Source organism: Salvelinus alpinus, chromosome 21 (assembly GCF_045679555.1).
Source record: "Salvelinus alpinus chromosome 21, SLU_Salpinus.1, whole genome shotgun sequence".
Classification (NCBI taxonomy): Eukaryota; Metazoa; Chordata; class Actinopteri; order Salmoniformes; family Salmonidae; genus Salvelinus; species Salvelinus alpinus.
In genome coordinates, this window is record NC_092106.1 from 8,639,569 (window position 1) to 8,871,544 (window position 231,976).

The following is a 231,976-nucleotide window of genomic DNA, read 5'->3' on the forward strand; positions in this document are numbered from 1 at the left end:
GTACTGTGAGATGCCTAAGACAGCGCTACAGGGAGACAAGATGGACAGCTGATCGTCTTCGCAATGGCAGACCAGGTGCAACTACACCTGCACAGGATCGGTACATCCAAACATCACACCTGCGGGTCAGGTACAGGATGCCCGAGTTACACCAGGAATGCACAATCCCTCCATCAGAGCTCAGACTGTCCGCAATAGGCTGAGAGAGGCTGGACTGAGGGCTTGTAGGCCTGTTGTAAGGCAGGTCGTCACCAGACATCACCGGCAACAACGTCGCCTATGGGCACAAACCCACCGTTGCTGGACCAGACAGGACTGGCAAAAATTGCTCTTCACAGACGAGTTGCGGTTTTGTCTCACCAGGGGTGATGGTCGGATTTGCGTTTATTGTCGAAGGAATGAATGTTACACCGAGGCCTGTACTCTGGAGCGGGATCGATTTGGAGGTGGAGGGTCTGTCATGGTCTGGGGCGATGTGTCACAGCATCATCGGACTGAGCTTGCTGTCATTGCAGGCATTCTCAATGCTGTGCATTAACAGGGAAAACATCCTCCTCCCTCATGTGGTGGCCTTCCTGCAGGCTCATCCTGACATGACCCTCCAGCATGACAATGCCACCAGCCATACTGCTCGTTCTGTGCGTTAATTTCTACAAGACAGGAATGTCAGTGTTCTGCAAAGAGCCCGGATCTCAATCCCATTGAGCACGTCTGGGACCTGTTGGATCGGAGGGTGAGGGCTAGGGCCATTCCCCCCAGAAACGTCTTGCAGGTGCCTTGGTGAAAGAGTGGGGTAACATCTCACAGCAAGAACTGGCAAATCTGGTGCAGTCCATGAGGAGGAGATGCCCTGCAGTACTTAATGCAGCTGGTGGCCACACCAGATACTGAATGTTACTTTGATTTTGACCACCCCTTTGTTCAGGGACACATTATTCAATTTATGTTAGTCACATGTCTGTGGAACTTGTTCAGTTTATGTCTCAGTTGTTGAATCTTATGTTCATACAAATATTTACACATGTAAAGTTTGCTGAAAATAAAACGCAGTTGACAGTGAGAGGACGTTTCTTTTTTTGCTGAGTTTATATATAAAACACAGAAAGTATCAGGCTAGTCAGAAGGCCTAGTCAATGTACCAAGTCAGCTTTGTTTCAACATGGCTGGGTGTAAATATTGGGGAGTTGACACATTCAACCTGGTCAGCAGTATGGTTTTGGCTCTGTTACTCACCCTTACCCTCTCTCATGTCAGATTTCACTTAGAAAGTGAACACTGGCTACCCCAGTCATACAGACACATGAGATTTCCCAGGCGAATGTTCTCCCATTCATGTGCTATACTGTGTGTACACCCTGACATTCAGAGAAAGGGAGAGGAGATTAGTGAACCGTATCTGCGGACTGCATAATTAACCATCATCTTTACTGTAATACTTTCTCTATCGCGCTGATCCTTGGCACTTCTTTAAAGGATTGGTTTTGAAACGTTAAGTGTGTCTGGCTGCTTCATTTCCAGAAGAGGAATCGAGAGAAAAGTTAAATACATTTACATTTACATTTAAGTCATTTAGCAGACGCTCTTATCCAGAGCGACTTACAAATTGGTGCATTCACCTTATGATATCAAAATGGATGAGGTTACAGCTGTGCTTTCCACTGTAGTTTATTCTCCACAATTGTGTAAGACCATATTTCAGTTTTGCTCTGTTCCTGTTCCTAAGTGAGGTGATATTCTGCCATCAGCCAGCCTTATAAACAATGAGAACTTTAACCTAAATAGTGTTTCAATTCAAATCCATACAAGTTCATTACACTATATTGACCCAATGGAGGGCTAGCTCATGGGGTATCAACTGGGAGATTAAAATAGTGTATAATTAACCCCTCTAAGTGATGGGATTTAACATTAGTTAACCAATAGTACTGTGGGTCTACATGATAGGCAGTCTATGTATAGAATCTATTCTCACTCTACTGTACATTCCTGCATGGAGCAGTAAGGCACTCAACACAGCAGGCTACAGTATGCATAGAGTATTTAGCCTGCAGATGAGGTAGGTGTTGTGGTAGGGCGTGCTTTCCCCTACATAGGCGACAACCTCTCTCACGTTGCTAAAGGCTGTCAGACATCCACTATTAAAATGTTGGCCCTAGGCTACTATAGGGTACTTTACCCCCCACACTTAAAACATGTTGTTTAGAGTTTGTACTGTTTGTTACTGCTTATGTCTAGGCCTAGCCTAGTCAACCCAAAGGGGGTGCTGGAGCGCTAGATCTGCACTTTCGTCTAGGATTGATGTGCATTCCTGGTAATACACACTTGTTCCCTGTCGACCGGCTCGTACAGTACATAAATCATCCTCCATTCAGGCTGAAAAGGCATGATTGTCCTCCTTAACTTAAATAAGTGTTCTGTCTTAATAAAACACAATTTTCACCACCAGTTTGGGATTTTCTGACAATTTAGGATGTTGCTCACCCTTGGCTGAACGCGGTGTGCAACATCCTAAGTTATATGGTAATGGCGGTGGGAAATGTTGTTTTATTAACCCTCCTGTTGTGTTCGTTTTAGGTTAATTAATGCTGTGTTCCCGGTCCAAAATGATCTCCCCATTTATAGCTGATTATAAATCCATAATAATACATATATTATCACCTAATGTTGTGTTAGATCTTTTTATCAACTTAAGTTCTGGTGAACATTACAAGTTTTGAATTTCCATTTGCTATTTATGGCCTGTAGGTCTCATTGACCTGAGCTGATACAACTTGTCTTGAGTAAAAAAAGGATAATGCATACATTATTTTTACTATAACAAATTCTCAGATGAAACATATTGTGTTATTTATCACAGACTACTTTGTGTCAAAGTTAACAAGGACTCTCTCCTCCTCACCAGTGTAATGATCAAAGATTTGATCAAGAGCCTCACATACAGTATATTGTTTGGTCATTGTGCTGCTACAGAATGAATTGTGAGCAAGGCCTCAAAAAAGCTTTATATACCAGAGCTGCGAGAAAAGTTTTATATGTTATTGAAACAATGTTGTGATTGTTTGTGAGAATGCCAAGAGGTGTGGTTCCCTTGGGGGAAAGATTATATTGTGGAAAGGTTCCTGTGGGGGTTGCCATGGAAGCCAAGAAGGGGAGTGAGGTGTGTGTGTGTACTCAAACACACATGCATGTGCGGGTCTGGGAGAGGAAGTGTGTCCATCTGATGAATGGGCATGTGCCTGAACTCAATTTTATACACTAATTGTAGTCTCACCCATTCATTTCTAATGACCGGTCATTTTTGACCGGGAACACCACAGGTGTACAAAAGTGAAATACAACACCCACAATTTTATGAAAATCTTCAAATGTATTTTGTGTGTTCAGATGCCCTGTGTGGACAAAGTCATGGAACCTTATGACAATCAGATTAAATGAACTACATTTTTCAGAGAGAGAACTTGAAAATCGGTCCAATTCGACCGGACCACAGCAGGAGGGTTAAGATAAAATACATTTCTCCAGTTTTATATTTGCCGGCTCACCGTTAAAAATGGCTAAGGAGGGAAATGATGCCTTGCAGCCTGAATGGAGGCTGCTTCATGTATGAGCCGCTCCACGGGGGACACGAGTGTATTACTGGGAATGCACATCAATTGTAGACGATAGTGCAGATCTAGCACCCACTATCGACAGTCTAGGCTACCGTAGGCCTAGTTGATTAGCCCATGTCGCATTGATTTTGCAAACACTGTTTGCCTCAATTTGGCAACACAGCTACTAATATGTCAGTCTCAGCCATATCCACTGTAGATCATTACATTAACGTTGTTGTCGATATCGGCCCTACCTTTGAGCAATTTGAGAAGAATTCTTACCAAAGAAAAGGGTAGGCCATATTTTTAGGCTACCTGTTGTTGCCTGAAGAATCAGAATTAGTTAGGCAACATAGATAATGAAGATGTCTTTTCTACATAATATGCTTATATGATATACTTGTTATTAGAATGTATCCCTTCGGACTCTGGTGTTGGCAGTTGCACTTCCTCCCTCAGAGAGGGGAGAAGTCAGGCTTGTCTTTCACATGTCTCTGGTGCAATGCGGAATATTAGAAAGAGAAGAGAACATTATCTTCATATGTGAATGTGTCTTTACCTATTCTAAACCTTGTGAAGGGATGGCGTGATTTAACGGGGAACCACTTACTTGTCTCCACAATGGCTGTGCGCCAGTCACTCCCTCCTCTGGGGAGATAAGGTCTGAGAAAAGATGTGTGGGGTAGTGTCTGGAACCATTGTATGTCATCTCTGATGTAGCACCTGTCCTGGGTTAGTGTATGACCTAGAGGCTCACTCCCCTCAGTGAGCTTGTCCAGGTGTGTGGTCAGGAAGGGGTTTTACATGAGATGGGAGTATCTGGAGTTGACAATTGATTTATGCCATAGAATGAATTGGTGTTTCTGTGCTATGAAGTACCAGGAACGAGATCGGAGCCTCGTCTTAGGGGCCAGACTAAACAATAAAAACAGTCTTCGTATAGCAAATGCTATCTGGCTGCGGGATACTCATTTCTCATATATCAAGTTTCACCTTGTGACCCATTCCATACACCTGTTGTTTGTCAGAAGACTAAAAGGGCGTATCTTTTCTATAAAATATATTTATATTATTTGTATGTCGGAGCTACTCGCCACAGCACTTGGAAGTGTAGAGCCGACCAGCCTCATCATTATAGAAGCAATTGCTTTATGCTTTCCTTATTAATACGTTTTGAATAAAGTAATATCCTGATTGGTGATTGACCTTGTCTCTCCTCATTGTTGATTAGAATTCCTACCACACTGTTTCACTTCCTTGTTCTCCAGGGGGGCCTTGCCGCGAGGGAGAGCGGGTGTTACTATTTACCACAGCCACATAGTCCAAATTCATGAAAACAAAAATAAGCTTTTTGGTCTTAATTTGAGGTTAGGGTTAGGCATAAGTCTAGCCGTGTTGTTAAGGTTAGGGTTAAGGTTAGATTTAAAATCAGATTTTAAAGGTCAACTGCCCCTTAGAACTAACATAGGCAGCCAATCCTTACTGGGCACACACTAGTTGAATCAACGTTGTTTCAATGAAATGACTTTGAACCAACATGGAATAGACGTCGAATTGACATCTGTGCCCAGTGCGTAGTGTATCGCTGCCTAGGTTACCTTAGAACCAACTTCAACTTCTACTGCATCGATATGAGTCAGAAACATGAATTTGTGTCAAAATTTACTACAAGGTGTAAATAGGATAATTTTAGTCATGAAGTCAGTCTCTTCCAAAACTGCATTTGTAAGTGAGTTTGTCACGACTTAGCCTACTGGAGAGTTGGGTATGGATTACGTTCATGTCCACTTGCCCAGTGCCCACAAATATGAGAGAAGCAGCTGTGCTGATTGCTCTCTATGAACTAAGCTCGCTCTATCCAATCATAGCAGCCAGAACCTCCAGACAGTGAGACAGACATAGATGGGATAAAAGGTCAGCCATTTTGCTCAGGGAGTTGGTTATTAACCATTGTTTGCCAGGACTGTGATGAGATATTGTTTAAAACAATCAGTGTTGGGGAAGCAATTCTGAAAATATACTGTATTTTAGCAAGCTACCAATTACTTCACCTTGGAAGAAGTTAAGAAATATACAGTTTACTTAAAGATGCACTATGCAGAAATCGCTCCCCTATTTTCTGGTTGGTAAAATTCTAATAGTTGGCCTAATTTCAGTTTATGTGACAAAACAAGAAAGTATAGTGTAGAGCACGTGTCAAACTCATTCCACGGAGGGCTGAGTGTCTGCAGGTTTTGGCTTCACTCTTGTACTTGATTGATGAATTGATGTCACTAATTAGTAAGGATCTCCCCTCACCTGGTTGTCTAGGTCTTAATTGAAAGGAAAAAAACAAAAACCCGAAGACTCTCGGCCGTCCGTGGAATGAGTTTGACACCCTGGTGTAGAGTATCATTGTACCATCTAAACTGCTGTGAAATATAATTTCCATAACCAAAAATATTGTATTTTCAGCTGGTGTACTAAACCCAAAGTAAAAGATGCGAAAAAACGTGAACCATCGAAATAGTGCACATAGAACAAATCTACAGCTTCTTAGATTTGCTTTCAATGAGAAATGTGAGTTATAGATCTGCCATTTTATGTGAATTTTGACAGGTCGACCAAAAAGTTACATATTGCAGCTTTAACTGAAGATACTTAGAAAAAGTAGTTCATTACAAACTACGTTGTGAAAAGTTATCATGTCTAAATCTAAAAGGTCAAACTACATATTGGAAGAACAGATTACTCTGTAGTCAGATGTTAACAGAATGTGTGATTTAGCCTATTACACACAAATAGTGAGAATTAGGAACACAATGTAACGCGCTTCCTCCTTCTCCTCATCAGAAGAGGAGTAGCATGGATTTGACCAACGTGCAGCGGGTTTTGAATACATCATGAAACTTTATTTACAAGACAAAACTAAACACACGAAGAACACTTGAATATTTTACAAAACAACAAAACGAAGAAGACAGACCTGAACGAGAGTACTTACATAAAACACGAAGAACGCACGGACAGGGAAAACAGACTACACAAAAACCGAACAAACGCTACAGTCCCGTGTGGTACACCGACAAGGACACAGGAGACAATCACCCACAAACAAACAGTGAGAACAACCTACCTTAATATGACTCTCAATTAGAGGGAAATGCAAAACACCTGCCTCTAATTAAGAGCCATACCAGGCAACCCAAAACCAACATAGAAACAGCAAACATAGACTGCCCACCCAAAACTCACGCCCTGACCATCACACACATACAAAACAGAAAACAGGTCAGGAACGTGACAGAACCCCCCCCTCAAGGTGCGAACCCCGGGCGCACCAGCACAAAGTCCAGGGGAGGGTCTGGGTGGGCATCTGACCACGGTGGTGGCTCAGGCTCCGGACGCTGTCCCCACACCACCATAGTCACTCCCCGCTTCTGTATCCCCCTCCCAATGACCACCCTCCAACTAAAACCACCTAAATGAAGGGGCAGCACCGGGATAAGGGCCAGCACCGGGATAAGGGGCAGCACCGGGATAAGGGGCAGCACCGGGATAAGGGGCAGCACCGGGCTGAGGGACTCTGGCAGGTCCTGGCTGAGGGACTCTGGCAGGTCCTGGCTGAGGGACTCTGGCAGGTCCTGGCTGAGGGACTCTGGCAGGTCCTGGCTGAGGGACTCTGGCAGGTCCTGGCTGAGGGACTCTGGCAGGTCCTGGCTGAACGGCTCTGGCAGGTCCTGGCTGGACGGCTCTGGCAGGTCCTGGCTGGACGGCTCTGGCAGGTCCTGGCTGGACGGCTCTGGCTGATCCGGTCCTGGCTGGACGGCTCTGGCTGATCCGGTCTGGCGGAAGGCTCTGGCTGATCCGGTCTGGCGGAAGGCTCTGGCTGATCCGGTCTGGCGGAAGGCTCTGGCTGATCCGGTCTGGCGGAAGGCTCTGGCTGATCCGGTCTGGCGGAAGGCTCTGGCTGATCCGGTCTGGCGGAAGGCTCTGGCTGATCCGGTCTGGCGGAAGGCTCTGGCTGATCCGGTCTGGCGGAAGGCTCTGGCTGATCCGGTCTGGCGGAAGGCTCTGGCTGATCCGGTCTGGCGGAAGGCTCTGGCTGATCCGGTCTGGCGGAAGGCTTTGCAGGCTCATGGCAGACGGGCGGCTTTGCAGGCTCATGGCAGACGGGCGGCTTTGCAGGCTCATGGCAGACGGGCAGTTCAGGCGCCGTTGGGCAGACGGGCAGTTCAGGCGCCGCTGGGCAGACGGGCAGTTCAGGCGCCGCTGGGCAGACGGGCAGTTCAGGCGCCGCTGGGCAGACGGGCAGTTCAGGCGCCGCTGGGCAGACGGGCAGTTCAGGCGCCGCTGGGCAGACGGGCAGTTCAGGTGCCGCTGGGCAGACGGGCAGTTCAGGCGCCGCTGGGCAGACGGGCTCAGACGGCGCTGGGCAGACAGATGGCTCAGACGGCGCTGGGCAGACAGGCAGTGCAGAAGGCGTTGGGCAGACGGCCGACTCTGCCCTGCTGAGGCGCACAGTAGGCCTGGTGCGTGGTATAGGCACTGGCTGCGCTGGAGAGGAGGAAAGCTCTGACAGCGCTGGACAGGTGGGAGCAGCTGGAGAGAGAACCCGGAGAGACAGCCTGGTGCGGGGGGGCTGCCACCGGTGGACTGGTACTTGGAGGTGGCACCGGGTATACCGGACCGTGAAGGAGGACACGTGCTCTTGAGCACCGAGCCTGCCCAACCTTACCAGGTTGAATGGTGCCCGTAGCCCTGCCAGTGCGGCGAGGTGAAATAGCCCGCACTAGGCTATGCTGGCGAACCGGGGACACCATTCGTAAGGCTGGTGCCATGTATGCCGGCCCGAGGAGACGTACTGGAGACCAGATACGTTGGGCCGGCTTCATGACATCTGGCTCGATGCCCAACCTAGCCCTCCCAGTGCGGCAAGGTGGAATAGCCCGCACTGGGCTAAGCACGCGTACTGGGGACACCGTGCGCTTTACCGCATAACACGGTGTCTGACCAGTACGACGCTCTCTCACTCCACGGTAAGCACGGGGAGTTGGCTCAGGTATCCTACCCGGCTTTGCCACACTCCTCGTGTGCCCCCCCCCCCAAGAAATTTTGGGGTCTGACTCTCGGGCTCCCAACCGCGTCGCCACGCTGCCTCCTCATACCAGCGCTCCTGGGCTGTGGCTGCCGCCTCCTCCTCCCGAGAGCGGCGATTCTCTCCCACCTTAGCCCAGGGTCCTTCTCCGTTGAATACTTGCTCCCAAGACCATAAATCCTGCTTCGTGCGCTGTCGTTGCTGTCCATTAACCCGCTGCTTGATCTGGGTTTGGTGGGTGATTCTGTAACGCGCTTCCTCCTTCTCCTCATCAGAAGAGGAGTAGCATGGATTTGACCAACGTGCAGCGGGTTTTGAATACATCATGAAACTTTATTTACAAGACAAAACTAAACACACGAAGAACACTTGAATATTTTACAAAACAACAAAACGAAGAAGACAGACCTGAACGAGAGTACTTACATAAAACACGAAGAACGCACGGACAGGGAAAACAGACTACACAAAAACCGAACAAACGCTACAGTCCCGTGTGGTACACCGACAAGGACACAGGAGACAATCACCCACAAACAAACAGTGAGAACAACCTACCTTAATATGACTCTCAATTAGAGGAAAACGCAAAACACCTGCCTCTAATTAAGAGCCATACCAGGCAACCCAAAACCAACATAGAAACAGCAAACATAGACTGCCCACCCAAAACTCACGCCCTGACCATCACACACATACAAAACAACAGAAAACAGGTCAGGAACGTGACACACAAAAAGTGTTTCAAGTGAGAATTAGGCAGGTCTGATGCTGAAAAAGAAAGAAAATTCTTGCCTACTTTACCCATATCTTATTTAATTTTTGCTGAAAAGTAGTGTGTAGTTCCAGTACTTTGCTACACCACTACATGGCAAAAAAAAATGAAAAAGTTCTTACCTACTGAAAACACTACCAAGATTTGAATTTAGTTCAACCACCAAGCAACTACAACATATAATTAAATTACTATTTGAACTACATGTACTGTAGTTAGTTCAATACTCCCAAAACTGAAAACAATGAATTTGAAGAATTTACATGCACTGTTACGTTTGTTAGCTAGCTAGCCAGACAGTTTTAGAGATAATTTTGAAATAATTTAATAGAATCTCTATGGAGACAGACCTGCCCATTACGCAGCGCTTCAGACATGTTTACATGTTATATTGAAATAACTCTTGGCCCTAAGCACTTTATGGAGTGACCACTTGCTGATGTGTTTAATATTGTCTATCACTCGAGTCTGCCTCTTTTTGGGGCAAAATTAGAATTGAGATGATCAGAGTGCACTTGTGTCCCAACTGCAACTTGTCAATATTCCAAACCCATTCACGAGCATCTTGTGTCGCCTCACAGCCTGTTTTGTAACATGATTCCCTATGAAACACTGCCAGACAGATGCACACTCTGGTAACAGATAGTGAGAAAGTTGTAAAAAACAAAATGCTGCCACTCGCCAGTGACTTGATAAGCTGATTGTGGCCTGGCTGCTCAATGTGCCTTCTAGCTACTACTTGATACCTTCATTGACAAACATTGAGTTGGAATTGAGCCCGCTAGCAAGTGATTTGGGCAGCGTGTAGCTTGTTGCTTCATTTTACAATAGTTTCACAGCTTGCAGATGATGGAGTTGTAGACATATTATTGTTCTCCGAAATCAGTACTGAGCAGACAACCAGACTTTTCCGCCCTGATTAGTTTTTCATACAAATGTTTTTACTTGAGAAATACTGCACCAAACGCCTTAGCTAGATATACAATTATGTAACTGACCTCTTCTGCAAAAACGTCTAAATTAATGAGATATTTCTGGATTTATCTTGGATTAATTCTGACTATTTTAGTTCAGCAAGTTACTATTTTGAGGATGTGGTTATGATGTTGCTATGTAGAAAATATTTGATTAAATATTGAATTTACCACTATAGCCCATAGAAATGCATTGAATAACACATTTATAAATGATGAAACAGACATAAGGAATATGGTTTTGAAGTGTCTATCCTATATTTAGGAGATACTGTATATTTCTGTTGGCACAAAACTACTTCTATACTTCCATTCATTTTGGAAACCTGTACCGGTGTTCATATTAGTCTGTTCTGACACTACAGATATTGTCAAGGTGTGTATGAAGGCGAAGTCAGGTGCAGGAGAGCAGAGTAATATTAAATAAAGCACACTTTATTATAGTTCCAAACCGGGAGCACAACAAAACAAATGCGCTCAAAAAACAGAACAATAAAGTAAAAGCGCTTAACGAACATCACTTGACATGAAGACAATTACACACAAAACATGATGGGAAACAGAGGGTTAAATACAAGTCGATTGATTGGGGAAATGAAAACCAGGTGTGTATGAAAACAAGACTAGACAAATGGATATATGAAAAATGGAGCGGCGCTGGCTAGAAACGCCGCCTCGATCGCCGAACGCCGCCTGAACAAGGAGAGGAGCCGACTTCGGCGGAAGTCGTGACAGATATTTTCGTGAGAAGACCGATTTTTGGAATGTCTCCTGGTCTGACAAATAACGCTGTCGCTCTGCCACTTTCCACAACAGATGCAGAAGGCCGACAAAGGTGGATTCGGTGAATTGATATGCAGCCCATGCAACAAAAAAATAAGATATTTGTAGCTTAAACAGACGGATATAATGGGGATCTTTTTGAATATGTTAATTGAGGATTAAGAAGATAAATTGGGAATGAGCATATCCATTGTCGATGCAGCAAGGTCGTGGGCGGGTTTACTTTTGAAATTAGATTTTAATTCACACAATAATGTTTATTGTCACGTTTTTATTTCATGATACTTACTTGCTTCCATTTGTCAGGCACAAATGAATGTATGCAGTTGATTTGTGCCAACATGTAAGGGACAAGTGGCAATAACATTCTTATCTAACGCCAGCTGTTTATATGTGGGGAGAGCATATTCCACTAACAAGGGCTTCCTGACACAGAGGCTATTTAAAAGTCCAATGCAGCTGTTTTTATCTCACTATCTGTTACGCTCGTTGATAGAATGAGACCGAGGTGCAGCGTGGTAGGCGTACATTTCTCTTTATTAAAAATGACACCGAAAAACAACAAAATACAAAAACGAACGTAAAGCTATATGTAGTGCAGAAAGCAACTACACACAAACAAGATCCCACACCTGAAGGTGGGAAAAAGGGATGCCTAAGTATGATCCCCAATCAGAGACAACGATAGACAGCTGCCTCTGATTGGGAACCATACCCGGCCAACAAAGAAATAGACAAACTAGAATGCCCACCCAAATCACACCCTGACCTAACCAAATAGAGAAATAAAAAGGCTCTCTAAGGTCAGGGCGTGACACTATCAAAGAATTTCTGGGTAACAATTAAATACCTTACTGTGATTGTTTTGATTTAAAATGGTCAAAAGAGAAATTCCTCAAGCAAGAATGTTTCTAGGACTGTCTGGGAGTGGTCTGAGTTGAAATGGGAAAACTTCAAACTAGCTGTTTGTTATTGGCAGAGAGGTTTGGAACTTTCGTTTGTATTGATCTATTAACTAATTTATCGCCTGGTGATGTCACCAGGCAGGCCAAAACTCCATTCCACCAAAACAGGGTGAAATTTCAGGCAGTCTTTTTAAATAGGTCTTACAATAAAAGGGCATGATCATACTTTCAGAGTATTAGTCCAACCACACAGTGTGGAAATCTTTATAAACCAAAGGCAAATCTGGTATTTGACTGCACTGGGCCTTTAAGTCAATTGGTTTCTCTCTTCTGATGAGAAGTAGGGAAACAGACATGTGTATGGTAGGCTATGTTATGTCAAGTTTGGGGTGACTTAAGTCAATTTATTCTTACCACTTGCTAAGTGCAAAGTGACACTGTGCCGAAGTGTCTTTTCTTGTAAAAAAATATATATAATAAATATACACTTGTCACGCCCTGACCATAGTTTGCTTTGTATGTTTTATGTTTTGTTTGGTCAGGGTGTGATCTGAGTGGGCATTCTATGTTGTATGTCTGGTTTGTCTATTTCTATGTGTTTGGCCTGATATGGTTCTCAATCAGAGACAGGTGTTTTGCGTTGTCTCTGATTGGGAACCATATTTAGGTAGCCTGTTTTGTATTGTGGGTTGTGGGTTATTGTCTATATGTAAGTTGCCTGTGTCTGCACTTGTCATTTATAGCTTCACGTTCGTTTTGTTGTTTTGTATTTGTCTATATTGTTTCTCTTCGTTTATTAAATAGAAGTATGTATTCGTATCAAGCTGCGCCTTGGTCCTCCTCTCTTCCACATTATGACGATCGTGACAGAATAACCCACCATCAATGGACCAAACAGCGTGAAATGGGGGAATAGCGCTTTGTGGAGAAATGGACTTGGGAGGAGATTCTGGACGGTAAGGGACCCTGGGCACAGGCTGGTGAATATCGCCGCCCAAAAGCTGAGCTGGAGGCAGCGAAAGCGGAGAGGCGGCGGTATGAGGGAGCTGCACGTAAGCGCGGCTGGAAGCCATAGAGGCAGCCCCAAAAATGTATTGGGGGGGGCACACGGGGCGTGTGGCTAAGCCAGGTAGGAGACCTGAGCCAACTCCCTGTGCTTACCGTGGAGAGAGAGCGACCGGGCAGGCACCGTGTTATGCAGAGATGTGCACGGTGTCCCCGTTGCGCAGGCATAGCCTGGTGCGGTACATAACAGCACCTCGTATCGGCCGGGCTAGATTGGGCATCGAGCCAGGTGCCATGAAACCGGCTCTACGCATCTGGTCACCAGTGCGTCTCCTTGGGCCGGGGTACATGGCACCAGCTCTACGCATGGTGTCCCCGGTTCGCCAGCACAGCCCAGTGCGGGCTATTCCACCTCGCCGCACTGGCCTGGCTCGGGGAACATTCAGCCAGGTAGGGTTGGGCAGGCTCGGTGCTCGAGACCTGTAGTGCGCCTCCATGGTCCGGTTTATCCGGTGCCTTCTCCACGCACCAGTCCGCCTGTGACAGTCCCTCGCACCAGCCCAGTACCACCAGTGCCTACACCACGCACCAGGCTTCCTGTGCGTCTCCAGAGCCCTGTACGCCCTGTTTCTCCTCCCCGCACTCGCCCGGAGGTGCGTGTCCCCAGCCCGGTACCACCAGTTCCGGCACCACGCACCAGGCCTACAGTGCGCCTCGGCACGCCTAAGCTGCCCGTCTGTCCAGCGCCGCCTGAGCTGCCCGTCTGTCCAGCGCCGCCTGAGCTGCCCGTCTGTCCAGCGCCGCCTGAGCTGCCCGTCTGTCCAGCGCCGTTAGAGCCATCCGTCAGTCAGGAGCCCGCCAGAGCCGCCAGCCAGTCAGGAGCCGCCAGAGCCGCCCGCCAGTCAGGAGCCGCCTTTCAGTCCGGAGCTGCCCGTCAGTTCTGAGCTACCCCTCAGTCCTGAGCTACCCCTCAGTCCTGAGCTACCCCTCAGTCCTGAGCTGCCCCTCAGTCCGGAGTTGCCCCTCAGTCCGGAGATGCCCCTCAGTCCGGAGATGCCCCTCAGTCCGGAGATGCCCGTCAGTCCGGAGCTGCCCCTCAGTCCGGAGCTGCCCCTCCGTCCAGTGGCGCCCTCTAGGATGGTCTTCAGTCCACGACCCGCTGCAAGGGTCCCCGCTCCAGAGGCGCCACCAAAGCGGGTTATGACTATGGTGGAGTGGGGTCCACGTCCCGCGCCGGAGCCGCCACCGCGGACAGATGCCCACCCAGACCCTCCCCTATAGGTTTAGGTTTGCGGCCGGAGTCCGCACCTTGAGGGGGGGGGGGTACTGTCACGCCCTGACCATAGATTGCTTTGTATGTTTTATGTTTTGTTTGGTCAGGGTGTGATCTGAGTGGGCATTCTATGTTGTATGTCTGGTTTGTCTATTTCTATGTGTTTGTCCTGATATGGTTCTCAATCAGAGACAGGTGTTTTGCATTGTCTCTGATTTAGAACCATATTTAGGTAGCCTGTTTTGTATTGTGGGTTGTGGGTTATTGTCTATATGTAAGTTGCCTGTGTCTGCACTTGTCATTTATAGCTTCACGTTCGTTTTGTTGTTTTGTATTTGTCTATATTGTTTCTCTTCGTTTATTAAATAGAAGTATGTATTCGTATCACATTGCGCCTTGGTCCTCCTCTCTTCCACCATACAACGAACGTGACAACACTGAACAAAAATATAAATGCAACATGCAACAATTTCACAATTTCTAATATTTTGCTAAGTTACAGTTCATATAAGGAAATCAGTCATTTGAAAAAAATGAATTAGGCCCTAATCTATGGATTTCACATGACTGGGCAAGGAGGCAGCTATGTGTGGGCCAGGCAGGGCATAGGCCCACCAACTTGGGAGCCAGGCCCACCCACTGGGGAGCCAGGCCAAACCAATCAGACGTCGTTTTTTTCCCACAAAGAGGCTTCATTACAGACAGAAATACTCCCCAGATCTTTTATTTCAGCTCATGAAACAGCTCTTCACATGTTGCGTTTGTAATTTAGTTCATTGTATATATATATAACGCAACATGTGAAGTGCTGGTCCCATGTTTCATGAGATGAAATAAAAGATCTGAGGAGTATTTCTATCTGCACATATTTGGTCTTGAGCACTGCATTAGTCCATGATTAAGCAACTTTCTGCAACTTTATTCACTAAATCCTGCACCTTGGAAATAATCTCTCCTCCTATGCCAACCTCTCCTGTGTGAGACATGGTACCCTTTGCCAGGCCTATAAATAGAATAATGCAATAATTAAATATTACAGACTTAGTGTAAGGGTATTAATAACAATTAGAGATCTATGATGACAGTGATATAGCCTGGGCCTAATAATCAGAATCAAGTCTTAGGGAGGGCCTACAATGACCAAGGAAACCTAATGATTTATAATCATAAGGGACTGAGATCATTATTAGGCTACACATTAAAAAGCTGAATTTAATGCATTTAAATTCACAAGTGCATAGCTCATTTAAATTCACAAGTGCATAGCCACCAGTGAGTGCATCGCTCCCTCCCTCCCGTGCACAGCTCCGTTTCCCTCCCTCTCTGCATCTGTTTTAGTGAAACCTATTACATGACATTCCCAACGAGGCACAATGCAACAGATCTTTTAACTTAATACAAGGTTTTCACATGAAGACATGGAGGTGGATAAGATGAGTTTCTCTCTGCAAGCTACTTACTTGGTCAGAAAGTAGGCCTACAGAGAGCGACGCGGAAAATACTCGCTGGAGGGATTGAGGAAGAAGGACATCGGACTGGGCGTGCCGCTGCAAGTCCCGAGCTGAGATTGCATCTCACCCCACCCGCTCGTTCACCTAGGGATGATCAACAGAAGCCATCCGGGCGAATTGTCGAGTAAATCATTCACCGTCGTTTGTCATTCACCCAATAACTTCATTGAGACGTATATCAAGAGACAGCTCTGTAATTCCTTGATAAAGGATATTCCTTCACTTGATAGGCTATTGTTTTATTTTCAATAGATGGATAAAAAAAATGTTGGGGTTGTAGGAGGTTGTAGGAACCCAGTTATGGATTTTGGAGAAACGCTGGACACGCCTGCACCTTGTATTTTGGACAAAGTTAAAGGTTACGGCATAATTTTTCTCCAAAATGCACGAGTGATTGTTTTTGGATAAACGTACCGTCTGTTTCAATTCACTGGAGTGTGTTTCTAACAATTGTATGATTTCTTGGATATTTTGGGGAACGGAAAACATCACGTTTCAAAAGAACGTCGTGCCAGGGACCATTGGATAAATGTGATCAGCATGTTAGTCAAGGACATTGTGCATTGCAACAGAGGTGGGAAGAGGCATTGCTACCCAGCACAGATGAAACCGAAGAGATGGACTAAAACCACCTTATAGTAGTAGCCTTCCAGTATTTCAATTATAGATTTGTTATTCCTGTGTGTTTTCCAGTAAGTGTTTGCTATACCTGTGACCGTTGGCGGTACCTGAAGCTTGTCTCCTGTCTGGGTGTGCGTCTTTTCGCGCTCAGACATTTCCCTGCGCTGCCCGACTGGCGCTGCTATAGAGCAACCCCGCCGCCTCAGTTTCACCCTGGGCAAGAGCGGATCCCTCTGTGTGAGGACAGAAGCGCAAAGTTGGACGCTGATCGCCAGGCACCGTGCGTTCGACAGCGGGATCTTTCGACTTTGAGGGACCGGAGAGAGGGCTCAAACCAAAAAGGTAGGCTAATTGATCATGCATTAATCATATTTAAAATGTGTTCGAAAATTAAACGTCGGTTTCTGCGACTTGGGATGCAATTTCGCATGAGAACAGCCCTCCCTGAACGTTGCTGCATTTTTATTAGTTGAAGATTTACCGACATGCCCTACTGATGATAGCCTGCAACGTCATCATTGTGCCAACATATGCATTCTAATATTTGACATTCATTTGATTAAATATAGCCTATTTGTGCACGAATGAGTATGTTTTCCATTCTAACCAATAATGCATTAGTATGTTAATGTGTGTTTTGTATAGCATATTTACGTTATCAATGCAACATATTTCACGCAGTGTCTCAATGATGTACAAAAGTGAGAGAAACACTAAAACATGTTTAGGCCTAATTGATGTCATTTACGAAATTTGTGCTTGGTGGTTGCCAGAGCTGCCTGCAATACTGACCGCACTGGAATGCGATAACTCTGTTGGAATGACAACGCATTTTAGGGATATATAATTTGCTTCTGTGTCATCAACAGTCTTGCAGTGAATAGCTATATAGTCCTGTACAATACTGATTAGGGGCGAAAGAAACAGCAAGGAATGTGGTTGGGAAGGCTTCACTGAAATCAGAACTAGCTGCCCGAAGTGGCTGGGTGATACTTTTCAGCACCATGGACAGCTCTCTAAACGTTAACATTGAATTCACTAAACGGGTGGGCTATATGTACTGACTCTCAGTACAATGGAGAGCTCCCGAAACGGTATCCTTGAAACTTCACGGTTTTGAGAGCTGGGGGGCGCTGATATAATGTACGCTGCATCATGATCAAATGAATAGTCATTAGTATATTCGTTATCTGCTGCATAAACTAACGAGAGATAGATAACAGTGACTGAGGCGATGTGTGTGCAACGATAACGGTCATATGGAACATTACAAGGTGCTCTACTTTATATCACTTCACACCCACACACTTATTCTCACAGAGACGGCCTCACACACAGACACAAAGCCACTCAGCACCTAGCCTACATACTCTCATGTACGACATGTAGTGAGTATGCTTCTATCTGGGCTACAATGTCATTAAAACACAGCTAAATCACCAATCTTCATGCATCAGCGATTAGGGCGTCGTTCGATTCGAAGGTCAAATCTGACACAGATCTGATAGCCTTTCTGAAATATGACGTGTGTCTAACGTGCACTAATTAGCATTTTGGTCTGCATTGTGACAGCCTTGCCTCTAGGCCAGCGAGCACCTGTGGTGGCCTATTCTAGTGTCAAATATGGATGGGTTTGTCTGTGGCATAGAGGATGACTATTGGTGAACTGAATATGAAAGGCTCTCAATAATATTCAGACCCTGTAGACTAATAGACACAAGATAGGCCTATAATAAAACAATTCAACTCGGGGTTTTTTCCATTCATATGGTCTATGATTTCATTTTGGCCTAATTTGTGCAATCTGCAGGTTTCATTGTAAACCTCATAAAAAGCCCAGATGCCTTTTTTGACTAGTCAATAGCTGAAGACCGCTTTTTGCTGCCTGGTGTTAGAGTTGTGTGTGTGTGTGTGTGTGTGTGTGTGTGTGTGTGTGTGTGTGTGTGTGTGTGTGTGTGTGTGTGTGTGTGTGTGTGTGTGTGTGTGTGTGTGTGTGTGTGTGTGTGTGTGTGTGTGTGTGTGTGTGTGGTTTTTGTGTGTGTTTGTTTCAGTCTAGGTTATTGTTTATGTACTGCTGTAGCTCAGGAAAAAACATGTTGACACATTTCTAGCAGTGTGTTTGTGTGTGTGTGCACATGTTTGTGTATGCATACGTTTGTGGGCTTGTATGTGTGTGTGTTTGTTTCAGTCTAGGTTATTGTTTATGTATTGCTGTAGCTCAGGAAAAAACATGTTGACACATTTCTAGCAGTGTGTGTGTGTGTGCACATGTGTTTGTGTTTGATGGCTTGTATGTGTGTGTGTTTGTGTGTGCTGTGGGTGTGTGTGTGTGTTCCAACCAGTAACCCATGGGTGGGATTAGGTGGACATAGCTGGTGCCAACCAAAATGCATTTGTACCTGGCTACTTCAGGCTGTCTGGTGTTCTGTGCCTTGCCCAGAGCGGGCTCTCTGTCAGTAGGGTGAGAATTAGAACAGAGTAGCCCATTATGGTGGAATAGACATTCTGAGAGGTACGGATCCGCTCTCTCTCCTCGTTCCCTCCCCAGTCAAGACCACACCTCCCCAGTCCAACACAACAACAGTTCATGCCCTTGACTATCCCACAGTGTGATAAGTGAGAGCTGTGCAGTCCTGTTGTGTCTGTTACCATTTGAGGCAGCTGTGAAGTTGGAGTCAGTGAGAAGGTAGGGACCTAACAGGGCCCTAGTCTTGCTCTTTTGTGAGGCAGATCAGGTTTTAATGGATTAGCTTCACTGTTACAGCCTGCTTTGATCCATAGAGTCTGGCATTCAGAAAGCTGTCAAACACAATACACACGCAGCGATAGCTCAAGGGAGATTCTCCCAGCCTTCCCTTCATTCCGTCAAAGCTGAAGACTAGGCACATGTTAAATAACTGGTCGGAACTACCCCACATGGAAATAAACCTGAAATAGTCACACTCACTTGTTTCAGTCTCCTCCCTGCTTTCTTGGTTTGTAAATGTCGCCCTCTGATTCAACTCCTGTAAAGAATGTCCCCATGCTGGAGCACTATCCAGATTTGAAATGGGGAATTGCAAGGGGAGAAAATGGATAGATTGCATTCTGTTGCTACCATCATTGCTCTATAAGGCATCACTGGGGAAAATGTCTAAGTCTTTGAGAGAGACCGTGGATAAATGGTGCCCAATTATCTCGATCACCGTTGTATGAACAGTGGGATGGTTGCTGTCAGCATTAAGATAAAAATAGACTCTGTGTGAACCGCAAATCTACAGCATTGCGGCTACAGCCCATACTGTACTGTTGTAATTGGCTAGGGTTTCTTTTCTCATTGTTTTGGGCCAGTGTAATCCTCTTTTGGGACTGGTATAGAGGAAATGTACGGGCCCCACTCAGTAGCTTAGTCGAGTTGATGAACTCTTATGTGGTTTTTGTTCAGTGCAACGTGGACTCTGTTTCTTCAGATGTGGGCAGAACTCATGCAGAAAGGGTGGCATTTCCCATCCGCAAAATGGCATGAAATGAATGCGTAAACCAAACTCAACGGGGTGGCACCGGATAGGTGCAGTGAAATGTGTTGTTTTACAGCTATAGTAGTACGGCGACCCGGGAGCAAATTAGGGTTAAGTGCCTTGCTCAAGGGCACATCAACAGATTTTCACTTTGTCAGCTCAGGTATTCAAACCAGGGACCTTTCCATTACTGGCCCTACACACTAACCGCTAGGCTAACTGCTGCCCTATAAAAACCATACATGCATAAATGTGAGGTCATTAACTAGTAATGGATGTGTAGGTTAAATTTGCTGGAAATTCCAATGCAGATGGGAAAAGAGTTTCTGTATCATTGTTTGTTCAGTATATTTATTTTTGCCTCATGATTGGTTAGAGTGGTGCCCTGCAATTGCTTAATGGAAATAAATTATATAACAAATGTGTAATGAAATTATACAGTATGTATAATGTTTTGTTTTCAAACAAAGGCTCACTCTCAGATATTCAGGATGTCCTTGAATATGGTATAACTTTTGGATTATTTGAACTGTCTGTCCATCAGGTCTACAATCATATGTCCCTCTGTGTGAATTAAGGTGTGTGGCCATCACCACCACAGCTTGGGTCCTAATCCCCTTTTGATGACGGTTTCATCCACATGCAGTGAGGCCTTGCTAGCCCTTCTCAGTGAGCTGGCAGGCCCTCAATAACTCTTTAGGGCTGCTGGCTGTTCTTTTGTGATCTAGCTGCCCACTGACCCTCAGTAGTCTCCTCCACCATTGATCCCACCCTCACTATCACTGAGCATGGCTGCCGAGCTCAGCCATCAGTTTCACCTCGACCATCCTCCTTCTCTCTTTCCCTCTTTCTTTCCCCTTAATGTACAATATTGGAGAGGTTGGTGCATTTGGTAGGAGCATTTGGTCATAACTTAAACAAACAGCTAGTTATAAAGGCTTTAGAGAGCATTACTCATGACATATTCTTCACAAATAATGTATGTTTGTCTCGCTGTATAAAATGTGACACAGCAGCTCCTGCTCCAAAACCTTTATGAATACAGTAGTTGTTTGTTTAAAGTGGGACTGAGTTTTTTTTTAACACTAAGCTTCAATGTGCACACATACCCATACTCTCCCGTAGAGTGGGTTACGACCCACATTAGTCAGTGTCTGGAGCCGACAAGCTTCGTTTTATGCATTCTGAAATAGGCCATGGTTGACATCATTACAGAAAATAATGGTGTTGCATCCATTACAAAGGTGTGCGTGTAATGATATGAGCTGGCAACAGTGAACGTACTCGGTAAATATGTTGTTGTTCTAAAGATGAATGCAATGACGGGTCGGTCACCCCTGGTTTAAAGGAGATTCTCGATGGCGAGAAATCAAAACAATAACGCCATCATTGCTGACATTGTACATCAGAGAGTAATCAGCGAGGAGACAAGACACTGGGTGTGGAAGAGAGGTCATGATTACCTTTCCCTCCAGCTCGTAAATCACAACAGCGGGCACAGCCCTCCAGATCATATTTCCACCAGAGGCAATAGAGGTGTCTAAGATCTGCAGAGGGGAGATTCATGTGGAGGATAATACTCTCTTGAGCTGTCTGCCTTTATTGCTGGCTAACAGCCTCGTTATCCATTAGAAATGACTCAGAAATAGGACATGGAAATACATGGATTGTCAAGTCCCTACTGGTTGGTTGATGAAAGGTTGATATGCAGTTCAATCTAAACTGCTTTCGTCTTCTTCTGTGACCGCGCGCTTAGTTGAACGAGGATCAATGCGAGATCAAAAATGTGTAATGTGTGAGATAATCTTTTACCAATGTGTCTACTTGACCATGCATGTACTATAAGCAATAAGCATTCCTCTCCCGTGATTCCTCTGTCAACCATTTTATAAGGTGCTCTTAGTCCAACGCTGCTTGGTTCTCCATGCTCCATCCTCCCACTTAGAGCCAGGTCAACGGTAGACAAAACAAATGGTTGCCGGGGACAAGGTAGGGCCGTCCCTGCGGTGTCACTCAGTGTCGGCCTAGTGGGAGGATGATGGGACCATGATAGGGCCCTATAGACGATTGGTGCTTCCATTCTCAACCGCCGCCATCCATCAGCAGGGCTCCAGCGGCCGGGAGGTAGTCTCACTATTACGCCAAGACGTGGACAAATGGCTACTCTGGCTAATGAACAAGAGGACAACCCATTTTCTCCTCTCGCTTCCCCTGTGAGAGCCTGCAGCATAAAGGTCAGTGATCCTCCTCCCGACCCTCATCCCACCCCAGCCTACCATCATGGCCATGATCTCCAAGGATACCAGTTAGACTCACTAACACAGACTAGTCTAGAGACTATAGCCGCAGGTGCAATATACAGATCCTTAACGCTGCAGTATAGTGCTGGCCTAAGGCACAAGCTAGGCAAATTGACTCCTTTTTCAATCAATGGCTTTCATCAATATGTAGCTATGAAACTGGAGAGGTACTGCATCCATTCTGGACAGTAGAGGAGCGCTGTGGTACCCTGCATTGTTTAATCCCCATTATACCTCATCACAGTGTTTTATTTGGAATATGTTTGCTTTGACTGTTTGGAAACATGGCCAGGATTTATTGTGCAATCAAATTTCTTCTCAGACTACTAGAACATGAATGTGTGTTCCATGTGAGAGGAGTGCACACCTACAGTAGCCATGCCTGCCTCTACATACTTTACAGTGCATTCGGAATGTATTCATACCCCTTGACTTTTTCCACATTTTGTTACATTACCTTATTTTAAAATGGATTCAATATTTTTGTTTCTCACCAATCTACACACAATACCACAAAATGACAAAGCGAACCTGATTGGAGTCCACCTGTGGTAAATTCAATTTATTGGACATGATTTGGAAAGGCAAACACCTGTGTATATCAGGTCCCACAGTGGACAGTGCATGTCAAAGCAAAAACCAAGCCATGAGGTCGAAGGAATTGTCCGTAGAGCTCCGAGACAGGATTGTGTCGAGGCACAAATCTGAGGAAGGGTACCAAACAATGTCTGCAGAATTGAAGGTCCCCAAGAACACAGTGGCCTCCATCACTCTTAAATGGAAGAATTTGGAACCACCAAGACTCTTCCTAGAGCGGACGTACGGCCAAACTGAGCGATCGGGGAAGAAGGGCCTTGGTCAGAGAGGTGACCAAGAACCCGATTGTCACTCTGACAGAGGTCTAGAGTTCCTTTGTGGAGATGGAAGAACCTTGCAGAAGGACACCATCTCTGCAGCACTCCACCAATCAGGCCGCCTCAGTAAAAGGCACACGACAGTCCGCTTGGAGTTTTCCAAAAGGCACCTAAAGGACTCTCAGATGTTCTGGTCTGATGAATCCAAGATTGAAGTCTTTGGCCTAAATGCGAAGCGTCACGTCTGTAGGAAACCTGACACCATCCCTACGGTGAAGCATGGTGGTGGCAGCATCATGCTGTGGAGATGTTTTTCAGTGGCAGGGACGGGGAGACCAGTCAGGATCGAGGGAAAGATGAACGGAGCAAAGTACAGAGAGATCCTTGATGAAAACCTGCTCCAGTGCGTTCAGGACTCAGACTGGGGAGAATATTAACCTTCCAACAGGACAACGACCCTAAGCACACAGCCAAGACAATGCAGGAGTGGCTTCGGGACAAATCTCTGAATGTCCTTGAGTGGCCCAGCCAGAGGCCGGACTTGAACCCCATCGAACATCTCTGGAGAGACCTGAAAATAGTTGTGCAGTAATGCTCTCCGTCCAACCTGAGGCAGCTTGAGAGGATGTGCAGAGAAGAATTGGTGAAACTCCCCAAATACAGGTGTACCAAGCTTGTAGTGCCATACCCAAGAAGACTCAAGGCTGTAATCACTGCCAAAGGTGCTTCAACAAAGTACTGAGTAAAGGGTCTGAATACTTATGTAAATGTTATATTTCAGTATTTAAAAAAAAAAAAAAAAAAAAGTGCTAACTTCTTAAAACCTGTTTTTGCTTTGTCATTATGGGGTATTGTTTGTAGATTGAATAGGGGAAAAAACGATTTCATCCATTTTAGAATAAGGCCGTAGCTTTCCGAATGTACTGTATAATGGCTAAGGTCTGGAGATGAGCAGCCGAAGGCGATCACGTCCAGGTGGAGAGAGGCTTGATACTACATGAGGTTTTAATGAGCCTGTTTAATAGCACAGTGGCCCAGTCATGTAGGAGCAGACACCTGGAAAGAGAAGCAATTAGCCATGGAGCACAGCCTCATTTCAGCCAGAACAAAATATATTAGGCCATCTAAAAAGGACTGGATTATTGAATATCTCGTGTGTATGCATATGTATGTGCAGACGGAGGTGTGTTGTTTGCCAGCTACAGCAGCATAGTAACCAGAGATGGTTACGTTTTTCATACTGCGTTAACATTACACACTAACCCCATTGTATTGTAATGACTGTGGCGTTGATAAGCACAATTACCACTCACCCAAGGGAGCTAGCTTTCTTGCTAACGTGCCCGTCTCTGGACTGCAAGGTTCTATTCACGCATTAGATTCGTGCTTCTCCCTTATTTCATCAACCTTTTACTGCAGTGGGCTAAATCAGGGTCATACAGAGTGTTTCTTGGTAGTCTTAAACAAATCTGCTTTGAAACAAAAGTATACACCTCACACACATGGTTACGGGCTTAAAAAAAGAAGACACTTGTACCATGTCAGATGTAGTTTAAATGTATTATATTTTGAGTTTGCATCCCAATATTAGACTTTATATACATCACAGAAGACTGAAATATAACACAAACATTTGACATAGAGACTAGCGATTTTTAGTGAGTTCCAAATATCTCTCATGGTCGCCGCAGCGTGTTTTTTTATCGTGTGCTGTCAGAATGCACTGACCGTTCTAAAATCGGATTGTTGCGCAACAGGAAAGTTAACCTACGCTGCCCTCAAACCAAAGCACGCTGCCTGCTAATTATCTGTAGGCTATGTTTCAACTTGTCAATTTCAAATGATTTTCTAACAAGTTTTATTTTCTAACAACATTTTAAATTGAGGGGTGTTCCGCCCCCTCATAAATTCCCATAGAAGTAGCCCATTTCACTGTTGCGGACAATTTACATTTGAGGCATTACTGAGCAGGACAAACTTCTCTCTTCGAGGAGAGCCCAAGCACAAACTTTTTCCTCCCTGGCACATTTTCCAGCAGGCGCCCGCATTGCCTTCACAACTAATAATAACTTTGGACATGTGTGCATTCCTATCAAAGTAAGTATCTTATTACGCTATCATGACTTGCCAAGTGAAATAAAAGTTTTTAAAAATTCATAAAAATAAAATCATTATAGTTTCTGTATGTCGTGTTGCCATTTCTACTGTAACACACCAAATGTATGTATGGAGCATAATGCATTTACTGTTTTATTCACATCTTTTCAAGTACTGATGACAAATCATGCATTCCAATTCTTGCATAGATTTTAATGGACACATATGATGTGTGTAAAACAAATAGTTAAAGTGAAGCTAATTGCCAGATATGTGTGACGCCATGTTTGTTGACATCATACAGTACAATGCATTCTGGTTGTCAAGTAAACGTCTGTCAGATCAAAAATAAGTTGCTCACATTGAGGACATAACGTTGTAAAGACTGTGTTTGTGCAATACGTTTCTGTGAAAAAACTGTGTGGCCAGCTCAAATGCAGACTGTTGCGTCAATCGTAACTGGAGGTTCTAAATAAGTGTTCTAAGCACACTGGTTTGAGCGTACGCTGCTGGGACTACTGTAGAATGATCACACCCGTGTGTTCGTACGTGTCAAAGGGTTAATGATGAAATTATGACATTCCACCATGAGGCCACTAGAGGGCGATTTTGACATTTCACTGCAAGAACAGTATCATCGTAAATTGATATCTCCCTGTTTAATAACATTCTGATCACATTTGCATTTAATGTTAGTTCCAATCACATCATTCTAGCTTTGCTTCAGAGTGCGTCATATTCTTCCTGTGTGTGTCGGAATGCAGTTTTCAATCTCATCTCGGTGACAAGGAAATGTAATGGCATATCCATTGCTCATTCCTGCTTCAATATCCAAAGGCACAATACATTCAAATAGCCTAAGATTGAGGACAGGAGAGAGAGTGACTGAGAATTCTGAGCTTCTCGCTCACATCTCAGAAACCATTCATTTTCTAACGTCACTTCGTCAACACTTTGACATAACCCGCAGCCTGTCAAGTGCTAATCACTCATTTGTGTCTCCAAGGACTGATATTGCTCCATTCTTGAGATTCTCAGATCATTTCAAATCCAAAACAAAAGGATAAAGGGTATTGGATAAAAATAGTTTATTGCCAACGCTCTGGGTTTTGCGGCATTAAAGCGTAAATGAAACTTTATCCCACACCTAAAAAAATTGAATCTTATTAATCTAGTTAGCAGATTTGCACTACAGCCATTTCACATATAATGTGCTCACTATGAAATTACCATTGATTTAATATCTTCCACATACAATTTACTCTGCTGGCTAATTACTGTGGAGAATTTTAATACCTCTGAACAGCAGTCCAGTGAAATAATGCCCAGGGTAATTAAAATCAACTTTTTACTACATCCGCTTTTTTAATTCAATAAAAAAGAGATGAGCTGAATAGAGAGAAGCAAGCATGCACGCAAGCACACACATACACACCCTCTCTCTCACTATCTCTCTACCTCTCTCTTTCTCACCCTCTCTCTCACAGATACGGCATATGACTTCTCCTAGCCCTATTTTTCTATTAGGGCCATAGAGTCGTCCATGTGTCAGAAAGAACACAACATAACCAGTAGGTGTGAGCCTTGAGTCTTTGGAGTGTGAGAGCTGCATCCCTCTTGTAATACTGCACTTGATGTATTCCCAATGAAAGGGAATACATCATATGAGGCTCTGCAATGCATTGTGCGTTGAGTGCTGTGAGGAGAGAATAACGGTGGCTCAGCAAACTTGCATCAACCGCTAATTGCTTCAATTGATCACCTGATCAATACCTGACGGCAAATATATTTTACTTAAAAACATCACACTCCCATTTCCCATCTCCTCTCTTCCCATCCTCTCAGCTCAGCCTTGCACTCCCATGTCACACACACACAGACAGACAGACAGACAGACAGACAGACTTTCCTTCTCTTTCCTGAACCTTTGCACTCATTGATCAGGTGGTGGGTGGGTTAAAGCAGGCTTTTACTACCTGCAGCCTGAGTCCATCCGGAGTGGCTGTGGTGGCTGAGCTCCCTGCTGAGACTGGAGTGATTAGATTGCTACTGGGCCCTGACACTGTCTGGCGCCAACCACTGTTTCCCATCATGCACTGGAACCTGAGGAAAATGGCTCCCCCTGCCCAGCAACAGCACACAGCACACAGATAGAGCTATGTAGGCCACCCTGCAAAAACATTTTCAGAATAGAAGTCAGGCTGCCCTTTAGATTCAATGGAGTTGCAACTCTGGTGGAGAACTGTCTCTGCAGGTAGATATTCAGTAGTTATGTTACCTGTTGTGGAGTAACTAACTTACTCTTGAGATCCTTGCACATGGGGAGTCGACAACACATCAATGTGGGGTGTACCAAGGCTGTGGAGACATGCAGAGGGTTATAATAGCTCAATCAGAGTTTTCAATCAGTTGCTAGAATGAGTTACTCATGATATTTGCCATGTCTACTCTTACAGTTTTTTTCAATTGCAAACAAGCATCGGTCAATACCGAAGTCACTTTTTCAAAACTCTTCACGCTGTCTGCATTACCAACATGCATCTTGTCCAAACAGTTCATCTCACCTCCAAAACTCACTCAGACCAACAGAACACCTCATACATGTCTCAGAATAAGCTCGTTCGACCATAACACTGGCAACAGTTCTCACTCAGAAAGCGTACGTTGTCACTCATAACACACTGACCTAAAAACACTAACAACAGGGAGCATTACACAAATGATGAACTTTTCTCTTCAAATGATTTTTCACATAAATCAGTATTTCATTATAGAATAAGAATAACACCTTTTCACTTTATCGACTGTACTAAAATATATGTAACAAGAATGAAAAAAAAAATGCAGCAATTTGCTTCAATAGCTTTAATTGTTTCTATATCTTTGCATGTAGTAAAGTTGAAACAAAAAACAAATTCCTGAAATTCCAGGGCTGCAATAATAATTACAACAACAAAAACATCAACAACATGTGTAGTATAACCACTAATACTGTAGAGTACTGTGAGGGTTCTAGTTCTCATCAACATGTGTAGTATAATCACTAATACTGTACAGTACTGTGAGGGTTCTAGTTCTCATCAACATGTATAGTATAACCACGCATACTGTACAGTACTGTGAGGGTTCTAGTTCTCATCAACATGTATAGTATAATCACTCATACTGTACAGTACTGTGAGGGTTCTAGTTCTCATCAACATGTATAGTATAACCACGCATACTGTACAGTACTGTGAGGGTTCTAGTTCTCATCAACATGTATAGTATAATCACTCATACTGTACAGTACTGTGAGGGTTCTAGTTCTCATCAACATGTATAGTATAATCACTAATACTGTAGAGTACTGTGAGGGTTCTAGTTCTCATCAACATGTATAGTATAATCACTAATACTGTAGAGTACTGTGAGGGTTCTAGTTCTCATCAACATGTATAGTATAATCACTCATACTGTACAGTACTGTGAGGGTTCTAGTTCTCATCAACATGTATAGTATAATCACTCATACTGTACAGTACTGTGAGGGTTCTAGTTCTCATCAACATGTGTAGTATAATCACTCATACTGTACAGTACTGTGAGGGTTCTAGTTCTCATCAACATGTATAGTATAATCACTCATACTGTACAGTACTGTGAGGGTTCTAGGGCTCATCAACATGTGTAGTATAATCACTCATACTGTACAGTACTGTGAGGGTTCTAGTTCTCATCAACATGTGTAGTATAATCACTCATACTGTAGAGTACAGTACTGTGAGGGTTCTAGTTCTCATCAACATGTATAGTATAACCACGCATACTGTACAGTACTGTGAGGGTTCTAGTTCTCATCAACATGTATAGTATAATCACTCATACTGTACAGTACTGTGAGGGTTCTAGTTATTTTCATAAGGACAGTATAGTATAACCACGCATAAAAAATAAAAAATGCATTATGAAAATCCGCGAAATAGCGAATCCGCGATAAGTGAACCGCGAAGTGGCGAGGGATCACTGTAATCACTAATACTGTAGAGTACTGTGAGGGTTCTAGTTCTCATCAACATGTATAGTATAACCACGCATACTGTAGAGTACTGTGGGGGTTCTAGTTCTCATCAACATGTATAGTATAATCACTAATACTGTAGAGTACTGTGAGGGTTCTAGTTCTCATCAACATGTATAGTATAACCACTAATACTGTACAGTACTGTGAGGGTTCTAGTTCTCATCAACATGTATAGTATAATCACTAATACTGTACAGTACTGTGAGGGTTCTAGTTCTCATCAACATGTATAGTATAATCACTCATACTGTAGAGTACTGTGAGGGTTCTAGTTCTCATCAACATGTATAGTATAATCACTCATACTGTACAGTACTGTGAGGGTTCTAGTTCTCATCAACATGTATAGTATAATCACTCATACTGTACAGTACTGTGAGGGTTCTAGTTCTCATCAACATGTGTAGAATAATCACTCATACTGTACAGTACTGTGAGGGTTCTAGTTCTCATCAACATGTATAGTATAATCACTCATACTGTACAGTACTGTGAGGGTTCTAGGGCTCATCAACATGTGTAGTATAATCACTCATACTGTACAGTACTGTGAGGGTTCTAGTTCTCATCAACATGTGTAGTATAATCACTCATACTGTAGAGTACTGTGAGTGTTCTAGTTCTCATCAACATGTATAGTATAATCACTAATACTGTAGAGTACTGTGAGGGTTCTAGTTCTCATCAACATGTGTAGTATAATCACTCATACTGTACAGTACTGTGAGGGTTCTAGTTCTCATCAACATGTATAGTATAATCACTCATACTGTAGAGTACTGTGAGGGTTAAAGATCTCATCAACATGTATAGTATAATCACTCATACTGTACAGTACTGTGAGGGTTCTAGTTCTCATCAACATGTATAGTATAACCACGCATACTGTACAGTACTGTGAGGGTTCTAGTTCTCATCAACATGTGTAGTATAATCCCTCATACTGTACAGTACTGTGAGGGTTCTAGTTCTCATCAACATGTGTAGTATAATCACTCATACTGTAGAGTACTGTGAGTGTTCTAGTTCTCATCAACATGTATAGTATAATCACTCATACTGTAGAGTACTGTGAGGGTTCTAGTTCTCATCAACATGTGTAGTATAATCACTAATACTGTACAGTACTGTGAGGGTTCTAGTTCTCATCAACATGTATAGTATAATCACTCATACTGTACAGTACTGTGGGGGTTCTAGTTCTCATCAACATGTATAGTATAATCACTCATACTGTACAAGACTGTGAGGGTTCTAGTTCTCATCAACATGTATAGTATAATCACTAATACTGTAGAGTACTGTGAGGGTTCTAGTTCTCACCAACATGTATAGTATAATCACTAATACTGTAGAGTACTGTGAGGGTTCTGGTTCTCATCAACATGTATAGTATAATCACTCATACTGTAGAGTACTGTGAGGGTTCTAGTTCTCATCAACATGTGTAGTATAATCACTAATACTGTAGAATACCTGTGAGGGTTCTAGTTCTCATCAACATGTATAGTATAATCACTCATACTGTAGAGTACTGTGAGGGTTCTAGTTCTCATCAACATGTGTAGTATAATCACTAATACTGTAGAATACCTGTGAGGGTTCTAGTTCTCATCAACATGTATAGTATAATCACTCATACTGTACAGTACTGTGAGGCTTCTAGTTCTCATCAACATGTATAGTATAATCACTCATAATGTACAGTACTGTGAGGGTTCTAGTTCTCATCAACATGCATAGTATAATCACTCATACTGTACAGTACTGTGAGGGTTCTAGTTCTCATCAACATGTATAGTATAATCACTCATACTGTAGAGTACTGTGAGGGTTCTAGTTCTCATCAACATGTATAGTATAATCACTCATACTGTAGAGTACTGTGAGGGTTCTAGTTCTCATCAACATGTATAGTATAATCACTCATACTGTAGAGTACTGTGAGGGTTCTAGTTCTCATCAACATGTATAGTATAATCACTCATACTGTACAGTACTGTGAGGGTTCTAGTTCTCATCAACATGTATAGTATAATCACTCATACTGTAGAGTACTGTGAGGGTTCTAGTTCTCATCAACATGTATAGTATAATCACTCATACTGTACAGTACTGTGAGGGTTCTAGTTCTCATCAACATGTATAGTATACTCACTCATACTGTAGAGTACTGTGGGGGTTTTAGTTCTCATCAAGATGTATAGTATAATCACTAATACTGTACAGTACTGTGAGGGTTCTAGTTCTCATCAACATGTATAGTATAATCACTCATACTGTACAGAACTGTGAGTGTTCTAGTTCTCATCAACATGTATAGTATAATCCCTAATACTGTACAGTACTGTGAGGGTTCTAGTTCTCATCAACATGTATAGTATTATCACTCATACTGTACAAAACTGTGAGTGTTCTAGTTCTCATCAACATGTGTAGTATAATCACTAATACTGTACAGTACTGTGAGGGTTCTAGTTCTCATCAACATGTATAGTATAATCACTCATACTGTAGAGTAATGTGAGGGTTCTAGTTCTCATCAACATGTGTAGTATAATCACTCATACTTTACAGTACTGTGAGGGTTGTAGTTCTCACCAACATGTATAGTATAATCACTCATACTGTAGAGTACTGTGAGGGTTCTAGTTCTCATCAACATGTGTAGTATAATCACTAATACTGTAGAATACCTGTGAGGGTTCTAGTTCTCATCAACATTTATAGTATAATCACTCATACTGTAGAGAACTGTGAGGGTTCTAGTTCTCATCAACATGTATAGTATAATCACTCATACTGTACAGTACTGTGGGGGTTCTAGTTCTCATCAACATGTATAGTATAATCACTCATACTGTACAGTACTGTGAGGGTTCTAGTTCTCATCAACATGTATAGTATAATCACTCATTCTGTACAGTACTGTGAGGGTTCTAGTTTTCATCAACATGTATAGTATAATCACTCATACTGTACAGTACTGTGAGGGTTCTAGTTCTCATCAACATGTATAGTATAATCACTCATACTGTACAGTACTGTGAGGGTTCTAGTTCTCATCAACATGTATAGTATAATCACTAATACTGTAGAGTACTGTGAGGGTTAAAGTTCTCATCAACATGTATAGTATAATCACTCATACTGTACAGTACTGTGAGGGATAAAGTTCTCATCAACATGTATAGTATAATCACTAATACTGTAGAGTACTGTGAGGGTTCTAGTTCTCATCAACATGTATAGTATAATCACTCATACTGTAGAGTACTGTGAGGGTTCTAGTTCTCATCAACATGTATAGTATAATCACTCATACTGTACAGTACTGTGAGGGTTCTAGTTCTCATCAACATGTATAGTATACTCACTCATACTGTAGAGTACTGTGGGGGTTCTAGTTCTCATCAAGATGTATAGTATAATCACTCATACTGTACAGTACTGTGCGGGTTCTAGTTCTCATCAACATGTACAGTATAATCACTAATACTGTAGAGTACTGTGAGGGTTCTAGTTCTCATCAACATGTGTAGTATAATCCCTCATACTGTACAGAACTGTGAGTGTTCTAGTTCTCATCAACATGTATAGTATAATCACTAATACTGTACAGTACTGTGAGGGTTCTAGTTCTCATCAACATGTATAGTATAATCACTCATACTGTAGAGTACTGTGAGGGTTCTAGTTCTCATCAACATGTGTAGTATAATCACTAATACTGTAGAATACCTGTGAGGGTTCTAGTTCTCATCAACATGTATAGTATAATCACTCATACTGTAGAGTACTGTGAGGGTTCTAGTTCTCATCAACATGTGTAGTATAATCCCTCATACTGTACAGAACTGTGAGTGTTCTGGTTCTCATCAACATGTGTAGTATAATCACTCATACTGTAGAGTACTGTGAGGGTTCTGGTTCTCATCAACATGTATAGTATAATCACTCATACTGTACAGTACTGTGAGGGTCCTAGTTCTCATCAACATGTGTAATATAGTCACTAATACTGTTGAGTACTGTGAGGGTTCTAGTTCTCACCAACATGTATAGTATAATCACTCATACTGTAGAGTACTGTGAAGGTTCTAGTTCTCATCAACATGTGTAGTATAATCACTAATACTGTAGAATACCTGTGAGGGTTGTAGTTCTCATCAACATGTATAGTATAATCACTCATACTGTAGAGTACTGTGAGGGTTCTAGTTCTCACCAACATGTATAGTATAATCACTCATACTGTAGAGTACTGTGAAGGTTCTAGTTCTCATCAACATGTGTAGTATAGTCACTAATACTGTAGAGTACTGTGAGGGCTCTAGTTCTCCCTCCTCCATTTGGCCACAAGTTCTCCTCAACATCACATCTTATGTCTTTCTGGTGATTCATCTTGGAAAGTATCTTCTGGAATGTCTAATCCAACCCTGGCAGTTTCAGGAGAAGTATCTCCGCACCCCGCATTCATGGCATCCAGTAAGGACATCTGGTCATGTGGATGGTGGTCATAAACCTTCCACCTCCACGCAGAGAAAAACTCCTCTATGGGGTTTAGGAAGGGGGAGTATGGTAGCAAGAATAGTACTGACATCCTGGGATCTGCAGCAAACCAGTCTGTGACTGCAGCAGAGTGGTGGAATGACACATTATCCCACACAACAACGAGGTAGGGGAGTTTCTTGCCTCTCTCTCCTTCGCTGGCACAAGTTGATTATGCAGGTCATCCAGAAAATAAATTAGTCTCTCTGTATTGTAGTGGCCAATGAGTGGTTTGTGTAACAGCAAACCATCATTGGACAGTGCTGCACATATTGTGATGTTAGCTCCTCTCTGGCCTGGGGCATTCACGGTTGCTCTCTGTCCAATCACATTTCTTCCCCATGCGGTGTGTTTTTGCCAGGTTGAATCCAGCTTCACCCACAAAGATGAATGTATGGGCAGTTTGCCTGGCTTCCATCTCCATTACTCTCTAAAATACAGTAAATCCACAGTTTTACAGTGCTTTACATTATGCATAGCTGTGTATGTACCCTGTTTGGTTATTGAACAGACATATTGATAGCAGAGTTCTTTCACACATTCACTGTTTCTCTCAAAGGGTACTAGGACTCTGGCAATTGTCATTGTGCTGACCATATTTACATTCCCAAAAGTGATATTGTCTGTCAGCACTCTGTCCCGAATTTCCCGCAGTTTTATTGCATTGTTGCCAATTACCATGTCAACAATGGCAATTTCCTGCGCATCTGATAATATTCTGCTTCAGAAGCTTCTGCTTCTGCTTCTGGGAGGCAACCTTTGGATCCGACTGAAAAACAGAAAATCAATATAATTCAAAATGTCAGTACATGTAAAAATGTGAACCTACTGTATTGTACTGTAATATGTAGTTCAATTATCATTGAAGGATGCACATCTCACCTGTTGTTTTGCCGGAAAATTTGTGCTATTGATGCAACTGTTGAACGCTGCAGATTTGGTTGCACCCTTCAACTGGCCTCTCTCAAAGAGAGACCATGGTTACAACATGGTCAATAATTGTGGCCCTTATCTCATCAGAGACCACCGCTCTTGGTCTTCCTCTCCTTTGTCCTCCACGCAGTCTCCCTGTCCCTGCCACTCTTCTTTCCCCACCAACCTGTCTTCCTGGCCCTGGCCATAGAGAGGCTTTTATTCTCTATTTTGGTTAGGCCAGGGTGTGACTAGGGTGGGTATTCTAGTTTCTTTATTTCTATGTTTTGGCCAGGTATGGCTCTCAATCAGGGACAGCTGTCTGTCGTTGTCTCTGATTGGGAATCATACTTAGGCAGCCTTTTTTCCTTTGGTGTTTTTGGGTAGTTATCTTTGTTCGTGGCACTATAGTCCTGTTAAGCTTCACGGTTGTTTCTTCGTTTTTTGTTTTGTTGGCGATATTTACAATAATAAAGAAAATGTACGCTGACCACGCTGCACCTTGGTCTCCTTCCGACGACGGCCGTGACACTTCCTTGATCCATGTTTCCAAACTAAATCATTCCGAAGCCGTCCTCTTTTGTCTGTTTGGTAACGAGACTAAAAACAAGACACTTTGGTAGGCTTTCAGCTGAAATTGCAATCAGCTGTGTTTGGAATGATTAAATATTCTGCTGAAATATTCTATATGTTTTAATCTGGTTACAGCAGAAATGCACGACATTTGCCATCATTCTGTTTTGAATGTGTTTTTAACAGTTTTGGAAACAGTGTGTTAGCATTTGAAAACATTTGCTGCAAATATATAGTTCTGCAGGTGGTGGAATATGAATGAGAACAGAGTTCATGGATTATGGAGAATGTGGTCATTGAATGCATTTTGTGTGAAAGCAATGAGAAATGATTCACAGTTTGGTCCACATACAGTTTTGACCAATCCATGCAAGCAATTGAAAACCAATGTAATTAAGTTAGTCACTGCTACAGTAGGTCTCCCATGTTGGGAATATGACTCATCCAGTATTTACATGTGTGTGTATTGCACTACATACATGACAAGTGTTCAATTTATGTTTCAGGAATCTCTCCCCTGGAGCAATACAGATGATAAGTTACTGTCAAGTTACACTCTTTAACCTGGATACATATTGTATGGTAAAACAAAATTCAACAATCTCAGGAGAAGCATATCAGGAATTACAGACGAGAGCAACATTGGCAGATACAGTATGATTTGGGGCTCTGCATGGGTAGAGCCAAGGTCAGGAAAGTACATTTTTTGTTGTCCTTCCAAGACCACAAATTGAATTCTGTATGTCTCAACAAAAAAAGATGAATAGAAAGCCTGTCATAGAAAAAACGAAATGAAAGGAAAGGAAACAAAAAACAACTGCATACGTAGGAGTATGTGACACCCATTAAAAGGGAAATAACAGATAGATAATGTTTTCAGAGTAGTAAACAACTTAACATTCAATCTACCCTTGCAAATCGCTAGACTGTCTGCCAAAGCTATCCTCCTTTGGTCAAGGGTTTTGTTCCATATACCCCCAAATCCCCTCCCCACTCCTCCGTAAAAATCTTATGCACCCTCACATGAAAAACAATCCCAGTTGCCCTCATTGTCAGGGCTACATCTCAGCTCTACATGACCCTTCACAAGGAACTGAAGAGGGAGTTTATTTGGAATAAAAACTGATTGCACCACCACCACATCCCTCGTTCTGCCTTCTCGATTTCTCCCATCCCTCTTTCTCTCCATCTCCCTTTTTTCGAAGGCAATTAAATCTTCCCATAACAGCATCCTCCCCCCGTCTCGAAAGCTTCCACTTTTGTTTCCCTTTCAAGAGGTAAATAACACATTCAATCAGATTATAATTTTTTTCTTCATCCTCTCTTGTTTGCTTTCATTGTTCCTCATGTCAGAGCTGTCAACAATGCCACCCCCTCTCTCTCCCGTCCCCATTGCTCATCAACCCTGTCACCATCAGCCCCAAAAATTGCTGCGAGTGTGAGACGACTCATGCGCAATGAACACGAGTCAATGAACACACATACTTTATATTAATGTTGGGTAAGGAGAAGACGGAAGAAGAGAGAGAGAGAGAGAGAGAAAGGGGGACAAGTGGTTATCGATTCGCCCCACTGAAGAAGTAAAGCAGTTTTAGCTAATATGTGGAAGAATGCACACATTATGCTGGAAGGATCGCGGGACAATTCCTTTTCGAGCTCACCTTGCTTTCGGTGCAGGGTCCTACAAGGTACAGTGCCTTGCAAAAGTATTCATCCCTCTTGGCGTTGTTCCTATTTTGTTGCATTACAACCTGTAATTTAAATTCATTTTTATTTGGATTTAATGTAATGGACATACCCAAAATAGTCCAAATTGGTGAAGTTCAATGATTTTTTTGGGTTGCATATGCATATGAAGCCCGTAAATAAGATCTGGTGCAACCAATTACCTTCAGAAGTCACATAATAAGTTAAATAAAGTCCACCTGTGTGCAATCTAAGTGTTACATGATCTGTCACATGATCTCAGTATATATACACCTGTTCTGAAAGGCCCCCGAGTCTGCAACACCACTAAGGAAGTGGCACCACCAAGGAAACGGCACCATGAAGAACAAGGAGCTCTCCAAACAGGTCAGGGACAAAGTTGTGGAGAAGTACAGATCAGGGTTGGGTTGTAAAAAAACATCAGAAACTTTGAACATCCCATGGAGCACCATTAAATCCATTATTCAAAAATGGAAAGAATATGGCACCACAACAAACCTGCCAAGAGAGGGCCGCCCACCGAAACTCAGGGACCAGGCAAGGAGGGCATTAAATCAGAGAGGCAAAAGAGACCAAAGAGACCAAAGATAACCCTGAAGGAGCTGCAAAGCTCCACAAAGCTGCGCTTTACAGAAGAGTGCCCAGAAAAAAGCCATTGCTTAAAGAAAAAATAAGCAAACACATTTGGTGTTTGCCAAAAGGCATGTGGTAGACTTCCCAAACATATGGAAGAAGGTACTCTGGTCAGATGAGGTTAAAATTTTGCTTTTTGGCCATCAAGGAAAACGCTATGTCTGGCGCAAACCCAACACCTCTCACACCTCTGTGGGGATGTTTTTCATCGGCAGGGACTGGGAAACTGGTCAGAATTGAAAGAATGATGGCTGGTGCTAAATACAGGGAAATTCTTGAGGGAAGTCTGTTTCAATCTTCCAGAGATTTGGGACTGTGACGGAAGTTCACCTTCCAGCAGGACAATGACCCTAAGCATACTGCTTAAGCAACACTTGAGTGGTTTAAGGGGAAATATTTAAATGTCTTGGAATGGCCTAGTCAAAGCCCAGAACTCAATCCAATTGAGAATATGTGGTATGACTGCAAGATTGCTGTACAACAGCGGAACCCATCCGAATTGAAGGAGCTGGAGCAGATTTGCCCTTAAGAGTGGCTAGATGTGCCAAGCTTATAGAGACATACCCCAAGAGACTTGCAGCTGTTATTTCTGCAAAAGGTGGCTCTACAAAGTATTGACTTTGGATGGGGGTGAATAGTTATGCACGCTCAAGTTTTCAGTTTTTTTTGCCTTGTTTCTTGTTTGTTTCACAAGAAAAAATATTTTGCATCTTCTAAGTGGTAGGAATGTTGTGTAAATCAAATGATACAACCCCACCCCCAAAAAAATCTATTTTAATTCGAAGTTGTAAGGCACTAAAATAGGAAAAATGCCAGAGGGGTGAATACTTTCGCAAGCCACTGTAGGTCCTAAATGGTTCACTTTCTCGAAGTGACATGACTTTGGCTTTGGAGACGTAGTAGCTGATTGGTTGGTCCAATTTCAGGGACGATCTGGAAGGCAGAGTAGTTCTGTGGCTTCGTCTTGGGAATGGCTGAGAAATTGCTTATCTGCAAGGTAATCCCTCATGCTGCTCCTATTATACGGTATGCATTGGACTTTGAGACTGTATGTAATGAAACGGGCCCTTTATACCAATCAGATATGGCAGTGGCTTTGCTGATAAGACTGAGGTCATTACTTGAGATGGATTTTCTGCTCTTCGAAGTGGATTTTATCCTAGCTCTGGGACACTTCCCTGCTCATTTATAGTAACAAATGCCCACAGCACACTGACGTGGCATCCCTCTAAACAAAAATTAGTTGTTAGGACGTCACGAAATGTCCGTCTAAAGTGGTCAGGATGTTGTGTCATGGTCCCTTGAAAGTTTTGTCAAGTTCCTGGTTTGTCCCGGAGACGTCCCAGAGGACGTTTTTTAGGATATTCTTGGGATGTTGTGTCAGGGTCCCCTGGAGGTTTTTGTCTAGTTTCCAGGTTGTCCCGGGGGCGTCATCTGATGGTCGCAGAAGAAACATTTCCTCCTGATTTCACCTCTAGCAGGCCTATTCTTACACATTGCACTTCAAGGTAAATCTCAGCTTACAAATACACAAAATAAAACCTGTTATGTTTTGTCATAGTGATGCAGGAGTAACATTAAAACCTAATATTATGTCCCACCAACATTAGACAACTGTACTGAAATGCCAAACTCAAAATTGCTGAAATAAGTCAACCAAATCAACGAGAGAATAGTCAGATTAACTGATAAATGAAAAAATAGTACAGATGGCACTCTTTTGCAGAGAAGTACTTAGTTGTAAAATGTCAACTATGTTTTTCACCTACTGTAACATTACCCATTAACTATAATATAAATGTGTTCATATTTACTTCCTAATGACCACTACAGAAGACAATTTTGCACTTACAACAAAATATAAGTGACATTTTTTATTTAAAAAAAAGAAATTTAGGTCTCAAGAGAATATCATTGGATTTTTACATTTCTGTGACTGTTCTTGTCTATCAGTGTTTTATTACTTGTTGTGTTTCATGCTTTTGTGTGGACCCCAGGACGAATAGCTGCTGCTTTGGCAAAACCTAATGAGAATCCGAATAAACCAATATTATTGGTAACGACTCTGTGGGAGATTCTACAGTCTTTGGAGCGCAGTATACCCCAAATCCGGAAGTTGTGAGTTCAAATCCGAGGTTGGGTCAGGACGTTGAGTCATGTGTAGTCAACACTAAGTGATCATGTCAAAGGTAATCATATTGTCATTGATTCAAGATTTTTACACTATTTTAGCTGAACAGCGTATAACTTACCTTAAAACCCCCCATACCATTTAATTACTTTACTTATAATGATTTGGGACAACAGGGACCATTACATGGCAAAAACCTCCAGGGGACCATGACCCAACGTTCCAAGAACATCCTAAAAACATCCTTGGGACAAACCGGGAACTAGACAAAACCTCCAAGGGACCATGACACAACGTCCCAATATGGTCAAAAAAAACGTCCTTTGGACAAACCGGGGACTGGAAAAAGGTCGCTCAGAGAACGTTCACTTGGGACCATCACGCAACATCCTAAGGAATAGTAAAGGGAAAATCCTAAGAACGTCCTAAAAAGGTCCTGACATGGTCCTTTATGACATCCTGGGAACTTTAATGTTCCTAGAACCTTTTCAGAAAGTCACTGGGTCACATTGTGCCGAAACCCTTAAGGGACCTAATGTCAACGTCACCAACTGTTCTCAGGATGTCCTCTGCTTGCTGGGATGTGCAACCTCCAGCCATTCAGAAGACTCTAGCCAAAGAGACCATTTTGTATTTTGCCACTTTGAAGAAATTGATGGAAAATCACCACAATATCAATCTGGTACACCTCTGTGGTGCGTAGCCTGATTTTGTGCCCCTGCACCAGCTGTCGTCTAAAGCAAATGTAGCATTTCATTCAGTTTGCCCCTCTCGTAAATGCATTTCCTCTGTCACTTCCTTGCTGGTGGAGATTGAATGAGCTGAACAGGCCTTTAGTGTGGGTGGGTGGCAGGAGAAGTGTGCCTGTATATTATACAAGGTGGTGTTCTGTAGTAGACAAACAACCACATTCATACAAATGGAGACACATCCATAAACTCACACACACATACAGTATATACATGCAACCATCAATCAATTCCACTATCAATCGTCTCGCTGTTTGTCTGTCTGTCTTTCAGTCTGTCTCTCTCCAAACATTCTAATACTCATCCATAAGACATTTGTTTTGCCTTGACTGTAGCTCATAATAAAAAAATATATATTTAGATTACTTTTGAATTCAGTGCATTCCGAAAGTATTCAGACCACTTCCCTTTTTCCACATTTTGTTACGTTACAGCTTAATTCTAAAATGTATTAAATCATTATTTTCCCTCATCAATCTACACACAATACCCCATATAGACAAAGCGAAAACAGGTTTTAAGAAATGTTTTCAAATGTATAAAAATCTAAAACAGAAATACATTATTTCCATAAGTATTCAAACCCTTTGCTATGAGACTCGAAATTGAGCTCAGGTGCATCCTGTTTCCATTGATCATTCTTGATGTTTCTGCAAATGGATTGGAGTCCACCGTGTGGTAAATTCAATTGATTGGACATGATTTGGAAAGACAAACACCTGTCTATATAAGGTCCAACAGTTGACAATGCATGTCAGAGCAAAAACCAAGCCATGGGGTAAAAGGAATTGTCCGTAGAGCTCCGAGACAGGACAATTCCAGAAGAACAACCATCTCTGCAGCACTCCACCAATCAGGCCTTCATGGTAGAGTGGCCAGACGGATGCCACTCCTCAGTAAAAGGCACATGACAGCCCGCTTGGAGTTTGCCAAAAGGCACCTAAAGGACTTTCAGACCATGAGAAACAAGATTCTCTGGTCTGATGAAACCAAGATTGAACACTTTGGCCTGAATGCCAAGCGTCACGTCTGGAGAACACCTAGCACCATCCCTACGGTGAAGCATGGTGGAGGCAGCATCATGCTGTGGGTCTGAATAATTATGTAAATGTAATATATATATTTTTTAATATACATTTGCAAACATTTCTAAAAACCTGTTTTTGCTTTGTCATTATGGTGTATTGTGTGTAGACTGATGAAGACAAAATGTGGAAAACGTCAAGGGGTCTGAATACTTTCCAAATGCACTGTAAATGACTATTGTGTGTGTGTGTGTGTGTGTGTGTGTGTGTGTGTGTGTGTGTGTGTGTGTGTGTGTGTGTGTGTGTGTGTGTGTGTGTGTGTGTGTGTGTGTGTGTGTGCTATAGTGTCGTAAAATCAGAACACAAGTAATTAGGTAAAAAACAGCATATAGAAATAAGGCAAAAATCATGAATAGGCAAAGCATTGGTTCTAGCTTGACAGTGATTAATGAAACAATAGCAGTGTCTAGAAATTGGTTGCTGCAAGCTCTAGAGATTGTGTTGATAAAGTTTCTAAATACTGTTCTCACCTGAGTACAGTAAACACTGTGTCACCGTAATATGTCTTTACAAAGCTAATGCATTTTCCCAAAGATAAGCAATATAAAATACTTGCTTGTGTGTCATGATGAATTATAATTGCATCGTCATGAATTGTTTATCTTCAGATATTTCAAAAGCAGAACAACATTTGGTTATTGTCATAATTTCTGTGTATACCTTCAGGTTGTTGTAAAACTGTAAATATAAGCAGAAACATTTGTTAGCCTTTAGCTTGTGTGGCCCAACAACCCAGAGTAGAACACCAGTGGCTGTGAATGTGTGTTAAGATGCTCCTGATGTCTCCTGGTTTCTGTGGGCAGGTCCCCTAGATCTAATACATTTAACCTCTGGGAGCATCTGCAATTTAGTTGTTTATTACTTGTTAAAACAAGGAAGAAACAGTGAAGATAGTTTTTATACGTTCCACTATAAAAAGCATAAAAACGTTGCCAATGCATATCATTTTCTATTTAAAATGGAATTAATTAGGCTTGATCACAGAAGTCAGGACATGATCTTAACCGTGGGTGTGAGAGGACATGTATCTTACATTCTGTTGATATCAGTATTTAGCAAGAACCAGCAAGGAACAGTAACACTTTTTATTGCCTAAAATGGAACTAATGCACCATCTAGCATGGCCCATATCATGCACAATGACAATGTAAATGAGGTCACTTCTTGTAAGTAGCAGGATACTAATCCACAAATCGGGTGACTGCACTAGGGGAATATAATCAAGTTATGGTGATTGTCAAAGAGCCAAGCAAAATCCCAAAATCACAGGCTGGTTCGCTTTCATTTCTAAAAGCTCAAGTTCTGCAGTTTCTGAGGAAGTTAGGAGGAATACATCCCTTTGATAAAGTGCAATGTCTGATAGATTTCAAGCACTCTGAGTTGTGTATGGGGAAAAGCGAGCAGAAGTGCTCCGTGCAGGAGTTGACACTGCCATGCATCAAAAACAGACACTTCAAACTGGAGCCAGTCAATGTAATTTATTCAATTGTTTATTGCATAAATTACAGTCATTTCGGGTGCAACTCTCCTTCAAACAATTTTATGTCACAATGTCCCATTTCAAAACATGTTCACCACTAGAGACACTTTTCGTATGGTGAATTGGGTTAGACATGAATAAGGAGGACAGAGAGGAGGACGGGGAAAATGTCTAGTCTGGCCTTGCTAGTGGCCTCCTAGTATTGAACGGATGTGTGGTAGTTGATTAGAGCTTGATTGCTAAATGTTAAGATAAGATGCAATGACTGTTTTCAAAGATGGATGATGGTAACAGCTCTGTAGTGAAGGCTGACCTTTCTGTCCTGTGACTTATTTCAATGGAGTGTTTATCTGTCAATCCATGCTCAGTCTTCAATGGGATATTTTAAATAGAATTTGGCATTTGCTCATCTCCTCTTGCTTTGGAATTTAAATGGAACCCATCAGCAATATATATTCCACAGTTTTTCCGAAGGTTGATCTTGTTCAAGGTCAAAAGATATTAGAATAACCAATTGAATTTCGAGTTAGTCTTGTGGCAGTGCCACCCCCGCCAAATTATATTATACTTTCCCACCTGGTACTCTGGCAGACAGGGAAGTGAAACCAAAGTAGCCATGAAAAATGCTGGCAACAACCTTTATCCAGCAGACAACTCACATTAATAGAAAACCACTATTCTTGGCCAACTGATTCCGACAGCTTGGCACAGACTTAGCTACAGCAACAAGTGGGCTGGTGAGGGTAAACCAAACAGACCAGAGAAGACAAATGCATAGTCTGATCCAAAAGGGCTGAGGCAACAGGAGTTGTTTCCCTCTCTCTCTTTCTGTTTCTCTCTCTCCTAATAATAGTGCAAGCAGTCAGCCATTTTTATGAGCGATAAATATAATGGCGAGTAGAGAGATAGGAGTATATTTAATGGCGCCACTGAGATGACCTTCATATTCCCTCTCCGCTGGGTATTAAAGTGCCCTTCAATGGTGCTACGGGGCTATGAAACGAGCTAGGGCTTTTTCCAGCCTTGCTCTTGAGTTATAATCCATCAATAAGGAAATACCCACTGAAGGGAGTGGGTCAATCTGGGCAGTGTTATTGTGGCTATGCTGCATAACAAATACTCCTGTTATGGCACTTTTGGGAAGATGCATTGCAGGCTACCTCATTCACGTCTATGAGCCATTATATGATCATCCACCACTAGCTCTATCCTGATCATCCCCAAAAGCCTTATAGATTTTATTAAACAATGAAAGTAGCCTACCCTTTTGCACCTGCTTCCTTCTGTATTGCACAGTGGACTTGGAGATGGTAGACTATACTGTATTTGGGGAGAGGGAAATTACCACTATACAAAGCTAAACAGAATTGACTTTCAGAAAAGTATTCAGCAAAGAATTAGCTGTGCTATGCTGCAATGTGGTATCTGCTCAGTTAAGTACTGCCTAACATGACTGCTATGTTGTAAGACAAAACTGGGACCTTTATTTTCTTTGAAAATTGAACCATTGCTGACATTGATGTGCCTGTCGGTCTGTGACTTAGATTTACGTCGCATTGTTCAGTAGTGAAGATGTACAGCATTTGTTGTGTATGTGCTGTTTCTCATATCACAAAGGCTATTGTACTTTAGTGTGTTAGACAGTGATTGCATCCTTGGGCTTTGTGTCTGAATTTGACACTCTGTTGTGACATGTTGTCACACAGTGTTAATACGTGACCAAACAAGACAGCCCTCTCAATAAATATTTGACACCAATTACTTCAGGCCAAAACTGTATTATCATCAATCTAAATAATGTGGGCCCTGACCTGGAGTGATCCTTTTAAAAACCTACTATTGTAACTCACTGCCATATGCCCTGGATGACTCTGATTCTCTCACCCTTTTAAACCTCACACCCGGGCAATGTTTACTTCACATTAATGATTATTTCACGCAACCTATAACTGACAATGGCCCTGGGCTGTCTGTATTCAACCAAACACTATACATTTTCTGTCATAAAAAAAAATCATTAAACTGGAACATCACCCAGCCATTCAGACCACATTCTGATTCTACATTGGAATTGTCTGGCCTTTATAAAATTGAAAACGGTCAGATGTGATCCACAACTCCTGCATACAGTATGACGTGCACATGACATACACTGAGTATGCAAAACATTAAGAACACCTGCTCTTTCCATGGCGTAGACTGACCAGGTTAATCCAGGTGAAAGCTTGTTTGTGTTTGTATATATTCTGGATCCCCATTAGCTGCTGCCTTGGGGTCCAGCAAAATGAAGGCTGTTATACATTTTTAAAAACATTACGATACAGCCTCAACAGATTTCACAACATGCCAACTCCATATTTGGAAGGTGTTCTTAATGTTTTGTACACTCAGTGTACAGTACCTTTGGAATATCCTGGCATCTCCAAGCATGTGCATGTGAGTGACGGGGTGGGGGTTTAGGCTATTGGAATAGTAATTCATTATTGCTGGATAATTGCCAGGCCATGCTGAAGAATTACCTTTGATCGGCCCCATTTCTTTCCATCACTGTCACCCTTTCCATTTGTGTGATAATACATCTTTCATAATTTATGAGGGGCCATTTACATGGCCATGTTTCAGATTCACCACTGATAGGCCCTGATAAGGCCTGCCAGTTCCACCCTGTGCTCCTGTTCTCCATGTAATTTCCCCTTCCTTAATTTATACCTGACCCTCTTCACGCCTGAGCAGGGGGGCTGTTAGGTCTAGCAGACGAAGGTTGCATGCACACCAGCTCCAGTATCACCTCTGCGATGGTTTAAAAATAAATGGAATGGATAGCCAGGCCGGTAGCGTCGGGCAGTCTTTCATTTTCCACTCTCCGCCAGGGAGACCGGCCTTCTTTCTGAGGAATTAGGAACCATTAGAATGAGTCGCAGATTTAAAGGTGTCACGCACAAGCCCAGAGAAGTTGCAAATTATAGTTATTTAGATGAGGAGGGAAACTTGGGAGCCACATCACCCGTGGTGTGACAAGCCAACCGAATTGAGGCGCAAATTATTGTTTGACACACATATTTGTGTGGAGGAATCATATAATTTGTCCAAGGGCTGGGCTGTGAGCTCAGTGTGCCTGTAATGGAAGGTAATGAAAGGAGGCAAGGCCTGGAGAGTAGACAAAAAAAGAAAAAACCTTCCCCAATATTTAACCAGCAGAGAGTGGAAACAACGATTACTTGCCTCATCTACTGCCTTGTGTTCAGGGGTTCCCACTTGCAGTTGTCTTTGACTGTGTTGTCATTAACACAGATGGTCATAGCATGGGGAATTGCAAACAGCTCTCAATGAGAACTGATGTTTTACAAATGATATAGCTGATTAACCCTTTGACTCGTATGATCACATATTTGTGATCATTGTTGAGTGGTCCCTGAGGCATACTATCTCAAATATGTGATTGGAACAGTAACGTATGACGCAACAAACATGTCTAAACAGCATTGTTGTCTGAACAGCATCAAAATATTTTTGTTGTACTGATGGAAATAAATGTCTTAAACTTTATTCCTCAATTTGACCTTTTATCGTAAAAGATAAATGCGAACTTCATCATCCAAGCATCACACAAAACACATCCACAGCCAAATTCATTCCATAAACCAGTCTAAATAACAGATTGCGCTGTCAAAAAACTAAACATAAGTTAGCGACCTAACAGCTAGACTAGTTTACAATGTACCACATCTCTGGTGAGCACAAGAGACTAATGTAATGTTGTTTAGAAAATAAATGTGTGTCAGCTAAGCTAACAGCAGGTAAATTCTTTTTGATGGCAGCCATGTTTGTTTATGTTTGACCTAATCCCAGAATGCCATTCACTATAAAACGCAAATAAATGAAGTCAAAGATGGCTGCGCTCATTGCCTGAAATATAGGAGCATTTCAGCATATTACAAATCGTTGATGTATTTGTTACAGTGTACACAAGAACCGGAGCACATGACTTTACAAGTCGTTTACCGTTTTTGACAAATCACAAAGCAAATAAAATGTTTTCACCTCACAGATCATCACACCAAATACAAGCCTACTGCCTAGCCTAACCTTAGCGAGAATGCTAAACAGGGATGAAACCATTTTAGGGGGTTTTGTGGGGGGGTTCATTTCATGGGGGGTAGAAATGGGGGAAGGTATCGTGGGGGATATGATCAGGAGATATTACTATGATTGGGGATTATTTTTTTTATCAATAAATGGGGGGAAAACACAAGAAAAGTTTATACGCTAAATAAAACTTAAACCCCTTGAAAGCTGAGCTGGCAACCCTGAGGTACCAGAGTTACAATCTGATGCCGCGTTCAAGACAACTGGGAAATCTCAGACTGGGAAAAATAGTTTTGAACGGTCATCCAACTCGGAATTCGAACTCGAGAACTCGGGCCTCTTTCTAGAGCTCCGACTTTCCGACTTGAAGATCATTGACGTCATGATTTTACCTAGTATTTGTCTGTTCACAGTTGTCTTGAAAGCACCATAAGTCAGTCGGCTAAACTATCACTTGTTATAACATCTTTGGTTTAACAGACGCTTACGTGACAACCAGGATATATTGTATGATGTCAATAAACATGGCACCACACTTAGCCGGCAAGTAGCTTAGCATTAGCTCATCATAATCAGTACAACATTCAAATAATTATTTTACACACATCATATGTGTCCGTTACAATCTATGCAAGAATCTGAATGCATGATTTGTCACCAGTACTTGAATAAATTTGAATAAAACAGTAAATACATTATGATCCATACATACATATGGTGTGCTACAGCAGAAATGACAACACGATATACAGAAAATAAGCCACTTACTTTGATAGGAATGCACACATGTCCAATTTGTAAGGAAAACAACCATGACAGCAATACTTGATCTGTGGAAACTAGGGAAGTGCTTGGGCTCTCGTTGAAGAGAGGTGTGTCCGCTCGGTAAATGGTGAAATGGGCTACTTCTTATGCAAATTAACGAGGAGGCGGGACAAACCTCAATTTAAACTGTTGTTAGAAAATACAACTTGTGAGAAAATAATTTGAAATTGACAAGTTAAAACATAGATAACATAGATAATTAGCAGACAGCATGCCTTGGTTTGAGGGAAGCGCGGGTAACTGTCCTGTTGCGTAACAATCACATTTTTGAACAGTGAGTGCATTCTGACATCACGCACATAAAAAACATTCACACAGGGGCGACAGTTAGAGATATCTGGAACTCACGCGTGAAAAGGTTATATTCAATTATAATAGTGACAGTGACAGTTATGTGCTGATAGCTAGAAAACAGTTAATTAATCATGGGCTATCTGTCTCCGGCGGATAGCAGTTGGTTTACAGGTAATTAAATAAGATTGAGATACAAACATTGACATTCATTGTAGTGTTGAATGGGATGGCAAATTTACAAAACAAAACCTAACTCACATATACAAAAAAAATAATAATATCTTATAAGAAGACAGCATATTACAAGCAGTGTAGTTAAACCAAAAATAAATATTTAGTGGAGTACAGCACAGACTAGCAGCAGATCATCAACACAGTTATGAAGAGGAATAGACCATTTATCCAGTATCGGCTGCTATATTTTGTAAAACATTGGACTTCTATTGGAGGTATTGTATAGAATCTATTCCATATGCATTACATTCCCTAAATCCCGTAACCACATTTCAAAGGTAGGTACAGTCTCCAATTTTCAAAATTGCAACATGAGTTTTTTGGCTAATAGAGTACAAAGAGAGACAGCTTTCCCTTCCTGGTTATTCCCATCAACTGTACCAAACAGAGCGATCAGTGGGTCTGGGGCTATAACTCTATCAAAAGCTTTAGATTAGTAATCAAAAACGAGAGCCCAGTAAGCATGTACTTTAGGACAAGTCCAGAATAAGTGGGTGAAAGTTCCCTCATCCTGTTTGCACCTCTCAAACAGTGGTGATGTGTCTCGGAATATTGTATGCAGTTTAACCTTTGAGTAATGTAACCTGTGTATCACCTTAAACTGAACAAGGTTGTGTCTGGCATTCACTGAACTGTGGTTTATATTCCTGAGAGCTTCTACCTAGTCCTGAGAAATCTGAGATTTCTGAACCAAGTTCCTGCTCCCAAGTGTCTGTAGATACCTCTATGTGGGCCTGTAGCACATCATAAAGTCTAGAGACCGACCTTTTGAATGGGGTTTGACAAGGATAAGGCTATATGATGTAGGATTCTTTAGCTTAATGTCATACTGTGGGATATGTGTTCTTAAGAAAGTCTTGATTTGGTGGTATCTGAAAAAATGTGTTGCTGGCATGTTAAACTTACCCTGTAACTGTTGAAATTAAGCTATATGACGATCAATGTATAAGTTATTGATTGTTGTGAGCCCCTTCTCCCTCCACTGTGAAAACACCATATCATCCAATGCAGGGTAGAAAGCATGATTCAGGCAAATTGGGCTGTCAATGTAGACATTGGGTATGCAAAGAAAATACATAATCTGTTCCCAGATCCTAAGAGTGTGACAAATGACTGTGTTAGAGTCGTAAGTGGCTTTTTTCACACATGCTGGGCTATTAACAAGTACAGGGAGTGAGGAGGCCTGCTTAATCATAAGCCATGAAGGCATATCATTCTGACGGATCCCAGGTAAACTTTCCCTCCAGAAAGCCACAATGTTCAGATTGGCAGCCCAATAATACAGTTTAAAGTGAGGCCAAAAAAAAAACTCTATATTGTACTTGCATAAATGCTTCTTTGAAATTCTGTCTGTCTTGTTATCCCATAAAAATGGAATTACCATTGAATCCAGTTTCTTAAAATAGCTTTGTGGTATGAAATTGGATAGACATTGGAAGAAGTAAAGAAACCTGGGTTGGACAACCATTTTAATAGCGTTTATACAACGAACCAAGGAAATAGACAGTTCCAAAAATCTATATTTTGTTCAAGCTGATCAATTTTCTTGTCACTACAATGCCAAGGCTTGTGAACTTGTCCATCATTGTTCTGAATGGGGTAGATTGCAGACATTGCATATTCACAGGCTGTGATATCGCCATCAATTCACTTTTTTGCCACTTTATCTTATAACCAGAGAAGCAGCCAAATGTATTTATCAAGTTAAATAGAGGGGGAATAGAAGTTTTAGGCTTGGATAAAAACAAAAGAACATTGTCAGCATAAAGGGAGATTTTCTGCTGCGTGTCTTAATGGGAGCTGTATAGGCATATACACGAATGAGAGAGAGCAGGCGAAATAGGGCACCCCTGTCGACAGCCTTTGAACAGGCGGAATGACTGTGACATCTCCAGATTGGTTACCATGGAAGCCATTGGGTGTGCATAAATAATTGTTATCCAATTAATTAATTCCTTTCCAAACCCGAAATGCTCCAGAACCGACGTCATATACTTCCACTCAATCTGATCAAACGCCTTCTCTGCACCAAGAGCAATTACCACTGCATCAACTTTATGATCATGATACATTACATTGAAAGGCATCTCAAATTGTAGTATATATGTCAGCCTGGGATAAAACCTGTCTGGTCAGGGTGTATGATGTCAGAAATATATTCTTTCAATCGGTTTGCCAATATCTTTATCAACACCTTTTCTATGGGGAGCAACAACATAGGGCAATAAGACAACATCTCCATGGAATCTCTATATTTTTTTCAAGATGAGTGTGTCACGCGGAATGACGCTGGAGAGACAAAGCAGGTACGGGGAGTAACTGAAACAACACAAGACAGGAAGAGCGCCAAGAACTAAAACTAAAGACAAAAACAATCAATGCAGGAGCAGGGAACAAAGCAAGGAAACAGACAAATATAGGGGAGGAAATGAACATGTGATAAGTGAGTCCAGGTGAGTCCAATAACGCTGATGCGAGTGACGAGGGAAGGCAGGTGTGGGTGATGGATGGCAGGAGTGCGTGATGCAGGGTAATCTGGCGCCCTCAAGTGGGAGCAGACGTGACAGTACCTCCCCCTCTAGGGGCGCCACCCGGCGTCCCACCTGGGTGAACCGGCCGAGACATGGTCGCTGGGCAAGCCGGTTGGGGCGTGTGAGCCCAACAAACCGGCAGGAGCGTGAGAGCCTGGTGAGCCGGCTGGGGCATGGAAGCCCGACAATCAGGCTGAGGCAAGACGCCTGTCGATCCCACTGTAGAAGGGGAGCCCAATGATCCAGAGGAGCGTGACATGGGATGGGAAGCCCCTGAGCCAAGGAAACCTCTCGAGCCAGCCAGGGCGTGGAAGCCCGACGGGTTGGCTTAGGCACCCCCGGTTCCATCGGCGGTGGAATCCACCCCGACGTCACCAACAAAACAAAAGACAAACAAAAACTCCTGGACTGGCTGGGCGAACGAGAACTGACGATCCGGCTGAGGCCCGACGTGGGATTGGTGCCTTCCCGAGGCAACCGGGGGAAGGAAACCTCTCGAGCCAACTAGGGCGTGAAAGCCCGACGAGCTGGCTAGGCATCCCCGGTTCCATCGGTGGCGACCCAGAGCCGCTGCCACCATTCCTACCGGAACGCCAGTACTCCCCGATGCTTCGTATGATGGCAGCTGCATTCTGTCACGCGGAATGACGCTGGAGAGACGAAGCAGGTACAGGGAGTAACATTTAATAAATAATTGAAACAACACAAGACAGGAACAGCGTCAAGAACTAAAACTAAAGACAAAAACAACCAATGCAGCAGCAGGGAACAGAGCAAGGAAACAGACAAATATAGGGGAGGAAATGAACATGTGATAAGTGAGTCCAGGTGAGTCCAATAATGCTGATGCGAGTGACGAGGGAAGGCAGGTGTGGGTGATGGATGGCAGGAGTGCGTGATGCAGGGTAATCTGGCGCCCTAAAGTGCCAGGGGAAGGAAAGAGCGGAAGCAGACGTGACAGAGTGCTATAATAGCCTCATAGTGTTTGCGGGAGTTTGGCATTTTCTTTGAAATGTTTAAACATTGGCAACAGAAGTGGAGCTAGACTGGTGCAGTACTTCTTATAGAATTCTATTAAATATCCATTGGGCCCAGGGGCCATGCTGTTTGGAAATTGTGCTATCACTGCGTTAATCTCCTCTAAAGTTATCCCGGCATCGACTGCAGAAGCTGCTCCCTTGTCTAGTTTAGGAAGTTTACATTCATTGAGAAAGCATTCCATAGTTGGTGGATCAGTAGCATCGCATTTCGATTGATATAGCTCTGAGTAAAACTGCGCAAAGCATTTATTAATATCCTGTGGATCTGTTGCTATTTTACCATTCTTGTATTTTATTTTATGAATAGCTCTAGATACCTGTATTTGCCTTAGCTGTCTTACTAATAATTGATGTGGTTTGTCACCCAGTTCAAAATAACTTTGTTGCATTCTAGCAAGAGCCCACTCATTTTGAAAGGATGGTATTGTATTCATATTTCAACTTTTTGATCTTCTCAATGACTGCATTCGAGTAAACCGTTTTAAAAACGTTCACCTGTTCGCCTAATTCTCTTTCAATTTCTTTCAGCCTAGTGTTGGCGTGTTTCTTCTTCTCCGATGTGTATGAAATAATGTGACCTCTAATCACAGCCCTGAGAGATTCCCAAAGGGTAGAGTCGTCAACATCCCCCGTGTCGTTAGCTCCAAGGAAAAAAGATTTATGCTATTTCAAATACTGAAAAAAAGTATAATCTTTCAATAAGTAGGCGTCTAAGCGCCACGGTCGCCAACCTGCAGACATATTGTTCAGTTTCAGCACCATGGACAGGGGAGATTGGACTGTAATTAGAATCAGGTTATAGGTAACCGAAGTAGCTGCTGAAATTAGTTTGGAGTCTCAAAAAATTTGTCAATTCTGAAATATGATTTATGAACTGACAAAAATAATAATCCCTATATGTTGGGTGCGTCAGTCTCCAAATATCGACAATGTTAAGGTTTGTCATCAATGCATCTAGACAGACACTGGCATTTGATTGTTGAAGTGACCTTGATAGCTGTTCATCTGAAAGAGGATCTAACGTACAGTTAAAGTCACCTCCAACAATAACACTTGTATCCAATATATTTGGTATGGCCTTAAATACCCTTTGAAAAAATAATGGATCATCAAAGTTAAATTGACCAAGGTTATTGGTATCGAATTCAGTGTACCTGCCACAATAATATACTGACCATTAGGGTCTGAAATTGAGGATGAGTAAATGTTTTTCCTTATCAGGATTGCTACCCCTCTCGCTTTGCATAAAAATATGACTGGTGTATCTGACCGATCCAGCCGACTCGTAGTTTGGCCTGAGCCGAGCGCTTAATAAGATTTTCTTGAAGAAGCACTATGTCAACAGGCCAGTGATTTAAGATCAGAAAAAACCTTGGCTCTTTTCACGACATGACCTAACCCATTGCAGTTCCAACTGATTATCTTTATTCCACCAGGTCTAATCTGTGCCCGGTCACCATGTGGCATTTCTTATTTTAGAACAAATTGTTGCTGTCCTACAAAACCCAAAAGAAAAACATCCCGCCGTGGGGGAACTTGTCATGCCACCTGTATTAAAAGTGAACATAAAACACAGACCCCATTACTACCCAAACGAAGCAGTCCTTGACACACAAACCTTAGGGTGCCTAGACATAAAGCTTAAACTAACTCTGCAGCTATAGACGCTCCGCATATAAACAAATATTAAATACAACTTAACACTCACGTTAGGGGGTGAGTGGGACAGAAACATGATAGGCTAAACAATGCTATACAAGCAATAACATCTCACCCATGATTTTAAGTCCCAATTCCTGATCTTCTGATTGAAAACACATTCCTGGCCTGTATTTGGCCACTCAGCCAGCTGACACAGCAGTTCTGCATCCTCAGTCCTCATCCTCAGCTTGCTTGACAAGAACAGTTAGGCCTCTTTTGGGTTGTCAAACGTACGTATGTGTTGATCCCTCAACTGTCACCTTAAACCGGCTGGGAAGAGGAATCCATATTGGATGTTGGCCGCCCTGCATTTCTTGCGCAATTCATCATACTCTTTCCGTTGGTTCCTCACCTCCAAAGTAAGATCTGGGTAGAAAGACACCCTGGCTCCGTTATAGTGAAGGGGGAACTTTTGACTAGCCAGCCTGAGGATAAGATCCCTGGTCTGAGGATAGTGCAGAAGTGCGGTGAACGGCCTTGGTGGCACGCCCTTTACCTACCGTCTTCGTTGCCTGTGATCTGTGTGCGTGGTTGATCAGGATGGGCGTGGGCGTGCACTTCGCAGCAATGCCAGTATCAGCTCCGATACAAATTCAGTGGGTTTCCCTTTCTCAGTGTCCTCCCGGATCCCAACTATTTGGATGTTCAGGCGTCTTGAATGTCATTCGAGCATTTCAGTGTTTTGTTGTTTTGTTTTCTCAATGTCCTGTAGCCTGGCCTCGTGATCAACTGTCGTCTGCTCGACCTCATGTACCCTGCCCTTGGTTGCCTTCACAGTTTCAGACAAAGTCCCAATACTCTTTGAGATATCCGCCAACCTTGTGTCCACCTTCTTGCTTAGTGAGTTTGTAGAGGCCAGTAGGTCACTTGGCGTAGGTTCTGTGGGGAGCTAGCATCTTCAGCTAACTCCTCGTGGGTCGGCGATGTTGGTATTGGTTCGTTTTCTGTCTCATCCAAATGATATTGTTTTGCGCCCCCTTTTTTTGATGCCTTTTCCTTTCGTCATGTTGCCAGACAATGTTTGAAGTTATAGGTTGTGAGAGATTAAGATGAGTATGAATTTGTTCCAAAATTGAGCAGAGCTCTAACAAAACACGTCTATTCCATAGCACACTCTCTAGCCCCCCCCCCCTCCTCCTATTTTTCTTGTTGTTTCAATTGTTATCTCCTGTCTGGTTGTAAGCATGATGCTATCTCTAGTTTTAAAAAATAGCATAATAACTGGGTTCAATGTTTGGAGACGACCGTGCACATTGTCAACTAATTGCCACAAAACATATGACCATTCACGGGATGTAATTTATGGCATTTGTTGCAGGATTGTGGCAGACATCAAGACATGCAGTTGAAAGAGAGGACATCTAATCTCTCCCACATTTTAATGGGTAAATAAGTCTTTGTCTTTCCACAATGGGCATTGGCGTGTGAAGGGTAGTCTGGTGCTGAATAGCCCCAATACATCACCCAGATGGATGTTACACATGGGTGGTGAATAACAAAATGAAACCCTTTAGAGTGGAAGAGTTATATGAAAAAGCGACTAATACATGAATGTATTCGGTATACTTTTTTTATTAACTATTGTAGTAGTTGTGGTGGAGGTAGTGGTAGTGGTAGTCATAGTATCTGTATTTATTATTTACCCTTATATGGCTTAAACCAATACGGTCTCAATGGAATATCAAAACAATAACAATGAATCATTGTTTTTTCACCTTCGACAGACATATACATTTGTATGTCACTTGTGGGAAAACAATAAAAACAAATGATTTAAACATGTATGTCACAAAGCATGGTTAGGTTTAGAGACATACAAACGTCCACTTTGTGAAAGAGATGGTATGTTGCATTTCCCTTAGTCATGTCTGTCCAGAGGCTGAGTGATGCATCTACAGCCCATTAATTACAACTTGGATCAGCAGTGACAGACACTCTGTCTGAGGAGCCGGTGGCAAGCCAGGACACTTTACCAGTTGAAACTTCACTGATAAGGTCAAACTTGCTGGAGTCAGTTTGGATTATCCACGCCTAGCTTCCTTCCTCCCTACGACGTGCATCTTAAAATAACAGGGCCGGGACTCTTTAGTGCCTTTACGTGTCACTCCAGTATGCGCCATTTAAAACCCAATTAAAAACAGCACAAAATAGAAACTAAGAGTTATTTCAGTGTCAGCGATGATGTAACAGGAAGTGCTCATTGAGAAGAATAGCAATCTCAACAGACTTGAGGGTCACATGGGAGAACTTCAACACCGCACGGGCCAGGAGAACACACAGTGCCCTGTCACACGTACAAGATGCTAGCATAATGCAGGGAAAATGCTGCATCAGATTTCTCTGTTAGAGAAGTGGAACAGATTCAGAGATCAGCACTCTCACATTATAATTAATGTCATCGCATACACTGATCAAGGCCTATGTATTATATAAGATAAACAATGTACATTAGCATATACACCTTGTAGAAATGCTGATGTAAACACCAAAATTGAGTTGATCCCACAAATGCAACTTTAATCACTGGCTACCTCCATATAAGAACGGATAATAGATGTGGTCTGGAAGCTTATGATAATGCAACGCCAAAAGTTGTCCTCTGATAATTATTCGATAGATGCCCGTGTGCTGTTTGACTGGCATTTGGAGCCATCCCAATTACCCTATGTAATTCTCTGTGCTACTTGAGTCAGATTAGGATAGGATAATCCCACTGTTAATTTCTCAATGGAGACACAGCTCACACGTCATGAACGTGGAAGTGACATGACAGCTTTAGGCTCTCGCAGTGAAGACAACATTCTTTTGGATCTGTTACAAAGCAAGCATACATAGGATATGATCCTCTCACAAAAGAGAGTGGCTTTTTTTCCCCTGCTGCAATTTGTATGAGCTGCTGCACAGGAACCATTTTAGTTTTAATGGGCTTTACTTAGCATCCTTCAGAGGACTATTCTACTTTAATCTGTTTATAGCCCTTCCTCCAAGCAGCAACGCACAAGGAAGCCTGCCGGATGGGTGCAGTTAAATAGTTTATCCTGCCAGAGCCCCTGTGTGTTAGCTTGAGCTTGTGTGGCCCATCTGAGATTCTGCAGCAGGCGTACCACTAAAGGAACGCATCACCAAGCAGCCTGCTATGAAAGATTACTTAATGCGTAGTGCAAACTCAATTAAGACTCGGTTAAACTCAGAGCAAGGACTCTACAGGGAAGCTTTTTTATGTCATGTTGGTGCATGTGACTTTTGACCTTTGACCTGCTGGGGACAGAGATAGGAAACGTGCGTGTTTGGTTGCAGTGACCTTGGGTCCTACAGTGGTTCTTCCTTTAAAAGTTTTGAGCTTATGCCGCGACCGTTTGCGGTAGATTGTGGCAGATTGTGGTAAACTGCGTCATTCTGTCATTGCACCACACTATCACAAGAGGGAGTTAGAACGCTGATCTATCGGTAATCTAAACTGTGGCACAAATTGACTATCTTTTCGGAAATTAATGGCGGTGTGAATGTTTTCAGTCCGAGAGTCTCTCTTCTCTGGCACTAGAGTCCTGCATCAGGCAAAATAAAAAAGTAGCTAGCTGTGGTCCTGGAGTTGAGAGAGAACTTGGGTAAATACAATGGCGCAATTACACTTGACATGTGGACTGACTTTTTTTTTTTAAATAGGCATGGTGGGTGTTTGTTTTCTTTCCTTCTAAAAAAAGAAAGAAATCATTCTAAATAACAAACGGTCTTTATGTACCACAGTGTGAAAGTGTGATAGCCCCTCTATATGAAGTGAGTTTCTGAGACACGGAGACCTATTTTGCTGATGTGAAGAAGAAACGGAATGAAAGAGAGTCCCGCGAGGATTTGTCAGCATAAAGCTGAGTGACTCACTCATTTGTGGCTTTGGATCACGTTGGGTTCTGAGAATATGAAATATACTTATTCATGTCACTGATGTAGTGCTGAGGTTTAGAGGGTCTACACCAGAAGTTAATGGTTATAGGAGGAAGGTATATAGTGTGTGCAATTAAGCTTGGAATGTGTTGAGTGCAGGGAAGTGATTACATGTGGCAGGCATTGATAAGGAGAGAGAGCCATGGATTAGTGATGGAGGGGGGTTGAGGTCAGGTTAGGTCACTTTAAGGGAGGAATAAATGTTTATGGCCCATATCACTAGTGTCCTGCCTAGCAGTAAAGAACAATGTTTGTTACAGATGTGTAGGAGGAGACTCAGCCTAGGAGGAAGGGTTAAATATCAGTGCTTGTGTGAAAATGTTTTTGTCTAATGCAGCTGTATTGATCCTCTGGGAAGAATAAACTTGGTTAATCTTTCATAGTGTCCTTTGAGTTTTTTAGTCTGAGAATTAGAACCTAACAATCAAAATAAATAAGTACCAACATACTTTCTGATAGTCTTAAATAAAGAAATGTTTTGACCAAGTTCATCTGCTCATGTTGTGTGTGTTCAATTATTCGTGACATTGTGGTTACAATGAAGAATGAAACTAAATAAATCAAATCAATCCTACTCGTAATGAATAATCAGATGCGTGTTGCGTCACAACTACGTCACACCTGCCCAGACCCACCTGCTCACACCCCCATCTCCAGCGCCCACATCACTCTCCGCCACATGGCCTCAAACTGCACCATTTTGTTTCTCTCCGTTGCCCACACGCACTTTAAACATTTGGACAATAAAGCATTAAAAAAGGCTGACAATGGCCAATGTTAATGTATGTGGAGTGTTATGTTCTGTTTAAGCAGCAATAAACTGGAGCAGTTACTTTAAGTCCCAGAGCATGCACGCTCCAAAGGTCAGAGGAGGAAGAGCACACCTTCAAGCCCTTAAATCATTCAGAACCATTGTGGATGCTTGCGTGTTTCTCCATTCCATCCCTCCATCTAAAAATACATCCTTTGTCTCCGGGAAGAAGAAAAGTCTGAAAAGTAAAGGACGATAATGATCAAAGTCCCCTCAAACTGTAATACTGACGTGGACAACGAAAACACATTGTTCACAAAATAGATACAGTGCGTTTTGTCTGGTACAGCCAATCTCAATCAGTCACTAGCATTCTTATTGTCCAGGCATAACAATGGATCAATGTCGCCCTGCTTACAGCTGAGATGAGTTGAATACGTTCTGCGTTGTATTGGTTGGTACAATGAAATTTGCCAATGGCGGTTTTGCAGGTATTATGAACGCTAAAATGAGATTGGCAGGTAAAGCTGACGTATAATGGCTCATATTGGATGCGAAGATGCGTTCTGTGAAAATAACCAGAGCAACACAATCACAGGCATGCATGCACAGTCACACACTCCACACCCCATGCCCAATCCGCAAGAGCTGAAGATCAATAGCATGATGAATTACCGTAATATCACAATTGACTTGCATTCAACTGAAGCTCTTCATTTTAATAACCTCCTGAAATTGTCCACCTTAAATATTGAAGGGCAGAAGACAGCAGGGAGAGAGACGCGGGGGGATGGAAAGTTGAGAGGAGAAAAGAGAAGACATATGCCCCCATCTGCAATTCCAGTTTTTACGCTGTTGTTTTCCTTGTCTACGTCATTCTAGTGAAATGGAAAATTCAACCCAGGATGAGTGAATGCAGCCAAGCCTTTTACGGTGCGGTGCACATCATAAACAAGTCAGCATATGGGAGCATCCTGTGCGTGGGTGCGCCGTAAACGTATAGGACCCCACGACTTATGGGTTTGAAACATGCTGTTGATTAAGCCTGTGATTATGGGATAGATGATAACCTGCATTAGTACAGGCTAAAGCACACAGGGCAATTGTGCAAATCGGTAATTGCTCAAACATTATATCCAGGCTGGCAAGGTACTAAATGGAAAATACAGTGAGTGCTTCCAAGGATAAGAAGCCCTAGAGTTGTGTGCTCTGTTGGTTACTATGCAGAGTAGGGGTATTTTATTATAGCATACACAGTAGAATTTGCTCAGTGAACAACACTGCTTACAATTTTTTCCACCACTACCGTGTTTTGTGGTCTTAGATAAGGCCATTTCTCCTTAGACGTGCAGTGTTAAGCACATTAGTGCCATTTATACATAATGTTTAGATACATCCGAACCATGAATAGTTGAAAACCTCAAGAATCTCATTTGCACAGGGCTTTGTGTTTTACTTAAATATTTTGTATATTATACTGCAATGGAATCAAATGTATCTCTAAATGTAGCTTGAAAGTACAAGAGTAGTTCAGAGAAACGGGGCGTTACAGTACCTTGGGATTTCGTATGCCTTGATCGGCAAAGGCAATAGAGGCAATGCCTTCAGCCAAACTGTTAAATGCACTAGACAATCTGCTTTACACGAGCTTATGGCTAACTTCCTATTCTGAATGATGTTTTGAGTAGTAAATTAGAGTTGTACACCACTGACTTCTTGGGAAAGCCATTGATACGCCGTCACTCACGCATACGGTGGGTAATAGTAGGATATTGCTTTTGGATGCATGCGTTTATCTCCTCAATATCCTGGTTTGCATGCTCATCTATTCATCAATGAATCTGTTGCTAATTATGTTTTTTAGACAGGTGGTTTCTGCTTGATCTTAAGTGTTGTGTGTGTTCGGGCTGTGTGTCTAGAGGATGCCCAGTCAATTTAACAACTGCACGTCTCCTAACGATTGCTCAGTTAATTTGCTCCGTGTAAGCTTTGCCGCTCAATAAGGAGACATGCTAGAAAGAGAGAGAGCGAGAGCACACAACAATTCCCTCAGTGGGAAAGCCATCTTCTTCGAGACAGAGCACTGCTGGCACGCTGTCTTGGCTCTGCTGTACCTGCCCAACAAGCTACTGTACAAAGACATGATGTGAAAATTGATGGAGAAAAAAAAAATTCTCTGTTTTGTTTTGTCTTTTATGTGGGCATGTTTAAGCTCCTGTGCTTGGTTCCCATGTTACATGTTACTTGACAGTTCTTGTGAAAAATCACAATGTCTGCCCGCTCTCCAAGTCTGTTATCTCAGGCCCAACAAGGCTGTCTGTCTCAGACCAATCTCATCCCTAATATCCTTCACCTCAGGTGAAGGCGCTAGCTGCTTTTGTTGTTGTCAGTGCACCATTGATTGGTGCCAGAGTGGGCTGCCATTTTCTTTCTGGCCCTGCAATGCTGAACAGCTAAACATGTTGTCTCGGGGATCTATATTCCTAGTAGCAGCCCAGTGTGTTCCATTGAAGTAGGAACACCTCCCACCCATACCCCTAATGGGATTTGTCTCCATAAGCACAAAAATAACAAAACGTGTTTATTCTTCTTAAGGCTAGCGCTCCTGCAAGTTATTGTTGTGCCTAACAAGCCAGCAATACCTCACTGCAATAGCTCAATTAATATGCCAGTTTTTCTGTGCATGATAAAGCCTCGGCAACGAGAGAGGATAAAGAAACGTCAACCCAGGCTCCTGATGTTCTACCGAGAGTACAAATAGATGGACTATCGCTGACAGTTTGGTGTGACTTATTGACCCCGAGCCAAATTGCTTTCCAGGATCCCTGCACATGGGAGGCTTAAGATAGCGAGGACTTGTATCGTACTCATCCCATAGGGGAAGAGAGACGCGTTGTTAACAGGGTTTCCGAGGGATTGGAGGAATCCTAGCGCCGCTATCCAACTCATTATTCACACCCCTGCATGTCCCGGGCGTCTCTCTCTCACTTTTCTCGCTCACTTCAGCCCGCAGTGTATATTCACCACTCTCTCTATGCTTATTTTTTTTTTTACCTCGCACAAAGACAGATGGAGGTGTGTATGTAGATAGAGCCCCCAGTCTGACGCTATCTCTCTTCTGCTAAATCTAGACCTCTACCTCAGAAGACAAATGGATCAATGGAAGCAGAGCAGCAGAACAATGGAGACCTAGTGACTGGTGATCACATAGTTGAGAAGCAATGAATGGTTGATGTCTACTATGGATGTGTTGACTGAGGTATAGACCGGCAGTCTGTTGTGGAGCTAAACCTTCTCTCCTACCTGACCTAATCACTACTGCGCCTTACATGGCCCTATCTCTTCAGTCAATGTCATTACAATGTGTCTGTTTGAATTGCCCCTAGGAGAAGCTTCAGTAGCAGGTTGACCCTGTCCTAAAGTTCCACAGAGAGGTTTAGACCATTTTTACCCACAGCCACGAGGCTTTTCAACAAGTGTAGTTGATGAACTATTTTACGAGGTCTTCCTATTGCACAGTCACAGTGCTTGTTTTCCCCCAGAGTAGGGTAGAAAACAGGACTTGAGTCAGACTCTGCTATTTTAGGGATACTATTGTGGAGGGGCCTTTACGTGTCTTAATATCCATTGTTTTTTCTCATGTGTTGGTCATTGTTGCATGTCCTGTCCTTGTAAGTCATTGATGATGCATGCTGTGATTTGGGAAACAATTTCCCAAGTTGAGATTAATAAAGTAATTCTTTACTCTCTACTCATATTAACCGTGGCCTCATTGTTGTCACATTTCCCATCGAAATGTTCCAATGGAGTGAGTGTGTGCTAACTAGAAGGTCCCCTGCAGCTTTCACATATACATGTACATGGAGATTGAATGCACAGAACTACAATGTTGCCACAATCTCACAATAGGAAATAACATGAGCTGAAGGTGTTAGGTGTTGCTTAGGCCATGTACAGTATGTCTTATTTTAATGGGCTTTGCTTTTGTTCAAGTTTGATAGTGTCTCGTGGTTCCTGGGTTAATACATGAGCCCATACTGAGCTGTCAGTGTGGATGTGCCAGACAGGGATGATTACCAAAAGAAAAGAGCTCAGCCTGGCTGTGATGGAGCATGCATGTGCCAGATAAAGCAGGGCTCTTTGCATACAACATCAAAGAGATTAGCATATTGAAACAGGATTTGCAACGTGAACTTTAGCTGGGGTTCTTTGTGAGCATTAGATTAGTTGCGGAGAGAGAGGAGGATAGACCATGGCAGGCCAGAGGAAGGAGTGAAAGATGTACCTCAGATGGCCATTGTGGCAAAGGTCCACGTGATGTCCACGCAATTCCCAGTAAAATGTGATATGTTCAAATCAGATCAAAGTTTGTCACGTACAAAGATTAGCAGATGTTAAAGTAGGTGCAGCACAATGCTTTTGTTCCAAGCTCCAGTAGTGCAGAACATTTGTATGCTCTTCCATTTCTGGGGTGTTGCCCAAATTATATTTGTCATATGCGCCGAATACCTTACCGTGAAATGCTTACTTACAAGCCCTTAACCAACAATGCAGTTCAAGAAATAGATTTAAGAAAATATTTACTTAATAACCTAAAGTTAAAAAAATACAATCAAAAAGTAACACAAGAATATTACAGAACAATAATGAGGCTATATACAGGGGATACCGGTACCGAGTCAATGTGCGTGGGTACAGTCCAGTCGAGGTAGTCTGTACATGTATTTTACATTTAAGTCATTTAGCAGACGCTCTTATCCAGAGCGACTTACAAATTGGTGCATTCACCTTATGACATCCAGTGGAACGGCCACTTTACAATAGTGCATCTAAATCTTTTAAGGGGGGGGGGGTGAGAAGGATTACTTTATCCTATCCTAGGTATTCCTTAAAGAGGTGGGGTTTCAGGTGTCTCCGGAAGGTGGTGATTGACTCCGCTGTCCTGGCGTCGTGAGGGAGTTTGTTCCACCATTGGGGGGCCAGAGCAGCGAACAGTTTTGACTGGGCTGAGCGGGAACTGTACTTCCTCAGTGGTAGGGAGGCGAGCAGGCCAGAGGTGGATGAACGCAGTGCCCTTGTTTGGGTGTAGGGCCTGATCAGAGCCTGGAGGTACTGAGGTGCCGTTCCCCTCACAGCTCCGTAGGCAAGCACCATGGTCTTGTAGCGGATGCGAGCTTCAACTGGAAGCCAGTGGAGAGAGCGGAGGAGCGGGGTGACGTGAGAGAACTTGGGAAGGTTGAACACCAGACGGGCTGCGGCGTTCTGGATGAGTTGTAGGGGTTTAATGGCACAGGCAGGGAGCCCAGCCAACAGCGAGTTGCAGTAATCCAGACGGGAGATGACAAGTGCCTGGATTAGGACCTGCGCCGCTTCCTGTGTGAGGCAGGGTCGTACTCTGCGGATGTTGTAGAGCATGAACCTACAGGAACGGGCCACCGCCTTGATGTTAGTTGAGAACGACAGGGTGTTGTCCAGGATCACGCCAAGGTTCTTAGCGCTCTGGGAGGAGGACACAATGGAGTTGTCAACCGTGATGGCGAGATCATGGAACGGGCAGTCCTTCCCCGGGAGGAAGAGCAGCTCCGTCTTGCCGAGGTTCAGCTTGAGGTGGTGATCCGTCATCCACACTGATATGTCTGCCAGACATGCAGAGATGCGATTCGCCACCTGGTCATCAGAAGGGGGAAAGGAGAAGATTAGTTGTGTGTCGTCTGCATAGCAATGATAGGAGAGACCATGTGAGGTTATGACAGAGCCAAGTGACTTGGTGTATAGCGAGAATAGGAGAGGGCCTAGAACAGAGCCCTGGGGGACACCAGTGGTGAGAGCACGTGGTGAGGAGACAGATTCTCGCCACGCCACCTGGTAGGAGCGACCTGTCAGGTAGGACGCAATCCAAGCGTGGGCCGCGCCGGAGATGCCCAACTCGGAGAGGGTGGAGAGGAGGATCTGATGGTTCACAGTATCGAAGGCAGCCGATAGGTCTAGAAGGATGAGAGCAGAGGAGAGAGAGTTAGCTTTAGCAGTGCGGAGCGCCTCCGTGATACAGAGAAGAGCAGTCTCAGTTGAATGACTAGTCTTGAAACCTGACTGATTTGGATCAAGAAGGTCATTCTGAGAGAGATAGCGGGAGAGCTGGCCAAGGACGGCACGTTCAAGAGTTTTGGAGAGAAAAGAAAGAAGGGATACTGGTCTGTAGTTGTTGACATCGGAGGGATCGAGTGTCGGTTTTTTCAGAAGGGGTGCAACTCTCGCTCTCTTGAAGACGGAAGGGACGTAGCCAGCGGTCAGGGATGAGTTGATGAGCGAGGTGAGGTAAGGTAAGGGAGAAGGTCTCCGGAAATGGTCTGGAGAAGAGAGGAGGGGATAGGGTCAAGCGGGCAGGTTGTTGGGCGGCCGGCCGTCACAAGACGCGAGATTTCATCTGGAGAGAGAGGGGAGAAAGAGGTCAGAGCACAGGGTAGGGCAGTGTGAGCAGAACCAGCGGTGTCGTTTGACTTAGCAAACGAGGATCGGATGTCGTCGACCTTCTTTTCAAAATGGTTGACGAAGTCATCTGCAGAGAGGGAGGAGGGGGGAGGAGGGGGAGGAGGATTCAGGAGGGAGGAGAAGGTGGCAAAGAGCTTCCTAGGGTTAGAGGCAGATGCTTGGAATTTAGAGTGGTAGAAAGTGGCTTTAGCAGCAGAGACAGAAGAGGAAAATGTAGAGAGGAGGGAGTGAAAGGATGCCAGGTCCGCAGGGAGGCGAGTTTTCCTCCATTTCCGCTCGGCTGCCCGGAGCCCTGTTCTGTGAGCTCGCAATGAGTCGTCGAGCCACGGAGCGGGAGGGGAGGACCGAGCCGGCCTGGAGGATAGGGGACATAGAGAGTCAAAGGATGCAGAAAGGGAGGAGAGGAGGGTTGAGGAGGCAGAATCAGGAGATAGGTTGGAGAAGGTTTGAGCAGAGGGAAGAGATGATAGGATGGAAGAGGAGAGGGTAGCGGGGGAGAGAGAGCGAAGGTTGGGACGGCGCGATACCATCCGTGTAGGGGCAAAGTGACCATGCATAGATCATAAACAGTAGCAGCGGTGTAGAAACAAATTCACAATCACAATTCTCTTTCTACTGCTGTTCTTGTCGAGGAAAAAGTGGGATGATTGAGCTTTTTCAGAGTGGCTGACAGGTAACAAGGCTTAACCAATCAAGAGCTGACAGCTTGAAAGGCTGGGGTCATCCGTCATCTATGGCTGATCTGGATGGTGCGATAGAGACTGTCACTATGGGACAAGAGCCAGGTGATGCACACGGGTTCAACCCGTATCTCAGCTTTAGGAATCTGTTGTTTTTGCCATCATCATCAAAGTGTTGTGACAAACTCACCAATGGCTATTATCAGTCAGGTAAGGCTTTTGACATGTGCTATGTGTTGAAAGGAGGGGAGTTTTTGGTGCTCTGCATCACATGGTAATTGATAACTATGGCTTGGGAAATGGGTATTGATATCCTTTCACTGGGAGTGAGTTACTTTAATGAGTGTATTGGGGGCCTGCCCTGTAAATGCATTGCCTCCTATATGATCAAAACTGAATCAGGCATCTTATTATCAATAAAAGTTTTGGGTTTTCCCTTTAAACTTCCCTGAACACCTGGGCCTGCTGGGAGCATATGTGGCCACGGTATTGTAGGATGACTTAGGAGAATGATATCGGCAACAGACAGCCCATCTCAGTATCAGAACTTAAAATACAGCCCGACTGACCTGCTACTGTGCTTTTCTAAACTGTTGAGCGCAGTCTCACATTGAATTCGTTATTCAAATCACTGTGTTTTTTTGCCCCATTTTTCATTGACATTTTCACTGGTTTATACAGCCTAGAGTAGAATTTTGTACTCGTTTGAAAACAATAATGCAATTATTAGTTGCATTGTGGTGTTGAAAGGCCAGTCTAGATAATTGTGTTGTCCCTAAACAAGATCAAAAGGGGGAGCTTTTTGAGCTGCGTGTTCTTTCATGCGTAATGGCGCACCTGGCCTCTCCACTTATATTGAACATAGGCACAGCTTTGAATGATTTCATGTGTGGTACGATGCGAGTTAGCCTATTGCAGATCTGGACAAACGATCCACCTACCACTATTGTCACTATGAATTGTAGATAGATGGAAGGATAGACAGTTAGACTGGTAGACTATATTAAACGTTAGCACATGCAAGCAGATGAGGAAATTTGGCTAGGATGGAAGAAATTATATAGTAAAACCTGCAAAAGTGTGAAAGGTAAACCAAGGAAAAAATACACTACAGTCCCCTGTGCCCAATAAAAAGCTACACAACCCTCTCTAAATCGTGCTCTCACCACTGGTGTCCCCCAGGGCTCTGTTCTAGGCCCTCTCCTATTCTCGCTATACACCAAGTCACTTGGCTCTGTCATATCCTCACATGGTCTCTCCTATCATTGCTATGCAGACGACACACAATTAATCTTCTCCTTTCCCCCCTCTGATAACCAGGTGGTGAATCGCATCTCTGCATGTCTGGCAGACATACAGTGGGGAGAACAAGTATTTGATACACTGCCGATTTTGCAGGTTTTCCTACTTACAAAGCATGTAGAGGTCTGTAATTTTTATCATAGGTACACTTCAACTATGAGAGACGGAATCTAAAACAAAAATCCAGAAAATCACATTGTATGATTTTTAAGTAATTAATTTGCATTTTATTGCATGACATAAGTATTTGATACATCAGAAAAGCAGAACTTAATATTTGGTACAGAAACCTTTGTTTGCAATTACAGAGATCATACGTTTCCTGTAGTTCTTGACTAGGTTTGCACACACTGCAGCAGGGATTTTGGCCCACTCCTCCCTACAGATCTTCTCCAGATCCTTCAGGTTTCGGGGCTGTCGCTGGGCAATACGGACTTTCAGCTCCCTCCAAAGATTTTCTATTGGGTTCAGGTCTGGAGACTGGCTAGGCCACTCCAGGACCTTGAGATGCTTCTTACGGAGCCACTCCTTAGTTGCCATGGCTGTGTGCTTCGTGTCGTTGTCATGCTGGAAGACCCAGCCACGACCCATCTTCAATGCTCTTACTGAGGGAAGGAGGTTGTTGGCCAAGATCTTGCGATACATGGCCCCATCCATCCTCCCCTCAATACGGTGCAGTCGTCCTGTCCCCTTTGCAGAAAAGCATCCCCAAAGAATGATGTTTCCACCTCCATGCTTCACGGTTGGGATGGTGTTCTTGGGGTTGTACTCATACTTCTTCTTCCTCCAAACACGGCGAGTGGAGTTAGACCAAAAAGCTCTATTTTTGTCTCATCAGACCACATGACCTTCTCCCATTCCTCCTCTGGATCATCCAGATGGTCATTGGCAAACTTCAGACAGGCCTGGACATGCACTGGCTTAAGCAGGGGGACCTTGCGTGCGCTGCAGGATTTTAATCCATGACGGCGTAGTGTGTTACTAATGGTTTTCTTTGAGACTGTGGTCCCAGCTCTCTTCAGGTCATTGACCAGGTCCTGCCGTGTAGTTCTGGGCTGATCCCTCACCTTCCTCATGATCATTGATGCCCCACGAGGTGAAATCTTGCATGGAGCCCCAGACCGAGGGTGATTGACCGTCATCTTGAACTTCTTCCATTTTCTAATAATTGCGCCAACAGTTGTTTCCTTCTCACCAAGCTGCTTGCCTATTGTCCTGTAGCCCATCCCAGCCTTGTGCAGGTCTACAATTTTATCCCTGATGTCCTTACACAGCTCTCTGGTCTTGGCCATTGTGGAGAGGTTGGAATCTGTTTGATTGTGTGTGGACAGGTGTCTTTTATACAGGTAACGAGTTCAAACAGGTGCAGTTAATACAGGTAATGAGTGGAGAACAGGAGGGCTTCTTAAAGAAAAACTAACAGGTCTGTGAGAGCCGGAATTCTTACTGGTTGGTAGGTGATCAAATACTTATGTCATGCAATAAAATGCAAATTAATTACTTAAAATCATACAATGTGATTTTCTGGATTTTTGTTTTAGATTCCGTCTCTCACAGTTGAAGTGTACCTATGATAAAAATTACAGACCTCTACATGCTTTGTAAGTAGGAAAACCTGCAAAATCGGCAGTGTATCAAATACTTGTTCTCCCCACTGTATCAGTGTGGATGACGGATCACCACCTCAAGCTGAACCTCGGCAAGACGGAGCTGCTCTTCCTCCCGGGGAAGGACTGCCCGTTCCATGATCTCGCCATCACGGTTGACAACTCCATTGTGTCCTCCTCCCAGAGTGCTAAGAACCTTGGCGTGATCCTGGACAACACCCTGTCGTTCTCAACTAACATCAAGGCGGTGACCCGTTCCTGTAGGTTCATGCTCTACAACATTCGCAGAGTACGACCCTGCCTCACGCAGGAAGCGGCGCAGGTCCTAATCCAGGCACTTGTCATCTCCCGTCTGGATTACTGCAACTCGCTGTTGGCTGGGCTCCCTGCCTGTGCCATTAAACCCCTACAACTCATCCAGAACGCCGCAGCCCGTCTGGTGTTCAACTTTCCCAAGTTCTCTCATGTCACCCCGCTCCTCCGCTCTCTCCACTGGCTTCCAGTTGAAGCTCGCATCCGCTACAAGACCATGGTGCTTGCCTACGGAGCTGTGAGGGGAACGGCACCTCCGTACCTTCAGGCTCTGATCAGGCCCTACACCCAAACAAGGGCACTGCGTTCATCCACCTCTGGCCTGCTCGCCTCCCTACCTCTGAGGAAGTACAGTTCCCGCTCAGCCCAGTCAAAACTGTTCGCTGCTCTGGCACCCCAATGGTGGAACAAACTCCCTCACGACGCCAGGTCAGCGGAGTCAATCACCACCTTCCGGAGACACCTGAAACCCCACCTCTTTAAGGAATACCTAGGATAGGATAAAGTAATCCTTCTAACCCCCCCCCCCCTTAAAAGAGTTAGATGTACTATTGTAAAGTGGTTGTTCCACTGGATATCATAAGGTGAATGCACCAATTTGTAAGTCGCTCTGGATAAGAGCGTCTGCTAAATGACTTAAATGTAAATGTAAATCAAAAAATTTGTTAGACAACCCTCCCCTATTTTGGACCCCTCCCCCAGTAAATGTCAAACTGTCCCTTAACCATATTCCCTATAGAGTGCACAGTGAAGAAACAAATAAGGCTTAAAATGCAAACAGTGAAGTAATTGATATCGTCTGAATGCTACCATTAGTGGTCGGACCAGCTCATTTAAATCCCGAGATACTTACTTCCTCAGGAGGAGATTCTCATCACGGCGCCTGGCAATGACATCCTGTGAAATTATGTAGAATGACTATAGTTCTTTTAGGATTGTAATTCCCCCAAACCCTCCCAATACATGCTAAGTTTCTGTGTGTGTGTGTGTGTGTGTGTGTGTGTGTGTGTGTGTGTGTGTGTGTGTGTGTGTGTGTGTGTGTGTGTGTGTGTGTGTGTGTGTGTGTGTGTGTGTGTGTGTGTGTGTGTGTGTGTGTGTCATGTTTTGTCTTTGATCATCATGTCTTGTCCCTGTGCTTCCCTCTGCTGGTCTTATTAGGTTCTTTCCCTCTTTCTATCCCTCTCTCTCCCCCTCCCTCTCTCCCTCTCTCGCTCTCTCTCTCTATCGTTCCGTTCCTGCTCCCAGCTGTTTCTCATTCTCCTAACTACCTGATTTACTCTTTCACACCTGTCCCCTATTTTGCCCTCTGATTAGAGTCCCTATTTCTCCCTCTGTTTTCCGCTTCTGTCCTTGTCGGATTCTTGTTTGATGTTTGCTGTTCTGTGTCCTTGTTCCGCCCTGTCGTGTTTTTGCCTTCTTCAGATGCTGCGTGTGAGCAGGTGTCTATGTCAGCTACGGCCTGTGCCTTCCTGAAGCGACCTGCAGTCTGTGGTCGCGTCTCCAGTCGTTCCTCTCTACTGACGAGAGGATTTCAGTTTCCTGTTTTGGATTTTCCTATGATAATATCCAGGAGTATCATTGTTTGTTTAAGACTGGATTAAAGACTCTGTTTCTCTTAAGTCGCTTTTGGGTCCTCATTCACCAGCATAACAGAAGAATCCGACCAAGAATGGACCCAGCGACTACGGATTCTCGCAACACTGCCGTCGAGTTCCAGGGAGCAATGCTCGGCAGACACGAGCAGGAATTGTTTGCTGCTCGTCATGCCGTTGAGACCCTGGCCGCTCAGGTCTCCGATCTCTCAGGACAGTTTCAGAGTCTTCGTCTCGTGCCACCAGCTACTTCCTGGTCTTCCGAGTCTCCGGAACCTAGGGTTAATAACCCACCATGTTACTCTGGGCAGCCCACTGAGTGTCGCTCCTTTCTCACCCAGTGTGATATTGTGTTCTCTCTCCAGCCCAACACATACTCAAGAGAGAGAGCTCGGATCGCTTACGTCATATCACTCCTTACTGGTCGGGCTCGGGAGTGGGGCACAGCTATCTGGGAGGCAAGGGCTGAGTGTTCTAACGTTTATCAGAACTTTAAAGAGGAGATGATACGGGTTTTTGATCGTTCAGTTTTTGGGAAGGAGGCTTCCAGGGCCCTGGCTTCCCTATGTCAAGGTGATCGATCCATAACGGATTACTCTATAGAGTTTCGCACTCTTGCTGCATCCAGTGACTGGAACGAGCCGGCGTTGCTCGCTCGTTTTCTGGAGGGACTCCACGCTGAGGTTAAGGATGAGATTCTCTCTCGGGAGGTTCCTTCCAGCGTGGACTCTTTGATTGCACTCGCCATCCGCATAGAACGACGGGTAGATCTTCGTCACCGAGCTCGTGGAAGAGAGCTCGCGTTAACGGTGTTTCCCCTCTCCGCATCTCAACCATCTCCTCCCACCGGCTCAGAGACTGAGCCCATGCAGCTGGGAGGTATTCGCATCTCGACTAAGGAGAGGGAACGGAGAATCACCAACCGCCTTTGCCTCTATTGCGGTTCTGCTGGACATTTTGTCATGTCATGTCCAGTAAAAGCCAGAGCTCACCAGTAAGCGGAGGGCTACTGGTGAGCGCTACTACTCAGGTCTCTCCATCTAGATCCTGTACTACCTTGTCGGTCCATCTACGCTGGACCGGTTCGGCTGCTTCCTGCAGTGCCTTGATAGACTCTGGGGCTGAGGGTTGTTTTATGGACGAAGCATGGGCTCGGAAACATGACATTCCTCTCAGACAGTTAGGGAAGCCCACGCCCATGTTCGCCTTAGATGGTAGTCTTCTCCCCAGTATCAGATGTGAGACACTACCTTTAACCCTCACAGTATCTGGTAACCACAGTGAGACCATTTCCTTTTTGATTTTTCGTTCACCTTTTACACCTGTTGTTTTGGGTCATCCCTGGCTAGTATGTCATAATCCTTCTATTAATTGGTCTAGTAATTCTATCCTATCCTGGAACGTTTCTTGTCATGTGAAGTGTTTAATGTCTGCTATCCCTCCTGTTTCTTCTGTCCCCTCTACTCAGGAGGAACCTGGTGATTTGACAGGAGTGCCGGAGGAATATCATGATCTGCGCACGGTCTTCAGTCGGTCCAGAGCCAACTCTCTTCCTCCTCACCGGTCGTATGATTGTTGTATTGATCTCCTTCCGGGGACCACTCCCCCTCGGGGTAGACTATACTCTCTGTCGGCTCCCGAACGTAAGGCTCTCGAGGATTATCTGTCTGTTTCTCTCGACGCCGGTACCGTGGTGCCTTCTTCCTCTCCCGCCGGAGCGGGGGTTTTTTTTGTTAAGAAGAAGGACGGTACTCTGCGCCCCTGCGTGGATTATCGAGGGCTGAATGACATAACGGTTAAGAATCGTTATCCGCTTCCCCTTATGTCGTCAGCCTTCGAGATTCTGCAGGGAGCCAGGTTCTTTACTAAGTTGGACCTTCGTAACGCTTACCATCTCGTGCGCATCAGAGAGGGGGACGAGTGGAAAACGGCGTTTAACACTCCGTTAGGGCATTTTGAATACCGGGTTCTGCCGTTCGGTCTCGCTAATGCTCCAGCTGTCTTTCAGGCATTAGTTAATGATGTACTGAGAGACATGCTGAACATCTTTGTTTTCGTTTACCTTGACGATATCCTGATTTTTTCACCGTCACTCGAGATTCATGTTCAGCACGTTCGACGTGTACTCCAGCGCCTTTTAGAGAATTGTCTCTACGTGAAGGCTGAGAAGTGCGCCTTTCATGTCTCCTCTGTCACATTTCTCGGTTCTGTTATTTCCGCTGAAGGCATTCAGATGGATCCCGCTAAGGTCCAGGCTGTCAGCGATTGGCCCGTTCCTAAGTCACGTGTCGAGTTGCAGCGCTTTCTCGGTTTCGCTAATTTCTATCGCCGTTTCATTCGTAATTTCGGTCAAGTGGCTGCCCCTCTCACAGTTCTGACTTCTGTCAAGACTTGCTTTAAGTGGTCCGGTTCCGCCCAGGGAGCTTTTGATCTCCTCAAGAAGCGTTTTACTTCCGCTCCTATCCTTGTTACTCCTGACGTCACTAAACAATTCATTGTCGAGGTTGACGCTTCAGAGGTGGGCGTGGGAGCCATTCTGTCCCAGCGCTTCCTTTCTGACGATAAGGTCCATCCTTGCGCTTACTTTTCTCATCGCCTGTCGCCATCGGAACGCAACTATGATGTGGGTAACCGCGAACTGCTCGCCATCCGCTTAGCCATAGGCAAATGGCGACAGTGGTTGGAGGGGGCGACCGTCCCTTTTGTCGTTTGGACTGACCATAAGAACCTTGAGTACATCCGTTCTGCCAAACGACTTAATGCACGTCAAGCTCGTTGGGCGTTGTTTTTCGCTCGTTTCGAGTTCGTGATTTCCTATCGCCCGGGAAATAAGAACACCAAGCCTGATGCCTTATCCCGTCTCTTTAGTTCTTCTGTGGCTTCTACCGACCCCGAGGGGATTCTCCCTGAAGGGCGTGTTGTCGGGTTGACTGTCTGGGGAATTGAGAGACAGGTAAAGCAAGCACTCACTCACACTGCGTCGCCGCGCGCTTGTCCTAGTAACCTTCTGTTCGTTCCTGTCTCTACTCGTCTGGCTGTTCTTCAGTGGGCTCACTCTGCCAAGTTAGCTGGCCACCCCGGCGTTCGGGGTACGCTTGCTTCTATTCGCCAGCGGTTTTGGTGGCCTACTCAGGAGCGTGACACGCGCCGTTTCGTGGCTGCTTGTTCGGACTGCGCGCAGACTAAGTCAGGTAACTCTCCTCCTGCCGGTCGTCTCAGACCGCTTCCCATTCCTTCTCGACCATGGTCTCACATCGCCTTAGACTTTATTACCGGTCTGCCTTCGTCTGCGGGGAAGACTGTGATTCTTACGGTTATCGATAGGTTCTCTAAGGCGGCACATTTCATTCCCCTCGCTAAGCTTCCTTCCGCTAAGGAGACGGCACAAATCATCATTGAGAATGTGTTCAGAATTCATGGTCTCCCGTTAGACGCCGTTTCAGACAGAGGCCCGCAATTCACGTCACAGTTTTGGAGGGAGTTCTGTCGTTTGATTGGTGCTTCCGTCAGTCTCTCTTCCGGGTTTCATCCCCAGTCTAACGGTCAAGCAGAAAGGGCCAATCAGTCGATTGGTCGCATATTACGCAGCCTTTCTTTTCGAAACCCTGCGTCTTGGGCAGAACAGCTCCCCTGGGCAGAATACGCTCACAACTCGCTTCCTTCGTCTGCTACCGGGCTATCTCCGTTTCAGAGTAGTCTTGGGTACCAGCCTCCTCTGTTCTCGTCCCAGCTCGCCGAGTCCAGCGTTCCCTCCGCTCAGGCTTTTGTCCAACGTTGTGAGCGCACCTGGAGGAGGGTCAGGTCTGCACTTTGCCGTTACAGGGCGCAGACTGTGAGAGCCGCCAATAAACGTAGGATTAAGAGTCCTAGGTATTGTCGCGGTCAGAGAGTGTGGCTTTCCACTCGTAACCTTCCCCTTACGACAGCTTCTCGCAAGTTGACTCCGCGGTTCATTGGTCCGTTCCGTGTCTCTCAGGTCGTCAATCCTGTCGCTGTGCGACTGCTTCTTCCGCGACATCTTCGTCGCGTCCACCCTGTCTTCCATGTCTCCTGTGTCAAGCCTTTTCTTCGCGCTCCCGTTCGTCTTCCCTCCCCCCCCCCCCGTCCTTGTCGAGGGCGTACCTATTTACAAGGTACGGAAGATCATGGACATGCGTTCTCGGGGACGTGGTCACCAGTACTTAGTGGATTGGGAGGGTTACGGTCCTGAGGAGAGGAGTTGGGTTCCATCTCGGGACGTGCTGGACCGTTCGTTGATTGATGATTTCCTTCGTTGCCGCCAGGGTTCCTCCTCGAGTGCGCCAGGAGGCGCTCGGTGAGTGGGGGGGTACTGTCATGTTTTGTCTTTGATCATCATGTCTTGTCCCTGTGCTTCCCTCTGCTGGTCTTATTAGGTTCTTTCCCTCTTTCTATCCCTCTCTCTCCCCCTCCCTCTCTCCCTCTCTCGCTCTCTCTCTCTATCGTTCCGTTCCTGCTCCCAGCTGTTTCTCATTCTCCTAACTACCTCATTTACTCTTTCACACCTGTCCCCTATTTTGCCCTCTGATTAGAGTCCCTATTTCTCCCTCTGTTTTCCGCTTCTGTCCTTGTCGGATTCTTGTTTGATGTTTGCTGTTCTGTGTCCTTGTTCCGCCCTGTCGTGTTTTTGCCTTCTTCAGATGCTGCGTGTGAGCAGGTGTCTATGTCAGCTACGGCCTGTGCCTTCCTGAAGCGACCTGCAGTCTGTGGTCGCGTCTCCAGTCGTTCCTCTCTACTGACGAGAGGATTTCAGTTTCCTGTTTTGGATTTTCCTATGATATTATCCAGGAGTATCATTGTTTGTTTAAGACTGGATTAAAAACTCTGTTTCTATTAAGTCGCTTTTGGGTCCTCATTCACCAGCATAACAGTGTGTGTGTGTGTGTGTGTGCGGGTGCGTGCGTGCGTGCGTGCGTAGGTACGAATGTGTGTGTTTTGTAGCTAGCCCATTACTGTCTAACACCCTTGTTGTAGGTGTTTTGTTTTGTTTTGTTACAGAAGCCTCTAATAATTGGGAGTGGGACTTTGTACAATGTTGTCACACCTTGAAACCCTGTCTGTTTATTACATTAGTTCCACACGTTCTACAGCTAAAGCTGATGTGAATGACTTGTAATACCTCAGATTCATTTTGATATCTGTCAGAGACTGTAAGAGTCTAATATTCCCATCAGATTTTCTTTAGAACTGCAAATGTCATTTTAACATCCCACATGCCATGTCCTGTCACCTTATCTCAAATTTCAAAACCAATTATCAGTGATATTATAATCACATTTATTTCGTTTTTGCACTGACTGAAGCAATATCCAAGTGGGATAAAGTGGTAGATTACAGCTTGCATTAGACTATTGTCCAGTACCCAGCATTATTCTAATACGGTATAATGAGTGCCTAATTGAGTAGCTTGAAAAGATGTGAAATACAGGGCTGTGAAAACATGTATATGTAGACTGAACTCTTTTCTGCGACACAAACTAAATAAATCATGTTGCACATATTTTCGGGAGCAATAGTTATACATAAATAAATTACACAGTCTGATATTATACATTTAATTTGAAGTATAACCTACTTTTTCTGTATCTCCGAAGATGAGCTGCCATTTTCTTTCACAATAAGCTATTATATGGACTTTGAAGGGAGAGAAAGTTTGGGGGAAGAGAGAAAGAAGGAACCATTTGGAATCGTAATGAAATATGTGATGCAACATGTTGTCATTTCTATTTCGTACATCTCTGCCTTCGTACATCTCTGCCTTCATAGTTTTGATGTTTTCACTATTATTCTACAATGTAGAAAATAGTAAAAATAAAGAAAAACCCTTGAATGAGTAGGTGTCTCCAAACATTTGACTGGTACTGTACAAACATACATATTTTACTGTACCTTAACATCGGTGACACAGCTTTTCGCTTGTAGACCTTTGAGCTTTGTTTGACCGAGTTGGCCCTAGGCCCTGTGGTGTCATGTCTTAGCTAATAGAGGTTTCTGAGGGGAGAACACTTCACAAAGCAAGCTTTATGAAGTGGTATTTGACAGACTTTCCTTAAAGTAGTATACTGAACAAAAATATAAAGGCAACACAACAATTTCAAAGATTTTACTGAGTTACAGTTCATGTAAGGAAATCAGTAAATTGAAATTAATTAATTAAAACCTCTCTGGGATATGTTGGCTCGCCAACAGCCAGTGAAATTGCAGGGCGCCAAATTCAAAACAACAGAAATACCATAATTAAAATTCCTCAAACATAGAAGTATTATACACCATTTTAAAGATAAACTTCTTGTAAATCCAGCCACAGTGTCTAATTTCAAATAGGCTTTACGGCGAAAGCACACCAAACGATTATGTTAGGTCAACACCTAGTCACAGAAAACCATACAGCCATTTTCCAGCCAAGGAGAGGGCTCACAAAAGTCAGAAATAGCGATTAAATTAATCACTAACCTTTGATGATCTTCATCGGATGGCACTCACAGGACTTCGTTACACAATAAATGTGTGTTTTGTTCGAAAAAGTTAATCTTCTTGTCCAAAAGCCTAATTTGAAATTGGTGTGTTATATTCAGAAATGCATTGTCTCAAACAAACATCCGGTGAAAGTGCAGAGAGCCACATCAAATTACAGAAATTCTCATAATAAACATTGATAAAAGATACAAGTGTTATGCATGGAATTATAGATAATCTTCTCCTTAATGCAACCGCTGTGTCAGATTTCAAAAAGGCTTTACGGCGAAAGCACACCTTGCGATTATGTTTGGTCAGCGCCAAGTCACAGAAAAACATACAGCCATTTTCCAAAGAAGGAGAGGTGTCACAAAACTCAGAAATAGCATTATAAATATTCACTTACCTTTGATGATCTTCATCGGAATGCACTCCCAGGAATCGCAGTTCAGCAACAAATGTTTGTTTTGTTCGATAAAGTCCATCATTTATGTCCAAATACCTCCTTTTTGTTTGCGCGTTTAGCCCAGTAATCCAAATGCTCAATGCGCGATCACTTAGTTCAGACGAAAAGTCAAAAAAGTTATATTACAGTTCATAGAAACATGTCAAACGATGTATAGAATCAATCTTTAGGATGTTTTTTATCATAAATAAGCTCTAATCTATGGATTTCACATGACTATGAATACAGATATGCATCTGTTGGTCACAGATACCTTAATAAAAAAACGGGCCTCGTAATAGGCCTCAGGATCTTGTCATGGTATTTCTGTGCATTCAAATGGCCATCGATAAAATGCAATTGTGTTCGTTGTCCGTAGATTATGCATGCCTATACAATAACCCCACTGCCACCATGGGGCACTCTGTTCACAACGTTGACATCAGCAAACCGCTCGCCCACACAACACAATACACGTGGTCTGCAGTTGAGAGGCCGGTTGGACGTAATGCCAAATTCTCTAAAACAACATTTGAGGAGGCTTATGGTAGAGAAATTAAAATTCAATTATTTGGTAACAACTCTGGTGGACATTCCTGCAGTCAGCCTGCCAATTTCACGCTCCCTCAAAACTTGAGACTGTGGCATTGTGTTGTGTGACAAAACAGCCCATTTTAGAGTGGCCTTTTAGTGATCCCAGCACAAGGTGCATCTGTGTAAGGATCATGCTGTTTAATCAGCTTCTTGATATGCCACAACTGTCAGGTGGGTGGATTATCTTGGCAAAGGAGAAATGCTCACTAACACGGATTTAAACAAGTTTGTGCACAAAATGTGCGAGAAATAAGCTTTTTATGCGTATGGAAATGTATTTCAGCTCATGGGACCAACACTTTACATGTTGCGTTTATATTTTTCTTTTGTGTATATTCCCTGGCCATATGCTCCCGGGATTTTAGTAGAAGTGACAAGATTTCCTGCTGACTCATGCGTGTATTATAGTAACATCCTTTATATTCATTGTGTTATGACAGACAGTTTACCCAGAAACCACTGAGCTGAGATACACATGATTGCAATCTTGTTTATGCCATACCTGACTGCCCATGGGGGAACCCTCAGGAAAAATAAAGGTAAAAAGGAATAGAACACAATAACTACAGACTGAGTGAAAATAAAAATAAAAGTACAGAGAAGTCAAGGGGGGGTGAGATCCAGAGAGAGAAGGCCCAGACTGCCCCTACTTGCCTTCCCTCACCTATGATTCTGATCCTGAATCTCTGAGTCGACAGGCTGTCCACCTCCTACTCCACAGACGCTGCCTATCACAGAAAGGCCATTCCTTGCTCCGGACAGATTAATCCTTATCAATCAACTCGGGACAGGCAGCACAACACCACAGGCTTGTCCCAGCAGTATCAACAGCAGCACATTTTAACGTAGAAGATTCAGGAGTTATCAACGCTCTGGAGGGATTGGACTCAAATCTCGCTGGCCAACCCCTCCTCTTCTTGCTTCCAGTGAGCCACACATGGGAAAGGTGCTGGCTTCAGATGCGAGTAGGTCTGAGGAGAGATTTGAAAGCGAATGCAAATGAGCTGTTGACTCGCTCTTTGCCTCATGTAGCTCTATTTCTGTAATGAACCGTTTCCCAGCAGTTGGTGCGGGGTAAGAGTCCGAATCATAAAAGAACGAGCACGTTTCAGATTTTTAAAAGTTGGACGATGAATGAAGGCACTAAAACAGCACACTGAGGCATTTCCTCGGATCCAGACCTTCCATAACACTCTTTTGTGTTCTTTAGGGACTTGTACTGCCCCAGGCATAAGCGACATAAACGACCTCTTAAGGCCTGCGACCGCTAGGGGACCCCTCAACCTCCCCCAAAATATATTTTGATGAACTCAGTCGGGGTCTCAACTTACTGTTGAGAGTTAGAGCTGAATTCAATGTGTATAACTGAAGAATCGCAGAAAATCCGCTTGAAAATGTCAAGGTCATTTCCAATTGAGCCGACGTTTATGTATGCGGCGTTTACCGTGAATGTATTCTCTGTGAACGCGGGAACATTGCCTTGAAATTTCAACCGCGCTATAATGCGTATCTACCGCTATACTTCTGCGATACAGATTGAATCCAGCCCTTAGAATAGTAGAATACACAAGGTGCAATTTTGAAATTTGGTTTGTTATCAGCAGTTCTTGTTATGTCAGTCACTGACAGTCACTCAATTAGCCCATGTCAGTAAACATTTTTTGGATTGGTAAATTAGTCTAGCCAGATATCTAAACTTATAGTAATCATGGTCGACTGGACAGACAGGGCACGTGCCCAGGAGCCCTCTAGGGAGCCCCAATTGATTTTGATAGTCACTCTCACTCAGATATCATATTAAGATGGCATAAGTCATAAGTCATGGGCAAAATGTATTGAATTGCAAGAAATTAGCTTTAAAACAAACAAAAAAATATTAAAATACACCCTATGGCAAAATGTGTAGAATTAAAGGAAATTAGCTGTAAAACAGATTTTGGGCTAAATAAGTATAACTGCCTGAAATTAGTTGTAAAATTGCTAAATCTTCGCTCCTCCCCATTGCAAAATGTGTAGAATTGCAGGAAATTAACTCGATGTCAAGAAGGGGGCCACTAAAATGTTTTGCGCATGAGGTTAGGGGCCCCCAACAAAATTTGGTTTAGGGCCCTCAAAAGACTGTTTAGGGATAAAGTCTATAACGGCTTCCATCAAAAACGATTGCATCTCCATGAAAATAGCTTGAATTTCCAAGGTGTAGAGACCATCTTAAACATGCAAGTCTCCTGATAGAACTCCTTATTCTCATCACTTTATAGTGTTATTTTTGGATGCACCCACCCGAAGGTCTTCTTATCCCACATCCTCCTCTCATCAGCCTCTCACTATTGTCTCTATGGAAGTCCTGAGCGCTTAAGATGCAAAGCAGTAGGCTTCCTCCTCGATGAGAAACGCACAGACAGCTCCGTGATCAGTGTTCTGCTTTTACTCCTAAGTAATTACTGCAATGAGGTATTCTGGAGCTTGAAAAAGTCTTCCCATTGTTCCACGTATAAAAGCATAGGAATACCAACACAATGAAAAGCCCAGCAAAAAGCGCTCCTGGGCCTTCTTCTTGTTCCTATCTGTGTGCATAGAACAAGTGTTCTTTAATAACAAATGACAGTGGAAATGTGGGTAAGTCCTGTGTAATTCAGACGATTAATGAATGTAACTGGACCATCATTTCAGATGTGAAATGGTCAAAACAAATCTGAAATAACGAATGATGAAAATACAATGAGAAATCAACAACTTTAACAAGAATTATACCAACAACGTTATGACAGCACATCATTTCATACCACTCAAAATAAGTGGTGGATAAGTGGTGGATTATTGGACGGTCCACAGGTCTCTTCATGTTATGGGACATTTGGGGAGGATTTCCTCCCTATTCTGATGCAATTTCCCCTCCTCTCTCCAGCACAGCACTATAGGGATGTACACTGCATCAGAGAGGTTTGCAGCGAGGGCTTTGGTCTTTTTCTGCTGAGCCTCCAGTCTCCATTTAACGAGATCAGTATACCATGTGGATGGGTGTTCATGCTCATGGCTCAAGGCCATGTGTCTGCAGATCACTTGAGATTAGTGCTGGCAGGGGTCTGCTCAGCTGGGTGACAGGATATACACAGACGCCTGTAGAACATCGACTTCAGAAATTACATCATGGAGAGAATATCAGTGATCATCACTCATTTTAAGGGTGTTTCACAGGGTGCCAAGGGTTTCCAATTGATTTTAATGGTTAATGATTGATTTCCTGCTCCATCTTGGGTTTCTAAAAGGCGTATATTCACCATCACTGTGTCAAATATCATTGTATATGATTGTACATATGTTGGGGGGGGCATCATTTAATGTGCAGTCATTCTCGGTGACATCCACGTGAATAATGCATAGTGGAACAACTCCTCTGATTGACTTCCGACAAATGTTAGTGAGTAATGTGTATTTTTTGGCCCCTTCCTATACAACATGTCAACCGTTCAAAGCAACAAGCTCTCAGCTTAATTATTTCCAGACGATTTATCTCAGTGAGAATGAGGCACTGTTTTGCTTTGAATGTGAAGCGATCGTCAGAATAAGTCAAAGACAAAGGGAGCATATTAGCTTTTAAGAATATAGAAATTCGGTCTCTGGGTGGTGTTGTTCATCAGACATTGCACTACAAACACAAGTGAGATTTGGGTATTTATTGAGATGAGCAGAGACTGATTGAGGGGCCAATTGTATCAGGACCCAGATACAGTTCAAATAATAGATATTTATTAGTAAAACAGGAGGCAGGCAAATGACAGGTCAAGGGCAGGCAGAGGTCAGTAGTCCAGGGAAGGTACAGAGAGGTAGGAAGGCTCAGGGTGAGGGCAGGCAGAGGTCAGTAATCCAGGGCAGTATAACAAGTACAGAAGGGCTGGGAGGCTCAGGGCAGGCAGAACGATCAAAACCGGGATAACTAGAAAACAGGGGCTCAAGAAAAACAGGAGTACGAAAAACACACTGGTAGGCTTGACGAGACAAGACGAACTGGCAACAGACAAACAGAGAACACAGAATACACAGGGGATAATGGGGAAGACGGGCGACACTTGGAGGGGGGTGGAGACAAGCACAAAGACAGGTGAAACAGATTGGGGTGTGACAAATTGTGTCATAGGATTGTTTTCACAGCTCTTCTTTTCGAAGATGCGCTCTCTTTCATCATAGGAGTAGCATACCCATGCCCCCTCTCTGTTTGTAAATTAGCCTACCATTCAAAGAAATCTTATCTCGGCTTCATTGATGTGGAGTGATGGCGCTGATATCCTTTTATAATGAATACTCACGATACTAACTGAGAGCAAGAGTAATAATTAATTTGCCATGTTTTCAGTATTGTATAGGTTAAATTAATTCTTGTATTGGGACTTAACTATTGATCTCGTGCTGAATATTGAAAGGGGGAAATGGATAGGAAATTAACACTGGATTTCAAAGTGGCATTTTTCTAAGGCCAGTTAATGCAATTATATATCAGGCTGCTGATGCTCAAGGCCACAACATTAAATACAAATCATCAAGAACTGATTAAACCTCGTTAAACCTCACTTTGCCTTGAGATAAGCCATGTCGTGCTCACGTGTTAAAACCTATTGCTACCAGCAACGCCGATTGCAGAAAACGATATCATCGCTAATTAGCCTGTGCTAACCACACTTTTCCCCCGTTAGTCTCTCATTTAGATCAGCAGTGTGCGCATCCATGGAAGTGATTGTGTTTTGTGTGAACACACATGTCAACATATGAATGTAAAGATAGGGAGACATGGGAGGGAATGGTCTGAAAGTTCAAGACCATATCTATTTCCAACCCCTTTTTTGTTATAGAGAGATTAAATAAATTAACATTTTGCCTTTTATCTGATACTGTGGGATTTCTGACTGTGAATTCCATCAAAGGGATCCTCAGTGATTAGCCAAGAGTGGAATGCGAGTGTTTACAATGCTGCATCACTGTATATTTAGACTCTCTAAATAGGTCAAGCAGTGTTGCAATCTCAAAAGCCTAATATGGCTGTTTTTGCCAGGAAAATCAATCGATAGCCTGCTGCAGATACACCAGACGATGATTGAAGAAATTACAGTGCCTTCAGAAAGTATTCAGACCCCTTGACTTATTCCACATTTTGTTGTGTTACAGCCTGAATTCAAAATGGATTAAATAGCTTTTTTTTCTCTCACCCATCTACAGATAATACCCCATAATGACAAAGTGAAACATGCTTTAGGAATGTTTGCAAATTTATTGAAAACACCCCTGAGTCAACACTTTGTAGAAGCACCTTCGGCAGATTACAGCTGTGACTCTTTCTGGGTTAGGTCTCTAAGAGCAAAATTTGCCCATTATTATTTTCACAATTCTTCCAACTCTGTCAAATTGTTTGTTGATTGTTGCTAAACAACCATTTTAAGGTCTTGACGTAGATTTTCAAGTAGATTTAAGTCAAATCTGTAACCCAGCTGCTCAGGAACATTCACTGTCTTCTTGGTAAGTAACTCCAGTTTAGATTTGGCTTTGTGCTTTAGGTTATTGTCCTGTTTAAAGGTGAATTCATCTCCCAGTGTCTGGTGCACAGGAGGTTGGTGGCCCCTAAATTGGGGAGGGTGGGCTTGTGGTAATGGCTGGAGCGGTGTCAAATGGGTGGAATGGTATCAAATACATGAATGTACATCTTACAAAAGGCGTTGTTGGCTGCTTGTAATTTGGTTCTACAACTTATTATGTGACATTTTTGCTCCGAACTTATTTAGGCTTGCCATAACAAAGGGGTTAAATCCTTATTGACTCAAGGCATTGCAGCTTTTAAATGTGTATTATTTTGTAAGAATTTCAAAAAAACATAATTCAACTTTGACAAAATGTGGGGGGAAAAATCAAGGGGTGTGAATACTTTCTGTAGGCACTGTAACTCCATTCACTGTCCAATAGAGCAGGTTTCTTGTCTCCCCCCCCCCCCCCCCCCAATTACATTTGCACACCTTCGCCCAGGAACACGCCACAAATTTCGTTCTGAATTATCGAGGTGCCGGTTGGAGCGGCGTGATGAAAATGCAGATGGGAGCCAATCGGAGGGTTTGACCAGGATGACTCATCTAGTATTAATCTGATTCAGACCTGAGTAACAATAAAACACAAATCATACCAAGTTAAATATAGATTTTTAAGCGTGTATGAATGTACATCTTACAAAGGTGTTTTGGGCTGCTTGTAATTTGGTTCTACTGTATAGTCTTTATCAAAGACTCCTCCACTAAAGTGCTTGTGGAAAATTGAGCGGTTCCCATAAAGTATGATATACAGACTCACAGACACAGTGAATGGCTGTCTTCTTTCAAAAGGATAAATGACGAAGCTCTGGGCAGGCTGAAGTGGGCCAGGGTGGGGTAGGGATGGGGGATGAGAGGGGGGAGGGCAGGCTCTGCAATTTTGCTAGATGAGGCAAATTAAGGGGCTTAATTAAGCAATGAAACAGTCAAGTCTTTAATTATTCAACGCCTGCCAACCTTAACTCCATACAATACGGCCTTGAGCAATATGGGCTTACATAGCACAGTGACACACTACAGGCGGCTGCTGCGTTAACCCTTTCTCTGTCCTTTCACTCGCAGTATTCCCATTGGGTGTCAGAATGCCGCCTTATACCATTGTTGCTGGACCAAAATAACAACGATCTAGTGTTCACGCTCGGAGATGAGGTTTGACTTTTACCTCAGACTGGATAGGGTAAAGCAATCCTTTCATTCTTGTTAAAAACAACGATTAATTTGTTGATTCCCTATACACTCAGCCTCATGCTCATTATCTTAGTTCAAAGTCATATAGATTAATCCTTCTCATTACTTAAACCCACATCTGGCTGACATGTCGGATCCAGCATCTGTTCCTCCTCTCCCTCTGATGAACACAATTCTCACTTAATTGGGGAATCAAAGAAATCTGCTGTGTACTGCAGTAGCCTACCTATCAAACGAGTTATACTATGACCATGCAGACATTCAGTTGTTTCATCTGTCTGTTTCAAACCACACCTTGCAGTGTTCAGGAAGAGTGAGGCCTTCTGGTCAAATGGCCCAGCAGGGGAGAAAGACAAATGACCAACGTCTGGAGAGCAGCCCGTAATTGAACTGCGTTAGACTCATTTCAACATTTCCTCTGAGGCTACATTTACAGCCCAATTTTGATATTTTTTTTCACTCATTGGTCTTTTGATCAATCAGATCAGCTCTGAAAAAGATCTGATGTGAAAAGATCTGATGTGATTGAGCAGAAGACCAATTATGGGAAAACAGATCAGAATTTGGCTGCCTGTGTAAACACCACAGATGTGTGAGGGGAACACCAAGTGTTTCTATCTGCCTGGCCAATGGTAAGGGAGAGAAATGTGAGAAAGGAAGGCTGCGTTTACACTCGCAGTCCAATTCTAATATGTTTCTACTAATTGGTATTTTGTCCTATCAGATCAGCTCTTTTGCCCATAATTGGACAAAATATCAGAATTGGGCTGCCTGTATAAACACAGCCGAAGAGGCTCAGGGACTGGGATACACCACTTTCCCATTTTATACCTCATTATTTCCACCCTAGTGAGTGTGCAATATTCTGTGCATGTAAATGAGCATGCAGATGTGTCCACATGTTTGTTAGATTTTATAATGAACATGCTAAGTAGAGAATGCAGTTGCACATTGCAGTGTATGCTTTTGGTGTTTCCCATTTGCTTAGAGTAACTGCATTCCTGGCTAGGTGTCAAGGGGGTGTGTATGTCTGTGTGTGTTGTGTGTCTGCTATACATTGTGTGTGTGTGTGTGTGTGTGTGTGTGTGTGTGTGTGTGTGTGTGTGTGTGTGTGTGTGTGTGTGTGTGTGTGTGTGTGTGTGTGTGTGTGTGTGTGTGTGTGTGTGTGTGTGTGTGTGTGTGTGTGTGTGTGTGTGTGTGGTCTCCCTCCTGTGCTCCTCTGGCATTGACCCTAAGTCATCCTTCATCCTCTAATCCCCTCTCTGTGCAGCAATGCGGAGAGTGGACACAGAGAATAATTGATAGAGTGCAGTAACCAACAAGCTGGTAGTTGCACTGAAGGCTGTGAATGACAATACGACAGAAGAGTAAGAGTGTCTCAATGCCAAAAGTGTTTGTGATCCAGAGGAAAGACACTCAAGAGAGGCGGCATTAACCTTTTAAAACAGCCTTGATTCATCATTTTCACACAAGGGTGAATATGAGCACATTCAATGAAAAATACAGGTTTACAGATTATATGTATATACAGTGGGGAGAACAAGTATTTGATACACTGCCGATTTTGCAGGTTTTCCTACTTACAAAGCATGTAGAGGTCTGTAATTTTTATCATAGGTACACTTCAACTGTGAGAGACGGAATCTAAAACAAAAATCCAGAAAATCACATTGTATGATTTTTAAGTAATTCATTTGCATTTTATTGCATGACATAAGTATTTGATCACCTACCAACCAGTAAGAATTCCGGCTCTCACAGACCTGTTAGTTTTTCTTTAAGAAGCCCTCCTGTTCTCCACTCATTACCTGTATTAACTGCACCTGTTTGAACTCGTTACCTGTATAAAAGACACCTGTCCACACACTCAATCAAACAGATTCCAACCTCTCCACAATGGCCAAGACCAGAGAGCTGTGTAAGGACATCAGGGATAAAATTGTAGACCTGCACAAGGCTGGGATGGGCTACAGGACAATAGGCAAGCAGCTTGGTGAGAAGGCAACAACTGTTGGCGCAATTATTAGAAAATAGAAGAAAATGGAAGAAGTTCAAGATGACGGTCAATCACCCTCGGTCTGGGGCTCCATGCAAGATTTCACCTCGTGGGGCATCAATGATCATGAGGAAGGTGAGGGATCAGCCCAGAACTACACGGCAGGACCTGGTCAATGACCTGAAGAGAGCTGGGACCACAGTCTCAAAGAAAACCATTAGTAACACACTACGCCGTCATGGATTAAAATCCTGCAGCGCACGCAAGGTCCCCCTGCTCAAGCCAGCGCATGTCCAGGCCTGTCTGAAGTTTGCCAATGACCATCTGGATGATCCAGAGGAGGAATGGGAGAAGGTCATGTGGTCTGATGAGACAGAAATAGAGCTTTTTGGTCTAAACTCCACTCACCGTGTTTGGAGGAAGAAGAAGTATGAGTACAACCCCAAGAACACCATCCCAACCGTGAAGCATGGAGGTGGAAACATCATTCTTTGGGGATGCTTTTCTGCAAAGGGGACAGGACGACTGCACCGTATTGAGGGGAGGATGGATGGGGCCATGTATAGCGAGATCTTGGCCAACAACCTCCTTCCCTCAGTAAGAGCATTGAAGATGGGTCGTGGCTGGGTCTTCCAGCATGACAACGACACGAAGCACACAGCCATGGCAACTAAGGAGTGGCTCCGTAAGAAGCATCTCAAGGTCCTGGAGTGGCCTAGCCAGTCTCCAGACCTGAACCCAATAGAAAATCTTTGGAGGGAGCTGAACGTCCGTATTGCCCAGCGACAGCCCCGAAACCTGAAGGATCTGGAGAAGATCTGTAGGGAGGAGTGGGCCAAAATCCCTGCTGCAGTGTGTGCAAACCTAGTCAAGAACTACAGGAAACGTATGATCTCTGTAATTGCAAACAAAGGATTCTGTACCAAATATTAAGTTCTGCTTTTCTGATGTATCAAATACTTATGTCATGCAATAAAATGCTAATTAATTACTTAAAAATCATACAATGTGATTTTCTGGATTTTTGTTTTAGATTCCGTCTCTCACAGTTGAAGTGTACCTATGATAAAAATTACAGACCTCTACATGCTTTGTAAGTAGGAAAACCTGCAAAATCGGCAGTGTATCAAATACTTGTTCTCCCCACTGTATATACCTGTTGTAAATCTTCTCAGGGCCTGAACAGATTTGCACAGTGAATACCAGCCACTGTATGGGGTGGTTTAAATCAAGGTAGAATATTTCATATCACAATCTCATATTAAATATTATTCTGCTGCCCTCAGCATGCTTTTATAGTGTGATAATACTACCTTTGAGTGAGTTTCTCTCCGACATGCCCTGTGAGACATGGAAGCTGCACTAACTCCTAGCTAGCTACAGCGTGTTTTTATTGTGGAAATCTATTCCATGCAGACTTGGATGCCCTTATCTCGCAGGGATTTCAACATGAAAACGAATGAGTATTGGACATATTAACTAACGGTCTTTCAGTGTTTCTCCAACGTAATGAGCTCAGCATATTCCTAAGAAGACAGGAGGTGAACATTAATGAGAAATATTCCACTACTACACTAACCAGGGAAAGGCCGTGCAAAGGAAAAAGCTCCTCTCAACATGTCCAGAAATGTTCGCTTCTCGACTTCGTGATTTAATTTCACAACATTTATTACTGTCTCTCCACTCTGAGCTGGGGACCTGTAAGCAGTGTCTTGTGAAATGAAATCATGTTGCAGAGCCGAGCAGGAAAATGCCGCCCTCTGTAATTTAGCATTTACACACCAAATGAATTGAGAATTCATACCCCATCTAGTATGGAGTGCCAATAGTCGACGCTTAACTGACTTTTGAAAGACCCATGTGACTCAGTGAATTTTAATAGTAAACATTGTATCATTGTTGGAAGTTAAATAGTCATGGAGCAATACATTCCTTTTCAGGCAATACAGTAATTCAAACCAAGGTGACCTAACTCCCTTTCAATAAGGTTTATGACCAGTGTGCAGTAGTGTATTGGAATAAGATGGATGTATTCACCTTACTTGGGCTACAAACACAATATGATGAGTCGTATCTCTGCCAAATGCTCCTAGTCTCTCTACATTGTCTTCAGTTCACATGGGAAGGTAGAGCTGTATTTAATTGTGTTTTAGTGTGTGGCTAATTTGTGGCAGTGATTGGAGCTCCCTACATGTGTGTGTGTGTGTGTGTGTGTGTGTGTGTGTGTGTGTGTGTGTGTGTGTGTGTGTGTGTGTGTGTGTGTGTGTGTGTGTGTGTGTGTGTGTGTGTGTGTGTGTGTGTGTGTGTGTGTGTGTGTGTGTGTGTCAAATCAAAGTTTATTTGTTGTGTACACAGATTTGCAGATGTTATCGCAGGTGCAGCGAAATGGTTGTGTTTCTAGTTCCAACAGTGTAGTAATATAATACAGTACCTAGCAGTAAAAAAAAAAGAAATACAAAACATAATCCAGAAAAATACAAATATATAGTTATATAGGATGAGCCATGACTAGAATACAGTATATACTGTACATATAAAGTTGTTGAATCAGCATGTATACATACATAGGGCAGCAGTCTGTAAGGAGCAGGGTAGAGTATTGGGTGGTAGCCGGCTAGAACAGTGACTAAGGTTCAGGGCAGGGTACTGGGCAGAGGCTGGCTAGTGGTAACCTTTTAACAGTCTGACGGCCTGGAGACAGAAACCGTTTCTCAGTCTCTCGGTCCCAGCTTTGATGCACCTGTACTGCCTCCGCCTTCTAGATGAACAGGCTGTGGCTCGGGAGGCTGAGGTCCTTGATGTACTTCTTGGCCTTCCTGTGATACCGGGTGCTGTAGATGCCCTGGAGGACGGGCAGTGTGCCTCCGGTGATGCATTGGGCTGACCACACCACCCTCTGGAGAGCCCTGCGATTGCGGAAGGTGCAATTGCCGTACCAGACGGTGATACAGCCCGACAGGATGCTCTCCATAGTGCATCTGTAGAAGTTTGAATCTGTAGAAGTGTGAGTGCAGGTGTGTGTGCAAGTGTGTGTGCAGGTGTGTGTGTGTGAGAGAGAGAGATAAAAAGAGAATGCACTGTGTTAGTATTATGTGTATTATGTGTTTTAGTATGAGTGGGTACTGGTATGTGTGTGCGCCCGCCCTGCGTTTAGTCTGTGTGTAATGAAGCAACACTCCTCTGTTTGCCCTTACTTCTCTCAGTGTATCTGCTCCTCCTGAGCTCATGGGGTGGGCTCTATGATATTCCTGATGAATATTTAATTTGCCATTAATATCATCAGATATGGGGCTCGTGATTGGAGGAAATCAATGTTGATAAGTACTGCTGAGTGTCAATTAACCCCAATGCATCATTAATGCATTCATTCCCTTGAGAGGCCTGAATGATCCAGTTATTTTGACATTAGACCAGTCCAGGCTTGAGCGAGCTCTTTTAACTGCCAGACTGACACACTCCTAATCTTTCAAGACATTCCTAAGACTCCTGCTTTTGGACTTAAAGAGCAGAGGTGTTAATTAAGGCAGGCAATACATGCATTTAGTATAGTGCATTGATGTCTGTCACGCTCGTCGTTGGAATGAGAAGAGGAGGACCAATGCGCAGCGTGGTAAGTGTCCATATTGAGAATTTATTATCATGAACACAAAACAAAATAACGAGAACGAAACAAAACAGTCCTGAACGGTGAATACAAAAAACACTGAACAGAAAAGAATCACCCACAAAACACAATGAAAAACAGGCTACCTTAATATGGCTCCCAATCAGAGACAACGACTGACACCTGCCTCTGATTGAGAACCATACTAGACCAAACACATAGAAACAGACAACCTAGACATACAACATAGAATGCCCACCCACATCACACCCTGACCAAACAAAACATAGAAACATACAAAGCAATCTATGGTCAGGGCGTGACAATGTCCCGTATTCCGTTTGGCACGTGCACATTGCATTGCCTTCAGTGTGTTACCATCGCTTACTGCAATATTGATGGCGTTAAAATAAAATGTTGCGGAAATTCACAAGAGGACTATGGCCCAATGTCTTATAATAACATTGTAATTTAACAAATTGCATATGGAGGCTATGGCAAGTGTTATTAACAGCATTCATATAAAAGAGATTACGTAGACCGACCATGCCCAATTTATTATGAATGACTTTGTTTAGTTATTGGAGTGGCTCAGTGTCCTTGTAAAATGACATGTGCTTATCTATATTTATGACTAAATGCATATTGGACTCACCTTGACTTGGCGTCATACAATTCGGTTTGGAGAAAGACATATTCCTTGTGATGAAGCTAAGCCCTTGATTACACTTAAGTTTATAATTTTAAGCCCTATTTCGCCAATGACTGGTATCCTAGGGTATTTATATATAAGTCCGCATTCTTTCTTGAGACGTTTGGGTGTTTGAAACTCTGGGGACAGCACCCTTAACGATGGCCTACACAATTCCCTTCGGCTAACACAGACACGGCAATTTACCACATGAGCGAGATTTCTCTCCTGTCTCCTTGTCCTCTAAGGAAGAGAAATGTAACACTAAGGAAAGCTAATACAGCATACTGGTTTGCGCTGTGTGGAGGTAGCTAGTTACTTCGTTACGACGACAACAATGTGATGGAATTTCAAATAGCCTAGTACAAAGACTTCCCACTAAGCACATACGTCTATTCAACATCCATCCCACATTGGTTCAACGTAATTTCATTGAAATGATTTGGAAACGGTATAGATTCGACCAATGTGTGCCCAGTGGGTTTTCTCTCTCTTTCTCTTTTCTCTTCCTCTGTAATTTGTCTTCTTTCTTTGTCGCAAACTAATTTCCTCCAAAATATAGTCTTTAGTACTCTTACATGGCCTGTATATTCACTGGATTCATTTTTAAAGTGGTCCATTTTTTAATAGGTTTCATTCCTTCCTGTAATGAGGTGATGGACTGAAATCATTTTCAAAGCAATCCTGGAAAAGTAGAAGCATAAACTACTTGCAAGAGGGGGCCCACTTCTCTTTCCCGTCATATACCCAAACTGAAGATAAAATGAACATAGAGGGTGGTGCGATTCACAGCACATTGTTCTTTCTGTAGTCTGAAGGACAGGTGTCAGTGTCAGTGCATAATCTTTATTTCTGTAGTCGAAAGGCACTTCATGGCGCTCTTTCTAAGGATGCTATACTTACGACACAGAATGTTCTTCCCATAGTCTAAAGGACATACGCCACTGCAGAAGGTTATTTCTAGAAGTAGGCCTCCGTGTCTGATTGTCACTTCAGAATGTTCTTTCTTCTGTAGTCTAAAGAACTAGTGTCGGTGTCGTTTTCTTGCCGCAGTCTTAATGATGTGAGTGAGATGCTCTAGTCTGGCATTTGATGTGTTGCAAGTTGAGGTTGGTCAGGCCTACATCCAGATAGGGATCCGAGAGCAACGGGAGTGTAGTGGAGGCTGACATCAAACAGAGGTAGCGCCAAACACCATCACTCTTGACTGAGTCCCTATTATGTGATGCTATTACGCTCTCTGGGAGGAAGATGAGGATGGGGTTGGGTGGGTTTCACAGGCTTTACAGTCCATCCGTCCGCACGACCTACCACTTGATCCCAGATCTGATCCCAGAGCAGCCGTTTATAACAACCCTGCTGTGATGAAAGCTTCAATGTGCTACTGCATGGGGGACGAGAGCAATCGCTGGAGGGATGGAGGCCCCATTTCAAGGAGGCAGTTTTTCCAAGCTAATAATTGGGAGAAAGTGGGAAATTGGTCTTGAAGGATGCCTAGTTAGTATATTAAGGGTGTTTGAGTGGTGTGAGCGTGCCACAGAGTGTTGAAGGTGATTGTCCGTGTTGAGGTGCGGTGGTGTTGAAGAGCTCTTATGAACAAGCATTTGGACCAAATTACTGTTCTTAAGATTCTGGTTTTTCCAATCCCACAAAAAAGTACTTGGCCAAGATGAAGATAATCATTCTTCTTGGTGTCTTATTTGTCTTTCAGGGTGAAGCAGCCATCTGGAGCCAGATATTAATTTCTCTGCCATTTAAGCTGAAGGTTAGGTTCAGATCACATTTGAGATCCGCTGACTCCCTCTTTGCACTGACTACGCAATGCAATATTATGTGGTACTATGCCCAATGTCACCCGACAACTAAAACCAATATCTGACTATGCTAATGCATGCATCCTCACCAGAATGCATGCATAATGTTAGCCTGCCTGTTATTGAGAGTCACTTCACCTGCTCATGTCTGTTATTATAATACCGGTAAGTATTCTTAAAGTTTTGCCCGGCCACGTAAAATTTCACCCATATGCAAAATCCAATCTCTCGCAGGAGGGGTCAATGAATTCAGAGAGCATGTTGAGGCTTGAATGACAAGCAATCTCTAGTGATGAGCATTATAAGCGCACCAGCACGTTGCCTCCATTTCCCTGTGCTCAGATATCTCATTACCATGCTGAGCCTTATCAACCGCTCGTTGTAAACACCTCTGTATGCAATGCATATCTACACTGGCTGGAGTTTTAGGCATGTTGTTGTTTAAATGTGTATGCCGTTCGAACATTTTCTGTTCAGGGCTTCCTATATTTGATATATGTTATATTGATCTTCTTATTAGACCTAGTCTAATTACCGAAGAAGATGTACAAAATATATACAAAAGTATGTGGACAGCCCTTCAAATTGGTGGATTCGGCTATTTCAGCCACACCAGTTCCTGACATGAAATTGGTTTCCATGGCCGAGCATCCGCACACAAGCCTAAGATCACCATGCGCAACGCCAAGCGTCGGCTGGGGTGGAGATGAGTGGAGGCTGTTATAGCAGCAAAGGGGGGACCAACTCCATATTAATGCCCAAGATTTTGGAATGAGATGTTCGACGAACAGCTGTCCACATACTTTCGGTCATGTAGTGTATTTTGTAAGCTGAATATGGCCAGTCTTCACCAATTACAAATGCAACTAGAAAGCAGTCATACTGGATAATAGCCATTCTGCATTGTACATTACATGTTCCATGACAGTGTCTTTATTAAATTATGTAACTGTCCCTTTTATAAGGAGTTAATGGAATCTAATGTGGTGTGCCCACCATTCCAAGGATATTGTGACTCATATACAGTATTCAATGGGTCCATTTAATATCCTGTATTTCGTTATTTGATTGAATTTCTAATTAAATATTGCATAACTGTAACGATGTGCGCTGAGAGTCGGGAAGCAAGTTCAGGGAGTGAGTGTTTTAATAAAATAAACGGAACAGAATAAAAAAAAAAACGAGTACCTCGAACAACGCACAGACATGAAACAGAAACAATGATGCCTGGGGAAGGAACCAAAGGGAGTGCCAGATATAGGGCAGGTAATCAAGGAAGTGATGGAGTCCAGGTGAGTCGACACTCAGGTGCGCGTAACGATGGTGACAGGTGTGCACCATAACGAGCAGCCTGGTGACCTAGAGGCCGGAGAGGGAGCACTGTATGCATGACATTTCACAATGCCCAATGATTTTTGTACAATCTGCCCTCCTTTCCAATATGTACCAACATGATTACAGACGGCCTTGTTAAGAACGGCAAATTGTTTACTGTTTCCCCTCCCACCCATTTCCCCTTCAACAAGACAAGGTAATGATGCAAGGCTAAATCATTCTCAAGTAGACAGAACATGCACCTTGGAAAATGTAGCTAGGACTCAGAAGTAGTGCAAAACAATCTGGTCCACTGACTAGCCTGTCCTGATGTGGCTGCACTTGGCAAAATGACTGATTCAGGGGAGGATAACAACTTAACGAGTGATTGTGGTTTCAAATCCCTATCTTCCTTCTGTCTCATAGAATGAAGTCAGTTCTTCCATGTACTTAAATGTGCCATCTTTCTCACAGACAAGGGAATGTGGGGAAATATTAGGGAGGTAATTAACTAAAGACTGCATGACAGTAATTCAGTTAAGTGCTCTTAGATGGTACTCTTTGGCAGCGGTGTAAATCTCTCAGTATCTGAGATGAATACGGCATGTCAGGGCAGACGAGAGAAATCAATTAATGCCTACAGGGGAGTAGGTAAAGTCTTGAGCCCATGCCGACTTCCTGTCAGAAAGACAGGGTATAATTTGATGAGGTTTTCTGCGTCAGCTTCCTTAGCGGAGTTGACATAAATCACAGGAGGAGACTGAGCTCCCTTTGAAGAGGTGAAGAAGGAGATAGAAAATGATATCAGGGCTTTGAAAGTGACACGTTATTTTAGGCTTCTTCTGAATCAGTTCTCAAATGATTCAAATCAACTAAGAGAAGTGGTTTCTGGTTGCACACTGCTCTCAGTGATGCAGGTTGATTCAATGATTTCATAAATAATAAACACCACGACAAACCGCGGACCCCAAACCGATACAAGATAGCGTGCATCGATCAGAAAATTGATTCAAACGTTCCGAATCGGCAGTGAATGTTTTTTTGGTGGGCTCATATTACATTCTCTCTCATCAACGCGGGGTAGCTGGCATGTTCCTGATTTTGCACAGCGGTGCGACATCTTCAGCATTCAAATGCTAAAATGGCTTGCGTGATATTAGGCTTTATTCATTTATTGACAACCTATGTAATTAGCCAGGTTATTGTAATTTATAAACTGGGTGGTTTGAGCCCTGAATTCTGATTGGCTGAAAGCCATGGTATATCAGACCGTATCCCACGGGTACAACAAAACATTTATTTTTACTGCTCTAATTATTTCGGTAACCTATTCATAATAGCAATAAGGCACCTCGGGGGTTTGTAGTATATGGCCAATATACCACGGCTAAGGGCTGTGTCCAGGCGCTCCGCATTTCGTCATGCGTGAGAACAGCCCTTAGTCGTGATATATTGGCAATATACTGTACCACGCCTCCTCGGGCCTTATTGCTTAACTATGCACTGTTGAAAATTGTGTTTTACCTGAATAAAGGTAAGCTACTGGAGACACAACTCTCATCTGGCTATACCTGCTGAACAGGGCTTACAATATATTTTATTCTGATTGTTCAGGTTCACCATCAGCAATAGTTTTGGTAGTTTTGCTTTAAGCGATCAGTGTGTATGGTCGTTTTTAGATATACATGGTAAAGTTGATAATCACTTTTGCGAGGCGCACTGCATGGCCAATGCGAGAGGAGAAAATAACATCACTCTACAAAAACTTCCAAATGGTCAAAACCTTTCCGATTTTGAGACAGGGGTGAAATCCAAAATTGTGCTATACAGTAAATGTATTGGCTATGTCATAGCTAATTTGTAATATTGATACAGTACCAGTCAAAAGTTTGGACACACATACTCATTCAATGGTTTTTCTTTTTACTATTTTCTACATTGTAGAATAACAGTGAAGACATCAAAACTATGAAATAACACATATGGAATCATGTAGTAACCAAAAAAGTGTTAAATAAATTAAATTATATTTTATATTTTTTGATTCTTCAAAGTAGCCACCCTTTGCCTTGATGACAGCTTTGCACACTCTTGGCATTCTCTCAACCAGCTTCTCCTGGAATGCTTTCCCAAAAGTCTTGAAGGAGTTCCCACATATTCTGAACACTTGTTGGCTGCTTTTTCTTCACTCTGCGGTCCAACTCATCCCAAACCATCTCAATTGGGTTGAGGTTGGGTGATTGTGGAGACCAGGTCATCTGACGCAGCACTCCATCACTCTCCTTCTTGGTCAAAAAGCTCTTACACAGCCTGGAGGTGTGTTAGGTCATTGTCCTGTTGAAAAGAAATCATAGTCCCACAAAGTGCAAACCAGATGGAATGGCATATCACTGCAGAATGCTGTGGTATCCATGCTGGTTAAGTGTACCTTGAATTCTAAATAAATCACAGACAGTGTCACCAGCAAAGCACCCCCACACCATCACACCTCGTCCTCCATGCTTCACAGTGGGAACCAAACATAAAAAAAATATATATATATATATTTAACCTTTATTTAACCAGGTAAGCTAGTTGAGAACAAGTTCTCATTTACAACTCCGACCTGGCCAAGAATAAAGCAAAGCAGTGCGACACAAACAACATCACAGAGTTACACATGGAATAAACAAACATACAGTCAATAATACAATAGAAAAAGTCTATATACAGTGTGTGCAAATGAGGTAGGATAAGGGAGGTAAGGCAATAAATAGGCCATAGTGGCGAAATAATTGCAATATAGTAATTAAACACTGGGGTGATAGATGTGCAGAAGATTAATGTGCAAGTAGAGATACTGGGGTGCAAAGGAGATCCTTCGTTCACCTACTAGACACGGCGGTTGGAACTAAAAATCGAACATTTGGACTCATTAGACCAAAGGACTGATTTCCACCGGTCTAATTTCCATTGCTCGTGTTTCTTGGCCCAAGCAAGTCTCTTCTTCTTATTGGTGTCCTTTAGTAATGCTTTCTTTGCAGCAATTCGACCATGAAGGCTTGATTCACTCAGTCTCCTCTGAACAGTTGATGTTGAGATGTGTCTTTTACTTGAACTATGAAGCATTTATTTGGGCTGCAATTTCTGAGGCTGGTAACTCTAATGAATTTATCCTCAGCAGCAGAGGTAACTCTGGGTCTTCCATTCCTGTGGTGGTCCTCATGAGAGCCAGTTTCATCATAGTGCTTGATGGTTTTTGCGACTGCACTTGAAGAAACTTTCAAAGTTCTTGAAATGTTTCAGATTGACTGACCTTTATGTCTTAAAGTAATGATGGATTGTGGTTCCTCTTTGCTTATTTGAGCTGTTCTTGACATGATATGGACTTGGTCTTTTAGCAAATAGGGCTATCTTCTGTATACCATCCCTACCTTGTCACAACACAACTGATTTGCATTCCAGGTGACTACCTCATGAAGCTGGTTGAGAGAATGTCAAGAGTTTGCAAAGCTGTCATCAAGGAAAAGTGTGGCTACTTTGTAGAATTTCAAATATAAAATATATTTTGATTTGTTGAACACTTTTTTGGTAGCTACGTTATTCCACATGTGTTATTTCATAGTTTTGATGTCTTCACTATTATTCTACAATGTACAAAATAGTCAAAATATAGAAAAACCCTTGAATGAGTAGGTGTGTCCAAACTTTTGACTGGTACTGTACATTACTAGCTCAAACACTTAATCTGCAAAAATGTGTTAATCTAATTTGTTAATTAGTGGGTGATGGTGATTTCAAATCCAAAGTGGGGGGGACAAAAACATCCCTAAATCAGTGGTGGTAGTGGGGTGGTAGATGCCTAGTTTCCGTTATGTCTCAGCTCCGGTGCCTACATCGTACATACACACACACACACACACATACAGATCCAGTTCAGAGGCCTAGCTCATGAGCTCCATCCGCAGCAAATTTGAATTTAGAATGGAAAATGAATGTGTTTATGCAACAAATGTTAGTAATCGAATTGTATCGCATCGAACCGCATTGTTCTATAATCAAACCGAATCGCACTGAATCATTTCAAAATAAAACGTATCAAACAGATGTGATACACAACTCTAAAGATGTTTTACTGTGTGTCACCCACTCCCAGATCAAAACTGTAAACTGTCTTTTCGGGTCCACCACATTATCTGAAAACCAGGAAAGTAAGCAGAATACTGGACTTGAAGATATTTCATTTCATTTCTTGATGATGCGATTTTTGGCCTGTTACAAAATAAAGTCTGTCTTCAAAACTGGCTGGTGGAGATTACTGCTGTCTGGAGTGTGGCGGAATCTGTCTTTAGTGGTTGCCTGTGCTTGTTTCTGTTGTAAGCCTACCTGTACAGGGAATGTGATTGTGTGATAAACCTTCTACCTTCTTTCTCACCTACTTCCCAGACGAAGCAGGGGGGAGGAAGCACGCCTCACCCCCATCTTCACCCCACCTCTTAAAATAGCAGCTATCACTTCCTTGTTTGACAAGGCTCATCTCACCTCAGTTATCCCGAGATCCCCTGGCATGAGATCGAACAGACGTCATGCTGCTTTTCTCTCCTCTTTTCTACCTCTCCTGTTTCCCCTTCTTGTTCAATTTTCCTCTGAAGCACTGAACTGCATTTTCCAACATTTCTTCCTCCACTCTATGTGCTATCTAGAACCTAATGTGGTTCTTCGGCTGTCCTCATAGTAGAACCCTTTGATTAACACTTTTTTGGGGGGTTCCAGGTTGAAATGTTCCACAAATGGTTCTACATGAAACCCAAAAGTGTTCTACCTGGAACCCAAGAATGGGGTCTCCTATGGGGACAACCCTTTTGGAAACCTTGTTTCTCAGAGTCTATGAGCTTAAGGTCACCTGCCTCCAGCCCACTTTACCGAGGCGATTGTGGCTCGACTGGGCGACGCCATTGTGAGTGCAGAACTCCTCTAATTGAATTCTATCTCTGTGGTTGATAGAAATTGATTGGAGAATGAGACTCAGGGTCTGTTGCTTGCCTTACGTAACGAGGTTCATTGGCCCCCTCTTCCACCTGCAATTCAAAGCCGATTGAAAGCTCTTAATGGCTGCAATTCTATTTGATATATAGTGAGTGCATATGTTTCTGGCAATAATCAAACATGTTTTATGTGATGCTATGGGGTCAAACTGTGTAGCATTGATTATCCTCTTCACTGTGTACTTTGTCTTTTTCCCATCCACTAATATTTACAGACACAGACACACACACACACTCTCTGTATTCACTCCGTGGAGATGCAAGGTTGAGTTGAGGTTGAGGGTTAAGAAATCCGGGCATGCTTACTGTTCCTCTCACGTCTGGATTGGAAATGAGAAATTATAGAATTGCTCAACTCTAGCTCCCCTAGTTTACTCTCCAAAGTTTTCCTGAGAATAGCTTAGGCTCCTTTCAGAATAAAGCTTTGAAAAATACATAATTTCCTTCCAAATCATGATTGAATTAAACCTCTCGACATAGGCAAATGAAATTACTTGGCAAAGTCATGATCAAAGAGGCTACAACAGGTGAAGCCAATGATGAATGTAAACCTAAGTACTATTTGTTCATGGCACGTCAAGGCTGGTTCTGCCATACAAAACCAGACATTGTCTTTAACATTTGCCATTGGCAAACATCATGTTTACCAGTATGTGTTTTTATATGCAAATTAAATGTACACCACATTACCAAAGGTATGTGGACACCCCTTCAAATGAGTGGATTTGGTTATTTCAGCCACATCTGTTGCTGACATGTGTATTAAATCGAGCACACAGCCATGCAATCTCAATAGACAAACATTGGCAGTAGAATGGCCTTACTGAAGAGCTAACTGACTTTCAACACGGCACCGCCATAACATCTAGTGGAAAAACCTTCCCAGAAGAACAGAGGTTGTTATTGCAGCAGGGGGGACCAACTCCATATCTTAATGCCCATGATTTTGGAATAAGATGTTCAACAAAGATGTCCACATACTTTTGGCAATGTCGTGTATTTTGTGGACATAACCGCTAGTGTGATTGATTGACATTTGTGACCTACCGGCTCGATTCGGTCTTATGTAGCAACATTTGAAATTGTGTTTTTTACATTGGATAAAAGTAGAGACTCAGAGCTAGAAAATGCTATATCATACACTACAGTTGAGGAACAATGGAAAAGTAATTCTGTTTTGAAAGTTGATAAACTTGTAACCCCACTTTTGAGAAAATGGCCCTTGATGGTTTGGGTACACCTACTGGAGAGCTCTTCTTTGTCGTCTGACATCAAACTTGTCGATGTCGTCATGAAAAAGTATGAACACAAAAACAACAGGCTGCGTTACATCAGCCTAGTGGTCCAAAATAGCATAACTGGTGTATTTAACACCAATAAACCCATCCGTTAAAAAATGTAGTATTTGTCAATCTAGGAAACCAGGCAACTAAAAGCAACTTTCTAAACAATGTTTTGGTTCATTTCTAGCTTGTTAGCTAGCTAGCATGAAGTTAGCCTGCAGGCCAGTTCAAATAATGACAATATAATATAGCTGACAATGTCTTAACTTTAGCAAATTTGTATTCATTATTACAGGAAAATAAAATCACAACAAGTCATTTACAAATTAATGGCGAGCTAATTACAGAAAATAGCTAACGGTTGTGAGTGTTACAAAATAAAAGCAGGGCATTCTACTGGAGAATTGTAGAACTTTGACACTATCGTTGGCCTAACGTTATATCCTAATTTGACTTTGGTGCAGGTCATGTTGTTCTTCACATTACTATCTCTGGTAAACACACACTACATCACATGCACAGGATACAGAATGTGTAAACGGTATAGTGAAATGGTTACTTGGATAGTGGAGTCTTTTGTTTAGACATGTACTGTAGCTAGCTAGCTAAACAATGAACCATAATCCCATAATGTTACTACACTGCATGAATCTTCAGGTAGCTGAAGCTAACCAAGTAGGTTCAATGTTAGCTAGCTAGCTAACATTAGGGTATAACTAGCTATGCAAACGGCTCTGAGACACAAATAATATTACTACACAGATCGTACACAATGTTAGCTAGCGACCTAGCTAATGTTAGTTTGCTAGCTAACAGTACGCTTTAACTTGCAATGAATACAACTTTCTGACAAAATTAGAAACGTACAATATCTGATAATGTAGCTAGCCAGACTCTCTTACCCGTATACATGGATTAACGCTTCTCCCTCTCTGTCACGGATGCCATGGTTGCCCTTAGTTTGAAGATGTAATCCAGAGACAGGTGTTTTATACAACAGCCTTCTGGGTGTTCTCTTTTCAACGCCCTCCACATATTTGCAATCAAATGCCTGAATTCTCTGCATCACTTTTGCAGTTCTTTGTGATATCTTTCAAAAAAGCAGCGTTAGAAAGCATTAAATACACATACTGAGCAGCTCATGTTATTGACATAAGTGTGCTACATGGCAGACCAATCCGATCTCATCTCTCAGTATGTCCAGCCCATCCATTATCCTAGCCAATTATGGCTAGTGGGAAAGTTCCTGTCTTTTTCCGTGGCTAAACCAACTAGGCTCCTAACTAAACAATTGTATTTGTATTTACAGATCGCATACATGTTTCACGTGTTTCAGAAGGCATTTCTGCCCCAACATGCATTTTGATTTTAAAAAATTACGTTCAAATGCCTCTACTGTAAAGTAGTGACACACAATATACCCATAGTTTCCTGAATGGAGCCACATTTAATTTCATTTATTTTAAATGTATTGTTGCCTTGACTTTACCTAACCACCTTTGCTCACATCTCATCTAAATGGGAGGCTGGATCATTGAGGCTGCCCTCTGCAACTCCTTATCATCACACAGTATATTTTACCATCTATGGGAAAGCAGTGCTTCTTTCTCTGGCAGAAAAGGGCAGACAGTGTACATACCTCCCTCCCAGCTGCGATCTGGCCTCCATAGGAAGAAAGCACAGGCTGCTCCCCCTCTGCTCCCCAGAGGAGCGGGATTTGGATTGAAGCAGGGTGTTTTTTTTAGCCCATCACTCATACCCCAGGTATCTCTCTCTCTCTATATATATATATATATATATCTCTTTCTCCCCCAGGCTGAAACGATTCATGCTCACCCCTGGCCCTGTGGTCAGGGTGGCTCATCATCTTTATAATGTAGAGAAAATTGCTCTTTGGACAGTGGGGCCTACAGCGAATGGGAGACCCCCCCCCCCCCCCCCCGAAACGGTGAAATAGCAATTAGGTTTCCCTCTCGTTGTCTCTCTCACCATCTATCTATCGGATTGTGCATCTTGGGCGAGGGCAGGTGTGTGTAGTGGATTTGAAGTGCAAAGAATGCTGGGGAAAGAACTTGCCCTCTTTCTCTTTCTTTTTTCTCTTGCTTGGTATGTTTTCTCTCTCTTTTTATCACACAGACATTCTCACTCCTTGTTTTCTCCTGAGTTTGCTATTTTTTTGGGGGGGGGATATGGGGTTGGCTTGCGCAAGGCAAGACTAAATTCAAAGACTGACAGTTGCAAGCTGAGAAAGTGCTTAAGTGAAGCTCTCTCTCTCTCTCTCTCTCTCTCTCTCTCTCTCTCTCTCTCTCTCTCTCTCTCTTTCTCTCCCTTGAACTCAAACGGGCTGAGCATCTTGGGGATTGTCAATTGTCCATCCAAGACTAATAACGTTTGGATTGCCTTGAAGTCAGCATATGTTGTTTTTTCCCCCAGGGAGAGGAAGAGAAGAAGGAGGAGGAGGGAATGGAGACTGGATCTTAGCCTCCTCTACATTTCTGTGGAGAATGCTGTTTGGTTTAGATACAATCTCAAACATTCTTGTTTACCTCATTGTGTTTACCTTGTGGTTGGAATACACTAGTCGGACTGACTATTGTGTGTACAGTGATTATTGCTTAGCTAGGATGTTGAGGGGAGCCAACGGGAAAGCATTTCCATGTGGCTGCAGTTTGCAGTGAGCCAATCGATCTGCATCCGCATCGACCGTTTTGTTTCTGCATTATGTCTTGCCCCTTGAAGCCTTCAAACCAGAAAACACAGCTTCACAATGGAGTGGCTGTTAAGGAGCACTGTCCATAACATAGTCATTCATTGCTTTAGCACAGCATTCAAGCTTTTTTTAGTTGCCTACTAGGCCCAACGTACATCTAGTACCTGTAATTCAATATCTTCAGAAGAACCATGTGTCATACTGACAGTAAAAGGAGACATGGACATGTTGAAGTGTTATAGCTTGTGACAAATCCCTTCGTTGAACAAATAACAGCTGCATCGTCTACAAGAAACACTTCAGTGCCAGTGACAACATGACAACCTGTCTTCGTTGCTGACTGGAGTGACTGCACACTGTATATTGGTTGGTTAGGGAGGAAAGGTTGAAGGTTGCAGCCATTTCTGGATCTTTTGCCTTCCTCTACCCTCCTCTCTGTTCTCCAGACGTAAGGTTGGCTTCTTGCCTGCTCCTGCCGGGATTGCTGGACATCAGATGACCATAACCACGACACACGTTGAGTTCAGAGACAATCAGGGCCACGTCGTCAAGTAAATCAGGTGTCACTCCTTTGCAACCCCAGTGTCATGACTAAACCTGCTGCCATGACAATCTGAGCCCCGAAGGTCCATTTTAACTAGACAATTCAGTTGACTCCATCCAAATGCCTTAGTTGAGGAGAGGTCTGACACCGCGTGTGACCGCTGACCACCGACCGCAACCGGTGGCATCATCATGAGCAGACTTGCTGAACTGATAAATGATGCTCTTTAGCTGCCTCAGACACGTCTAAGATGAGGAACACAGCAACGGTTCCACAGTGGGGTGACCAACCATTAAAGGGAACCCCAGGTGATGAATCGTGCGCAAATAGTGATGGCTGAGTCCAAGCTCTGCAAATTTTGTTTGATTTCCACATTTGCGATATGGCCTTTGAGCCGACCTTGAAACCCCTTTGCCCTAAATGTCAGATGTGAAAAGATTTTTAAAAGAAGGAAGAGGGGAAGACTCTACAAGCGATAAGCCTGAGCGACCATTCTACTAAGATGTGCTTCGACCTTTCCAGCTATTAACAATGTCAATGGATTGTAAAGCACCAGAGTGGTAGGCTCGAATGCCGTCTGCTGTACTGCGAGATAGGAGAGCTGTGCAGGGCTGATGTTGATAGTGCGATGGAGCTATTACATGAACTGTAGAAAAAAAAACACAGCGGTACTGTCTCATGCTTGCCATACCTGATCTGCTAGTGCAGCCAGACTCTGTCTGCTCTGGCTGCCAGATGGAGCTGATTGGAGACAGTGCAGGGAGGCTGTTATTATAGTGGAAAGTTTTCATTTGATGTCCTGTCTTTGTGACACGGCTAAGGGGCCAAACCTCAGGGTATGTCAGTGAGAGAGAGGGAGTGTTTTGTGTGTGTGTGTGTGTGTGTGTTTTACGTTTGTGTGTTCCTCGTCATGTTTCAATTCGATTCTCTGGCATCGTGTCTGATGCTGTCTCTGATTAAGGGGGATAACATAACTCACGAGTGTGACTAATGTACAACTCAGTAGATGCCTGTAGGGATACACGTATGGCTAAACGAATACAAATCCAGTTGGTAGAGCAGGAAATCCTTCAATATTCATCAACGAATAGGTTTAATCAAGTGTTGCTTTGTTTGTTATGTATTAACAACATATTCATGTTCATTTGTCTGATTAGACAAACACTCCAAATGTTTTAGTTTCCCACGGAGGGAAATTCATTCAAGGTGCAAAGGTTCTAATGCTGTAGGGATCAGTTCAGTTATCCAGTTCAGGTTTCATGCAGCGTAGCTCAGTGTGCATAGTGTGTAAACTGTAGGGTTTGCATGGCAGTTATAAAACACGCTAATAGATACAGGCATGACTGAGCCCTCCTGAAGTCTGGTTGAAATGTATATTCAAGCCCTGAAGGGCCACAAGAAAAATGATGACGCAACGATGAGCTGCCAGGAGATTTCAAATGAGCGCTTGATCTCACAGGCTTTCTAAAATGCAACCATTACCCAAATCCCCTGTAGCAGTCCAAATGTCCCCCCTCCCCCCCCAAAAAAAGCTCACACAATCCTCTGTGTGTGAAAATGGCTCTATCCACACCTTTCATGTCATTGTCTCTTGTGAATATACACAGTTAGCTATCACAGTAAAATCATTTAAATCCGTTGGGATTTTTCATTTAAAATCAACAGAAATTGTTTATCATTTATCTCCCACACTGCTCAAGGCCACCACATACTGATGAATGAAAAGCAATCTTCAGATTTCGGAATCTTCTCCTATACTCAACTCTGGTGGGAAATTAGCTATTTTTACAAGTTCTTGTGTTTTTCTGTCTCTTCTTAGACGTAATCCCTCGTCTGTCGTTGTCAAGTTAATTACCTTTATATGTAAATGTATCTGTAAAAGTGACAGTTTGTGTGTGTTTTTCTTTTCCTCATCTGTGTTTTTTTCCCTTGTCACTCACAGGCAGATTGGCAGGTGGCCCGAGCTGAGCCAATGACAGGCGGCCAGGAGTCTTAACGGCGGGCAGACTTGAGTCCAGCCAACGTAGGCTGTCCACATAGAGCAGAGTGGAGGCTACCCACACACACTCACACACGGATGAGAGCCCAGGCCGCCGGCTCGTGGACAACGCCAAGTGGTGGCTTCCCCTCCACGTCTTTAAGGTACGCTGAATATCATGGCCTTGGTGGAGTTCATTTTTTTGACCCTCAGGGACAGAATATCACATGGCTGTTTTCCGATACCTTCCCTAGAATACTAGATACTTAGAAATCATGGCCAAAACATTTCTTCATTCTAAGTGGTATGATAGTATGCTAGTTTGGATATTGGAACATGCTGTAGCTGATTTCAAAACAGTCTGTGGGAGACTTTGACCCCATGTCGAACAGCAGCTGCAGACTAACTTAGGAAATGTTGATGAAATAATGACTTGCTCCACCCTGATGTCCCCTAATTGAATGTGTAAACATGATATGGGCTCCCGAGTGGCACAGCTTGTCGAAGGCACTGCATCTCAGTGCTAGAGGCGTCACTACAGACACCCTGGTTCGAATCCAGGCTGTATCACAACCGGCCGTGATTGTGCGGCGCACAATTGGCCCAGCGTGGTCCGGGTCAGGGTTTGGCCGGGGTATGCCGTCATTGTAAATAAGAATTTGTTCTCAACTGACTTTCCTAGTTAAATAAAGGGTAAACAAAAATACAAAATGAAAATAAATACCTCAGACGGTTCTACCTGGAACCAACAAGGGTTTTACCTGGAACCAAAAAGTGTTCTCCTATGGGGACAGCCGAAGAACCCTTTTCAAACCCTTTTTTCTAACGGTGTAGCTTGATGTGGAAACCTCAAGGATACATAAAAAAAATATGAATTGCATTTAAATGGTTTCATATCTATACATTATCACCACTGTCTGTGCCAAATGAACAAATCAATGAATTAACCAATGAATGAATGCTGTTGTCAATTCCATTGCACTACTGCATGTTGACTTCCAGCGGTCTGTCCTTGCTCCCCAGATTGTGTATCCTACACACTAACACTTGGGGAAAGTGGAAAAAAATCACATGAGAAAAGGTTCAAGAACAGTGTCTCTTTGTAGAGCCTGAAATCGAATGACTCTGGGTGGGGACTTTATGTTCAGATTCCATGCTGTCACTCTATCTCTGCCATCTAACGTGACTCTAATCAATGTGAAGTGGGTGAGAGGAGCCTCTCTAAGGAGACGCCAGGAACTCTCCCAGGGAGGGAAGCAGCCATGTAACCCCCTCATCTACAGCCTTTCTGTCCCAACCATCCCTATAACCGGCCCGGCACTCACCAGCTGAGGTGAAGCTGCCCTTGGCATGCCCAGGGAGACTGGGATATGGGGGGTAAGGTTGGGAGTGCTCTCAGACACAGGCCCATAAAACATTTCGATATCAGTCTTATTCTCTAGACCATACTGTATACTCCAGTGACATTAATCACTACTCAAGAGGAATTAAGGCACTATTGCTACCTAATATGAGGGATACATACTCTAATTAGGAGTTCTAGTTCTGGTGCATGTGAAAAATTATCTTCCAAATAAGCACCCACTTGTCACTGGCATGCTCCCCTAGACATAACTTCATCCTGCTAATGAGGGTGTTTACCTGGCAGTGTGTACAGTATAATATGAGAAGCTGTATCCAGAATGTGCATTAACCATCAATTACCGGGTGCCTTAATGCATACACATCATGTAACAAGCAGCTAATAGCAAGTTTTATTATTATTTTATTTAACCTTTATTTAACTAGGCAAGTCAGTTAAGAACAAATTCTTATTTACAATGACGGCCTACCCTGGCCAAACCCTAACCCGGACAACGTTGGGCCAGTTGTGCGCCGCCCTACGGGACTCCCAATCACGGCTGGTTGTGATACAGCCTGGAATCGAACCCGGGTCTGTAGTGACACCTCTAGCACTGAGATGCAGTGCCTTAGACCGCTGCGCCACTTGGTAGCCCAATGTCTGTGCCTTATGGTTCCACCCGGAACCAAAAGGGTTCTATCTTGAACCAAATAGGGTTCTTCAAAGGGATCTAAATAGCACCTTTTTTACGTGTAAGCAATCTTATATGCCTGCATTACCAATATGCCCTAATGATAGATGTGAACCAGTGAACCTGTTGTGACTGTCACTGCAGTATTTACTGATTTACTGTGTGTGTGTGTGTGTGTGTGTGTGTGTGTGTGTGTGTGTGTGTGTGTGTGTGTGTGTGTGTGTGTGTGTGTGTGTGTGTGTGTGTGTGTGTGTGTGTGTGTGTGTGTGTGTGTGTGTGTGTGTGTGTGTGTGTGTGTGTGTGTGTGTGGTACAGTCAGAGCTATTTTCCTGATAAACTCAGCAATCAGAAGGTGTTTTTATACATAGATCAATTCATTACCTAAACAACTACTGTCATTATTGAATCGTGAGCTATGTCCATATACTTTCCTGATTTAAAATGTGCTCACAATCATCTTTAAACACTCAAAAACATAGGCACAGACATTTACCATGAATTTCAATGGATAAATAGAAAATACAATCTCTGGACTCTATTTGATTAATGCATTCATTCTCTAGTGGCCACTGCTACCTACATATCAAAGAAATCTATTAAAGGTTAAGAGCCATGAAATGTGTGAGCAGCAGGGTGGAATGATCATATTAAGGAATTATTTAGTCTAAGGGCAAAGTAAATAGCAAGTGTTTTCTGCCTCCACTGTGATAAAACAAAGAAGCACAGCAACAACAACAAAAAATGCATGGACATTGTTTAATCTATATGCTTACAGGCAAATCCTGTAAGGCTAGGTGAAAGAACATAGAAAGTAGTATTTGTGAGGAGTTCTGAATAATATGACCATCTATATTCAATATTTGGCACATCCCCTGAATCGAAGATGACACCGGATGTCCCTTCGGTCGACTGGGCAGCTGGCTGGCAAGGACGTGGTGTGAGGGCATGGTGGCAGACCAAGAGTACCACCGGGCAGGCGGGTCAGAAGGGCACCCCAGAGGTGCCAGCTGCAGCCAACCAGCCGGCCAGCAAGAGCCAGCAGAGTTCTCAGAGGGACTCCCTGCACAGTGGCCCAACGGTAATTAGGTGTTAGACACTCAGAGATAATCCCTGACAAATGTGTCCGGCTGGAATCATAATGAAGCCCAATGCACATCTCTTTTCTCCTCCACTGCCACACCAGCTGCTGTATATGGAAATGGGATGGTTGGGATGGTATGAAACCCCCCTAATTTGCCATTAATTATCACTGTCCTTGAATTTCTATTCATTTATGCATAAAAGGGAAACAAGGTGTAAATGGAAGAGGCAGAATTATTTCTGAATGTGGATATAAAACAGTGGATATAAATGAAGTGTAATTTGTGACTGACACTCTGACAAGGCCTCTGAAGATGGCCACCGACCTCAACCAACCGCTGACCAAACGTCCAGACCAGGCACTCATAAATCCATCTGGGTGGTTCTTGAGGTTTTTTGTTCAGTTAGTCTAACCACATTGTTTGGTAAACTAATATAAACCTGCATGTGTCAGGAGGGCTCTATTCCAAGAGCCTTCATTTCACTAAAATGGATTGTTCAAATTTTATCTTGGAACTGACAGCTGCTCCATGATGCCCACACACCACTGGAGAAGAAGTGTTTTGGTTTCACTGCGCAGCCACACAAGTTTATTGGACAATGTTTTTCTCATCCGTCTCCGATAATGGACTCACTCTGTTGGTTCATATTCACGCCTGAGTAATGTCTGGGGCCCCATCAGTGCTCATTGCAGTCTGGGGAGTGCTAAGGGGAAAAGGACCGGATGTAAAAGTGACCGCTGGGAAACAAGGCTGGCTATTAAAGAGAACACAAGAAGCGGAGTGGGACCAGTAGCCATTAGCCAATGTCCATGCAGCATTAAAAGCGGTAGTGTTATAACGTGTGTTGAGGATCATCATGAACATGAAAATGTTTGATTACACCCTCTGTCCCCATCACATACAGTATGGATTCCATTCGGCTAGGTGAATTATATGGAAAAAAGGGGGTATCCCTCATGGCTTGCATAGGGTTGGTAATCTATTTAGTGTGAAGAATAAATTAAGTTTGCAACGGAATTTTCCCACCCAGAAGCGAACATGGAATCTCAATAAAGACAGGAATATATATGCATGTGTTATGGTGTGGGGGTATTATGCAGTGATATTTTTATGGGCAGAGGTAGAAATAAGTGTGAGGCTATTGAGAGTTTCAATTGGATGGTGACGGTCTAATGGTGATGGTAAGAGGATATGTTATTGCAGAACAGAACTGTTATGTGCTCGTAATCTGGACTCAGATGACATATACATGTGAATACACGTCAATGCATCAGTATATCAATTTGTCTGTGAATTATCTTTGGCTTGAAAGAAGGAAGACTTTTATTTAGAAAAGGCCGATGTAACAAAACCCTTTCAGTAGTCAAGCTTTTATGATTTGAACAACTTCCCACTACACATTGTACTATTTTATAGTATTTCCTCTGTCTGGGATATGTTCAATCTCTGGTTCTTTTGCCCCATTTCATTTGGGAGGATTTAGGGGTACTTGCTAAACCCGGTTACCATTGGGTTGAATTGTTTTTTGTTTTGTTGCAATCATGAGCCTTTGTTATAAAAATATGTGTAATACCTTTGTTCCTAAATGATTTGGTAAAGAAGCCCATGCTGAATTTCTCTGCCCCCCCCCCCCCACCCCCCCACCCACACTGTTTTTGCATGAATGTTTCTTCAGAGACAAGATGAGCGTCTTTGAAGGCTTTTCATGTATTGTCAGCCCATTTGATTTTTGAGATACAGAGGGATTGTTTGTGTGTAAGTGTGTAAGTGTGTGTGTGTGTGTCTGCGTGTGTAAGTGTGCATGTGTTTTAAAAGGAGCCCATTTGAAAAACCTTCCCTCCCCCTTCTATTTATCTCTTCCTATGTCAGTACCTCTACTAAACCTGCATCCTTTATTACGGTTTACCTTCCCTACTCCATTCAAATCTTTACTTCGTTTTTGTGCAACTCACTGGACCCCTCGCACTTTCATTTGCCCTCTGTATTTGTGAATAGAAACGATAAATGAAAGCGACGGTCATATTTTTACCATAAGCATAAGACTGAATTTGTGAATGTCAATTGGAAGAATTAGCAGTGACACACAAAATCTTTACCATTTGAAGTAGGTGTGATTTGTAGTAATTATAAAAAAACGAGCTAATTAATCACATTTGCGTTAGCAATTTTTGGGCCGACAGTGTGTCAGCCTCAGGTAGGCTACACCCACCCACACACTCTAACACGCACTGTCGCAGTCACTCACACACACTGTCACACACTGTCACACACACACAAACACACGTGCCTGTACACCCCCCCCCCCCCCACACTCTCCTTGTACCCACTCATGTGCTGCTCAGATAGGTCCTATGCGTCTTTGTCATCAGCCCTGCTCTAGCTGGGCGTATACAGTCTCAGGCTCCCAGACGTCGGTGCCATCTGTTGAGCTTGATTGCCCTGCTGGTGGGGGCATCCTCTGTCTTCCATCTTCCACATGCCAGGCCTGTGAGCCTGGGAGCTCTAAGAGGACCCCCTCCTCTCCCTCTATCCTCTCTCTCCATCTTCCTCCTGTGACGTGTCAGTGTCACGGCAGACCGTAACGAGGTGTCAAAGCTCTAAGCTCGCCATGCCAACCACGTCCCTCACAGCCAGCGCTTCTGTCGGCTCACCCTCTCTCTCTCTCACCCTCCCTCTCTCTGTTTCTCTCCCTTTCTCGCACTCTGTCCACTACCCCTCCTCTCTCTCTCTCGCTCTCTCATGTGCCACTCCCTGTTTCTAGCGTTTTGTGATTATTAGAGTAGCTGACATATATGCCTCGTTTGTGTTTTGTTTTCGTGGACAGGATGTTCTTTTCATGTCCTCAATAGGTTTGTGGTTATTTTACTTCTGTAGCTTTTGTTCTGCGTGAAAGTCCCTGTATTCTCGACCACATAAACGGCACCAGGCTTTATGGTAAAACCTTTTACGCAACGCAAGAATGGAAAGCCACCATGTCAGGTTTTCTCAGAACTCAACAGAAGGTATTTGTGATAATGGAGCTAGGAAGAAGTGCTTGGTTATGAAAGAATAAAACAGGAAGACCAAACATTTCCCCCATCAGGGAGACAACGAGACCGCAGAGTTGTGGACAGGAGATGAAAAGCCCAAGCCCTTTCTGAACAGAGAGAAATGAAAGAAACGAAGAGAATGAAGAGAAAACAGAGTGCTCCGGGTAGAAATGGAGAAAGAGAAACAAAAACATAGCAAACCTCTCCCCAGTCAGGTGAAAGAGAGACAGAGATTCACTGTTTTATTTTCCTTTGGCATGAGTCACTCAGGTATGGAGAAGAATTCAAAGTATTTGAAATAGTCTTTGTTTTGTTTCTATGAGCATTGATGGAATTTTAAATCAAAAGTAAGTTGCTGAGTGCTCTTTTATAGATACCGATGTGGGATTTCTGAGTGCCTAGCAATGAAGCTGCCCAAACTCCAACATCTGCCTTTTTTATGTATTGTTTCATAATAACTTCACACATACAGTAGTACTTTTTTTATGAAGCTAGTAGGCCACATGCCACACCCACACAGACAATATGGTGTTGATTGAAAACATGGTGACTCCGTAGCAAGCATTTGGAATCGAAAAACAGGGTGCAAATGTCAACATTTTTGAGGAACAAATGCATCTCTAAAAAATAAATCTTTCCAACATTTCAAATGATTTGAATAATACTAAAACTTTTTTTTTTTTTAGGGGTGGATCAGCTTAATATTGCGGAAAGAATGTTGCTTCCAATGTAATTGTCTGCATCATTTCCAATCCCCCATATTTTTTGGGGTAAATATATATATCCATACACGCATGCATACATATACACATATATACATACACATACCTATATAGACATACATACTTTTTTAAAGAATATACCTTTATTATTATTCCCCGCAACCCTACCACCGCTCCCCCAATTGGAGTAAACTAATAAACACTTCTGCTTTTACCTTCAATTTATACATCTTATACCTATTTTACAGACACAGTCTACTTTACAATAGTTCTCTCTTGTTTGTTCTTAGTCCTTCCTCTATTTCTGTTGTCCATCCAATTTTATTTCCACTTGTAACTGTGCTATTTCACAAAAGCTCCGCACCTATACACATTTCACAGATCATACACATTTCACACATTTCACAATAATACTAAAACTCTTATCTGCTTATAGCCTTGAATTGCTGCTCGCAGCTCTACTTTCTCTGTTTGCCAGTATCAGTGTGGCGGCCTTGTCCATTGTGCAGCAGTTACCACTATTAATGCAGTCCATTTGTTTATCTCTCTGAACCAGTATGTTCCTGACGACAACATTTGGAATGCTTGCAGAAATTTGCACATTAATAAAAGTAAATTCTTCTTTAACCTCTAAAAGTCTAAGCGGTTGGAGTGAGGGGTGCTCTACTAAGCTAACATATGGAACTGTTTTAAGATGGTTATGTCATGGATCATTTAGCTATTTCATCTAGAATTTTAGAGCCCATTTAGGTACATCAAAAAAATATTTACAATTTATTTGATAAAATATTGAATTTGGCCTTTACTGCTACAGCCCATAGAAACTTATTGAGAAAGACGTAAAAAAAAGAAACATAAGGAATAAGGTTTTGAAGTGTCGGTCCTATATCTAGAAGGCACAAAACTATCTCCACACAGTACTTCCATTCATTGGTATGGGTTACCTTCGAGTCCCATGACACTTGTACGGGGATGTAGTGCAAAAGGGAGAACACCATCGTGTTCGTGAGAGTAGCATCTTTTCATAGAGTGGTCATATCTGGCCTGACAAACAACGCTGTGGGACTGCCACTTTCCACCACAGATGCGGAAGGGCGACATAGGCTGATGCAGCGGATTCAGACAGACCATACAAAAAAAACACATGTCACTTAAACTCGCTTAAACCAACAGATGGGGATTTTTGTATTATGTTCATAAGATTGACGCAGGAGTGTGTCGTTAGACTCTTAAGGATTCTTTAAGCCCACATTTTGTAGCGCGTGATGATTGCTGAATGGAAAATGTCCTTGTAAATTCATTATCACAAGAGTCATTACGATTCATTAAGTCTTAAGTAAGGACACCGAGTCTTAGTTGACATGTCAATATGCATAGTTATGTTATTGGGCATACCCTAAGACCTACATGTCGAGAATACAGGGACTTTAACGCAGCACAGAAGCTACAGAAGTAAAATAACCACAAACCTGGAACCAGTGGCATAACCATCACATTTCTGTGCACATATTCCATCACATTTAACTTTATCTTATACATATTTCTGTTTGGCCCTAGCAACATCACCAGAGAGAGTTAGCCACCCAGGACATCTATTACTTTTCACTCTCTTTCACTTGTTCTTTTCTCTTTTCAAACGGATTCTAAGGCAATCTGTGAGTGAGGCTTTCACAGCAGCCGGGCCCATCTGTTTAAACACTCTGTGAAGCAGGCTAGGATTAGTCCCCCATTCCCGACCGTGTCCCCACTGAGGCAGGGCTGCTCAGACAGACACTGTACATGTCACCATCAAGCCAACATCCCTCTTCTCTTCTCTTCTCGTGCTGTGTCACAACAATGTCAGTCTAACCATCATGACCATCCCTCAGGCAATGTTATATAAAACTTGAAACTCTACAACACCATTGTGTTCCAACAACGTCCCCCTGAGCTTTCCCTCTAGCTATCTCAAGCTATCTCACTTAGGCAGAGTGTGTTTCCTTCCACCCAACTCCTGAACTCTGTGTGTGTGTGTGTGTGTGTGTGTGTGTGTGTGTGTGTGTGTGTGTGTGTGTGTGTGTGTGTGTGTGTGTGTGTGTGTGTGTGTGTGTGTGTGTGTGTGTGTGTGTGTGTGTGTGTGTGTGTGTGTGTGTGTGTGTGTGCGTGTGTCTGTGTGTATCCATGCATACGTGTGTCAGTGAGGTCTAGCCCCTTTCACAGTCTGTTTAAGTCAAAATACATCGCATGCCTCCCTCTCAAACGCCTAAGTTTCAAATAATAATGTCCAATCATGTTGTTATACAATACACATTCAATTCATAATTGTTATATAATTACCGTTTTGTCTCCAAGCAGATGGCTCTATTCACTGTAGATTATACTATATTGCTCAGAGTGGGTTTTTTCTTTTACTATAAATATCCAAAACTGTTGAGGGCCTGCTTAAGGCTAGCCGAACAAAGTTAGTCAACTAATAGCCTACATCTGCAGAATGTTGGGTAATGGTGATTATAATCAGTCGATAAGAAGGGGCTCTCCTCTAGTCTATAATTTCTCCATTTAAAGCCTCACTTTCAGCCATGAAAAAGGGATGTGTGCTATGGACAAGCTTCAGCATCGAAGAAAAAGCTATCAATTTTCGGACTAAAAATGGAGTCATACGCGCTGTAGAAACTCCACTGAAAGAGTTGTTTCCTCTGCTCTCTTGTAAAATACATGAACCACTTTCCAAAGATCACAGAGCCAAGATGAACACTAAGAGAGAATTGATCCAGCTCAATTCTGGCATTTTTCACAGACACGCTCAGGGAAACACCTGCACAAGCAGGAATTGGATTAGGTGATAAGAGGAAGATGTTTTTGGCATCTGCTGGCAGTTGGCATAATATTGGTAGATTTCTCCCAATGCGCTAATACCTTTCACAGTTCCACAGTACCCCCTGGCCAGTAACAACCTTTGAGTCTCTCTCACTCTCTTTCTCCTCTCTCACTTCATCTGTCTCACTGTCTCATGCTCTCTCTCGCGCTCTTTCTCTCTCTCTTTATCTCCATAGGGACAGTCTGGAGGGATTTATTTTGGGTCTTGGTAGATTCAACCTTCAGAACCTTCTGACTGGATGGAGGAAAAGGTGTGTGAAGTGTTGGGAGATGAGCGTGTTACCTTGTGTGCTACTTTGCCCCCTAGAGCCACCATAGTCTGGCCAAATGTGCTGCTCATTGGAGATCACTAAAGGATCTCCAATCTGAGCCTCAACAAAGACCATTGTTCTACTTTGAGCAAAATAAACTTTTTTTATTCAATTCCATTGTCCTCCTAGTGTTGCTGAATCTCCACTCTCCTTCAGTTTGCGCCTTAATTCATGCACTTTGGTTGGAAAGCGAGGTAGCAGCAGTGATCACTTCCCTAAAGACTATTGATCAGCCCATGTGTTGCATCGCCCACGACTCTCAAGCGCTCAGTAGACTTTTAGCCACACTGAGGAGTAGGGAGTGTGGGATTTTTATTCTTTGTTTGAAGTGATTTCTTTCATGATTACTTTGATTGATTAGATGTTGAGCAAAATGTTTAATCAATATGTACTGAACAAAAATATACATGTTTCATGAGCTTAAATAAAAAATCCCAGAAATGTTCCATACGCACAAAAAGCTTATTTCTCTCAAATTTTGTGCAAAAATCTTTTGCATCCCTGTTAGTGAGCATTTCTCAATTGCCAAGTAAATCCATCCACCTGACAGGTGTGGCATATCAATAAGCTGATTAAGATGCATGATCATTACACAGGTGCAAAAAAAAAAGAAAAGGCCTCTCTAAAATATGCAGTTTTGTCACACAACACAATGTCACAGATGTCTAAAGTTTTGAGGGATCATGCAATTGGCATGCTGACTGCAGGAATGTCCACCAGAGATGTTGTCAGAGAATTTAATGTTAATTTCTCTACCATAAGCCGCCTCCAACGTTGTTTTAGAGAATTTGGCAGTAAGTCCAACCGGCCTCACAACTGCAGACCACTTGTAACCATGCCAGCCCAGGACCTCCACATCCGGCTTCTTCACCTGCGGAAACATCTGAGACCAGCCACCCGGACAGCTGATGAAACTGAGGAGTATTTCTGCCTGTAATAAAGTTATTTTATGAGGAAAAACTCATTCTGATTGGCTGCGCCTGGCTCCCCAGTGGCTGGGTCTGGCTTCCAAGTGGGTGGGCCTATGCCCTTCTAGGCCAGCCCATAGATTAGGGCCTAATTTATTTATTTAAATTGACTGATTTTCTTATATGAACTGTAACTCAGTAAAATTGTGGAAATTGTTTATATTTGTTGTTCAGTATAGATTAATCATTAGAAATCACAACTCTTTAGCCGTTAAGTTGTTGGGTTTTGGTATAGAACACAGATTTATCATATGGTGGAGTTTACCATTTTAATCTACAATCCAGTTGAATATAAAGTATGTTCATCTAGTGCACATATACAAGTGCACATATACAGATGTAACACATAACTATGCCTAGGCAGTCAGTTTTAAACCTACTGTTTCCACCATCTAAGTTTGTAGTTTGATCAAAATGACATGGATGGAGGATAGCTAGACTCCCGAGCATTCTGTCTCTCACAACATTGTAGCCCACTTTGTGAAGAATAGTATCTCCCGATGATTTACAACCTCAGACGAACTTGGCAAATCGATACAGATTCATCTTCCACCAACAGGTCCAGAAATCACAGGGTTTTGACACAGCCACTGGCTGCCACTGGCTGTGTCAAAATCATGTCGAATCACGCAAACCCTTGATTGATGCTCGAAATGGCTCTTTTGAAGTGAGCAGTGACAGCGACCACTATATATTTTTCTTCCCTGGTACCTGTTCTTGCCCGCTTCAAAGGGAGTAAACATCAATGTGTGGAGTACTGGAACAATGTGAAACAGAATGCTATTAAATCAAATGGACTGACATTCTTGTCTTGAGGACGGAGGAGTTACATATAATGATCTCCTGTTGCCAGTCAATCTCTCCTTCGGTCTGAAATTGAGGCAGGGTCATTCCGTGGTTGAATGTCATTATAACCACATTGACACCGAGCTGGCGGAGAAAATATAGTCCTCATTTGGAAAAAATGGTAGCAGCGTTGATATTTTCCCATGTGAATTGTTTGTTGTGTAAGGAGACAAAATTTGTCATTGTTTGACAATTCAAATGCAATGGGTGAACTAGATTATTGTCTTTGTATAGATTTTTAGCTCTTGAGTACGGTGGCTCTGAGTCTTCAGGGTGTAAGTCCCGCAGGAATCAGGGGCCAAATCATTCAACTGGGATATTGGCTGGCTTGACTGAATTCTTTTGAGGAATTTAAGTAACCTTAATTGAATAAGTACTTAAGAAGCCAGCTACCCTTGAGGAACTTAACGGGCCGTCACTGCTCGCTGACAACGATATGCCTAATGTCTGCTCTTCAGCGTGAATGTCCTGTCATAGCTGTGAATGAAAAATAGAATGAGACATTAGTGATCCAATCAGTGCTATCACAAAGGAGAGATTACCAAGAGGAAATGTTTAATGTCTCACAGCATATAGTGAGAGAACTGCCATATCGGACACAATAGAAAAACTAAAAACTGCAAGAGAACTCACCTGTCACTGAGTGCATCACACCAATTGTTTTTGTCAGCTAAGGGCCAGTTGGACAATTAGTGAGTTATTGGAAGGCTTTTGATTTGAATTTCCCTCAACCATTTATTAAAAATGTTAAGTGTATATTGGATCAAATTAAAGGTTCCACGCAGGTTGCTTTTTGCCTTTGGGAAATCAAATTATTTCGAGTGTTTAGACGTTACAAAACAATCATTTTTTTTGATTAAGTCAAAGAGATGAGCAGACAGTAGCTTTGGATGAAGAGAGCCGTCAAGGGATGTTTCCTTGCTTTCTGAAGCCCAACATGAGACGTTTTAGACTGGCTTATAGGCAGAAAGATCATCCCTTCTGCCTGGCACTACCAGGGAAACCATAGGGGACAAGGAATCAGCACAGTCCATCTGCCACTACAGCCGTCCTGCCAAGACAACATGACACTCCAGCGCTCTCAGAGTTTTGGGTATGGGGTGTGTGTGTGTGTGAGTGCGTGTGTATGTGCGGTCGTGTTTCATTGCATATAATATCTACACATATAATCATGCAAGTACTCAATGCTGGCAACCTTTGCTTTGACTGTACCTTCTGGCGGACTATTTCCACGTCGATGTGCTCATCTCCCATATTGACAACAACAACAAAGGCAACATGGGAATAGGTCGCCTCCCCCACCTTCCTTTCTCCTCCCCTCCCCTCTCCTCCCTTACTGGTCCTGGGGTTGGCAGGGTTTAGGGCTCTTGCTGGGTGGCTGTAGTGTTTGGAGGGAGTGTGGATGAGGTACTCTTCAGATTGACAGCCGGTGGGTGAGCAGGGGCCGGGCCACTCTCCAGGAGAGGCCAGTATTATCTCAGTCGATCAGGCTAGATTTTCCCTTCATTGATCCACCCAGTGCTCTGCCACGGTGAAGTCTTAATGAGCAGTTTACAAAGACATTTGGTAAGTGGATGGGTGGGAGAGTGTCATTGTATCAAATTGCATCATAGCAGGGGTTTGCGTTATGATATTTGAATCATAAAAAAATTGGAAAGATAAACATTGACGTTAACCATGGTCAGCAATGAAACGTGAAATCGTATCTCTCAGGTTTAGCTCTGTGGCAAATCTGAGGGCTATAGACATGGATGAAGATGCAAGAGGAGAGTAAAGGCAAGAAAGACAGGGGAGAGTGAAGCAAGACGCAAGAAGAGAGAAAGAAGAGGAAAGTCTGTGAGAGACAAGTTGACTTATGGGAGATAAATTCAGAGAGCTGAAACCACTTATGCAATTATTCTCCTAACAGACAGAGAGAGAGAGAGAGAGAGAGAGAGAGAGAGAGAGAGAGATGAGATTTCTGGAGCATGTTCGAGCTTTGATCTGGGAGTTGGGAGATTTCCGCTGGGCTGAGAGGCGGGCAGTGGCCCGCGGTACAGGCCCTCTGTGTCGACGTCCTCTCACTGTGTGACTGTTTTTGCAAAGCCTCTTCGCCTCCTTCCCTCCGCCGTCTTATCACCCCTCACCACTCCACTGCTGCGCTACTGTTGTTGTCATTAGTGACACTATTTTCAGACTTGGGGTGGTGCCATGTGCATATTATCTCCACGTCGAGGAGACATGGAGGGTTTTAATATAATCATTACAATCACACAGACAGAGACAGGGATGAGTCACTAGCCCAGCATCTGTCCAGGCAGAAGCTGTTCTGTGGATCCCAGGGAGATTTCTATGATGCTCTGTGCTATCTAATGGGCCACCTGCAAGGTTATGTAACATGCCATTGGTGGTTGAATGTGTGTGTGTTAAACAATACGATGGAAAAACAATGACATGGTACATCAAGTAGGCTATGAAAGCAGGTGAGGCGCCAAAGAAGATGCTCATCACTCAGGGTCAACAACTCTGTATTCATGACTGGTTAAGCTTGATGTTGTTGTCAAAAACAACAGCAGTTTTTGTGTTTATTTTATTGTATTATTTATCTCTGTTTACATCATCTGTGCTGTTGGTAGGAGTTCCTGGCTGTGCTTCAGGAACACTGACAGAGCTCCAGTATGTCATTATTACAGCACAGTGTTCCCAGCCTGCCCAGATTCCATCATGGCTGTCCCGACAGGGGCACAGATCCTTGTAATTACAGCCTTGTACCCTCCTCCTCCCCCGTTCCTCCTCTATGGCACATCGCCTAATTTTAGGCCAGCATACCAGCCCAAACCCCCTGCCAACTTCCAAGTCACACGCAGAGACGTTACTGTGCAAATCAGAGAGAGAACTTTATTGAGATATGCGGAATGTGCTCTTTGGGGAGCCCAGAAGATCAAAAAATGTCACGTCTCATTTCCATAATTCAATTAATATCTTCTCTTATATTGTCCCCTCATTATTGGCATGACCATTCGAGGCAAAGCGTAGTTACACCATGGGGGATTTCCACCACAAGATGAATGTGTGAACATTGTTCTGGCACGAAGAGATCTGCCTGCCACTGAAGCAGCCTATCTGCTATGTATTTTATAATTAGCCTGGAGTGATAATTGACATCATCTGTCCAGAGAAGCGTGTCCAGGCTAGTCTGCTTCCCTTGTTCTATCTCACTAAAGTGTTCTCTATGGGCCCTGTCCCAGACATATTGAAGTCTGGATTTACTGCTGCATTTTTTCTGTGATTTGTAGTCCAGCTATCTACAGTGCATTCGGAAAGTATTCAGACTCCTTGACTTTTTTACACATTTTGTTACGTTACAGCTTTATTCTAAAATGGTTTATATATTTGTCTCTCATCAATCTGCACACAATACCCATAAAGACAAAGCAAAGACAGGTTTTTAGATTTTTTTTGCACATTTATTAAAAATAAAAAAACAGAAATACCTTATTTACGTAAGTATTCAGACCCTGTGCTATGAGACTCGAAATTGAGTTCCTGGTGTATCCTGTTTCCATTGATGATCCTTGAGATGTTTCTACAACTTGATTGGAGCCCCCTTGTGGTAAATTCAATTGACTGGACATGATTTGTATAGGCACACACCTGTCTATATAAGTCCCACAGTTGACAGTGCATGTCAGAGCAAAAACCAAGCCATGAGGTCGAAGGCATTGTCCGTAGTGCTCTGAGACAGGATTGTGTCAAGGCACAGATCTGGGGAAGGGTACCAAAAAATGTATGCAGCATTGACGGTCCCCAAGAACACAGTGGCCTCCATCATTCTTAAATGGAAAAACTACGGAACCACCAAGACTCTCCCTAGAGCTGGCTGCCCGGCCAAACTGAGCAATCAGGAGAGAAGGACCTTTCTCAGGGAGGTGACCAAGAACCCGATGGTCACTCTGACAGAGCTCCAGAGTTCCTCTGTGGAGATGGGGGAACATTCCAGAAGGACAACCATCTCTGGAGCACTCCACCAATCAAGCCTTTACGGTAGAGTGGCCAGACGGAAGCCACTCCTCAGTAAAAGGCAAATGACACCACACATGGAGTTTGCCAAAAGGCACCTAAAGGACTCAGATAAGATTCTCTGGTCTGATGAAACCAAGATTGAACTCTTTGGCCTGAATGCCAAGCGTCACGTCTGGAGGAAACCTAGCACCATCCTTACGGTGAAGCATGGTGGTGGCAGCATCATGCTGTGGGGATGTTTTTCAGCGGCAGGGACAGGGAGATTAGTCAGGATCGAGGTAAAGATGAACGGAGCAAAGGACAGAGTGCTCCTTGATGAAATCCTACTCCGGAGCACTCAGGAGCTCAGACTGGGTGAAGGTTCATCTTCCAACAGGACAACGACCCTAAGCACACAGCCAAGACAACACAGGAGTAGCTTCGGGACAAGTCTCTGAATGTTCTTGAGTGGCCCAGCCAGAGCCCAGACTTGAACCTGATCGAACATCTCTGGAGAGACTTGAAAATAGCTATGCAGCGATGCTCCCCGTCCAACCTGACAGAGCTTGAGAGGATCTGCAGAGAAGAATGTGAGAAACTCCCAAAATACAAGTGTGCCAAGCTTGTAGCGTCATACCCAAGTAGACGTCATACCCAAGTAATGTCTCCCGGGTGGCGCAGTGGTCTAGGGCAGAGTCTCTGGGTTCACGCCCAGGCTCTGTCGCAGCCGGCCGCAACCGGGAGGTCCGTGGGGCGACGCACAATTGGCATAGCGTCGTCCGGGTTAGGGAGGGTTTGGCCGGTAGGGATATCCTTGTCTCAGTATGTAAAATGTAATAAAATGTATGCACTCTACTGTAAGTCGCTCTGGATAAGAGCGTCTGCTAAATGACTAAAATGTAAATGTAAAATGTAGACTTGAGGCTGTAATCGCTGCCAAAGGTGCTTCAACTAAGTACTGAGTAAAGGGTCTGAATACTTATGTAATGTTATATTTCAGTTTTTTATTTTGAATACATTTGCGCAAATTTCTAAAAACCTGTTTTTGCATTTTCATTATGGGGTATTGTGTGTAGATTGATGAGGGGAAAAAACGTACATTTAATCAATATAATAATAACATGTAATGTAACATAATGTGGAAAAAGTGAAGGGGTCCGAATACTTTCTGAATGCACTGTTCTTATAAAAAGTTATTCATGAAAGACAGTAAGAAGTTAGAAACTACTTACCATACATGTTACAAAGAATATCCGTCTGAGAGTCTATCATATAACATTTTTAACAAGTTTTAATTACCATGGTTACTTTTTTTATTATTGTTTGAGGCGATCAATAACATACTATAAATGATGCCATCGTTTTGTAATTGAAATAAAAGCACTCATTTTAGTTGAGTGAAAGTTTTTTTATATTCCGCCCTCGGAAATGTTTGTGTGACTTACCCAAATGTTCATTATTTCCGGCAACGTCGCGCTGATTTAAAACAGACAACTAGATAGGATTTGTCTCAATTTCTTCTTCCCCCTCCTTTCATTGTCATAATCTCTCGGAGCCTACTCAATGTGTCTGTGCTTTCTGGAGCTGTCACCATGCCTTGGGCAGACACATGTATAATTTCCAACATTCAATTAAGTCCTGAAATTTTAGATAAGTCTCTGCCCCTAAACCCCATAAATGAATAGGAATGGCAGGAGGCGGACAGGCTGTATAGGGCCAGTCATCGGACAGAGGACTGATTATCCCTGCTCTCTCGCTCTCCATCGAACCGACCAGTTACTAGCTATAATTCTGCAGGAAGGCGAACATTATAGGCCGCTCCTCTATCTCCATTCGATAAATATTGAGCCATCTCCTTATGAAGGTGTCAACATGACATGCTTAACAAGCCTGTCATGACTTTGATTGCTTACAGACAGGGGGAAAAACAAGCCAGTGTATCTCATTGACAGGCGTGTAGTTTATGGTCCGGTGCTGGGCTGGCTGCCTCCGATGCTCATTGCATACAGGCCAGACATCCTCATACTGAATACAAAATGAACAAGTCAAAGTGACTGTCAGGACTCGTCAAGGGCATGTAGCTTGTAAAAGTATCCGAGTCAATTGACAATATAAAAAGGTTACAGTGGACACCTACAGACCAGAAGGTGAGAATAGACGGGACATGAGCTTATACGCTACATGTTTAGAAATTGACTGCAGTGCTTGTGAAATATAATAGATGGTCTTAAAATATGAATAATGGTTTTCATCAGACCTATTATTTCACTGGCAAATGATCATCTTTATGTAGACGTAGTAGAATGTTTAATAAAGGGCTCTATACTGTAGAGAGGCCTCTTCAAGGCCTTGCAAAGAATGACGCCCCTATCATAAGGAAACTTTATGAAAGCTCAGTTTCAAACATCCGATAAAGTAGAGGGGAGATAAGTATAAGCTTGGAATTAAATAAATAACTAGCTATAGGGTAGTAGCATATTCACCCAAGGTTGTCTGTCGCTCATGTACTTTTTATAATACCGGGTAATTTGGAAGAATGAAGCTGGCTAATTCATTTAATGAGATGGTTCCCGGGAAAGAGGACAAAAGCCAAAGGACAATGACACACCACTTGGCCACGGCACGACTAAGTCTGCCTGAATGTAATGACATGATGGGAGCTGCCCGGCAGCAATGTTAAAGAGAAGCTGAGAGTTTCACACGTTGGATGGCACTCTGGGTCATCTGGGTCTGTCTCTCTGGCACAACCTCCCTGTCCCTGGAGAAGGCAGTACTGCACAGCCATGCACTTACAATATTACTCTGGAAGGCTAATCAAATCAGCCTTTTGCTGGGCAAGCCATTTTGAATGGGTCTAAAAAATATTTTATTACCATTTTCTCGCCACATTTTGGGGGGTTATATTGGAAGTCATCTGTGCTCAGCTAAATGGACTGGAGATGGAATTGAAATTGCAGACATCGGAAGGTCTGGAGGTTTTGAACTGGGCATTTTCAACAAAAAAGTCCTCTTGTTAGCCGTTGAAAACTTTTTAGTGAGTCAGCAAAAAACTGTTAGGAGTCCCAAAATGGATTCAAGGCATCACAGGGCTGGGTAATTACCAGCTGCCTGAGGGCTTGCACAACACACACACAACACCTGTCTAGCCAGAAAAGGTTTGCTGCAGGATAGACCTCTACCCTTGACACTGCACTGTACTGCTTTGTGCAGTATGTTCATCAGCTAGCTATCTTTAGCCGACCGTATGTCTGACAACACTGTATAAGACATACAGTGCCCTTAAAAAGTATTCACACCCCTTGACTACATTTTGTTGCTTTACAGCCTGGATTAAAACAAATAATTACATTGAGATGTTTTGTCACTGGCCTACACACAATAACCCATAAAGTCAAAGTGGAAGGATGTTTTTTAATTTTTTTTTACAAATTAATTAAAAATATAAAGCTGAAATGTCTGGAGTTAATAATTCTTCAACCCCTTTGTTATGGCATAAGTTCAGGAGTACAAATGTGCTTAACAAGTCACATAATAAGTTGCATGGACTCTGTGTGCAATAATAGTGTTTAACATGATTTTTGAATGACTACCTTATCTCTGTAGCCCACACATACAATTATCTGTAAGGTCCCTCACTCTAGCAGTGAATTTCAAACACAGATTCAACCACAAAGACAAGGGAGATTTTCCAATTCCTCACAAAGAAGGGCACCTATTGGCAGATGGGTTAAAAAAAGGAGACATTGAATATCCCTTTGAGCACGGTGAAGTTATTAATTACGCTTTGTATCAATACTCCCAGTACCTACAAAAATACAGGCGTCCTTTCTAACTCAGTTGCCGGAGAGGAAGGAAATCTCTCAGGGATTTCACCATGACGTCAATGGTGACTTTAAAACAGTTAGAGTTTAGTGGCTGTGATAGGAGAAAACTGAGGATGTCCTGAATACAAAGTGTTATGTTTGGGCAAATCCAATTCAACACATTACTGAGTACCACTCTCCATATTTTCAAGCATAGTGGTGGCTGCATCATGTTATGGGTATACTTCTAATCGTTAAGAACTGGGGAGTTTTTGGGGATAAAAAATAAATGTTACCGCGCTAAGCACAGGCAAACAAATTTAGGAAAACCTGTTTCAGTCTGCTTTTCACCAGACACTGGGAGATTAATTCACCTTTTAGCAGGACAATAACCAAAAACACGAGGCCAAATCTACACTGGAGTTGCTTACCAAGAAGACAGTGAATGTTTCTGAGTGGCTGAGTTATAGTTTTTACTTAAATCTGCTTGAAAAACTATGACCAGGCATGAAATGGTTATCTAGCAATGATCAACAACCAATTTGACAGAATTTTGAATATAATAATGGGCAAATGTTGCACATTCCAGGTGTGAAAAGCTCTTAGAGACTTATCCAGAAAGACTCACAGCCGTAATCACTGCCAAAGGTGATTCTAAAATGTATTGACTAACACTTTGAATATTTTTTCTAATTTGTTGACAATTAAATCCATTGTAATCCTACTTTGTAACACAACAAATGTGGAAAAAGTTCAGGGGTGTGAATACTTTCTGAAGGCACTGTATCGCTGTGATTGCCAAATGAATCAGATTCAGCAAGACAAGCTGTGTCTCCTTCAGTATGTTTGAAGTCTACGTGACTGGCTGTAGAATGCTCTCATATACATGAAGTTGAAATTCAGGGATGGGCCTTTGCATAACAAATGAGCTATTAAGGTCCCACTCTTTTCTGTTTTCCCATCAATCAAAGATAGACCGTTGTCTAAGGAGTATGTTAATACAGGATCCAAGTTTGGAATGCAGCCCATGTAGTGTATCATACCTGATTGGGACATACAGTATGTGTTCTGAACGTGTGCGTGAGTGCGGGGAAAGCGAAACAAGGCGTTGTACCTGGCTGTGTGGCACCTGTCAGCAATGTGGGCCTCCTGCAGCAGCACCAGCCTGCCTCGCCAAGGTCAAAGCCTCCGCGTCATGCTGTTGTTTTTTCCGCATCCATATGTTCCTCTACCTACACGCTGTCATGTCTCGAGAAACACGCCCAGTGGAAATTTTTACTACCGCTAACACTTCTACACATCCTCCGGATGTAGTGCACCGTACTTTACACACAGTAGCAACTGTACTACTGGGGAATTTTCCCACCTGCAAGCCGCTCTGTGCTTTATAGCTGCCAAGCTTCTCCCTGGGTGGCGGATGATAAATAGAAGTAATTCTCTGAGAATCTACGGCAAATATGGAGGGCCACTTCTGGTGCATAATGCGTTAGGGAGATCCCTGCCGCTGCCTTGCCTGCCGGGGAGAAACCCCTGTGGCATCGACTCTTCACTTATCCCAGATGAGGTCCTAGTGTACTAGGAAAAGATTTGCCGATCTCAAGTGTCTCCATCACTATTGTGGTTCTATCATCTCCATGATCCAGCATCAAAGGAGCGTAAAGAGTCTCTCTAGTACTGTCCAGGGGCTCTGTAGAGAGGCACTCACCAAACATTTGCCAGGAAGGCCACATACTGTATACCTCGGACACATGCTCTGAGGACTGCATGGGGAAATTGTGTGGAGAATCAGTGTGTGGTCATGAATGCATAATTAATGTGTGAAGAAGCCTAACTAGCTGGAATTATGTGAGAAAAGGAACCTGCGATGAACTGAACATTGGCATGATGAAGTTGCTTCACTTTGCGTAACATCCTGCAGTATAAACATGTTATGTACAATACATTCTGGAATAATTTTTGTGCAACGTGTAGTCACTGGAAAGAGAATCCACAGAGCATTGCTACTGTAAAAATGTAACTGTTATTACAAAATACCACCAATGTTCAATGGTTGCTAACTTTTGTTTATTGAGAATATGAGAAAGAGACTAATTTGATCATGTAGCTACAGCTATGGAGTGATAATGGCAGCTAACATGTCAGTGGGCTGATAATCCTCTGCTCATCCGCTTAGAGATGTTTTAATCCGTTCACCAGTCATGGAACCCACTGGGCTGAAGTACAAGTACATACACACAGTACATGCTGTATCTCCAACATGCTGGCATTCAGTCTCGTGGCTGATATTCACGTCATGCTGGCATTCAGTCTCGTGGCTGATATTCACGTCATGCTGGCATTGACGGTCCTTTGTTCGATTGCAAGCCTTCAAACAATACAATTGGAATTTTAGAGAACTTTTTTACAACACAATTTGTCGGCTGAATGCTTCATACAAAACTCTCAAAAATCAACCCCTGCTATGAGGTATTCTCAATAGAGGAGAAGTTTGTTCATTTTTCTTGATGATGATAACTTCCCTACGTGGGTCGCATTCCTGTTGTTTCATTGTCATTTGTACATATCAATCCGCTACCATGGGTAAGCATGGCGCATGAGACCATTTCATTAAGGAGCACAGAGCAGAAGGTGTCCCTGCTGGAATGCTGGTTGTTCTTGTTTACACTTTGACGCCCAGTAGTGGGCATATCCAAATCATTGTGCTATCCTATCCTCCCCCGCACAATATCATAGAACGGCTGGGAAAATAATGACGCTTATAGTCTGAAGGCTGCCGAAGGTTGGCCGATATCCTACATTTTTCCATCTACGAGAGCCTCTTGAGCTTTACTTTGAGTCTAAGCACACACCTCTTCAAAGAAAGGTGAGATTCCTATGGTGTGTGTGTGTGTGTGTGTGTGTGTGTGTGTGTGTGTGTGTGTGTGTGTGTGTGTGTGTGTGTGTGTGTGTGTGTGTGTGTGTGTGTGTGTGTGTGTGTGTGTGTGTGTGTGTGTGTGTGTAGTGTTTGTTTTCATAAGCTAGAGTGTTGGTTCGGCTGAGTGTGTGGGTGGAGATGTAATGCTCTCCCTGGCGTTGAGCAGTGTGGGGAGGCAGACACAAATTGACTGGGCTCTGAGTCACCTCAGTCTATTATCAGTAAGACTAGAAAGCTCAGCAGACTGCAATGGAGCAGGTCCAGGACCAGCTTAACCAGCCCTGCTTCTAACCCAAACCTTCCAGAGCACACATCTCGAACTGGTCCAGAAATAAAACTTGCCCACTCTAATCGCCTGTGTACCTAAACCTCAATCTCGTAAGCAAACAGTAAAGTATAACTACCCGATTATTCTGTTCTTGTCATACTTTCTCCAAATGTTCTGCATAAATTACGTTTCATATAGTTGAAAAGAAGTGATCCTACAAGAAAAGACTGAGACTGAGACTTTTTCTTCAATTTAGGACGGGAATAGAAAGGGATGTGTAATGTCTTCCAAGGCAGAGCGAGGGAGACAGGTAGGGAGACGGAGGGGGTGTGAGATGGCAGCTCCCTCGCTTCCGTCTCAGCTGTGACTTTTTGAGCTGAGCTTCTCGAGTCTGATTGACTCCAAGGCTAGCCACACATTAGCATTACCGTCTATACGAACCACAGCGCAGCAGTAGCCTTTGAAGGTAGTACAGGATGTCAACATGTAGCAGCTGTCCTCTTCCTGGCTGAGGGGCGCTCGTCCGTAAGTTCACTGCCAAAACTGCTGAGCAAAAACCTCTGCACCATGATGAAAATAATGCTGACAGTAGACTCTCGCTGTTGCCTCTTAAGAGGTGATATTTCCAGCTGCCCCGGTTTCACATCCTAACTTATTTTCTGTCAGGCAGCAGGCTAGGCCATACCCCGCGGATTTAGAAGATGTGCACTCAGAAAATGGGACAAACCTCACACCATAACAAAAGCACTTAAACCCTTGTAGCATTCATCACAAACAGCATGTCACTGTCAGACAAAGTCAAAAGTTAAGTAGGGTGAGGTTTGGCTAGTGCTTGGATAGGAGACACCTTTGGGAATGTGTCTCAGTGGGCCAGTATGGGAGATTCCTATGGAAGATCCAAAGCCTCATTGCAGTTGTACAGACACAGTGCTGGAAGGGCATCATAGCTGGGACGGATGTGCCTTCAAAACCAATGTCCTGATATATTCTGGGGTCATAAAGATCCCATGGCACTTCTTTAGTGAGCCAGGGTGTCCACCCAGCTGTCATGGCCACATTCCCAGAGTATTAATCCAATCCCCTTCCTGTTGACTTCCATAACTGATGATTGGTGAGTGTTCCGGCAAAGACTGCCTGCCAACCTGTACAGAATATGCTCACACTGCTACAGAATGATGATGCATGAGATGAAATACAGCTCAATGCAATGTTGTGTAGTTCAAGATTTGAGGATTGATTTTTACCAATGCGTTATTATCTTACCACCATTATATAGTGTCATAATTGGTAGCAGTAATCATAGCCCAGTAGAGATAGACGTGCAACTCTGTTATTTCATGCCAGGCGGGTGTCGACTACAACCCCGGCTGCCTTTGTCCTGGAGGCAGAGCCTCGTCTCCATGAGCACATCAGGTCTCCAGTCCTCACCACAACTATCCCATCAACAACAACAACAGCAAGTCCTGCGTCACCGCAGCGGAGGTCGACACAGCTAAGAAGAGTGTAGAGGGTTCTTCTGGCCAACGTCTTTGAACAGCTCGTCTTTGAAAAGGAGGCTAATGTTTAGGAGAAGACTTGTTTGAGAGAGCCTGGAGTTTGGTTTCTAATGGGTGGGAGGCACTTTGCTGTTAACATTAGTGATGGGGGGGAATCTATTCAGTTACATATCGGGATGTTATTTTTGACGATATATCGTATCGTTTTGACAATATCGCAGTATTATTTTTGGGCTAGTTGGCTGTACCTGCACCAAAACTCCAGTATTTTCCATTCATAGCTGTTTCTCCATCTTCTTTTTAAATAGGGATACAATTTGTTTTCAGCACTTTTATTCCCAGGACTGATCAAACTTGTTTTCTCATGGCTCTCTCTTGTCCCTCTGAAGCAGACATATGGTGAGCGATATGTTTGGAACATCGAATTGAAAAAAAATCACAGTATCGAATCTCAGTACATATAGAATCGGGAGAACTGTGAGAATCGCAATACATATTGTATCGGCACCTAAGTATCGTCATATAGTGTGAGGTCCCTGGCAATTCCCAGCCCTAGTTAACATGTGTAAACTTTGACAGCCTTTAATGTCACAAGAGACAGAGCAGCTCGCAGCCACTGTCATGGTGGCTTTGTCTGGCTGTAGTTAGTGTGTATGTGCATGGGTGCATACTGGTACGTGTGTGCCTGCTTGCCTGTATGTATTTGCATTAGTTTGTGCCACAGCCCTGCAGTTCGCCCCCTGAATACATCATGTCGCTTTGACAGTCAGGATAGAGGACAGGCAGAGGGGCGGGAGATGGAGTGAGGGAAATGGAGAGAGATGAAGGGAGCTAGAGGGAGGGAGCGGGCGTATCTACAGCTTACTTAGGGAAAGGCCAATGCTGTTAAAATGTATGACAGAGGGATCATGGGCTAATTACGAGCTCTAACTGTCATTAACTGTTTTGGCGCTGGGAGTGGATTGCCATGTTGCTGCTTCACCTCAGCAACACAATCCTATTAACCATCGCCAACAGTTGCCAATCTGATTCGGGAGTGGAGGGTGTCCCGTGATGGGAGTGAAGGCTGGGGGATGGATGGAGCGAGGAAAGGAGAGAGGAGGTGGGGTGCATTTGCCTGCTTGCGTAATCAGAGTGACAGAGGCACTCCGCCAGCGATCTTGCCATTGTCTTAAAGGGAGACAGGGTTGAAGTTTCTGTCAACTAGTTGGCACTCTCTCGTGTGCTGTCAGACATGTCGCCTGGCTACCATCCGCCACCACCTAGCACCTCCCGTTGTATGTGTTATGTGGAGGAGATCTGCTACAGAATGGCCTGTGTTATAGCGTCTGCTCTGCCTGGTTATGTGTTGCAGGGCAGGAACTCGCTGCTCTGTTAATTTATGGTGCTGTGGAGGTGAAATCCCCCATCACTGCATTGGAAGTCAAACACGACAGGCCCAATAGAGCACTGTGTTCCCTGAACGTTGTTGTAATGCTGCCTGGTTGCGTGAGTGTTTGTGTGTGTAGAGATGTGTGATTGGTATAGGGTTGCAGAGGGAGGGTATATTACTGGAAACGTTTTACGTTTACCAGTAAACTACCAGAATTTTGGTAACTTTCAAGTTTTATTTTGAATTGTGTAAGATAACATGTAATGGCCGTTTTGGGTACCTCAGATTAGCACAGGTATCTGCAATTATCTCTTGCCCTCTGTGTGGCCTTATCACATGCACTAATGAAATAATGAAATAGAATGACAAAGCTGTAAAACATTATCCTAAATATAAACCATCAACTTGTTGAATACCATTGGGGTTTAATATGAGTGTTTCAGCATGAAATATCCTTTATACACTGAGTCTACAAAACATACTGAGTTGCACCCCTCTTTGCCCTCAGAACAACCTCAATTCGTCGAGGCATGGACTCTACAAGGTGTCGAACGCTTTGACTCCAATGCTTTTCACAGTTGTGTTAAGTTGGATGGATGTCCTTTGGGTGGTGGACCATTCTTGATACAAACGATAAAACTGTTGAGCATGAAAAACCCACCAGAGTTGCAGTTCTTGACACACTCAAACCGGGGGGCCTGGCACCTACTATCATACCCCGTTCAAAGGCACTTAAATATTTTGTCTTGCCCATTCACCCTCTGAATGTCACACATACACAATCCATGTCTCAATTGTCTCAAGGCTTAAAAATCATTGTTTAACCTGTCTTCTCCCCTTCATCTACACTAATTGAAGTGGATTTAACAGGTAACATCAATAAGCTTTCACCTGGATTCACCTGGCCAGTCTATTTCATGTTCCTAATGTTTTGTAAACTCAGTGTAGATATTTTTTACACACTTTTATTTTACTATGTCAATAGTTATTTGTTTTCAATGTTTTGGCATCAAACTGGTGGTTTGGAAAACTAATTGGAAAACTTGCGGAGTAAATTGAAAATTATGTAATTGTTGATTTCCACTAATTAGGCCATTTTCTCTTGAACCATATTATCTATCTACTAGAAACACAATGACAATATGGACACAGATATAAAAATGTGAGCTATATATGAATACATTTGTTTTTATTTTATTCAAGTATAACTTTAAAAGTTACCATAGATGCCATAGAGTTTCTGTTAATTATCAAAATTGCAGAAGATTCCGGTAACTTTGGTAAATTACCGGTAGCTTTGCAACCCTTGAATGTTCAATTCATGTTTGCATGAAGGAGTTCAAAGTTCAAGTGCAATGTTACCATGCAGGATGTACATGTATGTCTTAGTGTTTATGGTAAAGACGTATAGATCTATTGTACAGTATGTATGTGTGTGGGTGGATGGTTGTCTTAAATGAAGATGTTTTGACTATAGTAAATGTGTAGGATTATGTAAGTATAAGATACATGCTCATCCACTATCCAATGTATTGAAGTGTATTGGAGATGGTTATTAGAAGTGTTTTCCACGTACACGGTACACCCACTATAACCTCCAGCATAACCATTGTTTACTTAATAGGTTTCTTAAGAAGTCTCCGGTGAGCTTGCAGAGGACATAGATTCCAGTAATGTAACATCTGTCCCACTGAACAAGCCCCTTGGGAGAGTTCAACCACTGTGCCGGCCACCATGTTCGCACAGAAAATGTTTTCAAGATGAAATGGAACAAAAATTACTCCGCCACGCACAATCCCATGGAAGGGATGCTTATGCAAAACAAAATGGGCAATTACATTTACGGCCAACAGCAAGGAGGAAGAAACAAAACAACAAAAGCAAATGTTTCCCATTAACAAAAAAAATAGGTATGCTCTCCATTCATTAATATCTCGCTTTCAATTTGCACTTAGCAATTACAGGTTAGTCGCGCACAATGGAAAGTGATGATTATAAAATGCCTAGGACATTCCATTCGGTCCAGGTGGACTTCCATTCAGGCCGCATAGCGTGTGGAAATGACTATGCAAGAGTGGCTCAAACCTTTAATAATGATTAACAAATACATGGCGACGGCTGTCGCAGCTGCCATGCATCACCAATAAATACCATGTCAAAATTAATAATAGGTCTTTTTTTATATCTCCGCAATTCAAATCTCCATGGACAAAAAAAAAACACACAGAAATGGCAGGAGCTTTAGAGAACGCCTGTTACAGTAAAAACCAATTGGCCTGCCAGCACAGCAAGAACATTACCCTCCCCATTTCCTCTTTAAAGGCATCAGGCTACAATTAGTCACAGTTTCTCTCCCCAGCTTTCCCTAGTAAGCCAGGTAATTAAGTCATGGAGCGGGGACCTTTATGACCCTCCCCAGCCAAACTCTACTGTAGTATTGACCAATCAGCTTGATCCTCTTGATCACTTTCCCTGTCGTTAGGGGATAGCATGCAAATGACTCTCCCGCTGATGATGTCCAGATAACACAGCTGATTTGTGTCACAGGCGCTGGCTGTGGGGGGGGGGGGGGGGTGTGTGTGTGTGTGTGTGTGTGTGTGTGTGTGTGTGTGTGTGTGTGTGTGTGTGTGTGTGTGTGTGTGTGTGTGTGTGCCATGAGGGTTGTGTATGGACGTGACCCCCGCCCGCCCTTTGCATGCCAGGCAGGCAGGCAAGCAGAGGCATTCAGTGAGAGCGTTGGTTGGTTAAGCAAGGCTCAGTGACTCGTCTGCTCCGGTAGCTCCGGTAAGCCCCCGTGACAGCAGTCTGTGTCCCAGGGGGACAGGGAGAGAACACCGCGGGCTGCAGGCCCTTGTTGTTCAAGTACAGCTGCCCTACTTACTCATATTTACAATGCTGATCACAGAGGTGATTGTACCCACACGCTGAGCCCAGGGAAAGCGCTTTGCCTTTGTTTTTGTGGACCGCTTGCCCTCTTTTCCATCAGGCACTGGGTGAGGGATGCTTTTAGGTCGGGGGGGGGGGGCATGAGCGATTTCTCCATCTCTCCCTTTCTCTTTGGAGGAGGGAAGATCTAGGGCTGTGGATGGCTAATACACCCTCAGACATGTTATATTGTGCTGAGAAGTGGAGTGGATGGTGGAGGTGTCTGCTTTCGCTCCACTCGTTTCATCTCACTCTCTTTTAGCTGTCTGCCTCCTTTTAGCTGTCTCTTTGTCTCTCTTTATCCCACTCTCTCTTTCTTTCTCACTCACTCGGATTCTCTCTATCTTATTGCTCCTTACTCCCTCTCTCCGGTTTTCATTTGTGCACACACACGTGCACGCACCATCCCTTCCTCTTCTTTGAGATTGTGTTGATTAGTGTTGATGAAAAAGGAAGCCCGTTTGAACAGCAGGATGTCCTCTAACCAGCTGTTGCTGTTAGATTGTCAGAACACTTCTATTAACTGTCAATCTTCCACCCACCACTCCACTTCATGTTCTGACAATCTCTCCTTTCTTATTTTCATTGAAATGGAAATCCCACTGTTAACAACAATGACTGCGGGTGATGAGTCTCTGTACTCTGTATTCATACACTATCATCCCCTTTTAACCACCTTTTCATGTTCATCTTTATCAGTCGGCATGTATTACCAGTCCTCCTTACATAGTGAATTTTATTTTATTTAACCTTTATTTAACTAGGCAAGTCAGAACAAATTCTTATTTACAATGACTGCCTAGGAACAGTGGGTTACCTGCCTTGTTCAGGGGCAAAATGACAGATTTTTACCTGGTCAGCTCGGGGATTTGATCTAGCAACCTCTTAGCTACCGGCCCAACGCTCTAACCACGAAGCTACCTGCCGCCCAAGAAATGTGCAGTAGAAACATGTCATGAACAGCTTGATCCTTACATAATGCAGTGATTGTAAGACATCCATTTGACAGATTCTATACTGTATATTTACCCTTGACCGTATTAGTCTCTTATTAAATGCCTAACAGGGCAAGAGGTTACCCACTCTGCTCCCTCTGTCAAGCACTCAACTATTCCTTCACTAAAATATTGATGGCGCTGCTCAATACTGTGTGTTCCAGTGCTGGAGAATGGATTGAAACAATATGTACCATATGAGAATCACGTCTATCTTTGCTTGTCTCTGCCCAGACGTACTGAGCTGATACAGTTTTACAAAAAATTATGCCATCTTATGTAATTCACAAATAGCAACATCATTAAAGTATTGAAATCCCATGAAAAAATGAAACCACTAATGCTAAGCTATTTCCCCACAAACAATACCTGTACTTACAATAAGAGCCAACCAGAACGTCAAGAGACTAAATAATGATGGATTCCATGTACTATTAACAAACTACACGTGCTGTGCTACTGTGTGCATTTTTAAGGACACTTACTGTAGATGCACGCTGCGACAGAATCGACTTAGTACACAACAAATTGGACAGTGTTACCTACTGTTGATTTTTTCAATGTAACATTTCTAGTGTTGATTCAGGTGTTCTATTATCACTCATTGGTGTAAAAGACCCCCAGTGTTAAACCAAAACCCACACCCATCTATCATATTTCCCAGCATGCTCTATTGTAGATAGAATTTTTAGCATTGTTTGTTTCAATGTCTCAGTTTTTGCATGTACATTGATAGATTAATGCATCTTATGCAACTCAAATATAAGTAAGATACATTTTTCTAAACTAATCCAATCTGTTACTTAGACTTATTGTACAATTTTGATCCAGTTTTGATGATTTAGGTAGTCTCATACCTTAGTCTTCCCATCCCGGTAGTCATTCTGAATGCAGGTTGCAGCTAGGAACGTACAGAGAAGGAGCTGCCAGAGTCATCATAATGGCCCGGAAGTAAAGTTGCGCTGGGAGCCAGATTTAAAATGGAATACATTGAATACACGGAGCAGGGTGGGACAAAATCTAATTAAAACACGATTTAAATGTATTTTCGGGAGGGCTGTAATCACCATTCATGTAATACATTAAATATATACATCTCATGGTAGTGGGAAGCAATTTTTTTTGTCACGGCTCCATTATTTTCCCAATTACGTCTTATAGCAACCTTCTTGGCAGCTCTGGTGTGAAGGGGAGGAACGGTAGAGCAGATCGTCATATGACCCTAAATATTTCATTTTGGAATTACCGAGCACGCTGGTGCACGCACACGTGATACATTGTGATACACTGTATCATTTCGTTTGACTCTGACGACCACAAGTTCTTTCAAGTTTCGCACTGTAGGCTATGTTTTGAATGTTTGTATAAAAAGAAAGTCTATACACTCGGAGAAAAAAATTGAAACTTTTTGGTTCTTTGGAGGAGATTAAAGAACCTCACTAAAAAAAGGTTATCTATACACTGAGTGTACAAAACACCATGACATCGACTGACCAGTTGAATCCAGGTGAAAGCTACTATATGATCCCTTATTGATGTCACTTGTCAAATTAATTGAAATCAGTGAAGGGGAGGAGACAGGTTAAAGAAGGACTTTTAAGCAATTGAGACATGGATTGTGTATGTATGCCATTCAGAGAGTGAATTGGCAAGACAAATATTTAAGTGCCTTTGAACGGGTTATGGTCGTAGATGCCAGGCGCACCGGTTTGTGTCAAGAACTGCAACGCTGCTGGGCTTTTAACTCTCAACAGTTTTCCCGTGTGTATCAAGAATGGTCCACCAACCAAAGGACATCCAGCCAACTTAGCACAAATGTGAGAGGCAATGGAGTCAACGTGGGCCAGCCTCCCTGTGGAACGCTTTCGACGCCGTGCCCCGACGAATTGAGGCTGTTCTGAGGGCAAAAACGGGTGCAACTCAATAATAGGAAGGGTTAGGGTTCCTAATGTTTTGTACACTCAGTGTATATACCCAGTAAAGGAGTGAGAATGGAGCAGAAGACACCTTTTGTTGTTCACTGGAACTAATGGACAAAGGATATTGTATTGTATTGTATTGTAAAGAAGTCAGCCAGACCCTCCCTGGCCACCAGTGCATATGTCTAAACTAGTTTAGCAACTAGGCCCTCAAAATAAGGCTTTATCTATTGTGTTAACAAAATTAATTTGAATGATAATCTACTGTATTCGCATAGGATCCCACTTGGTGAAGGCCACGTGATTGAAAAAAGGATGAATGCAACAACCATGTCTCTGTCACTAACAAATAGTCATGGGTGGTAACTCTACAATTCACTCAAAAGGCACTCTGGGAAATATGCAAATAAGGCTTTACACTAAGCAGTGTGTTAATTTAAGCGTGGACCTGTATAGACACCGGACCCGTATTAAATTTAACACGCTCAGTGTTGATTTAACACTGAAGAATGTGCTGTGTAGGTACTGTATGTAAATTGCACTTGACTACTCATTAATATGAATGCCATGACTCAATCATACTTTACTGTTAAGTCGAGTACCTAGTCCTCAGTTGAAGCTTCTGCAGGGAGGACGGATCATAATAATGGCTGGAATGGAGTCAATGGAATGGTATCAAACACATCAAACACGTGGTTTCCATGTGGTTGATACCACTCCATTGACTCCATTCCAGCCATTATTATTAGCCCCCTCAGGAGCCTCCACTGATAGGCCTACAGCTAATGCGCCTGCATGAAATAGTCCACCATTGACAGCGGTACCTTTTCCCATTGCGTTTTTCTTAGTTGTCGAGAGGTAATGGCTCTCTCTCCGGGGGTGCTGTGACTTCTCATCCTCCCTATAATGGAGAGCAGGGAGCTCAGCCCTACCTGGGCGTGTCACTGAGACACTGCACTGTCTTTTTCTCTGCCTCTGATATATGGCTCGCCTTAGCAGAGCAGAGAGCAGCGCCCCTCTCTCAGTCCCTACTGATATACCACCTGTGTGGCTCGACATCGCCCCCACCTGGCAGAGAGCCGTAACTACACATCCATGTTTTCTCCACCTTCTCCCACCTCTTCCCCGCTTGAGGTCCATCTCTTTCATATCCCTGCAGTTAGAGCATTGATATTCAGAGTGGGCTCCCTGGCAGTGGGAAATAATTACGTTCATGCATTTCTATGTAAACGTTATGAGAATGGAATGGTGTGCACAAACAATAAACAAAGGATCTCGTAACAGATATCCATTAGCTATTCTGGAGCATTTCTGAATATTTACATAATGGATTGCCTTGTGAAATTCTATTTGAGTGTGTGTTATAGACAGATGAGGTGTCAGATATCAATGGTTTGAAGTGGTGGGGTGCGGTGGAATGAAGTGCGGTGTCAAGGGAGCAGCATTGATATCTTCTCTTTCTGTAGCCTCCACAGATATCCCCGTTATCTTGTCGAACCTGCAACAAATTCATATCATGACATTCTGACTAAACTGTAGTAAAGCGTGCATGTTTCCATATCCAAGCGCACCTTTAGGGAACAGGTCTGGGAATGGACTAGGTACAGTGCATTCGGAAAGTATTCAGAACCCTTACCTTTTTCCACATTTTGTTACGTTACATCCTTATTCTAAAATGGATTAAATAAATGTTTTCCTCATCAATCTACACACGCTCCCCATTCAACCTGACAAGAGCTTGAGAGGAGCTGCAGAGAATAATGTCAGAAACTCCCCAAACACAGGTGTGCCAAGCTTGTAGTGTCATACCCAAGAAGACTTGAGGCTGTAATCGCTGCCAAAGGTACTTCAATGAAGTACTGAGTAAAGGGTCTGATTACTTAGGTAATTGTGATATTTACGGGGGGCTTTAATATACAGTACTAGTCAAAAGTTTGGACACACCTACTCATTCAAGGGTTTTTCTTTATTTTTTTTTACTATTTTCTACATTGTAGAATTATAGTGAAGACATCAACACTATGAAAGAACATATATGGAGTCATGTAGTAATCCAAAAAGTGCTCAACATATACAAATATTTTGTTTTAATTGAGATTCTTCAAAGTAGCCACCCTTTGCCTTGATGACAGCTTTTTGCACACTCTTGGCATTCTCTCAACCAGCTTCATCTGGAATGCTTTTCCAACAGTCTTGAAGGAGTTCCCACATATGCTGAGCACTTGTTGGCTGCTTCTCCTTCACTCTGCTTTTCCTTCACTCTGCTCCAACTCATCCCAAACCATCTCAATTGGGTTGAGGTCGGGTGATTGTGGAGGCCAGGGCATCTGATGCAGCACTCCATCACTCTCCTCCTTGGTCAAATAGCCCGTACACAGCCTGGAGGTGTGTTAGATCATTGTCCTGTTGAAAAACAAATGATTGTGGGACTAAGTGTAAACCAGATAGGATGGCATATCACTGCAGAATGCTGCGGTAGCCATGCTGGTTAAGTGTGCCTTGAATTCTAAATAAATCACTGATAGTGTCACCAGCAGGCATCCATACACCATCACACCTCCTCCTCCATGCTTCACGATGGGAACCACACATGCAGAGATCATCCGTTTAGCTACCGTTAGTCTCACAAAGACATGGCTGTTGGAGCCAAAAATCTCAAATGTGGACACATCAGACCAAAGGACAAATTTTCACCAGTCTAATGTCCATTGCTCGTGTTTCTTGGCCCAGGCAAGTCTCTTCTTCCTATTGTTGTCCTTTAGTAGTGGTTTCTTTGTATAAATTCGACCACGAAGGCCTGATTCACACAGTCTCCTCTGAGTAGTTGATGTTGAGATGTGTCTGTTACTTGAACTCTGTGAAGCATTTATTTGGGCTGCAATCTGAGGTGCAGTTAACTTCTTATGGCTGCAGGGGCAGTATTGAGTAGCTTGGATGAAAGGTGCACAGAGGTGCCCAGAGGAAATGGCCTGCTCCTCAGTCATAGTTGCTAATATTTGCATATTATTAGTAGTATTGGATAGAAAACACTCTGAAGTTTCTAAAACGGTTTGAATTATGACTGTGAGTATAACAGAACTCATATGGCAGGCAAAAACCTGAGAAGTTCCACTTCCTGTTTGGATTTTTTCTGAGGGTGCTAGATTTTCAACCAAGCTCTCATTGAAATTACAGCGAGATATTGATGAGTTTTCACTTCCTACGGCTTCCACTAGATGTCAACAGTCAATAGAACTTTGTCTGATGACTCTAATGTGAAGGGGGGCCGAAGGAGACAGGAATTAGTCACCACTGCCACGAGCTGACCACGCTTTGACCACACGCGTTCACGTGATAGGCATCTCCGTTCCATCGCTCAACTGAAGTCAATCTAATTCTCCGGTTGGAACGTTATTCAAGATGTATGTTAACAACATTCTAATGATTGATTCAGTACATCGTTTGACATGTTTCTACTGACTGTTATGGAACTTTTGGACCTTTCGTCACGTTATAGTGGACGCGCTTTGTGACTTTGGAATTGTTTACCAAACGCGCTAACCAAAGTAGCTAATTGGACATAAATAACGAACATTATCAAACAAATCAAGCATTTATTGTGGACCTGGGATTCCTAGGACTGCATTCTGATGAAGTTCATCAAAGGTAAGGAAACATTTATCATGTATTTTCTGGTTTCTGTTGACCCCAACATGGCGGCTAATTTGGCTATTGTTCTGAGCTCCGTCTCAGATTATTGCATGGTTTGCTTTTTCCGTAAGTTTTTTTTAAATCTGACACAGCGGTTGCATTAAGGAGAGGTATATCTATAATTCCATGTGTATAACTTGTATTATCATCTACATTTATGATGAGTATTTCTGTTGAAACGATGTGGCTATGCAAAATCACTTGATGTTTTTGGAACTAGTGAATGTAACCGGTCAATGTAAACTCCGATTTTTTGTTATAAATATGAACTTTATCAAACAAAACATGCATGTATTGTGTAACATGAAGTCCTATGAGTGTCATCTGATGAAGATAATCAAAGGTTAGTGATACATTTTATCTCTATTTCTGCTTTTTCTGACTGCTATCTTTCGCTGGAAAAATGGCTGTGCTTATTGTGGTTTGGTGGTAACCTAACATAATCGTTTGTAGTGCTTTCGCTGAAAAGCATATTTGAAATCGGACACTTTGGTGGGATTAACAACAAGATTACCTTTAAAATGATGTAAGACACATGTATGTTTGAGGAATTTTAATTATGAGATTTCTGTTGTTTGAATTTGGCGCCCTGCACTTTCACTGGCTGTTGTCATATCGATCCCAGTAGCAGGATTGTAGCCATAAGAAGTTAACTTCTTGCAACTATAGGGGGTGCTGTTCCGCATTAGCATATTTTGGTCTCCAAATTAAACGGCCTATTGCTCAATTCTTGATCGTACAATATGCATATCCTTACTAATATTGGATAGAAAACACTGTCTAGTTTCTAAAACCGTTTGAATTATGTCTGTGGGTGACCCAGAACTCCCTCTACAGCAAAAATCCTGACATGACTTGCGAAGGTCTGAGAATTATCCTCTGATCTGGGTTCAGTTTTAAAGCCTGTGTATATCCTATGGCTGGAATTGAACTGCACCCGCCTTCCCCTGGATGTCAGTAACCAATGAGAAGTGGAATGGTCTGTCTGCGTAGCTGTCCGAGGTTATAAAGCCGGATGGAACGAGAGTACCTTTCTTTGTCTCGTTCGTCATGGCGCCTGGCAAGAAGTCAGGATGACATTTTGGAACGCTCAGTTATCGACCAGAGATGTATCCGTCTGTAATTTAATTAAATATAGGTGTTAGAAACATCATAACGATGTTATTTGAAACCGATTTATATCAGTTTATGCGAGTATAGTGCTATTTTTCTGAATTTCCTTTGTATCTAGTTTGAGGATTTGGACATGTGTGTGCGACATAGCTAATGGTAGCAGCTAGTTCCAAAGGTGAAGAGGACGTTTTACAACAAAGCAACTATTCTTTTGAAGAAAAGACACATTGCCCAAGATACTGATGGAAGCTCGTCCAAAAGTAGGAACTATTTATGATGTTATTATGTATTTATGTGGAAAAATGTCATAGTGTTTGCGCGCCACTTTTGCAGGCACTGGTCTGGCTGCAACGCACACTATATGTCTAGTAACGTTAATTTTAAAAATCTAACATAGCGATTGCATTAAGAACTAATTTATCTTTCGATTGTTGTCCAACTTATATTTTTTAGTCAAGTTTATGAATAGTATTTTTATAAGAATAGGCGCTAATCCAAAATGGCGCCGGCCAGAATACATGCAATGTTTGTAGTGATTACATAGTATAACCACGATTTGTGCTGCTAAATATGCACATTTTCGAACAAAAGCTATATGCATTGTGTAATATGATGTTACAGGTCTGTCATCTGATGAAGTATATCAAGGTTAGTCAAATTATATATCTTTTGTTGGGTTGTTACGATCGCTAACATTTACAGCTGGTAAATGCGGTTGTGATTCTGGCTATTGTGGTACGCTCATATAATGCTATATTGTGTTTTCGCTGTAAAACACTTAGAAAATCTGAAATATTCTCTGGATTCACAAGATCTGTGTCTTTCGATTGCTGTAGGCTGTCTATTTTTCTGAAGTGTTTTAGGATGATTCTTTTGGTAATTGACGTCGGTCTCAGTAATTATTCCGGCTGCTTCCAACGCTATTTCAGATTGCAGCTGCAATGTAGAACTGTGATTTCTACCTGAAATATGCACTTTTCTCTAACAAAAACTATCCTATACCATGAATATGTTATCAGACTGTCATCTGAAGAGGTTTTTTCTTGGTTAGTGGCTATCAATATCTTAGTTTAGCCGAATTGGTGATAGCACCTGAAGTAGTAAGAAACTGATGGAGTTAGAAAAGTGGTGTATTTTGCTAACGTGTTTAGCTAATAGATTTACATATTTTGTCTTCCCTGTAAAACATTTTAAAAATCTGAAATGGTGGCTTTATTCACAAGATCTGTATCTTTCATCTGGTGTCTTGGACTTGTGATTTAATGATATTTAGATGCTACTATCTACTTGTGAAGCTATGCTAGCTATGCTAATCAGTGTGTGGGGGGGTGGGGGGTGATCCCGGACCCGGGGTAGAGGCTCGTTAGAGGTTAAACTGCCTGCTTCTCTGGCCCAGAAGATATCATATGCATATAACTGGTAGATTTGGATAGGAAACACTCTAAAGTTTCCAAAATTGTTAAAATAGTGTCTGTGAGTATAACAGAACTGATTTGGCAGGTGAAAACCTGAGAAAATCCATTTGGGAAGTAGTTTTTTTTGTGGTTTTGTAGTTTTCTATTCAATGCCATACAGTATCCATTGACTTAGGACTCAACTTGCAGTTCCTATGCCTTCCACTAGATGTCAACAGTGTTTAGAAATTGTTTCAGGCTTGTATTCTGAAAAATAAGGAAGTAAGAGCAGTCTGAATGATTGGACCCTAAAGTGTCACAAAGCTTTTTCATGTGCGAGACCGAGAGAGTGCCTTTCTTGTTTACCTTTTATATTGACGACGTTATTGACCGGTTGAAATATTATCGATTATTTAGGCTAAAATCAACCTGAGGATTGAATATAAACATTGTTTGACATGTTTCTATGAACTTTACGGATACAATTTGGATTCTTTTGTCTGCCTGTTTTGACTGCGTTTGAGCCTGTGGATAACTGAAGAAAACGCGCAAACAAAACGGAGGTTTTTGGATATAAAGAGACTTTATCGAACAAAAGGAACATTTATTGAGTAAATTAATGTCTGCTGAGTGCAACCATATGAAGATCATCAAAGGTAAGGGATTAATTGTATCTCTATTTCTGACTTGTGTAACTCTTCTACTTGGCTGGTTACTGTTTGTAATGATTTGTCTGCTGGGCTATGTTCTCAAATAATCGTAAGGTATGCTTTCGCCGTAAAGCATTTTTTAAATCTTACACCGTGGTTGGATTCACAAGAAATTAATCTTTAAACCTATGTAAAATATGTTTTGTTTTCTGAATTTCTATAATGAGTATTTCTGTATTTGAATTTGGCGCCCAGCAGTTTCACTGGCTGTTGAAGAGGTAGGACGCTAACGTCTCACGTACCCTAGAGAGGTTAATTGAAATGCATTCCAGGTGACTACCTCATGAAGCTGGTTGACAGAATGCCAAGAGTGTTCCAAGCTGTCATCAAGGCAAAGGGTGGCTACTTTGAAGAATCGCAAATATAAAATGTATTTTGTTTTGTTTAACACTTTTTTGGTTACTACATGACTCCATATGTGTCATTTCATTGTTTTGATGTCTTCGCTATTATTCTAAAATGTACAAAATAGTAAAAATAAAGAAAAACCCTTGAATGAGTAGGTGTGTCCAAACTGTTGACGGGTACTGTTCATTTGATTTTTTTTTTTTTTTTAATCTGTTTTTGCTTTGTCATTATGGGCTATTGTGTCTAGATTGATGAGGACAATATAATCCATTTTAAACCTGTCTAGCCCCAGCGTTCCGCTAGCGGAACTCCTCCCACATTCCACTGAAAAGGCAGAGCGCGAAATTCAAAAAATATTTTTTTGAAATATTTAACTTTCACACATTAACAAGTCCAATACAGCAAATGAAAGATACGCATCTTGTGAATCCAGTCAACATGTCCGATTTTTAAAATGTTTTACAGCGAAAACACCACATATATTTATGTTAGCTCACCACCAAATACAAAAAAGGACAGACATTTTTCACAGCACAGGTAGCATGCACGAAACCAACCAAACTAACCAAGAACCAACCAAACTAACCAAGAAACAACTTCATCAGATGACAGTCCTATAACATGTTACACAATAAATCTATGTTTTGTTCGAAAAATGTGCATATTTGAGGTATAAATCAGTTTTACATTGCAGCTACAATCACAGCTACCATCAAAAATAGCACCGAAGCAGCCAGAGTAATTATAGAGACCAACGTGAAATACCTAAATACTCATCATAAAACATTTCTGAAAAATACATGGTGTACAGCAAATTAAAGACAAACATCTTGTGAATCCAGCCAATATTTCCGATTTTTTTAAGTGTTTTACAGCGAAAACACAATATAGCATTATATTAGCTTACTACAATAGCCTACCACACAACCGCATTCATTCATCAAGGCACGTTAGCGATAGCAATAGGCACGTTAGCGTTAGCGAATAAACCAGCAAAAGATATTAATTTTCACTAACCTTCATAAACCTTCATCAGATGACAGTCCTATAACATCAGGTTATACATACACTTATGTTTTGTTCGAAAATGTGCATATTTAGAGCTGAAATCAGTGGTTATACATTGTGCTAACGTAGCATCTTTTTCCCAGAATGTGTGGATATTTCTATTAGACTCTCACCTATTCTGACCAAATAACTATTCATAAACATTACAAAAAAATACATGTTGTATAGGAAATGATAGATACACTAGTTCTTAATGCAATCGCAGTGTTAGAATTCTAAAAATAACTTCATTACGACATAAGGCTTACGTTATGGCGAGATAGTGCCCAAAACCTGGGCGCAAAACTAATAGTACACAGTTCGACAGATATATGAAATAGCATCATAAAATGGGTCCTACTTTTGTTGAGCTTCCATCAGAATGTTGTACAAGAGGTCCTTTGTCGGGAACAATCGTTGTTTGGTTTTAGAACGTCCTTTGTCCCTCTTGAATTAGCAAGCACACTCGCCAAGTGGCGCGAAGCTCTCCATCGTCAACAAACACAGACAACGCAACACGCCTAACGTCCCGAATAAATTTCAATAATCTAATAAAACTATATTGAAAAAACATACTTTATGATGATATTGTGACATGTATCAAATAAAATCAAAGCCGGAGATAGTAGTCGCCTATAACGACAGCTTTCCAGAAGGCAATTCCAGGTCCATCCTCGCGCTTTCCAGAAAACAGGAAATGGGTGACACGTCATTCCAAGAGGATTCATTCCACCTCAGACCAAGATAAACACCCCATTTCTTCTCTCACTGCCTCTTGACATCTAGTGGAAGGTGTATGACGTGCATGTATACTAATACGTATCATGCCCATTTATAGGCAGGCCCTAGAACAGAGCATCGTTTTCAGACTTTCCACTTCCTGGTCAGGAAGTTTGCTGCCAAACGAGTTCTGTTTTACTCACAGATATAATTCAAACGGTTTTAGAAACGAGAGAGTGTTTTCTATCCAATAGTAATAATAATATGCATATTGTACGAGCAAGAATTGAGTACGAGGCCGTTTAAATATGGCACGAATTTCCCCCAAAGTGAAAACAGCGCCCTCTGTCCTCATCAGTTAATAAAGCCTGTAATGCAACAAAATTTGGAATGCCCTGTATCTATTCTTGAAAAAATCTGCCTTATTTAAATAGATTTTCTGGTTTCAGGTTCCTGATAAAAAATGTAAGCATTTCATTTGACAAATATTTTATATTTACAGCTATCAGCGTAAAGGTTCTTTCTATCCATCCCAATGGTAACAATGTTGTTGTTGTTTTCATTGTTTTTGTTGTTTTTTTCAATGCTGTTTTCATTGTTGTTGTTGTTGTATGCTAACAGCCTTTCCCCTTGTCTTCCAGGAGCCTAGCCATGGAGCGCCTGCTCCTGTGCCTGGCCCTCCTCGCTGGGCCCGTCGCCACCATGCTGTGCCCCAAGCGCTGCACCTGCCAGAACCTCATGCCCTCCTACACTGTTCTCTGCGCCAAGACAGGCCTGCTCTTCGTGCCGCCAAACATTGACCGGCAGACGGCCGAGCTGCGCCTCATGGACAACTTCATCACCACCCTTCGTCACCGTGACTTTGCCAACATGAGCAGCCTCATCCACCTGACACTGTCGCGCAATACCATTAGCCAGATCAAGCCGTATGCCTTCGCCGACCTGCAGGACCTGCACGCCCTCCAACTGGACGCCAACCGGCTCACCATGCTTGACGACACCCACTTCCAGGGCCTGGTCAACCTCAGGCACATGATCCTGGCCAACAACCAGCTGCACAGCATCTCAGAGGGGGCCTTCCAGGACTTCCTGGAGACCCTGGAAGACCTGGACCTGTCCTACAACAACCTGGTGAACATCCCCTGGGAGACCATCGGCCTGCTGGCCAGTGTCAACACCCTCAGTCTGGACCACAACCTCATAGAGATGGTCCCCGAGGGCATCTTCTCCAACCTGCACAAGCTGGCGCGTCTAGACATGACCTCCAACAAGCTGAAGAAAATCCCTCCAGATCCCCTGTTCCTGAGGATCCCAGTGTACGCTAAGCTGAAGGGTTCTCCACTCACATCCCTGGTGCTGAGCTTCGGTGGGAACCCGCTGCACTGTAACTGCGAGCTAGTGTGGCTGAGGAGGCTGACCAGGGAAGACGACCTGGAGACCTGCGCCTCCCCCCGAGAGCTCGCCGGCAAGTATTTCTGGACCATCCGCGAGGAGGAGTTTGTGTGCGAGCCACCCATGATCACGCGGCACACCTCCAAGATGTTTGTGATGGAGGGTCAGGAGGTTAGCCTGCGTTGTAAGTCAGTGGGCGACCCGGAACCTTCCACGCATTGGGTCAGCCCCGAGGGGAAGCTGATTGGGAACACGTCCCGCACCATCTGCTATGAGAATGGCTCGTTGGACATCCTCACCACCACTGTGAAGGACTCTGGGAAGTTCACATGCATCGCATCCAACGCCGCCGGCGAGGCTACGGCGCCCGTGGAGCTGGTGGTTAACCCCTCGCCACACTTTGACCACAAGCTGGAGCCCGAGCCTGGCCCCTCGGACATCCCCACCTCCATCAAGTCCAACGCCAGCGGGGGCCACGCCCGCACCGACCATCAGAGGGTCAGTGTGTCGGAGCTGAGCTCGACCTCGGCCACCATCCGATGGCCCCCTCAGGACCACATCCCGGGGGTCCGCATGTACCAGATCCAGTACAACAGCTCCTCCGACGACATCCTCATATACAGGTGAGCTGGGAACCGCATGCTTTTACAAAAAGATCATATAAGCTGACATGCATCTCTATGGGGGGGGGGGGGGGGTTAATTTTATAGAAACTATCCCTATAAAGCTGACTGGTATCTCTGTGTGAAAGGTGGTCTTCACGTGTGGCATTGCATACTGTGGGTCTCTTGTTGTTCGTCGACAGTTTGCGAGCCTCCAAATTGATCCTCATTAACAGCCTGGTTTAGAGAGGCACTGAATCACGTTGATAATGAATGTAGTGCCCGATGACAACGTGAGTGGACTTAACCCATCGCTAAAGAAGTCACAGAGCAAACTTCAGAAACACTAGAACATGATGCCCACAGGGAAAACGACAAGGAAGTTCTGAAGATAATGGGTTGGAATGACTCAATGTGCAGACATCTATTGCCACACCAACCTGTATAGCCTTACTGTGCAGTAGCCATTAGCTGTAATGTGTCTGGCAGTGGAGAGCCTATAAGAAGAGAACTTGTTGCCGTCAATCATCTCCATAGGACTGAGATGGAGATCCAGTTAAATATTGACCTTTCTGACATCAGATTCAGATGTTTTATTAGGTGGGTTGACTCTCAAGTATCAAAGGCCAAGCATTCAATGGCATAATGGACTGAAGGTTGCAATGCCTCACTCTTACTGTAATGCCTCGCTCGTACTGTAATGCCTCACTGTAATGCCTCACTCGTACTATAATGCCTCGCTCATACTGTAATGCCTCACTGTAATGCCTCACTCGTACTATAATGCCTCACTCGTACTATAATGCCTCACTCGTACTGTAATGCCTCACTGTAATGCCTCACTCGTACTATAATGCCTCGCTCATACTGTAATGCCTCACTGTAATGCCTCACTCGTACTGTAATGCCTCACTCGTACTGTAATGCCTCACTCGTACTGTAAGTGTCATGGAAGGGTTTTGAAAAGTTTGGCTTTTGTAATTCAGTATTGTGCCTATCAGAAATACCAATATACTGTCCAGACTTTTAAGTGATTATGATTATTTGTAAGCCGTGGACCATAGAGGTATTAACTTCAGTGAGAGAAAATATTAAATATTTCCAATAGCACCCAAAGGAATCCCAGTGCAGAGTTACACTGATGTAAACACATTACTCCAGTGAAGTGCAATCTGTTCCAGAAGGCAGTGTTTGATAACTGATTTTGAATGAGGCACAGTTGAGTTGAACTCTTCACCCCAACTTTAGGAATGAAAATAATCTGTTCTTATGGGAACAGTGGTTTCTGAGCCTCCTCCATTTCATAGATTTCAGAGAATGACTGTTGCAGAGAGCATAAAACACCTGAAACATCCCGATTTACACAGAGAAGAAAGGGGGGTCACTCCCACAGTCACTACAGCCCTCTGTTTGTCTCTGCTAAGAATCAAGAATAAAAAAATAAAAAATTCTCTCCTCAAAGTGAAAACCAGAGAAATCGCCGGCCATTAAATTCCCCCAGTGTCAGCTGCGAACCCCTTTCTTCTCCTACGGCAATATTCTCCTCTTGAGCTTTCAAAGATTTCTTTAAATTCGCTCTTCAGTGGCTCGTTATTTTTTATAGGAGGTGCAGTAGAAAACATCCCCATGAGTGTTGCAGCACCAGCTAATGTTATTACAGAGATTTAGAAGTGAGAGTACTGTACAGCATTAGAAGTCTTAAGGGGAGAGGGGGGGGGTTATTTTTCCTACCCCACGGCAAAACTAGCCAGCGAGCTCAGTTCCATCCACCTCTCTGTTGAAGCACTTCACGGCTCTCACACAGTGGATTATTCCACAAGCCTATAATGGACGGACGGAGAGATTTGTTAAAAGACAGAAATGAATCTATTGATTCGATTTTTATATTACACCACGGCCCTCTTCAACATTGGACTGTGGAGTGATTCTCCGTTGAAGGAGCCCTGTTAGTACCTAATTAACTTGCGGCCTTTCCCTGAGGATGGATTAAGACAAAAAAGACACGTGGGAGAAGCAATTTGCTGTAATTATGCAAAAAGCACATGGAGGCCTTTGGTTTATGGCACTGCAAATTAATCGGAATTCGTTTTTTTGATCAATTAGGCACACATGAGTCCAGCTCTGTGTGGACTGACGGTTGTATTGAATTTGGGAGGTCAGCGATGGAGGGAGTGGGTAATGAAGGGATGCGGTGGCTGAGGACAGCTAATATCCTCTCAGACACATTAACATTGTGCTGAAAACAGGAGAGGATTGTGACGGTATCAGCTTTCCTCAGTCTCTTTCTTCTTTCATACATCAAGTCGACTGCACTCTCTATTTCTCTTCCTTTCGTTCCCTCTCTCTGTCCATCATTTGACTCCAGATATCACTACCTAATTGCCTTTATGTTTGTACGGCCTCTTCGGAGACAGTCTTACATGAGAGGATGATAACTATCCTATGTTAAAGCCATTATAGACAGCATGTGGTAGGGAGATTTCAGCACACACTCACATCCATGATCACACACGTGCGCAAGAGCAAACACACACACACACACACACACAATCCTCCATGTCCCCCTAACCCCTCCTGGCCCCCTGCCTGTAACATCCATATTCCCATCTCTAATGTGATAGACTGGTGACAGGAGTTATGGCAAGGTCAGGTCTGACTACATCAGTGAGGGCTCCCGCTCCTCTCTCACCATCCCCACCACCTCCTCCCCATTGCATGCAGAGGACCCAGCCTTCTCCTCCATGTCCATCAAAGCCACACCAGAGGATATGGATGACGACACATCTGAAGATACAGTATATTGGGGCCTATTCTTTTTTTAACCTGGGCGACCTCCCTTTTTATACCTAGACATTATACTAGGCTCAGGACTAACGAAATGGCCAGACCCGTCTGTGGGCGGCTAGTGACCTCCACTCATCCAGAACATCCACTAATGATGAGCGTCTATGCACTGGGGCGTACAGAACAACATCGAGACAATTCCCCCTAATTAGTGAGAATCCACCTTTCTTAGTAGTTTGATCTTCTCTTTTCCTTTCTTTCTTTCAAGGAAATGTTCACGGAAGTGAAATGTACATTTAACATTTTGATCATTTAGCATACGCTCTTATCCAGAGCGACTTACAGTGAGTTCATACGTTTTTTTTGTTCACATCAAATCTAATGTTATTCTTCACATGCTTCATAAACAGCAGGCGGAGACTAACAGTGAAAAGCTTACTTACGGGCCCTTCCCAACAACGCAGAGAGAGATAAAATTAGAAAATTAACACGTAACAATACAAGTAACATCTCATCATGAAACCTTTACTTCATAGTTAAACACCAGACCATAATATGATAATAATACTAACTTTATGGGTGGAAGATATTCTGCATGCTCCATAAATGTATTATAATTTGTAAAGGAGAATACAGTGGATAAACAGGGTGGCAAGAGAGTAGTGATGGTAGTAAGTCAGTTTAATGGAAACAGCAGGTGTAACCTGTGGATAAGGCAGGGCAAAGGAGGGTACTCTGAGACAGTACGAATCCCGCCGTGTGAGCGTAGAGGTTGGCCCCGCTGGCGCCTGCGTTTAGAGGAGAAATGTTTAATGCACACACTGTCACCCACGCTGTCACCCCTTGGGCATGTCGCGCTTTGGAATTCCGCTCCATGTTTCGTCACCTCGGTGCCCCCGGGCCCCTATGCCCCTGTTGATAAATGGAGCAGTTTGGCACGCTAGCCACCGGGGTAACAGCAGACTCACACACAGACACACACCCACATGCAGGAACGTGCACTGACACACACATACACACTCACAGACACACACATACACACTCACACACCTTAGCCAATGTGTGGTCTAGTGTTTGTAAGACAGAAAGTAAACCTGACAATGGAGAGTGCAGAACGAGATGAGAGCAGGAAAGTGTGTAAGTGTGTGGTCAGGGTAGTAAAGGTTAAACGTAATCTCCAGGTACTGAAAGTATAGGTTGTTGAGTTCACTGCCTTCATACAAGCTCTCAGTTTTTGGATTACTGCAAGAATGATCACTCTGTCAATAACATTGTTCTCTCTCTCTCTCTCTCTCTCTCAGGATGATCCCTGCATCTCATAAGTTCTTCCTACTCAGTGACTTGGCCACTCAACGGGATTATGACCTGTGTGTGCTGGCGGTGTACGACGATGGCGTCACGGCCCTAACCGGCACCCGCCTGGTGGGCTGCGTGGCTTTCACCACAGAGCGCGAGTACCGTCAGTGCCGCTCCCTCCACGACCAATTCCTGGGCGGCACCATGATCATCGTGATCGGCGGTATCATCGTGGCGTCCGTGCTTGTCTTCATCTTCATCCTCCTCATGAAATACAAGCTGCACAGCAACCATTACAAGCAGAAGGCGGCACATGTCAGCAACGTGTGCTCTCAGACCAACGGAGGCCAGGCGGCGGGCGGGGGAGGCACTCCCATCCCCCCTTCCTCCTCAGGCTCGGCTAATAAGCCCATGCCTCCTGGCCCAGTGGACAGGGTAGGGCACGAGGGACCCCATCAGGCCTCGGAAGGGGGCTTCGGAGGGCCCTTGAAAGGGACCACCGTAGTGGACTTGAACCCAGACTACGGGAAGTCAGTGAAGGACGAGGATGCTATATCACAATAACACAGGATCTGGGACTTCCCCACCCCGCCCCCTTTTTATTTCCTGGTGCTGGGGTCCCTCTGCCTTACCAAGGATTATCTCGTGTCCAAGGTGGGTGATTCCTGTCAGACAAGGCTGAGCAAGTGCTCAGGGCTCATCTGTATGAGGGCTCAGGGCTCATCTGCATTCATTAACATTTCTGCAGACTGCTTCTGTAAGAGCTTACAGATGTGTGTAGTTTACAGATTGTGTGTGTGTATGTGTGTGTGTGTGTCTGTGTGCTTGTTTTGTGTGTACATGCTGTGTTCCTATAAGTCTAGGTGCATCTGCATGCAGTGTCTATTTCGAGGGGCTTGTCTTGACAAAGCGCAGTACTTTTGCTGTATAGTATTTTCCTCTTAAATGAAGCGTAGTAAATAGTACAGTGAACTCGTCCTATTGAGCTGCAGCTGTGACTGCAGGCAGGCTTTGTTCGTGCCCCACGCCAGGTCCCCAGGACTGATGGGAATAGGCAATCATCATAAAATCACACAGCACATAAAGGATGGCACGCTGTGCTCACTCGTTCCACGTCCCCCCTCACTCTCCTTCCTTCCCTCTCTCCCTCGCTGCCCGATGGGATTCCCCCCCCCCCTCTCTGTTTCAATGAAACCAATCATAGCTGACTCCGCTGGCCCTGAGATGTTTGTTGTAAGTTTAATATCCGCAGTACAGCACAATCTTCTCTACATCTGCGCTCTCCAAATACAAATGAACTAAGCTGGGCCCAGGACAGCTCTGTGGCTTTTTAAACGCTGTCATCGGTGTCTCTGCCGCCCACCAACAACATCACGTCATCCCGCATATTAGCACACTCAGTGTACTAACGAGGGTTTGAAGTCATCTTTGGGGCTTCCTAAGGCATTTGTGTTTTTCTGATTCGTTTTTGGAGGGCAAGCTACAGGCTATGTCACTAGCAGCTGGAAGTAACTTTTAAACAAGGGTCAGAACCTTTTTGGGTTAGAAAAGGCAAATGGCAGCCACATGCGTAATAGCGACCCCTATGGGTATGTTCAGGTATGCCCTTGGTAATGTTAACCTAAGCCAGCGGTTCCAAAACTAGGGGTCGCGACCCCATGTGGGATCGCATGATATGAAAATTGGGTTGCAGGAGAAATTCTAAAAGTCTTGAGAAAAAATTATTATATGTATGATCTTGTTGTTTTTTTGTATATATATATATATAACAAAAAAAGGTTATACATACTATTATTTTTTCTCAGAATACATTAAAATATCGTCTTTGTATCTCAAAATCATTGTAATGTGGTTAACCTTAAAAATCTAAATGAAAATGATTAAAATCTAAAAGATTCAACCAGAGAGTGCCCTCAGATCATGGGAAAAGGCCGCACTTGACCGTTGACCTTGAATCATTCCCACGATGAATGGCTAGGCCCGCTACGCTATGAAACCACACACTACTGCAGAGACCTTGATACTACCGGCCGCAATTGATATGGTGAAAACAATGTGTGGGAAGGCAGAGGCACAAAAACTCACATCAATACCTTTGTCAGATAACACTGTTAAACAAAGAGGAAACTCTGACTGAACGACTCAAAAACTCCCCAGCTTATGCTCTCCAAATGGACGTTAGCTGTGAGGGCCGAGATGCTCAAGCATTGACTTTTGTTCACTATACATGTCGGGGGAAGCTATTCACAGGACATATTGTTGTGTCTCACGATTTCCAAGTATGAAACAGCATAGGGGATGTTCAGTGTGCTCCATGGCTATATTGACAAAAAACATATTCCATATGGGATCGAATTATGGGTTTTTGTACAGATGGGGCTCTATCCGTCCCGGGATGGAGGGCAAACCTCTGCACTCCAGTTCTGAATGTGTCTCCCTCTGCCATATGGATGCATTGTATGATACACCGAGAGCAACTGGGGGCAAAAACGCTGAGCACAGAACTCGGAGATATACTGCAACAGGTAACTTCGATTGGAAACTATATCAAACCACATCCACTGCGTGCACACCTGTTCGCAAAACTATGTGGAGATATGGGATCAGAGCATGACAATGTTCTATTTCACTCCGAGGCTTGGTGGTTATCGAGGGGGAGTGTTGGAAAGATTTTTCCCATTGAGAGAGGAACTGTTGTCATTCACAATGGATGTAAAAGAAAAAAACAGACTTGGTTGACTTTCTGAGTAATTAAAAGAAAATAACAGAAACAGCATCAGTAAGTGTCCCACACGAGTGATGACTGCTCACCTCCAACGCTTGGAAGAGCACTTTAGGATGGACCGACTTCCCAATCCATTTAACTGTGATCCTGGCTCAGTTGACAGTCCAAAAGCTGATCGAGCTGTCTTGCTGCAGACAACACATTCACAGTTCAATACAGAGGAGTTTTGGTTCCTGACTCAAAGGGAATAACCTACCGTCTCCCTCTGAGTATTAGGGCGACGTTCATAACAACTGGGAACTCGGAAATCTCAGACTTCCGACGTCAGTGCATTCTAGACAACTGGGAACTCGGAAAGAAACAAGCTCCAGGTGGGAAAAATCATTTTGAACGCTTATCCAACTCGGAATTCAAACTTGGGAACTCGGGCTTCATTCTAGAGCTCTGACTTTCCGGCCTAAAGATCACTGACGTCATGATTTGACCTCGTATTTTTCAGAGTTCCCAGTTGTTTTGAAAGTGCTCTAAAACCCATGGTATGCTACCCTTCACCAGCTCATGTCTGTGTAAAGCTGTATTCAGTGCTCTCGTCTGCGTTAAAACCAAATATCGTTCCAGGTTGGATGACAGCGGAGATGAGGTGCGCACTGTCGACCCCGCCCCCTGACTTTAAGAAGCTCCAATGCGACATGCATCAAGCCACACCTATCTCATTAGTAGTGGTGAGATAAGAGACATTATGTCAGACTAATTTGCAATTGACTGTCATAGAGCCCCACATTAAAGGAATGTTATGGTGAGTTGAGAAGACAATCAGAAATACTGTTTTTAAATTAACTGTCAAAAAAGTTAACATTGGCTGTTAATTACATACTTTTTTTCACATGGGTGGGGTCGTGAACATTTTCAGGTATCAAAATGGGGTCAGGGCCGAAAAAAGTTTGGGAACCCCTGACCTAAGCTAAGAGATTATCAACCTTACGATCACTGTCTTCATTGACCTCATGTAATAGCTTGCAATTTGAGTCATCACCTGCTGCAGCAGTGAAGTAATCCATGCAGCTCTCATTTGGGATCAGTTGTTTTTGTTGTTGAGCAGTTAATTTGTCCTAGTTGCATTACATATCCATTTAGTAGGAATAGCTATTTTTGTCTCAGATGACCGAGTGATTAGACCTTGGTTACATGCGGTTTACAACCCTGTCGATCATAGTCTTCTTCGAGAAGGGAGTTTAGTTGGCTCAATGAATGGCTGCGTGTTTATAGCTGTGGGCAGCAGCAGGCAGTGTTCTCTCTGTGACAGGCCTGGATGAGGCAGATGAGGTAGTATTCTTCCTCAGCCTCCGTGCTCAGCGTTTAGCTGTGAAATACCTGCAGTGTCTGTGCATCCATAATTCATCTAGGAGCATCAGACAGCCAGCGAGGAGATGACAGATCACTCCCAGGAGGCCCTGTGTTTCTCACAGCGACACAATGAAGCTGACAGAGTTACTGGCGACAGTAGGAAAGGTGGAGAGAGAGAGAGAGAGAGAGAGAGAGAGAGAGAGAGAGAGAGAGAGAGAGAGAGAGAGAGAGAGAGAGAGAGAGAGAGAGAGAGAGAGAGAGAGAGAGAGAGAGAGAGAGAGAGAGAGAGAGAGAGAGAGAGAGAGAGAGAGAGAGAGAGAGAGAGAGAGAGAGAGAGAGAGAGAGAGAGAGAGAGAGAGAGAGAGAAAATATCTGACAGTAAATCAAAAATGATGGTGTTCCAAAAAGGTCTACAAATGCAAATTGCATCTAGACACCGTTGCCCTAGAGCACACAAACTATACATACCTTGGCCTAAACATCAGCGCCACAGGTAACTTCCACAAAGCTGTGAATGATCTGAGAGACACGGCAAGAAGGGCCTTTTATGCCGTCAAAAGGAACATCAAATTTGAAATACCAATTATGATCTGGCTAAAAATACTTGAATCAGTTATAGAACCCTTTGCCCTTTATGGTTGAGGTCTGGGTCCGCTCACCAACCAGAATTATACAAAATGATCCCCCGTGTACAACGTAAAACACCAAATAATGCATGCAGTGGAGAATTAGGCCGATACCCGCTAATTATCAGAATCCAGAAAAGAGCCATTCAATTCCACAACCACCTAAAAGGAAGTTATTCCCAAACCTTCCATAACAAAGCCATCACCTACAGAGAGATTAACCTGCAGAGGAGTCCCATAAGATAAGCAAGCTGGTCCTGGGGCTCTGTTCACAAACACTAACAGACCCCACACTGGAAAGAATTAACAAAAAAACTGCGCAAACTAGAATGAGTACATAGTGGCAGAATACCTGACCACTGTGACTGACCCAAAATGAAGGAATGCTTTGACTATGCAGAGACTCAGTGAGCATTGCTATTGAGAAAGGTCGACGTTATCCAAATCAGTCGGTGAACCAGCTTCTTAGATATGCTTCGTCATGGTCTTGGTCTGCTTTCATCACCTCATTTTCAACAAGACCTATGTGTAAGACACTTTCAAATGCTGGTAGGCGTGTGTGGCCTGGGGTGGTCTAGTGGTTACTGCTGTTGTCTTCTGATCACACAGATATGCCAGGTCTAGCGTGGGTTTGAATCTGGCCTATGCCCTTCTAGAGCACCATCTTATTATCCTGTGTCTCTGTCTAAAAAAGGAACTAGTAGGCGCAATCACGTAGCCAGATGTGATATTCATATCTACAGAATTGTACCCCCCTGGGTCAGGTAAGACATACGGGAACTTTCCAGGTATTCTTAGCTCAGGTGATGAGGTTCGTGCACTGATTCCTGTGTCCTGTCTCTTCCAGATTCGCACATCACCCATGCTCGTCTTCTGAGGTGGAGGGAGGGAGAATGGAAAGGTGAGTTTAGGGGCAGAGAGCTATACATTTTAATTCTATATGCAAGTTCTACATAGAGATGGGGAAGTTATGACGTTACGCAAGTCTGATTTAAAGGGAAAATGAGAAGGGAAGAAGGGACACGTAGAACACAAATAGTGTTTTCTTTCTATTGCATTAGATTGTCGAGTAGACTGCAGGTTTAGGCAATACTTAGTGACGTTTACTTTAATTCTCTCCTCCAGGTAAAGTCCCCCTGGTTCAAGGAAGTTGGAAAAACAAACTCAAAAAAGAATACATATGAAGCAAAGAACAGCATTAGGAGTAGAGATGGGTGGATGCCATGGAATCGCTGTGTTCCGTCACTTATGCAATTCTACCTGGAACTGGGATGTAATCCAGCCCTGTGGAGTGGAGGGAAATGTATTCCAAAACCTGGGGCTTCTTTCACTGTGTGAGGAATGAGTTGACAACCCAGACGCCTCAAATTCCTTTCGGAATACTTTTTGGGATTCTCATTGGAATTGCCTATTACAGAGGAACACCCTTGGATGGTTTCGATGAAATGTTGTGGGTTTCGTAATAAAGCTCCACTCTCCCTTAACGATCGGTCACATGCCAAAGGAATACAATAAGAGAAGGCGATACAGTGTTTTGTTTTCCTCCCCGAGGGCCTTGGAAGTGTTAGCACACATCGATGTCACGTCGATGCACCACTATCAAACGGTTGTTCGGTGATCTCTAGGGCGCTTTATAATCTTTATAATCCTCTCTCGCTCTCTTTCTCTCTCTCTCTCTCTCTCTCTCTCTCTCCCTCTACCACTCTCTCTCCCGCCGTCTATATGGACAACTGAATAGTATACTCAACAATTATGAGATCAAATGCATCCATTTTGGATGACGGTGGAAAAATATATAATTATTTGGCCAATAACATGGGCTCTCAAGATGAGGTCAAAAGAAGCACCTGGTTTGGTTTGATTACATGAAGCTACAGCACAAGCAATGCATTGTGGTTAGATGGTGAAATGGTGAGTTAGGTTTCATTCTGACACAAACTTTACAGAGAGGAAACTGACCCTATTGTATACCACTTGCCGATGGAACACGGATCAAATACTCGTTTTCCCCTTACTGTTGACTGTGTATGTATTTGTATGTGAGATACACCTTCAATCTTCTCTGATTTGATACCCATATTTCCTTTGAATTATGAAGCAACAATAAGAAAAAAACGTGAGATGGAATTTTATGCTTTCATAGGTAAAATATGTGGATTTATAAAGAAATAAAATTATTTTTCTTGAAGACATTACTCACACAATTTCTGAAAAGAATCCTATTCATAGATTGATAATTGCATTAAGTGTCAAACTTGTTTTACTTTAAGAAAATGAATTAGAAGCAGTGTTTTCATCAGCTTTGTTGGTCAGTTTTCAACCAAACTGACCTTATGACAATGTAATGACAGTTACAGAAGTATGGTTTTGCCACTAAGGGTCGCCAGAGGCTTTCATGGTGACTTTAACCAGTCCACCTCAGCTCAGTTCAACTCAGACATAGATTAGTGTGGGAAAGATATTAGAGAAGCAACTGAGTAAGTAACAGGTCTATAGATGCTAGTGGTTATGTTATAGCCAGACACCCCTAATCTCTGAGGCCCTTGTACTTTCCACAGGCACTGTTGATGTAAAAAAAAAAAAAAATGTATTAACTCTAGGTCGTACTTCTGCTTTCCAGTCTGTGGTCAGATGGTCCAACCATGTCATTGTTTACGTCCATGGACAAACCATATACATAAAATATGTATTTTAGGAAAGCAAAAAGCATCAACAGGATTGACAACATTCATTGAGATTCATGTGTAATTTCTTATTAGCATATGTTTTACATAATGGAGCCCAAAAGCGGCTTGGCAAGGTAACCAGCGAAGTGGTTCCACTCTCACGTGGTTGTCAGCTTTGCCTGCATTATGGTAAACCTTTTTTATCGATGTGTCATTTATCGTTTTTGATGCTTTTACAGCAGATTCCTTTTATTCAAGCGCTGATTTACACAAAGATTAGCTGCTTGTTTAAAAGAGAACGTCTGAATGGATTTAGAGCTTGTCAAAAAGGCTGAGATTGCCTCTCGCTACAAAACACTGCACATCACCTCCATGTGATTAGATTCAGGAAAAAGTTCTGGATCCCTTTTTTTAACTTTGATCTGACTTTTTTAACACTTTCCCTTCATTTTAAAATGACCTTTAACTCTATTACTAGGCCTACCTTTTTGACGTTGACCTTTTGAAGAGTACCTGTTGAATGACCAATTCTAGCTCAAATTAAACTACACGAGTGCTCTTCTATCTCCTATTTTATTGATTTCAAGTCATGAACTACTTTTGCCAGATGTGGTGCTTGTCATTGTCCTCCAAAGCAAATAAAACATTCATCACCCGTTTACACCTGGTGCTAACATGCGTACGATGCGTCCTGATCTTGTACACATGCTAAATGTGCCCACAGGCATAGACAATTAAAAGACACATTCTGATCTGATTGTAATGAGATTTTATAAGTGTGAACAGACAAGATCAGTAAGAAGTATGCATGTTAGCGGCAGATATAAATGGGGCTTAAGATCCAAAAGACAAACATAGAACATGAGGTAACAACATTAGCCTACATCTGGATTCCTCTACTTCCTCTACTTTTCTCTGTAACCCGGCTGTTACTAGCTGGGTTACAGAAGGGCTGGGAGGTTACCGTCTTTGTTGGCTGCCTAGTAGGCAACCCACGGACTTGCTCCTGCAAAATGTCCAATGCTTGGTCGTGACGTTTGGCCGTGGCCTGGAACCCCTCCATCAGACCGCGAAGCAACTCCTCGTGCCTACCAATGGTGGCTCCTTGGAAGGAAATGGCGTAGTGGCGCAGGTCCTACATCTGGATTCCTCTACTTATCAGGATTCAAGGTAAGACCCAGAAGCAGACTGTCGAAGTAACAATGTTTACTGTAGCAACAGGGGCAGGCAAAGACAGGTCAAGGCAGACAGGGGTCGATAATCCAGGGTAAAGCAAAGGAGGACGACAACAGAGAGGCTGGGAAACGATAGGAGCTGACAGGTTAAACGCTGGTAAGCTTGAACAAATAATACGAACTGGCAACAAACAGACAGAGAACATGAGTATAAATAGACAGGGGATAATTGGGAAGATGGGCGACACCTGGAGGGGGGTGAAACAGATCAGGGTGTGACACTACTTTAATCATGGTATGTTTGTGAGTCTTACAAAATGGAGGAGCAATGATTCAGCATTTTTGCTAGATGGAATTAAATCTAACATCATTGGTCCTTCAGGCTCCAAACAGGTGGTGCAGAATACTAAACACCCAGGCAGACAGACCTCTTGGGCCTCTGCTGGTCCCACAGCTAATGTCAAAATTGCTAAGGCAGACCGTTTACATTCTCTGGAATAGTAATTAATTTGATATGTCATTCTGCCCTAACCTGTGACTGTTGTGAGATTGGATAACCTCTATGGGGTTTTAAGGACTAGTCTGTCCTCTTTAAGTGAGTGAATACAAACCTCACGTTGTATTAACTGTCACCCAAAACTCACTGACAGTATGTACTTTCATTGTACTCAAGTCAAAAGCACTGTTGGACTTTTTCTGGTGATTTGAGTCATGGGATTAATTGTTCAAGCAAAATCTTGAGAGAGTAGTATGTGAGATTTTTTTGGGGGTGTGTGGGTGAATGCTATTTTGGACTGCAAGGGATATTCCAATGTGTCTGTGTGTGTCACTTATCCTCCATGAGCCAGTTAAAAGGGGTGGCTGAATACCCAACATGCTCTCTTCTCATCCCCCCCCCAATAAACAAAAAGCCACAGACAGAAAGAGGTTGGTTTAATGATAAAGCTCTGATTCTCCTTTTTATTATTCTTTTTAACATTTGAAGGTGTTATTTTGTAGTACTTTAATTGGTAAGCTGTAAAAACAAGTTCTAGCTGACCATAGATATCCCTAGTGACCTTACACTCTTATCTTCGTCTCTGAGTTTATCACGACACAAGGAGAGTAAACAATGAAGTGTAACATCCAGGAAACAGTCATAAAAACCACTTCCTGTTCCTAGCGGATGAAAGCGGTGATGATGCTGAGGTGACATTCTGGGAGGACTAGTAGGGACATCTCCTACCTCCGCCACTGGAATAATAGAGAACAAAGCTACAATGTTTGCACTTGGCACATCCACCGATTCCACCTCCTTTACATTTGGCCTAAATGCATATTCATCCAGGAAAGAAAAGATGAGCAGTCATTGTCTAACAGGTATCTGGGGAAGGACTGTTGTGTTATGTGATGCCACATTGTCATGTTTGTCAGACAGGGTTGCCTGAGCACTCTAGCAAATTATTATTTCTTCTAAGTTTCTCCCTACCTCGCTGCTTGCTATTTTAATTGTCACCTGGCATTGCAAGCAGCACTCTGTTGCATAACCTGGGTTTGTCAAACTCAAAGAAGATTCAGACCATTTCTACCTGGGTGCTTGATTCTCCGTTCTGCTCTCTAAATCTGGGAAAAGGGCCCGAAGTAAAGCTGTCGCTCAACACTGCTGGGCGTTAAATATATTACAAGTATTACATAAAACAGACCCATTTAGGATTGGTTTGGGTAACTAGTGTGTGTTCAAGTACCTTTGTGCGTGTTTGTGTCTGTGAATTTGTGCGTGAAATCATGTTTGTATTTGTGCACACATTTGTCCTTGATTGCATGTTTGTGAATGTGTGGGTATGTGGACAATGGGCTTGCAATGTGAGAGTCCATGTATGAATACATGTGTGCACGCATTTGTCTACATGCTGAGGGTGAAGATATGTCAGAGTATATGTGTATCTGGAGGTGTTCAAGTAGGCCTCCCTTTGATCCCGTCCCCTCCAAATCCCGGCGGCTAGTTTACAAGCTCAAGGGTCCTTTCACACCAGTCAACATCTGTTGGCTTCTCCACAGACCCAGGAAGGACGTTAGTGGCAATAATGGCACGGGATTGGGCTGTATGGGACAGGGTGAGAGGTGGTGGGGGAGGGGGCTGGTGGTGTCCCATCACACTTCATTATACCCACCCTGCTTCACTCCACTTCAAGGGGAACTTCATACCAAAGCGAGACCCCTACCTGGACCGGGACAAAAGAGAGATTAGGGCGTCCCCCTCTACGAGCAGCACAGGCCCCTTCACAGCATTTTTTTTGCCTAGCTCTCTCACAGGTTCATTGAGGTGTGAAGTTTTCCCAATTTTGAACTGGGCTGGATTTTTTCTGTTTTTGTCTTCTGTTGGTGACCCATTTTCACCGACACATCTAACCATAGAAATAGAATGAATAGAACGGATATCCCTGTTCGAGTCAATGATGGCATAATGGGTGGACTGTCAGCCATGTGAGTGTACCCATAGGTTGAAGATGACAAAGGTTAAGACAACGGGATTCTAATATCCCATAACTCTTTGCAACAATGGCTATGCTAGTTAGCAACGGCGCTGGTAGTTAGCAATGGTGCTGGTACCAGATTTGTGAATACGTTGTCTTAACCTGTGTATTTCTGACCTAGACCAAATCAAATCAAACTTTATTTGTCACATCCGCCGAATACAACAAGTGTAGACCTTACCGTGAAATACTTACTTACAAGCCCTTAACCAACAGTGCAGTTCAAGAAGAGTTAAGAAAACATTTACAAAATAAACTAAAGCAAAACAATTATAAAAAGTAACACAATAACACAACAATGATGAGGCTATATACAGGGGGTACCGGTACCGAGTCAGATGTGGGGGTACAGGTAATGTAGAGGTAATGAGGTAAGAGGTAATGTTTTCATGTAGGTAGGGGTGCAGTGGCTATGCATACATTTACATTTACATTTAAGTCATTTAGCAGACGCTCTTATCCAGAGCGACTTACAAGTTGGTGCATTCACCTTATGATGTCCAGTGGAGCAACCACTTTACAATAGTGCATCTAACTCTAAGGGGGGGGGGGGGGGTTAGAAGGATTACTTTATCCTATCCTAGGTATTCCTTAAAGAGGTGGGGTTTCAGGTGTCTCCGGAAGGTGGTGATTGATTCCGCTGACCTGGCGTCGTGGGGGAGTTTGTTCCACCATTGGGGTGCCAGAGCAGCGAACAGTTTTGACTGGGCTGAGCGGGAGCTGTACTTCCTCAGAGGTAGGGAGGCGAGCAGGCCAGAGGTGGATGAACGCAGTGCCCTTGTTTGGGTGTAGGGCCTGATCAGAGCCTGAAGGTACGGAGGTGCCGTTCCCCTCACAGCTCCGTAGGCAAGCACCATGGTCTTGTAGCGGATGCGAGCTTCAACTGGAAGCCAGTGGAGAGAGCGGAAGAGCGGGGTGACGTGAGAGAACTTGGGAAGGTTGAACACCAGACGGGCTGCGGCGTTCTGGATGAGTTGTAGGGGTTTAATCGCACAGGCAGGGAGCCCAGCCAACAGCGAGTTGCAGTAATCCAGACGGGAGATGACAAGTGCCTGGATTAGGACTTGCGCCGCTTCCTGTGTGAGGCAGGGTCGTGCTCTGCGAATGTTGTAGAGCATGAACCTACAGGAACGGGTCACCGCCTTGATGTTGGTTGAGAACGACAGGGTGTTGTCCAGGATCACGCCAAGGTTCTTAGCGCTCTGGGAGGAGGACACAATGGAGTTGTCAAGCGTGATGGCAAGATCATGGAACGGGCAGTCCTTCCCCGGGAGGAAGAGCAGCTCCGTCTTGCCGAGGTTCAGCTTGAGGTGGTGATCCATCATCCACACTGATATGTCTGCCAGACATGCAGAGATGCGATTCGCCACCTGGTTATCAGAAGGGGGAAAGGAGAAGATTAATTGTGTGTCGTCTGCATAGCAATGATAGGAGAGACCATGTGAGGATATGACAGAGCCAAGTGACTTGGTGTATAGCGAGAATAGGAGAGGGCCTAGAACAGAGCCCTGGGGGACACCAGTGGTGAGAGCACGTGGTGCGGAGACAGATTCTCGCCACGCCACCTGGTAGGAGCGACCTGTCAGGTAGGACGCAATCCAAGCGTGGGCCGCGCCGGAGATGCCCAACTCGGAGAGGGTGGAGAGGAGGATCTGATGGTTCACAGTATCAAAGGCAGCCGATAGGTCTAGAAGGATGAGAGCAGAGGAAAGAGAGTTAGCTTTAGCAGTGCGGAGCGCCTCCGTGACACAGAGAAGAGCAGTCTCAGTTGAATGACTAGTCTTGAAACCTGACTGATTTGGATCAAGAAGGTCATTCTGAGAGAGATAGCAGGAGAGCTGGCCAAGGACGGCACGTTCAAGAGTTTTGGAGAGAAAAGAAAGAAGGGATACTGGTCTGTAGTTGTTGACATCAGAGGGATCGAGTGTAGGTTTTTTCAGAAGGGGTGCAACTCTCGCTCTCTTGAAGGCGGAAGGGACGTAGCCAGCGGTCAAGGATGAGTTGATGAGCGAGGTGAGGTAGGGGAGAAGGTCTCCGGAAATGGTCTGGAGAAGAGAGGAGGGGATAGGGTCAAGCGGGCAGGTTGTTGGGCGGCCGGCCGTCACAAGACGCAAGATTTCATCTGGAGAGAGAGGGGAGAAAGAGGTCAAAGCACATGGTAGGGCAGTGTGAGCAGAACCAGCGGTGTCGTTTGACTTAGCAAACGAGGATCGGATGTCGTCGACCTTCTTTTCAAAATGGTTGACGAAGTCATCCGCAGAGAGGGAGGAGGGGGGGGGAGGGGGAGGAGGATTCAGGAGGGAGGAGAAGGTGGCAAAGAGCTTCCTAGGGTTAGAGGCAGATGCTTGGAATTTAGAGTGGTAGAAAGTGGCTTTAGCAGCAGAGACAGAAGAGGAGAATGTAGAGAGGAGGGAGTGAAAGGATGCCAGGTCCGCAGGGAGGCGAGTTTTCCTCCATTTCCGCTCGGCTGCCCGGAGCCCTGCATAGATAATAAACAGTGAGTAGCAGCAGTGTACAAAACAAATGGAGGGGGGTCAATGTAAAAGTCCAGTGGCCATTTGATTAATTGTTCAGCAGTCTTGTGGCTTGAGGGTAGGAGCTGTTAAGGAGGCTTTTGTCCTAGACTTGGTGCTCTGGTACCGCTTGCCGTGCGGTAGCAGAGAGAACAGTCTATGACTTGGGTAACTGGAGTCTCTGACAATTGTATGGCCTTTCCTCTGACACCGCCTATTATATAGGTCCTGGATTGCAAGAAGCTTGGCCCCAGTGATGTACAGGGCCATACGCATTACCCTCTGTAGCACCTTACGGTCAGATGCCGAGCAGTTGCCATACCAGGCGGTGATGCAACCGGTCAGGATGATCTCGATGGTGCAGCTGTAAAACTTTTTGAGGATATGGGGACATGCCAAATTTTTTCAGTCTCCTGAGGGGGGAAATGTTTTATCGTGCCCTCTTCATGACTGTCTTGGTGTGTTTGGACCGTGATAGATCATTGGTGATGTGGACACCAAGGAACTTGAAACTCTCGACCCGCTCCACTACAGCCCCATTAATGTTAATTGGGGCCTGTTTGGCCTGCCTTTTCCTGTAGTCCACAATCAGCTCCTTTGTCTTGCTCACATTGAGGGAGAGCTTGTTGTCCTGGCAGCACACTGACCGTTCTCTGACCTCCCTACAGGCTGCCTCATCGTTGTTGGTAATTAGGCCTACCACTGTTGTGTCGTCCGCAAACCTAATGATGGTGTTGCAGTCGTTTTTGGCCACGCATTCGTGGGTGATCAGGGAGTACAGGAGGGGACTAAGTACACACCCCTGAGGGGCCCCAGTGTTGAGGATCAGATTGGCAGATGTGTTGTTGCCTACCCTTACCACCTGGGGGCAGCCCGTCAGGAAGTCCAGGATCCTGTTGCAGAGGGAGGTGTTTAGTCCCAGGATCCTTAGCTTAGTGATGAGATTCGTGGGAACTATGGTGTTGAACGCTGAGCTATAGTCAATGAACAGCATTCTCACATAGGTGTTCCTTTTGTCCAGGTGGGAAAGGGCAGTGTGGAGTGCGATTGAGATTGCGTCGTCTGTGGATCTGTAGGGGCGGTATGTGAATAGGAGTGGGTCTAGGTTATCCGGGAGGATGCTGTTGATGTGAGCCATGACCAACCTTTCAAAGCACTTCATGGCTACCGACGTGAGTGCTACGGAGCGGTAATCATTTAGGCAGGTTACCTTCGCTTCCTTGGGCACAGGGACAATGGTGGGATGCTTGAAACATGTAGGAATTAAACACTCAGTCAGGGAGAGGTTGAAAATGTCAGTGAAGTAACTTGCCAGCTGGTCCGCGTGTGCTTTGAGTACATGTCCTGGTAATCCATCTGACCCCGTGGTTTTGTGAATGTAAAGTTCTTGCTCACATCGACTACGTTATCACACAGTTATCCAGAACAGCTGGTGCTCTCGTGCATGCTTCAGTGTTGCTTGCCTCGAAGCGAGCATAAATGGCATTTAGCTTGTCTGATAGGCTTGCGTCACTGGGCAGCTCACGTCTGGGTTTCCCTTTGTAGTCCATAATAGTTTTCAAGCCCTGCCACAGCCGATGAGCGTCAGAGCCGGTGTAGTAGGATTCAATCTTAATCCTGTATTGAGGTTTGCTTTTTTGATGGTTCGTCTGAGGGCATAGCGAGATTTCTTATAGGTGTCCAGATTAGTGTCCCGCTCCTTGAAAGCGGCAGCTCTAGCCTTTAGCTCGATGCTGATGTTGCCTGTAATCCATGGCTTCTGGTTGGGATATGTACTACGTACGGTCACTGTGTGGACGACGTCATCGATGCACTTATTGAGGAAGCCGATGACTGAGGTGGTATTCTCCTCAATGCCATTGGATGAATCCCGGAACATATTCCAGACTGTGCTAGCAAAACAGTCCTGTAGCGTAGCATCCGCACCATCTGACCACTTCTATATTAAGCGAGTCACTGGTACTTTCTGCTTTAGTTTTGGCTTGTAAGCAGGAATCAGGAGGATATAATTATGGTCGGATTTGCCAAATGGAGGGCGAGGGAGAGCTTTGTATGCATCTCTGTGTGTGGAGTAAAGGTGGTCTAGAGGTTTTTTTCCTCTAGTTGCACATGTGACATGCTAGTAAAAAAATTGTAAAACTGATTTAAGTTTGCCTGCATTAAAGTCCCCGGCCACTAGGAGCACCGCTTCTGGGTGAGCATTTTCTTTTTTGCTTATGGCCTTATAGAGTTTGTTTAGTGCGCTCTTAGTGCCAGCAGCCAGCTGTGGCCAGCTGTGGTGGTAAATAGATGGCTAGGAATAATATAGATGAGAACTCTCTTGGTAGATATTGTGGTCTGCAGCTTATCATAAGGTACTCTACCTCAGGCAAGCAATACCTCGAGACTTCTTTAATATTAGACATCGCGTACCAGCTGTTATTGACAAAAAGACACACCCCCCCCCCACCCCTCGTCTTACCAGACGTAGCTTCTCTGTTCTGCCGGTGCATTGAAAATCCCTCCAGCTCTATATTGTCCGTGTCATCGTTCAGCCACGACTCGGTGAAACATAGGATATTACAGCTCTTAACTTTTACTGCCTCAGAAACCCGGATCCGGGAGCACCCCCCAGGCAGTCGTTCGGAGTGTGTTCGGAGTGTACCCATGAGTTTACAAATCAAATTGCCAGCCTTAGAGCTTCCAAGCCTGTTCTATTCATTATATTTCGATGCATCTACCCTCCTATTATATCTTCCATAGGAATTAAAGTTGCGAAAGCTAAAATCAGGACATAGTTCTGTCTGGGTTGTAAACCTACTAATGTATGCGTGATAATACTTCAAGTCCCGTTCAAACATATTGTAATTTACTTCATTAATTTCATGAGTTGATGAAATAATGAACTAAAACAACAATCAACCACTGGAAATACATCAAAAAGAAAAGCAATGAGGAGTAAAAGAATCCACTTGACACTCAAACCAATTGGAAAACAACGCTAGAGGCATTACTTTGCCTCCCTTGGAGATCTGAGACACATCATACATGAAAGCAACTGCAAATGGTCCAAAAGAGTTCAGCATTCTTATTTTGGATACCACAGGAGAAGGGCACACAAACACTACCGTCACACCCTGATCTGTTTCACTTGTCTTTGTGCTTGTCTCCACCCCCCTCCAGGTGTCGCCCATCTTCCCCATTATCCCAAGGGTATTTTAACCTGTGTTCTCTGTTTGTCTGTTGCCAGTTCGTCTTGTCTCGTCAAGCCTACCAGTGGTTTTCCCGTACGCCTGTTGTGCTCTAGGTATTTTTTCCCGGTTTGAACCATTCTGCCTACCCTGAGCCTGCCTGCCGTTCTGTAGCTTGTGACACTGGCTTGGATTACTGACCTCTGCCTGCCCTTGACCATTCGTTTGCCTGCCCCCTTGTTTTTGTAATAAACTTTTGTTACTTCGAAACTGTCTGCATCTTCTCCTGAGCTGTGATAACTACGGCCATTGTTACATTCCTATTATGCCACAAGCAGACTGAGGCATAATTAAGAGTGACTTGTGTAAGCTAATTGGTCATTAATTTCAGTGTGTTTTGGAAATGGGACACAAGTGTGCATGTTTTCTATTGTGACGTGCCATACGCCCAGGGGGCATGACAGGGAGTTGGAATAACATCCACATCTTTGGGAGTACGGTCATTGTCTCTGAGGAGCTATATCCACAAGTGTTTCACTTCTGTGACTTTATCACAAAGAGGGAATACGCTGGCAATTCTGTACCTCCAAATCTTTCAATGTTCAACGTTTCTCAATTGTTGTCAACTAGTTAGTAACAGCACGTTGTTGGTACATGTTAATTCACAAAGACCTCATGAAACAAAATGTCGAAAAAGAGACGATTAAAAGATGCGGTCCATAAAACAGTCAAAAACAACAAAGTAGAAAAAAAATAACTGATAAATCATCATTAGTAATCAGTTGCTCTCTGTCTGTGAGCACAAGACAAAAGAAGTGGGACATAGACAGGCCCAGTGTGCGAGTGTTGTCGATAGGCTCCTCAGTATAATTGGTGTTGTCGACGGAGCCGGCCTCAAACACCAGTGGGATGATGGATGCTCTGGCCCCGGGGCCCGGGAGCCTGACCCCTCTGTTAGAAGGGGCTGTATGGGGGCCAACCGCCATCTGAAGAACACAAAGAATTGGACTACAGCCTACAGCCCCCTCAGCAGACTCACGCTCCTATTAGTGATACACACATGGAGGGACGCACTGTACATTATAATCTACACTGCAATCACACAGATGGTTTGTTGAGCACATGCAGAGCCTTTGAGAGGTGCGACAATATGAGCTCATTCTACACGTGTGTTCGTGTGTGTGTCTGTGTGGGGCTACATTGATTCACACACTCAGACAAACATAGCCTCACAAACGCACCATTACCCTGAGGCACACTGTGACATACAAGGAAGGCACATGTTAATGTTCTTATCCATCATACTACACTCACACAGAAATGATACAATGATCTCAGAGTGTCCTGGGGGTTTTAGAAACATAGGGAGAAGATGGAGATATACTGAGAGAGACCTACTTTAATGGTCGGGGCCTAAACCACACAAAAACTACACTATACACTATGGAATACAAAGCTTTTACTATCTCATCCTGGAATATACAAGTCCTCTGCCTTTGGCCTACAGAGCAGGAACCCAGACTTTGGAAATACAGACATTGTCATCCTACAAGAAACATGGTACAAAGGATACGGACCTGGTTGCCCTCTAGGTTACAGGGAGCTGGTAGTCCAATCCACCAAACTACCAGGTGTGAAACAGGGAAGAGACTCAGGGGGTATGCTAATGTGATATAGAGCAGACCAAACCAACTCTATTAAATGTATCAAAACAGGAACATTTTACATCTGGCTAGAAATTAACAAGGAAATTATCTCAACAGAGAAGAATGTCCTCATGTGTGCTTCCTATATTCCCCCAATAGAATCCCCATACTTTAACTTTGACGGCTTCTCCATCCCAGAGGGGGAGATCAACAATTTCCAGGCCCAGGGACATGTACTAGTCTGTGGCGACCTAAATGCCAAAACTGGACAAGAACCCGACACCCTCAGCATACAGGGGGACAAACACCTACCAGGAGGTGACAGCATTCCCTCCCCCATTTGCCCCCCTAGACACAACTACGTCAACATAACCAACAAAAACTCCTGAAGCTCTGTCAGACGCTGGGTATGTACATAGTCAATGGTAGGCTCCGAGGGGACTCCTATGGTAGGTACACGTGCAGCTCATCTCTTGGTAGTAGTACTGTAGACTACTTTGTCACCGACCTTAACCCAGAGCCTCTTAGAGCGTTCACAGTCAGTACATTGACACCCCTATCAGATCACAGCAAAATCACACTCTACTTGAACAGAGCGTTGCTAAATCAAGAAGCATCAAAGCCAAAGAAAATGAATAATATTAAGAAATGCTGTAGATGGAAGGAAAATAGTGTGGAAATCTACCAAAAAACAATTAGGCAACAACAATTTCAATCCCTTCTAGACAAGTTCCTAGACAAAATGTTTCACTGTAATAGTGAAGGTGTAAACTTGGCAGTAAAAATCCTAAACAGTATATTTGACCTCTCAGCTTCCCTATCAAATCTAAAAAATACAAGCAGACAACCTAAGAAAATGTACAAGAATGATGAATAGTTTGATGAAGAATGCAAATACCTAAGAAAGAAATTGAGAAACCTATCTAACCAAAAACATTGATACCCAGAAAACCTGAGCCTACCCCTTCACTATGGTGAATCACTAAAACAATACAGAAATACACTATGGAAAAAGAAGGAACAGCACTTTAGAAATCAGCTCAACGTAATTGAAGAATTTAACCACTTCAGGGAAAATTGTAATACTCTAAACAAACAACACAAAATCTATCCAAAACTGAGATGTATGGATAAACCACTTCTCCAATATTGTTGGCTCTATAACAAAGAACAAACAGCAAAAACATATACATGATCAAATACAAATCTTAGAATCAACTATTAAAGACTACCAGAATCCACTAGATTCTTCAATTACATTGAATGAACTACAGGACAAAAAACAAACTCTCTAAATGAAATTATAAAACATAATTCTCAGCTCTGACATATTCCCCAATATTTGGAACCAAGGACTGATCCCCCCCCAATCCACAAAAGTGGAGACAAATTTGACCCCGATAACTACCATGGGACATGCGTCAACAGCAACCTTGGGAAAATCCTTTGCGTTATCATTAACAGCAGACTCGTACATTTCCTCAGCGAAAACAATGTACTGAGGAAATGTCAAATTAACTTTTTACCAAATTACCGTACGACAGACCATGTATTCACCATCCACACCCTAATTTACAAACAAACAAACCAAAACAAAGGCAAAGTCTTCTCATGCTTTGTTGATTTCAAAAAAGCTTTCGACTCAATTTGGCAAGAGGGCCTGCGATACAAATTGATGGAAAACGGTGTTAGGGGAAAATCAAACAACATTATTAAATCCATGTACACAAACAACAATGGTTAAAATTGGCAAAAAACACATTTCTTTCCACAGGGCCGGGGGGTGAGACAGGAATGCAGCTAAAACCCGCTAAATATCAATATCCAGAAAAGAGACATTAAATTCTACAACCACCTAAAAGGAAGCAATTGCCAAGCCTTCCATAACAAAGCTGTCACCTACAGAGAAATAAACCTGGAGAAGAGCCCCCTAAGCAAGCTGGTCCTGGGGCTCAGTTCACAAACACAAACAGACACCACAGAGCCCCAGGACAACAACACTATTAGGCCCAAACAAATCATGAGAAAACAAAAAGATAATTACTTGACACATTGAAAATATTTTACAAAAAAACTGAGCAAACTAGAATGCTATTTGACCCTAACAGAGATTACACAGTGACAGAATACCTGACCACTGTGACTGACCCAAAATGAAGGAAATCTTTGACTATGTACGGACTCAGTGAGCATAGCCTTGCTATTGAGAAAGGCCACAGAATGCAGACCTGGCTCTAAAGAGAAGACAGGCTATGTGCACACTGCCCACAAAATGGGGTGGAAATATAAAGGACACAGGGCGAGACCCAGATGCAGACACGGGAGGCAGATGGTTCAAGTCTCTGAGGTTTATTATAACCCAAGGGGCAGGCAAGAGAATGGTCGTGGACAAGCAAAATATCATAAACTAGGTCAGAGTCCAGGAGGTACAGAGTGGCAGGCAGGCTCGAGGTCAGGGCAGGCAGTATGGTCAGGCAGGCGGGTTCAGAGTCAAGGCAGGCAAGGGTCAAAACCGGGAGGACTAGCAAAACAGAGATAAGGAAAAAGCAAGATCATGGAAAAACCATGCTGGTTGGGTAGACAAGACGAACTGGCAACAGAAAAACAGGGAACACAGTGTGACGACCCTCCCACTCTGTCTGCCGTATTCTCTCTTTGTTCTTGTTTCCTTATTAGGATGCCGGTGGGCGGAGTTGGGAGGGTCGTCAGCTACATGGGAAACACCTGGGCCCACTGTCATAGGATAAATGCACCACTTCCCCATTCATGGAGGAGACTCTCTCCATGCAGACACCTTGATAGATTTTGTTGTGTTTCGTGGTGCTTTTTGGTTGTTTGCTTTGGCACCTTTCAACACCCTGCATTATCACATTCATGCATGCTAAACACTCACTTACACTACTGATTACACACACCATTGTATATTGTACTTAGTTACTTTATTTAATAAATATATATTTGTTACTCCTTATCTCCACGTTGTCTCCCTTTTGTTACGGGCTTTGAGCCGGTTCGTGACAACAGGAATAAGTACCCAGGGACTATGGGGAAAACAGGTGACACCTGGAGGTGGGTGGAGACAATCACAAAGACAGGTGAAACAGATCAGGGCGTGACAGAATACTAAGCTGCACTTCCTAACCTCTTGCCAAATGTATGACCATATAAGAGAATTTCTATAAATTCCCATATCTATTCGGTGAAGTGCCACAGTGTGCAATCACAGGAGCAAGATTTGTGACCTGTTGCCACAAGAAAGGGGCAACCAGTGAAGAAACAAACACCAATAGCAACCTATATTTATGTTCTTAACTATTTTGCACATCATTTCAACACTGAATATAGACAATGAGATTTGACATGTCTTTATTCTTTTGGAACTTTTGTAAGTGTAATATTTACTGTTAAGTTTTTATTGTTCATTTCACTTTTGTTTAGTATCTATTTCACTTGCTTTGGCAATGTAAACATATGTTTCCCATGCCAATAAAGCTCCTTAAATTGAAATTGAATTGAGAGAGTGTGAGAGAGAGAGAGAGAGAGAGAGGTGTGACAGAGAGCAGAACAGCCCACCTCTGACCTGGACCACAACCTCAACACCACAATGGGACATACAACACAGGACCCACCAACCCAACAGACCCCACACCCTCCTAACAGCCCCCTCTCAGTTCCCCTGATAACTCTCTTGACAACCCCGACACATCCATTGAGGACACACAAAATCCAGAGATTGTGCTCCTCCTTGACTCAAATGGCAAATAGATTAAAGAGGAAAAACTTTTTCCACAAAGTGGTTAAACTCTGGTGCCCAAACACTAGGCATGCCCTGGAGCTGTTGTCAGAGGACAGACTTGAGTCCCCCAGCCACATAATAATTCACACGGGCACAAATGACCTGAGGGACCGGCAGGAAAGGGTGACCACAACACTCAAGGGAGTGATTGAAAAAGACTCTTCCACTTTCCCCAACGCACAAATGCACCCTGCCACCATACAGCAGGTAAATGCAAGCATTTCACGAGACTGTGCCTCAAAACCTAATGTCTACCTGGCCCACCACTCCACCCTGGATTTGCATTTATATATATTTTTTAACTAGGCAAGTCAGTTAAGAACAAATTCTTATTTTCAATGACCGCCTAGGAACAGTCCCTTGTTCAGGGACAGATCTTGAAATTTTCCGCTCGGGGATTTGATCTTGCAACCTTCCGGTTACTAGTCCAACACTCTAACCTCTAGGATACCTGACACCCCACAGACATACTATGGCATTTGAAACGTCTTTATTCTTTTGGAACTTTTGTGAGTGTAATGTTTCCTGTTAATTTTGTATTGTCTATGTCACTTTTGTTTATTATCTATTTCACTTGCATTGGCAATGTAAACATACAGTATGTTTCCCATGCTAATGAAGCCCTTAAATTGAATTGAGAGAGAGAGAACATGGCTGTTCTCAGGAAGTCATATGTGCATATTTAAAAGGCTTGGCAAGAGGGTCTGTCTTTCCCATTGAATGAAACAGGGAATCTCTGTGGACTAGGCCATAAAGCTAGATCGAAGTGACCATTTAAAACGTATCTTCAAAAGCACAATGTATTGACCAAAGAGTGATTTAGGGCAGTGTTTCCCGACCCTGGTCCTCGACTACCCACAACATTACACATTTTTATTGTAACCATGGACAAGCACACCTGATTCAACTTGTCAACTAATTATCAAACCCTCAATGAGCTGAATGAGGTGTGTTTGTCCAGGGCTATAACAAAAATGTGTACTGTTTGGGGTACTGGAGGGCCAGGGTTGGGAAACACTGATTTAGGGAATGGGATACAGTGGGGCAAAAAAGTATTTAGTCAGCCACCAATTGTGCAAGTTCTCCCACTTAAAAAGATGAGAGAATTTGAGAGAATTTTCATCATAGGTACACTTCAACTATGACAGACAAAATGAGAAAAAAAATCCAGAAAATCACATTGTAGGATTTTTTATGAATTTATTTGCAAATTATGGTGGAAATTAAGTATTTGGTCAATAACAAAAGTTTCTCAATACTTTGTTATATACCCTTTGTTGGCAATGACAGAGGTCAAACGTTTTCTGTAAGTCTTCACAAGGTTTTCACACACTGTTGCTGGTATTTTGGCCCATTCCTCCATGCAGATCTCCTCTAGAGCGGTGATGTTTTGGGGCTGTTGCTGGGCAACACGGACTTTCAACTCCCTCCAAAGATTTTCTATGGGGTTGAGATCTGGAGACTGGCTAGGCCACTCCAGGACCTTGAAATGCTTCTTACGAAGCCACTCCTTCGTTGCCCGGGCGGTGTGTTTGGGATCATTGTCATGCTGAAAGACCCAGCCACGTTTCATCTTCAATGCCCTTGCTGATGGAAGGAGGTTTTCACTCAAAATCTCACGATACATGGCCCCATTCATTCTGTCCTTTACACGGATCAGTCGTCCTGGTCCCTTTGCAGAAAAACAGCCCCAAAGCATGATGTTTCCACCCCCATGCTTCACAGTAGGTATGGTGTTCTTTGGATGCAACTCAGCATTCTTTGTCCTCCAAACACGACGAGTTGAGTTTTTACCAAAAAGTTCTATTTTGGTTTCATCTGACATTCTCCCAATCTTCTTCTGGATCATCCAAAAGCTCTCTAGCAAACTTCAGACGGGCCTGGACATGTACTGGCGTAAGCAGGGGGACACGTCTGGCACTGCAGGATTTGAGTCCCTGGTGGCGTAGTGTGTTACTGATGGTAGGCTTTGTTACTTTGGTCCCAGCTCTCTGCAGGTCATTCACTAGGTCCCCCCCCGTGTGGTTCTGGGATTTTTGCTCACCGTTCTTGTGATCATTTTGACCCCATGGGGTGAGATCTTGCATGGAGCCCCAGATCGAGGGAGATTATCAGTGGTCTTGTATGTCTTCCATTTCCTAATAATTGCTCCCACAGTTGATTTATTCAAACCAAGCTGCTTACCTATTGCAGATTCAGTCTTCCCAGCCTGGTGCAGGTCTACAATTTTGTTTCTGGTGTCCTTTGACAGCTCTTTGGTCTTGGCCATAGTGGAGTTTGGAGTGTGACTGTTTGAGGTTGTGGACAGGTGTCTTTTATACTGATAACAAGTTCAAACAGGTGCCATTAATACAGGTAACGAGTGGAGGACAGAGGAGCCTCTTAAAGAAGAAGTTACAGGTCTGTGAGAGCCAGAAATCTTGCTTGTTTGTAGGTGACCAAATACTTATTTTCCACCATAATTTGCAAATAAATTCATAAAAAAATCCTACAATGTGATTTTCTGGATTTTCTTTTCTCATTTTGTCTGTCATAGTTGAAGTGTACCTATGATGAAAATTACAGGCCTCTCTCATCTTTTTAAGTAGGAACACTTGCACAATTGGTGGCTGACTAAATACTTTTTTGCCCCACTGTATATGTCTTGTTGCCAGCCAGGTGTCAACATGCATGGACTTGATGTCTCCAGTCAGCACCAACAGCAGAATAGTGACATTGACTGAGAGAAGGTGTAAGAGGTATACCATACGACCTCTGACCTATAATTATCTACATTTGCATTGTAGAGTCAAAAAAGCAAGGCCTTCATAGGTCATTGTCCACTAATACGGAAAAACATACCCCCCTCCGGAACCCCCCCCACACAGCCTAACTCTGAGTGGAGTGACTCAGTGGCCTCCATTTTAAGAGCGTTCATCTGCAAGGCTGGCATTGACAGCCACTCCTCTGTAATTATCATTAGCAACTTGAAGAGAGGATGCCTGGACCTCAGGCTAATGGTAGCTAACGAGGAGAAACCTTGAACGGCTCAAGCCAATCAAAGATGGATCGCTTTTTTTTTATTGTTATTCAACTAGGCAAGAAAGTTAAGATTTTTATTTTATTTACAATGACGGTTTACCCCGGCCAAACCCGGACAACGCTGGGCCAATTGTGCGCTGCACGATGGGACTCCCAATTGCGGCCGGTTGAGATACAGTCTGGAATCAAGCTAGGGTCTGTAGTGCATTAGACCGCTGCGCCGCTCGGGAGTTAGGTAGACACAAATTAAACTCGTGATTGGCTCAATGTGGGGGGTTGTAGGGAGCGCATGAAGGCAATGCATGGAGTCTGTTTTCCTAAATCTGTTATCTTAACATCAAGGAGGTCAAATCAAATCAAATTTTATTGGTTACATGAACATCGTAGTTATTGCTGGGTGTAGCGAACTGCTTGTGTTCCTAGCTCCAACAGTGCAGTAGCATCTAACAATTCACGACAATACACAAATCTAAAAGTAAAATAATTAAATATATAAATATTAGGACGAGCAATGTCGGAGTGGCATTGACTAAAAAACTGTAGAATAGAGTACAGTATATACACATGAGATGAGTAAAGCAATATGTAAACATGATTAAAGTGACTACTGATCCATTATTAAAGTGGCCAGTGATTCCTTGTCTATGTGTATAGGGCAGCCACTAAGGTGCAGGGTTGAGTAGCCGGGTGGTGACGGCTATTTAACAGTCTGATGGCCTTGAGATAGAAGCTGTTTTTCAGTCCCTCGGTCCCAGCTTTGATGCACCTATACTGACCTCGCCTTCTGGGTGGTAACGGGGTGAACAGGCAGTGGCTTGGGTGGTTGTTGTCCTTGATGATTTTTTTGGCCTTCCTGTGACATCTGGTGCTGTAGGTGTCCTGAACGGCAGGTAGTTTGCCCCCGGTGATGCGTTGGGCTGACCATACCACCCTCTGCGGAGCCCTGCTGTTGCGGGCTGTGCAGTTGCCATTCCAGACGGTGATACAGCCCAACAGGATGCTTTCAATTGTGCATCTGTAAAAGTTTCTGAGGTTCTTAGGGGCCAAGCCAAATTTCTTCAGCCTCCTGAGTTTGAAGAGGTGCTGTTGCGCCTTCTTCACCACACTGTCTGTGTGGGTGGACCATTTCAGATTGTCAGTGATGTGTACGCCGAGGAAGCTTTCCACTTTTTCCACTGCGGTCCCGTCGATGTGGATAGGGGCATGCTCCCTCACTTGTTTCCTGAAGTTCACAATCAGCTCCTTAGTTTTGTTGATGTTGAAGGAGATGTTATTTTCCTGGCAACACTCTGCCAGGGCCCTCACCTCCTCCCTGTAGGCTGTCTCGTCATTGTTGGTAATCAGGACAACTACTGTTGTGTCGTCTGCAAACTTGATGATTGAGTTGGAGGCATCTGTGGCCATGCAGTCATGGCTGGACAGGGAGTACAGGAAGGGGGTGAGCACGCAGTCATGTGGGGCCCCTGTGTTGAGGATCAGCAAAGTGGAGGTGTTGTTTTCTACCTTCACCACCTGGGTGCGGCCCGTCAGGAAGCCCAGTACACAGTTGCACAGGGCAGTTAAATGCGGTGGTTTGCGCTTTCAGGTTTGCCCCAATGCTGCCATCTATCCACAGTTTATGGTTTGGGAAGGTTTTAATAGTCACCGTTGGAACAACATCCCCTATACACTTCCTTCACCATGTCCTTGTAAACGTCAATGTTATTCTCAAAGGCTACCCAGAACATATCCCAGTCCGCGTGATCAAAACAATATTGAAGCATGGATTCCGATTGGTCAGACCATCTTTGAATAGTCCTTAGCACAGGTACTTCCTGTTTGAGTTTCTGCCTATAGGAAGGGAGGAACAAAATGGGGTCGTGATCTGATTTGCCAAAGGGAGGGTGGGGGAGGGCCTTGTAGGCATCTTGAAAAGGTGGTGTTTTTCCTAATTGAATAGTACAGTCAATGTGTTGACAGAGGTTCAGTAGCGTTTTCCTCAAATTTGTGCAGCTTCAAATGTCGAACCAAGTTGGAAGTTGTTGCGCCTCCGTCTAATTTTCTTCCCGCATGTTTTGCAAGTTGCAATCCGTTTTTTGTTGACTACAGCGTAGTCTTCATATCTGAAAATAATAATTTTGGGTATCATCTTTCCGAGGGCTCCGACTAAATTCACCCACCGACATTCCTCTGCATTGACACGCGCAACTTTTTCTAAGCTGGCACAATTTGATTGGCTGCTGTCTGATTCAAACTGTAATCCGTTAAATGAAGAGTTGATGCGCTGCACACTTTTTTAATAGCATCATTTTTAATACTTGGTCTTGGGGAAGGTATCAAGTCAGTTCGAGTCAAAGGGCTCAAGTCCAATTTAAGTCACGAGTCATTAGTGTTAAAGTCAAAGTCGAGTTGCAAGTCATCATATTTGTGACTCGAGTCCAAGTCATGTGACTCGAGTCCACACCTCTGCTGACCTATTTGGAGAGCTCCTTGGTCTTCATGGTGCCACTTGCTTGGTGGTGCCCCTTGCTTAGTGGTGTTGCAGACTCTGTGGCCTTTCAGAACAGGTGTATATATATACTGAGATCATGTGACAGATCATGTGACACTTAGATTGCACATAGGTGAACTTTATTTAACAAATTATGTGACTTCTGAAGGTAATTTGTTGCACCAGATCTTATTTAGGGGCTTCATAGCAAAAGGGGTGAATACATATGCACGCACCACTTTTCCATTTTTTGTTTTTATGTACTTTTTTGAAACAAGTTATTTTTTTCATTTCACTTCACCAATTTGGACTATTTTGTGTATGTCCATTACATGAAATCCAAATAAAAATAAAAATAAATAAAAATAAATTTAAATGACAGGTTATAATGCAACAAAATAGGAAAAACGCCAAGGGGGATGAATACTTTTGCAATGCACTGTACTGTATATCTGGAGAGAGCCATGATTCCGTGAAACAGAGTATTACAGTCCCTGATGTCTCTCTGGAAGGAGAACCTCACCCTGAGCTTGTCTCGTCCAGAGACAGAACATTAGCGAGTAATATACTCGGCATTGGTGTATGGTGTGTCCGCCTCCTGAGTCGGACTAGAAGTCCATCCCGAATGCCTCTTTTCGGCCGGCAGCGTCTTGGAGCAGCCTCTGGGATAAATTCAATTGCCCTGGGGGGTACGAACAAAGGACCCAATTTGGAAAAATCGTATTCCTGGTCGTAATACTGGTGAGTTACCGCCACTCTGATATCCAAAAGTTATTTCCGGCTGCATGTAATAACACAAAAACATTCTGGGCTAATAATGTAAGAAATAACACACAAAAAAGCAAAATACTGCAAAGTTGCTTAGGAGCTAGAAGCAGAGTTGCCATTTCTGTCGGCGCCATCTTGCGTATGTGCATGAGTGTGTGGAGGCGTAATCTTGATATAAGATTATGCGCAATCTTGATATCAAAAGGATTTACTTTTTCAATTAGTATATAAACAAGATAAATGAGCAAGGGCTCTATTTAATCCGTATCGAGGAAGTTCAGCGTTACAGCGTGTTTGAAATGTAAAGGAAATGTTCCTGCATTAGCAGAGACTGCGTTCATGGTAAACGCTGCATATGGCGGCTCAATCTGAAATGACCTTTACATTTCAGTCACGCTATAATGCTTCAGCGATACAGATTAAATACAGCAATAAATGGAGATAATAATACCATTGGAATGGTCACTCCTACTGGTGAAATTCTATAATTGAGGAGTTTTGTTCAAAAACGCTACGTTCACCAAATGTTCGCCTTTGTTCTTTCAACAATATTAGCAAATGTACTAACATTTCTGAAAATTGATATATAGAGTTTTGGAATTAAACTCCTCAATTTAAGACTACTTTAAATTGTAAAAAAACAACACTTATTTCACTTTAAATGCAGTTATTCTGTGTCCCAGACGAACCTCAATGCAGACTGCTAATGAAACAATGAGTCGCCTCTTGGTGGCTTTCGAGTTCTTCTTCAGCACCATGAAAGGGAACCACTTTTGACTCGCGGCCATCCTGTCTGCGTGTGAAAATAAATTTTTTATGAATTGTATAACCATCCAGCAGCGTGCCCATCCCCTCTCTCTGCATTCAGCCCACAGCCAGAGAGACAGCAGAGAGAGAACAAGTCTGCTTTAAAGTCAAATGAGGTGGGAAGCCTTGCCAGCCCTGGCCCAGGCCCAAGTCCTTCCTGTTGTGTCCTCGGCAGATACCAGGCACATCAACACATTGAGACACAAGAGGACACAAGAGGATTTAACTCTCAGCAGATGCACTCGGAAGACAATGGTGTATGTGCAAGAGAGAGAGACTACAGGGGAGAGGAACACTGGAAGAGAGAGAGAGGGTGGTTGAGAGTGGGTGACAGGGAGACACAGTGAGAAGAAGAGAGAGGACGAGATAGGGAAAGGGAGAGAGAGTTGAAGAGAGGTGGGGGTGAGAGGAAAATAGTTGGAGGGGGATAGAGAGGGAGATAAGACAGAGTATAAGTAATAACTATTCTCTAAACCCACAATATATATATATATATATATATATATATATATGTGTATACAGTACCAGTCAAAAGTTTGGACACACCTACTCATTCAAGGGTTTTTCTTTATTTTTTTATTACATTGTAGAATAATAGTGAAGACATCAAACAATGAAATAAGAAATATGGAATTATGTAGTATGCAAAAATGTGTTAAACAAATCAAAAATATATATTACATTTGAGATTCTTCAAAGTAGCCACCCTTTGCCTTGATGACAGCTTGCACACGCTTGGCATTCCCTCAACCAGCTTCACTGGGAATGAAAATAACTATTTTCAAAAATACATAGTTATTTTCATTCCCAGTGAAGCTGGTTGAGAGAATGCCAAGCGTGTGCAAGCTGTCATCAAGGCAAAGGGTGGCTACTTTGAAGAATCTCAAATGTGATATATATTTTTGATTTTTTTAACATATTTTTGCATACTACATAATTCCATATTTGTTATTTCATTGTTTTGATGTCTTCACTATTATTCTACAATGTAATAAAAAAATAAAGAAAAACCCTTGAATGAGTAGGTGTCCAAACTTTTGACTGGTATATATATATGTGTATTATATATGTATTAAAAAGAACAGAGAGTTGGATAAAGAGAGAAAATGGAGTTGTTAGACACATTATAAGTAGAGTTGGATGTGAAACAGAAGGGTGAGAAGCTGGGCAATGAGATGAAGCAGAGCGATGAGCGGTTGGCAGGGGCTGGGGGGTTGAAACGGTGGTTAGGGGATTATTCTATTTATTGATGACCCATTCTAATCCCTGGTGTTGGGGCCATGGCATAAGAATGTGGTGCTCCAGGATGAATAAATATATCTGTTCCTCTGACAGCAGGCCATTTGGCCCACTTCTGCCCGTAGTGGGCTGTGTGTGTATGGGTAGGAGGGGTCTGGTTGAAGGAAAATAAATGGACAGAGGAGCCCACATTAAACAATAATACAGTTTACTATAGAATGTTGTAGTATACTGTAGAATATTATTCTACACACTGTACTGTCCCTTGATCATGTGTAGTGCTTACGATAGAATGTTGTAGTATTGTGGAGAATACTATACTACACTAGGGTTGTACGATATGTTGAACACATTTGATTAACTAGAATATGTTTTAGTGTGAAATTCCAAATGCCTGTATCGCAATAATTGTTAATTTATTCATAATTATTTTAATTAGCGTTTATATCCTCTTGTTCTCATGTTGTCTTTCTGGTCTCCTCTCCTTCAATCTTTCTGTGCTCTGCGCAATTTCCAAGGGGCCTCTAAATTACAATGTTGTATAGATAGCTAATCAGTTCCATTTATGAAAATAGTGACAATTAGCCAATGTCACAGTATTTTTACTTATCCAAGCTTCACCCACGCAGCATGCATGTATGTAAAAACAGTAGCTAGCTAATGTTAGCTAGCCCATCTGTAGGCCTCAACTACCTAGCTAACTAGCTAGTTAGCTAGGTCAAATCAAATCAAATGTATTTATATAGCCCTTCTTACATCAGCTGATATCTCAAAGTGCTGTACAGAAACCCAGCCTAAATCCCCAAACAGCAAGCAATGCAGGTGTAGAAGCACGGTGGCTAGGAAAAACTCCCTAGAAAGGTCAAAACCTAGGAAGAAACCTAGAGAGGAACCAGGCTATGAGGGGTGGCCAGTCCTCTTCTGGCTGTGCCGGGTGGAGATTATAACAGAACATGGCCAAGATGTTCAAATGTTCATAAATGACCAGCATGGTCAAATAATAATAATCACAGTAGTTGTCGAGGGTGCAGCAAGTCAGCACCTCAGGAGTAAATGTCAATTGGCTTTTCATAGCCGATCATTAAGAGTATCTCTACCGCTCCTGCTGTCTCTAGAGAGTTGAAAACAGCAGGTCTGGGACAGGTAGCACGTCCGGTGAACAGGTCAGGGTTCCATAGCCGCAGGCAGAACAGTTGAAACTGGAGCAGCAGCACGGCCAGGTGGACTGGGGACAGCAAGGAGTCATCATGCCAGGTAGTCCTGAGGCATGGTCCTAGGGCTCAGGTCCTCCGAGAGAGAGAAAGAAAGAGAGAAAGAGAGAATTAGAGAGAGCATACTTAAATTCACACAGGACACCGGATAAGACAGGAGAAGTACTCCAGATATAACAAACTGACCCTAGCCCCCCGACACATAAACTACTGCAGCATAAATACTGGAGGCTGAGACAGGAGGGGTCAGGAGACACTGTGGCCCCATCCGATGATACCCCCGGACAGGGCCAAACAGGAAGGATATAACCCCACCCACTTTGCCAAAGCACAGCCCCCACACCACTAGAGGGATATCTTCAACCACCAACTTACCATCCTGAGACAAGGCCGAGTATAGCCCACAAAGATCTCCGCCACGGCACAACCCAAGGGGGGGCGCCAACCCAGACAGGAAGATCACGTCAGTGACTCAACCCACTCAAGTGACGCACCCCTCCTAGGGACGGCATGAAAGAGCACCAGTAAGCCAGTGACTCAGCCCCTGTAATAGGGTTAGAGGCAGAGAATCCCAGTGGAGAGAGGGGAACCGGCCAGGCAGAGACAGCAAGGGCGTTTCGTTGCTCCAGAGCCTTTCTGTTCACCTTCACATTCCTGGGCCAGACTACACTCAATCATATGACCCACTGAAGAGATGAGTCTTCAATTATTGTTTAGTTATTTTCCAGCTATCTTGTTTGAACACCGAATGACCTCAAGCTTCCTGCCAGTGGGTGCGGTAGCTAGCTAGCTAGATATCCTTGCCTTGCCATTGCATTGGCTATTTGTCAGCATGCATGGATGAATGCAGATGTCAGTCATGAGTTAGCAAGCAAAGACAACCCTCATTTTCAATTTATAATATGGCTTGGTAGCTACATCAGCACACAAATATTTCCTTAACTAGTTGCTGAACTAGTTGCTTGCTTGCTAGTAGCTAATGTTATACACAGAAAATATCAACTTCTGTTTAAAATGTGATATTATTGCTTTACTGCGATATCATTAATCTATGAATGAATGGGCACTGGCTCTCATTGCTTGTTGTTTATTGTGAACAAACAGTTTTTGAAATTGCAAGCTAACCTGACATAGCCAGCTAATGGAGGTAGTGGCTCACTACCATCATCTGCTAGATCATTTTGAGATTACACCATGAAATAGCACTGCGACATTGACAATGGTTCATGTCATTGGAAAGTTGATTTTGCCGGCTCCTTACCGTACTGTCAATTACATTATGTGATTACTTGTTTGTAAATACAGAGCACAACCATGCAGAGAACCATGCACAGAATGCAACTTTCTCCACCCGGAACTAAATTTGCTTGCTATTGTGACATCATGGTGATCAAATCAAACCAAATTTTATTTGTCACATGCTCAGAATACAACAGGTGTAACTAACACATTACAGTGAAATACTTTCTTACAAGCCCTTAACCAACAATGCAGTTTTTAGAAAAATAAGTGTTAAGAAAGCATTTAATAAAATACTGAAGACAAAAAAAAAAAAAATAATAATAATAATAATAATAATTAAAACATTTAAAATAATTAATTTCTGCCACTGTGTCTTAATGACCGAAAAGAGCTTCTAGATATCAGGACAGCGATTACTCACCCCGTACTGGAGGAATACTTTTTCTTCAACCAGTCGGACGGGAAGGATTTACTTTAGACGCCCGACAAGGCCCTCATCCCCGTCATTTGCAGGAGAAAGAGACGGAGGTATCGAGGGCGAAGGTCCAAGTGCCTTGTAAGGATTCGTCGCCGGGAGAGTAATCTACCTTTACCATCGGTCCTATTAGCCAACGTGGTTCCTCCTTTAAAAGTTGCGTCATGCTCCGGCACACCCTGCGTCCTGCTGCATCTTTCTGTGGCACGTCGTTTAATTCTCAGACATTTCTACTGTTACTGCAAGTTACTGCTAGTTTGACCACCAGAGGGCATCTTTGAGAAGCACTTGATAGTATTCCATATTGTGCAGAGGGTCCCTGGTTCGAGCCCAGGTAGCGGCGAGGAGAGGAACGGAAGCAAAACTGTTAAGCGGACACCATTTTAATCGGGAGAATCTCCTCTTTGTAATTATGTAAGTCTGAGCAGCGAGATCGTTTGTCATCGATCGCTAGACCAGAAATAGTCAGAAGTTTTTATTTTTTCCCTACTTTTTCATTACGCAGACAAAAGCACAGTTGACACCATCAAGGTCCAGATGTTTACTTTCTACACAACTTTCTACACAGATTGTAGTGGTGAAATAAAAAGGGATACCTTTTTTATGGAATTCTAACCATCACTCGTCAAAACAGGCTCTGCGAAAATTCGATTCAATTAATTTGCTATGGGCTCGCGCTAGTATTCCAGTTTAGCCAATGTTCTTAAGCCGTTTTGACTCGTTCTATTGTCCAGCCTATAGATAGCCAGAGCGAATTTACGAAAGCACCCGAATATCCATTGAGAACGCACAATGACTATACCATTTAGCTAAGCTAAGAATGACGAGAACAATCAAGTCAATAAACGTTGGGTAGATAGATAGCCTATAGTTAATATACTGGCAAGTTTGATGTATAACTACTAATGTTAGGTAGCTAGCTAACATACCGGTACATACTGCTGTAATGATATGCTATGTGGTTTGTCAGTACAGTGTAACTAACAAATTGTCAGCCAACATAATGTGTAAGGTAACTTATTTGAAAAGTTATTACTTCATTAAATTGAGTAGCAAGCTACCCCTTGGTCATTAAGGCAAATCTGGTCTGTGATAGGAGTGTTTTCACACCTAGCTCAGCTATTAGACTATTCTTTAGTAAAGGTTAAATATTCTGTTTTTCAGCTATTAGCCCTCGTCCCCAACTTGCAACAAATTGCTGTTCCCATCTCATTCCATTCCCTCTTCCATTATTCATCATTCTGCTCCTGAGTGGCTCGCTTGTGGGCATGCTGGCAGGATATGGCAGCATCTTCGGTTGTGCGTCAAGAATTCTGCATACAGTAGCACGTTTGTATGAAGGTGTGGTTATTCACAGGCAAATTGTTATATGCTATGGATGTACATTTGTGTATTTTTGTCGAGAGCAAAAACTTTTTTTATTTTCAATCAAAAATAATTGTTCTGAAAGCAACTTTTTCCAACACAAAGGAAGTCAAGCGGACACCTACGAAGATGGCATCTCAGGAAAGCAGCACTGGGCTGTATTGACGTATCCTAAAAATGACATCTGCTGCTTTAGATTGAACAATCATATCTCAGTTATTGTTTTCATATCTATAAAAATAATCTGTTTTCTTTACTTTCAGAGAGCAAGCTGACCAAGGGGGCGAAAATGTAGATATTGCTAGATGTTCACTGTCCGAGGAACAGGCCGTGGAATCTTCATTGCTGGCAAAAGTGTCCATAACCAAAGGTAATTAAACTGTTCTGTGTTCTTTTTCTCCATCTCTGCCTGTCTTTTTGTACACGGAACCTGTCTCACATGCATTAATTTAAAAAAAACTTAAGATGTCAGCTGAAATTTTTCAGATTTACACCACATAAACACAGCCATTTTCACTGGACTATCTGTTGCTGCCAAGTCATGATTTCCCTGGGGGTTAGCCTTGCAATAACCAAGTGGTGAGACATATAGCCCTCTATATTTAAATGTTTCAGGTACACTCCGATAGGTGTCTGCGTCACATACAGTATCTTCTATTGACATTATCTTCTATTGTTTGTCCTCATGTGTCTGTTTTTCAGCATACTCTGGACGGTTCTGACTTAGAATATGTGGACAACTACAAATACCTGGGTGTCTGGTTAGACTGTAAACTCTCCTTCCAGACTCACATTAAACATCTCCAATCCAAAATTAAATCTAGAATCGGCTTCCTATTTCGCAACAAAGCATCCTTCACTCACTCTGCCAAACAAACCCTCGTAAAACTGATCATCCTACCGATCCTCGACTTCGGCGATGTCATTTACAAAATAGCCTCCAACACTCTACTCAACAAATTGGATGCAGTCTATCACAGTGCCATCCGTTTTGTCACCAAAGCCCCATATACTACCCACCACTGCGACCTGTTGCTTGTTGGCTGGCCCTCGCTTCATACTCGTCGCCAAACCCACTGGCTCCAGGTCATCTACAAGTCTCTGCTAGGTAAAGCCCCACCTTATCTCAGCTCACAGGTCACCATAGCAGCACCCACCCATAGCACGCGCTCCAGCAGGTATATCTCAGTGGTCACCCCCAAAGCCAATTCATTCTCTCCTTCCAGTTCTCTGCTGCCAATGACTGGAACGAACTGCAAAAATCTCTGAAGCTGGAGACTCTTACCTCCCTCACTAGCTTTAAGCACTAGCTCTCAGAGCAGCTCACAGATCACTGCACATAGCTCATCTGTAAATAGCCCATCCAATCTACCTCATCCCCATACTGTATTTATTTATTTCTCTTGCTCCTTTGCACCCCAGTATTTCAACTTGCACATCCTACCATTCCAGTGTTTAATTGCTATATTGTAATTCATTTGCCACCATAGCCTATTTATTGCCTTACTTCTCTTATCCTACCTCATTTGCACATGCTGTATATAGATTTTTCTACTGTATGTTTGTTTATTCCATGTGTAACTCTGTTGTATGTGTCAAACTGCTTTGCTTTATCTTGGCCAGGTCGCAGTTGCAAATGAGAACTTGTTCTCAACTAGCCTACCTGGTTAAATAAAGGTGAAATAAAACTTCATTAAAATAAAGTACTCTGTAGCCACTTAGTGTGGACACCAAGTGAGACCACACACACAATAACAGTCTCTCCTCTTAATTTGGTGAACCCCTCCAGCATCTGAACTGGCTGACACAGAGGGCACAGCTTGATCATAGGTGAGATGTCACTTGGTCGGGTCAACAGGAAGTATTATTAAAGAGATGCTTTACATTGAAATACAGACATAGATGTAGTCATTCCAGAGTTAATGATCCAAGGTCAGTTTTGCATTTCACCTCCTGATTTAAGATGACTGACCGTGTTAGAATAAAAAATCAAGGCTTAATCATGCTTTCGCTCTATCCATCTGTCTCTTGTCTGCAGGTATGTTTTGATGTGAGAGAGGAAGCCAGCCCCGTCATCGCCACCTTACCGGCTCTTAAGATAGCCTTCAGGCCAACTGGGGGACAAAGGATGGTTAGGGGACACTGAAATTGTGGTGACCTGAGAGAATATTAGGGTAGCACTGTAATTCATGAATCATATGCTGTCTGCCGCTGTTCTTACCTCTTTCCTTTCTGTCTTCTACACCTCGTTTTATAATGCACAGATTGTTACGAATCCCTTTGGCCCGGCAGTCTAGGGGGGATGGTCACAAGACCCGTAACATAACTCATGCAAATTATAGTAGTGAAAAAGTAACTGAGAACGAAATAACCACAGACAACTAAATTACCGCCAAACACTCATGGTTTATTTGTAAACACACGGTAAAGGGGGAGCAGGAAAAGGGGCTGAGCTGGACCCTAGGAAAGAAACAAATATCCCAAAACACCCCTAAGCTACAGTGGGTGGTCCACCCAGTTCTAACTAGTGTTCTTAGACAAAGTATTCCTACGGGTAGTGTATGCCCATGGGCGACTTGTCTTGGTACCCCCTTTTCCCACCATCAAACAAACAGTCAAACACCATAACAAAACAATACTCACAGGGTAACGGACACAGTGACATGTAGTTGTAAAACACAAGCGCTCTAGAGAGAGATTGCATGACAGAGAGATCGAGCTCTAGAGAAAACAACTGACAGGGTTTTTAAACCAAGGGAAAGGGGTTGTGATAGGGTAAGAGAAAAGGAGCAGGTGTCTTCTGATTAGCGACTGATTGGTGAATGATGATTGCCACCTGTGAGGGGAGAAGGAGAGAAAAGAAATACACACACAGGATACTCACACACAGGATACCTGTATCCGTAACACAGATGAAGGGAGTTAGATATCATTTACATTACATTTACATTTAAGTCATTTAGCAGACGCTCTTATCCAGAGCGACTTACAAATTGGTGCATTCACCTTATGATATCCAGTGGAACAACCACTTTACAATAGTGCATCTAACTCTTTTAAGGGGGGGGTTAGAAGGATTACTTTATCCTATCCTAGGTATTCCTTAAAGAGGTGGGGTTTCAGGTGTCTCCGGAAGGTGGTGATTGACTCCGCTGACCTGGCGTCGTGAGGGAGTTTGTTCCACCATTGGGGTGCCAGAGCAGCGAACAGTTTTGACTGGGCTGAGCGGGAACTGTACTTCCTCAGAGGTAGGGAGGCGAGCAGGCCAGAGGTGGATGAACGCAGTGCCCTTGTTTGGGTGTAGGGCCTGATCAGAGCCTGAAGGTACGGAGGTGCCGTTCCCCTCACAGCTCCGTAGGCAAGCACCATGGTCTTGTAGCGGATGCGAGCTTCAACTGGAAGCCAGTGGAGAGAGCGGAGGAGCGGGGTGACGTGAGAGAACTTGGGAAAGTTGAACACCAGACGGGCTGCGGCGTTCTGGATGAGTTGTAGGGGTTTAATGGCACAGGCAGGGAGCCCAGCCAACAGCGAGTTGCAGTAATCCAGACGGGAGATGACAAGTGCCTGGATTAGGACCTGCGCCGCTTCCTGCGTGAGGCAGGGTCGTACTCTGCGAATGTTGTAGAGCATGAACCTACAGGAACGGGTCACCGCCTTGATGTTAGTTGAGAACGACAGGGTGTTGTCCAGGATCACGCCAAGGTTCTTAGCACTCTGGGAGGAGGACACAATGGAGTTGTCAAGCGTGATGGCGAGATCATGGAACGGGCAGTCCTTCCCCGGGAGGAAGAGCAGCTCCGTCTTGCCGAGGTTCAGCTTGAGGTGGTGATCCGTCATCCACACTGATATGTCTGCCAGACATGCAGAGATGCGATTCACCACCTGGTTATCAGAGGGGGGAAAGGAGAAGATTAATTGTGTGTCGTCTGCATAGCAATGATAGGAGAGACCATGTGAGGATATGACAGAGCCAAGTGACTTGGTGTATAGCGAGAATAGGAGAGGGCCTAGAACAGAGCCCTGGGGGACACCAGTGGTGAGAGCACGTGGTGCGGAGACAGATTCTCGCCACGCCACCTGGTAGGAGCGACCTGTCAGGTAGGACGCAATCCAAGCGTGGGCCGCGCCGGAGATGCCCAGCTCGGAGAGGGTGGAGAGGAGGATCTGATGGTTCACAGTATCAAAGGCAGCCGATAGGTCTAGAAGGATGAGAGCAGAGGAGAGAGAGTTAGCTTTAGCAGTGCGGAGCGCCTCCGTGACACAGAGAAGAGCAGTCTCAGTTGAATGACTAGTCTTGAAACCTGACTGATTTGGATCAAGAAGGTCATTCTGAGAGAGATAGCAGGAGAGCTGGCCAAGGACGGCACGTTCAAGAGTTTTGGAGAGAAAAGAAAGAAGGGATACTGGTCTGTAGTTGTTGACATCGGAGGGATCGAGTGTAGGTTTTTTCAGAAGGGGTGCAACTCTCGCTCTCTTGAAGACGGAAGGGACGTAGCCAGCGGTCAAGGATGAGTTGATGAGCGAGGTGAGGTAAGGGAGAAGGTCTCCGGAAATGGTCTGGAGAAGAGAGGAGGGGATAGGGTCAAGCGGGCAGGTTGTTGGGCGGCCGGCCGTCACAAGACGCGAGATTTCATCTGGAGAGAGAGGGGAGAAAGAGGTCAAAGCACAGGGTAGGGCAGTGTGAGCAGAACCAGCGGTGTCGTTTGACTTAGCAAACGAGGATCGGATGTCGTCGACCTTCTTTTCAAAATGGTTGACGAAGTCATCAGCAGAGAGGGAGGAGGGGGGAGGAGGGGGAGGAGGATTCAGGAGGGAGGAGAAGGTGGCAAAGAGCTTCCTAGGGTTAGAGGCAGATGCTTGGAATTTAGAGTGGTAGAAATTGGCTTTAGCAGCAGAGACAGAAGAGGAGAATGTAGAGAGGAGGGAGTGAAAGGATGCCAGGTCCGCAGGGAGGCGAGTTTTCCTCCATTTCCGCTCGGCTGCCCGGAGCCCTGTTCTGTGAGCTCGCAATGAGTCGTCGAGCCACGGAGCAGGAGGGGAGGACCGAGCCGGCCTGGAGGATAGGGGACATAGAGAGTCAAAGGATGCAGAAAGGGAGGAGAGGAGGGTTGAGGAGGCAGAATCAGGAGATAGGTTGGAGAAGGTTTGAGCAGAGGGAAGAGATGATAGGATGGAAGAGGAGAGAGTAGCGGGGGAGAGAGAGCGAAGGTTGGGACGGCGCGATACCATCCGAGTAGGGGCAGTGTGGGAAGTGTTGGATGAGAGCGAGAGGGAAAAGGATACAAGGTAGTGGTCGGAGACTTGGAGGGGAGTTGCAATGAGATTAGTGGAAGAACAGCATCTAGTAAAGATGAGGTCAAGCGTATTGCCTGCCTTGTGAGTAGGGGGGGAAGGTGAGAGGGTGAGGTCAAAAGAGGAGAGGAGTGGAAAGAAGGAGGCAGAGAGGAATGAGTCAAAGGTAGACGTGGGGAGGTTAAAGTCACCCAGAACTGTGAGAGGTGAGCCATCCTCAGGAAAGGAACTTATCAGGGCGTCAAGCTCATTGATGAACTCTCCAAGGGAACCTGGAGGGCGATAAATGATAAGGATGTTAAGCTTGAAAGGGCTGGTAACTGTGACAGCATGGAATTCAAAGGAGGCGATAGACAGATGGGTCAGGGGAGAAAGAGAGAATGTCCACTTGGGAGAGATGAGGATCCCAGTGCCACCACCCCGCTGACCAGAAGCTCTCGGGGTGTGCGAGAACACGTGGGCAGACGAGGAGAGAGCAGTAGGAGTAGCAGTGTTATCAGTGGTAATCCATGTTTCCGTCAGTGCCAAGAAGTCGAGGGACTGGAGGGAAGCATAGGCTGAGATGAACTCTGCCTTGTTGGCCGCAGATCGGCAGTTCCAGAGGCTGCCTGAGACCTGGAACTCCACGTGGGTCGTGCGCGCTGGGACCACCAGGTTAGAGTAGCAGCGGCCACGCGGTGTGAAGCGTTTGTATGGTCTGTGCAGAGAGGAGAGAACAGGGATAGACAGACACATAGTTGACAGGCTACAGAAGAGGCTACGCTAATGCAAAGGAGATTGGAATGACAAGTGGACTACACGTCTCGAATGTTCAGAAAGTTAAGCTTACGTTGCAAAAAATCTTATTGACTAAAATGATATAGTACTGCTGGCTGGTGAAATAGGCTAGCTAGCAGTGGCTGCGTTGTTGACTTTGTTTGAAAGTGTAGCTGGCTAGGTAACCTCTAACTGGCTAGGTAACCTCGACAATTACTCTAGACTACACAATTATCTTGGATACAAAGACGGCTATGTAGCCAGCTAAGATCAAACAAATCAAACTGTTGTACTGTAATGAAATGAAATGTAATACTACCTGTGGAGCAAAGCGGAATGCAACTACTCGCTCCAAACCAAACCGGAAGTGCGTATCGTAATCCATAGTTTTTTTTCTGTATATATGAATTACAAATGAATCATGTTTCTAGTCTATTGCATAGTTACAATGTGTAATCATTGATGTCCCAGGAGCAGGAGTGGTAAACACTGTTGAAGTGTATAATTGTAATACATACATGCAGACACAGCATCATTCAAATAATGGAGTTTGATATGACTGAAAAAGAATGTCTCAGAGATTCATACCGGAACCGCACCTTTATTTGCCAAGGAAGAGTACATGATCAGTGAATATATTCAATGTACAGGCTACAATGTGGAATCTCATGCGTGGTAATAACTACAGTGCATGTGTATATAGGACTTGCATCCTTGGCACAATAAAGTTATTATATTCTACTCTATCGATAGGCTTCATTAATGCCATTCAGACTTGAAGTTGATACAACAACTATGATAGCTGAGGTTCATAGATTGGTATGAATATTAGTTCAGAACCTAACGTTTTAGGGTCCATACGTTTTAGGGTCCATATACAGATCGGCTACATACTGTAGCTAGCGACACATCCATAGGCATACAGTTATCCTCCACTACACAATAAGCAAGTAAATAGTTCGCTAGCTAGCTGGCTAATGTTAGCTAGTCAGTTAACTTGCTAAATAGCGATTTTCGTGAATTAACTTTATGACAAAAAAATATGCACAAACGTTTGTCTCTACATTAACTAACATATTCCTCTCAATTGTACATGTTTTGCTTGACTCATTATGAGGTTATAACAACTTACATCTGGTTCCACCGTAATGTTTTGTCAGCCATCTTTGTTAAAGAACGCCACAAGGCAAGGGTGGCTCGCATCAAAATTCGTCATTGGAACCACTCGATATGCTTGGTCATATAAAAACCTTCAGACCCAAAAGCATAATGAGTGCTCTAACTCCCCCTTGTGGTGGTCTGGAGCAATGAAGCCGTGAAGCTGGGTACCACTAAGTCCCGCAGTGCAAGCTCGCAACTTTTAAAGGAGGAACCACTGTACAATCAATCAATTATAAAATAGACAAACTAGGATCACGTATATATTACCAACGGTACATTAAAAACTGTAATATCTTGTGTTTCACCGAGTCGTAGCTGAACAACGACATGAATAACAAACAGCTGGCGGGTTTTAAGCTTATTCGGCAGGATAGAACATTGGCCTCTGGTAAGACAAGGGGTGGTGGTCTATGTATATTTGTAAACAATAGCTGGTGCACGAAATCGAAGGAAGTCTCGAGGTTGTGCTCGCCTGAGGTAGAGTATCTCATGATAAGCTGTAGACTACACTATATCCGTTTTACCAATTTTCTGCCAGCGGGTTAAATGGGCTACCAGAGGGGAAAAATTCTACACCACCTTTACTCCACACACAGAGACACATACAGAGTTCTCCGTCGTCCTCCATTTGGCAAATATGACCATAATTCTATCCTCCTGATTCCTGCTTACAAGCAAAAACTCAAGCAGGAATCACCAGTGACTCTGTCAATAAGGAAGTGGTCAGATGACGCAGATGCTAAGCTACAGGACTGTTTTGCTAGCACAGACTGGAATATGTTCTGGGATTCTTCCAATGGCATTGAGGAGTACAACACATCAGTCACTGGCTTCATCAATAAGTGCATCGATGATATCGTCAGCACAGTGACCGTGCGTACATATCCCAACCAGAAGCCATGGATTACAGGCAACATCCGCACTGAGCTAAAGGGTAGAGCTGCCACTTTCAAGGAGCAGGACTCTAACCCGGAAGCATATAAGAAATCCCGCTATGCCCTCCGACAAACCATCAAACAGGCAAAGCGTCAACACAGGAAAAAGATTGAATCGTACTACACCGGCTCTGATGCTCGTCAGATGTGACAGTGCTTGCAAACTATTACAGACCACAAAGGGAAGTACAGCCGCGAGCTGCCCAGTGACACGAGCCTACCAGACTATTACTTCTATGCTTGCTTCGATGCAAGGAATACTGAACCATGAATGAGAGCATCATCTGTTCCGGGCAACTGTGTCATCACACCCTCCGTAGCCGATGTGAGTAAGACCTTTAAACAGGTCAACATTCACAAGGCCGCAGGGCGAGTACTCCGAACCTGCGCTGACCAACTGGAAAATGTCTTCACTGTCATTCTCAACATGTCCCTGACTGAGTCTGTAATACCAACATGTTTCAAGCAGACCCCATAGTCCCTGTGCTCAAGAACACTAAGGTAACTTGCCTAAATGTCTAACGACCCGTAGCACTCGCGTCTGTAGCCATGAAAGGCTTTGAAAGGCTGGTCATGGCTCACATCAACAGGCATTATCCCAGAAACCCTAGACCCACTCCAATTTGCATACCACCCCAACAGATCCACAGATTATGCAATCTCTATTGCACTCAACATGCCCTTTCCCACCTGGACAAAAGTAACCCCTATGTGAGAATGTTATTCATGAACTACAGCTCAGCGTTCAACACCAGAGTGCCCTCAAAGCTCAGCACTAAGCTAAGGACCCTGGGACTAAACACCTCCCTTTGCAACTGTATCCTGGTCTTCCTGATTGGCTTTTAACAGGTGGTGAGGGTAGGTAACAACACATCCGCCACGCTGATCCTCAACACGGGGGACCCTCAGGGATGCGTGTTTAGTCCCCTCCTGTACTCTCTGTTCACTCATGACTCCATGGCCAGGCACGACTCCAACACCATCATCAAGTTTGCTGATGACACAACAGTGCTAGGCCTGATCACCGACAACGACGAGAAAGCCTATAGGGAGGAGGTCAGAGACCTGGCTGTGTGATGCCAGGACAACAAACTCTCCCTCAACATGATCAAGACAAAAGAGAAGATTGTGGACTACAGGAAAAGGAGGACCGAGCACGCCCCCATTCTCACCGACGGGGCTGTAGTGGAGCAGGTTGAGAGCTTCAAGATCCTTGGTGTCCACATCACCAACAAACGATCATGGTCCAACCACACTAAGACAGTTGTAAAGAGGGCACGACAAAGCCTAGTCCCCCTCTGGAGACTGAAAATATTTGGCATGGGTTCTCAGATCCTCAAAAGTTTCTACAGCTGCACCGTCGAGAGCATCCTGACTGGTTAAATCACTCCCTGGTATGGCAACTGTATGGCACAGTACATCTCTGGGGCCAAGCTTCCAGCCATCCAGGACATCTACACCAAGTGGTGTCAGGTGAAGGCCCTAAAAATTGTCATAAACTCCAGCCACCCAAGTCATGGACTGTTCTCTCTGCTACCGCACGGCAAGCATTACCGGAGTGCCAAGTCTAGGTAAAAAAGGCTTCTTAACAGCTTCTACTCCCAAGCCATAAGACTCCTGAACAGCTAATCAAAGGGCTACAAAGACCTATTTTTTACGCTGCTGCTACTCTCTGTTTATTATCTACGCATAGTCACTTTAACTTAAAACTTCTTAATCATTGTTGGTTAAGGGCTTGTAAGTAAGCAGTTCACTGTACACCTGTTGTATTCGGCACATGTGACAAGTAACATTTGATTTGATATTGAGCTATAATTGTGCAACAAAGCTTTAGAGAATTTCTTTTACAAAATGTCTCTCTCTCTCCCGCTCCGTCCATATATATATATATATATACAGTTCTATATATATATATATATATATATATATATATATACAGTTGAAGTCGGAAGTTTACATTCAGCTCAGCCAAATACATTTAAACTCAGTTTTTCACAATTCCTGACATTGAATCCTATTAAAAATTGCCTGTCAGTTAGGATCATCACTTTATTTTAGGAATGTGAAATGTCAGAATAATAGTAGAGAGAATGATTTATTTCAGCTTTTATTTCTTTCATCACATTCCCAGTGGGTCAGAAGTTTACATACACTCAATTAGTATTTGGTAGCATTGCCTTTAAATTGTTTAACTTGGGTCAAACATTTCAGGTAGCCGTCCACAAGCTTCCCACAATAACTTGGGTGAATTTTTACCCATTCCTCCTGACAGAGCTGGTGTAACTGTCAGATTTGCTCGCACAAGTTTTTTCAGTTCTGCCCACAAATTTTCTATAGGATTGAGGCTTTGTGATGGCCACTCCAATACCTTGACTTTGTTGTCCTTAAGCCATTTTGCCACACCTTTGAAAGTGTGGGGTCATTGTCCACTTGGAAGACCCATTTGCGACCAAGCTTTAACTTCCTGACTGATGTCTTGAGATGTTGTTTCAATATATCCCCATAATTTTCCTCTCTCATGGTGCAATCTATTTTGTGAAGTACACAACATGATGCTGCCACCCCTGTGCTTCACGGTAGGGATGGTGTTTTTTGGCTTGCAAGCCTCCCCCTTTTTCCTCCAAACATAACGATGGTCATTTCGGCCAAACAGTTATATTTTGGTTTCATCAGACCAGAGAACATTTCTCCAAAAAGTACGATCTTTGTCCCCATGTGCCGTTGCAAACCATAGTCTGGCTTTTTTATGGCGGTTTTTGAGCAGTGGCTTCTTCCTTGCTGAGCGGCCTTTCAGGTTACGTCGATATAGGACTCATTTTACTGTGGATATAGATACTTTGGTACCTGTTTCCTCCAGCATCTTCACAAGGTCCTTTGCTGTTGTTCTGGGATTGATTTGCACTTTTCGCACCAAAGTACATTCATCTCTAGGAGACAGAACGCGTCTCGTTCCTGAGCGGTATGACGGCTGCGTGGTCCCATGGTGTTTATACTTGCGTACTATTGTTTATACAGATGAACATGGTACCTTCAGGCATTTGGAAATTGCTCCCAGGGATGAATCAGACTTGTGGAGGTCTACAATTTTTTTTCTGAGGTCTTGGCTGATTTCTTTTGATTTTCCCATGATGTCAAGCAAAAAGGCACTGAGTTTGAAGGTAGGCCTTGAAATACATCCACAGGTACACCTCCAATTGACTCAAATTACATCAATTCGCCTATCAGAAGCTTCTAAAGCCATAACATAATTTTCTGGAATTTTCCAAGCTGTTTAAAGGCACAGTCAACTTAGTGTATGTAAACTTCTGACCCATTGCAATTGAGATACAGTGAATTCTAAGTGAAATAGTCAACAACAAAAAAAAATCTTTCAAAAACAAGGACATTTAGAAGTGACCCCAAACTTTTGAATGGTAGTCACTTCTAAATGTCCTTGTTTTTGAAAGAAAAGCAAATTTTTTGTCCATCAAAATAACAGCAATTTGATCATAAATACAGTGTAGACCTTGTTAATGTTGTAAATGACTATTGTAGCTGGAAACGGCAGATTTCTTTATGGAATATCTACATAGGCGTACAGAGGCCCATTATCAGCAACCATCACTCCTGTGTTTCAAAGGCACGTTGTGTTAGCTAATCCAAGTTGATCATTTTAAAAGGCTAATTGATCATTAGGAATATCATTAGAATATATACAAAGAGATGTCAATTGAAAAATGGTAAAACGAAACGAAGTGCAGCTAGTTTGCAGTTTTTCCGCTTCAGTTTGAAGTTAATGTTGTTAGCTGTGTTGTTGGCTAGCTCCTCTGAACAGCAGTGTCCTAACGAGAGAGCACATTTTCTTGCGGAAGGATGAAATAATATGAATAAATTCATCAAAATAACATTTTTTATGAAAATATGACAATCATTATTTGAATATGTTGGTAACCTATTGTATAAAAGTGATAATGCCCTCGAAGCCGGGGTTGGGAGGATATATTGGCAGGGTTTGCCTCAAATTCTTCTCGGACCTAACAACACCCGTGCCAGTATATCATTGGCTTAACACCGGCTTCTCGGGCATTATCACTTAAATAACCCTAGTTCATGTAGTACTTATGGTAGGCTACCTTCCACCCCCTACATGCGAAGTATAGACCATATATTGCGTTACAATCAGGTTATAGAAAAGAGCCGAAGCTCTGAACTATCCGTTCAGACTCCAGACCTACCTACCTACAGGTTATGGAAAAGTTGCTAGTTTCTGTCCAGTATGTTTCCTCAAGGAGAAATCCCCCACTTCTATGTCAAAGATAATAAAACAAAAACACTACAGCAAATACTACAGTCATGTCTGAAAAAACACTACAGTGAATACTACAGTACAGTCCGCAAAAACACTACAGTGTATACTAGTATCTAAAAATAGCAATACTACAGTATTTACACATTGGTTGGTTTACTATAGTATTTTTTCATGTGAGAGGGTGCTGGAGCAGGAGGAGAGAGAGAAGGTTCTATGTATGTATGTGTGTGTGTGTGTGTGTGTGTGTGTGTGTGTGTGTGTGTGTGTGTGTGTGTGTGTGTGTGTGTGTGTGTGTGTGTGTGTGTGTGTGTGTGTGTGTGTGTGTGTGTGCGTGCGTGCGTGCGTGCGTGCGTGCGTGCGTGCGTGCGTGCGTGCGTGCGTGCGTGCGTGCGTGCGTGCGTGCGTGCGTGCGTGCGTGCGTGCGTGTAAAGGGGCGGGACCAATCTTCAGCATTGGATGGCAGGCTCCGAGCAGCGTGAGAATCTTCTGACCTGCTTTGTTGTGGAAATTGAAATGGGTGTGGGGTTGGGGGGGGCAGTCTGTTACACTGTAGCAGGGGGCTGCTGCATTGTCCCTGTCCCTTGGGAGCTTGGGTGAGAAGAGTTGGTGTGGGGGGGCTGTTGGGGGTACGGGGGTACGGGGGTAAAGAGAAGGTTAGCACTGCTCTGCCTGCATTCACAGTGTTCAGTGCTGAGACCCGTATTGGATGCAAGAATTGTTTAAAAAAAAGAGGATTGCAGGATTGAAAGGGGGATACACAAGGGAGAAGTATAAGAAGTGAGAATAAATAGAAAGTGGGTTATTGATAGAGAAGACAAGAAGACAGAGAATGGGGTAGTATGTTAACTGAATAACACATTCAGCATCAATAGAACATTTATTTGGTGAAGGAAATGCATGTAGGGCAGAATATCAAATACTGACAATGAAAGCATGATGAAAATATGTAAAAGCTTACTTGCAAAACTCCAAACTCTGAAAAACTAGAAAACTAGAAAAGACATAACTCATAAAAACACACAGCAAGTGTTGATAATTTGGTGTGGGAGTAGACTGAGCAAGTGTGGGAACCCAATTGCAGGTGAAGAATCCTTCTGTGAGAGACAGCTGAAGAAAAGGAGGGAAAAGGAGGGAAGGAAAGAAAGGATCAATATAAATCTGAGCTACTTTGTCTTTAAATACTCTGCAGATGCACAAAATTAGCTGCTCAATCAAGCTCAGGGAAGAATTCCCATTTTAATGGGCAAGACAGTAATTCAACAAGAATTGAAAAAGTATCAAGAAAGTCAAGTGATTTGCCTCATTATTTTCTTACTTCTTCATCGCTCCAGTTTACTATTTGCTTTTACAAATATAGACAGGTTGACCGTCTAATATTGAAATGTTTCAACATTTAATATGGATAAACGTTTTAATATTCAAGGTTATTATCATTGCTATGCTTATACGCCACAATAATAATAATTTAAACTGACTTCAAGGGATAGTTAAAGATTTTGGCAATGAAGCCTTTTATCTATAGTGTACTTCCCCAGCGTCAGATGAACTTGTGGATACCATTTTTATATCTCTGTGTCCAGTATGAAGGAAGTCAGAAGTAGTATCACAAGCCAATGCTAACTAGCTTAGCTCAAAGACTTGAAGTCTTCGGGATCAAATCAAATAAAACGTTATTGGTCACATACACGTATTTGGCAGACGTTATTGCGGGTGTAGCTAAATGCTTGCATGTGTAGCCGGATCAGCATGCATGCCAAAATCCCGAACTATCCCTTTAACTATTCAAACTGAAATAAACAAAGAACAAAAGACTACTACTATCTCAAATGGAAAAAGTAGATGGAATCGACAGTGTCAAAGTTTAAATGGAAGAGAAACTCTGAAATGATATGGATATTAACTCTCCCACTCTGCCCAAGGGGTCAAAGATGCCCATTCTCCCTGACTGTTTCTCTGTGCTTCCCTGTGAGATTGTTTGGCACAGAATGTCAGCTTTTGAGCATTCACACGCCAGCCTGGGTTTTTGGCTCTGAAGACTCAGCTCCTTGTTCTCCCCTTTCATGACCTTTGCTCCTGGAATGAAAAAAAAGTGGGGATTGAGGGATAGGTGCTGTTGCAGAAAAGCAGCTGTGAGAGGTCAGGGGTCATCGCCCCCAAGGACTGCAGCGTTGCCGTGGCTCCCGGCTTTGTGCTGCCGACTCAATTCGCCGACGGACCATGAAATTCAGAAGGAGTGCAGATGTGAGAGAGGAGTAGAGAGGGGGATAGAGAGAGCTGCTCGTGAGGGGAATAGAGGAATAGACGGGGGATAGAGAGAGTTGTTAGAAAGAGGAATAGAAAAAGGTGATGTGGGACTATTGGGAGCAGAGAGGGGGTGAAGCAGGCTAGTATATTCTATACTGCTTAAGTTCCCATCGAGAGTGAGCATGAATTAATGACCCATTTAATAAGCCAGAGCATTGAAGCTGATCAAACACACAGAATGATCTTGAATAATTAATGCTGTGTATTATTTCAGTAATCTTGAAGTGCTGAAGAAACCTACTGTTGCTTGGTAACATTTGATCATTTCTAAAAAAAAAAAAAACAACAGCCAGCATTACCACAAAACCCCAGGCACTAGAGAAGTGTGGACAAAGAAAAGCATGATAAAAGAGCATAGAAGAAAGAGAGAAGTAAAAAAAAAAAAACGGAACATCAAGAACTCTTTGTATTTTACATCAAATGTAGATTCATAATACAAAGCCACGTTCGATGCTTTGCATCATAAAAACGCAACTGTAACACCCATCATTCAACAAATCCCCCCACCGGACATACTCTGTAGTTAACACACTTAGTCACAAGCCACAATCTTGCCACTTTTCTCACGGTCTTCTCAGATCATGATCAGCTTTGCACCTAGTGATGGGTCCAGATGTCCATAAACTATAGTTGTCCTGACACGTTAGGGCTAGAGAAAGACGTTGTGGGCCTTTGTGTGGACAGAGCCAGTGGGACTGGCAGGGAGAATAGGCTGGGGAGGAGGCGATTAATGGTGGTTGGTGGAGGAGTAAAGGGTATTTAAAAAATGAAATGGCAAATCATTGGAAGAAACCACCCAAATGAATAGCAAACTAAGGCCACAAGTCGGTTGCTAGGGAGGAGGAGTAAATGTAACCTAATGCCCATGCACACACAAATACCACAAACGCCAATTGTTCCCAAGTGAGTCCTGTAGCATAGCTAGGGACGGAGGGGCAGTGAAGAGGCTGCTGGGAAACAGACGTGCTCTGGGGCAAGTTTCTGATCACAACAAACAAAGAGGGGGTCCCAGGACCCAGCATTGAAAAACCCGCTGCGTTAAATACATCATTGTATGGAGCTCCTCGGTGTGACAAGGTCCTAAGAGGACACAGCTAAATGGCCGCTTTTCAGTATTCAGCATGCTCCATTGGGAGAGAATGCTTGTTGTAGGGGTTGTTGTTTTTAGAAATGTATGTAGAGTCATTTTTTTCCCAGGACAGCCCGTGCTACTGTGGAAGGGCCCTGCGGGCAATTAAGCAACAGATAATTAACTTAATTGAAAACGATTGGTGAATAGCGGCCTTCTTGTCGCTCTGTTCTGCTCTTGTGCAGGCTCACCAGTCCTGTGGAAGGAGAAAAAGTGGAAAGAGTAGCCGGAGACAGAGAAGAGAAAACAGAGAAGGGTACTTTTAAAACTTTCGCCTCTCAGGCTTTTTCTCTTCAGAAACAGCCTCGATAGAAGGGGATAGAGCAGAGGAGGGAACCTTTTTTCCTTTTCTAATTCCATTTTCATGTGATAGGCATCTGATTAAAAAAAATATATATATTTAACCTTTATTTAACTAAGCAAGTCAGTTAAGAACAAATTCTTATTTATGATGACGGCCTACTCCAGCAAAACCCTCCCCTAACCCAGACGACGCTGGGCCAATTGTGCGCCACCCTATGGGACTCCCGATCACGGCCGGTTGTGATACAGCCCGCGATCGAACCTAGATCTATAGTGATGCCTCTAGCACTGCGATGCAATGCCTTAGACCGCTGCGCCACTCAGGATTAAATACAAGTGGTCAGCTCACTCACTTTGCAGGGTTTTTTTTGTATGTCAAAGGGTTAATCGGTTGGGAAAGAACCAAATATCTATAAAAGTGGTTTTAGAAATAGTTAACAACAATAACCTCCTTTCGATTTTAACTGTCATTCACTATTATACGGGAAGAACATGCAAGGTTTTTCTTATACTGCTAGCCACACAGATTAAACACAATTGTCACGTGGTGAAAAACACAGATACTGTACTTGCTATTGCACAATACAGATACTGCATTTCAGAGAGACAGAGTATATTTCATGTGCACATCATGTCAGTATGAACCACTTAAACATTACACACATTACACCAAATATGACCGCCATGGTAGCAATCGTAGCCAACCGTTTCCCGACCTCAGACATCAAATATTTGAGCTCACTCATGTCAGTCAGCAGCTCTGGTGTTGATAGTTCCAGCCTGAAATAAGAAATGATGTACCCTCTTAGGCTTTGTCAGATGGGAAAGGTCCACAGTTAAGTTAACTCCAAGACCTTGTAGCTGAAGCCCACAAACATTTCATTGGGCCTAGGCTATGTGTCAGGAAAGGAAAAGAGACATAACCTTCTTATCATCCAACAACTCATACAATCTCGCTTACAGTATAACATATGCCATAATATATTCTAGTACCAGAAACACAAAGATATTATTTCCTGTACCACAGAGAAAAGCTTGTTCATATCTCATCTAATTGCAAATGAAATCCCCGTTTTTAAAACCCCGTTTTATAGAAGATTGTAATATTATCAATGCCCAGTGTTAACATAGATTATCCCTCCATGTCTAGTGACCGCTTTGGGCAATCTCGCCAATACTGGCAGCAGCTGTCCACTCAACTCCAGAGGTATGTGAGGAAGGGGAGCTGAGTTTGGCGCGATACAGTTAACAGGCAGTTACACACAGACCGCACATAGAGGAACTTGGTGCAACACGACACTTATAAAAGCAGATCTCCTTAGGCAACTGTGGGAAGGGAAGGTCTGAGTCGAACCCAGAGCACGCGGCTCGTACCATAACGTGATCAGGATGAGGGCTATGAACTTGGCTGGAGGCATGATGAGTGTCAGAACAAAACCATGCTTTGCTGCAGCTCCCGCTGTGAAAGAGACAGATTTATTCCTCTCTACAACAGGCGTCATTCAGTAGGCCAATGCGTCCCCAGCCACCTTCCACAGTAATCAGTCATCGAACGATCTGTTTCGATGTTAATCTCTTTCCTGCTGTCCTCGTGTTGATCCCATGTTCTTCATTCCTGTTATCTGTTTCATACATCTCAAACCTGTTTCTGTCATGGCAAGCATTGTTCTGTCGTGGGTGTCCTCATCTTCTGTACAAATAGCGTAATACTATTTTACAATGTTTGGTGAGTCTTTTTTGTAGATATCATCAAAAGACAATTATTCTGTGTGTCCCGATAAAAATAAATAAGTATGTTAACATCTTTACGTTCATTTGGAATCACCTCAAACAGCTTATGTGACTTGACTTTGATGTGTTCAACCCTCTCTAGTCTACACAAACATAGAGGTTAACCCACTCCCAGAGATATTGTTGTAGAGCCAACTGACAGTGGTTGGAGCCGTTAGCCCCGAGGTATCACCCGTTACGGCTGGGCTAACCACAACATCTTGCACAGTGGTTATCAATTTGAGCGAATGGAAGTGGGCATAGAGGGGTACCCGTTATCAGCGCCACAAGCCTTCACACTCTGTAACCCCTCTACTCTAACATGCCACCACATCCAGACAACACAATTCAGAAGATCGACGTAAGTTCTCCATTTATGACAGGTTAATGGCAACATGTCATCAGAAAACAGAGTGTGTGTGTGTGTGTGTGTGTGTGTGTGTGTGTGTGTGTGTGTGTGTGTGTGTGTGTGTGTGTGTGTGTGTGTGTGTGTGTGTGTGTGTGTGTGTGTGTGTGTGTGTGTGTGTGTGTGTGTGTGTGTGTGCGTGCGTGCGTGCGTGCGTGCGTGCGTGCGTGCGTGCGTGCGTGCGTGCGTGCGTGCGTGCGTGTGTGTGCGTGCGTGCGCGTGTAAGCGTGCGTGCGTGCGTGTACACATGGGACAAAGGGTGTCTTTGTGCCTTAAACTTTTCTCTATTTGCATGTATATGTCTGTGTAAAATGCTACTCCTACCAATATGTCGACTCCACATAAGCTTGATCATAAGCCGTCGTTCACACAAACTGAGAAAAAATTTGCGAAAAGGATGTAAACAAACAAAGCAAACAGAAGTGCTTGTGTTTTCTGTAAGAAAGCCATGTTTGTCTGCCTGTCTGTGTGTGTGTCTGGGCTGCCATGGGGGTGAACCGGAGCAACCAAACCAGACCAGTGCTCCAGCCCTGAGATTGCAACCTCCCCGGTCTAGCCCCCAGTCTACCACCCAGCAATTATGTCACCAGGTGCTTGTGGCTGGGGACCTGCTGACAGGAGGCACGTGTGACTGTACAGACCACCATCCCCTATACGACCCAAACCACTCGGCCTCACATCTACCCCACAGCCAGGCGCTCCATCATTTTACTAACCTATTAATCTCAAGTGCTGAGCTCATTTAAAAGGGTTAAAGAACCCCCCTTCCCATCCACACCACCCTACTTTAAAGTCCCTGCTCTGCAACTGGTGTTGAGTTACGAGGTGCCCCCCTACCCCTCCGCTTTGGGACAGTAATGACAACATTAACAGTAAAAGGCCTGTGTTGACTTTTCACTGTACGGCCCCCTTCAGAGCCCTATGAGGCAGGACCAGTGAGGGCTATGAGGGCATGTGTTGACCTTGGCCTCAGCTAGCGCTCCAGGAGAGAAAGAGAGAGTTCCAAAGTCAAATATGTTCCCAACCCCACCTGGGTTATAAACAGCATTTAAAAGGACAGCTATTTAGACTAAATGTCTGGCACATGTCGAGAGCCTGCGTTTACAAACCCCACACGTTTTATCCAGTGTTTTCTAACTTTGGATGTAATGTTGACATTCTAAACATTCGGAACAAGTACCAAGCAACGGGCCAGGCGGCTGGGGACTTTCAAAGAAAATACATATTGGAGGTTATATTTTAAACCAAATATGAAGTCACCTTGGCTGAAGCCAGAGAAAATAATATCAACAGTGCAGACACTGTCTGTTGTCATAAAGTACTTCCATAATGTAGTAGGTCCAGGTGCACTCTCATTAGTTTCATATAGAATAATAACAAGGCTCCATATCCAGGAGTAAAATCCCCTCAGTGTATAACTTTTAAACCATGTCCCCCTCTCTTGCTCTTAGCTCTTGACTTGTCCGACTTGAAGACGAACCAAAGTCTTCAAGGCCGTCAAAAGTTCTATTTGGCATATGAATGATGATTGAGCTTTCTCTAAAACTTTCCGAATGTAATATTAAAAAGAACTGAGAATGATTCAGTTATTCAGTATTATTTGGTTTCATCATTCACATTTCTTCGACCGACTTTCTAGTTAAGGTGCTGTGTGGACAAGGGGAGGCGTGAAAGATGTAGCATGATGAAAACAGAGTCGGAACAATAGATTGGAAGAAGAACAATGCTCTGGAATGCTGGATTAGCCTAACCAGCCTAACTACATACATAATTCATGCTTAGCACACAGGAAAAACGGGGCTGGGAATCCTCAGAAGCAACCATGCATATATATTAATGTAATTTAGGGTGAATATGATGAATGTTAACTACTCCACCATTCTGACAGCCATGATTGGCTTGTTAGTGTTCTTACACTAACTGCCTACAGTTACACTGACTAAAGACACACATGGTCTGTAGACTGTGTACACAGATAGGCTTCATCAGAGCAACAGACATCATCCAAAGGTAAAGAACAGCATCTCTTTAGGGCAGGGTTTCTTAAACTATGGGTCGGGACCCAAAGTGGGCCCTGGGCATGTTAGAGGTGGGTCGCGAGTTATGAGAATACATCTATTATCACACACTATCTCTTCTTCATTTATGTCGATGGAGGACGATCTGGGTCACGGAAGATGGTCAATTTCTTCATTTGGGTATCGAGCTGACAAAATGTAAGAACCCCTGCTCTAGGGGACACAGTGGAACATTCCCACCTGCTGTTTTAAATCTGCGCTGTTCCTGAGATGAGGCGTTTCGTCCAGTAGTACTAGCAGATTCATAACTGCCACTGCTGCCACACTTCGAAACCACAGGGGACTGCTCTGCTAGCAAGTTGGATCTTAATCTGTTTTCTTTTATTTATTTGACTTACGGTCATTGCTATGTCCCAAATAGTCAGACCCAACTGACGCTGGATTACTCTTGTGTCTGTTCATGAATGTATAACAGCCAAATAGAATACTGAGAGATCAAGTAACCTTTATCAACATCATAACAAAATCCTCAATGGTGTTAAAAAGGCAAACTGAAATCTATCTCATTTGCGACATGTGGGCAGTCTGCAATATGACTCTGAAGTTACAGTGTCCAACTCCCAAAAGCACATCACATGGCCATCTGACAAACTTGGCCTGTCAATTTAACAGGAAAAGGAACGTGCTATCAACAGCTGAGGGCGATGAAAGCACAGACTGGCGCAGACAGAGAGACAGGCCCCTGTTAAAATAACAGCAACAGCTGCTCAGGAGAAGAAGACGGGTTTCCTTTAACACCAAACAACACTTCACTGATTCTCACACCCAGGGAACCAGACTCTATGTGCACGCTCTAGACAGCACCAGTCGTCAATAATGGCTCTAGCACAGAGTGCCTCAACTAAAGTACACCAGTTGTGGAAAGCAATTGCATGGGAGTTTGAACTAAGGTTCCTGTGCAAATGGATATTTGCTAGTTTAGGGGCATGAATTTAAACAAAAAATTGCCAATCTTGTGGCTGATGTGTCGCTGTTTACAGAGCGTGTGTTTCCATTGCTAACTTTGATGTTACAAATTTGTCCGCCAAAAAATCCTGCATAGCCAACTGTTTGTCTCAATAATGCAGACATATGGGAAAGCAATTGCTTATTTAAAAATGTTGTTTTTATTCAATCAAATCTGCAATTCCACCACCATAACAAGCACATTGTAAACCAACCAGAGTCGTCTCGGGTCCTCCATGGTCAGCAGTGTTGCGTCACAGCAGGCAGCAGTTGGCAGCATATGGCTGGGAGGACCCACAAAGGCTGGAGCTGTTTCCTGGAATCAGGAAAAGGGTCTGGGGGGAAAGAGACGAGAGAGGATGGGGGGGTGGCACTTTTGGTGTCTATACACTTCTGCGAAAGCAGTATGTAGGGTGTGTGTGTGTGTGTGTGTGTGTGTGTGTGTGTGTGTGTGTGTGTGTGTGTGTGTGTGTGTGTGTGTGTGTGTGTGTGTGTGTGTGTGTGTGTGTGTGTGTGTGTGTGTGTGTGTGTGTGTGTGTGTGTGTGTGTGTGTGTGTGTGTATGTGTGTGTGTGTGTGTGTGTGTGTGTGAGTGAGTGCGTGTGTGCCTCTTCGGCTCTTGTCCAAACACATTCCACAGTGCCTTGTCACACTTTTACTGGAAATAGGGGAAGCTAGAGCTACTGTGCGGGGAGGGATTTCCCTTACCAAGAAAAGGCTGTCATTTTTCCTGATGTGGGGGAGGGGGGTTTGGAAAACACTTTAGGAAGTGGAGTGTAAGAGTCTGGGGAACCATGAAACGAGGCCTGGTGAATAGGATAGAAATCAAGCGAGGGGTGAAAGAAGGGTAGAGTTGTATAACAAAATCCAGAGGAGGTCAGTGTATGTTTGCAGGTGAGCGTTTTTTATCATGACTCTTGTTCTGGAGGCAGCTCTGCAGATTGGTCACTAGCTAGCAAAGCCACAAAGTCATAAAATCTGATTTTAAACCTAAACTTATCCACGCTGCTAACCATAATGCCTAGCCCTAATTTTAAAATAAGACCAAAAAGATAATATTTGTTTTCTTGAATTTTTACAATACAGACAATTTTGACTTTGTAGCTGGCCTATCTAAGGGGAAATCCCTCAGTTCTACCTCCAGGACAAGACTCGTGATAATAAACGTCAACTTGCTGTATGTTTGTGGTGTGAAAAGTGTACAGTTTAATACATTTATTGAGACAAAAAAAAATCTGAAAGGAATAGACAGAGCTGATTTATGGACATCAGTAAAACATTTTTCATGTTTCCAGAGAGCAGATTTCAAATTGACAACATACCACAAAGTACAGGACTTTGAATAGAAACGTGAAGCAACAGGCAGCATGATGACTCTCTCACACCTACCGTTGGCACATGATTGTCACCCCGTTTGCTGATCATCAAAGTTCGGTGCCATTGTCATTTTTCACACACCACTAAAACACTGATTTGAGGATGACCACAATCTGAAACCTCAAAAGAAAATATTTGTATGTTTAGTCATTTTTTTAAACTTTAAGTTACAATAATGTAGTAACTTATTTTTATCTGGAATGTACTGGTTACATTTACATATGTTGCTTAATTCTGGGATATTGACGGCCAGGAAATACTTGTAGGGGAGTTAATTTTGCAGTGTAGGGATAACACTAATTGTTTCACAATTTACCTGCTATGCATTGCTGTGAAATAGCAAATAGGCCCATTGCTTACATACAGTGCATGGAGATAGCCTTCTGTGATCCCTACTGGGACCACCATACAAACCCTGGGTAACAACAATAGGTAGTACTTATACAAACAGAGCCATTCACATCCATTCAACTCCACCTGCATATGGAAATGCTCTAATTGACACACAATCCATGAGAAAGGCCAGTTAGGGAAGACTCAGCAAGCGTGTGTTAAGCTAAATTGTCAGTGTGGCCCATCTATTGCCTAATCATTTGCATATGTGTGGTGTCATGCAAACCCCTACTCCCTTACCAATATCTCCATATCGTTTTGGGTTTGTGCATTTTTACCTAATGCAGTGTCTTCCTAGGGGGGACTTGTCATTCTGAGTCTCATATACTTACTACATCCAATCATTTAATGGAGGCTTCCATCTTAAGGGATGCTTGGCGCACATAAGATGATATTAATAAATGGTTATCGATACCAGTAGAGGGAGTAACACATAACTTATGTGATGCAGGAAATACTCTCCTAACTCTCACATTCATCACTGGTTTGTTTTGGTCTTCTCAAAGGCAACATGTTGGGACAGATATTGGCTAAGCTTAAAATGTAGCATCCACACATGCAGTAGGCAGGCTTCTCTCTGACGTTAAAGTTAAGCTAAGTTTTTATTCATACACTAACAACACATTTAACGTACCACCTGATGCTCTGTCTGACCTAACCTCAATGTTGCCATTGGTTTCCCTTTCAAATGTATCATACCAACCCTAGCGCATCCAGAAAACAAACACACGTATGTATGTACACAGGAGAGAGGAAGTACCCAGACAGGGAAGTCAATGCAAGGGAAGTTCTGACTACATGCTGTAGTATAAGTGTTCTGAACATCCCTGACATATGTTAAATAGGGAACCTGCAACAACGTGAGGGTGTTTTACAATGTTGCCGCTCTGTTGACGTTGTTTGTACGATCTAATCCTTCACCTGTGTGTGAATGTACAAATGTTTGCTGTGAAACTGGAGCACCGCGTTAAATGAGGGGCTTGTTTGTTCCTGAGCGGATGTCTGTGGGAACCTCACGTTGCCCTGTCCCCCAGAACAACCCAGACAGGGACAAGACTCTGAGGACTTTACACACAGGAAAGAGCCCTCATCCTACAGGTATATGTGTCTGTTCCTGTAGCTATTGACTGTGCTGAGAAGGTGAGCTATCCCTCGGCCTGCCTGCGTCTGGGCCCTGGCATGGTCCTCCTGGCCCTCCAGAGCTCCAGACGTGTTTACAGCCAGGCCATGTTTATCTGAGCCGCAGAGCGTATTTCCGGCCTGGCATATGTAGGGCCACAACAAAGGGACTCTTGTGAGGGGCGCACAATGAGGGCAGGTCCGGATCGTTTGGGGGGCGAAGGCTGTGGGGGTGGGGTTTGGAGCTCCAACATAGGCTCTGTGAAACTATCTTGCTCTGGGGCCGGAAAGGGGGAACTGGAAGCTCCAGTGAAACGGTGAAAGATAGAGGAAGGGGAGGGGTAGCAGGATAGCTTGTGCATTACTAATAAATGTCACTGTGGATGGCATCTCAAACACAAGCAGCAAAAGGCTTCCCTTTGTAACAACAAGAAAGCTAGCAAGAAATGCTAGTGACATTATGGCTTGGGATTTTCATGTAATGACAATGTATAAGCTACTTTAACCATTTCTTCATGATCATCAGATAGTGTGATGTTATTTAAACATGTTTTAAATGACAAAATCAAAACGTTAAGATTGTGTAATGAGAAGCAGCATGTCAAGACAACACATGTCTCTCCCTCTCCTAAAACTATTTTATTTATAGTTCCAACAGTTTCCCTTTTGCAATGTGACAGTTCTCTGTCGCCCGCAACCGCTAAAATTTGAACACCAATTCACAGAATCAGTTAACTGTATTGCCTGTGTCTAAAAACTAACGGTCAGGCTTCACCCACTTGTTTTCCTTTTCTCTGGGGAGTGTGGGTCCTGGTCAGGACCAAAACCTCACTGCTACCGTTTACCTCTCTCAGCCCTGATATCCCCGGCAGTTATCATGGATTATGTAACGGCCACCGCACAACGGAATCAGTTGCTAAGTCATGCCTTCCTGCAAGAAAAACAATACATCCACCAGTCATGATTATAGGCAGATAAGGGCTAACGCCAGACTGTTACAGCAACTGACCACAAACGCCGTAAGGAAACCATTGAGCATCACCGTTTTTGAATCGTGCGCACACTGTAATTTTCATGAAACACTCATTGTGGTCATAAAAGTCATAAATAATTTGTAGAGAAAACATTTAACTGGCAAAATGTTGCTGCGGCTTTGCATTAGAGTATGCCTATTGTATAGCAGCTTGGAGACGCATCAGTGGGCTGCTTTACTAAGACAAAAAAGGTCCTAGGAGTCAGACACCATAAAGAAGCTGAGACGTTCCCATTGAGGGTCAAAAGCAAAAACTCTAACAGCCATTGCACCCCCTCTTGTGTGATGGCTCCCCCATTGTGACCTGATTGTCTAATCATTAACAAAGCCCTTTCCCTCCATGCACTACTATAGATCCATGCACAGGAATCTGTGACAGAGGCCTGCTGGTATGGCTCACATAGAGCAGGGCCAATCAGAGGGAGAAGGCCCAGGCCGGCGTCTGCATAATCCCATTGTTACCCCAGTGAGCACCATTGCTCAAGCATAATTGGTGGAACCATACCATGCCTCCGGGAGGACATTGATTGTGCCCTGATGATTGTCTCTTTTCGGAGTTGGGCCATCCCTGTCTCTTTTCTCTCTCTTTGTCGGGGTGGCTATGACTGTGGAGGCCCCTCCACCTTTCTCTCCACCTCCACAGCCTCACAAAAACAGCATGAGAGAAACTAAACTGTGTCAGGAGAGTGGTAGAATGCACAATGTCTAATAGACACCAACATGAGATAAAGCTATAAAATAGCATTTAAAATGAGCCTCTATTACTATGAATCAGACTCCTGCATGAGACAGTCCCTAAAACAGCAATATACTGTCACCCGGCAGTATAGTGAGTTTTTTTCTCACTGTTGTCACTAAAGACAATTGACACTGTCTCTTGTCATTGTGGAGATAGACTTTAATCTGGTTTACTGACACTGTGACTCGACAAACAGCAACCTTAGTTTCAGTTGCTTGTCTTTTCATGCCCTATTTAAACAACCCTCCTCCTTATCTACTTCAAAACAACAAGTGTCATCCTGGGATAGCAGACTGATGGCTGGGCCCTATCTCTGTTCTTACAGAATGGTAAGAAGTGTTGACTCTACTGTTGAAGACAAGGCATCACAGTGGTTTAAAGGGACAGTGCTTTCTGCCGACTGAAAGGTTCTACGGAAATGTTTCCGGAGTGTTTTTACCCATGTACTATGCATAATGATGTAGATTTTAGGGTTATTTTCGGTTCGTATCACCAAATGTCAGGTAGGGAGGTACAGAGTCAGAACGAGGCCTACATTCAGGCATCAGGAGACATACAGATGTAGGATCTTAATTTGAGCCAGTTTGCTAGAGCAGGAAAATAATACTGCAGGAACTGGAAATTATGTGGATTTGAATTAATGATACGTTTTGTAGGGTTTGATCTTTTTTTGTAAGGAAAAATCAAGTCTGAAATTTCAAAGTGGCCTTTTAAACCTCAAATACACCATGAGTTGTAAATGGGATACCTGCATTGCAGGAAAGTTCTCCAGCAACAGGGTGATCAAATTAAAATCCCACATCTGTGTTGAAAAAAAATGCCAAATGAATTAAGTTTCAGTTCAAAGTGTTGGGGTTTGTAAGCTTTTCCCATCCTTTGTAAACATTTGCCCTTCTTGAATTTGCCTACACTGTCTTTCAAATGTTTGAGTATGCTATCCCACCCACTGTGAACCTAATAACCCTGTCTAGTTGGACTTTTCTACAATGTCTCTGGTAGAATGTGTTCTGTTCTGTGCATAAGGTTTATAAAAAGAGCACAAACGTCTGTAACAAGCATGTAATCAGTCCACAGGGTTTAGTTAGTTATGGAGCATATTGCATTTCATACAACCTTCATACAACCTCTGTTATCTGCCAGACTGGCGAACCCCATCCTCCCCACTTTATTCAAAATACAATACAGTTTGACAGCAGGCCCTTTGAGTTAAGGGTGGGGCACTTGTTGCGGTTTGTGCTTGTGTTATGGCGGCCATTTACAACTGAATACCTGAAATAACATCATAGTTGAAGGGCATTGTAGATTTCCTCTCTCCTCCAGACACGATTTCATATCCAAATCTGGGCCTTTGACATGCCAAACATGCCACAAAACACATCCCCATATTATATTCGACCATGACGAGCCAATGGGTCAAAGAGATGAAAATGTACTCACCCTTACATACAGCAGCAGTCATATCCAATAAAAACAAACAAATAAGTGCAATTATAATTATATTGACGCTTCACTTTCCCATGACTTACAACCACAAGAGGGAGGCATGTAATGAATTCATAAATGGCATATACAGTCAATTTATTTAGACAAATATCTAGACCAACATAACTAACCCCACTAACAGACCACTAGTTTAAATCTGTGGCTGTTTGGATGTATGTTTAAACTATGAAGTATAGCCTATAGGAGGCCAATATGTTAAAGTGTTGTATATCAACCTCCACATATTTGTTTCAGCAAGAGAATATCAACGTGCATGAGGGGGGGGGGGGGGGGGGGAGAGAAGGCTAGTACTACAACTCAAGAGGCATCCCCTCCACGCAAGACACGCCTTGTTACCAAAATGTGGGTGGAGCTAGGCTTCTCAACTATTTATTTGGGATTCCAACAGATGGCTGAGAAACTTCAGAAGCGCTTGATTAGGGCGTCCTCCTGCACCAACACAGAACACACTCTACTGTGAAGTGGGATAACCTGACTGAGGCATCAGTACAATGCCATCCGACTTCCTAACGCCATTTTTGGAACTGGAGGATGAGTTCTGCAAGGTAAGAATATGTTTTGAAATGTTTATTAATACATCAGGCTACATAGCACATGTCTGAAAGTTATACGTTTTATTTAAACTGGTAAATAATACACTATCAAATATAGCATTTAATAATTGTACCTTGGAGTTGTATGTGTGCCTTTTTATCAACGTTTTGGCTAAAAAGAAAAGGCTTCAAACTTTCTGATTCACGTGCGTAACGGTTTCCATCTGTCGTTCATTCCTTGTCAAATCAAGCGCACTATAGTCAACTTTTGGAACTTGACATGGGCTATTGTGTTTGCTTGCTGTTTATTGTTTATTTGGTTCAGCATATATTTACATTGTATTAGCTTAACCATGGCTTGAATCCCCGGTCTTGGAATGTGACTTTATTCTTCTCTTGTGTGATAGAATTTCCGTGGTCTGGACATGCCAGATGGCGCACCAGCCACCACGCAGATGCAGCGCGTCGTGGGATTTCAGCGCAGACACTCACTATGCCCGGTTACCCTGCCCAACTCAAAGTTCAACAGCGGGAGTGTGGACCCAATCGGCGAGCCAGCCTGCTGGGCCCTTACTAACACTGCTAACCAGCAGTGGAGCCTGAAACACCAGCAACAGTTGCCCCGCTCCTCTCTCAACCACATCCCATTCCGTGTGGACCGTTCGGTCAGCATGATAGAGGGCCATGTTAGCAGCTTCGGGTACAACGAGCAGCAGCTCCCCACCACCCCTCCTCTGATGCCCCCACCCGGCCTAAGTATCAGCACCAGCTGCCTGTCATCTCCAAAGTCACTCGCCCCCTCCCCTCCCATCTCCACCCGGTACAAAACCGAAATGTGCCGCACTTACGAGGAGAGTGGCACATGCAAATACGGAGCCAAGTGTCAGTTTGCCCACGGCACGGATGAGCAGCGTGACTTGAGCAGGCACCCGAAGTACAAAACCGAGCCTTGCCGCACGTTCCACACCATTGGCTTCTGCCCCTATGGCGCCCGCTGTCACTTCATCCATAATGCGGACGAGCAGCTCGGGCCGGATGGCGGAGCGCCACCTCAGCGACAGAAGATGCGAGAACGCCCACAGCTGTTGCGTCACAGCATTAGTTTCGCTGGCTTCTCCTCTCCCCAAGCGCTGACCGGATTCCAACCCGTTCCAGAGCCCATGCTGTTCTCCAGGGCTTCCTCAGTATCGTCCCCGCCCTCCACAGGTAGCCCAGAACTGCTGTCCCCATTGTTTCCAGAACCTGCTACACTAAAGCACAACTATCCGTTCTCATCTGACTTCGGGAACGATCAGATTAATAACAACCCTCACTTTTACGCCATCACTGACTCTAAGTGCCAAACTGTCTGTGCGCAAAAGTCAGCTGCACATAACTCTCACCGCAATGCCTTCTCATTCACCGGCCTGCCTGCCATGCAGCGGTGTGCTTCACCTGACTCTCTTTCCGACCAGGAAGGCTATACCAGCTCCAGTAGCCAGAGTGGTTGTGAGTCCCCTGGCCTTGAGGGCAGACGTCTCCCCATCTTTAGCCGCCTCTCTGTCTCAGATGACTAAACTTTAACTGGACATTGCATTCTCATCCAAACAGAGGAATTCTGCAAAGTGTTGTAAAGCTAGCCAACATATATATTTTTTTAAATATCCATGTATACTGTTGTATACCCGTTTTTAGCTACTATGGGTGCCTCAACTAGCTTTACAGTATCCGTGGTGTCTTTGCTGAGAGAGTTCTGTTGGGGAATTTTTTTTGTACCCATTTTGAAAAAACATGTCAGTAATGATACTTTTGGGCTTGGTAGAAGGACAAACCTACTGTGCACACGTGTGCTTTTTACAACTTCAACGGTTCTCCTTATACCCTTGCCCTTTAGAGTGTAACCAAAGCTGAACATAGTATCTATCTTGTCTTGTAGGCAGAGTAAATGTTGAAATGTATCCAAAAATGTAGCTAGGCCTACTGTAAACAAATGTAGCCTTTAGTAAAGGCAACTAATTGACAGTATTATCAGGTAGTCTAACTATAGAGCTTTTTTTTTTAGATGTATTTATTTTGTATGTTTTCACAAAGTTTGTTTATAATTGTGTTGTGCATTTGTACATGATGCAGAAGGACATGCTTTACTCTTTGCTTTGTTTGAGCTATCGCGTAGCTTTAGAACTTTGAATTGCTTGAGTGTAGACACTGCCAGAGCCATGTCCACCATCATCGCGTTATGCCAGTGAAGGCAATACTTGTGTTACAAGTTACCTTGTTCAATCAGTAAATAGACTTATTGCCCTCACCGGTCATAGTAAGATGCTACAGGAGGTATTTTATGTGTTCTAACACAACAAGTGCATATCAGCGTTTTAGTTTGGGTTTCAGCGTTTCACCGTTCAAGTTAAAAAAAAAAAAAAAAAAAATCTGAAACATTCATTCAGTTTTGCTTACTCAATGAGACAGGATTCTCATACACCATTTTGTGACTGTTTCTATAATATTAAAACATGATTTGTGGTGTTATGTGAGGTAATTTCAAAAAAACATGAGCTGGCGCACACACAAAACAATTAGTTTGTGTGGAGGTGCTGACTAACGACGAATAAACTATCAAAATAAAGTCGCACACGCCATATATGAACTCCGGGCAATTTAATGAGTATTTACCAACGTTTCGGCATCACTGTGCCTTCCTCAGGGTACGTGTGGTAATAACATAGGAAAACAATGTTGCCACAATGTATGAGTAATATGGGTTGCATCAACATCTTGGTCTCTTGCACACCAGCTGTTATTAGACAAAGTGACATGAATTACTATGTGTATTTTATCTTACAATGAACTTGTCTTTGTGGCCCATCTTCAGTAAGAAGGACTGCGCTTTTCTTTAGCCTTAACTGTGTTGGAAAAACAAACACAGCTTTGCATTTGTTAAATTAAAACGTATTTATTTTGTTTTTCAAAGCAAAAATGATAGTGTCGGTTTTATATTATGTTGGTTTCTATATAATTTAAGTGTATTGTTTACATTCCATGGGATATGTATCCCGGTTTCTATCTTAATATATTTTTACCTGTTTGGTTCAAAATAAAACTTTTGGATATCACTGTCTCACTGACTTATTATATTTAGAGGCACACTGCACCTAATACCATCACTGTCATGCAATAAAGTGATATTATTTCTCATCTTAGAAAAAGTGATGTTAACAGATAAATACTTTTATAATTATTTAGGCCTATGCTTTCTAAGAGGAAAAATAGTAGGATAAAATGTTTGTGATGAAGATTGAACAAGAATGTATCTCTGCACAAAATGAGAACATGATACAAAAAATGATATCTTATTTGGACACACACATACACAGAAGGGAACAGAAGTTTGGTTTTGTGTGTTTATTATTTGGCTTTGTTCTGGCATTCGGGTTCTAGCACCCTGCTGAATAATCCCAGACAATAGCGATCGGTCATTATATTGAAAAGTTGGGGTGGAGGGGGTTACTGCAAGACATGAAAAGGCATGGGGCTCTCCTCGGAGCGCAGCCCTTTTGTGAGACTGCTCTCCCTTTTTCTTACTAACATCTGTATGCTAATGCTAGCCCATGGAAATTCGCTGAAGTAGGGGAGGGCGATTTGCAAGTCCATTGAGAAGTCATAGGTCCAGGGAGCAGATTTATTGGGGACTACGAGAAGGGGGGGGGGGGGGGGGGGTTGTAGAGGCTTTCAGTTGATTGTCCCAACTGTTCACCAGGAGGAGGGGGTGGTGGAGGTGTAGCAGAGATGGGTGTGTGTGTTCGTCTGAGAGTTATAAGCAAAGATCATTCAGGCAAAACTTTGGAGACATCCAAGGGACTGACTGAAAAACCAATGCAAAATATCCCAACTGTAATCCATAAGAGGGTTCTAATGCATTGCTTTGAACAATACACTTTGTGATAATATGAATTGTAAATATGTAGACCTAGACCAATCCATACATGTATTAAGATTCTTTGAAAACCCTTTGATCTACTTGCATATGGCTAACTGTGGAAGTGATGTAGATACCAATAGTTCTGATAGTATGATTACATTTTCAAAGTGATGATGTTTAGCATATACCAGGTTTATGTGCTCTGGATAAGAGCGTCTGCTAAATGACTTAAATGTAAATGTAAATGTTATGTTGAAGTGCTACTTACTACAATCCCCTGGTTTATTGCAGAGGTGCTGCCCTCTAGTGGTGAAGAGAATAAACATTTACCATTTGTTAATAAGTAAGATTTACACTGTATGCAATGTTTAGCGATTCTTCATTGGTGACTTAAACTGACATTGCTAAGTTTATTCAAGTCATAATTGTGACATATTAATAAGACTCTCTATTCATCATTCGAGGGGGCCCACTACACTAATTGTACAATTATGCAGGGGACCAACTTTCATTTGGGACGGGGGGATATGTCCCCCCCCAAATTCTGAAATTGCAATTTTGTCCCCCCCAGTTTTATCATTGGAATGTGATACAAAATGAGACAACGGTGTGCTTTAGGACCATGCAGATGCCTCAGAGCGGTCTGACTTCCTGACTGAGTGTATTTTTTTTTATTTAACCAGGCAAGTCAGTTAAGAACAAATTCTTATTTACAATGACGGCAAAACCTTAACCTGGACAATGCTGGGACAATTGTACGCCTCCCTAAGTGACTCCCAATCACGGCCGTTTGTGATGCAGCCTGGAATGGATCCAGGGTCTGTAGTGACGCCTCTAGCACAGAGATGCAGTGCCTTAGACCTCTGCATCACTCGGGAGCCCTTACTTCCTCCCACTCCCACTTCTAAAACCAAAGGTGCGCCCCTGCAATTATGGCTAATAACTTCAAAAGCAGCTGGTGTTAAAAATGCATTAATGTTTGAATGGTCGTCGTCAATCGTCATATAAATAGTACCCGGAATATCGAACGCAGTGATTGATACAAGCCAATGTGCAACGAGCAGGTAAAGTCAGAACCATAGAGAAATAAATAGGCCTTATTCTTTAGAGTAGTTAGACAGAAAGAAAAATCTCATCAAATATAGTCGTTGCATAAGTATTCACCCCCTTCGCTTAGGCAAGCCTAAAGTAGTTCATAAGTAAAATTTGGCTTAGGAAATCACATAATACATGAGGACAATTCTCCAAAAAGTACGATCTTTGTCCCCATGTGTAGTTGCAAAAGGTTGTCTGGCCTTTTTATGCCGGTTTTGGAGCCGTGGCTTCTTCCTTGCTGAGCGACCTTTCAGGTTATGTCGATATAGGACTTGTTTTATGAACGTGGTAACTTCAGGCATTTGGAAATTGCTCCCAAGGATGAACCAGACTTGTGGAGGTCTACAATTTCTTTCTGAGGTCTTAGCTGATTTCTTTTAATTTTCCCATGATGTCAAGCAAAGACGCACTGAGTTTGAAGGTAGGCCTTGAAATACATCCACAGGTACACCTCCAATTGACTTATTATGTCAATTAGCCTATCAGAAGCTTCTAAAGCCATGACATAATTTTCTGGAAGTTTCCAAGCTGTTTAAAGGCACAGTCAAGTTAGTGTATGTAAACTTCTGACCCACTGGAATTGTGATACAGTGAATTATAAGTGAAATAATCTGTCTGTAAACATTTGTTGGAAAAAATGCTTGTGTCATGCACAATGTAGATGTCCTAACCGACTTGCCAATACTATAGTTTGTTAACAAGAAATTTGTGGAGTGGTTGAAAAACGAGTTTTAATGACTCCAACCTAAGTGTATGTAAACTTCCGACTTCAACTGTAGCTTCAGGTCCAGGGCAGAACACTGGGACAGGACCCCCCCTACTCCTACACCAGACGCATCGGCCTCCACCACGAACTGATGGGAAGGGTCAGGATGAACCAGGATGGGAGCAATGGTGAAGCAGTGTTTGAGGTCCCGGAATGCCCGGTCAGCAGCAGGGGACCACGTGAACGAAACCTTGGGAGAGGTGAGTGCTGACGGGGGAATCCAGGGTGCTGTAACCCCGGATGCAGCGGTGATAGAAGTTGGCAAACCCCAGGAAACGTTGCAGCTGCACCCTGGACGAAGGCTGGGGCCAATCCACCGCTGCTCTCACCTTCCCCAGATCCATCTGGACACTCCCACAGGAGATGATGTACCCCAGAAAGGGGATGATGGAGCGATAGAACTCACACTTCTCTGCCTTAACAAACAGCTGGTTTTCCAGGAGGCGTTGAAGAACCTGTCGGACATGGAGCTCAGGTTCTTTGGGGAGATGCGTGAGAAGAAGAAGGATGTCATCAATGTAGACAAAGACGAACCGGTTCAACATGTTGCAGAGAACATAATTTACCAGAGCCTGGAACACAGCAGGGGTGTTGGTGAGGCCAAATGGCATGACACAATACTCGTAGTGGCCGCTGGCCATATTGAAGGCAGTCTTCCACTCATCCCCCTCCCGTATCCGCACCAGGTGGTATGCGTTCCGTAGATCCAGCTTGGAAAACACGGTGGTAGTTGGTAGCGGTTCTTCACCGTTATGTTATTGAGTCCCCGGTAGTGGATGCACGGGCGCAAGGGTCTTGTCCTTCTTCTCCACAAAGAAGAACCCTGCACCGTCAGGAGAGGATGAAGGACATATTCATCCTGCAGCTAGGGATTCCCCAATGTAGGTGTCCATAGCCTTGGTCTCCGGTCCCAATAGCGAGTACAGTCGTCCCCAGGGCGGAGTGGTGCTAGAGAGGAGGTCAATCCCGCAGTCATATGGCCGGTGCGGCGAAGTGGCCCGGGCCTTGTTGAACACCTCCCAAAGGTCCTGGATCTCCGCTGGAATGGCGGAAAGGTCCGGGGCACCTTCCGAGCCCCCAGGAAGACGTCCCGGGGCAGGTTGCGCTGACTTCAGACACTGGGCATGGCAGAACGGAAGCCTCGCTCCTACCAGTGAGCCTGGTCTTTTTAAAGGACAAGAGGACACAAAATTACCAAGAGCTCCGCAATACAGACAACTCTTCATGTTGATCCTGTATTGCCGTTTCACTGGCGACAGCCCAGCTCTACCTAGTTGCATAGGCTCAGGAAGCGATGACTCAGCCATCTTCGGCGACTCTCAGGAAAGATCGGGAAGCCTCGGGTTCTCTCGGTAAGGGGATTGTTGGGGACATCCGGGATGACTTGAAAGCAAAGTGGAATCCCTGGACATGCTAGCAAAGTCAAATTTCCTCTCCCTCCGTAGGTAAATCCCAAGCTGCAAGCTCGTCCTTGACTTCTTCACCGTGCAGGAACCGTGCAGGAACATATCGAACAGTGCTTCCTAGTTCCAAGCACTCTCCGCTGCCAAAGTGTGGAAATCCACCGCATAGGCTGCCACACTGCGGGAGTCCTGCTGAAGCTGGATTAGCTTCCAGGCAGCTTCTCTCCCGGAGAACGCTGCGTAAAAAACCTTCTTCACCTCTCCCGAGAAGGTGGAGTGACCAATGAGACGGCGCTGCTAGCAGCTGGGTTACTGAGGGTCTGTGAGGTTACCACAGTAATAGGCAACCCACAGAATTGCTCCAGCTAAATGTCCAAAGCCCGGTCATGGCGTTCAGCCAACGTTTGGACCCCCTCCATAATGCCACGAAGCAGCTCCTTGTGTGCCTCCCGATGGTGGCCCCTTAGGAGGAGATGGCGTTGCCTAGCTGGCCCGGGTCTGCTGGGTCAGTCATGGCCAGTTTGTATTATCAGGTTTGAAGGTAAGACCCAGGTGCAGACAATGTCGAAGTAACAAAAGTTTATTAAATCGAACACGTGCAGGCAAAGGTACAGGATGGCAGGCAGGCTCAGGTTCAGGGTCAAGTCAGGCAGAGGTCAGTAATCCAGAGTAGTGGGGCAAAGGTACAGGACGGTAGACAGGCTCAAGTTCAGGGCAGGCAGAGGTCGGTAATCCAGAATAGTGGGGCAAAGGCAGGCAGGCTCAGGGCAGGCAGAAAGGTCAAAACCCGGGAAAACTAGGAAACAGGCACTATAGACAGGACAGGAGCAAGGGAAAAAACGCTGGTAGGTCTGAATTAACAAAACAAACTGGCAACAGACAAACAGAGAACACAGTTATAAACACACAGGGGATAATGGGGAAGATGGGTGACACCTGGAGGGGGGTGGAGACAATCACAAAGACAAGTGAAACAGATCAAGGTGTGACACCCTATACAGTAAACATGTGTCCAAAATGAAGTTGCTTGGTGGGGGGGTTAAAACTGCTTTACTTAAATTGTGTTAAATGGCATCAGCAACAATTGGATGTGCGTTCTGCCACCTACTGTGCAGGTGGATAATAAAGATACCAAAATCGAAATAATTAGGGGGGGAAAATAATCATACAAACTATCAAAAATAAATGCTCTTCTGTTAAAATCCAACATTCTAATCAGGTCCCTACACAGGCTCAGAAGGATCTTGTGAGGGTGGGACATTTTCTTGCTGACAAGTGCTTCTTCCGTGAAGCCTTGAGTGCCCTCAAAACTTCTGAGCTGCAGTTATAATTATGTCCAACTTAATGGACTTCTTAGACACTTGTGCAGTACAATTAATAACTGTGGCTATAAATGCTACAAAATCCACTTTCTTCACAATGAGTGTATCCAGATAACTTGATTGACTTAAAACATTTGCAACTGGTTGCGGTGCATCCATCACCATATCTTCTTCACCACTGTGGCCTCTTGCCCCTTCGACTCTCTTCACCGCCTCCACATAGGAGATCTGCTGTACAGCCCTGATCCTTGACACCTCGACCTCTTTCACCCTAACAAGCCACTCAAAAAAGTCTGGAGTATTATCCTTACTGCATATGCAATGCAATTTTCCATTCACAGATTCTTCAATAACATACTTCTCCCATCTGCAAACATTTGACATGTGGGCATATCTTTTGCAAATCCCACACTGTAGTGGTTTAGACAGAAATGCTCTCATCCCTCACATATCCAAGCTTCACATGTGCAGGTAGAGTCTCCTCATACAACAATAGTATCAATAAGCTTTTCTCCTTCTTTCCATGTACCATATCGGTCACGCGACGTGTACTGACCACTCCTGGGATTTTCTGAATAAGGTACTCGACATCTAGATCTAACAACAATTTATGTATAATACATGTTACTTCTGATGTGGGCAATTTTGCCAGATCCAATGCACATTTCTTCTGTTCTTCATCAACACAATTAACCAAAACAAGGCCTCTTCTAGTCCCCTTGATTTAATCCATCTTTCCCACTGCTCTCTTCGCCATCTTCAATAGTACACATGGATTTTCCAAATGAGCCTCCTTGTCCAGAAAACACAGTCCAACAAGAAATGCATTATGGGACAGATCCTTGTCTTCCACTACAACTTTTGCTCATTTCGTTCCATTCGTTGATTTCACCCTTTTCCATTTTCCACTCCTTTCAGATTCAAGCAACATTTCCATGGATGCTGCCAATATAGATCCGTCAATAAATCCTGATCGCCCACACCTAAGTAATTATCAAGGCTTCCTGGCAGAGCTAACCCCCTGACCCGGCTGGTGCTGCCACCTGGGGATGAGGTGTGCAAGTGTAGTATGTTGTCCATCTATACTGAACAAAAATATATATGTGCCTCACATTAAACTACCCCCCATATCATAATAATATTTATGTTTTCCCTTTCTGTAATACACATGATTTCCAGTGTTCTATTTGTGACACTCATTTGTGTATGGTTTGATGATACTGAATGCAATGGCTTATGCTCATATAATTTGATATTGTTTGACGCCAGAGCTACTGAAGGTGTAAGGACCGAGGACACACTGATTATTATTGTATTGATGGCATTATCAACACTGTGATTCTGTGGCAGCTGGCAAAGATCCTGTCTTTTGTTGTGACTTTGCACAAGCCTCTCGGATTGATGTTTACAGAGCATTCCGTACTCTCTTAAAAGGGCCAGTCAACAAGAGGCCCGTTAGCCTCCCGGGTGGCGCAGTGGTCTAGAGCACTGCATCGCAGTGCTATGCTGCGCCACCAGAGTCTGGGTTCGCGCCCAGGCTCTGTCGCAGCCGGCCGCGACCGGGAGGTCCGTGGGGCGACGCACAATTGGCTTAGCGTCGTCCGGGTTAGGGAGGGTTTGGCCGGTAGGGATATCCTTGTCTCATCGCGCTCCAGCGACTCCTGTGGCGGGCCGGGCGCAGTGCGCGCTAACCGAGGGGGCGGGTGCACGGTGTTTCCTCCAACACATTGGTGCGGCTGGCTTCCGGGTTGGAGGCGCGCTGTGTTAAGAAGCAGTGCGGCTAGGTTGGGTTGTGCTTCGGAGGACGCATGACTTTCGACCTTCGTCTCTCCCGAGCCCGTACGGGAGTTGTAGCGATGAGACAAGATAGTAATTACTAGCGATTGGATACCACGAAAAATTGGGGAGAAAAGGGGATAAAAATTAAAAAAAAAAAAAAATAAATAAAAAAAAACAAGAGGCCCGTTAGATATTTTCTATGCTTCTGTTCCAGAGATGTCTCCCTGAATTATTGTATTAAACTGCATTTGTCTTTGATTGGTTTTATCAACTACTGCTCTCCTTTTTCTTCACCTGGAAATTATGTTGCAGCAATAGAACAGGAATTGAATCTAGTGCTTTACAATGTAGCATAGCCTTTGCCACCTTACATTAGCTTTTATTTATGAAACGTGGGGTCAGAGAGGAGGCAGAGAGGGGGCATAATATTGTCTTGGTGGCATATCATATCACAACAGACTGACTATACAGAGGTGTCTGGGGTGAAGGTTCTCCATTGGGGATTATTGTGTGTGTGTATTGGGGGGTGGGTATCCGAGTTCCATCAGCCAGGACTAGATATTGTACCCATCCATCCTTGTGCAAAGGGCCACTCCTCTCCAAAGGTTACGACTGTACGCAGGCACATCGCAAGTCAGATTTTTTTCGGCCATCTGACTGTGTGTAGTTTTATTTTTTGCATGCATGAGCATGCGTGATCTTACCTGCATGAGCCTGAGGTTGGATGTTTGCGTGTTTGTGTGTGTGCGTGTGTGTGTGTGTGCGTGCGTGCGTGTGTGTGTGTTTGGGGGAGGTATGTATCTACTCCAAACCTGAAGCAACACCACCACAGTGGCTCACTATTTGTTGTATTTTTATTTCATATTTACTTTATTTTCTATATGTCCTACTTACAATCCATACTGACTGTCTACATTATATCTCAAACTATTAGATGTTCAGTCTAAACGAAACAACTTTAAATGTGCGGGGGTTTAACTCGCTCGTAAAAATAATACAATGTTTGGAGCTACTTAGACATGCATTTCTTTAGCTCACCATTCAAGACACACTTAACGACATCAGATATTAATCTATTTCAAAATGAACACGATAAGGTTATATCTTAGTCATGTGCTGCTAACAAAACGAAAGGTGTTTTGATTGCAATCAAGTGAAAGCTTCATGTGAAGAGTGGGGTGTCTGGCAGAGATAATGATGAAAGGTGATTAAACGGATGACAGGCAGAGGAATTTAGCCATTAGAAAGCTGAATACAAAAGTGTTACAAGTTCTGAGGAAGTATTTTTCCACTTGAGAACAAGGCAAAAAATGCAGAGATCTAGTAGACTGTTGGCATGGAGACTAAAGCAGTCGGAACACTGGGCAGCAATTAATATATGATTAAAAATGAGGATGGTGCACTCTTTACCCTCCCTTCTCAAATCAATGAAGCCGTAACTACTTTTGACTCTTTTATTTTATTTTTTATTTCACCTTTATTTAACCAGGTAGGCCAGATGAGAAAAAGTTCTCAATTACAACTGCGACCTGGTCAAGATAAAGCAAAGCAGTGCGACAAAACAACACAGAGTTACACATAAACAAACGTACAGTCAATAACACAACAGAAACAATGTACAGCGTGTGCAAATGTAGAAGAGTAGGGATATAAGGAAATAAATAGGCCATAGAGGCGAAATAATTACAATGTAGCATTACTCTATCTTGTACACATCTGAGTTCTCTCATGAGCTCTCTCTATGTCATATGATGCTGTCCTTCCTTAACGCTTTGGATCTTCCATCGCTTCTGTCAATCAAGCAATCCATCTAGATGCCTCCATTTCCTTGCAGGAACATAAAGATGCTCTTGACTCAATGCTGAAATCTAGTGCCTTCAGAAAGTATTCCCACCCCTCGACTTTTTCTACATTTTGTTGTGTTACAGCCTGAATTAAAAATGTATTACATTTAGATTTTATGTTACTGGCCTACACACAATACCCCAAAATGTCAACGTGGAATTAGATTTTTTAAAATATTTTTTCAAATTAATAAAAAATATAAAAGCTGAAATATCTTCTGTCAATAGATATTCAACAAGTATTCAACCCCTTTGTTATGGAAAGCCTAAATAAGTTACGGAGTAAAAATGTGCTTAACAAGTTTCATAATAAGTGGCATGGACTCTGCGTGCAATAACAGTGTTTAACCATTGTTTTGTCTTAAGGGTAAAAAATGACCCGCCACTATGTGTAACAGCAGAGAAAACTTGAAATTTGACGACTTTTCCAAGAGTGACCCCAACATTAGAAAAAGTGAAACATCGCCTTTGTTCATATTTCCATGAAATCTGTACACCACCCGGGTACAAAGATCGTCTTAGGGTCATTTTTGACCCGGCAGTTATAAAATCATTTACACACCACAAAAACCACAAGACACACACACACACACACACAATGAGAAATGTTGATTATGTGTGCTACTGGTTGAACTCCTAAAGAGGAAGATCACCATGGTTGGCAGAAAGAACAAGCCTGAGCTCCACCCTGCACTTCTCGCAACAAGGGGGAGAGAGGCCTTCTCATCAAAGTTGGCCTTCACCCCCACCACCACTCTAGTTTCTTACCTCCCAAAGAGGAACAAGAATGTGGTCCTCCTGAGCACACTGCACAAAACGGCTGAGATCAGTGATCGTGAGGAAGGAAGCCAGCTATCATCCTGGACTACAACCATAACAAAGGAGGTGTGGACAACCTGGACAAGGTGATTAGAACTTACAGCTGCAGGAGGATGACTGCCCGCTGGCCCCTGGTCATCTTCCATAACATCATTGATGTGTCCTCATACAATGCCTTTGTGATATAGAACAAGATCAACCCTACCTGGATGCCTAATAAGCGTTGTGAAAAAAATTATGTTAACACCTATGCAGTAGCTTTAGCAATAATAATAATAATAAACCTCTACTTTAGTAAAGAAAACAATTATGACAGGTTTGTTGTAATAAAACGAGTGGTGTCCACTGATTAAATGCAGTCTTTCTGCACTGTGAAGAGGGAAAACCCAGACATTCACAAAGTTTGTGATGAATGACAGGTTGTTTCTTCATACTAAATAGATTTGGGGTTTAAAATTCAATGAAGCTGCTTTATTTTAGGGGTTTAGTGAAGGCGGGTCATTTTTGACCCTTAGGACAAGGGGAGTATACAGAATGTTAAGACTACACAAGGGTTAACATGATTTTTGTCTACCTCATCTCTGGACTCCACACATACAATTATCTGTAAGTTCCCTCAGTCAAGCAGTGAATTTTAAACACAGATTCAACCACAAAGACCAGGGAGGTTTTCCAATGCCTCGCAAAGAATGACACCTATTGGTATATGAGTTTTAAAAAATAAAGCTAACATTGAATATCCATTTGAGCATGGTGAAGTTATCCATGAAAAAAGTTTCACCCCAGCTTTTATTATTCCAAGTGTGCCAAATAACCCTAACCCTAACCCAAGAAATCTTCTGAGGTCGGCCAGGCAGACTGCGAGGCTTATACTAACTCCCGCTGCACCAAACTAAATTCTATACTAGAAGCAAGGGGAAATTATGTGCTAGTTGAGATAGTGTGTGTCGCAGTGAAAATGTACTCTAGATTGAACTTTTAGCAGGTATAGTGGGCCAATGGAGAGCCAATACAGCATGGCTTGGAACGCTTCTCATCCAATCAGCATCCAGGATCTAAACAACCAATTTTATAATACATGCTGCATTGAGGAGACACATACAGAACAGAAGCACACAGCACCGAACGCACAGTACCCAAGTCACAACATCAGCTGCTACAGAATCACCCAGTGTCACAGATACATTATCAGTGTGCCCTCGGCTCTGTCTGGCGTCAAACTTTAACCGTAACATTCAACACTGGCAGACATTTGATAGTGGCAGTTGAACAGGTCAAAGGTAGAAACATCAGTACTTAATTACAACAGATAATTGTAGACTAACAAGTGTACAGTGCCTTGGAAAAGTATTCATCCCCTTTGCGTTTTTCCTATTTTGTTGCATTACAACCTGTAATTTACATGGATTTTTATTTGGATTTCATGCAATGGATATACACAAAATAGTCCAAAGTGATGAAGTGAAATTATTATTATTATTTTTTTTTACGGAAAAGTGTTGCGTGTATATGTATTCACCCCCTTTGCTATGAAGCCCCTAAATAAGATCTGGTGAAACCAATTACTTTCAGAAGTCACATAATTATTTAAATAAAGTCCACCTGTGTGCAATCTAAGTGTCACATGATCTCAGTATATATACACATGTTCTGAAAGGCCCCAGAGTCTGCAACACCACCAAGCAAGGGGCACCACGAAGACCAAGGAGCTCTCCAAACAGGTCAGTGGAGAAGTACAGATCAGGGTTGGGTTATAAAAAAATGTCAGAAACTTTGAACATCCCATGGAGCACCATTAAATCCATTATTAAAAAATTGAAAGAATATGGCACCACAACAAACCTGCCAAGAGAGGGCCGCGCACTAAAACTCAGGGACCAGGCAAGGAGGGCATTAATTAGAGAGGCAACAAAGAGACCAAAGATAACCTTGAAGGAGCTGCAAAGCTCCACAGCGGAGATTGGAGTATTTGTCCATAGGACCACTTTAAGCCGTACACTCCACAGAGTTGGACTTTACGGAAGAGTGGGCAGAAAAAAAAGCTTGCTTAAAGAAAGAAATAAGCAAACACGTTTGGTGTTTGACCAAAGGCACGTGGGAGACTCCCCAAAAATATGGAAGAAGATACTCTGGTCAGATGTTGATTTGCAAGTTACAAATCAACATAAAAATAATGATCAAGTGATGTCCTGTTTGTAGATCATCTTTGCAGTCCCCCTCTGGTAGTTGAACTTGGTAGGCTCTCTGAAAGCGGAGCAGTCCACCACAAGGATGGGCAGTGAATGTCTGGTTTGGGATCGCTGTTCAGGACCGGTCGATCTGGGCAGTAACTTAGGCAGATGTTAATGCACACACACTCATGAAATATACAATTACATGAATTCCCCAATGAGCGGCGTTGTGGCACTAAGTGATGGTTGTATGGGGATTTTGTTTATGGCTCTATCGCGTCTTATGTCAAGGTAACTGAACTGAAAAGGAATGAAAGGGTAAACAAAATATATACAAAATATAGTTCTCACACACAAATCATCTAATTGGACTGTATTCTATATACATCCAATGTCCTGGCAAAATGACTCCATGGCATTGTCTCAAATGTCATGTCTAGGGTTATCCTAATTTGTGTGTTGCTTAAGCACTATCCTAAGTTGATAAATATATGATAAGTCTACAGCTGTAAGGCACTAGTTTTGGGCAGTCTGCGGGGATGACCTATGGACTTCTGGGAACAGAACTGGTGAGTACTGTAGCTGTAGAGTCAAAGGCCTCAAAGTAAATGTTCAACTTGACTAAGGCTGGTATTTTGTGATCCTAGGATAAATCCTAATTGGATGTTCTGTTGTGCATGTGCGTTTATGCTTACACAAGTGCACATGTCAAAGGAAGGAAACCAAGTATCCTGGCAGACTACAACTTATTCAGAATGAGTCTGACGTAATCAGGTAATTTTCAGGTCAGTCAGAATTGGTGTCTATGGAGTATGTCGTGGTTTTACTACGAGTCACTGTCTTCCACTATTGTAGTGGCGATAGGTATGAAGAAGTCTATTTCATAGCTATGTTATCCATGGAGGAGCTAACCTCACGACATAAGTATTCTTTAAGCATTGGATCAGTTGTATGTGGTGTGATCATGGTTCATGACTTCTAATAACATTCCTCCTGAATGGAGGGTTCTATTTATTAGTGGCATGTGTGTTAACCATTGGAAGACTGCTCTGGAGTTTCCCTTCCCCGTGTTGCACTCTGAGTGAATCCTAACTACTCTGTTGCTGTTGTCAAGGGCAATTTGATTTGTTAGGTCTAACTTTTTTACTGATTGTAGCTGGAATGACTGTTGCTGGCATTGGTACAGGCACTAAAGGGGACCAGTTATCCTACCGATTTATTTAGCATTTTACTACTTGTATTGTAGTTGAACCTACATATGGCAAGGCATGACTATTTTTGCCATTTGTTTGAGGTGGAAGTCCACTGGACTTCCTCTATGACCAGTGTGGTACACCTCAGTACTATCGTAGATGTGTTCTAAGATTATCTCCGTCTAGGGGCCTGTCTTCAACTCACTGTTCTCATAGGGGAGTTTACAACTAGATTTGTTTACAAAATTCCCCAAGCACTTCCCAATTGTTTGTGCAGTTCAAGTCTGCAGACATTTGCGCATTTCCCGTCAGAACAGGATCTGTTCACATTTTCCGTATGTTGCCCGCATCGCAGTCATTGTTTTCATTACTAATAATAACTTTGGAAATGTGTGTGTTTCTATCAAAGTGCCTTATTACATTATAATACTTTCTGTATGTTGTTTCTACTGTAGCTTACTGTATGTATGGAGCATAATATAT

The 231,976-nt window shown here is 43.4% G+C and overlaps 3 protein-coding genes across 3 annotated transcripts; 2 read left to right on the forward strand and 1 right to left on the reverse strand.

Moving 5' to 3' along the window:
- The first annotated feature begins 16,726 nt into the window (after positions 1–16,726).
- On the forward strand, positions 16,727–159,254 carry LOC139547737 (leucine-rich repeat and fibronectin type III domain-containing protein 1-like protein). The gene is made up of 6 exons (XM_071356768.1): positions 16,727–16,859; positions 105,720–105,919; positions 146,939–148,312; positions 152,377–153,025; positions 157,914–157,967; positions 158,192–159,254. Exons 2-4 carry the CDS (start codon positions 105,855–105,857, stop codon positions 152,933–152,935), a joined length of 1,998 nt encoding a protein of 665 aa, XP_071212869.1. The 5' UTR covers positions 16,727–16,859; positions 105,720–105,854; the 3' UTR covers positions 152,936–153,025; positions 157,914–157,967; positions 158,192–159,254.
- On the reverse strand, positions 63,308–64,819 carry LOC139548615 (uncharacterized). The gene is made up of 2 exons (XM_071358403.1): positions 64,637–64,819; positions 63,308–64,534 (listed from the first exon to the last, which is right to left on the reverse strand). The coding sequence occupies exon 2, from the start codon at positions 64,170–64,172 to the stop codon at positions 63,423–63,425; it is 750 nt and encodes a 249-aa protein (XP_071214504.1). The 5' UTR covers positions 64,173–64,534; positions 64,637–64,819; the 3' UTR covers positions 63,308–63,422.
- Positions 159,255–215,063: 55,809 nt separating the features above from the next.
- LOC139547738 (mRNA decay activator protein ZFP36L1-like) lies at positions 215,064–218,300 on the forward strand. The gene is made up of 2 exons (XM_071356769.1): positions 215,064–215,218; positions 215,614–218,300. Exons 1-2 carry the CDS (start codon positions 215,165–215,167, stop codon positions 216,760–216,762), a joined length of 1,203 nt encoding a protein of 400 aa, XP_071212870.1. The 5' UTR covers positions 215,064–215,164; the 3' UTR covers positions 216,763–218,300.
- Positions 218,301–231,976: the final 13,676 nt, after the last annotated feature.

What these genes read in the sequence shown, in the direction of transcription:
- LOC139547737 (XM_071356768.1), top strand. Translation starts at nt 105,855, where the DNA reads ATGAGAGCCCAGGCCGCCGGCTCGTGGACAACGCCAAGTGGTGGCTTC. An exon ending in TTCCCCTCCACGTCTTTAAG is followed by an intron (nt 105,920 to 146,938) that starts GTACGCTGAATA and finishes CTTGTCTTCCAG; the next exon opens with GAGCCTAGCCATGGAGCGCC. An exon ending in GACGACATCCTCATATACAG is followed by an intron (nt 148,313 to 152,376) that starts GTGAGCTGGGAA and finishes TCTCTCTCTCAG; the next exon opens with GATGATCCCTGCATCTCATA.
- LOC139548615 (XM_071358403.1), bottom strand. Translation starts at nt 64,172, where the DNA reads ATGACGGATCACCACCTCAAGCTGAACCTCGGCAAGACGGAGCTGCTC.
- LOC139547738 (XM_071356769.1), top strand. Translation starts at nt 215,165, where the DNA reads ATGCCATCCGACTTCCTAACGCCATTTTTGGAACTGGAGGATGAGTTC. An exon ending in TGGAGGATGAGTTCTGCAAG is followed by an intron (nt 215,219 to 215,613) that starts GTAAGAATATGT and finishes CTTGTGTGATAG; the next exon opens with AATTTCCGTGGTCTGGACAT.